At 43.2% G+C, this 263,170-nt stretch overlaps 2 protein-coding genes across 11 annotated transcripts; one reads left to right on the top strand and one right to left on the bottom strand.

Annotated features, from left to right (window-relative positions):
• The first annotated feature begins 21,320 nt into the window (after positions 1 to 21,320).
• On the top strand, positions 21,321 to 41,400 carry LOC143838261 (cytochrome P450 2D14-like). The gene is made up of 9 exons (XM_077339322.1): positions 21,321 to 21,982; positions 23,017 to 23,188; positions 30,256 to 30,408; positions 30,778 to 30,938; positions 36,592 to 36,765; positions 37,863 to 38,004; positions 38,863 to 39,050; positions 39,779 to 39,920; positions 40,958 to 41,400. The coding sequence occupies exons 1-9, from the start codon at positions 21,746 to 21,748 to the stop codon at positions 41,134 to 41,136; spliced, it is 1,548 nt and encodes a 515-aa protein (XP_077195437.1). The 5' UTR covers positions 21,321 to 21,745; the 3' UTR covers positions 41,137 to 41,400.
• Positions 41,401 to 56,173: 14,773 nt separating this feature from the next.
• Positions 56,174 to 262,823, bottom strand: TCF20 (transcription factor 20). Of its 10 annotated transcripts, none has more exons than XM_077339313.1 (8): positions 262,653 to 262,823; positions 217,138 to 217,204; positions 166,097 to 166,166; positions 90,120 to 95,816; positions 74,216 to 74,309; positions 72,910 to 72,959; positions 63,228 to 63,354; positions 56,174 to 57,437 (listed from the first exon to the last, which is right to left on the bottom strand). In XM_077339313.1, exons 4-7 carry the CDS (start codon positions 95,778 to 95,780, stop codon positions 63,271 to 63,273), a joined length of 5,889 nt encoding a protein of 1,962 aa, XP_077195428.1. In that variant the 5' UTR covers positions 95,781 to 95,816; positions 166,097 to 166,166; positions 217,138 to 217,204; positions 262,653 to 262,823; the 3' UTR covers positions 56,174 to 57,437; positions 63,228 to 63,270. The 10 variants fall into 10 exon arrangements, with proteins under 10 accessions (XP_077195428.1, XP_077195431.1, XP_077195429.1 ...); XM_077339316.1 differs by lacking the exon at positions 262,653 to 262,823 and adding an exon at positions 246,192 to 246,212; XM_077339314.1 differs by lacking the exon at positions 262,653 to 262,823 and adding an exon at positions 235,077 to 235,209.
• Between the last annotated feature and the right edge of the window lie 347 nt (positions 262,824 to 263,170).

Here is a 263,170-nt window from a genome sequence, read left to right as displayed (position 1 = left end):
AGATGGCTGGATGACTTCTTCTGCAGCACGGTTTAAACCACACCACAACAGAAGATGTCCTTAGCTATTTCTTGCCACCATTTGCAGACCTGAGGGAATGAAATGGGGCAGCAGGAGCTGAGCGTTCTGCATGACCTTGACTTGGGCTGGCTCTTATTGCAGCTCAATTTAAACCAAGCAACAAATGCAGCCAGGCCCAACAAAGACTACTCAGAACTCTTAGCTCCCACCATGCCCGCTGATCTTAACTCGGCTCTAGTTAGACCTCACTTGGAATACTTGTTCAGTTTTGGACACCACAACTGAAGAGGTAGAGAAACTGGAACTTGTTCAGAGGAAGGCTACAAAGATGGTGAGGGGTTTGGAGACCAAGTCATATGATGAAAGGTTAGAATCATAGAATCATAGAGTTGGAAGGGGCCATACAGGCCATCTAGTCCAACCCCCTGCTCAACGCAGGATCAGCCCTAAGCATCCTAAAGCATCCAAGAAAAGTGTGTATCCAACCTTTGCTTGAAGACTTCCAGTGAGGGGGAGCTCACCACCTCCTTAGGCAGCCTATTCCACTGCTGAACTACTCTGACTGAAAAACTTTTCCCTGATATCTAGCCTATATCGTTGTACTTGAAGTTTAAACCCATTACTGCATGTCCTCTCCTCTGCAGCCAGCAGAAACAGCATCCTGCCCTCCTCCAAGTGACAACCTTTCAAATACTTAAAGAGGGCTATCATGTCCCCTCTCAACCTCCTTTTCTCCAGGCTGAACATTCCCAAGTCCCTCAACCTATCTTCATAGGGCTTGGTCCCTTGGCCCCAGATCATCTTCGTTGCTCTCCTCTGTACCCTTTCAATTTTATCGACGTCCTTCTTGAAGTGAGGCCTCCAGAACTGCACACAGTACTCCAGGTGTGGTCTGACCAGTGCCGTATACAATGGGACTATGACATCTTGTGATTTTGATGTGATGCCTCTGTTGATACAGCCCAAAATGGCATTTGCCTTTTTTACCGCTGCATCACACTGCCTGCTCATGTTTAGTTTATAATCCACAAGTACCCCAAGGTCTCGTTCACACACAGTGCTACCTAGAAGCGTATCCCCCATCCAGTAGGCATGCTTTTCATTTTTCTGACCCAGATGCAGAACTTTACACTTATCTTTATTAAATTGCATCTTGTTCTCATTTGCCCATTTTTCCATTGTGTTCAGATCTCGTTGAACTCTGTCTCTATCTTTCGGAGTATTTGCCAGTCCTCCCAATTTGGTGTCATCTGCAAACTTGATGAGTAGTCCCTCCACCCCCTCATCTAGATCATTAATAAATATGTTAAAAAGTACCGGGCCGAGCACCGAGCCCTGAGGTACCCCGCTACTCACCTCTCTCCAGTCTGATGAAACACCAATGACAACAACTCTTTGAGTGCGGTTCTCTAACCAATTCCCTATCCACCTAACTATCTGAAAATCCAGATTGCAGTCCTTCAACTTATCCATCAGAACATCATGGGGAACCTTGTCAAAAGCTTTACTAAAATCCAAGTTGTTGTTGTTGTTATGTGCGAAGTCATGTCCGACCCATCGCGACCCCATGGACAATTATCCTCCAGGCCTTCCTGTCCTCTACCATTCCCCGGAGTCCATTTCGGACATCAACCGAATTTCCCCGATCCAGCAAACCTGTTACTTGGTCAAAAAAGGAAACTAGGTTGGTCTGGCAGGACCTGTTGGAGACAATAACGTTTGCTCTTTTCCAGTCCTCCGGGACATCTCCAGTCCTTAAAGAGGTTCCGAAGATGATGGACAAGGGCTGTGCAAGTTCTCTGGAAAGTTCTTTGAGTACTCTCAGGTGCATTTCATCCGGACCAGGGGATTTGAACTCATCCAGTGCAGCTAAATGCCTCTCGACAACCTCTCTATCCATGTTAACCTGCCACCCAGACACTATCTTTTGGCTACGGCCATCTCTAGATGTGCCTAAACACTTTGACCTGTGGGAAAAAACAGATGTAAAATAGGCACTAAGCCTTTCTGCTTTCTCTGCATCTTTCGTTAGAGTTTGTCCATCCGCACCCAACAGTGGGCCTATTGCCTCCTTTACTTTACGTTTGCTCCTCACATAACTGAAAAATCTTTTCTTGTTACAATGGGCTTCCCTGGCCAATCTTAGCTCACTCTCAGCTTTGGCCTTTCTGATGATTGATCTACATTGCCTAGTAACCTGTAAGTACTCTTCTTTAGAGCTCTGTCCTTCCCTCCATTTCCTGAACATTTTCCTTTTCTTTCTTAGTTCCTCTTGAAGTTCTCTGTTCATCCAAATAGGCTTCTTAGAGCTCCTGCAGTGTTTTCATCTTTCTGGGATAGTTATTGATTGAGCATGCAATAGCTCTTGTTTGAGTAGCGCCCACCCTTCACATGCTCCCTTCCCTTCCAGCATTCTCGTCCATGGTATGACACTCATCATGTCTCTGAGTTTATTAAAGTTTGCCCTACGAAAATCCAACATCCGCGTCTGGCTACAAGCTTCCTTGGCTCCCCATCTCAAAAGGAATTCTATGAGGACATGGTCACTTCCCCCTAGGGTCCCCACCTCCTTCACCTCATCCACCAATTCTTGCCTGTTGGTCAGTATTAAGTCCAGTATGGCTGAACCTCTTGTGGGTTCATCTACCATTTGATAAATGAAATTGTCAGCCAGGCAGGTCAGAAAGTTGCATGACTGAGTACGCTTCGCAGAGTTGTTTCCCAGCACACATCTGGGAAATTGAAGTCACCCATGATGACAAGGTCCTGCCGCTTGGATATTTTCTCAAGCTGCTCACAAAGTGCAGCATCCACATCCTCTCGTTGGTCAGGCAGTCGGTAGCAGACACCAACCACCACACTGTTTGTTTTCCCCTCGCTTATTTTCACCCAGATGCTTTCCACTGTAGATATGCTCTCCTTCACTAGAATTTCCTGACAGGTAAGCCCTTTCCTCACATACAGTGCCACTTCTCCACCTCTTCGATCTATTCTGTTTTTTCTGAACAGTTCATATCCATCCGCCATTACATTCCAGTCATGAGAATCATTCCACCAAGTTTCTGTGATGCCTACTAGATCATACCTTTCCATCAGCATGAGAAGTTCCAGCTCTTCCTTTGTATTGCCCATGCTTCGAGCGTTAGTATAAAGACATCTGAATCCTTTTCCTTTTGGTTCCCTATGAGCTGGCCTTGCCGGTTGGGCTGCCTCCGATCATTTTCCTTCCATACACTCCCTATGTTGATCGTCTCCTTCCCCTAGTGGCTTTAGTTTAAAGCTCTCCTGATGAATCTCCCCAGGTTCCTGCCAAACACATTCTTCCCCAGTTTCGATAAGTGCAGTCCACCAGGTGCTAGTAGGCCTTCCTCAAGAAAGCCTATCCCATGGTCCCAGAAACCAAATCTCTCCTGCCGGCACCAACTACGCAGCCAGTGATTCACCTCCATTATCTTCCTCTCCCGATGCATTCCTCTTCCCTTGACAGGCAAGATTGAAGAGAATACCACTTGTGCCCTCATTCGCTTGAGTTTCCTCCCCAGATCTTGATAGTCTTTTTTAATAGGAGCGATGGTATTCAGGGACATGTTGAGGGAACTTGGTCTGTTTAGCCACGAGAGAAGATGACTAAGAGGCGATATGATAGTTGTCTGACACAAATTTTAAGAACTTAATGCAGCAGGTCAGCCATAATAAAGTAGGGGAAAAAAGCCTCAAGCTGACATTGGCGAAGTGATTTGATGTTCAAAACAATTTCAAAACAGATTCCCAGGTATAGTCCATTTTTGATATCTTCATAAGTGATATTCTAAATATAAATGTATAATATAATATATAACATATAAATATATCCCCATGCTACATGTTAATTCAATGTAAGGATCTAAGTGTTGTGTTATAAATTGTTATAAATTGTTACTTGGTTTTTGTGATGTTGTATTGAACCTTGTATGTTATAGATTATTATAATGTTCCATGTAAAATTACATAAATGTTACATGTAAACTGCCCAGGGGTGTAAAGAAAGGACGGTATAAAAATCTAAATAAATAAATAAATAAATAAATAAATAAACAAATAAACAAATAAACAAATAAACAAATAAATAAATAAATAAATAAATAAATAAAATAAAAATTACACAAATAATGATGGACATACCTCAATATTGTAATAACTCAATCTTCTCTAACAGTGTTTTGCAGGAGCCCTCCTGCCTTCTGCTTTTTTGAAAGTCTATTTTTAAAACAGGCTTTGATACCAATATGAAAATATGTATGGATCAAATTCTCCAAAAAATTTCAATCAACTTACAGAACTAAAGACTAAGATTTTACATTTATATGAAACTCATATAAAGATGAAACAGGAACATCACTTAATTAAAAAATTAGGTGAAGTATATTTTGCTTCAGTGTAAAACACGAAGTACAGATTCACCATTAAAAAACCCCTACAATTAAAACAGAAGAATTAAAAGATCCAGAGAGTAGATATTTAATTTTAAATTAAGACTTCCAGAAGTCAAGGTGTTCATACTAGCAGAAATACATGTACCAAATAATTTAAAAGTTAACTGTTTTGAGAACTTCTTTCAAGTTTCAAGATGAAGATATTCAATATGAAGCCAAAGAAAGATAGACTGAGAATTCCAAATTTGGGAAATTACAGAAATCACAGATATTCAAGAATAGAAGTGGTGGATTTCAAAAAGCTTTACAATGCATTTTGATAAAGCAGAGATCAAACCCAAAATATTTGCAGATTATAATCCAATAGAGGTAATTTGGTAGTGGAGCAAAAGCCAAGAGAAAGATGAGGAAAGTATTTAAAAAATCTGGAAGCATTCTTTAAAATTAGCAGCGCAGAAGGAATGCTCCCAGTTACAATTTGGGAAGCAAGTAAAGCCTTTAACAGAGGAATTTTTAATAGTAACTGCAACTAAAAAGAGAGAAAGAAAAAAACAGAAGAAATTAGTAGAAAAAAAATCAGAAATTGGAACAAGAGCACAAGTAAATTGTAATGAAGATATATTTGCAGAAATTAGATAATTAAATCAACTAGATATGCTAGAGAGGGAAGAGATGCCGAACAGATTAAAAATGTTAAAACAAAGGCACTTTGTTGTTGTTGTTGTTGTTGTTGTTGTTGTTGTTGTTGTTGTTAAATTTATTTCCTGCCACTCCTGAGGCTGGCTCGTGGCAGGTTACAAAAATTCCAATAAAACCCACAATAAAGCCCCATTAAAAACATGACAACAAAAACTTACAACAACTGGAATATGACTGTAATTACTCAAACTCCCAACCCCTCAACCAGCTTCTAATAGGGGGGGAGGGGCCAAAGATAGCAATGATTTAACTGCTGCCTAACACCTGACACCAGGGGATCCCCAAACCAATCTTCCTCACAACCCAGACCTTAACCATAGACCTGGCGAAATAACTGCATTTTGCAGGCCCTGCGGAATACTGGAAGCACCTGCAGGGCATGCAGCTCTCCCAGGAGCTCATTCCACCAGGTAGGGGCCAGGTCTGAAAATGCCCTGGCCCTAGTTGAGGCCAGGTGTGCTTCCCTGGGAGTGGGAATGACTAGTAAGTTTGAACCCTCAGAGCGGGTTATATGAGTTTCATGTAAGCGCCCAATCTGGCCCTGAAGCACCTGACCACTGTGATCCATGCGACAGTCACCTCCACGTTAGACTTCTGTCACTCACTCTACAGGGGTCTACCCTTGTCCCTGACGCAGAAATTGTAACTGGTACACCTCTCAAAAAGGTGATTCTTCTGCCTTTAAGTTTCTATTCTTCTGCTGTTATCTGATTTTCACATTCAACACAGTTGTTTTCAGGTATTATATCAAGTAGTTCTAATAAATAATGTGTGGGAGGGTAATGTGTGGGAGGGTGTTGTTTCTGGCAGATTTTGGGCTCTCCAAATTGTGTCCCTTACTCCTCTTTATATCCTGAAATTGGTATACTGGGAAAACTCAAAGGAGCAGGCAAGGTTTGACTATAATCTTTCGTTTTACACTTCAATAAACTCTTATTATCTGTTTGTGCAGCATGTACTTTTGAATGGGTAATAATCTTTTCTGGAAAACCTTTCATTCTGCAAGCTGAACTTAATGATGTGGTAGGTGCCTCAAATTTTTGGTTACTTTCATTAATCTAGTTTGTAAAAAAAATGATTTTCATATTCAAAACAGTTGTTCTCAAGTATTATATAAAATAGTTTTAATAAGTAATGTGTGGGAGGGTGTTGTTCCCTTCTAGAATTAAGGCATTCCTTAATATCCTTTGTGGTGAGGCCAGGATGGTGGTTGAGGAGTGCGAAGCGCCTGCCGATTGGTCCCTCCGATTCCCAGCCTGAGCAATTGCGAGCCGCGCGCAGCGCAGCTGGCAGTTGCTTCCGGACTGACGCGGCGAGAGGCGCAAAGCGCCTCTCACAGTGTCAGACCGCCGCCCGAGGGAACCTCCAGCAGTCGCGCGAAGCGTGGCTGCTGGGGCTTCCCTCCCTGCCGGTCTGACGCGCCTTCTCCCCTTTCAAAACCCCTTTTTATAAAGGGGCTTTGAAACTAGTTTATCATATATGCTATCCAATGTCTGTGTGAATTTTTGTATAATGGCATTTCATCATGCCCATTAAAAATAAGAATTTTGGAATGTATTTCTCACATTAAAAAATGTAATTGAGCCCCCCCCCCCCTCATAGGATATAGTGAAACTACTGGGCATTCTGTTAACACGAGCAATGCTGATTGGTTGTCAGAAGTTATTGCCATGCTCGAACTGGGGGCAGCACTGCAAGTTTGTAGCGTACTCGTTGCGCCTCTGCCGTAAACTGGAAGCAGGTGAGGAACACTGGAAACGGAACGATAACACTACGTAAACAGAGAAAAACGTCAGGTGTGAAATGACTGTAAGATGCTACAAAAAGAAAAAGCGCTGGACCATACAGTGCTGATCGAGGTATTTTTCCCGTTGTGCGGAATGGCTCTGGGAATTGATTAGCCACCGGGCTCCTCTCTGCTGTAGAAAAAGTGTCTGTGCAATGGGGACACAGCACATTATTTATTTGTTTGTTTGTTTGTTTAGATTTTTATATCGCCCTTGGTTATCCAAAGATGAATATTCTAGTTTCCTCTGCAGCTACTACTTTGCAGCTACTGCTTACATACAGGCCTTTAGCAACTGAGTCTGTCTGTTTCAGAATGTAGCAGCTGTTTGGGAAAGGATTCCAGCTTCTGAGTCAGAACTCCTGAGGCAACCCCACTCCGCTCATGAATGTATAACTTGAAAGTCTTTGATGGATCAGGCAAAGCTGCAACTTTCATCAGGAGTGCTTTGACCTTCTCGAAAGCCTGCTCATCCACCTTTGTCCACCAGATGGTGCCTGGTTCCTTCTGAGTACACTTGGCATGATGGGGTTTGTTAGGTGTCCAAACCCACAGTCAGCAGGATCCTGTCACACCCAGAAATGTTCTCATCTTTTTTATTTCGGTAAGAAGTTTTTTTTTCAAACTTCTTTTTAAAATTCTTTTATATCTGTTTAAACTTGTATTCTGCCTTTCCCTGACAGCTCAGAGTGAATCACATCAGATAAATTAACACTTCACATAAATTAAACATTTAAATCAAAAGATATTTGACTTCAGAATTTAAAATCAATCAAAAGCCATCATCTCTTTCCAAAGATAAAAACTTACTGGGGGTGGGGATGGGGCTAATCAATTCATACAGGGTTTAGTTCATTTGGTGGATTTCAGGCAGGGAAGGCAACATATCTAGACAGTATTTCTGGACCCAAGCTGCTGCATTCTGGACCAGTTGAAGGTCTCAGAGCAATTTCAAGGGTGGCTCTGCATAAAGCTTCTTAAATTCTACCAGCTTTTTAAAAAATCGTCCACTCTTCAGTCTAAATCACAGCCCCCTCGCCTACCTTAAGCACTCTCTTTTTCTTTATTTTGCTTCCTAAGCTGGTATCAGAAATAACTATCGCCAATTGTATAGGAAGATAGATGTGCGGGCCCTTTAAAATATTGCCTCAGACACGTTAGCCTCAGCTTTTATTGCAATTGATTATTTATTTATAAATAATCTGGCTTCTATACCACCACTCCCCAAAAGTATTATAATACTATGATATTAGTAACAATAATTGATCCTTCTGGAAACCAAAATTAACTCAAAGAAAGTATACTAGAGCAGGGGTAGTCAACCTGTGGTCCTCCAGATGTTCATGGACTACAATTCCCATGAGCCCCTGCCAGCATTTCCTTAGAAGAAGAACGGATTTTTGTACCCTGTTGTTTACTAACCAAAGAAGTCTCAAAGCGGTTTACAAACCCCAATCTTGATAGTCTTGAGAAGTGGACTAAACTGATTAAAATGAAGTTCAATAGGGACAAATGTAAAGTTCTGCATTTAGGTAGGAAAAACCAAATACACCAATATAGGATGTGGGAGACTGGTCTTGGCAGTAGCATGTGCGAAAAGGATCTAGGAGTTTTAGTAGACCACTCATTGAACATGTGTCAACAGTGTCACTCGGTGGCTAAAAAGGCAAATGAGATTCTGGGCTGTATCAAATGGATTATAATGTCCAGATCACGGAAGGTGATGGTACCGCTTTACTGTACTCTGGTTTGGCCTCACTTGGAGTACGGTGTTCAGTTTTGGGCACCCCAATTGAAGAGGAATGTAGACAAATTGGAGCGTGTCCAGAGGAGGGCAACAAAGATGGTGAGGGGTTTGGAGACATATGAAGAAAGGTTGGGGGAGCTTGGTCTGTTTAGCCTGGAGATGACTGAGAGGGGATTTGATAACCATCTTCAAGTATTTAAAAGGCTGCCATGTAGAGCAGTGGTCCCCAACCTTTTTATCACCGGGGACCACTCAACGCCTTTTACTGAGGCCCGGAGGGGGGGGTAGTTTGCCTCTTTACTCTCAACCACTGCCCTAACGCTCTCTGATTGCTATGGTAATGTTTAAACATCCCTTCAAAATAAGATACAGACACGCCACAACAATGAAGTGTGTTGTAAAGGGCTGGGGGGGATGAAGTAAAGGACCGGGGGGGGGGGAGAAGGCATCCTTCGGGGCCCACCTCCAATTAGTTGGAGGACCACATGTGATCTGCGGCCCACAGGTTGGGGATCGCTAATGTAGCGGATGGAGCAGAACTGTTCTCTCTTGCCCCAAAGGGACAGACCAGAACCAATGGGATTAAATTAATTCAAAAGAAATTCCATCTCAACATCCAGAAGAAGTTCCTGACAGAGTAGTTTCTCAGTGGAACAGGCTTCCTCAGGAGGTGGTGGGTTCTCCATCTTTGGACATTTTTAAACAGAGGCTGGATGGCCATCTGACAGAAAGTCTGATTCTGTGAAGGCTTAAGGGGGTGGCAGGTTACAGTGGATGAGCGATAGGGTTGTGAATGTCCTGCATAGTGCAGGGGGTTGGACTAGATGACCCATGAGGCCCCTTCAAACTCTATGATTCTATGATTCTATTATTCCTAATTTTTTGCAGAATCTGCCAACCCCCTGACAACCATTTTGTGATGCCTCCCAATCCCTCTTGGGCCATTGTGTTTTGACACCTTTTGCATTTCTAAAAGTGCCCACAAATATAGCAAGGTTGAATACATCTGTTCTCACATTTGTTTTCTGTTGATGTTTCTGTTCCTCCTTCTCTATCTACCATTTGTCTTACTCACATAACAAAACAGGTACCAACCAATAAAAAAGACTTTATCCTTGATTCCCCCCCCCCCCCAGTCCTGCTGTGGTAGAGGTGGGAAGGTGAAGGGTTTCATGATTTTTCTCTAGGAAATCTCCATATGAGACCAGTTTGTGCATTCTCTCAGTGCCACATCAGATCTACAGTTTGATCCTATAAATCCTGAGCAAGCATCAAGATATTGAATGCTGCCTATTGATTAATGCTGCCAAAGAAACATACTCAAAATATAATTTTAAAGGATTAATGGTATGCCAGTAGTGACTAAGAGGCACACACATTTCAAGCATGCCAATAAATTAAGGTGACAGATTATCATTGGTAGAAACTATTACTCCCTGGGCAGATGATGAGACTACATGGATTAAAGGCATTACCTGCATGATGCAGAGGCGTAACTCAGAAGAAGGCAAGTGTTTCACCATCATGTGCTGATATGACTAAAAAAAGACACTTCAGCAAATCAATGCAACCTTTACTGGTATATCAGCTGAAGTTACATTCAATAATGCTACTAGTGCCCTACCTTGACCTGGGACACCTAGCCACTGCGGTCTATTTAATGGTCACCTCCGGATTAGACTTTTGTAACTCACTTTACGCAGGCCTGCCCTTATCTTTGACCTGGAGATTGCAGCTGATACAAAAGGTAGCTGTGAGGGACTTTGCTGGAACATCATGGAGGGTCCATATCTAGTCTGTGCTGTGGCAGCTGTATTGGTTGCCATTTGTGTTCTGGATTAAATTTAAGGTATTGATTTTGACCATCAAGGCCATTCACGGTCTGGGTCCAGCGAACTTGGGGGACCGCCTATCTCCTTATGCCCCTAGCAGGGCATTATGCTCTGTGAATCAAAACAGGCTAGTGGTCCCTGGCCCAAGAGAGGTCTGCCTGGCCTCAACCAGGGCCAGGGACTTTTCAGTCCTGGCCCCAATCTGGTGGAATGAGAGCCAGTTTGGTGTAGTGGTTAGGAGTGCGGACTTCTAATCTGGCATGCCAGGTTCAATTCTGCGCTCCCCCACATGCAACCAGCTGGGTGACCCTGGGCTCGCCACGGCACTGATAAAACTGTTCTGACTGGGCAGTGATATCAGCGCTCTCTCAGCCTCACCCACCCCACAGGGTGTCTGTTGTGGGGAGAGGAATGGGAAGGCGACTGTAAGCCGCTTTGAGCCTCCTTCGGGTAGGGAAAAGCGGCATATAAGAACCAACTCTTCTTCTTCTTCTTCCTCCCGGAAGAGCTGAAGGCCCTGTCAGAGATCTCACAGTTCCACAGGGCTTGCTAGATAGAGCTCTTCGACCAGGCATTTTGTTGAGGCTGGGTGGCGCAACATTGCTTGGGCTCCCCCCACAAACCACCCCACTTTTGGTGGGAGGTGGTGCTTGCAGCCATTGCATGGCAGGGTCTCTGTGTTAGTTGGGGTTGTTTTTTTTTCTTTCCTGGTTTGGTTTTAATTGTATTTTTATTGTTGTGAACCACCCCAAGTCGGCTGACTGGGAGCGGCTATATATGTCCAATAAATAAATAAATGGTCAGCAACCATTAATAAACACAATAGGCACATTCTTAAAAATTAGCAAGCTAAAGAATAAGATACTTACAATGGATAAAATATTCAAAAACTTATATGTAAAAATGGACAAACTACTGTTTAAGAAGTTTTAGATTTAATCTTAAAAATTTCTACCAGGAATTTTGAGACAGCAAATGTGACATTTAAGCATTGATTCCTTTCTCACATAATTTCTGGACTCTACAAGGTCTACCAAAAACGTACAACAGAGGTCATCAAAAAGAGCACACTCAAGGATTCTGTGATGGAGAGTATCAGGAATATTGAGAGCATAAGGGCAGAATTTTTCCTGAGAAGGAATATGTTGGAATCTTCCAGAGAGTACATTGGAGGGGAAGCATGTAGATGGCCCAGCATGAACGATCTTTGATGAAGAGGGATGTCAAGATTATAAAAATAGTGAGGCATCACCCTGTTGATTTTGTAAACCTGGTTTTGCAGAGGAACACACAAAAGGGCAAGAGGGAAATAATTTTTGATATTCTTGGGGAAAAGATATTTGCATTTGGTGTGCAGATGTTGGTTGTGGCCTGCTAACTGCATCATCTACAAGGTTATTAAAAAGACCAGGAACAGGAACCACTGTCGTTTGAGGCTGGAAATGTGGACTGGAAATTTCACAAATAATTCTAATCACTCTGACCAGTCCACAATATACAAGAAAGGAGAGAGATCTTAAAGTGAGGCTTTGGACTAATTCAGTGCCAGTACAGCAAGAGATTCCCTCCCGTATGCAGTTACAGAATCTGAATTTGACATTATTTGCAGCTGTGCCTTCACAAAATGTTTAACACTCAGTTCTCAGAAGAAAAATTATAAATACAGATGCTCAATCAGAAAGGGAGAGAAAAATGGAGGGAAAATCTTGCCTCCGAGAGAGGGAAATGCGTAAGGTTGTCATAAGTTGGTTACAAAATATGGATCGGATGAATGGGCGAGCATCCTGAGACATCTGGCAAGATGGAGAGGATCTGCCCCAAAAGCATACTAGGCAGATGTCTACCAAAAATGTCATCTTATTTGAACTAAGCAGTGACCTAGGTCAGCCATTGCATTAATTTAAATAATTAATTTAATAAATAGAACAAGTTGAACTCATATTCTGTTGCCTTTTGTCATCAGAATTTGGCATCCCAGGTGGGAGGGGTGGAGCACACGTCCTGACAACCACTTCCTGTTGAAGGCACTAGACCTGCAGGACCTTGCCAACTACTGCCCTTTCTCACATCTGGCTTTCCTGAGGAAGATAGTGAAGCAAGTGGCTGTGGACTAGTTACTAGCATACCTAGATGAAGCTTCAGGCCTTGATCCTTTCCAATCGAGCTTCTGACCTGGCTAGAGTGTGAAGACAGTACTGGTTTCCCTGACGGATGACCTCCGGTCCAGCTGGACTGAGGCGATTCATTGCTGCTCATATTCCTGGACCTCATGGCAGCATTCAACACTTGACCATGAGCTCCTTGCTCACCAACTTGCCAATGTGGGGATCTAGAAGATAGCCTTAAAATGGCTGTTCTCCTTTCTCCAAAGTCAAAGACAAAGAGTGGCAATAGGGGAGGACCAATCGCATCACTGTGAACTCAGATTTGGAGTCCTGCAGAGAGCAATCCTCTCCCCAACATTATTTAACATCTTCATGCACCCTCTTGCCCAGCTAATTCAAAGCTATTCCCCGGGCTCTTACCAATATACTGATGACATGCAACTGATATACTGATCACATGAAACCCAACCCCTTGAAGATGGAGGTCCTCTGGAGAGGTGGGAAAGGGCCAAATCAGGAAGTGTGCCTCCCCAATCTGAATAATGGGTAACTTTTTGCTGGCATGGGCTCATGGGAATTGAAGCCCACACATAACTGGAGAGCTACATTTTGGCCACCTATGGAGTGACAAATGGAGTGACAAATCAGTACCATGGTCATGGCCTAATTGAGTGATTGTATCTGGGTGGAGGCTAATCCAAACGAGACATTGTGTTGAAAAGACTGGAATCCTCTGACCAATAGAAGTCTCTTCCTATAAGGACTTACCAGGTGATGAGGACTGAACGAATTAAATGTTGCACATCTGAAACCATTGGGAGGGATTGAGAAATAGGGGCAACCTACGTTTGTCATATGTTCAGTAGCACAGGACAATTTCTTGGCAAGGATTTATATGTTGGCAGCATCTGTAAAAGACACTCCCGCTCCAGTCTCAAATCACATCTCACCCTTGCAGAGTGATCTGAACCTTGCCAAAGTTTGACACATTGTTCCCAGAACCAAATAATGTGTAGGCAGCTCTGCAAAGTGTATCATCATTGGTAATGAAGGGGTTAAAGGTGAATGCATCCTGAGGGTGTAACTTAGATCCTGGTGTATCATATTAAGAGTCGAGAGTCCCAAAGATTTGAAGAGGATTTGAGGAGAACTAATGTCACAGGGCCCCCCAGTCAGACCAACAATCCACTTAGGGGGACCCTGGTGCAAAAATCTCAAGCAGTTAGAGCCCAGGGATCTGTTTGCCAGCTGATGATGCTCAGGCTATGAAGGATATTTTTAAGCGATTGTGAGTTGGTCTTCTTCATTATGGAGCTCGTATGTTCCAAATGCAACTACAATTTGGAAGGGATCTCCCACATTCCAGACTACTGCAGAAACTAGGGCAAGTTGACAATGCAAAGGCACCTCTGTTGCCAGCAGATCTCCACCAGGGATTTCAGATGCTTACCCAGGCAATGGCTTACGATGCACAGGAATGTCTGAAGGGAGAACATTCCTCAGTGTAGGACAATGGAATGATTCCTTTTCTCCTGAAGTCTTGTGAATGCACTTGGTTTCAAAACTCAAAGAACATTTCAGAGCTGGATCCTAATGCTGCAATTTCAATAAACATTATTCACTTTCAGTTTCAAGTCAAGTCCAAGTCAAATAACCTTATTGGCATAATAACAAAACATGTACACCAGGGTAGTCAAACTGCGGCTCTCCAGATGTCCATGGACGAATGCTGGCAGGGGCTTCTGGGAATTGTAGTCCATGGACATCTGGAGGGCCGCAGTTTGACTACCCCTGATGTACACTTTCAGTTTCACAGGGTCTGTATAATAGCCAGCCATCCTACATACCAAATTTTCTGCTGGGGCTCTTTTGATTTGTCAAGCCCTGTAAGGCACTGGAATGGCTTGCCTGGGAGCAGGTGGCTGAGCGGGTACCTGGGTAAGACAAAGGGGAAAACCCATAGCTAACAGAGAGCAGGGACATACTTACCTGCCTCTGGTCACTGTGACTTTGAAAGAGAAGTATCCCTCAAAGGAGGCAATGCTTGCACATGAGGGAATCATCAGATTCACAACTTAGTTAATAAAGTCTCCTGTGTCCGTAATAAAGGAGGGAGCCAAACCATGTGGGGCTTGTAAAAACAAATCTGCATCTTTTGCTAATGTTTTGACAGCTAGTCTTTGTTAGATGACAGTTGTCATATAGATCAATCTGATTTTACATGATCTCCATATTGGTCATGTATTGGCTGTATACAATTATTCTACCCCCTGAGGAGGGGTGTGCTGCTTGCTGCTGCCCTCTGCCATCATGGCCCTCATTAAAGAAGCTGACATGCACTTTCTTTTTAAGCAATTCCTTCTTTATTCCGCCTTCTCACATGTGCACCTGTTACCTCAAAGCACCGACCCCACCTATTGCTCTATCTACCTTTTATCCTCTTACACCTCATCTCGCTTCCCTCTTAACCCATGGCTCCACCACCACCTACTTCCCAGCGCAGACACTACCCAGAGGACCTTCACATCACTGTTGGCTATCCAGTCAGCAAGTTTCTCTTCTCCCTGGACAGTGCTGCATGGCCTCTGCTGTGCTCATGCCTCTCTCTAGTGTCCTTCTCACTGGCCCCTTTGCAGGGGCATGGGAGGCAGGGCTGCCCTCTGCACATCAGTCTCTTTATCCCCCCCAAACTGGGCAGGCCAAGGCATATCTCTGAACCAGCCCTGCACACCATGGTTTCCTTTCCTGGGGCCAGGCTTGTTCCACCCCCTACTGAGAGGCTAAAAGGGATGATGTAGCTGGTAAGCAGGGTTCTTGTTTCTTCTCTGCCCTCAGACCATGGTTTCCTTCTGTCATGGCTCTCTTGAGTTGCCGCATGTCCAGGTGCACCGCCATACACTGTCATACACCTTCAAACCATCCGTGTCTCTCAGAGGGGTGACTCCTGGCATCCCCAGGAGGGCCTGCGGGTGTTCCTCAAGGCCAGAAATGGGGTCCTTCATATTTGATTAACTGAGAAATTACTATTACTATATGAAGTTAATGTGTCATGCTGAGAATTGATGGCTGGATTTTCTGTTGCCCTTTCTCTCCCTAAAATAAGGAGTGTTTCTCAAACTTTTTGAACATTGGTGGGTCTTTGAAACATACTTTACATTCTGGATTGCCCAATGAAACATCAAATTTCTGTTTTCCTTGTGGATTTTTTTAATTACTTTTAAGAACCAGGTCATAGGGATAAAGAGGTTTAAGGAACTCTGTGTTATGGAATGAATTGCACAAACACGGATATCTCTCTGCCAAGGATAATCTCTTGCACTCCTTGTTAGAGCCAATGGTCAGTGAGGGTGTGTAGATGGGATTTTCCTGATCGCTATCTAATCCAATTATTTGTCACTTCTGGGAGTGATTGTTATTTCCATTATCTCTCTGACAAGGATTGAGAATGTTCTCTTCATGGATGGTAGAGAATAGTTACAAATTATTTTGAAATCTGTGTGCATACAAAACTCCGTCTGGCACCTCACCTGTTCTCCAAGAAGTTTCAAAAATAATGGTCCTTTCCTGCCCAGCCATAGGACCTCCATCTTTGAAAGACTGAGCTTCAGACAACTTTGCTGGAGCCATTTCATCACTGCTTCCAGGCAGCTGGCTAATGTTTCCGGGGAAGAGTCAGGCAGTCACCCATCAGGAGGAAGAGCTGGGTGTCATCTGCGTAATGATGACATCCCAGCTCGAACTTCCATACCAGTTAGACAAAGGGGCACATGAAGATATTGAATAAAATCAGAGAGAGGACCATTCCTTATTGGAATCCAAAAGTGAGTTGATGGTGGCTTGATGATCTCTCTCCTATTGCTGTCTGCAACCCCAGAGGAAGGAGATCAGCCACTGAAGCACTCTCCCCCATATTCCGGTATCACCGAGGTGGCGAGGTAGACACTTATAGTTGACTGTGTCAGTTGCTGCTGAGAGATCTAGTAATACCAGCAGCACCAACCTGCCTCGGTCCTGCTGACAACTGAGGTCATCTGCCAGTGTGACTAGCTCTGTCTCTACCTTATGGCCAAGCCAGATACATGACTGAGATGGGTCTAGAACTGAAGTTCCTTCCAGGAATGCCGGTATTTGATCCACAACAGCACTTTCCACCGTTTTTTTCCAGAAAAACTAAGTGCAAGGTGTATCAATAGTTGTTGGCCCTTGCGAGTCTAAAGATATTTTTTTCAGTAATGCCTCTTTTAGTCTCTCCAGGAATTCTCCTATTGTGAGAGAAGCAGCCCTCATTCTTTTGTCAAAGGTTTTTAGAAGCCACTATGGGCAGTTGTCTAGTGGACATGTGGTTGGCCTCATTGCAGTTAACATCCTGTCCACTTCAGTCAGCAGGAGTCATCTGAAGTTACTCAGTGTTCTCTCCAGAGACAGCCAAGGGCCCTCTAGTTCACTTTCTGTGTCTAAGGTTGGAGGGAGGTCATAGTGATTTTGTCTGCAAAAGGACTCGCAAATGCCTCACAACTGATATCCAATTGACTATTGTTTTGGTGCCCTTCTGCCAAGGCAGTGAGAGATAGAACTATCCTAAAAAATTGTGCAGGGCGTGAGTTTGCAGATACAATGGTAGTCAAATAAAATTTGAATTTTACTGACTTCACCATCATCTCATAGGCCTTCATCTGAATTCTATAAGATGTTCTCAAGGCTTCGTTGTGCATCCTCCTCCACACTCACTGTAGTCATCTCAGTTCCCATTTCTTGTGGCAAATCTCCTCAGTGTACCAAGGGGCTTGCTTGAGATGGGAGGGGAGAGGATGTTGGGGAGCTATCTCATCAATGGCAGCCAGCATTCTACTGTGCAAGATCAGACCATTTAGAGAAATGCCAGGAGCCATTGAGTCCTGCAGAGCATTCAGGAATCCATTTGGATCCATAAATCTCTGTGGGCGAGCTAAAATTTGCTCAGCACCCAACTGAGGAGGGGGTGGTAGCCTTATCTGAGCCTTCAGGGTGTAGTGGTCTGACCATGGCACAGCATTTGCCATGACCAGATCCACATTCAAAACCATGCTGAAAATGAGATCCAGGGTGTGTCCTGCTTGATGGGTGGGGCCAATGACTAATTGCGAGAACCCTTCGCCATGGCTGAAATCAGGACCAGCCTTTTTTTAGAGGATCAACAGAAAAACTAGGAATCTTTCCAAGGCAGTATACTTGTGATAAAGTATATATTGAATTTCAATACAATTTCTTTTACAATTTCTTTTATATACCAGAAGGAACAACCATAATGGTTTCTAGGTAAATTCCATTTTCATTGACTTCATCAGTGGTTGAGTCCTCCAATCCTAAATTCAAAATGTACAGATTACTATCCATATTAGTCAAATTAAACAATGCAGCAAAGAATTACCACAAATACACATACCTCCAAGAACAGTTTGTTGTATTGAAAGTGGCAAAATCCTACCGCCTTTCTTATAAAATTAACAACACAAAGCATATAACTAATCTTCTATATATCAATATTTGCATCAATACTGTCAAACCACAATGAATATTAAAACCTTACCTTATATTACTGTTTTAGTATTTTTGTATCAATAGGACATAGGCTCTAAGGTACTTCGGGGAATGTTAGTCAAAGACTATTCTCAAAGGTTTAGGGCTGCTATCTGACTATAAATCAAAAAATCTTACCAGACCCCACTTACACACAGAAGCATTCTTAAAGATACATTACTATTATAAAGAGGTCCTCCAAAGTCAAAACTTACAGAAAGCAAGACATTTCTAAAGAGGTAATAAGTCCTCTAGGGCTAAGTGTATCCAGAGAGTATATGAAGAAACATTCACGCTGTCTCAGAAGTCTGTTCGTGTCCCTGATGATGGAGTTGTTCAAGTCCAAAAAATTGCAGGCTTTCTTGTGTGTGTCCCATTTCTACTTAATGGCTCAAGATTGATTCAAGAAACAATCCTCATTGTGATACAGTTGGTCGTCCCTTAGGGGTGCAATCTGGTTTATGGATTTTTGGCAATATATATGAGGTATTCTGGGATACTTGTTCTCCAAACATAGCTTCATTTTTACTGATATACCCCAATTCCAGACCTTCATGAATTATAAGACTTATACTTCTCATAACCATGTTATTTCCTACATGGTGAGGTGATTGTGTAGTTAATAAGGTTTGCAATTTTAGAAGGGAGGAATATTTTTGCCTTCTGTGTTCTCTCTCTCTCTCTCTCTCTCTCTTTCTCTCTCTCTGTGCTATACATTCCCCCGTACCCTTCCCAAGCAGCTCTTTCCTCCAGGGGAACTGATCTCTGCAGTCTGGAGAGGTGCTGTTACTCTGGGTGATCCGCAAGTGCCACCTGAAGGCTAGTATTTCTGATCCTCTCTGGGACACAGTGCCCCAGAGATCTACCCAACTAAGCAGCCCATTCCTCCAGGGGAACTGATCTCTGCAGTCTGGAGAGGAGCTTTCATTCTGGGGTTTCTCCAGGGCCTCTTCTGCATGATGGATAAGCTGATGAAAACTCACTAAATACATCATTGTTTTTCTGATCTCTGCACAGAAGTGTGAATTTACTCCGCAAAACTGATTTTGCTCTGCATGGTGAACTTCCTCTTCGGGGCTTTAAGCATCTTTTAAGTGTTGTTTCTGAAAGATGCTCTTCATCGATTCATTTCTCTCCTGCCTGCTTGAGACGCTCTATTAGTAATGCAGAGAAGCTCCAGCCCGGGATTCTTGTGATCATGGATTTTCTCTCGTATTGCTGCTTTCTCTAAAGTGAAATACATTCCCTTTCCATCTTGTGAAGAGAATATCTGAAACACATTTACCTAGTCAAGGAAAATGAAATTCAGGTAGAAGAAAATTGTGTTAGAAAAAAGAAACCCGAGCCAACGTGTAATGTTCCACACAGAAAATTAGGGGTTCCTTTTCCTCTAAGGTTTGACTGTGGAATTAAAACTTTCCATAGAATTCAGTGATATGGACACAGTTCTTATCTGGGTTCTATCCCTAGGAATGGGCCAGCTGTCTCTGAGGAGGAAAAACATTGTGGGTGAATAATAGCCCTCCGCAGGCCCAGTGGCAGGAGCACTGTATGCGGAAAGATTGGGTTTTTCCACCATGATGTTTTTTGCAATGCTTTGTAGTGTTTTAATGGAGATTTAATGGGATTTTATTGTTCTGGGGTTTTTATGTTGTAACCCGCCATGAGCCAGCTTGCCGAGAGTGGCAGGTAAGAAATGTAATTAATAAATAATAATATGTCCATGAGTTAGCTGATATTTAGGAATGCCTAGAGAGAAGATTGTCTTTCCCAGTATTGAAAGAATTCTCTTTTGTACACAGCCTTTCTAGAACTATTATTCAACTCATTTATTATTTCTTACTCATACAGGTAAATAATCTAGTGATGCTCCCTTAGTCCAGTAGTCTAGAGCAGTTCCCATAAGATCTGGCATTCCTGGCTTTTTCAAAAGATGTTCACATATCCAGCAATCTCCCAGGATGGTGATGATGGATACCATTTTGCAGAGCTGCCGTGCAGGAGTGTAACAACCCACAAGCAGCTGCAAACAGTAGCCTCATCGTCAGAAATGAGGTTATTAATTCTATTTTAGATGATGCCATGTTTGCTTTTGTGTGTGTGTGTGTATGGGGTTTCCCCAGCATTAAGTGCTAGGAAAACAAGAAGGGCAAATTAATGTATACAAGCAGGACCTTTGAATAGCACAGTTAGAAGGAAGAGGTTGTACTGCTGGAAGATATGTTCCAAACCATAAACCATGCAATTCTGGATAAATTTCACTGTGTGCACTTCTAAAATCCAATATAGGTGCTGCATAATCAGCAGGCATAGCATGCAATAGCACCACAGAATGAATAACAATGGATCCCTCCACTTGAGTGGGGAATTAGGAGAAGAGAAGAGCAACAAGACACAAGCAAGCAAACCAGTAGCAGGTGGCAGCAGCAGCAAGCAACCTTTGGCCCCTTGCACCCTCCAGCCTGGAGGTATTTTGCATGGAGCCAAATAAGACAGTTTAAAAAATAACCAGTTTAGACTGCTGTATTATACTACAATCATTCTGCATTAAATATAGTCTGTTGAAAAACTACACTGCAATGCTTTCTGCATGGAACAATTCATAGCCATGCCCCCTGTAGTTTTGCCAGTGACATGCTTTGTTCTCTAATGCGGTGGTCCTCAACCACCAGGCCATAGCCTGGCACTGGGCCGCAGCTCCCTGCCTCCGCAGGGCCACACATGCGCATTTGCACTATGCGTGCCCGCAACTGTGCATGTGCGGGAGTGCTGCGCATGTGTGGCATGCGTGGCCAGCTGATCACCCTCCCCGCAGCCGCCGGTCCACAGCCTGGAAAAGGTTGCGGACCACTGCTCTCATGCAGTCACTAATCTGCATAACCAAGGTTGCTTCTCTGCCTGACTAATAGAGCGCTTGAGACAGGCAGGAGAGGAATAGGTGAAAAGCGTCCTTCACAAACAACGCTTAAAAGACACTTAAAGCACCAAAGAGGCAGTTCACTATGCAGAGCAAAATCGGTTTTGCGGAGTAAATTAACTCTTCTGTGCAGAGATCAGAAAAACTACAATGTATTTAATGAGTTTCCATCACCTTTTCCATCACGCATAAGGGGCCCTGGGCAAGCAGCTCCCAGCTCCACTCCTGATCCCTTATGCCTTAGAACCACTTTGGAAGTAGGCTTTTATTTTATTTTTTTCCCCATTCGCATGCTTTAACAAAGTCTTTTATGAGAATTTCCTGTAATCTGGCAGTGTCCTCCAAAACCCCTTTATCAATTGTCTCAGTAGGCATTGAAGTGAGCTGGATCTAAGCCATGCCATCCTTATTCTCTTCCACATCCCCTTAACAAGTGCTTTTCTCTTTAGAAAAGAGGTCCTGATTGCAGATCGCTGCTACATGTGTACTTTGACGAAGAGCTTTTACCTTGAGGCAGCGTTGTGTAACTTTTAATTACCCTGCTGTAGCTGCATATATACCGGGTCTGATTTTGAGAAGAGGAAGAAAGAGAATTTGGATGAGCAGAACGCAGCATACCTGAGCTCTGCAGCAGCAAGAGTTAGTCTAGACAAGATCAAGGGGAGGGAAGATGGAGACTCCGATGGCTGTCTTCCCAGCTTCCATCTCTTGCCTCTGGGACCAGGTCTCATCTTGCTGGGACAACATCACACCCTGGCTCATCTCTCTCCTACTGCTGGCTCTGCTGCTTGATTATGTGATGTACAGGAAGAAAAGCAGTTCCTTTCCACCAGGACCTACTCCTCTGCCTTTCCTGGGGAACTTGCTGCAGATTGATACCGGGAACCTGTATATTTATACCCGGCATGTAAGTACCAGCCAGACCAACTCTGGATAGCTCATATTGAATAGCTCTGGGAACCTCCCGTATGACTGAAAGGTGCAACCATGGTGGTGGATGGGGGGAGGCTGAAGTTTAATTGTGCAGCCCATTAGTGGTATTAGACTTCATGATGAACATATTTGATCATTGAACATATCTTATTTGACAGCAAAGATCAAACCAGGGCCAAATATCGGACCAGTTTGCATGACAATGGACCATTCGGATTGACTCTTTAATATCTTTGCAGCTCCAGAGTAGCTCTAGTGGAAGTTTTGTTCCCTTTCAGGGATGGAGTTTAATGTGCATGTATGAAATGCTGCAGTGTAGTATGTTTTTGAATGCTTCAAAAGTAATCCAATGAGCCAGACTCCAACTATTCACAAGTAGCTAAGTGGTCCACAGAAAAGTGGCTCCTTGTTTGCTACCAGCAGGCTGAAGGGGAATCAAACCACTGGGTGTTTGAGCACATCCTGTGACGTACGTTCCATAGAATTTTCTTGGCCAGAAAGACAGGGTGGATTGCCATGTACTTCTCCGTGCCTCTGTAATTGGCCTGTGGGCTGTGACCTCTGCAGTTCACCCACTCACCACATTGAGGAATACTTTGGACACATCATGCAATCAAACTCGCTATAAAAATCATTAATGCTCGGCATGGTCAGCAGCAAAAGGAAACATGGTCGCCAGAGGATCCTCTGGCTCGACACGATCAAAGCTGATACAGGGATGGCCATGAACCAACTAAAATAAGCAGTCAGAGACGGGGTGCATGGCGATGACTTTCCTATAGAATCGCTAAGGGTCGGCTGAACAGATGACATCATCACAGCCTGTGAAACCCTTCAGCTTCCTGAAGCCAAGTCTGCTTCTGTTTGCAGCAAGTGTCTGACTGCTTGCTAAAGCATGTTTGTTTAAGGATATGCCTGGAGCTATGGCAAGGGGCTCTCTTTCACTCTCCTCTTCTCAGGACAGCAGCATAGCTCCCTGTTTTCTTATTCTTTATTTCTTTATCACAGCTGGCAAAGAAATTTGGAACAGTCTTCTCATTCCAGATTGGATGGAACTCCTTTGTCCTATTGAATGGGTTCAAGGCAGTTAAGGAGGCATTGATAGAGAAAAGGGATGAATTTGCTGACCGACCAAGTATTCCATTCTTGACCCTAGAAAGGCATTCAGAAAATTGTGAAGGCAAGTATTGCTCATGCAGTGATGGTATAAACTGTATATTCTAGGACAAGTGTTTGCGGAAGTGTCTGTAGCTGCCATGTGCCAGAAGAGGGCACATGTCCAGACATTTGCCAAGTGCTTCAGGAAAGCAGGAAGCCCATCCTGAAGGCAAGATCAGGGACTAGCTGTCTTCATACAAGTGGACTGAGTTTCACCTGGATCTTTCCCACCACTCGGTAGAAAAAGATTTGGGATCCCATAAACAGCACCTGTGGGTCAGTAAGTTAGGGGGGCAGGGAGCACCAGAGCGATAGATTAGCTAACTGGCAGGTGCAGTGGTACCTGGAGAAGCTTTACTCCCTACCTTGGCATCTCTCTCACTCCGCCCACAGCAACCCACGGGGGGCTCTTGTGGAGCTCTCTGGGTTCTGCAGAGCCTGCAAGATGGAGCTCTTCCACCAGGCTTTTGGTTGAGGCTGGGCTGCATCCTGGGCTATAAGATTGGGCCCTCCCCCAACCTTGTGGCATCTGGATGCCCCTGGGGTCATCCATCGCCCCAGTTTACAGCTGTTGACACTGCCAGGAATAGGTGAATGAGGAATATGGTCTATTAGCAATTGTTATGCCTCCCATCTTTGTCCTTTTAAAGGGTGTTATTGTATTGTATTGTACTGTATTGTATAGTGGTATCGGCAAGATGGTAATCTTGCCGTCCTATTTTTTTACGCTTTTACTGTCATGAACCGCCATAATCCGGCTGGTCTGGGAATTGGTGGTTTGAAAATTTAATAATAAACAAACTAACAAATAAATAAATAAATAAATGGCACTACTCCAATTTACTCCTTGACCGATCTCTCTCTTCCCTTTGGTCATCTTCTTCTGTGAAAGCATGTGCGTTCTCCGTGTGTCTATGTATATATTCCCATCCTCCTTGCTCATATGTATGTATGTTTGCTTTGCTCTGTCCCCTGCAGCAGCCATTGTGTAATGGTTTGCCATCTTACCCAAAAAGTTCAAAGTTGCCCATAGGTTTAAAAGGTTGAGGACCTCATTCTAGCAATATCATCATGCAGGGCTTCATCTGTGACACTACAGAGAAAGAAACAGACTTTTTAGAACCTAATATTTAAATATTATTTATACTTTCCTATGATCATATTCACTGCAGATAAAAGCAATTGTATGCTCCTCCTAAATAGCACTAAAAACGGCAACATAAGAAAGATTCCCTACTGCCCTAAGCTCAGAAATCCATTAACAATGTTTAACTAAACCCGTCATTAAAATGCTTACCTACATTTTAAAGCCCTGCAGAGTAGAGGCCTTCCTAACCTCAGCTGCCAAGTTGTTTCATTATGTGAGTTACTGTTGAAAAGCAACATACATGAACACACGTGAAGCTCTCTGAAACTGAATCAGACCCTTGATCCATTGTAGACCATTTAGTGTACTCACACTGGCAGCAGAGCTCCAAGTCTCAAAGTCTTTCCCATCCAAGACTACCGGATCATTTAGCTGGTGATGCAAGGGGTTGAACCTGAAAGCCTCTGCATGCAAAGAAGTACCACTTAGTGCCACTAAGCCACCAGTCCCTCCTCTGCATGGCTTTGTAATTCAGGTGTAATAACTACATATTGAATCAATTGAAGTTGAATGAATTAAAGTTGCCAGATTCTCTTCAAGGGTAATTCTATGCAGTGTTGCAAGAATCTAATCTCCAAGTAATTGTGGCCTGTATCAATCAATGTGACAATGTCAAAGCTGAATCAAGATAGTGAACAATAAATAACTAATATAAGAACTATTTATTAGTATACTTAATACTACACACAAAAAAGGTAAACAGAAGATTCCTATTCTAATCTAAATAGTTGGAAGGGTCTTGAAGGCTGAATGAGAAGAGAAAGAGAGAGAGAAGGAGGAAACAGGAGATAGAGAAAGACAGGAACTCTCTAGGGATAGGTCAGTGAGATTAAAAAGGTGAGTGGTCAGTGTTGCTATCTATCTCACTAGCTGTGCTAAATTGGTAGTTTAATTTTAACTTCTGCAGCTCCCTGGAAATATGTAAAAATTCTCTAAAGCAGGGGTAGTCAACCTGTGGTCCTCCAGATATCCATGGACTACAATTCCCATGAGCCCCTGCCAGCATCTGGAGGACCACAGGTTGACTACCCCTGCTCTAAAGAGCATTCTAGTCTTTAACTGTGGGCCTCTCTGTCTTTCTGCACAAACGACCAACTGTGGTGGAAATGTCTGGTCTGGAGTGTGGATATGTATCGGAGCTTACCTTGGGCTTGACGATACCTGACATTGTCTGTCAGGAGTGCGCTCACACTTCTTTGCTTCATGTTTGTGACATCCATGGGTGTGCGTGCATGGCAGGAATTTTGAAGATTTAAAAGAGTCACAGAGCCTTTTTCTGCTCTTGCTGTATGAGAAAACTCCCATCTTGTTCTCTCTGTACTTGGATTCCCAGGTAGTGGCTTATTGGTCCAAGAGTCCTTATATCTACTTCTTGGCTCTGATGATGCATAATCTGTTTGCTGTCAAGTGGATTTTCATAGGCCAAAAGTAAATCATCAATGTAAACCAAAATGCAAGTCTATTTGCCATTTTTGTACTTGGTGTACAGGCACAGGTCAGCTTCACTTCTTCTTAAAGGTAGCTTGTTGTAACATGTCACTGAGCTTCAAGTTAGAGGCCCTGGTGGATTCTTTCAGCTCTTCTGTAGATGCTCTTCTGCAACTTACAAGCAACTTGTCCTTTGTTTTTCTGTCAAAACGCTGGTGGTTCCTGCATATAGACCTCTTCTCTCAGGTCACTATGCAAGAAAGCAGTTTTGACATCCAGGTGGTCAACCTGCATATTCTTGCTGGCTGTGTCACTTAGTAATATCCTCACTGTATGTGTTTGACAACTGGGGCAAATGTCAAAGTCCACACCATATTTCTGCGTATCCCTGGGTGACAAGTCTGGCTTTGTAGTGCTGATTCTCATGTTCTGATTCATGTTTCAGCTTAAATACCCTCTTACAGCTGCCTGCTTTCCTTCCTGGAGGTAGCTCTGTCCATGTGTTATTCTCATGGAGTGAATGTATTTCTTGATGAGTTGCTTCCTTCCATTTATGTTTTCCTGCCAGTGGAAATAGTGATACTGCATGGAAATAGTGATCCATGATGTGGGTGTAGTCAGTTCTGCCGCTCTTACAAGGTAGGACAGTCTGTTTGGTGGAACATTCTCGTTGCAACATTGGGATCACCTCAGCTGGATTTCTGTGTTGTGCTGCATCTTAGTGGGCATCTCTGGTGGTTGGCCCATGGCGTCTTCTGCATCTAGTGTGACACTAGAATCTTCCTCTGCTGAATTCAAATCTCACTGTATCACAGATACAACTTCTGGAACATCTGAAGGCATCTTGACTGGATGTCTGGAGTCCTCTGTGTCTGGCTGCATCTGCTCTGGAATCACAGTCTCTTCTTGGAACATATCAAATCTCCTGCTTTGATAGCTGCTCCCTCTGAAGCATGTAGACATTGGCCTTCCTCAAAGAGAACTGATTCCAAGATGGATACCACTCTGGTGACAGGATCCAGGATTCTTTCTTTAGGCATTAGATTGGGCTGCATAGCCCACCACTATGCCCTTTTTTGTTCCAGCACCTAGCTTGTGCCTTTTCTCCTTTGGTATGTGAACATACACTGTGCATCCAAGGGTGCACAAACTTTCTACAGATCGCTTGCGCCCTTGCCACAGTTCATAGGGTGTATGCCCAGTGGCCTTTGTGTACAATATATTCTATGTGCAGGTGTGCCCCTCCTGGGCTATGGGCAGCCCTTAACAGCAACTGTTTGTATTCTGGGGTGCAGACAGACAGACCAGCATCGGTCCTGTGAGTCTGGAAAGTGCAGGACGTTCTAAATAAATATTTACAGCCTGAAACTGTAAATAGTGAACAAGTAAATGGCTGGAGAGACACAGGAACTGAAATAACTTTTTTCAACCTTGGGCTGGCAAATAAAAAAACAGTATAAAAAACCTTACTAAGGTCAAGACTGCTGTGCACAGAGAGATTTCCTCTTAGGGTTGCCAGCTTCCATGTGAGGCTCTCTACCCCACCTCCCACATGGGGAGTCTGATATGGGGAGAGGAAGGGAAGATGATTGGAAAATGCTTTGAGACACTTGAGGCCTGCTGGGTCACTGTGGCCCATTCCCAGTTCTCTCAGACCTCTCACAGCCCCACATCCCTCACAGGTTGTCTATTGTGGGGAAATGAAGGGAAAAGGTGTTTGTACACCGCTTTGAGATTCCTTTGGATAGTAAACAGCAGGGTACAAAAATCCAGTTCTTCTAAGGAGCAACCATTAAAGAAGCATGTGGCCACATAACATTTTATCAAGAGTGAAAAAATGGAGACAGAAGGAACAGGGTGGACACCTGTGTACTGTGACTACCCCATGTTTATTAGGGCAGGGGAACATTTCGGTGTCTGTGGCCTAATTCACGCAAGAAGGGAAATGACAGAGAATTGGGAGGAATTGGTTGCCATGTAATCTTCCCCTAAGAAGAGTCTCCGGTCTGATTTTCTCTTCACATATCTGAAGACAAGGCTCTGGAAAGCTCATCTGTAACCACTATGCCACAATTCCCAAAGGTCAGTCCTCTCCCACACTCAACAAACATTGCAAACCACAGGTTCTTGACACCCATATCTCCACATCCATGCCCTTATTTGCCACCACGCCACCAAAACCTCCCACACAACACACACATTCAACCCCATGCCCTTACAGACTGGAAAGCTCCTCCCTTCCTCTTCCCACTGCCAAGCTCTAGAGCCCGTTGTATTCTTGGATACAACGGGCTTTGCCCCTAGTCTTATCATAAAAATGGCATTTTATTACAGTGATTCTGGCTTCTGGTCTCTTCTGCTGCCTTGAGGTTCCCAACTCCTGTCCTGAAGCTGTTCTGTTCCTCATCTTGTGACTCCCTGAGCCATTAAGCCTGTTTTAGGAAGTAGCTTCTTCAGCATTAGCCGTCACATGACTTTGCCATTTGTTTCTGGTAGCCCACACAGCTCCATTCATATGCAAATAAGGATTACCCTGTTGGTATGCATTTTGTCTTGAAAACCTTTCTGTCTGCAAATGTACCTTATAAACAAAGGTTTGAGACAAATTGTTGGCTTTGCTACTTTCACGCAGAGCATTTCTCTGTGCAATTTCATCTGAAAACAATTTAACAGCTTCATCTAGAGTAACTGGGACTTTCATAAAAATCTGACATGATCGGATGACATATGCTCTGAAATATCATAGTAATTTTGTTTATGTCTGATAGTGCCACATCAGAGCTTTTTAATTCCTGAAAAAGTCCTTTCATTTCTAATATATGCTTATCAAAAGATTCTTCTACTCAATAATGCATGCTACACAATCTTCTAATTAGTACAGAGGAATAAGTCCATCCCTCTGTAACAAAATCTGACTCCAAAAGCTTCAGCATACCATGTACAGACTTTTGTCTTGGTAAATCATGGTATTCTTAGAATCATAGAATATGTAAACCACTCCGCGGAGTGGTACAAATAAAACAGTAAGGCCTAGGTGGGAGGAGATAGCGGTGGGGTGAGTCCAGGATAAAAACTTGAAGAGGCCAATCGGAAGCCGAGAAGCGCCTGCCAATTGGCCCCTCCGATTGTCAGTCCGGGGCCAAGGGGCCAATCAGGATCCATGCAGCGTGCAGCTCCTGATTGGCCCCTTGGCCCAGGCCTGACAGCCAAGCCGAGAATCAGAAGGCGGGGGCCGGGGGGAAAGCTTCGGCGCGGCCCAAGGAGCAGGCCACCGCATCAGGGACACGCTGGGCCTGCTTCTTGGGCCACGCTGAGGCCGGGGATTGGGGGGCCGGGGGCCGGAGGGAAGCTTTGGCACCCCAGAGACTCGCCGTGACCCATCAACAGAGGCCCACCCAGCCGGCGTCGCGCCCACAAGGGCCTTGCCTGGGAAAGGGGATGGTGCGGCAGGTCCTGCCTGAGCGGCACACTGATACCACCCAGCTCCTAGACACGCCACCAAACCGGCACCTTGCAAAGTTAGTGCGTGCTCCGGCCTGGGGAACCCATCTGTGTCCCCCACGCCCCCCCCTGCCAACACGTCCCCAGAGTCTGTGTGTTCATCCGGCCGTGAGAGAGAGAGAGATAGAAAGGGCGGGAGATAAAGGGACAGATGGATGGGTGGGTGGAAGGATGGATGGAAGGAAGGAAGGAAGAAAGAAAGACAGACAGACAGAGGCAGAGAAAGAGAGATGGAGAGATAGGGGCAGAGAGACAGAGAAAGGGACAGAAAGGACAGAGAGAGGAAGGAAGGAAGGAAGGAAGGAAGGAAGGAAGGAAGGAAGGAAGGAAGGAAGGGAGGGAGGGAGGGAGGGAGGGAGGGAGGGAGGGAGGGAGGGAGGGAGGGAGATTAAGGGATGGGAGAAAGACTGGAAGAAACACAGAAAGTGAGACAGAAGGCAACGGGATGCATGGGAGAGAGAGGGGAGATGGACCATACTTGCAGATGGTTATCAAATCTCCTCTTAGTCGTCTCCACTTCAGGCTAAACAGACCAAGCTCCCCCAACCTTTCTTCATATGTCTTGGTCTCCAAACCCCTCACCATCTTTGTTGCCCTCCTCTGGACACGCTCCAGTTGTCTACATCCCTCTTCAACTGGGGTGCTTTTACATTTACCCTTTCAGGCTCCAAACAACTAAGTAATATGCAGAATGGTGGTCGGTTAATAAACACTTTAATGGAATTGAGACAGTGAGATCTGCAACGTCAGACACATAGTGATGAGGCCAGGTATCACTTAATGATTGTGTGGTTGGCAGGAGCATGACTAGGAGAGTGAGCTTTTAGATTGGTCTAAAACTGCAGCTGCCATATGCTCAGAGGGATAAGCATGTAAGTTAAAGCAGCCATCCTGGCCTTCTGAAATATCACCAACAAGAACTAAACAATAAAAACAAACATAAGTGACTTTTGAGTATTTCCTTGCCATAGAAAACAAACTGAATTGACAATAATCCTTTTCATATCCTTTAGGAATTCTAATGGCAAGTAACAGCACTGGCTGGAAGGAACAGAGGAGATTCTTTTTTTCTACTATGAAAGACATTGGGATGAGGAAGAAAACACTTGAAAACAGGATATACGAAGAAGCAAGATATTTGTGTTCTGAGTTCAAATCAAAAGAAGGTGCATTTGAGATTCCTCTAGAGTACAGAAAAGCATTGCATATAACCCCGCAGTTCTTTTCAAACTCCAGGCTACTGGCCCATATTACTTAGCCATTTCTTGCAAGTGGAGGTTAAAGGAGAATGGCCTGTCAAACACAGCTCCAGGCAGGTGGGAGGGGCTTTCTCTGCAGCAAAGGACTGTAGTTAGCAGATGTAGGTGAATCCTGCAACTCAAAAAGGATATTTCAGTCCTCTGAAACAGGCCTGTACAATCAGCCCTATACACATCGCAACGTTATTCACAAAGAGCCCCAGTCCACATGGAGCCCCATCACTCCAGACATGTGGGAAGAGTCATGTCTAAACATTTCATTGTTGTGTCCTACAGGTGCTCCCTTTGACCCAGAACCTCTACTCAGCAAAGCCATAGGCAACATTATTTGCATCGTCATATTTGGTGAACGCTTTGACTACAATGATGCAACATTCCTGAAACTACTGCACTTGGTCAAGGATTTCATGAAAACTTGTGGCAGAATCATGCCCCAGGTACCTCCACAAGTTAATAAAGAAAAAGAAGGGGGGCTGATGTGAGAATGCCAAACTTGGAAGGTGGGAAGGAGAAGCAAAACAAAGAGCCAAGCTTTTCAATATTGCCAAGAACATCCCTTTGACCTCTATTCAAAGTCCTTATTGAGACTGCTAAGGCAAAAAGGTTTTATTGAAGATCGGTTTTCCATTCCTGTTGGGGGGCAGGGGAAGCAACAAGTGTTAGAGATGGGATAGCCTGTCTCTTCTCTTGGGGCCATATGCCAGCACTCACCAGAGGCAGGATGTTCCACCTTCTTCCTTTATGTAGCAGAGTCTGCAGTTTCTTCAAAGTGGATGATGTATGTATGTGTGTATATATATATATACACACACACATATACAGCACATGTATTTATATTAAGAAAGCTGAAGCTGAGTTTAATAATTATTTACATGTAGTTTTCTTCCAGTTCACTTTTACAAAAATAATAGACTCCTTCCATCTTGTAAGCATCATATGTTATACTCACTGAGATTTTAAATTATTTATTAATTCATTCATTTTAGCTAGACTATAATATACATGCATAGATTATTAATAGAATAAAACATTTTAAAAGTGTAATAACAACATTGATACTGTTCATTCATTTACATATTAATATCTTTTAAATTAAAAAAATGCTCCCCAATTTAAAGTGTTCAAAATAAAAAATTAAACATTAAAGCAAGCATGGAACGTGGAATATGAAAATCCATTTCAGATAATAATAATCAACTTCCATAGTTTGTATTAAAAACTGCATTTTCCGTGAGTCTAGAGGCTTTCAGAGTCTAGAGGCTTTCAAAAATAAAGGTAAGTGCTTCTGTTAACAGCAGTCTTCCAAATTGGGTTAGGAATGGTTAATTTTTTCTTCTCAAAAGTTAAATAAAGGTCTCATCACTTCCCTAAAACAGAGAGCCAGCTTGGTGTAGTGGTTAGGAATGTGGACTTCTAATGTGGCCAACCGGGTTTGATTCCATGCTCCCCCCACGTGCAAGCAGCTGGGTGACCTTGAGCTCGCCACAGCACTGATAAAGCTGTTCTGACCGAGCAGTAACATCAGGGCTCTCTCAGCCTCACCTATCTCACATGGTGTCTGTTGTGGGGAGAGGAAAGGGAAGGCGAATGTAAGCTGCTTTGATACTCCTTCAGGTAGACAAAAGTGGCATATAAGAACCAAATCTTCGGGCCATTTCGCACGGGGATCTTTGTTGCAAATTGGTCACTGAATGAAAAATCGCCATTTAAAATAGTGGAATTCGTCATTTTGCATACCTGGCTTTGTAGTGGAATCAGTTGCGTTTTTTAGCGTTTCCCACAGGCTTCCGGTCTCGGCAGAAATCGCTAGAAAGGAAGCGCTATTGCCAAGCTCGTCCCGCCCTTGGCCGTCAAGCAGCCAATGGGCAGCCGTTAGCATGCTCCCAAACAGCCCCTTTCCCTTTAAGAAAGGTTTTTTAAAAAAAAAACACACCCATTGTAACGAATCTGAGTAGATTCGTTGCAATGGAGAGACCCATCCAGCTGCCTGGGGTGTTTGAGCTGTAGTTTGATTGTTTGATCGTTAAGACGCTGGCTCCGTTTGATTGTTGGATCGTTAACACGCTGGCTCCGAGTGAAAAAAAAAAAATCCCCCCCCCTCTCACGGCCCGATTTTCGGCTGAATGGAATGTGTGAAACTGAAGGTCACTTAGTGACTGAAGGGGAGGGACTGAAGCCGGGGAAACCTCTATTTGAGCTGTCATTTGATCGTGGCCATGGAGTGGAAAAAAAAAATCCCCCTCCCCCCCCCCCACGGGCGCGATTTTCAGCCGAAACAGTGTGAAAAATAAAGGGAAAATACATCAGCAAACGGGCTTCTGCGGGCTTCTTGTGCTTAGTGACTAAACTGCTCTGAGGAGGGACTGCAGCCTGGGAAGCCTCACTGGCTAAACCGAGGCTCGCCGGTGCATTGATCTCCACTCGCTCGGGGAAAAAAAAATGGCGATCGCTTCGCCGGAAGTTTGGAGGAGAGAGCCAGGGGGAGGGACTTTGAAGAACCCACAACAATGGTAACGCACAGGTCTTTATCGCTATTGTTGCAGATTGGTTGCAGGAGTGTATCGCTATCCGGAGGGTGAATCCACTTTTCTGGATTCCCCTGAAAGCGCCACAACGAAGCGCTTTTTGCTGATTGGTTTCAGGATTGTTGCAGATTGTCTACGACGTCGTGGGTTATGGCAAATTAGTAGCGTTTCCAATTAGCAACCATTGTGCTATTTTGAAGCCGTGCGAAATGGCCCTTCTTCTTCTACAAGAGGCAGATTTTTAAAAAAATCATAAAATCAGAGTCCAGTAGCACCTTTAAGACCAACAAAGACTTATTCAAGGTGTGAACATTTGAGTCCAAGCACTCTTCCTCAACGTATGAACTGACCATCATGACAGTATGAATATATAAGCAAAAGTTAATCCTGTTACATTAATAAACTGTGTCACAGCATCCAAATACAGCCATATGATAATTCTTTGCTAAACCAGCCAATCAGACCCTTTGAATTCAGTTGTAGTTCACAAATACATATGAGAAATAAAACTGTCAATGCCAATGATCAACAGCTTCCACCTTACCATTTACTGCTGGCCCCATCTGTCTCCAAACTAGTGTGAAACATTCCTACAAGTAGAAGCTGAGTTGGCAGCTATGTTGTCCTGGGAACAGAGAGTTGAATTCAAAATTACATTATATATTACTAACAGTCACATAATTCCAATTAAAATAAATTGTGAGGAATGTGGATGCACAAGTTAACAAGGTTAGCATGCATAGTGAGATTAAAAACCTTTGTCCTTGTTGAGTCCAAGGTATGTCATAGTATTGAGTGATGTAATAACTTGCATTTCTGCCATCTCCCTTTCTAACCTGTTATTGAAGTTCCTTTGCAACAAAACAGCTAATTTCAGGTCCCTTATTGATTGTCCTGGAAGGCTGAAGTGTTCTATAGGTTTTTCAATTTTGTGGCTTTTGATGTCAGACTAGTGTCCATTAATTCTTTGGAAGAGGGTTGGACCTGTTTGGCCTATGGAGAGTACATTGTTGGGACTTGATGGCATATACTAAGTTGGAAGATGAGCAGGTGTATAAGCCTTTGATGGTATAGGTCAGTGGTCCCCAACCCCCGGTCCGGGGACCAGTGCCGGTCCACGACTCCTCATCCTCCTTCCTGGCTGCTGCCTCGGGGGCTGCCCTGCCACTCTGCCACCGACTCACCTTTGGTGCTCTCCGATGGCCATCATGGCTGGGGCTCCCCCTCGGCGTGGCACTGTCCAGCTGCTGCTGGCAGCGCCCCCCAGCAGACGGCGGGAAAGCAAGTGGATCAGGGACTCAGGCGGCGGCGACATCCCTCAGTAAAAGACTACCCCCGTCCGGGCCTCAGTAAAATTGTCAAGCGTTGACCGGTCCCCAGTGATAAAAAGGTTGGGGACCACTGGTATAGGTGATGTTGTTAGGTCCAGTAATTGTGGCATTGGAGTGTATATGACAGAAAACTTGGCATCTGGGTAAGCTCTAGTACCAGTGTACATGTTCACGTTCAATGCTGCATTGTTGTGGATGAGGAGTTGTTTGAGATTGGGGGGCTGTCTATGAGAAAGGAAAGGTTTACCCCCCCAGTGCCTGGGAAAGAGAAATGTCCTTATCCAGTAGGGGTTGTAAGTCACTGATAATGTGTTGTACTGTCTTGAGCTGAGAGCTATATGTAACCACTAGTATCTGGTAGATATTGAAAATTTCTTTTCTCCTCACATATACACAGAACACCACCATATATATATGTGTGTATAATAAAATGGTGAATCATCTATGTGGTACTGCATCATATGCAAATCTGTAATTTTTATGGGATGAAATATACATTGTATAGTTTCTATGATATATAGCACATGGAATATTTACTTTATTGTAGAATAAACATAAATGAAGGATAATTAGCAGCATCTGGAAATCTAATTGACATGCTGGGTGGTGCAGAGTATAATCTGAAAGATAAAGATTAAAAAATATAATGTCATTTAAGTTTCAGTCTAGATAAAAGTGGTTACTGAGCCTTTTGTGCTTCAGGCTATAAAAGAGGCTAATGTGATACTTCTATAATGTTCTCCACTAAATAGCAAAATGTTTAAAAATTCCCTTTGTTGGTGACACCCATGGACATTAGAGGGTGGGGTCCAAAAGGACTATTGATTAACTGTCTCAGTGGTCATGCTTTGACCACTGAGGGGAAGGACAAAGATTTGAGAACAAAGTCCACCAGAACAGAATTTTGCCACCATTCCTATAATGAACCTTTAGTTTGGGTTCATGCCTGGAAAACAGATTGTGCCAAATATATGCCACACTAGCACAATGTCTGGCTAAAGGGCGTGTAGAAGTTGCCAGGCATGGTTACAACCAAAAATGAAGTTCTTCTCCCTCAAAGGAAACATGAATCAAATCTGAACTGATGTAAGTCAGTGAGAAATTTTACTACTGTTTATTTATTGTATGGTAAGTGTGTTAAATAAAAATGCTATCTTAAATTAAGTAAAAATGCTGTTTTATTTTTCAGCTAAAGAAGCAAAAATTTGCAAACCCAGTATGTAATATTGGTACTGATAATAAAGACGTACTGAAAGTAGACATGGCAAAAAAATTTCATTGACCTTACAGTGTTTTTTTCCTTATACCAAATGTGTAATATAGCCAGGAGGCCCTAAGATTGTCTGGCTGCCAGGCAAGAGACATTCAGAGGTGGTTTGTCATCGCCTGCCCTCCATGTCATGGCCCCAAGTATGCCTTGGAGGTTGCCCTTCCAAGCGCCAGTCAGGGCCTACCCTCCTTAGGTTCCAAGATCTGATGGGGCCAGGCTTGTCTGGGCAATCCAGGCAATAAATACACATTAATTAATTAATTGATATTAGATAAATTTTACCACTGACTTCTGTGGGATGCGCAAGGCAACATGCATGCTCTCTGGCATAATTACTGCACATACACAAACATTAATAGAATTGTAAAGAGTGGGTGGGTGCCAATTTTAAGATGAGGAGCTATTAGCTATTTTGTCAGTTACGAGTATATTAACATACTTTCCAGGATGGGTTGATCTTGTCTGTAGTGTGTTTGGAATGAGGGTGACTGCTGTAATTAAAGCTTATTCTAAAGTGAAATCTTGTGAGGTCCAGTCCTCAGATGTGGGAGAGGTGGAGGAGAAATAGGGATTAATTAGGAAAATGGCCCTGCCAGCTGGTGTGTGGAACAGTACTTATCTGGAAACATTGTGCACAGCCAAGCCCGTTCACAGGATTTGTAAAGTGGGGGGGGGAGGGGTTGCAATACTTTCCAGAACTTTCTTAATTAGTTCTTTCTCACTTTTTCTTGAATTTTTTAACTCTTTCCCTATCTTATTTCTCATTCCATTGTGAAAAATTTTTCATTGATTCAATGAGTAACTCCCCCCCCCCATTTTATTTAATTTTTTTTTTGGGGGGGTGCTTAAAACCCACAAAACTCCTCTTGAGCATGGACTTGACAATAGTTTCATTTTCAGGGAATCAGATGAATGTGTGCTACCTTTCTCAAGCATCTTTCTTCTTTGTTTGCTGATATAACAGCTGCTGGCGGTAGGATCCTGGCTCTCATATATTCCTGGGCCTCACCAAAAAATTACAAAAATTTATAATGATAGTAATGCCATAATAAGTGAAATTGTGAAGGAACATAAAGAAACCAGGGATCCAAACTTTGCAAGAGATTTTATTGACGCATTTCTGGAGGAGATGGAAAAGGTAAGAAGAAATTTGTAGATAAATAAAGGTAAAGGTATCCCCTGTGCAAGCACTGAGTCATGTCTGACCCTTGGGGTGACGCCCTCTAGCGTTTTCACGGCAGACTCAATACGGGGTGGTTTGCCAGTGCCTTCCCCAGTCATTACCCTTTACCCCCCAGCAAGCTGGGTTCTCATTTTACCGACCTCGGAAGGATGGAAGGCTGAGTCAACCTTGAGCCGGCTGCTGGGATTGAACTCCCAGCCTCATGGGCAGAGCTTTCAGACTGCATGTCTGCCCCAGAAGAGGCTCCTCTTGATAAATACCTTGGCCTTATTCTGTATAGGTTGAATTTCAGCTACACTAATCCAAGATTCTAGAGGGCCCAGTTCCATACAGAGTTATGATTTCCTATATGTTAAGCTCTCACCAACTCTCATCCCAAAGATGGAGTTGGGGTCCAGAATTTAGGCCACATTCTCAGAGGCTATGGTAGATTCAAACAGGTCTAGACTTTGCAATGGCCAGGGAAATGTTCAAAAGTTACATCATGGTTTGATGCCATAACTTATATTGACCTACATCACTACAAAAGACATCAGCCAAGATTATCCACCCTTCATTAGTAGTGAGCAAAGAAGAAAGCTTCCCATCCTTCTCTGCAAAACTACTGATTATAGTAGTTTGAATCCAGTTAAACATTTGGAAGAAGTTCCTTAGAGCAGTTCCTCACTGGAACAGGCTTCCTCGGGAGGTGGTGGGTGCTCCCAACAACAATCATTTTCTGAGGCAGGTGGGACTGAGAGAGTTCCAGGAGAAGTGGCTGGAACAAAGTCATCCAACAGGTTTCATGTGGAGTGGTGGCAAAGCAAACCTGGTCCTCCAGATTAGAGTCTGCCACTCTTAACCACTACACCTCTTACCACTACACTTTGCAAGCTCCCTAGCATTTCACCTTCTATTCAGAGACAGTGAATACAATATACTTTGTTTCTGCGTTTTATATTGTACATAGCTTAATGATAAGTGCAATCATAGCTAATTCACAGGGTTGGATGGGGAAAAAAATGTAATATTGCATATTTACATATAAATTGTCAATGTTTCACTCCCCTCAGGTCAAAGGGAGTCCAAATACTAGTTTTAATGAACCTAACCTTGTTAAAACTGTTCTTGAACTGTTTGTGGCTGGCATTGAAACTATTTCTTCCACCCTACTCTGGGGGCTCTTGAAAATGGTCCTTCATCCTGAGGTTCAGAGTAAGTATTGAGCACTGGAGTTGGGGAGGGATTCCTCACAGGTTTTGTACTATCAAGGTCTTACACACATTCTAGAAATTAGTTTGATACATACATATGAATTTATTTCTATTCTATTCTACTTTCCACTCCAAAAGATCCTCAAGGCAGGTTTCATAAAGCTGTAACATAAAATTGGTGTGGTAGCCATGTTATCAAACATGCCCCCATTCCTTCTTATTCCATTTCACCCCCTTTCCAACCATTGGCACTTTTAGTGCTGAGACATCTGCCTAGATTTGTTTCCATATGTCCACCACCTAGAGGGGGATAATAGGGAGTTTTATTATTTTTTCATCGCAATATGTCTTGAATTGTGGTCAATGGGGTTTTAGACCTTAGTTTTACGGGTAATTTTATTGGGGGTTTTATGTATTGTACTGTACATTGTATTTTGTATTTGTGAACGCCATGAGCCTTCGGGGAGTGGCGGGATATAAATTGAAATAATAATAATAATAATAATAATAATAATAATAATAATAATAATAATAATAATAATAATAATAATAATAATAGGTGTTCCTTATGGATTAACCCAGGACTACATGTCTTTTTTTCATGCCAGTGAAGTGAAGGAGGAAGCAGTGAATGCGTATGAAATGGCAACGAGATAGTCAGAGTCCTAAGAAAATCCATTATCTAAAATGTCTAATTGGGCTCATACAAAATTAAGTAGCAGATTACAATGAAGAAGATCTATCCAGTGACTATACTAGATTGAGGCAATTTGCAAATGATGTTCATTATAGTTATAAAATGTTTGGCAGAAAAGTGGGATAAATCATCAATATTTTTATAGTAAATTCATATTTCCAGAACGAGTCCAGGAAGAAATCGAGGAAGTTCTTGGTAGTGACAAGCCACCCACGATGAAGGACCAGCCTAACCTGCCTTATACTAATGCTGTGATCCACGAAATCCAGCGATGTGCTGATGTTATACCTATTGCGTTTCCTTATAGAGCACAACGAGATGTTCAAATTGACAAGTTTGTCGTCCCTAAGGTACAACCCTTTCAACAATACTTTTTAGAAATCCATCAGAGTTTACACAACAGTGTCTTTTGGTCATATAAAGAATCCTTTGAGAGAGCGGAAGGATAACAATATTTTGTAGCTAGCACAAATAAAATAAACCATATATCATGATGACATAGTAAAAATAATACCGCTGGATGGCTACAAAAGGAGAAATTATTCCTAAGATTCTCAAGATGCTAGAAATGACAGGGGATCCCTATGAAGGAACTGGTAAAGCATAAACATGCTAAGCTGACTGTCCCACAGGGGTTCAACAAGGGGCTATCAGTTCACTTTGAAGAATTTTTAAAGAAGATTGGTAGAAACTGAATGGAAACTCCAGCTCGGATTAAGCCAAAGTAGCATCCATCATGCTCTATTCCTTCCCTCCAGAGGTAATAAAAAAGTTCAAGATCACGCTGGTAGATGCCACAGTGGGCAATTTCATCTTTCTCATTGCTTCCAAGAGACCCTTCTGACTAATGCATTTAAGTGCAGTATTTCATACGTTAAGGGCCGCCATCACAAAATTTATTTTCTCCAACAATATTTATATATGGTATGGCAGATGCAGATTTGCCAGTTGAGGTGACAGGTGAGATCTGCAATGTCCAATACATTTGGGTCAAATTCACATTCTGCATATTGAGAAAAAAGTACTATCTGAAACTAGCAGAGGACAATAATATTGTTTTCTTACCCTGCCTTGTTAGGGCACTATTGTTCTCAATTATTTGTCTTCCGTGCTGAACGACGAAACCATGTGGAAGAAGCCGCACCAGTTTTTCCCTGAGCACTTCCTAGATGCCAGTGGACAGTTTGTCAAGCAAGAGGCCTTCCTGCCTTTCTCTGCAGGTGCTTATGGACCCAGGAAGTATTTTGGAACCTATGCTTAACAAAAGTAGACTGAGCTGTCCTTTGCAACAACTGCTTTTCTGATTTCTTCACAAACCTATTAGGAGCTTGTAGCTGTAAAAAAGTAGACATTGTAATATCACCTTTCAGATGGTCATTGGTAGCTTCTGTAGGAGGGGAAGGAACGATTCACCTCTACTGTCTCCTTTTCCTCTTGCTGAAAAGAATCTGGTCCATAGTGTTCAAGGGTCAGTTCTGGGAAGTATTTCTGTGAGAAGTCATGTAGCTTGACTGAATTTAACTTTCAGAACACTGCCAAGAACCATCCTAAACGTGATTTCATATTGGTATGTCAAAATGAATCTAGACTGGCCGGCCTATGGTCACACACAAGGGGACTGGTTAGGTAAGAGTTGAAGAGGCTGGAAATTTATTTAGTATTTATTTATTGTATGACATGTATAGTCAGGAGACTCTAAGAGCGTCTGGCTGCCAGGCAAGAGGCATTTGGAGGTGGTTTGCCACTGTCTGGCCCCACAATATGATCCCGGTATTCCCTGGAGGTCAACCTTCCAAGTGCTAACCAGGCACAGCCGGCTTAGTTTCTGAGATCTGACGGGATCGAGCTTGCCTGGTCTATCCAATTAATTGAGATATGTACCTGTTATGATCAGTTTGGTGTAGTGGTTATGAGTGTGGACTTCTAATCTGGTGAGCTGGGTTTGATTCGGTACTCCCCCACATGCAACCATCTGGGTGACCTTAGGCGCACCATGGCACTGTAAAGCTGTTCTGACCAAGCAGTGATATCAGGACTCTCTCAGCCTCACCCACCCCACAAGGTTTCTGTTCTTTGGAGAGGAAAGGGAAGGCGACTGTAAGCTGCTTTGAGATTCCTTTCGGTAGAGAAAAGCGGCATATAAGAACCAACTCTTCTTCAAAATTCATCCCTGTGTGAATACTGAATGTCACATCTGTGCATGTTCCTTACTCTTGCTGTCCTTAACAAGAAACCCCCCTGCTTCCTTTTTTTGCAGGTCGCCATGCCTGCCCTGGAGAACAACTGGCTAAAATGGAGCTTTTCATTTTCTTCACCAGCCTCCTACAGCATTTCACTTTCTGCACACCTGAGAACCATCCCAGGCCCAAGGAAGACGGTATCCTTACCCTCACTTTTGCTCCACACCCCTTCCAGATCTGTGCCATCCCTAGATAATGTCTCCAACAGGCCTCCTCCCCAGTCTTCTATGGTGGCCTAAAAATTGTAATTTGCCAGGAAAAGGAAATTTGGAGAAAATATTTCCATATTTTCAAAACAATGTAATACATGTATGGAACTGATGGTCAGAACATCAGTAAGTTTTGACTGAGGATAGATATACTTTGTAGGGAAATAAGGGTGACAATTCCCCTCATGTGTGTTTCAGAGCATGTGGGATTATGTGTTGCTAGTACCTGCATTTCTATTTAGGATGTCAATAAAGGAACAATATATTCTTAAAATACATGTATGGTTGCAATTTAATACTGAATACATTGAAGGCAAGGCCTTTGAATAATTATAATTATATGGTTCTTGCCCTCACTGTGAAATCTTCCAGATCCCTAACATTTATGATGACACTATTAGGAAAAAGTCCCAGAAGTCCTGATCTGTTTTTATCCAGGAGCTGAGAAAAACCCTGCTGCCCTGGGGTTGGCCTGACTTCTTCCACAGTGTGGTTTAAACTGCATTGCAGCAGTCTCTCCCCACACACACGCAATCAGATCTGACTGGAGGGCTTCCCCTTCAAAATGGTTTAAACTATACTGCAGCAGAAACTGTCCTTGGGATCTGCTTGCAACTGGGAGGTCTCTCCCTGCCATACACAGACCTGGCTGGAGAGCTTCCTCTGTGGTGCAGTTTAAACCACATTGCAGCAGAAGCTGTCCCAGAGCTTTGTATGTGTGTGGGAAGTCTGTCCCTACTAAGCAGAGCTTAGTATGTGTGTGGGAAGTCTGTCCCTACTAAGCAGAGCTTAGTATGTGTGTGGGAAGTCTGTCCCTACTAAGCAGAGCTTAGTATGTGTGTGGGAAGTCTGTCCCTACTGCACGCAGAGATGGCTGGATGACTTCTTCTGCAGCACGGTTTAAACCACACCACAACAGAAGATGTCCTTAGCTATTTCTTGCCACCATTTGCAGATCTGAGGGAATGAAATGGGGCAGCAGGAGCTGAGCGTTCTGCGTGTCCTTGACTTGGGCTGGCTCTTATTGCAGCTCAATTTAAACCAAGCAACAAATGCAACCAGGCCCAACAAAGACTACTCAGAGCTCTTAGCTCCCACCATGCCCGCTGATCTTAACTCGGCTCTAGTTAGACCTCACTTGGAATACTTGTTCAGTTTTCGACACCACAACTGAAGAGGTAGAGAAACTGGAGCTTGTTCAGAAGAAAGCTACAAAGATGGTGAGGGGTTTGGAGACCAAGTCATATGATGAAAGGTTGAGTGAGCTTGGTCTGTTTAGCCACAAGAGAAGATGACTAAGAGGTGAAATGATAACCATCTTCAAATACTTGAAGGGTTGTCATATAGAACATGGAGCAGAGTTGTTTTCTGTTGCCCCAGAGGGGCAGACCAGAACCAATGGGTTAAAATTAATTCAAAATAAATTTCGTCTAAACATCCGGAAGAAGTTCCTGATAGTTAGAGCTGTTCCTCAGTGGAACAGGCTCCATCAGGATCTGGTGAGTTCTCCTTCTTTGGACGTTTTTAAGCAGAGGCTAGATAGTTGTCTAACAGAAAGATTATGAACTTAATGAAGTTTATAAAGTTACCCGCCTGTCAGCCATAATAAAGTAGAAGAAAAAAGTTGCAGCTGACAATGGCGAAGTGTTTTAATCTATTTGCCAGGAATTGAGAGGGCTGGATGCCATGATCTTCATTTTCTTGATGTTGAGTTTCAAGCCAACTTTTATACTCTCCTCCTTCACCCACATCAACAGGCTCTTTAGTTCCTCTTCGCTTTCTGCCATTAGAGTGGTATCATCTGCATATCTGAGGTTGTTGATATTTCTCCCTGCAGTCTTGATCCCAATTTGTGACTCATCTAACCCCGCCTTTCTCGTGATGTGCTCCACATACAAGTTAAATAGGCAAGGTGACAGTATACAGCCTTGCCAAACTCCTTTCTCAATCTGTGATTCCATGCCCGGTTCTCACTGTTGCTTCTTGACCTGCATATAGGTTTCTCAATTGACAAATAAAATGCTCTGGTATTCCCATATCTTTAAGAACTTGCCACAATTTGTTGTGCTCCACACAATCAAAGGCTTTAGCATAGTCAATGAAGCAGAAGTAGATGTTCTTCTGGAACTCCCTAGCTTTTTCCATGATCCAGCGTATGTTGGCAATTTGATCTCTAGTTCCTCTGCCTCTTCGAAATCCTGCCTGCCGAAGTTCTCGGTCCACATGTTGCTGGAGTCTAGCTTGTAGGATTTTGAGTATAACTTTGCTAGCATGAGAAATGAGTCCAATGGTGCGGTAGTTTGAACATTCTTTGGCATTGCCCTTCTTCGGGATTGGAATGTAAACTGAACTTTTCCAATCCTGTGGCCATTGCTGAGTTTTCCAAATTTGCTGGCATATTGAGTGTAGCACTTTTACTGCATCATCTTTTAAGATTACAGTCCCTACTCCATTGGGGAGAAAAGCAAGATATAAATAAATAAATGATTGACAGGCAGGGCAATTCTTTTTACTATGGAGTCAGGGTAACAGCAGGCCAAGTGAGTTATTTTGTTATATTTGGTTTTGATCAGGAACATGGGGGGTGGGGTGGGGTGGAATCTTTGTCCAGGGCCGACAGCAGCTCTGGCCAGCCCTGCATACAGTCCATTTACATGGAAGTTGTCACAAGTATTTTAACAATTCCCAGAGAAAACAGTGAGACTCAATTGTCTTAACAGAACATGCTTCACATAGGCCCATTATGCACGGAGGGGAAGGTCCACATTCGAGGTGGAATGGCGGTGGCTAAAATCACCGATTATTATTATTATTATTTTTTTAAAGAAGTTTACCAGCAAAGCTCACAACAAAGAAATAACATCCTGTGCCTACTGGCAATTAATCATCCCTTCAGGGTTAGAAAAACACTGTTGCGAATATTTTTTTTTTTTTATAGAAAGTTTTTATTTTATTTTCCAGAGTTGAAGACAGTGAGATACATGCAATCTACATTGTTAATACAGAAAAGGAGAGCTATGCTCTTCATTTGATACACTTGGTTCTCCATTTTAATCCCTTTTGTAAATAGTTCAGGTAAGGGCCCCATTGTTCTTGAAAGGCCTCTTCTATTCTTCCGTTAACTATTAGTGTCAGTTTGGCTATCTTGGCAAGATCAGCTAGTTTATTCACCCAGTCTTCTGTCGAGGGTAGTTCTTGCGTTTTCCATTTCTTGGCCAATTCTAGTTTTGCTGCCGTCGTCGCATAGAAGAAGAAGCTCTGTATGTGGGTTAGGAAGCACTGTGGAAAAACATTTTGGTTCCCCGTTTCAATCTTAAAAACCCTCTTCTCTCCATTTAAGATTATAAGACTGGCTACAATATTATGGACTTTTACCCAAAGCTTATAGACTTTTTATAGACTTTTTCACGTTTACACCACATTTAAAAAGAGAAGTCTACTTTGTTACCATCATTTCAACATTTGTTTGCATAGTTTCTGATATTTCTAACAATCATAAACAGTTTATACTTAACGTAGTCCTAGAGCCCTCCACATTTCCACTAGAGAAAGGGAAAAAGGGAAAAAAAAATAAGCCTGCTTAGTTGTACAGAAAGAAGAGAAACAAATATATATAAGTGTACATTGTTAATACCAGAAATAATAAAATGGAGTCTTCATTAATTAGTAGAGTAAATTTTTCGTTAGTTATATTTACACCTCCTCAATTAGAAACCTCCTTTTAGTTATGCTTTAAATTTAGGCTGAAAGTCACTACAGAGATATGTTAGATAATTCAAATTCAGCTATCATAGGAAATCTAAAACCCCACACTATAATGTAAGCCCATTCCATTAGGTGTCTCCTTTTAGTTATGCTTTGATTTTGGGCTGGTAGACACTGCGAAATTAGGTTTATTAGTACAAATTCAGCTTACTTAAAAGATCTTAGACCCCAGATTAACTTCTAGTTAATATAACTAGTTATATTGCCTATATGGCTACATATAGGAGGTAGAAGAGGAAAAGAATTTCAATCACTGTGTTACATTTCCATTCCCCAAGCTTCTTAAGGGGGTCTCATTTCGAGGCTTATTACGTCTTGTGGCTCCCGTTGACTAATGTTCTGTCCTATTGGTCTTTGGCTGGGAAAGTACAGTTGTAGTCTTTCCCTCGGAGTATACATCGATAAATCTTGAAGCAGTTGTACCTCCTGGACTCCAATATCAGTACAGATGTTTTTCCATAAAGCTCCTTTCAATCGATTGCTTTCACCGCAGATCCATATGTCTTTTAATTGATTCTTGTGTATTGTTGCTTTGGAGTGGCTATATATCTTCTCAGGTAGGGTGTCCTTATCTGAGCTGCAAGACTCTGACATCCCCTTTTCCATCTCCATAATTTCAGATTCCTCTTCTGCTGGTAATTTTCCACCTTGTTTAGAGCTATCATCAGCCACTACTATTGGTTCATCATTCCTGTTAGAGACTTCTTCCTTAATGCCTTTAAACTCCATGAGCATATTTTTAAGTGAGCCATTTATAGATTCTTTCAGGTCTTGTGTTTGTTTCTCTAGAAGATATGCAAATTTTTTAAACGAAAACATGTTCCAGGTTTGGAATTTTGTTAGACTTAATCAATTATGCATATGTTGTTTCCAAAATATATTTGCAATTTTGCAAATAACCAGTAGAGGTCCTACAGAGTCCTAACGAAAGCAACAGTCTGTTTTGAATTAAAGGAATGTCTCTAAGGCTTAGTTCTCGCGAGATTTCACGGCTCTAATCTCTCTTATCTTCGAAGACAAAAACAGATGCAATAAGAGCTATTACTTATTAGTTTGAGTTAATTTAAGTCCTTCTTCTGCTTAGAAAAGAAAATTAGCCTGCCTCATGATGAGGTGGCATCAAGCAGAGCCAGAAACAGGGGGAAAAGTAAAGACGGAGAAGCGGGAAAGCACTTGCATCTCTGCGTTGATTAATGACTCAATATCTTAGAATTTGGCAGTTTCACCCCCTCAATGGTAATAAATAGTCTTCCTGTCACTCTGGCTTGTTTGGATTAGCGAGAGCAACTCTCCATGCCGAGAGTTCATTCCAGGGAAGAGGGTGCCGAGGGAAACCCCACTCACTGTTTGTAGGCTCGATCTGATGTCTGCCAGATGTTTTCACTCCGGAGTTGTGGTGAGTCGAAGGTCTTGCTGGGAGGTATCCAATTAGCTTTGTAGATTAAAATAAGCTTTGTAGATTGCAGAGTTGAAAAAGGAGGAAAAGGAAAAAAGATTTTAAGATGGCGGACGGCGCTTGCTGGACCCTGTGCACACTGAGCTTACGTTCCAGTGGGAGATTAATTTCCCTGCGGAACAGAGAGGCCCCAGAGATTCACAAGGAATTCCTGAGAAGATTTATGGGTGGGTTAGCGTACCCAAAACCCGATTCTGTCAATCACAGCAGCGATTGACCCTCAGTGGAACAGGAGCTCGAAGTATTCGAGCTATCCAAGTGCCATGGCTCCGCCTCCTAAAATCACCGATTATGCACACCGCAGGCAGCAGCCGAGCACAGAGTCAACGTATGCTGCCGAAAAAGCTGCATTCGTGAGAATGTTGAGCTTCCAGGGCGCAACCAGAAGCAGATCCGGTTTGGCCATCTGCATAATTGGCTACTCTGGGTTTTGCCACCGTTGCGTCCGTTCCATGTGTATGCGGTTTGCTTCTCTTCTTCCGCCTCCTCGTTGTCCATGCCGCCATTTCAGCGGCCGTGCATAATAGGCCATATGCAGTGCTGGACTTGACAAATGAAGCAAGCCACTACACATTTTTCTTCTTCTGGGATTCTGGACAAGCCTTGATCCCTCCCCCCCTCCCCCGTAACCCATCAAGTTGTAGATAGCAACGTAGGGGCAATCAGCGAAATCTTTAGATTTATCAACTAAAGCTGCTTTCCCCATCAATTCAGTACCACCACATTGGTCCAACAGCTCTGAAGGCTATAAATGTTCCTGTAGTCCTTCCTTAGCTGCAGAGGGGGGAGAAGTGAGAGCAACAGCTACGTCTCCAGCCAATCTTTTTTTAAAGCACCACTAGCTTCATTTTGGTTTTGCTGCAACATTCTAAAACATAGCCACTCCACTCTAATGAATGAATACACATGCAATCGATACATTTTGAAGGGGCAATGCTCCCTGACAGACATTTGGGCCAGAACCCAATAGGGCATTCACATGCATTTAACTAGCAATCCATGTACTTACTCATTGGTTGACATATAAGCCTCCAATCAAGTGCCAGATTTGGTCATGTACGGAAACTGTTCTCATTGTGATTATTCACATTACTGGGAGGTGGGGATGGCAAGGATTTGCAGGGTGCATTTCCCTACTCCCACTATTTCTTCTTTCCCTTTCTTGAAAGCTCCCATAGTCTCTCTCTTTTCCCTGCTTCTTTCTTTCCTTCCCGCCAACTAGCCAACCTACCTTTGTCTGCCCCTTCCCCAGCATCCCCGTCCAGAGCCGTATGGAAGGGTGGTATAAAAATCAAAATGAATGAATGAATGAATGAATGAATATTCCTGTCTCTTACAATGGGCAACCAGTTTTCTGGATGGCTCACGATGAGGCATAGAGGCATGCTGCCTTCTGTCTCTGGGATTCTGAGGCTTAGTGCTTCTGAATATGGAGGCTCTCCTCAGTCACCATGGCTACTAGCCATTGGCCTTTTCTGCATATTCAGCTTACTTTCAATTATCACTGAATTTGAGTGAGTATGGCTTTAAATTTGAATCTGACTTTCTTTTGGGAATCTTGGGAGTATATATTCTCTGCATGTCATCAAGAAAAACCAGATAGTATTGCAGCACTGAAGGGAGGGGGGGCTCTCCTTATTGTTGGTCTCTCCTTATTGTTCAGTTTTGCACTGGGTATGGTTTTTTTGAAATAGGAATTAGGGATCCTTAATGCTGTATTTATTCTATGGTAGCCATTTTAGCAGAATGCTAGTGCCCCCCCCCCCCTTCATCCATGTACAAGCTCCACAATTGCTTAGTTGTTCCATCTTTTCTATTTCTGGATTTGTTTTTGGTTTTTGTTGTTTGCTTGTTTGTTTGTTTTTTAAAGAAGAATAGTGACTCTAGCAATACTACTCTTTTTCCGCTGAACTTGGCTTACTGGTCAAAAAATCAGTGTCAGGGAAGATTTAAAAGGTTTTGTGTCTGTGTGTGTGCAGTTTTAACTTAAAGAAGGCCACGTGCCTGATGGAAGAGATGCCACGCCCAGCTGGGAAGTGCCTCTTGCTTCGAGCAAGGAGACTTGGAAGTTAGAAACTCTCCTCAAGCGCTTGGGACAGAGCTAACGAGTGAGACACAGGGCTGTGACCAGTTGGGCAGGGCTGGACAGGATGATCCCCTCCTTCCCTGCAGCTGGTCCTGCACGAAGTCCTGGAGAGTGTGCTCCCTTCCCTGTTGGGGAATCGGGGGGCATTGGGCACTCCACCCTGCAGCTGGTGCTGGTGCTGGTGCTGCTGCGAATCAGCAGCCCAGTATATGTCTAGCTGACAGCAGCCTCTTCCCAGCATGTGAACTCAGGTTCCAGCAAGAACATGTTCTGATTGGTCGTTTCCCCTCATGTGGAATGCTCACAAGCACAGGTACCTCTCTGTAACATTCCAGTTCAGGTACCATAAAAGTGGAAAGTTGTTGACAGCTGTACCCGTCCAGAAGTAAAATCCAAAAACGCTATCCACATAATACATTTTATTAGGACCCATCAACTGACATGACAGCGTGTGAGCTTTTGAATTCTCCAGCAGTCATCAGGCTGGATGTTACAAAAAAAGTGAAAATATATAAAGTAAGTGGGGAGAAACCCTAGCCAGCACTAGCCCCCAGAAGCATGACCAGGGCAACCGCAACACAGGTATGTACATTTGGTATGACTGTTGCTAGTTCCTACGAGATAGTGGCGATGTTGATTCAGACTTAGACATTAACCAATACATTCAATACATGATCTCTGCATTTGCCCTCATGCAAGTGCTTACAAAAATAGTTTTCCCTAGGAGGGAAATTAATTAGACCAGAAGCTACTTGTGATATTGCCTAAATCTTTCTACTTCTTCTTAGATTATATGGCAATGGAGAAAGCCCAGTACAGTGTAATACCTAAAATGTCAGATTAAAACCTGGGAGATGCAGGTTCAAACCCTCAATCTGCCATGGAAGCTTGCTGGGAAACCTTGGGCCAGTGACACACACAGCAATTAACTTTTAATAAGTTTACAGGTAACAGAATAGCAACATTTAATCGAACAAATAAAACATGCCCTCTAGTGTCAGATATTGGTATCACATGCTTAGGCACTTGTACAGAAGTTTATTTTTTTATTATTTTCAGAAATCAGAATGATATAATTGCTTAGATTTTGTTGTTGTTTTTTTAGTTTGGGGAAATTATAACTTTCTGGCTTCTCTCTGAACTTAAGATTTTTCAAAAATACGGAATAACAAAAACAAATCTAAAACGGGGGTGGGGGAACCATGCAGCAGCCAGAGAAATATTAAACACATGGAGTAATAAAGATGAAGAACAGCAGACATGTAACAGCAGACAACAGGTCAGTCCCTCTGCAATATGAGGAATATGTAAATGCTTTGAAATCAAAACAGAAGAGGGAACAGCTGAGATTTGCACAAGGGAAAAAATCTTGAATATGGTAAGGGTCACCCATCCTTCCTTTTGTGCCTGGGTCTTGATGCACTTGACAGATGCATTTCTCAAACTTTATCTTACAAGCATGAGGCTACAACTGTAGCACTAAAAATAACTGAAGAGTATGTGAGTTCTCATGAAGTGAACATATATGGTACCTTGTGAAAAGTTGCTGCTTCTTTGGTATATAGTAGGTTTTCCTTACAGCAGTGGTCCCCAACCTTTTTTAGGCTGGGGACCGGCAGGGCATTGGGCCGCGGCCGCAGGGACCGCGCCCGCGCGGGCCACGCCCACGCTTCGGGCCGCGCCCGCGGATCGGGCCGCGCCCGGCCGCGCCCGCCGGCCGCACCCGCGAGCCGCGCCCGGCCGCGCCCGCTGATCGGGCCGCACCCGCGGGCCGCGCCCGTGGATCGGGCCGCGCCGGCGCGGCCTGCACGGGCGCGGCCCGGACCTGATTCCTTCTCCCCGCCCTCCCGCAGTAAGTAGCTTCCCGGGCCGCAGGCTTGCGGCCTGGGAAGTTTTTTACTGCGGGGGTGGGGGGGCGGGGAGAGGGAGCCGCGGCCCGGCGCCATGGCCTTTGCGGCCCGGCGCCGGGCCGCGGCCCGCAGGTTGGGGACCACTGCCTTACAGCATAGCGTTTACCATTGTTTGGTAATAACGATAAAGGCCATGCTGTAAGTAAGACGACAAGGTATGGCTACTATACGTATCTGCTACGTGAGGACTCACGTAAACTATGATCTGACTCAGAAGTATGTTTAAGTGAGTTCCTCCTTGATAGTCTATACAAGTGTGCAACCTTAGAATCTTGAGAGACACGGAGAAAGCTTCCAGTATTTCTGTAATTTATTTAACACAGCAGAAGGGAAACTCAAAACCTTCATAGAATCAAATTGCTGTCCAAGCACTTTGCCACATTCTCCAGCTGCTCAGCATATCCATGTTTGAAATCAAGTTGACAGCTGAGTACAAAACTAATATCTGCCCCAGAAGGGGACACCTGTTGTTTTCATCTCAGCAGATTCTTATTCATCCCCTTACCTTCACTGCTCTGGCATCCCCCATAAGGCATTCAGTGGGCCTCCCTGCAGCTGGTGTCATGGGTGAGTGGCAGCCTCTAACCTGGTGAACCGGGTTTGATTCCCCACTCTGCCTCCACATGCAGACTGGTGTTGTAATCCTGGTCAAGGAAGGGTTTCTTTGGAGGCTTATACATATAGGCCAATTCCCTGCACCTGAGGAATGCCTGCTGTAGATTATATTCTGTGCAGGTGCAGAATCACTGCAGTGGGGACTGCACAGATGACCACTAAGAAGAAGAGTTGGTTTTTCTACCCCACTTTATGCTACCTGAAGGGGTCTCAACGCGGCTTATACTTACCTACCCATTCTTTCCCCACCACAGACACCCTGTGAGGTAGGTGGGGCTGAGAGAACCCTGAGAACTGTGACTAGCCCAAGGTCACCCAGCTGGCTGCATGTGGGGGAGCAGGGGATCAAACCAGATTAGAAGTCCATGCTCCTAACCACTACACCAAACTGGATTACAGCAGAATCTAATGCAGAGCTACTTCAGTTTAAATCCATTCATTTTAATGGTAGAAAATAGCAGGAGGTCAGTAAAGACTCAAGAAATTTGTGGCAGGGTATGAGCTTTCATGAGTCACTGCTCACTTCTTCAGCTCATACCTTGCCACAAATTTTATGTATTGTTTAGGTGCTACTGGACACTTGCTCTTTTGTACGGCGACAGAGCAACTAACAGAGCTACCCACCTTGCTCTAGCGTCATTTTAATGGGTTTAATCTAGATTAATACTTCCTAGGATTGCACTGTTACTCGAAGGGCAGAGGTGTAATAGCCACCAGAAAAGTTGCCTTAAATAAATACCAAGGTCAAAAGTCCATAGAGTTAAAAGCCTCACACATGCTTTGAACCCATAACTAGGAGGAGGTTTCAGACTCAGATCAGGAGTTTGACTGCTGGGTACAATTATATCCCAATGCCTGTCCAGAAAAGCTTCAAAAATAGATGCAAAAGAAATGTGATGACTTTCCACCAAAGCAAGAATTAACACCAGGATGACTGATAGTTGAAGAGGCAGTCCTTTGGAGGACAGGTGGAGACCTCAAAATGTTCAGTATATCTGGTAAAGAACAGGAAAGGATGTAAAGATCATTAAAAAGGTAACACAATCAAGACAGCTTGGCTGCTAAAAATTTGGGAAGATGTTAACCAGACTGACTGCAGCTCAGAGTCAGGATCTGGTCTGAATGAACTTTCAGTATTCCGAAGTCAAGGGAACAGATGTTGCAGAAAGACAAAAATTCCTATCAAGACAAGATGAACAAAGCAACTCTGGGGCAAACAGAAAAGTTTTGTGATTGACATGGCAGTTATTAGGCTATGAAAATGCTGCTTGCTCTGTTGGTTGTTATTTTGTGAAGATTTTGAGGTGCCACAAAGAACTTAAGAAAAACATCCAGGAGGGATCTCATCCATTTTTCTGTGAGGGCATCCCTGCTCATCCTGAATGAACAATGCATCTGTTACAGGGCAGTGATGGTATCAGAAATTCTTATTGTAGGCTTGATAAGGTACTCCATTTGAGGATTTTGATAGGAATATTGGACACCCTGGACTACCAGTTGCAATGCATCCAAAACCATGAAAAGAACCACAGTTGTAGGGACCTCATTTGTAGAAAAGGATGCCATGAATTCCAGGTGCATGTTGATACACATGGTACAGAGAATCCAATGCAAATACTAAATGTAAAGGTATCCCCTGTGCAAGCACCGAGTCATGTCTGACCCTTGGGGTGATGCCCTCTAGCGTTTTCATGGCAGACTCATTACCGTATACTCCCCAGCAAGCTGGGTACTCATTTTACTGACCTCGGAAGGAAGGCTGAGTCAACCTTGAGCCGGCTGCTGGGATCGCACTCCCAGCCTCATGGGCAGAGCCTGATTGATCTGTACTGGGAGGACAGTGAAAACATGACACTATTGATTGCACTGGACTTCTCAGTGGCTTTTGGTATGATCAATTATATTTTTCTTGATCACACTTTTTGGTCAGAACTGGGATGTACCATTAAGCAGTGGTTTCCATCCTTCCTGGAATGTATGTTTCAGGTGAAATTGGGAGACTGCTAGAAAGCTCTTGAGCCTCTGACCTATGGAATTCCATCTTCTCTTCCATGGTCAACAACTTGATTTTGCTGTCATCAATATGCAAATTACACTTAGCTCACACACCCAGATGAACCAAGGGAGGCTGTAGAAATGCTGAACTAGTGGCTGGAGGTAATTAGGAATGGATGAATGTTAAACCGAACTTAAATCCTGACAAGACATAAGCACCATTAGCATGAAGGATAGACATGTGAACTGCAGTTATCTCCTATTCTGGATAGGTCAACAGCCTGGGGGGGTAATGCTGGACATAGTACAGGCTTTCTCAACCAGAGTTTCATCCAAGTTGGAATAGGGCCCTGATTGCCCCCGCAGCTCCTGCCCTCCATCCCTGGACTCTAGCCTCTTTGCTCTCAGACACGCCTCAGTGCTTGGAGCCAGCAGCAGTTATGGGGAGAGGGCCCTGGGCAAAGGGTTGTGGTGGAGGGCCTCTTGGCCTGCTAGGCAAGACCTGATAACGAGGGTCTCCCGGCCTGCTGCCTGCTAAGGAGCTCTGCCCCAGCCCTGCTAACAAGCTGGCCAACCCCTGCCTGCCCCACTACATCCGGCTGCGAGCTGCAGCCCAAAACCACCTTAAGCTGCCTGGCCCGGGGCCAGGGGAGGGGACCCTTTCAAGGTCTGTTCTTAGGAACGGGCTTTGAAGCTAGTATATATAGAATTTTGTTAAATATTTATCAGGTGATCATAGATGGTCATGTCACACACACCCCTCCGAATGGCCAATGATGGCCTGAAGAGGGTGGGAAAGGGAAGGGCCTTGGGTGGGCATATAGAAGAAGAAGAGTTGGTTCTTATATGCCGCTTTTCTCTACCCAAAGGAGGCTCAAAGCGGCTTACAGTCGCCTTCCCTTTCCTCTCCCCATAACAGACACCCTGTGAGGTGGGTGAGGCTGAGAAAGCCCTATCAGTGCTTGGTCAGAACAGTTTTATCAGTGCCGTGGCAAGCCCAAGGTCACCCAGCTGGCTGCATGTGGGGGAATGCAGAATCCAACTCGGCATGCCAGATTAGAAGTCCGCACTCCTAACCACTACACCAAACTGGCTCTCACAGCTATGTACACAGCTATGCTTCCCAACCATATTCTGCATGCTCGTGGCACTTCTTGGACACTTTCTAAAACCCTAGTTGAGAAAGTCTGCCCAATGCAGGCAGGGGAATGCACACCTTAAGAACTGCCGATTCCCAAACTTACCTGACCATTACAGTCATCTTCTGAGGCCCTTTTTCGGATGCCACTGCATCCTGAAGGCTTTCTCATTTGTAATGCCAAGATTGTAAAATTCCTTCTCTAGGGTCATTCATCTCTCCACTTTTATTGTTGTCTTCCACCATCAGGTTTGGTCTATGTTCCTTCAAGAATTCTTGCCCTATATTTTTATAGATATTTATTTTTAGTTTTTAGCTACCATGGTGGTCCTGAAAACTACAGTATAAAAAACACCAAATAATCATTTTCAGTTACTTATCAAGCAGCTCACAATGGAATGGTCCTATTTGGTCTAGCAATTTCTCAAAGAGGGACATCAAGAATGACCAAGAGAATAATGGTGATGACATGAGTTACAGGAAGATTCAACTCTCTCAACAAATTTCTATGGTCTTCAGAAATATAGAGAGACCACTTAAATTTTATAAATTTGAAGATTCCTTGTCATCAACTCTGTTGGACCAAACTTAATATGTACATCCTCTTAGAATTGCTATTTTCATGAGATTAGGTCCACGTGAAAAGGACTCCAAGCTTTTGACATCATTAAAGGCTAAAGTGCCATTAAGTCTCAGCCAACCTATGGACATCCTATAGGCAGAGATCACCAGATTGTGGCTCTCCAGATTTCCATGGACTACAATACCCTTGAGCCTTTGCCAATTGCCATGCTGGCACAGACTCATGGAAATTGTAGTCCACAGACATCTGAAGAGCCAGAGTTTGTTCACCCCGCAGGGCTTTCAAGGCAAGTGATTAAACAGGGGTGGCCTGTCATTGTCTTCCTCTCCTCAGCTTTCAAGAACTAACAAAATCAAGCTCTACTATAACATTCCATATACATGATGGCTAGAATATTAGCCTTTACTAAATTGCCTTTTAGGACTCCCAACAGTATGGCTCATTCAAAAGCTTCCTATATCTGTGTTTTCATTTCTCACATTTTGTTTTCTGTTAACCTATTCCAGAAAACACAATTGTGTTAGATCAGTTAATTCACTGTACCAAAATCTACCAGCCACACATTGCTTGTTTACACAGCTGGTGATGTTTGTCTTTTCATTCATATCTTTCTCCTATTGCCCTTAGATCAGCTTTGTCTAGTTGCACTTTTTTATAGTCATCTGGTTTGGTGTAATTAACAGAGGTTCATAAAATTATTCAGGTTGTGAAAGTGGATGGAGATTTTTTTTTCTTTTAACACTAGAACTCCTGGCCATCAACTGAAACAGACTGGCAGTGGACTCAGGAAAGATGAAAAAAATACCTCTTCACACAGTTTTCCACATGATACAGTAGGCCATACAGGCCTACCAGTAGTTATTAGTTATGATAGCCAAGTGAATACACCAGATTCAGAGGGAATATGTGATTGCCAGTTGCACAGATACAATGGGGGGGGGGGGGCACTGCCTTCGTGCCTAAATTATGATCTCCCAGGACACACATGGTAATTTCTATTGAAAAATGGGCTAATGGATGTTCTACCTTACTTACCAGGGCCCCTTATTATACATTTAAACTGGAACACTTATTTCACACACTTCAAACATAAATAATTTTCTACTTAAATTTGTTTTATGCCTACATGAAATGAAAATGGGGTCCCTGGCTCTATATAGCTTGGAAACACTTGAATATTTGGCTTTCTATTAGGGCACAGTAAGTCTGGCTGAATGAGATGCTAGAGGTGGATAAAGAGATAGACTAGAATCTGTTTAGTAAGCTACAACAAGGCTCCCATAACATGGAATAACTGCTCAGCTGGCAGTACTGTCCAAGTTTAGCGGCTCATAAGACCCATTACATCTGTCTTGTCCACTGTATAAGGTTATGTCTGAAAACAAGACAATTAAGAAGATGCACAACTGAAGATAACACACAAAAAATGACTTGATTAGAGGAAAAATGAACTACATTAAATTCCACAGAAGAAAACAAGGTTAAAATGAAGTTTATTAGGTTTTTTTGTGATTTTTTGTTTTAGTTTTTTTATATAAAACTGTTTGTGAAACAGCTATTTTATTCCCATGGCAGAGTGACCCCTGAAAGATGCACTAACCCCTTCTTAAGGCCTTAACAAGAGAAACAGTTTTTTTAAAAACTCAAATGTTTAAAAATTACACAATGTACAAACAAACAAACAAACAAAAAGTAACCATGTGGTGTATGCTGCTAAATTGACATTCTCCCTCCCTTCCTTTGGGAAACAAAAGACAGAGAAAAGAAGGGTTAATTAGATTTTCCTGGTCAGCTTAACACACACTGATTATGTCGACATTCAGACTTCCTGGTGAACGCCCCCTTCTGGTAGGCAAGCCAACATCCTCCTCTCGACTGCGCTGGGAAAAGGCAGCAGCTCCTTGGAATGATTTGGGAGTATTTGTCAGTGCCAAGAATGGCTCAAATCCCCCACCTTTTGGTACAGACAGAATCATGTCTATAAGGTCAAAGTATCTGTATATGAAGCTAACAGAAGTCACATGACATCGGAGTCTTCTGATGCTTCTAGGCTTCCTTTCTTAATAAAAATAAATAGTGTTTCTTAAAAGAAAAAAAAATAAATCCCCTCTTCATACATACACAAATACAAACATCCCATCCCCTGCAACCACTCACTCCCACCTCCCACCCCTGCAAACAATACTGCCCTCCCCCCAAAAATACTTTTTTTAAAAATCTGGCTTTTCCGTTGCTGAAGCTGGAGTGAAGAGACACATTTGATTAAGCAAGCTCATAACTCCATACCTCCTCTTGAAAGAAAATAAGACCCATTTCCAAAGACTTGATTTTGATTTTACTTGTATTTGTCTCGAGCAACTTGGAAGTATGTGGGTCTTAAAAATTGAATTAAATGCATAAAAAGGGATAGCGCACCTTTCATTTAAAACAAGTCTATCAAGACTAAAAATAGATCTTTATATATATAATCTATATATATATTTTATCCCACCCTCATTAATTCCCCACGTCTTCTTTTCCCTCCCCTTCCCATAGTCACTATGGAGATTGTGTCCATGAAAACAGCTGGTTCAGACTCCTTGATCATATTCAGTGATGTTGTTGGTCAAGTGTGATGAAAGAGTTGATGAAGGAAGTGCTGGCATTAGCAGGCACGTCAAGAGGGGGGGCATGACTGCACAGTGGGAAAGAATCCATTCAGTCTTGAATGTCTGCCGCTTTCTTATCTCAACAGCCTAACCTGTAGATAAAATAAAAGCAGTCGTATAAGGAAAAATATATGTATGTGCTAAACTTTCCCAATAATTGTTCAAGCAAGGCCCAAGGGAAATATCAGAGAACTTAAATCTGGTACAGCAGTTTATGCAAATTAATAATGCTTAAAAATATATTTATGTTATGAAAACAATGGCACACTTCAGTGTACACGATATGTACACGATACAGAAAACCATTTGCTAGCCCCATGTACCTAAATACCATCTCAGAATCCATGATGTTTGCTGCTAGCATGTAGGGCTGCTGAAGAAGTCAATGCAAGGTTTATTTCAACAGCCCACATTGGGGGGGGGGAGTAAATTCTCACATGGTCAGTACAGCCTCTCTCCATATAATGCATATATCCTTGGGAAACAATCTGACAGTAACAATTCAAACACAAACAGAAATCATAACAGCTTTATGCCTTACCTTTTATGACATTCAAGCTGGATATAAACTGCACCCAATTCTATAAACCCAGCAAGTGAAAAGCACAGTGATACAGCACCATATAAACCTACACTTCTTGGCTTAAATTGTCAGATGTAAGCAACAACCACAGCAAGAAAGATTCATCTAAGATTTGTCTGGTGCAGAGATGAAGACAATACCTCTTGACATCATCAGATTTTAAGGCTACCACCCATAGTGACAGGAAGCCAGTGGGCACAATGCACAGAGGCTTACATAATGTCTTCCAGCCTCCCACCTCCCACCCCCATATGCAGGATATGACAGTGAATATAACGTTCCTTCCAGTGAAGCTTGCAGAACAAATCAAAACAAACAACACTATTTTGTTGAACAAAGAAGGAGAGCTCCCTTAATACAAAATAGTGCAGTTGTTGGTTGCCACAGTTCTAGAACTTCTCTATACCTGGCTCTGAAACAGGCACTTTCCTCTGACTTTACACACACACGTAAACAGGAAAGGGAAAAGCAGTCTTGAGGCCCCCAGAAATATTTAGAAGGTCCTTGCAAATAAATGGCATTCAAAGACCCACTACACATCAGAAGTTGCTTGGCTTTATTTGGAACAATCTCTCACCAACTCAGTCACACAAGCGACATACAACCCTCCCACATGCTCTCCCCTTCTGTTCTTGAGGACAATCCAGAGGTTTAAGCTCACTCAGCTCATCTTCCTGCCACAAAATTATGAGAAGTGCTGGGAAGCTATCTCAGGAATAAAGGAACCCACAGCAGGACATTCCTTTGTGCTGAATGATGCACATCACCACAACATGGCCCTCCACAATCTTTAAAGTTGTGCCTTAGAGCAGTGGTCCCCAACCTTTTTATCACCGGGGACCACTCAACGCTTGACAATTTTACTGAGGCCCGGTGGGGAGGGGTAGTTTACTCCTCTACTCTCAACTACTGCCCTAACGTTCTCTGATAGCTATGGTAATGTTTAAACATCCCTTCAAAATAAGATACAGACACGCCACAACAATGAACATAAGGAACATTTCATTTTCATGGAAATTTTAACTCATGACAATGACAAATCAATGGGAACCCTGAGCTTGTTTCTCTGCAACGAGATAGTCCCATCTGGGAGTGATGGGAGACAATGACACCCAAAGTGTGTTGTAAAGGGCCGGGGGGATGAAGGGCCGGGGGGGGGGGGGGGGAGAAGGCGTCCTTTGCGGCCCACCTCCAATTAGTCGACGGACCACATGTGGTCTGTGGCACACGGGTTGGGGATCGCTACCTTAGAGCAGTGGTCCGCAACCTTCCTGAGGCTGCGGACCGGCGGTGGTGGGGAGGGCGATCGTGCTGCTGCGCATGCACATTTGCGGCCACGCATGGCGGAAACGCGCATGTGCAGACCTGCTGGGTATGTGCGTTGCGCATGCACGGACCTGCTTCCCCCCCCCCCACAAAACGAAGTTTGCTGGGCCACAAGCTAATCGGCCGCTTTTGTGGCTGATTTGCTTGTGGCCTGGGAAGTTTCTTACTGCGGGGGCAGGGGGGCGGGGAGAGGGACACACAGCCCGGTGCCGGGGCCTTTGGTTGGGGACCACCGCCTTAGAGTGCACATGTGCAACACAAACCAAACTTGATGGTCTAACTTCCACAATGTCCAGTTAACTGGTAAAACTGGTAAAATATTATTTTACACCATATCAATAAAACAATATTGAAAATTCATTTGGTTAGGGAAAAAAACATGACCAAGGTGTCAAGGCAAGTTTCAAGAAACCAAAATGCTTGGGAAAGGGGTGGCTAAACAGGAAAGGGCTGGACAGTGCAACAGTTCCCACTAGAACAGCTTGATTAAAATAAGTTAGAGCGGTTTCTCAGTGGAAGAGGCTTCCTCGGGAGGTGGTGGGTTCTCCATCTTTGGGAATGTTTAAGCAGAGGCTGGATAGTCATCTGACGGAGAGGCTCAAGTGAAGACTCAAGGGGGTGGCAGGTTACAATGGATGAGCAATAGGGTTGTGAGTGTCCTCATAGTGCAGGGGGTTGGACTAGATGACCCAAGTCCCTTCCAACTCTATTATTCTATGATTCTATGGTTCTAAGTGCTAAAATAAGGCAATTCATAGAATCATAAGAGTTGGAAAGGGTCATACAGGCCATCTAGTCCAACCCCCTGCTCAATGCATCTAGTACCCAGTGCAGAGAGCTTTATATTTTCACTGTAGGCATTCTTGAGACAATTGTCAGAAGACAAGATGGAAGATGTGCATCTCCACGTGTCCCAGGCATGCACGCAGAAAATCTTGCTAAACCAGGCTGATAGTATATGTGAATATACTTGGATATACCTTAAAATCTGATGTAGAATGAATCTCTATAACTCAAACATTGATATCTGAGAAACTGCAGCTCCCAAGTGCAAGTTAAATTTCCCCTTTAAACTTTTCTGTAGTGAATGCACAAAATACTCCACTGAAACCAATTAAAACACTACCTTTTCTGCAATGAGGGGGAAGTATATCTATAACACAATGCAGTAGTAGGGATGAGTACAAAACTAAGGCACAAAGCAAAATTCCCCACAAAATTGTCCCACTTCATTCTCCCCAAACCCAGGTCTGGGGGAAGCGTTGGCTTTTGTCTGGTTCAGGGTTCAGCTGGTAGCCATTTTAGGCTGACAGGGAGGTGGATGTGAATGCCCTTCTGTCAGCCTAAAATGGCTGCAAGTCATTTCAATGCACCAGTTTCCCTACTTTCAAAGGGAGGACAGGGAACTGGCATGCTACAATTGCTGCCATGGGGCAGTCTAGTACACCCCAAGCCAACCATGCAGGATGCTCACTCTCCCCATGATCAGCTGTTTGACAGGGTTGGCTGGGCTGCTCAGCCTACTACAGGCAGCCTAGGACACCCCAAGACCATCAGCTGTTTGGCAGGAAGCCATTTTAGCCCAGTGTTTGGATTTCCCCCCCCCCCCATTTTCAAGTGGGAAGAAGTAAAATGGACCAGCACAAATTGGACCATTTTTTCCAGAGGATTGGGTTGTTGGGGTCTGGGAACACTCCAAATACAACTGTAATTTTCTCGTCCATACCCCCCTCCCTCAAATACAGTAGTAGCAGATAAACCTTGTAAGTACAGTTTTTGTTTAAGGACTCTGAAAAATTTGAATCCTCAATAGCAAATATCAAGGGTTAGGTAGCAATTAGCTTCTGCAAGCTAATCATTAGATAGCACAAGTCAAGTATAGTCTGCATTTTTGTACAAATCAGGATACATCTTGATCATCTATGCAACCAAATATGTGAAAATCATGAGAATTTATAGTAATCCTTTGTCAATGAAGAGATATTTCTGCTTCATAGATCTAAATCCGGGAACACATGCAGCTGCTTTACGCCATCTTAGATCACTGGTTTATCAAGCTCAATACTGCCTACTCTGATTGGAAGAGGCTCTCTAGGTTTCAAGTAGAGCACCTTCAAAACACTAACTACCTGACCCTTTTAACTGGTGATGCTGTGGAATAATCCAGGGACCTTCTATATAAGCACCTATTCTATCTCTGAGCCAGAACCATTCTCTAGTTTGTTCCTTAAGGTGTACCCAAATATATACACTGAGAGTTAAATAAACTTTTGCCCCACTTCAAACACAAGAAGACGCCAACTCTTCCTGCCCAGAGATTATCTCCTTGGAGAAAAATATGATGTGCAAACTAAAGTGGCTCACAGAGAATCTGTGCTTAGTGTAGGCAGGCAGATAAGCACCCTCTGGTGTAAATTACTCTAAATAACAGTGTAGGCAGAAATGAGTTGCAAAGAGCTTGGATAGCTTGGTTGTATTTTCAGGTCACTAATTAGTCTTTGTATGTCTTTTGGGGAAGTTACTTTGACACTCAGCAATGCAATTACATAGTCTGCAAATGGGGATAATAAAGCTAACCTACTTTCCTTCTCCATTGTTAAGGAAACCCAACAAGCCTCAAATATACAGCTCCATACAGAAGATGAAGGTATTTATTTATTTATTTCAATTTATATACCGCCCTCCCCGGAGGCTCAGGACATACAAAGGTGGCTGCTGCCAGTATAAACTGGCAGGCACAGCCCTTGACTAATTTAACATTGGTATCAATATATATCACTTCAGCCAAATGTCTGAGGCTTTCAGTTATCAGCATGCCTAAAGAACTAACAAAAGGCAACAGCTTTTGTCAGTGTGGATGATCGCTGAAGTATCTTTTGACTACAACCTCTCTGAATGTAGCCAAGCCATGCAGCTTAGCAGTAAACCTGGTTGCCTATAGCAAGAAATAATTTTCTCCAAGCAACCAGATACATCTTTGCAGCCATGGCTTCAGAAGTATGTTGTGTTATGAGAAGTATTCCCATGTTCACAGACCCAGACCTTCCACCATCATTCTAGCCAAAGACCTACTACTACAATAGCACTAGGGAAGCTGAATATGCAGTTGTATCCCATAGTCTAGGGGTGGCCAAACTGTGGCCCTCCAGCTGTCCATGAACTACAATTCCCATGAGCCCCTGCCAGCATGCTGGAGAGCCACAGTTTGGCCACCCCTACCATAGTCTCTTGTTGACTTGAACAGGCACTAGAAACACAGTAAGAAGAAAGGAGGGACAACAAGAAGGTGCAGCAGTAAAATGACAAAGAACAAGAATCTCATGGGTAAAATTAGCAAGGACAAACATCACACACTCATACATACACAGAGTTTCATGTAGAACTGACCTAGGCTTCTCTCCAGAAGGATGGAAGGAGCTACCCTGGAAGATGTGAACTGCCCCCGTCAGCTTTCTTCACAATGTTTGTCAAAAATGGACAAAGCAAATATGTATAAACCCATTATTGTGTTTTGATTGTCTTGTCCAGGTCAGAATACAAGTTTTGAATAAGCTTTGTGCTTTCATGGATCCCTTCCATGGAACCGACAGCACGTTATGTCTTTACTTTGTCTTATTTTATTCCACTTACAACAGGAAATTATAAAAAATAATCTGATCTCATCTTACTAAGGTTACTCTTATTAACAAAGACTACAAATTGCTAATCCAATGATGAAAAATGTAGAAATCAATCTTGGTAAAACCCTTTGCTATATGTGTAAAAATAGAGGAAAATATTCCCAATATGCTCATACAGAAAATGTAGTTCGTTACTTGTAAACAGGTAATATTAGTACAGCAACACCAGGAGGAAATTATCAATCTCAAGTGAATAGGAATTAAAATCCCTGCATGGTAAGATCAACACTTACTTCTCTGTTAGATTGGGGGAAAGGTGGGAGGGCAAACTGAAAACCACTCCCTCAACTCACCTGTGCTTGTTTTTATTTCATTCCCACGAATACACTTCCCCCCTCACCCCCGCTCCGACTGCTCTGTGCTGAGACTGCCTTTCATCATCTTGTTCTGCAAGGAGGGAAGAGAGCAAGGGAGGAGGGGCTGAGGATGCAGTATGACAAGTAGAAGATGAAGGAAAAAGAGGAAGATAAAAGGGAAAGACAGGAGAAAGGGGAAATATATGGAGATGGAAAGAGAGAAAGCAGCATCAGTACTAGAACACCAAACAGAATTGTGTAGGCAGGATTTCCCCAGGACAGTGATTAGGATTTTTGTGAAGCAAGATGACTATTAAGTAGCATACAGAATTTCATCAGTAAATGGAACTATATAAAACATGCCAGGTGAGCACCACAACCACTGACATAATTGTACTGTGCTTTTAAATACTTTTTCTACAAGGACATTTTTATTATCCTGATGTTAGCTGATTTCACTCTATATATTAGAAATGTCAAACCTGGGTTGATAATCCTGGATTTCATTTTGGTAAACATTGTAAAAATACAGATGGAAGGCATCAGCACATGACAAAGAAAACCCCCTAAATATTTTAAAGTAAATTGTCTGATGGTATCCTTCCAACTTTTAACAATATCTTGATTGTAAAAAAGAAGCTTATTACACTGTCCCACACCATTTTCAGAGCAAGACAGCTACTTTTGGTTTCTTTTGGAAGAAAAACTAGCATATAAACAAGGGGATATATTACATAGCAGGTTGCAAATACAGAAAATGAGAAAACAATGTTGCACTTATCTACAACTATTACTCATCGAGTATTTTCTGTGCAGGTATACATGTGGGGGATTGTGCATGAACAGGCCTGGATAGGTCTTCACAGCTAAAAGCCTCCAGAGGGCACTTTGTGCCGGAGCCAGAAGCTTGTTCTGCTGAAACCAGAGAATATAGTAGGGCAGGAGGGAGAGTATGCATTCCTGCACAGAAGATACTTGATGAACAATAGTTACAAGTAAGTGAAACTTTGTTTTCATCAACAATCTTCTGTGCGGTCCCACATAGAGGTTCTAGCAAGCTACGCACCAGGCAGTAGAGCATGCTTTTCTCACTTGAACACCAAATGAAGAACTGCCTTGCCCACTTAAGCCTCAAGTCTTGCCTGCACTTCCAAAGCATAGTGTCATACAAAGGTGGCTGCTGACAACCAGATGGCAGCTCTGCAGATGTTTGTCAAAAGCATTACTTCTAGGAAAGCTGCGGAAGCCATTGCCCTAGTGGAATGGGCATGAATCTTCAATGGGCATGACAATCTGGCCCTATCAGAACACTCTTCAATTGCCTTGACAATGTATTAGCCAAGGTCTGAGATGATACTCTCTGAGGGCCACTAAAACAAATAGGACTCTATCCCTGTGAAACCCCAGGGTACTCTTGTGGTAAAATAATAATGCCCTCCTATCAGCTAAAGAATTCAGTAAGTGCTCATTTTCAAAGCTCAGTGCAGAAAAAAATTAAATCAAAATAATATTTTGGGAATAAATGTAATCTAGAAAGTACCTTAGGAAGAAACTTAAGACTAAGGTGAAAGAACTTCAAAAATGGGGAGCCATCAGAGGACCTGTCAGCTAGCTCACTCACTGTCCTCACTCTCAATTATGAACTGCAATGGGGTACCACCTGGCAACGTGTCCTTTCCACTGCACTAGAGGGAAAACTGCCTCCACTTATGCATATACGATTTCTAGCATTAGGCTTGCCTGACTACAGGAGGACATATCTTCCTTAGGAAATATAGACCCTGTCTGAAGACTCCAAGCAATGAGGATGAGACAATTCAGATTGTGAAGAAGCACCCAGTTGATGTTGATTAAATCTGAACCATTAATGGGAGAGTGTGCCAGAATCTGTTGGCTTCCATATTTAAACTCCTAGGGATGTAGATAGTTTGAATGGTAGCATTGAACTTCACTGCTGTGTCCCATGCAAGTGTAGATTCCTGATATAGACCGCTGAACTGTGAACCCCCTAAATAAAACACTGTAATGTTAATCTCAACAAGAATGGATTGGTTCCAAGGAATATCTAAGAATTTAGTCTATTCCCCCTTGCTCTTTACCCTTAATGGGATCCAACCAAGCATAATCCAAATATGGACATAACAAATTGCTCACAATTTTAAAATGTTAATGTGCAGCAGCTTCTAATCTTCTAGCAAAATAGTTAACAATCCCTCACAGCTCGTGCCCCAAACCAGGAGTGAAGCATTCATAGTAAGGACTAACTCATGTTCAGAAAAATCTTAAGGAAATCTCCTGAAATAAATTATCCACAGAACACCAACACAATATAGAACATATGGCAGGTCTGGAATATAAAATCTGTGCCATAAGGCATGAACCCCAACTCTATAACAAGACAGAAACCAGAGCTGCAGGGATCATGGATGTAACCTAACCATAAGCAGGACTGCAGTGAAAACTGAATATCTCAAAAGGTGTCGAATTTTCTGAACTGACTGGAACCAGTAAAATCTGAACAGTCTCACCAAGTCAAAGATAACAGGGCTTCAGCAGAAAAGTGCAATGGCTAAACAATCAGCCCTTGAAATCTGCCACCAGTAACCAATAATCTAAGTAAGGAAATATATGGCAACCCCACATATGGTGGTAGATACAACTGGGGCTAAACATTTATGAGTGCAGTGGCTAGACCAAAGGGCTGGACAGTGTGTTGAAAAACTCATTTCCCGCATGAAAAATGTAAGAACTTGTGATGTTAAGGCTGGATTGAAACATAAAAATAGGCATCCTTCAAATCAATAATGATAACCAAACAATTATATTTTAATAATCAAAGGAATGGATACCATACGGAGCTTAGAAACATGAAAAAAAACATTTAATTTTCTGAGGTCTAAACTTTTCTGGGTCTAACTCCTTCATTTTTCTTCTTTACTAGGAAAATACAAGAGAAGAAACCCTCCGGTGACAGAGACATAACTTCCTCTATGACTCCTTTGTCAATTAAGGAGACCAAAGCATGGATCCCCTTAAAGATAAAGTGCAAGGGAGAACAGACTAAAATTCTAATTTTTAACCAAATCTAATGATAGACAAAACCCATCCATTGGAGGCAATAGCATCCCAGGCTGTAGCAAACTGACCTAGCATGTCCCTGAACTTAACAAGGGTATGCAACAATCCAGAAGGGATGAAGTCACCTCTCTTAAACCTGGCAATTGCTGATTCAAGCTACGTTGACTGGAACTCTTATGCCTATAGTAACCCTATAGTAACCCTGTTGTGGGGTAAATGGCTGAGGAGTAGATACTGAGACCCTGCAGGATCAGAAAAGTGGTAGTCCCTTACTCACGAAGGCTGTCTGTTTCAATTCAGAAGTAAATGATTCTGAGGAATTTAGTAGTCTGCTTGTTCTTGTGTATAAGGGAAAGCATCCTGTCTGTCTTGGGGGAGAAGAGAATGGAACCTTCAGAAGGCAAGTTCTCAACTTTGAACCCTCCCCCATGCTTATCAATAAAGTAAATATATGCAACTTGAATAAAAGAAGACAACTTTTAATCAACTTTTGAATTTTTTATTGTTATTCAGTTGTGTTTGCAAAGTATGTCACATTGATCTTAACCATGCATGGAGCCTGAGTATTATGAGTTTGCCATGGCCCATGCTCCTAAATCCACAGAATGCTGTCTCACATTGATTTCCTGCTTGAAAAATTTAATGGCCTCCATATACAGTTCTTGAAAGGGCTCTTTCTTGATCTTATAAAAATGTCCTACGCTTCTGGAGGTAGGCTGGACAAATGCAGGTTTTTGACACAGTTCCTGTGTGAGGTCCTCGAGACTCTCCAACCCCAGGAAAGCAATAATCATGGGAGACTCTAAATAGAGGCAATTCAGAATCTTATCTTTGGGTCTGTGCTCCAAGGTAATAACTTCTATCTCAAGAGACTGAGCCACACAAATAATTTGTTCTCCAAATATTTGGAGATGCTTCACGGGAGACACCAGGAATGCCTCACCTACCCCTCTCATCTGGGCTCACATCCAATGCTGTGTTGGACCCACTGGATTTAGTCACTGTTTCTTCTCCTTTCAGTTCAAGAATAAGAGAATGTGGCCTATGCATTATGGTTGCTGAAGACTGATGCAACACCTGATGAGGGTAACAATAAAAACTCTCATTCCTAGGACTTACGAAGTTGTTACCCCATTCCTCCCTATATCCTGGAGATATGTAGAGATGTAAAGGTCACTGCACAGGCAGATGGGGATGAGACCATGGAACCATAGCATTTGCTCCAGACTGGACTCACGTGGAACCTGGTCATAAGAGATAGAAATAGGTGGCAATCTGGGACCCGGAGATGGAGTTCTGGGCTTCTCCTGCAGACCTATTTGATGGCAGGTATGCAGATGGGAGTGTTCTGCTGGATGGCTGGTTTATATGTTTCCTTTGTATCACCTTTAGCTTTCTTAGCTGGAGGCTCAGAAGAGGTGCGATGAGCCTGAGGGGAGTGCAACCAAGATCAAATTCACACAGATCCAGGAGGTAGAGCAAAATGCGTTGATTCCAAAGACACAGAATTTGGAGCTTTCTCCGAGTTCAACTTAGACAAGACATTAAAGGCCTTTTCCAACAACACTGCCTTAAATTTTGATACAATATTCCCCTTAGCTTTATGGGTGAAGCATTGGCAGGCCATTTGGAAGCACTATGCCTTTCACCCAAACTGAACAAACAAAGGTAGCATTTGTCAAACAAGGAAGGGAATCAGAAGCCAATTTAGTGTCAATGCATCTAGATGAAATCCTTTCGACTGTAGCTGGAGATTTGAAAAACACAACCTTCTCTTTCAGCAGCAAAAGAGAAACTGAAAGTAGGGAGCGCTGCTGCATAGAGCACATGGTCTTTCCTGGGAACAAGCTCCTGGCTCCAACACATGGTGCTCCCTGGAGGTTTTTTAGCTGTAAAGACCTAACCCCGCCCCCCCCCTTTCCGTATGTGCCTGCACAGAAGACTGAGGATGAACAAAATTATTAGTGGATGTTAAACAATATCTCAAGAATCTTTATACAAATTCTTTACAACCTCTGTGCCCCGTAATGATCTTTTGAGATTACAAAGGTTTGGCAAAAAACAGAACTATACAAAACAAGAAAATATACATACATTTTCCAAACATGCAAAATTAGTATACAAGGTACAGAACTCAGTTTTCATGGCACAGATTTTCTTTTGCACAGCCCATACACATTGTTCTCAATACAAAGTACAAAAGGTGAATATGAATTACCTTAACAGGCAATATCTTGTAAGTACATGGAAAATAATGCACTTCCCTCTGTAAGAACATTTGGAGCGGATCAGAGATATAGGAGATGCATACATTCATCAGGGAAAATTCCTATGTAGCAAAGGGAACCTTTGCATTTCCTTCTTGGTTAAGTAAAGATTTGCAACATAAAAATGAATATGAGAAAGAAGAGCTGCTGGAGCCACTTACCCATAAAAAGAGCAAAAAATAAACACCCTCCTAGCTTTCTTTAGCGTATGTCTAGTTTTTATGGTACCATAGGTATCTTCTAAATTTCCATTATGTTGTTTTTTTCTGTCAACACATTTTTCAGAGGGCCTGGAGTGGAATGGATTAGCTTCTAACCATATTACTCCAGTTCCCTTATCACCATTTGGACATTATCAGACCACATCCTGACACAATCGATAAATCCAACTGAGATATAGAGTGCAAAAAATTTAACATATCTAACCTCAACCTGTCATTTGCAAATAAAATCTAAGCTATTTGCAATCTTTAATGAGAAAGGTGTTGGATAGAATCACTCAGGTAGTTTCACACCAGTATATGGAAAGAGGAAGGAAGTCCATATGGCTAGTTGTATAGGGTGTTCTTTGAGGGGCCACTTGTACAGAGCCAACTGGGGCAAGGGAATTGCTACTACTGACCCCTCCACCTTTTTACTTATCTGCAATGTTTCAAAGCAAGTAACTCATTAATTATTTTGCCACCAGTCATAACAGTAAGATACCAGCAATAGGAACAAAGGGTGGGTTAACTGACTTCATATGATCATTTAAAAAACATCAGTTACAAATCAGTAATCTTTCTTTCTTTCTTTCTTTCTTTCTTTCTTTCTTTCTTTCTTTCTTTCTTTCTTTCTTTCTTTCTTTCTTTCTTTCTTTCTTTCTTTCTTTCTTTCTTTCTTTCTTTCTTTCTTTCTTTCTTTCCTTCTTTCCTTCTTTCTTCCTTTCCTGTGCAGTCCCACACATCGGCAACTGGTTAGCTGATATACTTGGTGGAGGGGGATGTCATCAGAAAAATAAGCTATGAATAACTGTGCTGCCGAAGGTTGTTCCTTCCCTTGCTCATATGAAGAAGTGACCATAGCTCTAGTTGAATGGTGTTTCAACAGCAGCTGACAATTCAGCATGGGTTCTGGCTGATCTTCCAGCAGGCAGCTTCCTGGGACTCAGGAGAACCCCAAGGAACTATAACAAAACTGGATCATGCCTGCTGTCAGATTCAGCATATGAATATTGTGGTGAAGGATCTTGCCTCAGTCCTGGGATACAGAGACTCTATTCTTTGGCAGATGTGAAAAACTGTGGACCCCACAGCTTGAAAGCACAATCCTGACAGCAAGAGTTCAGAGGCACTGTTGGGTTAGATTGTGCTCCAAGCCAGAGCAGAGCTGGAAGACCATTGGACATTCTAACAGGGGAGCAGTGACTTATCTGTTATTATGAGAATGCAAAATGATGTACTGGAAGCAGTATGCTTCTTTTTCTTCTTTGGCTCTTGGGAAGGAACAACAATAATTGATGGACAGAATATTAATGGTCTGCTTCTAAGAATGCTTCTGAATCTAGTTCTCAGGAATAGCTTAGAGTAAACGAGGGAAAGAGAGAGTGCACAGACTGTTCTCTTGAATTCTGATAATTTTGTTCATAAACACCTATAGTCTTGTTATAACTTTATCAATTCAGTTCATTTACTGGAAAATAAAAGTAGATCGATTCAACAGGATCAACAGAAACCATTGCAAAATGAATAATTCTGAAGGCACAATATGCAGTCTTTACCTTCAGTTATCTGAGGCTTGGAAGTCATAGTGACATGACATATGTGCTTGAAAGTATTCTGCATTGATAGCATTACACTTTAACAAACAGCCTTTTACCCTGGGAAAACAAGTTTCTGCTTTGATATAACCATTTATAGATTTCTTTCCTAGAGATATATGGCAGTCTTAAAATGGCTCCCTGTTTCTTACTCTCCATTGTCTATGATTAAAGAAACAAGAAAAGAATCCCCAGTATCCAGTTTTTTAAGCATGAAGCATTTTTAAGTAAATTCTTATTAAATAACTACTGTAGTTTGTCTTTTAAAACTTTCTCTTGCAAGTATGCAATAAGTCATCAAATGCCTTGTGGCTGGTACTAGAAAAAGCCGAATTTGATTCTCTCATAACCATCATTCCTGCTTAGAGTACTTTTGGCTCTGTACTACAATCAGCATTCTTCCTAGTTGATATTGGCTGGCCACAGAAGGGAATACAGAACTTGTTCTTGAGTTTGGAGCTTTAGCAGCTATAACACTTCAGTGTCCACAGATAAAAACGGCAGCCATATATCCAGAACTGAGTAGGTAAATGGCAATTATCTAGCCAACAATGTACAGTTGGGATGGGCTCAAATATAGAAATTCCAGTTCGGTTCAGGGTCTGGGGCAGTCCCTGAACTGAGCTGGAAATTCCCAAATCAAATAAGCCAGTTTGAACTGCCGTTCCCCCAGCCACACCCTGGGAATCGCCTGGGAAGTATGGAAATGAAAGAAATCAGTGAAATGGCTTGCAGCTGTTTAAACCTAATAGCTGAGTTGCAAAAATAATTTTTAACATTTTCAAATATTTATTGCAGAAAGTGCACTAATTCAACATATTAACATAGCCAACACCACATTTCTAACTACACATGGAATAGACTAACATAGAATGGACCAAAAGCGTTTCGACCCCGAGAGGCCTTCTTCAGTGGTCAAATTATTGTGAGGAATGCACTCATGGATAAAATCAAAAGGTTTGCTGGGTGGCAAAGAAAAATCTGTTAGGTGCTGCTCCAACTAGTCTTTCTAATGCAAAGGTATCTGACTTGGAGCCCACCTTCTACAATATGCACTTCCAGAGGCCATCACTCAGCTCTCAATGACCAGTACATTCCACGTGATTTTGATTTTATCCATGAGTACATTCCTCACAATAATTTGACTACTGAGGAAGACCACTCGGAGTCAAAATGCATTTGGTTGATGTTAGTTAGAAATGTGATATTTTAAAATTATGATGGCTATGTTTTTAATATGTTGAATGAGTGCACTTTATGTAAAAAATATTTGCACATTTTAAAAGTTATGTTCGCAGCTCAACCTTTGGGTTCCTAACTTTTTTGGTTAGGTTGGGTTTTGGTTTTCTTTTTTGGGTTTGCATGAAATCTAACAGCTGCCAGGCAGACCCACCTTGTTCAGATATTTAAATGGTCCAAACAGCCAAATTGGACAAAAGTCAGGCATATGTTTAAGGAAGGTGCCTTCCCTGGACACCTGTTTGGGGGCTCTGAATCAGTTCAAGGTCATGCCGAATTTTGGCTCATAAACCCGTTCATGCCCAACCCCTAGTATTCAGCACTACATCTAAGAATCTTCTTCTATGGTCCATTATGCATGGAGTGGAAGGTCCACATTCGGGATGGAATGGCGGTGGCTAAAATCACCAATTATGCACGCTGCAGGCGGCAACCGGGCGCACAGTCAACGTATGCCGCCGAAAAAGCTGCGTTAGCGAGATGCGGAAGAAAGTGGAGCTTCCTGGGACCAGGGCGCAACCAGAAGCGGCTCCGGAGTATCCGCGTGCATAATTGGATACTCTGGGTTTTGCCGCTGTTGCGTTCTGTCCCTTGCGTAAGCAGTTTGCTTTGCTTCTTCCTCCTCCGCGTTGTCCATGCCGCCGTTTCAGCCTATGAGACCTATAGGCCTATAAGACACTCCAGCCTCCTACAAATTCATTGATGGGAGGAGACTTTCAATCTCTTCCACCATCTAGTCTTTACAACTTACATCAAATATTTTAGCAGAATGCAACAGTTGAAGACAGAGCCTCTTGTGGCGCAGAGTGGTAAGGCAGCCGCCTGAAAGCTTTGCCCATGAGGTTGGGAGTTCAATCCCAGCAGCCGGCTCAAGGTTGACTCAGCCTTCCATCCTTCCGAGGTCGGTAAAATGAGTACCCAGCTTGCTGGGGGGTAAACGGTAATGACTGGGGAAGGCACTGGCAAACCACCCCGTATTGAGTCTGCCATGAAAACGCTAGAGGGCGTCACCCCAAGGGTCAGACATGACTCGGTGCTTGCACAGGGGATACCTTTACCTTTACAGTTGAAGACAAACACTCTATGAAAACTTCTAGAGAAATTGTAACACAGAAATTATGATATAAAACTAATTCCATAGAAAAAAGACCAAATACAGATTATCACATTGTCTGACTTTTCCAGAGTCTTGCATACCTTATCCCAACATACTAGAGTCTCTTTTTAAAAATACATATAGTTTAAATGAACTGCATTTAGCAAAAGGCAATAGCAACTTCATGATATCATTTATTACCTTGTGCTTGGGGCACCTCACTGAGAAATTCTCTTCATTTAGTAAACAATCTAGAGGAAGAAAAGAACAAAATGCAAAATTATTGTTATGAGAGCCAGCTTGGTGTAGAGGTTGATTAGCAGTCTCTAACGTGGAGAACTGAGGTTGATTCCCCACTCTTTCGCATGCAGCTAAGATGGGCAACCTTGGGCCAATCACAGTTCTCTCAAAACTCTCAGCCTCACCTAGCTTATAGGGTGTCTGTTGTGGGGAGGCAGGTTACGCAATTGTAAGTCACTTTGAAACTCCTTCAGGTAGTAAAAAACAGCTTTTCTTCCTCTGAGGCATTAAAAGGACTCTGCCACATGATTATGGTTTGAAATTGTTAGTGTTAAGTGTTTTGTCATATCTGTGTAGAGTGACATAGACTAGAGCTTCCTTGAGTTCTGTTTTGTGGGAAACAGGGCAGGAACAGCATTTAAAAATAATTTAGTTTCTATTGTTCCACACACATATACAAGACAACATCTGCACTGCAGGAAAACATGGCAGTTATATTTTCCCATTAGTACCATCTTAATTGCAAGCTTCTAGAAGTCAATAACAGTAATTATCAACCAGTGTAGCTAAGTAACCCCAGGGTTACTCCAGTGCTCCAGAGAGGTTATTCCAGTTGGGGTGGGGGAATATAATTTTTAAGAGTATCTACCGTATATACTTGTGTATAAGCCGAGTTTTTCAGCACTCCTTTTCACATTGAAAAAGCCCTCCTCGGCATATACGGTAATGGAAATAACAGCCTTCTCCGGCTGTGGAATGCAGCCAGCCAATCTTTTGCAAATGTGTTTGGAAGCTGAGCTTCTTGCTCTGGCAGTTTGTAGGGCATCAACAGTTTGACTGAGGGATTCTAATATTTCCCCCCTCTTTTCTTCTTCTCTTCCTAATAACTTCTTCCAAACTATTATTCTGGTTTCTGGGACTGGGGTGGGTTTTGGGGGTGCTTTGGGGTTTCCTGTTTCTTTCTCCTAGTCTTTCTTTCTTTCTTTCTTTCTTTCTTTCTTTCTTTCTTTCTTTCTTTCTTTCTTTCTTTCTTTCTTTCTTTCTTTCTTTCTTTCTTTCTTTCTTTCTTTCTTTCTTTCTTTCTTTCTGTAAATATAAGTTTTGATGCTTGGAGATTCTTTTTTCTTCTTGGAATTTATTGCCAAAAAGTGCCATATCCTGTTCTACAGGTTACTGTTCTGCTCTGGCAGAAAACATTTTTCAAAGCATCTCTTTTATAAAATGTTTAGGAATCAGAATGTTTTTGAGCTTTCTGTCGTATTCTTACCTGCATCAATGGCACACGGATAATGGTATCGGAAGGAGCAACCTTTGTTGAAGCAGCCTAAAGTGGCTCCTGTCTCCTGGCAATGAGAACATTTCTGTAACAATACAGACAAATAAAATATTAGTATATTCACAAAGCTTAGATTGTTCCTCTATTTCCCTCAAAATAATGGAAAACATTTCTGCCAATGTAATGGGACTTCCTCACGTCCTGGCCTCGGACCACTAGCAGTTCCATATTATGAAGCTTAATTTCCAGATATCATACTCCAAAGCTTGCTTTTTCCTTCCTTACACACAAAGCTTCAGTTGCTTATAATTCTAGTCAAATTACTGTCATTAAATTATCAGAAAACCATTTTACAACATCAGCTCCTGAATTTCAAAGTGCACGGTTTGTGACCCTAGATTACAAAGGCTATCAAAATCGAGTGTCACTCTCATGACTGGAGATTGGATTTGCCAACCCCTGAAAATTTTCAAAAATAAATTACAGGTACAAAAACATTTATAAACATCAATATTTTGAGAGCACTAACCATTAAGAAAAGAACTGAAAGAGCATTTCAAATTTCTGATCACTTTCATCAAATGATTAAGCTGGATGTTACAAAACATTTCCATGAACAGAAGGTCTCCTGCTTTCCTATTCCTAGGGAGCAGGTGGCTTCCAGAGACAAAACCAGGGAAGCCTGTAAGTATGCAAGGCGGGGGGGGATCAAAACATAAGTTCCACCTGTGAAAATCCTCCATGGGACCCAAGCCAGTAAGCACCCAGGAAAGCAGGTGTCTGTTGTTTTCCAGGGCAGGAGACAGCTCTGACCCCTGGGGTCTACAATACATCTACAATACATTTCCAAATTACCAACTCCCAGTTTCCTTTGTCAACATGTATCTTCCCCACACTGCTTCTCGATGAGCAAGAAAATCTCATTGGATGCAATCTGCTAAGTCTAAAAAGTTTAAAGGACAATGTTACACAAAGCAGGAGGGGAGGGGAGTTGAATGTGAACGGCTTCTTTTTTTACTTTAAAATGTCAAAACAATCCTCCCTTTGGACCATAAGGCCAATTTTGCCTGCCCTTATGCAACTACTACAGATTAAGTAAGGATAGTCAATTCTGAAATATAAACTTCCTATAATATACCATATTGTATTAGCTCATCTACCCATACTTCTTCATCTGCCACATTTACTGCTCAAATTCCCATGAAAAATACTACTACCTCTCTTAAATGCACACTGGCAGAGAGGGATAACAAAAATCATTAATATCAGATCAGACTGCAGGGGGCAGTTACTCCCCATGCATAGTGTGCCCCATCTGCAAGATAAGTAGGGTTACCCTCCACCACCCACACAAACAGGATTGCCTACTGAACAGCAATTCCACTAACTGTGCAAGGCAGAGCTCATCAGCTCCTGCTACCGGACCCCCTGCTGTTGAACAAGTCTCCAGTCTGGCAGATCCTGCTGTTTCCCACAGTCCACTGGCAACATAATAGCTTCAGCTTCTTCTCCCTGGGAATCTAAAGCCATCTGCTTCTTTCAAGAATGAACAGGGCATGGAGATCCATACAAAGGGCTCCACAATCCTGGCAGCAAGAAACAGAACATTTGTAAAAACAAAGTGACCTCCTCCACTGCACCCCAGAGATTGTCACTTAATTCTCAATCATCTCTAGTTCAGAAGTGCTGTTTGCTTTGATAAGCAGATGGGTGGCAAACTATGTTTGCCCTTGTTCCCCACCAGCGGTATGCCTCCTGCCATACTATGCCAGCTATGCTTCTATAGAAAACTAATGCAACACTGCTCTTTTCATTTTAGGGTTATGCGGGAAAGTGCATTCTGAAACCTGTCATGCCAAAGAGACAATTTGACACAGTAAGATGGTCTCAATGCCTTTTGCTCTTTGCTACCCCATATTTCCAGGAATGCAGGAGGATAGGCTGAATTCTACATGGAATGGTAGATCAAAAAAGTGAAACGGATGCTGCCTGTTTGACAAGTTCTATGACACGAAAGCTAACTGGCAGTGATCCATCACGACCAATGCATATTTCCTCTAATCAAGACAGCATTTTCTTGAAGCAATTTTTGAACGCTGCTGAGACAGCATCTTCTGCCCCACATGAGAGGGAAGTAGCTAGAGCTGATGATCCCCAACCCTTGTGTGAGGCTGCCTCTCCTCCTTTCAAAAATGCAAAGCTCTGATAGATCAGACCAGTGACTTAGCTAGTCCACCATCCTATTTTTCAACCATCACTAGCTAAGAGCTGCCAAACAGCTAACAAACAGAACAAAATGCCAGCGACCCTCTCCTCTTGCTGCCCACCCAGCAGCAACTGATATTCAAAGCAGTACTGCCTCAACGTAGGGGGTGCAGTAGGCTCCTATGGCTAATAGTTGTTTTTTGCAACAAGATGTACACCCCTTTAAAAACATCGAAAACAATGGCCACCACCATATCCTGTGGTATGCTTTTCATCCATCCTTTTTCCATACCATGCATAATTTTATATACCTTTAAATCATGGCTGTCTCTCCCCCATCACCTTTCCTAAAACAATATGCCCCCCCGTAGAGCTTTACGTTCTGCGGGAGAAAATCTATTGGTCGTCCCCGGCCCTAGGGAAGCACGCCTGGCCTCAACCAGGGCCAGGGCCTTCTCGGTCCTGGCCCCTGCCTGGTGGAATGAGCTCCCGGGAGAGCTGCGGGCCCTGCGGGACCTTCCATCGTTCCGCAGGGCCTGCAAGACGGAGCTCTTCCGCCAGGTTTACGGTTGAGACCAGGCTTAACATCTACGCCCCCCCAGGACCTGAGGATTGGGATTAGACACGAGTACCATCAGTATCCCCTCTCCACTTGCTAGGGGGGGAATGGGTAGTTGATTAGCCGCTCTTGCCAGGTAGTCATTAACTATTGACATGTTAATTGGTTTTAATGTATTTTATGGGGTTTTTATACTGTTGTAACCCGCCACGAGCCGCAAGGGAGTGGCGGGAAATAAATTCAATAATAATAATAATAATAATAATAATAATAATAATAATAATAATAATAATAATAATAATAATAATAATAATAATAAAGTCTTACAACTTTTCACCTTTTCTAATTCACATTTTCACTGAATTGAGACTGCTTTACTACGACAGCATTGCAGGCATGGAGCAAAAAGCAGAGATCTACACTTATACTGAAGGAATTCATGGGAATTGTAGTCCATGAACATCTGGAGGACCACAGGTTGACTACCCCTGCTCTAATGAACTACGTTGTTCATCGGCTGCATTATGTTGTTTGACTGCACTGTTTAATATCCTGTAATTCTCCTTGAGCCCCAGAAAGGCAGACTATAAATTAAGTAAATTAATAAATATTGCTCCCATTAATTCACACTCAATTTCCTTTTCTCTTGCCATGTTCTTTTTCCTTCTGTCCACTCCATGATATCCTTTCTTAAGATACAGCTACAACCATGACTTTTCATTCATACTTACCTTTCCCCCTGCTTTTTACTCCTATCCTCCCTCTCATTCTTTCATTTTTTCTACTACTTACTCCTTTTCCATTCCTTCCTTCCTTCCCTATGCATTCTTCATTTTACGCTGTCTTCCGGGTAATCTTCAAATTCCTCCCTCTTCTCTGTTAACCCCACTCCTTTACATAAACAGAACGTTACCTATCCCTTCATCCCTCACCTAGGGCACATCAGAATGCCATGCCCCAGCCTGCAATGCCCGAGCCCAAGAGTGTGCAGGCATCCAAAATAGACGTGGAGGAGGAACTGGAGTTGGCCACCCTGCCCCCTAGACCAATAGGGCCTGAAGTGAACTTGAAGCTCGAGGAGCCAGTAGGGGATCAGATCAGGACTATCCTGGACCAAAAGAACTGGGATTGTCAGGGCCCATTCATGCTCTCACTACAACCAATGCTCTGGTGGCACCAGATCCTGCCATCCCATCTACCTCCAGCCCCAAGGGCTCTCCAGAACGATGGTGGCACAGGCAAGCCAGTCTGACAGCATGCCTGTGGAGTGTGCAGCTGGCAGCTGGGTTAGGCTAGATGGGGCACAGCTGAGGATCCTCTTTATGATAATGACTGAGCTCAGGTAGAGATACTTGAACACAATGCGGGAAGGCAGCAAAGCTGCATATAAAGGGCGATGGGACCTTGGGTGCTTTGTAGATGCAACATTTGCATTCCCTGCTCATCCATCCAGACTCCAGTTTCCTGCAACGATACAGCAAAGCTCTGCTGGACTGAACTTCTGGAATTTAAACTCAGCTTGTAATTTGGACCCCCCCCCTCTCTCTGCACCCATAACTCCTGTGTCCTTGTTCTTGTGACCTGTGCTGACACCTCTCCTGACTCAATTCTCCTGCTCTGACAACCCGCTCCCTGCCCACCTTCCCAACTTCAGGACTGACTCCCGGTAACAACTGCTGGCTCGCTCCCTCTCTGGTTTGACCACGGACTGTCTTGTGACTCTGCTCTCGGACTGTGTTTTGGTTGAAGGTCACGGGACTGTGTTTTGGTCACAGGTACAGAGACTTGGTTAAGTGCTGCCCAGCAGGGTAGCACACAGCATAAGTTCTGGAATAAGATATCTAGACTGCTAGTATGTGAACATCCATCTAGATTCACTTATATAAGACTTCTTCCATTTGGCACCCTTAAGAAGAACCCTGTATGTATTCAAACTCTGATATATTGTGTGTTTACTACCTTCTTTTGGTGCACTTTTATCATGCTCATCCTTAAAGGAGCTCAGAGAAACATATACTGATGTGTGAATAAAGGTCTAGTGATTATCTGACCCCAGGAAGCAACTGCCTGGCTGATACTATGACACTAAAAAGTCTGTTATCTAATACCTGACAGAACAAATACTTCTGAGAGGGTTTGGATGAGCACTGTAGTTATATGGTTTGTTTCAGGTTCATATAGTAATAACTAAGGAAGGGCAAGCAGCTTCCAAAATATGTGAGAATTTATGCCTATTCACTTCTGTGTAGGAAGAAAATGGGAGCAAGAGGCAGCAGCTAAGGGCTTACAACTAAGCTGGTAGTGAATTTTACCAAGCCTGGCCTATGTCCTGCAAAGCAACCATACCATATTCCAGGCTTTCTCAAGCAGGGATCCATTAAACCCTGGGGCTTCTTAGGGGCCTTGGGTTGTCCAAATGGGAGTTGATTTTTTATATATTTTTAAAATTTGTTAAACATTTATCAGGTGGTATGACCATATACGATCATCTTGACCCACCCCTCCTCCCAAAATGGCCAATGATGAGCCTGGGAAGGGGAGGGACACGTACACAGCTCTGCTTCCCAAACATATTTTTCCAAAATTCTGCTTACTTAAATATTAATATAAATATTAATACTCCACCAACCTTTCCTTTTTGGCTCAAGCATTTCCTTTGTCTTCTCTGGATTCAGCATTAGCTTGTTCTGCCTTAGCCTCTTGACCACAGTCTCTAAGCATTGGTTCAGAGCCAAGCTGAACACATGTGGAGGTTTAGATAATGAAATACAGAACTGGATTCTGTGTATTGATAATATTCTATCCTAAAGAGGACCCAAAATGAAATGATCTCATTCAGCATCTACATATAAATGCACCCTGAGACACTCCACAAGATAAATCCCAGCTCATTGAATCTGTTCCTTCTGTTCCTTCACCGCCCCCGTCCCGAGCCTTCTGCCAGGCCCTGGAACAGCCGAGCCTGCTCCTAGGCCTGACAGTAGGCCGCGGAGCCCACCGCCCCCGTCCCGAGCCTTCTGCCAGGCCCTGGAGCAGCCGAGCCTGCTCCTGGGCCCGGCAGTAGGCCGCAAAGCCTGCCGCCCCCGTCCCGAGCCTTCTGCTGGGCCCTGGGGCAGCCAAGCCTGCCCCTGGGCCCAGCAGAAGGTCCCAAGGCCACCTACCTTACTCTGTTCCTCCCTTCCTCCCAGCATTCCCTTTCTCCTTCCCTTCCTCCCAGCATTCCCTTTGTTTTTCCCTTTCTCCCTTCCTCCTTCTCTTCCATCTGCCTCTTTCTGGCTACCTGTTTCTCTCCCTCTTCTTCTGTCTCTATCTTCCTCCCTTTCTTTCTGTCTTTCTGTCTCTCTCCTTTTCCTCCTTCCTTCGCCCCATCCCTCCACCCACCCATCATGTTAGGGCCCGCTGTATTTTGCCCACAGCGGGCTTAATATCTAGTAATATTTATAAAGTAGATAAACTAAAAGTGCACAATTGATGGAAGCCAAAGTTCTAAGACCCAAAATTCATGTCATAATCAATGAGACACCAAGTTTGGACTTCTCGGTGATCATATTAAACTGGCTAGGAACCACTGGTCTACTGTATCAAAGGCCACTGAAAGATCTAACAATATCAACAGAGATGATTCTCCTTGTCTATCTTTAAACAAAGATCACCTGCCAATGCTTGTAGAGCCTTCTCAGTTCCTAGCCCAGCCCTGAAGCCAGATTGAAATGGGCCAAGGGCTTCCATGAAGCTGCAAGTTATTAATGAGAAGAGGCATTATGCATATATGCATCTCAAAAATTCTGCTTATGCAATATAGGCATCATCACAAATAGTTTCTCAATCTTACTTCTCTGAGCTTTCAAAAACATAGGCTGCATTGTTCACTCTATGGTTCTGCTTCAAAAAACTGTAAAAACTCTCAAGGCTGATAATGTAATACACCATATTCTTCAGGACAATCTTTTCTGGGCTACACTGATATGTCCATCATTACCACAAATTTCAAACTCAGTCAAATGATGGAGAGAAAACTAAACTGAATAAAAGCTTTCCTCTTTGTTGGACATGGTTAAATAACTTCACTTCTTTTGCACGATCCTGTAAATTGGTGCTTCAGGATTTTCACATGAAAATGAAAACCAATATAGATGCCTCTTAAAACCAGATTATTAAAAGAGAAAACAGAGGAAAAAATAGTGCCCCAATAGCATCTGGAACGTTCTTAAGCCCTTTTTAGGGAGGATAGAATAAATTGCCAACATTAAAAAAACGTTAATACAATACATATTTATTATACCTGCCATCAACCCCACCATGTTCCATTTCACAAACTATCCTACATTCATTAACCAGCAGATGGCAGCAAGATCCGTGAAATGCAAAATATTCTGTTAAGGCAAAGAATTTCCATCTTGAGCTTGAGGAGCTCCTTTATGACACTAAATCTACATGAAGGAAAATAAATGTCACACTGCTATTAGCCTTGGCCTTTTCTACCCCAAAAACCTAGAAGCCACTTAGACATGCCTCAATCAAAAAGAGCAAAATAGGAGAATATTTGGTTAACACAGCACTTCCAAACAATATACATTCTAATAAAATCTGCAAGCTAGTCAGGGTGCTTCACATTTTTGAAATGTACATATACGTATTTTTTTACCCGTATAACTGACAACTGGTCTATGCACAGAGAAAAGGCAATTTTCTCATGGGAAAAAACACTATAAAGAAAATATTCTGTGCAACTGCACATTATGTATCTTGAAATTGAAATTATTATATATCTTGAGGCCCAAAAATAAAAGCAGATTATAAATATAGAAATATATTATACCAAAGCATTATCCAGAAAAAGCCTTTGAAAGGGACTTGTTGTTTTAATGTTTAAGAGGAATTACAGGATTTTGCATGGTAGATTCCGAGGGTGGATACATGCAGATAATTCCAGAAGGGACATAGAAACAGATGTTCCAAGTGACTATCCTTGCACTACAAGTGCAGAATTGGACATACTATACCCTGATGTAAAAACATGTCATTTGAGATAAATGGGGAGTATTAAAACCAATCAAGGGAACATGTCAAAGAGAAACATGTTTTGGCAATCCCTTCATGGCTTCTTCTATTAACAGAAAGCAGTTTCCAACTTCACCAGTATGATATAGCCACAAATGATATGTTGTTTAATACATAAGTGAAGAAGAATTCAGAGTTCAATATTATAAAGTTTCACTTGAGGTCCAAAAATCGTGATAAGTTCTAAGTCCATATGCTAAGTCAGCACAGGGTGTAGAAGTACACAGTGCTCTCAAGTACTGGATGTAGCACAATTTGGCTTGTTGAAAATGAAGGCATATATACATTTATAGACATTCCAATTCCATAAACGCAAAATATTAAGACAGCAATGGTAAACCACTTCTGATCATCTCTTATCTCAACCATGCTATGATGAGACAATCTAAAACAAAACCAAATATAGTGCTGGAGGATGAAAATCCCAGGTTAGATATGCCCTCTGGGATATCAGTGGATTTGGTTAGGCTGGGTAAGTTCCGCCGCCACATGGGCCGGCGTTGGATTTTTAGGCTTGATCTTTTATTGTATTAGGGGCTTTAATCTCACAAGCCTTGTGGGAGTGGCGGGCTATAAATCTAATAATAATAATAATAATAAATAATAATAATAATCTATCAGCTACTGGGGAAGAGTGGATAACTACGAAGGGTGTTATCCTTAATGACACAACTGTATAATAGTTAAAAGGACATTATATTGTTGATATGAATGGATGATAAAGGAAATACCAAGCCATTTGACACATATAATAGGGATACCTAATCAAGGTAAACACACAATCATAAAATTGTAACTCGGTGAGTAAGTGAACTAAAGTAGACTGGATTGGGACATTTTCAATGAGAAAATTACAAAACATTTAACTTAGGAAATGACAAACAAAAATGAAACAGAGATGTCCTTATTGTGATGTGAGATGTAGCACACACAGTCAGGACTATAATACAAAGTCTAACCAAATAGTATCAATCAGACTTCATGGAAAGCCTATCAATATAACCATCATTCCTGTTTATGCTTCAACTACAGATGCTGATGTAGATTAAGGTGAAACCTTTTACACACATGTCTAGAAAGAAGTTGGTCACATACCCAAACAAGATGTGCTGATAATCATAAGTGACTGGTATGCAAAAATAGGAAGCATAGCAGAATCAAATATTGTTGGTAGATTTGGGCTAGGAGCATGAAATGAAGCAAGGGACCGACTTATAGAATTCTGCAGAGATAACAATTTGTTCTTGGCAAACATATTTCACGCAACCAAATGGACAATGGTATATGTGGACATTATTGGGTGGCCAATATCTAGTAGATTACATAATCAGAAACAGAAGATGGAGAAGCTCTATTCAAGTGAATGTGAACTGCAAAAACTTTGGGTTGAAACCAGAGATATTATCAAGAATAAGGAGATATTATCAAGAATGAAGAAAGACTATTCATGTAGCCAAAAGTAATTAAAAACATCAGTGATGAATGACCAAACTCTTGGGCCAAAGAAGGAGGAAAAGATGACAGAAATAGAATCAGATGTCTAAATCCAGTATTTCATTGACTAGAACATAGAGACAAAGATAATTCTCATATAATCAGTGTAAAAAAATAGGAGAGAACAACAAAAAAGGAAGAATTTTTTTTTTTACAACAAGATTGAAATTTAAAATATGGCTAGGCATGCTGAAAGATTGCCATGGAAGAAACATTACCTGAACATAACAAAATAAAAGTGGGAATGATACACTGAAAAACTATACAAAAGAGATAGAGAAACAGATAGCAGATTCCCTCAAAGAAAAAACTTTTGAAGAACCTTTAGTCTGAAAAGCCACAAGAACTATATGAGATGTAAGAAAAACAATTATTATAGCATTAAAAATGACAAGCAACTGTGAAGCATGTAGGATTAAATTTCTTGGGAGCTTTAATTAGCAAGCACAATTTAGGAGCCAGAGCTTATTTAGTATTAAGCCCCCAGAGTTCAAAAGTAAGTCCACCTGTTACATTTTTTGAATGGATCCTAAAGTAAAAGAAAATTTGTGAAGGCCTGCCATTAGCAAAAGATGTATTATATAGACAGAAACAGATTCACAGTAGGCAAGATTGCCAACATATTTGTATATGAACTTATGAATATCCAATTTTGTGTACTAACAAACTATTTAATAACTTATTATCTTTAAACATATTATAACATATTAATTGTTGTCATAAGTATTAAAAACCTAGAAAATATTGTATATTTCCACAGTGTAAAAGGTTTCAGGTGGTCCACAGTAGAAGAGCAAGATTTAAGTCCAGTAACACTTAAACATCAACAAAATTTTCAAGGCATTTGCTTTCAGGAATAAGCATCTCCCTTCATCATATAAGACAGTACTCCCCAATATTTCCAGTACTGACCAATATTTCCAAATTTTCTTATTAGAAAAAGAGTCCCCAGACTTTTTCATGCTGCATGTTTGGAATGAGTGAAATTCTTTGGTATTCCTCAATATTTGGTTGGGAAATTTTTAAAGGCCTCGAAAAATGAAGAACAAGCAGTTTTCTGAATTCTGTTTTTTTCCCCTAGGCCTTCACATCTTTAGAGGAAGAACTTTACCAGTATCTACTATCTTAAATACTTTAACCAGACATGCCAGTGACTGAATGCAAGATTTTCTGCACACACAAAAATGTGCACTATTCAAGATATTAGCATCCCTGAACACCCAAGTTCAATTTCCCAATTTACCATGAAACTTGGTGAGTGACCTTGGTCTAACTAACCTCTCGGCCTAACCTACCTATCTACCAGATAGGGCTTTTGGGAGAATAAAATGGAGAACAGCTATATATATCCTTACCAAAAATCTCCTTATTATGTCCTAAATCTCTACCTGGCTGCTGAGGTTAAATGGCTAAGAATGAATGAATTGAAACTAAACCCTGAAAAGATATTAATGCTGTTTGGGAAAGTGGGTCTAAACACTGTCTACTTCCGATGGGGTTCAGCTGACCCTTGTTGACTTAGGAGCCTTTGAGTTTACTAGATCCAATATTACAATTACAGAAACAAATTAATGCAGTAAAAAATACCTTCCAACATTTTATATCCTCCCATTGTGAATGCTGCTGAGGATGGGAGAATGCATCAAAATGATGGCATAACAAAGACAGACTATTATTTCCCCCACTATTATTTCCCCAAATAACAAAAAAAGTATTAAATTAGTAATGAAACCATGTGATGAAGAGAATAAAACAGCCGCAGCAAGATCATTGATTTTTTTTTACGAGTTTAGGCATTTTTTTGGTATATTTTTGTACTTTGCGCTGATCTTCACAACCCTTTTTGTTGTAGTACTATTTCAACATACAATTATACTGTATTTTCAAAATTGTTCCCTTCTGCATAATTATGTGCATGATGCATATTAAAATGCTTACTCCCAAAGTATTTTTAATTCTTAAAATTATGTATTATTTATAACTGTAGAAGTTCTCCAATCCATAACAGATGAGGTCAAAATAATCCAACCCAAATTTTGCAAAGCTGCTAGAATATATGTATTCCTATGTGCTTCAAAGGACTAGGCTGGATCCTGTCTCAATTCCATGTATGGAAGAACCTGCCCCTTCCTGCTGCTGCCTGAAATGCCCTGTAATGCTGGGACAGAGTGGCAGTGGACCCCCAAGGTTACCATGAGTGGGCAATTAAAGGGATGCTGCAGCAGGGAAGGAAATCAATACCTTCCTCATGCATATATAGATCTTTTCCATGGGTTCTAATTCATTGTTCATATGTATAAATGCCCCAAATATGGTTAATGTTGACTACCCAAGACTAGTACTGTAAACAGCCAAAAATTAAATAGATACACAGTGAACACTGATCAACTGATCACATCAAAATCACAAGATGTCACAAGATGTCATACGGCACTGGTCAGACCACACCTGGAGTACTGTGTGCAGTTCTGGAGGCCTCACTTCAAGAAGGACGTAGATAAAATTGAAAGGGTACAGTGAAGAGCGATGAGGATGATCTGGGGCCAAGGGACCAAGCCCTATGAAGATAGGTTGAGGGACTTGGGAATGTTCAGCCTGGAGAAAAGGAGGTTGAGAGGGGACATGGTAGCCCTCTTTAAGTATTTGAAAGGTTGTCATTTGGAGGAGGGCAGGATGCTGTTCCCATTGGCTGCAGAGGAAAGGACATGCAGTAATGGGTTTAAACTACAAGTACAACGATATAGGCTAGATATCAGGAAAAACATTTTCACAGTCAGAGTAGTTCAGCAGTGGAATAGGCTGCCTAAGGAGGTGGTGAGCTCCCCCTCACTGGCAGTCTTCAAGAAAAGGTTGGATACACACTTTTCTTGGATGTTTTAGGATGCTTTGGGCTGCTCCTGCAGGGGGTTGGACTAGATGGCCTGTATGGCCCCTTCCAACTCTATGTTTCTATGATTCTAACTACCTAAATGTGATGTGATTTCATACACAGACCATTGAATGCTGACAAAGTAGGGAAAGTATTTGTTATTCATTAAATTATTCTGAGACTAGAATTAAAGCCCATTTTATCTCTAAATATAATGGGCGCTAAGCCCCCATCCCCAGGGAAGCCTTTGCAGGGCGAAGGTTTCCCGGGGGCTGGGACGCTGCGGCCAGTGGGGCGCAACCTGGGGCGCTCTGCCGGCCGCGGGCTGGTCCTGGGGCCGGGAGAAATCCGCCGGCCACCCACCCACCCTGAAGCCTCACGGAGCCTTCTCCCGGCCCCGGGAGCAGGCTCTCCGCGGCGAGGCTGCTCCCGGGGCCGGGAGAAGGCCGGCGGCCACCCACCTACCCACCCTGAAGCCTTGTGGAGCCTTCTCCCAGCAAATGCTGGCAGGGGCTCATGGGAATTGTAGTCCATGGACACCTGGAGGACCACAGGTTGACTACCCCTGATATAGAAGATGGAGCAGAGTTCTTTTTGTTGCCCTAGAGTGGCAGACCAGAGCCAATAGGTTGAAATTAATTCAAAAGCATTTTCAGCTAAACATCCGGAAGAAGTTAGACAATTAGAGTGGTTCCATAGTAGAACAGGCTTCCTCGGGAGGTGGTGAGTTCTCCTTCTCTGGAAGTTTTTAAGCAGAGGCTAGATAGTCATTTGACAGAAATACTGATTTTATGAAATTAGGCAGGAAGGGTTGTGCCAATGTTTGCCTCTTGTGGCCCTTTTTTGCATATTCAGGGAATTGCTAATCGCCACTGTGGAATGGTAGGTGAATTTCCTCCAGGCCAGACTGGATTATGAAGCTTCTTGGTGGAAGGATTACTTGGGCATGAAATTAGGGTCGCTGTGGGTGGACAGGTAGTTTTGAGTCCCTGCATTGTGCAAGGGGTTGGAATAGATGACCCTGGACATCCTTTCCAACTCTATGATTCTACCCAAGTAGAGAGAAAAGTGTTACATTTCCCCTCAAAAAAGTGTCATCATTATCAAGCATCCCACAAAACGCAACAAAAACCTTGGATCTTACAGCCATAATTTAATATTCAACTGCTGCTGGTTTTGAATACAACTACATACTTGTGGGAGCATGAAAACAAAATTTGGGAAAAACAGATAATTGATTAACTTATAGTATTCCCAGAATGATAGATAAAATGAACCAGTTTCTAAAATACATATTTACCCATCTAAAATTAATTTTTAAAACCCTATCCTAAATACTGCAAGGGATAGTAACATATAAGGAACAAACCTCAAAGAGACCTGCATTTTTTTCTGAAACTTTGAAGCACATTAAAAAGTCCATAATGCAGAAAAAACTTTAAATATACACATACATTCTTACCAAAACTAGCTTTTACTTTAACAGGATGAAATTTATATCATACTAAAACTTTATTTGGTAAAATTATAGAATTTAGAAGTATTAATTGCTTAGTTCTCTACAGTGCTCCAAAGACAAGCAAAAGTTCTAATTAAAAAAACTCACACAAAAAATGTTCATCCCCTCTTCTGGTCTCAGCATCCTCCAGTCACCAGCACCTTCCCCTTCCCCAAACAATGTATTCTGAGCCTACACAGTATTGTGACCCATCTTGTCTGACCCCCAAAACTGCATTCACTTGTGTGCCTTCTCTTCCTGCCAGCCGTCTCTCCCTCCTACATCCTTGTCCACCTGCATGACCCAACATAACCCCTCCCCAGCTACAGTAATTTCTATTTCCTTCCTTCTCCCACCCTCATGGTCCCTGCTGTCACTCACCTTCATCACTATCTCCCCCAGCAATGTTTATTTGGGTTACTAGACAATCCGTCAACAATGGCAACTGAGATCTAAGGTCACTACATTTCAATATTTCATTTCCCCCCTTTCAAGCTGCAACAACTATGTAACCGTAAATATTACTACAGCTAAAGAGGAGGATAAGTTCCTTTCATTTTTCTTTTCCATTTTTTGATTATTTAGCCAGGGATTTCTCCAGGATTGTAGAAAAATCTTCCTGTTCTGTACATGGGCCTTTATTGTGGACAAATTAGTCACATTTAAATAACGAACATATATTTGAAAATATGTGACATGTCTACAGGACCATCACTACCTAATGCTGCAGACTGCCTCACATAAGAATCTTCATACTACATATCTATCTATCATATGACATGTGTGTGGTATAGCCAGGAGATCCAGGGATTGTCTGGCAGCCAGGCAAGAGATGTTCGAAGGTGATTTGCCACTGCTTGCCTCCACGTCATGACCCTAGTGTTCCTTGGAGGCCTCCCATCCAAACACTAGCCAGGATCAACCCTGTTTAGCTTCCAAGATCTGACAACATAGGACTTGCCTGAGTTATCTGGGTCAGGGAAATATTTTAAGTCTGTAACATCCTTTCTCAACATGCATTTTATTAAATTCAAGAGAGAATATTTTTCATAGGCATTAACCCCCCTTCCCCCAAAGATCTCTAAAAGTCCTCCAGGGGAGGAAATGGTTTTGTTTTCCTGGGTTTTTGCAACTGCATAATAATGATCACTTGGATCTACTGAATCTGCTGGGCAAGCCTGCAGATGGAGACTAAAGCATTTATATTCTTGATAATGACAACACTAGGACTAAAGAGATGTATGATGCCAAGCTCTGGTTTAAGATCAGGTGATATTTTCAGGAAAAATGTTAACTACTTCAGACCCGCTTGAGAATCTTCCACTCATCTTTCAGAACAAAAAACTGGCTCCGGAGGTAAAAAACACAGAAAGGGGGTTCTTTATGCTTCTCTCCACCATTCAGGAAGGAAAGGTAATATATAATGTGTTTTATGAGCTAGTACATTTTTTAGGCTTACCTGCAAGACAGTTTGGTCTACATTTTAAAATAAAACTGCACTTTCATCAGTGATTACAATCAGTGATTACATTCTTTGGATTTAAAATATGAGCCAGTTTTTAAACCTACAGCATCCTGATAGACACAAAAACATTTGTTCTGAAACAGAGACAGAGAACAGAATAAATAACTTCATCCACATTTTTCATGAGAAAGTGACCTGCACCTTCTAGTTCCACTAAGTCTACACACGGCATAAAAAAGTCTCCTCACATGTACACCTTGTATTCCAATTCCAGTATCAGACATAAACCTGTCTGTGGAAAGCAGGGAGGAATTCTCATAAAATACAACTCTTCAGTTACACTGTGATAGCTAGAAGAAGCAGCCTAGGAATCCAGGTAGTAGTGCAGGCGCTAAAAGGCAGAAAGGGGAATGAATAGCTCTGCAGTGCTGCAAATTTGTCTTACTCACCAACAGCCCATCCCTTTTTTAAGTGACAGTACATTATTTAAATCCACTGAGAGGACCTCGTTTTTCAGAAGCTGCCAGTATACTTAATACAGACCACCAAGAGGGATGGTGCACAAAGCAAATTCATCAGAATTAAAAACAGGCAACATAAACTGACAATTTGTTCTCAATATCTATAGAACACAATTACAATGGTATTTGCAAATGGACAGCATGCTGAAGGTGCAACAAGCAGAAGATGGGAAACACAACAAAACTGGTTGTATGACAAACAGTATTAATTGATAGTACTCACCATCTCCTTAGCGATTTCCACAGCTTCCTGCAGCCCATAGAGCCTGCCGCAGACCAGATAAATCCCATTGGCCCAGAGAATACAGCCCTCGTGGACCCAAAATTCATTGCTGTCAAGAGGTAGTTCAGGAATTTGTAACTCCAATTCAGGCCCAGCTTCAGAAATGGACAGGGGGGGTTTAGAGTCTGAAGGAGTTTTTTCGCCAACACTGCCACCCTCAGTGGTTGCCTTTTTACAAGCAGCACCTCTCGAAAGGGACCGAGAGGCCCCAGCACAGTCCTCAGAGCGATGCCGTCTCTTAAAGCGGGGATGGGCAGGCAGGCTTCTTTGCTCCTTTTGTTGCTGCTGCTGCTCTTCCTCGTCTTCCTCGGTATCTGTCTTGGAACCGTTAGAAGCACTTTTATGCCGTACCTTGACCTTATTCTGCATTTCTGTGGCCCTCTTGGGAGGGGGATTTTTGGGCAGCGTGGCTGCATAATCTTGGGGATAGAACGGTCCAAAGAGATCACCCATGTTGCGATAGCTGGCCCACTTGCCACACAGGCAGCAGACCAGGTGGCCCATAATGGAAGATTCTGTGACAACAGGACCCTGTAGCATGAAAGAGGATGTAGGCAATACTTTGCTCTCAACATTGCTGGGGGGAGGTGTTGATGACCTCTGTCCTTTTCGACCCCTCACCAGTTTATTCTGCTCCTCTTCCTCTGCATTAATTATTGTACACACAGCACCTATCTCACATTTGTTTACCACATGAATATAGGGGAAAAAAGACTTATTCTTGGTATCAGTTTTATCAACAGACTGGGTGGCATATTTCAGCTTAATTTCTGGTTCCTGAGGTTCCACAATTGGAGCAGCTCGTCTTGGTTTCCTTTTCCGTGGCTGTGTTGTGGTTTTTCTTCTCTCTCTCCGCTGTCTCTTAGGCTTCGGTTCTCCATCTTCCACTGCCTCCAGTGGCTGAGGTGTTACTGGTATTGATACAAGTGGCTGCAGCAGCAGCTGCTGCTGCTGCTGCTGCTGCTGCTGCTGCTGTTGCTGCTGCTGCTTTTTCTGCTTATTCACACTACCAATAGGCCTCCCCTTCTTCTTACCAGAAGGAAAATAGCCTTTTGGAGGGAAGGGATCTGGTTTGGGTGTTATGATAACTGCATCTCCATCTTTCTCTTCAATCTTTGGAATTGGTTCAGGAGTCAAGACACTGGATGGGGATACTGTTTTTGATTCAGAAAAGCTCAAAGATCCTGCTCCAGTTAGGGATCCATCTGTTCTTCCTTGACCAACAGATTTTTGTGATGGTGTTGGGACCACAGTAGACATGCAGCCCTCTTTGCCAACAGTAGCAAGTTCCAAGGACTCTTTTTTCACTAACTCATCTCCCTCACCATGCCACTCTTCAGACAATATTGTCACTTCCCTGGCCAGTTCATGGCTCTCTTGGTCTAACACAATTTCTTCTTTTATGTTTTCTGCCTCCATCCCGTGACTTGCAACATTTCCACCTTCGGGAGGACCACTTTTCAGGGACAGAATGTCATCAAGAGTGACTGCATCTGCACCACTTTCGGCACAGTTTGAAGAAGCACTTCTCCGAACACTGGGAGATGTGATTTTTTGAACAATAGCTTCCAATTTTAATCCACGTCCTTTTCGTGGAGGCAGAATTTTTGTTTTAGCTGGGCTTGTGAGGGAAACAGCAGAGCAATTTCTATTATCAGGACCTGAAAGGTTCCTAGAAGAGTCTCCTTTTGGGAGTGACTTGCCAGCATCCTGGTTCTGGGATGAGTGGGCGTAGGAGTTGAATGCTCTGTCAGTTCCATCCTTTGATGATGGAAGCAGGCGTCCTTTGTCATCAGCACCACTATTCTTCATGTCCTGCAACTGCCTCTTGCTTGGAATAGGTGAGATGAACGAACGGACTCTCCTTCGCATTATTAAAGGATTCTGAGGAGACTGATCTTCTTGGCCAGGGAGCCTTACCATGGCATTGCCAGATTTAAGTACATCTCCAGCATCATCACGTCTATGTGTATCACCATCTGGAGGACCAAATCTCTTCTGACTTGCTGCCCCTAAAGATCCACTGTTTTTGCCTGGAGCCATCTGCCGAGAGAGATCCCAACCAGATTCATGTTGCTGAATCTTCTGGTTCAGATGTTTCATTTCAGCACACTTATTCTGAAGAGTGCCATCACTTCCCAACAAACGGCCAGCTTCTTGGCTTCCTGCATCATGGTAGGAACCAGAATGGAGATACATCATTCCATCTTTATCATTTTTTAAAGGATTCCTTACTTTGTCCAAGAACTGCTGTTGTCTTGGGCTCTTTCTTGCTGTCTCCTGCCTATGCTGAGCTGCTGCAATCACCCCCTGGGCAGAACTGCTACTCCATTCTTTGTATTCTTCTTGTTGTTGTTGATATAGCTGCCTTTTGTAGTGGTACTGAGAATTCAGAACCTGGTTAGGATCACCAAAAGCATGAGAGCGAGTGTTAGAGTGATACACTGAAGCCAAAGATGAGCTTTCAGAATTGGGGGGGAAAGAGGAGTGCAAAGAACTCCGATTGACCCTGTCAGAAAGTACCATATGAGGATTCAGATGGTGAAGATCTGTCCCTGGACCTCTGCTTCTACCTGGTGACATCTTCAGTTTGTCTGCCAGATCATGGTATTGAGACGGTGATTTACCCCTCATTCCCTCCCGGCTACTTCCCATTCTGCCATGTCCTCGCCTCAGTTGTGCCGATCGGCTATCCTGTTGCAACATGTAGTCAGATGCAGAATCAAGAGCAGCAGCTCCAGGGCTAGCATTCCCTCGGTAAGACTCATGCTTAAAACTGGCAAGATGACAGTGGTCTCCTGATTTTTTATTGTTCATGCTGGCAGAGGTCTTGGACTGTTCAAATTCCTCTTCTTTGATCTGTCCACTGTGAGTCTTCAGCTTAGTTTCCATGGACACTAGGCCACCAGGTAGTATAACTGACTGACTTAGACCAGGAGTTAGACGGTCATTCCTTCCACTCCTGCCATCAGCACCTATGTGCCCAACAGAATGAGGCCCTGAATCTCTAGCAATTTGCCTCAGAGGAGATATATCACAAATAACTGATCTTCTCTCAGAGAGACCTCCTCCTTCATGAGCTGAAGACTGGGATTCCATCTCAAACTTTCTAGGCACAGAATAATCAGCCAGATTTATCTGTTTCATTTCAGAAGCTGTCCCACTTGACTTTCTATCCCAGGGGCCCCAGTGTGGATTTTCCAAGAGGGATCCTATGCTTTTGTTTAAAAGACCTCTATTGCTTAATTCATTAGCTTGACTAATCAGAACATTTGGTCGCATAGTACCTTCAAGACTTCCAGTTATTCCATGATGATCTTGTGCATTTCTAGAATATCTTCTGTCAGGGTGATGATGATATCCCTGCAAGACTTCCTGCAACAGACTGGGAAATTTTTCACTCCGTCCCTTTCGTTCACTGTGCCCTGGAAAATCCCCTTTATCCTGCCCTAAAGGATACTGAGGGAAGTTGCCAGTATTTCTCTGCACACTAACCCCTATGCTGTCTTTGTAACTATACCTTAAACTACCAGGGGATTTAGAAGGCTCTGTTCTGCCAGAGAAACCAGAGCCAATGACAGCATGGCCAGGTTGGCTGTTCCCATCTCCATTGTGATTCGTGCTGCTGTCCCCACTCTTGCTCCCTTTATTCCCTCCTCCTTGTGGATCTTGCTGTGGCCCCATATGAACTGGCTCTTTCACCCCACTGGCAGAAGGAAGTGCTTGAGCACCAGTAGGAACATCATCTTGTTGAGATTTATCCTGACCACTTGACTTTTCTACTCTTCCTGTCATAGCTTCCCGAGAGACAATCACACCAACTGACTTTTCATTGACCTTTGGAGTGGTCTCCACAGCTACCAAAGCCTCTTTTTCATCAGGTGGGGAGGCCTCCTCTTCCTCATCTGCCGGGCTGGTGCTGAGCTTTGTGGGCTCATTCTGAGATGCTTGTGCCGGTGAGGAGTGGGATCTCTCCAAGTTACCCCCTTTGTAAGTAGTGTCAGAACTGGTGCTTTGACCACTCAACTGCCTCACTCGCTCACCTTGATCTTCTGAACTACTGGAGCATCCACCATCAATAGACTCTGCTAAAGGAGATTTGAGTTGCTCTTCGGCCTGGGAGGAGCCTTCTGAGTTTGTGCAGCTATCAGCTTTTTTAGATGATGAAGATCTTTTGGAGTTCTTCTTCTGAGGTGCCAAAGCATCAGAGAGTAACATATGCTGGACTGTATTAGGAAGATTAGCCACTTGACTACTTAGGGCACTTAGGCTGCTTAGTCCTGGATCTGTAAGCCTCTTCTCCTGCAATCCTTCAAGACCAAAACCCTTAAATCCTCCACCCTGAGCATTAGGGCTTGGCATCATAGATGGTGTTGGACTAAGCTGAGGCATCATCTGTAAAATGCGGTTTCTAGAGGCAACAGGCATGTTACTTTGTCCACACTGAAGATTCTCTCCACCTTGCATAAGAGGAGATGGCGTTGAGCTGCAGCTCGGAGACTGGACCACAGAGGCAGCTGGCGAAGGATTAGATATAGGACTGAAATTTTGATGGAACTGCATGGGTGATCTCACAGGGACGTCAGTTTGGTTGTACTGCCCCACTTGACTCTGAAGAGACATCTTACTGGCAGTATTTGAGTACTGCATAACATGCTGCGAGGGAGGCTGTTGCTGAGCCTGTGCCTGTCCTTGTGCCTGCTGACCTCCTTGGGGTAACTTTGACTGCTCAAAGTTCTTCATTGGCTGTGTCTGAAAGTTGTAATTTGATTGAGTCCCATAAGCTTGTGCACTTGAACCCACAGGATGTCCTTCATACTGTGAGCCAGCATTCACACTGTAACTGCTGTCATAATTCTGCCCAGTTTGGCCAAAACGCTGAGGAGAAGAAAATGAAGAAGAGGAAGAAGCAGGAGGCTGATAGTGTTGGCTGTACTGACCCACTCGTAACTGATAACCAGAAGAAGATGAAGGCAGAGCTGAAGGACGCTGCATTGGCTGCAAATGAGATGTGCTGGATGCAGATTGGCTGGATGCCTGTGGTAAAGGCTGATGTGATTGGTAGAGCTGTTGTCTCATCTGCTGCACCTGCTGCTGGTTGGAAGTCTGCTGTTGGTACTGAGCACTTCCAGGGGAGAAAGGACCAGTATAATCTTGTTGGTAGTGAGTCACCCCACTAAGGGAAGAGTGTTGTGTTTGAAACTGACTCACATGACCCTCACTTCCATACTGACTCCCAAAGTTGCTACCTTGGGGTGGTCCATAACTCTGCACTGGCCCAGAAGGCCTGCGCTGTGAAAGCTGCTGTCCTCCAGCTGACGCAGGATCCTTACTAGAGGCCATATAGTAGAATTCACCAGCTTCCTTTCTGAAACCTTGATAGTTCTGATGTCCAGAGCTCTCGCCAGCCATTGATGCAGAGCTGACTGCTGCTCCACGGCGCCCACTGCTGCTGCTACTGCTACCACCCCCTCCGAAGCTTTGGAACATCTGAGCTTGCTGACGGGTGCTGAATTCTTCTATCCGAGATGCACCATGCACTTCCTGTGGATAGTTCTGCTGGTTTCCGTGGTAACTGCTCTGCTCCCGAAAAGACTGCATGCTGTTCAGCTGCAGACTGACAGCTCAACAGCCCACCTGAAAAACAAAAAAAACTAAATCAGTAACACAGTTCATTTTTTCTAGTCACAACCTGTTATGAAAATTATTTCCAAATTAGTCTTCACAATTTTAGCTCCACTTTCACCTAAGGCTGAAATATATATCAAGAAGATCAATACTATCTCCTCTGACTAGGAACAGCACTTCAAGACCTCTGGCAGATATCCTTCACATCACCTACAACATGATCCTTTTAACTTGAGATGCCACATATTGAACCTAGGATCATCTGTAAGCACATTAGATGCCCTAACACTAATCCACAGCTCCTGACAAAAACTAGGGAAAAATAATGTATATCCATTTAGTTGTTTCCTTACAGATTCCTTAAGCTACCCTCTTTTGTTCAACTTAATTTTAGTATTGCAACTTAACATCAGATTATCCACTCTCATCTACAAAAAACAGGAACAAAAAATTCTCATTATGTATACAAATCCAACTTTAATGTATAGTGTCCTTCAAAACTCTCCAAAAGATTACTATATGGTCTATGTTTTCCAGAGAGAGAGGCAGCAGAAGTCTGATACTGATATTAGAACCTCTCCTCCATGAAGCAGCACTGCTCCAATGTTCACAACAGTGTCCCACAACTTAAGATAGATCAAGACGGGTAAGTTGTGTTAGTCTGCCTGCAATACTGAAAAGAGCAAGTGTCCAACAGACCTTTAAAGGCTAACAAAATTTGTGATAGTATCCGCTTTTGTGAGTCACTACTCACTTCTTCAGGTGCAACCAGACTTGTGTCTTTTCTACTGCTACAACTTAAGGTGCTTCAAATAGTACAACTATAAAATTCTAATTCCATAATAGAAGCCTCTTCTCCTATTAGTTTTGCATAGATGACCAAAAAAACGTAAAAACACAGAGAGCTACAAATAACATTTAAAAGCTGGTCAAGATACTAACACCCAACCTAACAGGAGTGACTTAACTAAAAGCCAGCTGGGGAAAAGGAAAAATAGCTCAAGTATATATATTATTCATATATGTGTATTCACCAAGCCAAAAAGCTGAAAGCCTTCTGCTCCCTATTCTCCTATTGAAAACAACCAAATGAAGTTAAAACAAGACATGCTAACACAGGAAGATTGCATGCAATGTAATTCAAGATGTCTCCTTAGGGCTCTGAAGGTTGAGGTTTCAGATACAGTTTGTATCCAGAAACTACAGATGCAGTTTGATTAGAAAAATTGTTCAACAGAAGGTAAATATTTGTTCAAAGCTGCCCAGAATGCAGAAGGTGCTGACAATTAAAAAAGCAAGGTCTTATAGCGATAAAACCCTTTAGGTTTTATCTAATAAAATAAACATGTACAATTGAAACAGGACCATTTATTTACCTTTAAGGTAAAGGTATCCCCTGTGCAAGCACCAAGTTATGTCTGACCCTTGGGGTGATGCCCTCTAGCATTTTCTTGGCAGACTCAATACAGGGTGGGTACTCATTTTACCGACCTCGGAAGGGTGGAAGGCTGAGTCAACCTTGAGCCAGCTGCTGGGAGTGAAGTCCCAGCCTCATGGTCATTGCTTCAGACAGCATGTTGGCTGCCTTACCACCCTGCGCCACAAGAGGCTCACCCTTTAGGGTGACACAAAGAATTACAATGACAGGGCAACAACACAAAACTGTGAAAAGACATCTGCAGGCTAGGAATGGCGAAGCTGAAACATCTGCAAAAAGCTAAGTGACCTTTAACTTTAGCCTCATAGTGTAAGTTCCTTTTTTGTGTGTTCACCCATAACCATGTAAGTGGATGGCTTCCTGGAATCAGCTCCTTGTGGGAAAATACCAATTCATGGAGAAACACCCAGGTATCATGAGGGCTCCTTAGCAGCTGCAGTTGTGCTGCACCATATGTCCATGGAAAAGTTTCCGGTGTTTCTTTGCGATTTATGTATGGTTCTAGAACTCACATCTGCCCTTGAATCAGGTAGCTACAGCCATCTGCACAGAGGGAAAATGCTTAAGGTGCTCAAAGAGCACTGCAAAATTCACCCCACCTATCTCCATATGAGCCCACTCACCTGTAGTGATCTAAAGATTCTCCTTGCAGTTCTAACCTGATGGCAAGAAAGAACTGAAACAGCCAAGAAAAAAAATGCATTTAATAGCAGAGCTCAGTGTTTTGGGATTACCCCCTGCAGAAGTGAAAGCAAGAGTTCCACTTTGTTTCCAGGTATTTTTTTCCTTCTTAAGTACACTTTTAACCAGGGCTATTCTGTATGGCAGATTATCTGATTTGACTGTCAGTAATCCTACTATTCTATTTTTATGGAATTAATATATTTTAGTTTCAGGGGAAAGCTGCTGGATCTGAGTCCAGAAGCACCTCAGAAGCCAACAAGGTTTTCCGGGTACGAGCTTTCAAGGGTAAAAGGTCTGTTCGTCAGCTATTCTCTTAATAACAATAAACATAAACCTTTAAAAGTCCCTAAAATAAAATAATAAGATCATGGTAAAACGGGACTGCTCATATTTAAGAGGCCAGTGGAGCAGAGATGGCAACTTTTACCATCCTCCAACTGAAGCCAGAAATAATGAAGATATGAGACAGGAATGTTCCAAATTACAATCTGAATTTGATTCAGAATAACTTTCCTTTTAAACACATCATATATTGGAAGACGGACATTACAAAACAATACTGAAGCCTAACACTATGAACATCATCATGTTTTGCTCTATGGGAGCAATATGCCAGGAAAATCTACTTTTCTGATGACGCTGCTACAAAAAGGAGCATGTATCTTCCCATTTACCAGGTATGACTCCAAAGCATCAAAATATAAATTTCTTCTGATAGGGTTGCCAACTCCCTAATTGCAAAATTCTTGAAAGCTTACAGATGAACCTGGGAAGGGGAGAGTTTGGGGGAGAGGAGAGATTCAGTAGTACAACCCCATAGAGTCTACCCTCCAAAGCAGCAGTTTCCTCCAGGGGAACTAATTTACGTAGTGCAGAGATCACTTGTAATTACAGGCGATCTCCAAGCCACCTAAAGTGGATGGCATTCCTCCCTTCAAATCTGGCTCAACTCACTTTCACAGAATTAGCCTTGCATTTTCCCCTCTGAATTTCATAAACAATCTCCTTCATTGGGATCCAATTAGAAAAGGGCACAATACCAATATCCACCAGGGAGAGCAAAATCCACAGTGTCTAGCTGACCTTTTCATCTTTCACCCCAATCTGGGTACCCCATCAACTGGCACATCTGTGGCTCCAAACCATGAGCCCACTCTGTGTCCTGACTGCAGAATACAACTGCCCTGCAAAGGCCCTGCTGATATCTGAGTTGCTGGTATATCTCACCTCTGCCCCATTTGCAACCCACCCCTGGAGGACAGTAACCACTTGCCTGGTAGCTACACAGAAGTGTAAATGGTGGTTTACAGCTCCTTTGCCCCCGGACAGCAGAGGAACAACTCAGGTCAGCAGTTGGTTTTGCAGACACCCCAACTGAAGTGGGTGGGACAAACACCAGAGACAGACTTAGTAGGTTAACAGTACTCAGTAGGGATCATTCTGTCCTGTTTCCCCCTTGTCTGGATATCAATCGAGAGGATCAAACTGCCATAAATGAGCTGCATAAATGTTTGCAGGCATGGCACCATTTTTGCCATTAGTGGCAGAAAGTAGATATGTCAAACATCTAGCAGGGGCAGCAGAAGAAGGTACCATCAGACATACAGATTGCATTTACATACTTGGGCAGAAGATTTCCCACAAGATTGTCCCATTAGAATTGTTAAGCACCCAACTGTTATAATGGATATTAATACCAGAAGGCATTAATCATCATAAGATACACATCACGTCTCCACTTTGGTAGTTCTAGAGTAGGGGTTCCCAGAGTGGGCATTATGCCCCCATAGGGATGGTGAGGAATTTGGGGGCAGTACTTGACTTTTCCTGCTGTAGTTGCATTTTCCTAGCGAGAGACATTCCAAGGTGCTTTGCCATTGCCTGCCTCTGTGTAATAATGACCCTTGACTTCCTTGATGGTCTCTCATTCCAGTGTTAACAAGGGGCAACCCCGCCTAGCTTCCTGAAGAAAACAACAGCTTCAGAAGATTGCCTGGATGGAATCATATACCTGCTAAGCTCCTTTCCCACCTCAAATTCAGTTTTTTCCCAGGCTCCACCCCAGGTCTCCAGGAATTTCTTAACTCAGGATTGACAGCCTTCCCCAAAAGTCTCCATCTTTGGAGGCTGGAAAAGCTTTCTTCTGCTTGCTCCTGTCCATGGGATTTTCTATTGCTTGCTTCTCTTTCTCAGTCTTTCTCCCCAATGATAACCCAAAGTGGCTTTTACAGGTGACATTTACAAAGGATTTTTTTTCCAGACTAAAATATGGCAGCTGTATAAGAACCATAAAAGAATAGGCAATATAGTGATTTGAATTTGCAGTAGACCTAACACCAGTTAAGATATGTGCGTTTGTATATGTGTGTGGGGGGGGGGGGGCTAGGGATGTGGCCTGGGAACCTAGGGAGTGGCAGCCTGAACAAGTTTGGGAAGCACTGTTCTAGTGATAGAGTCCAACAACATCTTAGAGACCAACAAGATTTTCAGGATATCAGCTTCTGAGAGTTGAAACTCCCTTTGTCAGATTGTAGTTCTACCACATCAGAATAAGCTTTTACCCCTTTCCTGATCCATACAGAATTTTCACAGCCTTTCTGAGCAAATGTTTACATGAGAAGCATTTCAGGACAGAATGAATGAATTCATATCCTCACTCATACATACTCCACATTTTGGGTGGAAGTTGACATGCAGGAATGTTCCTACAGATAAAAGCAATGGCAGTACAACCATCCAAGATCACTATACCACAGACTCACCTCCTAAATTAAGCACATAATTGCAAGCATGTCGAAAAAGATTGTTTGCAGTATGTTAAACAGAAGATTGACTCAACAGAACATTCTGAAGGCTATTTATATTTTCCATTCACAGTAAGAAAAGGAGGTAGCTCTTGACAATCAGTTCTCATGGTATTAAAGCAAACTGGTACTTTAGACTAATCTTAAATGACCAGAAACAAGAAAGCAAATTCAAAGTGTATTATGCAATTTTAAATGCAAATTTGCTTTATAATGCTGGAAGTCAGGATTACATGCCATTAATAAAGATACTGACAAACTCCACCATTTAACATATCACACAGAAGCAAACTACTATGCTACTCCATATAAAAAATAAAACTAAATCAGTCTTAAGCTGGTACTGAAAGAATGCTTTTTGGAAAATGGAGCACCATGCCTGTAACTTATTTGAAAGGTCAGTCCCAGGTGGCTTTGCTGCTGTGCCCCATGGCCAGAGGCCTTTGGGCTTCCACAGGGTTCAGTCTTATGAACCATGTTATCTACATGAAGCTGCTGGGAAAGGTCATAGGAAGGTTTGGGCTGAAGTATCACTAATATGTGAATGACACCCAGTTCTACCTCCTTTCCCCACCTAATTCTGAGAAAGCTGCTGATGTTCTAAATCAGTACTTGAAGTAATAGGCTCAGTGAAGGTGAACAAGCTGACATTTAACCATAATCAGACAGGCTGGTAGAAAGACAGATCAGGGACTTGAGATCTCCACTGTTTGGGATCGGGCTACATTCCCCTGGAAAAGTTTTGCAACTTGGGAGTGCTGCCCAATGCAGCAGTCATCTTAGAAACGTAGGTGGTTGTCAGCTGTGGTTCAGGATGCTTTCACCCATTTTTGCCTGGTGCTGCAACTCTGCCCATTCCTGGCTCTGTCAGGGCCGAGGCAAGTGGCAAGCGCTGTCGGCAGTTGGGATGAGGCTGCCACAGGGAGAAGAAGGACCAGGAGGGTGAGGCGTGGCCCCGGTGCCTCTGCAGAAGGCCTGCAGGAGATCTTAGTCTGAGGAAGAGTGCTTGCACTCGAAAGCTCACACCTTGAATAAATCTTTGTTGGTCTTATAGGTGCTACTGGACTGATTTTATTGTGCTACTCTGATTTTATTGCACTTCAGGCTATCCTTGAAGAGCTTTTGAAGACTGCAACTAGTACAGAATCCTGCAGCTAGACTGCCACTTGCAACCAATTACCGGGATTATTGTGGCCACAGTATTACAGTAATAATCACGGTTTTCATTTGAAGGATCTTCATCTTCTCCTATGCATATTTGCCTTGGAACTAATATCACAAGGAGAGACAGTCTGGACTGCCCCATCAACTAAAGAAGCTTGTCTGGTGCGTACATAAGATAAGGCCTTTTAAATGAGAGTGTCCTCAACTTTCAATCTTTAGGAGGCAGTTAAATACATTTTTATTCATGGCAGCTTTTGATTAGTTTCAGTTCTTCTGCCCACCAGCAGTTTAAAATCCGTCATTTTAAACTAGCAGATTTCATTTTATTATTTACTTTGTACACTGCCTAGCGTTCCTATAAGGCATAAATGCTTCAAACAGATAACTCTGTGGTGCTCTGAGGCTCAGAGAGAGCCACATCTGCAATTGCCCTCAACAACAAAAAAGTCACATCTATGCATGACAGGAGACTTGCACCATAGGGAGGCTCAGGATTTACCCTATCTTTTGGCAGTGGCTGTTTTATAATAGGAACCAAACCAACCACAAACTCTGCTAAGCAAAGGCCTTGCCCACTACCTTGAAAGATGGGGCAGGAGCCACTTGAAGAATACTGCCCAGAAGAGCAACAAGTGGCTCCCAAGCCTCTGAGTGAGCATTCCCTCTATTATAACTGCTCTTGCTCTGTGTATTCATACTGGTCATTAAACATCTTTGAAAAAGGACGCAAATGAAGACATCAATCCTATGTGCTGATGATCACTGAGCACATTAAGAATTTACCTAGTCAAATAGGTATTTGTCACTTTACAAAGAAGTAAGCAGCCATAGGTTCCCTCTGTGCTTTCAAAGCTGATTCAGATAGCATTAATCTTATGCCTTAGGTCAGGGGTAGTCAACCTGTGGTCCTCCAGATGTTTGTGGGAATTGTAGTCCATGAACATCTGGAGGACCACAGGTTGACTACCCCTGCCTTAGGTGGTCTCAATCATGTTCCATAGTGAGGAAGTTCCCTAACCAACTCTTGATGGAATACTTATATCCATCCTTGCCATTTATTTCTTATCATCAGCAGTTTGAGTACATCCTGATCATTACAATCCTGTCTTCCTTGATATGAAAAAGCACCTTAGAAAGTAACATTTATGATTAAGGGTAGATCTTTTTGGTGTTAGAAATAATGAATTAATTTTAAAGAACCTGGAATGTTTTTGTTTATTGTTTATGAATCTGGCATATAGAAACAGCACTTCAACCTTTTTTGAGAATTTATGGGAGAATATATGTAACTGCTCCTGCACAGCAGTAATAATAAAGTCCTAAAGTGTAGGTGGAAGGAGAAAGGGGCGGGGCCTGTCCGTGATAAAAACTCGGAGGGTTTTTTGCAGCTCCTAATTAGCCACTTGATTAGCCACTCCGAGTACCACTCGGGGGCCAAGTGGTCAATTGGCCCGCCCTGTCCCCATTGGCCATTCGCCACTTGGCCCGCCCTGGACTGGCCGCTCAGATGGTTCGCAACAGGGTAAGGAACAGGGCCTGCTCCTTTCCCGCTGGCGACCCAGGGACCTTGGCTGAGTAGGGGGTGCCAGGAAAGGAACAGGCAAGGGAGGGGCACCTTGCACCCCTGCCCAGCCAACAAGGATGCCTGCCGCCACTGCAACGGGCAAGGTAAGCCCCCCCGCCACGCCATCTCCCCCAACACCCATCCATCCACCCTCCGTGCTCTTCGCCCCCCCCAACCGCCGCCGGTCCGCACTGATTTCCCGCCTCCCAACAATGAATTTAAGAAGAATGTGCTATTAGTGTTAACAAGACAATTAATACTAGCAATGTATTAGGAACTATATGAGACAAAGACACTGAAACTGACAGAAGAGAAAAAAAGCAATCTTTTATTTTAATAAGAATTTTATTTGATGACTTCAGAGGCCTTTTCTATTATATTCCTTAACATCTTGAATAACAAATATCTATAAATATTTTAATAATTTATTTTCATGTGCTGCTGTGCTATACAGGATATTCCATACCAATAAGTTGCAGAAATCCATCACTCACTGTATGAAAAAAATATTTTGCTGTGTAATTCGACTCAGAACTGCTGCTTGGAAAAGAATCAACTTTATTTAAAATATACATTTTTGTATGATAGCCCAGTTATGATTCCTATGCCCCTAATTTGGATTAGTGCAAATCACTTTACTCTGGGCTGTTCCTAAGCAATGCAGAACTCTGGGATCAGCCTGCCTTCTAGCAAGTAGGCTACAGGGAACACAATAAATACACCTCTTACATAGCTGCACTAGCAGTTTGCTTTCACACTCAGTTAGTTACTGGTCCAGGCCCCAAAAACTTGGAAAAACACCTCTCCCACATCTCCTGAGGTTGACCAGGGAGACACGGATCTATGCCCCCCTCCATTTCAAAGACAAGAAGGGGGGGAGGATAGATGCTAAACTGGGCACCAACTCTTGAAATATACTGTCTTGGAAAGCCCACTTTCTCATATTGCTTTGCTCTTTACAGTATTTAATTAAACACTGGCCATTTGGGAAAGAGTTCCTTGCTAGCTGGCTTTGTTTTCATCTTATGCTGTGCTATTAGTTTTTGTAATTAATTTATATCTAGGTTGTTCAACTGAGGGAAGGAAGCAATGTACACCATCTTGAACATATTTTTCTGAATAATACTTATGAAACTAATATATGAGTCTAAGTACTTTGCACCTTCACATCCCAAAATTTCTTCTGAGTCCTCAAAGTATTTTAAATACTGCTGCCAATTCCTATTGTTTTCAGATGGCATTACAAAGAACTCTTTAACTTTTAAGTTGTAGTGCACAAAATACAACTTGAATATTTTAATTTTACATCTGATTTTTCTAACAGTTTCAATATTGTTTGTCCATTTTAGACTGCAGTTGTCAAACAATCGTTTTAACATACCATCCACCACCGGCCAGAGATACAAGATGGAAAAATTTCCATTACTGAAGAGTCATCCTTATCCATGGTTCCTCTATATATTTGTGAAACAGCCCGGGGTATGGGAAGCGTCCGGCTGTCTAAGTTGGAATAGGGCCAATCAGGGTACAGCCAGCTTTGCCCTGATTGGCCCTGCCCATGCAGCTCCCACCCTCCGTCCATGAACTCTAGCCTCTTTCCTCTCAGGTGCGCCTCAGTGCTTGGAGCCAGCAGCAGGTAAGGGGAGAGGGCCCCGGGCAAAGGGTCTGGTGGAGGGCTTTCTAACGAGGGCCTCCCAGGCTGGGCCTGCCAACGAGGGCCTCCTGGCCTACTGACTGCCTGCTAAGGAGTTCTGTCCCAGGCCTGCTAACGAGCTGGCCAGCCCCCGCCCGCCCCACTTGATCTGGCTGCGAGCTGCAGCCCAAAGCCTCCTTAAGCTGCCTGGCCAGGGGCCAGGGCAGGGGGCCCTTTCAAGGCCCGTTCTTAGGAACAGACTTTGAAGCTAGTTGTCTCATAAAATTAATAATGGGATGTATCCACCAAGTCATTTCTCACGCTAGGAACGTTTATTCACAGGATCACAAGACCCATGGAGCAGCCACATGAGGAGAGAGACTGCAATGGGCATGGGTGGCATTCACCTTTCTTTCTTGGGAGAGGTAGAAAAGAGTAGTTGCTCTCTCTTTTACCTCCCGACTGGAGCCTCATGACCTGTGCTGCTATTATGCCACAAGGGGCCCAATACTCCAGGAATACATTTTCCCATGATAAGATATGGCTTTGAGTGATGGAAGTCAGGAAGACTGGTGACTACAGTACCTTCTGCTGACAACATTCAACCCAGAGAATGGATGTTGTTGTCAATACAATGTATTAGACAGTTTCAAATTTGTAATTCTTTAGCAAATTATCTTTAGGAACCGTGTAAGAGAGCACATGCATGTTTTACTGATCAAGGAATAAAGGAGGGGTGGATGAAATCATAAATACATATAATAATTTCAGTTAAAAATCAAGTTATGAATTCACCTGACTGGCTATACAGATCAAATCAAATTTAAAATCTTGAATTTGTATCCTTTTAAGTGGTAATAGGAACCAATATCATACAGAACCAACAAATAACACAAGTGATGAGGTATCCAAGTTTATTCTGTGAATGGCAGTTAAATTCTCAACTATGTTGAGTGGCGAATTACATCTATGATCTTTCATGCACAGTTCTTGGGAGTATGCTTAATTTAGGATATCAACAGTTTTCAGTGCTTTATTTGTTCTATTAAAAGTATGTACAAAAAGCACCTGCTATATTGTATTCAACCTTTCACATGTCTTTATTCAAATAAAAATAGTTTTCCATGTAAACCTTTGAATTTTTTCAATGTAACTTTTAAAAAAACCTGTTGGTTTTTCACAATCAAATATTTTATTTCAGGTATTTGTTGCTATGGGGACACCAAATGAGTACTTCCAAAGTTTGTTTATTAAACATAAACCAAAATAAACATACTAAATCATATCATGTGCTATTATCCATCATTGACTATGACTAAATATTAAGCAACAGACCACTAATTTTGAACATCTCACATTTAAGATCTCAAGTGATCAGTGTTGTTCACTAGGCTAAAACAGTTCTGCAGGGCCTGCAAGAGGGAACTCTTCCACCAGGCATTTGGCCGAGGCCAGGCCAACCAACCAACATCTGCAGGGCCCCTGCCACCCCCTCCCCCCCAGAAACCCACTAACACTCCTGGACCTGTTCGAGTTACTACTATGTTAAGATATACTGTTATGTTATACTGTCACCTAGTTTATCAATTAATAATATTAATGTTATTATATGTATGGTTTCATGTATAGTTTCAGTTATATGTAAACTGCTCTGAGCCTTCAGGGAGGGTGGTATATAAATATGAATAAATAAATAATAAAGAAAGAATCCAATTTTGAAGGAACTTTCCAAAGCTACCTACTGCTGAGTTATTTACAACAGACCAACATTAGAGATCCATGTTGATTATAATGTTTACAGGGTCTGTAAAATAAACTTTTATTATGTTCATGTTCACAATGCAGTATCTGAGATACACAGAGGTACTCTTCTTCAGGCTAGGTACTACAAGAAAAAAATGTAAGGGACAGAAAAATCAATTATTTGAGCAAAGAGATAATGTACACTCGTGCAGTTTCACCCGTAAGATAACAGAAGAAGGTATAAAGTTTAAATCCTATGTTTACATACATGGAAGTAAGCCCCACTGTTGAAAATGTAACATTTCTGGACATTTTGAGGCCATAGGGGGGGAACCTATTTTTGTTTAGGGGGGATAAAAATGGGGACAGGGTGAAATAAAAGCAATACTTATTGTTCTATCAAACCTCTTACTGCTTTAGAATGACTTTTTCCTATAAGCAAAATTGGAAATTTAGGCTACATTTAAAAGTAAAATTGCAAGCCAATGCAACCTATGCTCTCTTTGCACAAGTACCTTAATTTTTGCTATCAAGTTAAGGAAGAGTGCAGTTCTCAATGGAACTTAAAAAATTTTGCTCTGATGCTTGGGGTGCAGCTTCTGCTCTACCTCCTTCAGATTTTTTTTTCTCCTTCCAGAAAGGTTAGGGTGATAAGCTACTCTATCCATGGGTATATGTGCCCCCGGTGTTAAACAGCAATTATTGTGATCTTGACCAGAGGTAGGGATGGAGGGGTGGGGGGGGAGTTGGAGGTATTCCACCCTGTATCTGTTACTGCATTTTTGTGGTCTGTTTTAATGGGATTTTTATCAGTCATTGTAACCCATCACGAGCCAGTTTCAGGACTGGCGGGAAATAAATTTAACAACAACAACAACAACAGTGGTTTGAGGGAGAGGTGAAAATGTCAACCACAAGTCAGTCCAGAAGATATGCAACAGCTGAAAATAATGAAAGCCCTGCATATTCCTCTCATCCTTCTAGGTGCAGAAATGCATGTTGGATTTAAGAGCTGTCAATGTAGTCTACAGCATGGTGATTGTGACTGTTGTGCAAAGCTCCTGCCCCTTTCTGAAAAATACCAATTCCCTCTAGTCCTGTTTAGTGTGAGAACAAAGCAGCTAGAGTCAACCAAGATCCCTGGAAGGGTTGGAGGACAGTGAGAAAGAAAAAGCTGTTACACATTCAGCTCAGGCAGACAGGTCTGACCCTAGAGAAAGAGAGACCGGAGGGATCCTGTCTCACCGTTTGCCTTGTGTGTAAGCAGGCCACACTAGTAAATGTGCAGAGATAGGGTTTGCATCACCTGAGTTTTAGTTGCAAGAGAATTTGTCTCAGGAGATTCTGGAAGTCTCAGAACCTATCCTTTGTGACACAGCAAGTTAGCTTGAGGAAGAAACTGTTGCTTCCTCTGCCCTGAAGCTCCAATCTCTGAGGGAAATCAATAGAACATTCTTGGTTTCTGAGAGGAGCTCACAATCACAGTATGAAAATAATAAAGTTGAGGGAAGGCCAATTCACCTCAAAAATAAAAGCTTGGCTGTTAACTGCTCTGTATTCTACTAAATGATCAACAGTGTTATACCTGTAAATAGTTTCTACTATTCTCTTTTCTGAACCACTTGGGTTAGGTATGTCAGGTGGAGATGGAGTAGAAACCGCAATGGTTGACCTTTACATCATGCTATATGTTTAAACTTTTTAAAGATCCTGACCTTCACATGTACCTTGTCTGAAAAAGCATTTAGCTCAATCTAAATGAAAAAAAAATCATATATTTTCAGTACTACCCCAAATTTCCAATTGGAAAAACTGAATCAACGGCCTTAGTTGAGAATAATTTTTTCTTGGTCCCTCCCCCCCACAAGCCTTCATATCTCTACCCACTACACCAAAGTTCCACTTTGTTGCATGGAGGGAGTACGGAAGCCCAGAGCGCCATCTGCACCAAAACGGAACACTAGTTATTCAACAAAAAGGAATCCTTCTACCTGGAACGATATCTTCTAGATGAAAACATGATTTTAGAATGTACAGTACTGTTTTTTTGGAGTTACAGTACACTCAAATGCATTTTTGAACAGTGTTGCGGGCATCTCATTGAAATAAACAAACTTAATTTACAACACTCACTCACTTGCCCTCCCCCCAAACCAGAATTTAAAACAAAAAGTGGAATCTCACTATCTCTAGTTTTATGGAAAACACACTGCCAACCAGGAAACAACATCTAACTGTATTTTGTTGCAAACTGCAAATAAATAACGCAAAGTGCCAAGGGCAGGGAGCTCAAATGAACTACCAGAGCATGGTTTGCATGCTCATCTGAGCCATAGAACAGAGCTCCTTTTCATAGACTCACATCTTCACAATTGTAAATGTTAAGAGCATGCCTTGCTACATATTTAAAAAAGAAAACATGCACACTATTTTGCCTTTCTGAAACGTGACCACTTAACGAAAGAAATGGGAATATGCTGGCAACACACTCCCCCAAAAATTCTACCTACATATCACGGACTAGCCACTAGCATCTCAGAAAAATATCGACAATCCTTCTCTGACGAGCAAGTATTTTGCTAGTGACTGAGCGATTATTTAAATACACAACCCAGTCATCCAGAAATAACATTTTCTAAGAAGAGTTATACAGCAGTACCTTTATAGACCAGAATCCAGGAGAACTGGATTCAAACTACTGTTCAGCTAAGCAACTCACTTGAAGACCCTGGGACAGTCACTCTGTTCCAGTACGACCTCATGGGGTTATCACGGGAAAAGATTAGGGGAGGGGGGCAGAAGGGACCATTTTGCTCTATCCCTGTCCTCACTGCAGCCTCCTGGATTAGAAGACTATTAGGCTTACAAGGTTCTTAATTGTTTTTTCTGGAAGGGACTTCATTTGTCAAATTGATACCCATTTATCTTTCTTCCAAGTAGCTCAGGGTGGTGCCCCACTCAAATTTATTCTTGGAAAACCTGTGTAAGAGTTAGTGAATGACTGGCCCAATTTAACCTAATGAATATTGTAGCTGAGTGTAGATTTGTACTTGGGTCTTCATGGTCTTAATCTGTCAACTACACAACATTGGTTTTCATGCCTCTAACTGCCATAAACTTTGTGAAACAGCTACACTATCACTTCCACCAACACCACCACTCTGCCATTAAAGAGATGCTATTATAGGTATGAAAGGACCAGCCACAGACATGTATCCTTCCACAGAGTGGAGTGTGAAGCTTTCCTCCCATGGAACAACCCAAGATGGAGGAGCTTCTTCTAATCTAAGGCAGAATATATTATCATTAAATTTAATCCAGTGGGTCACTCTAGACACACACATAAGTAATCTGTTGCTCTATGTTTATTCTACCCTTCTTCTAAGGAGATCAGGGCATTTTACATGGCTCTTCTTCCCATGGCTGACATGGACTGCAGGGTACAGTAGCAACACAGGATATGTTCACAGTGCTTGCATGAACAGACCGAGGGATCCTACTCAGAGAGATTATCAAGGCTGAGATACATCCAAGCTATACATATTTTCCGAATCACCATATTACAGATCTGATTCTCATTAATGGTTAACAGAACCCAATCCATACAATATTCTTAAACTTCTGATACCAATAAATATGCCTTCTTAGCAGACTTGAAACTATGACAATAATCCACCACACAGAAGGTTTTATTCAGCAACTGATTATTAGCCAATGGTGTGTATGTTTTTCCAGTATGACTGATCAAATGCCAATTATGTGATGACTTACAGTTTTAAACCAACTGATCAAATGCAGCACATACTGTCTGAACACCAGAGGCTTTCCCCCCTCATCAGTAGAAGCAAGATTATGTAGACACCACTTTAGCTATCAGATGAGAGGCTGAGAACTGCCACCATGTGTACAGAAGTCTCCCACTGCTGTAGCAGTTATAGGGTACCCTGCACCTCTTACTTTCACATCCATGTCATACATCAGAATCCATAATGACAATGGCAAGCCATAAGCTTCTATGAACATGCTAGCTCAGTGGTCCCCAACCTGCGGGCCGCAGCCCGGCGCCGGGCCGCAAAGGCCATGGCGCCGGGCCGCGGCTCCCTCTCCCCGCCCCCCCGCAGTAAAAAACTTCCCAGGCCGCAAGCTTGCGGCCCGGGAAGCTTCTTACTGCGGGGAGGGCGGGGAGAGGGAATCAGGGCCGGGCCGCACCCGTGCAGGCCGCGCCCGCGCGGCCCTATCCACGGGCGCGACACGATGCGCGGGCGTGGCTTGCGGGCACGGCCCGTGGGCGCGGCCCGATGCGTGGGCATGGCCCGCGCGGGCGCGGCCCGATGCCCTGCCGGTCCCCAGCCTAATAAAGGTTGGGGACCACTGTGCTAGCTGACAAGCTCTTGTGATGACCGAGGAGGTCCCTTCCAACTCCATGATTCTATGAAGTGTCTTCAGCACTGCCCTCTCTTTTATCTGGAGGATACCAGCCAATACTTAAGCCCTAGTCTCGGAAGTAATTTTATCTCTACCCATGTCCACAACCACATCTGAATCAAGGTGTAGTAGAACTGGTATCCACAATTTGACTTGTATACAGAGGTTATTTTCATGAGTTGGGAGATCCATAAATCTCTAGATCAACTCTGAGTTCAACAGCATCTTTAAGAGCAACAAAAATTTATTCAAGGGAGGACTTGTTTTGGGGAAAGAGATCCTTGTGGCAGATTTGTAATAGATGTTTTTTAAAAATATATATATTGAAAATATAGCATATATCCTTATCCATGGTTCCTCTATATATTTGTGAAACAGCCTGGGGGGTGGAACGTGTCCAGGTGTCCGAGTTGGAATAGGGCCAATCAGGATACAGCCGCACCCTGGTTGGCCCTGCCCCTACAGCTCCTGGTCTCCCTCCCTGGATGCTAGCCACGTTCCTCTCAGCCGCGCCAGAGACAGAGAGAGACACACAGAACCCTGCCAGACTGAACACGAGCCCTGATTCCCTCCTATCGCTCCTGCTGCGAGGGAGGAAGAGAGAGACACAGAGAGAGCTACCCCAAGTTGCTGACCAGCCCTGCTTCCCTCCTAAGCACGAGCCCTAATTACCTGCTATGACTCCTGCTGTGACGGAGAAAGAGACACAGAGAGAGTCACCCCTGCTGCAACGGAGGGAAAGAGAGACAGCTAGAGAGAGCTGCCCCAAACAGCACACCAGCCCTGCTTCCCTCCTACAAATCAGCCCTGATTACCTGCTATGTCTCCTGCTGTGAGGCACACCGAGACACACGCAGCAAGAGGGAGAGACAGAGAGAGATCTGCACCGCCCGGTGTCCCCTTGGTCCTAGCGCCCATTGCATTCCTGGTTGCAATACGCTTTCTTGCTAGTATGTGTGTGTGTGTAAAACTTGAATAAAAAGTGCAACATACACACCCATCAAAGCCTTTAGTTTTACATAGATCTCTGCCGATAGAATATAATGGTACTGAGACTGATAATTAATTCTGATCCACAAACCACACTAAAACACGGTAATTACTCTAAATATTGATAACTGAACTAGTAATATGCCATTGAAAATAAATGAGAAGAATATCTATTTCCTCACAACACAAACAAATTAAAAACATAAAATATTGCCCCAACTAAATGGAGGCCCATTATTTTACACTGTCAGTACATTGCATACTAAAAGCAATCCAGATAGAAAACTTCTGGTTTTGCATTTCTGCCTTGTCCTCTGACAAGAATCTCAGAATAAAATAGACTGGAGTTATCCCATTATACTCTGTGGTATACATTAGTCTGAAAGATGTTAACCATGAGCCACCCACCAAGTTAATTTTGTGGCTCAACAGGCTTTCAATCCAGATCTGTCAAGTTGATTCTGATATTCTCATTGCCTACCATCCAAAAACTTTCTTGCCAATTCTCAATCAATAAAATTATTCCTAGTCACAACATGAATACTACAAAACAGGAACTTACTTTACAGTTTAGTTAGAACACCCTCTTAAACATATTGAAAAGTAAACAAGATTCTTTCAACTCCAATTCTGCCCACCATAAATGATTACTACTTTATCTAGGTCTTCCAAAACAAGTTTGTGGCTACAGTGCCATCCTGTAGGTCAGTGGTTCTCAACCTTCCTAATGCCGCAACCCTTTAATACAGTTCCTCCTATTGTGGTGACCCCAAACCATAAAATTATGCAAGTGTTCTTTCACAGAAATTAAACCAAAACTGACCAAAGACATGAAGATCCATTGTTCATGATTGTATATAAATTGGTTATAAATTGTTTATAAATTGGTGGGTGCCTTCAGGAGAAGTGACTACAGTGGCGGCAGCCCCCCCCCAGTCGAGCAGCTCACCCTGCCGCAATCCCTGTGAAAGGGTCATTTGACCCCCTGGTTGAGAACCACTGCTGTAGGTCTTACAAGATACTGAGAAAGAGTGGGGATATTTTTCAAATGGTCCTGACCTGGATAGTTCAATCTTGCCACAATATGGAAGGTAAGCGTGGTCAACCCAGGCTAATATTTGGATAGGAGACCTCCAAGGAATTGACCTCCAGGGTTGTGACATAGAGACAGGCAATAGCAAGCCTGAATGTCCCTTGCCTTGAAAATCCTATAGGGCCAGCTGTGATTTAACAGACTTTCCATCACCATCACTTTCAAATCATCTTTCAATTTCTGCCAAGAAAAAAAAATGATAATGTACTCATCAGATAAACAGTGCATGGGGATATGAAGCCATGGGGAAATTATACTGGTCTCAGTCTGAGGTCCTTGTCATCATCCCTATTTCATACACCACCACCTCAATGATTTTTGCCACACAGTTACTTTAGAAACTTGAGATTAGTTTGCATCCTAAAGCAATGGAAGAAAACAATGATTTCCATCACACACAGGCATAAATGAAAGTTCTATCTACAATAGATTTCTATAAGCAAACTAGCAGGATGAAGCAAATGTGCCTACCCAGAGCATCACACTGGGCCTAACTCAGTGTTCCTTGTTCCACTGTATATCCACTTCACCTAAAGGTATAGGAAAGATCTGAAGAAAGAAGGTGATCTCAGGGGATTCCCGAACATGAATTCTAGGCAGATGCCTTTCCCCTCCTCCAAGGGAGTTTCAGTAAACATAATCCCACCCAAGAAAGAAAGAGGGTCGCATTCTTCAGGTGTTCAACAAGCCATTTCACCACCCTCTCTGGCTGCCCACCATTTATTCCCTTTATTCCAGTAAAAGAGATTAAAAGAGATCAAATATGATAGAGAGCCCAAAGAGTTCTAAAGCACGAGATTGTGCATTGACAAAAAATAGAATGATCTAAGCTTGAAGACGGACCTAACTCCGATCCAACCTCGGCATTTCCTCTCCGCCCGATCCAGCGGTGTGCATTTTTATTACGAGCATCACAGGCAGCCAGGCTGGAGGAGAGGCACGGCTGCTGCGGCCCACGGGCCGCCTGGCACCCCATCTCCTCCCCGCTCCATATTTGCGCCCCGCCCCTTCCATCGGGGCCCGCGATGGGGCTCCAGCCTAGAGAGATCATACCTAAGCCTCGTTCTCCTTCTCCCCGCCCCCCGGGGGGAGCGCGGAGCGGGTGGGGTCTTTCAGGGGCGCGGAGGATAGCCACGATCCGCTTCGGGACGGGGGCGGCTCCGCGGTGGTGGCTCGGAGGTTTCTCTCTCCATTCTCCCCTCACACACACAGGAAATAACACAGGGTCACCTGACGCCGCCCGGCCAATGAGGCGGCGGCGAGCAGCGCGCGCAAAAGGGAGGAGCGCGGGGAGGCAGCAGCAGCAGCGGATTCTGGCTGGGTAGGGTGGGAAAGGGGCGCGTGCGCACGGTGCTTGTGTGTGCGCGCCCCCCCCCCCAGGTTCCCTCTCTAGCGGCGCAGAGATGTACAGCAGGTCCCTCCCGCTGGCACGCGCTCGGTTAAAGAGGCAGCGACAGAGCAGAATATGCCCAAACCCCTACCTAGGAAAGCGGATCGTACAAATCAATAAAGCGTATAAGTCAGTGTTAGGAATGCAGGGAGACTCCAGCAAAGGAGGTTGCACAGAAAGACATACTGAGATAGAATGTACACTACAGGAGAGGAATCAAAAGCCCCACCTTCCTAAACTGAAGAGTGCAATCACCAAGCACCCCTACCAGGCAATGAAGCCAGTTGAACTAAGTGAAGCTTACCTCCAGGTAAATATGCACAGCACTGGCTTCGATCGCACCTATGTAACCAGAAGCAATTAATTTTTACCTCGAGTATAGCAACCCTAATCAGACTAAAGCCTCCAGACATTTGCTCCTTTAGACACACGCAGAGAGCCCACTCGACGCATAATGCCACAGTTCCCATTGGGCAGGCAAGAAAGTCAGATATTAATGGAAAACTCAGAACTCTCCATGAGTGCAACCAGACTCTTGCAGATTTGGATCGCTAAAAATCTTGCTATTCCCTACTATATACCTACCTGTCCTGCTCTGCTGGAATGTCCTAGAATCACCACTTGTCAAAAAAGGGGGAGAGACCCCTACAATTTTTCCCATTGTAAAGTCACCAGGCTGGACTTTTTATTACAACAGCACTGATATTTGAATAAAGAAGGAAGAAACATCCGTGGTTTGTCTTACGGTGCTATGTTAAGGTAAAGGAACCCCCAATATTAGTTTCTTATGAACTGGTCCAAAACAACTTTTCATTTGCCACTCATTTATTTTACTTGCATCTCCCCCCTCCTCCCCAAAAGCACTCACATTATGGTTAAGGAGGCTATTTTATGACAGCTGATGGATAGCTGAAACCAAATATCAAACTTCCCCTAACCCTGCACTTACAGGAAGTAATTTAGCAAATCATGGAAAACCAACATGACTTCTGCAAATATAAATCCTGTATCACTACCCTTTTAAAGTTCTTTGAATGTGCCAACATCTTTAACCTTTAAGGCCAGCCACAGTCTGGGCCCCATGTATCTGAGAGACTGCCTATCACCTTATGCCCACCGCAGGGCTCTCCACCCTATGAGTGCAAATCCACTGGTGGTCCCCGGCCCACGAGAAGTACACCTGGCCTCAACTAGGGCCAGGGCCTTTTTGATCCTGGCTCCAACCTCAGGAAATGAACTCCTGGAAAAGCTCCTGTTCGCCGTCTGGGAGGGTTGGGGTTTTTAAGGTGGGGAGCTGTTTTTATTGTGGGGTTTTACTGTTTGTAATCCGCTGTGAGCCTGTTTGCTGAGAACAGTGGGTAAGAAATTGTATTATAAATAATAAATAAATATGTAGACAGCACTGAACTGGTTGACATTGTTTATTTGGGTTTCCAAAAGATTTTTGGAAAAATCCCTTACCAGAGACTTCCACCTGAAAAAGGACACACAAGAGCAGGGATGTAAACATAGAGCTCCTGGGCTGGAACTACTCTGTCCAGGGCTTTTTTTCTGGCCTGTGAGCATTTGATGCAAGAGAGGAAAGGCACGGGGGTGGGGCAAGCCAGTCAAAACTGGCAAGAAATAGAAAGTAAGAAGGCTAGGGGGCCGGGTTAAGAGACTGAAGTAAAACAGTGTGGGGGAGAATTACAACAAAGGGAGAGAAAGGGGAGGCATAGTATTTTTTCACCCCCTGCTTCCTCTGACCACATTTCAGTGTGGGTTGAAAAAGCCACCAGGGGGAGGAGGATGAACTGAGTGGCCAGCATTGTCACTGTCACATCAACCTAACTTCAGTTTTTAAACAGCTACTGTGAGGGGGGTTGGCGATGGTAGGGATGCAGAGCGGTGGTTTGCCAATGAACAAGAGAAGAAGAAGAGGACCAGCATGTGGATTGGAAGGCAACTGACTTGTTTTGTGCATGCCGCTCTGAGGGAAAAGATGTCCTAGCCGCATAAGTGATTAGAGAAGGAAAAAAGTAGTGCTGAATAACTGTGGAGGCAGGAGGCAGAGTGGGTGAGGAACGGTGACCTCCTTTCTCTTCCCCACCTGTTCTCAGCCCATGAGAGAAAAGGATTTGTGGGACAATAAGTACTCCCTAGAGCAGGGATTCCCAGCCAGGGGTCCACAGGAGCTCCAGAGGGGTCTGCAGCCTTTCCCCTCCTCCCTTAATGGACTTGCCCAAAAGCTAGGAAACCAGTGGCTTCCATTGCTCCTCTCCCCCATCTGAATGTGAGTTCTCTAGTGATTTCTACACCTGGGTGGGGGTGATGCCTGTTTCTGCTTTAAACCTCTTTTTGTCTCTTCCCCAGTCCACCTCAAGCCTCCCTGCTAACCCAGATGGTGCTGTCACTTCTTGTGACATGCCACTTCCAAGGGGCATGTTAGGGAGGGGTGGCCATCTGACATCACATCTGGGGCTCCTTGAAGCCTGAAAAATTATTTCAGGGGCTCTTATACTGTCAAAAGGTCAAAAAAGGATGCCCTAGAGGTTTCAGAGACAGCTTCTTTGTCGGACCATCCCCTCAGCCCTGCCACTTCTGTTGGAAACACAAGAGAGATGAGAACTGGAACCGGGGGATCTTGGAGAGCCAGGGTCAGACACCCCTCTCCTCCTGAGCCAGGACTCTGTCATCTCAGTCACCTAGGAGCAGTAAATCAGTAGGATTAGTGCTGGTGAAGGCAGTGGAGGGGGGAGTCCAGTATGTCTCTTCAAGATTCTCAGAGGTAGGAAGTGAGGAAACAAAAATTACAAGATAGACCATGCCTGGCTGCTGAGGCTAGACATATTGGGGGGATGCTGTAAAACCACCTTATTTACCTGCAAGGATGATTATTTGTCTCCTAAAAATGCTATATGTATTAAAAAGTAACTAATTTGTATAGAAATGTAAGATTAACCTACCCAACCCTTTTATGGGATCCCTTTAGAGAAAAAGATTAAATATGATTAAAACAGAAGTTGTTATATCATAAAATCTGGCTTCAACAAAAGGCAAGAGGCAAGTTGAAGTTGAACTGAGGAGCTCTATTTCCTTCTAAACAGATATCAGGACAGTGCAAATTTTTTCACCCAAATTTATAGCTTGCTGGCAACAACTGTCCCCAGCACAGCAGAAGAGGCCAGCAAGTCAATAAATCTCCATTACCTGAATCATTAAAAGCATCCCTGGGTGGTAATATACAAAAGTGCAATTATTGAGAATATCCCATTTTTTTCAAATGGTCTCTTAAAAACTCTGTTGGTGCATTTTACAGGAAAATTTGTATACACAGCTCATTTTGAATTCTTTAGAACCTTTTTTTTCACACAGAGTAAACAATGATAGTGATTATTCTAAATAACAGATTCATTTTAGAATTATCCTATATGAGAAGGGCAATATGAACTGGATATGGATTTTTCATAGTTCTTACAGTCATACAGCAACATAAAAAACTTTGAATGGCTAGCTTCTATATCAGCATCCCTAACCTTATTTCTTCTGATGGATTAAAAAAACGAAAACAACCTCAAGTTCAAGCAAACTTATTTGCATTCCCTACTGAACCTGCCTCTGTGCCAGATTATAACAAGATGCAACCGCTTTTTGAAGTCTAGATATCACTAGTATCTTACACCAAGAAGTCATAACTCCCTTATCAACAATTTACCTTATCTTTAATATACTGTACCATCAAAAGTTACACCCTAGTTTTAGAACATGCTACATCAGGAATGTCTGTTCTTCAAATCAATTCAACACTTTTTTGTAAAAATGCTAGTGTCCTCTCTTAAGAACAATTATTCGTTTTGGATTCTTCAACACTAGAATAGTTAGCATTCTCCTTAAACCATAGTAGAGAAAAGAATATGTTAAGAGCAATATCAAAATTATTTATTTTTAGAAAACATTATCACCCACTACTGTGTTAGCTTTACTACTACAAGCAATGTTTCTTTCAGGGATCAACAGTATATAAAATAGAAACTATTAGGATCAGTTTACTAAAATACAGAACAAGAAAAATGGATCACATCTACTGTTTAAAAAACAAGACACATTCCCATTTAGACTTTATATTTACTCAAAGAGAGCCGATACATTTCCTGTTCTCATTTAATTTAAAAAAACCCTAGAAAAAGCCTGGTTCTCCTCCTCAAATGCTTTTACTTTCTTGATGAGGCCTCACACTCAGCTGGAGCTGACCTCCTTCCTTCATTGCAATCTCTGTAAGTGAATGAAAACAGCTGGGGACCTTATCTTGCTTCATAGCAAGACTTAACCTGTTCCTATAACCCAGTTTGTCTATCATATCACGTAAGGTCATAATACTGGGAAATGAAATCAACCTAATACTGAGCTACTAACTTGGAAAATCTCGACAAGTGTGTTTTTTTAAATAATAATAATAATAATTTACAGTGAAAAAATAAAGCACTGTAACTAGATGTAAATATGGTTATCAACTGACGCTTCCAACCCCGCCTCCCCCCCCCCCCCAAAAAAAAGAAAAACCAGGCTGGATATCTCTTGTGCTTTTAGCAGCAGCAGCAGCAGCTAAATGTACAGCAATCAGCAGCCAACAGACTTAGTGTGTGGCCAATAGATTTATTGTGGTATATACTTTCATGAACTAGAACCTAATTTATCTTATGTATCAAGCATGCTGTCAGCTAGCAAGTCAAGAAAATGCAAGCAGTATTGTTTGTGATATTTCTATGCATAGCTCCACCATATGCAAGAGATGTACACTGATCATCTTCAGTACTAATTTGTAACTAGTTTAATACCTGTGCTTGTGCCATGGAAGCTTGCAAAGTGACCTTGGGCCAGTCACACTAGCCTTTCTCACATGGTTATTGTGACGGGAGGAGAACAATGTAAGCTGCTTTGGATCCCAATGGGGGAAAAGGCACAATATAAATAAAGTGAATAACTGTAGTCTCCAATACAATTTTTGTTGAAGAATAATGACTTTCAGATCATCAGCAGAGTAGTTTTGTAGACTAAAAAGTTCATAAACTGACTTCTAAATGTTGAGCAGATTTACAACTCTTGTTTTTTATTCATTGTTTCCTTGTGTTTCTCACAGAGCCTGAATGGGTTGTCTTAGGTAGACAGAATAAGGGCATTGTTGACAGATTTCAGATTTAATGTTAGAGGATAAGCAAGTGATGATGTGACTGATATTATTAGGTCCTGTGTTAGTGTTGCCGAAATATCTATAGACAAGAACCAAAACGGGACACTGGGATGCCTATATAGAAGCACAAAATAGCTGAATCCAGCGTAGTAAGTTGACACACAAGGAGTCTTCAATCTTCAATACAACATCTGTTTAATAGTTCCCAACATGTTTTTCTCATAGCGCTATGTCAAGGGATTCTACAAACTTAAAAATGAAAATATACAAAGCAAAAATTAGCACTGAAGTATAAGTCAAAATTGAAAAAATGTCATGAATACATTTTAAAAAGCATTAAAACAAAATAATTCTAGGAGAATACTTTCATAACGGAAAAGCTTAGGCAAAATGAACAATAGCTTCAGTAAATAAATTTGTACAACAGTAATAATAAAAACAAAGGTCTATTAGAACTGATCACTTTAAGAATGTTAAAGAATCTCATCTTATAAATGTGGTTCTTGTTCTGTTTGTACCTGTTTTATTGAAGGTTCTAAGATTTTTCTTTCTAAATACAATTTGACTTTAAAACAATCGTTTCTCTAATTGTGCTAGCTCTAATGTTTTATATTTGACTAGTTTCAAAGCCCATTTCTAAAAATGGGCTTTGAAAGGGGAGAAGGGGCAAGGGGAAGGGACAGAGTAGGCGGCCCGGGCACGGCAGCTTACCTGATGGTCCGGCCGGGTCCGCAGCTGGCAGAGGCCTTCTGCGGTGGCAGGGGCAGGCTCTCCCTGGGCTTGGCAGAAGGCTGGGCTGGGCAGAAGGGCAGCCCTGGGCCGGGCAGAATGGCGGGCCGTCGGGCAGGCGCACAGGCCGCTCCGGACTTCTGTTGGGCCCAGCAGAAGCCTGAGGACAGTGGTGCAGGTTCCCGCAGCGTTCTGGCGGGGAGTGCGGCTGGCGGGGGCTCCCTTGGGCGGCGGCCTGACGCGGTGAGAGGTGCTTTGCGCCTCTCACCGCGCCAGGCCACCGGGAAGGGAGCCCCCGGCAGCCTCGCTCTGCGCTCTGCGCGGCTGGCGGGCGCTCCCTTATGTGCGGCCTGACGCGTCGGAGGCGCTTCGTGCGGCCTGACGCGTCGGAGGTGCTTTGTGCCTCCGACGCGTCAGGCTGGCGGCAAAGGAGCAACTGCGAGCTGCGCTGCACGCGGCTCGCAGTTGCTGGGGCTGGGAATCGGAGGGACCAATCGGCAGGCGCTGTGCGCCTGCTGATTGGTCCCTCCGATTGTCTGTTCGGAGGAAGGGTCCAATCCGGACCCTTCCTCATCACGGACACATCCCGCCCCAGAACCCCTTAGCCTTTTATTTAGTCCGTGGCGCCCGTGGCACCACGGGCGGTGTTAAGATTCTTTGCCCTTGTTCTCTGGTTTACATTGGCAAAAGACTCATGCAATTAGGATCTGTATCAGTGAACATAAATCTCGTCTCAAAAATGAAGTCCTTTCTGCTCCCATTGTGGAACATTTTATTAAAAGATCATACATGGGAACACCTTTTTTAAATGTGTTTAAGAAAGCTGTGAATTAAAGCCTCAAGAGATTGGACATTAACCGGGTTTGGAGCAGAAGGAAGCTCATGCTGTTTTTAAAATTGGCACAGTTTCACCATGTAGTCTGAATAACCAATAGAACCTTCAACTTTTCTTATAGTTTTCCCTATCTCTGTTGTATAAGTATGTTATGAGGGGTTGGTATATGACCTTCAATTTTTGCTGAGCATTCTTCCTTCTTTTTACACTTACCACTGATGTTATCAATCACTTAAGGCATTTAATGAGTTTTTGAGTTTTTCAACTTAGTTTAGTGCATCTGGAATGCCTACAAGTTTTGGGAAGCTGTTTGTGAAACTGATCTCTTTAGCTGTTGTCTCTATTAGAACTAGATTGTTCATGTCATTAAAGGTTTATTGATTGAGAACTAGATTGGATGTTATATTTTGTTGTCTTTTTGTTTGCAGTTATATATCCTTCTAATATATCTGTTTGCTTTTACAGATATTGGCTGTTGAAATAGTTAGACTATAGACTAATACATATCAGACTAATGTATATCAGGTAGACCTTTATATTTATTATTATTGTACAAATGTATGTACTTTAGCTATTGTTCATTTTGCCTAAGCTTTTCTGTTATGAAAGAATTTAATTTGTTTGTTTTAATGCTTTTAAAAATATATTCATGACATTTTTTCAATTTTGACTTATACCTCAGTACTAATTTTGTTTTCTATATTTTCATTTTTAAGTTTGAATCTCTTAACAAAGTGCTGTGTAGCAAAACGCATTGGGAACTATTAAACAGATATTGTGTTGAAGGTTGGACACCTTGTGTGTCAACTTACTATGCTGGATTCAGCTATTTTGTGCTTCCATAAAGGCATCCCAGTGTCCCTTGTTTTGCTTATTGTTCTGTTTGTTTTACTGGGTCCCACCCTTCTATTTTTGTATTGCCTTGGGGACAGAGCAGGTTTGTAACAGGGCTTCAGTCATGAATTAGTAACTCTGTTAGGTGGCCCTTTGCTGCGCTTTTAGATCAGGAAGCTGTCTGAAAGTCAGGAAAGGCCTACCAAAGGGCTGTGAAAGAGGTATCATTGTTCAGAAATCAGCAGGTGAATCTTTTCATGGCAAGGGGATATACGTCATCACCTGCCAATGTCTGCAGAATAAGTGCTATAAAAGGCATCCAAGCCAAAGCCACACATTTCTTTCTATTGTTTAAGATTAACATACCCAGCATTTGATGTGAAAGCTTTCTTTTATTCCTCTTGCTTCACAGTTTCCGTCATCCAGTATTGTTAGTTTCTATCCTGCAGCTTGCTATTTGGAAAACTGAACCACCATGCTCAGAGGGTACTAATGGCTCCGTTAGATTTAGATTTCTTAGGATGCAGTGTTGCTCACCTGCAACTTTGCTGGATCTTAGGCTTTCAAAATTTAAGGAGGACACAAAACTGGAGAAAGTGGTAAATAATTTGGAAGGTTTGAATCATAGAATCATAGCATTGTAAGGGGTCATACAAGCCATCTAGTCCAACCCCCTGCTCTACGCAGGATCAGCCCTAAGCATCCTAAAGCATCCAAGAAAAGTGTGTATCCAACCTTTGCTTGAAGACTGCCAGTGAGGGGGAGCTCACCACCTCCTTAGGCAGCCTATTCCACTGCTGAACTACTCTGACTGTGAAATTTTTCCCCCTGATATCTAGCCTATATCGTTGTACTTGTAGTTTAAACCCATTACTGCGGGTCCTCTCCTCTGCAGCCAATGGGAACAGCATCCTGCCCTCCTCCAAATGACAACCTTTCAAATACTTAAAGAGGGCTATCGTGTCCCCTCTCAACCTCCTTTTCTCCAGACTGAACATTCCCATGTCCCTCAACCTATCTTCATAGGGCTTGGTCCCCTGGCCAAGGATCATCCTTGTCGCTCTTCTCTGTACCCTTTCAATTTTATCTATGTCCTTCTTGAAGTGAGGCCTCCAGAACTGCACACAGTACTCCAGGTGTGGTCTGACCAGTGCCGTATACAATGGGACTATGACATCTTGTGATTTTGATGTGATGCCCCTGTTGATACAGCCCAAAATGGCATTCGCCTTTTTTACCGCTGCATCACACTGCCTGCTCATATTTAGTTTACAATTCACAAGTACCCCAAGGTCTCGTTCACACACAGTGTTACCTAGAAGCGTATCCCCCATCCAGTAGGCATGCTTTTCATTTTTCTGACCCAGATGCAGAACTTTACACTTTATTAAATTGCATCTTGTTCTCATTTGCCCATTTTTCCATTGTGTTCAAATCTCATTGAACTCTGTCTCTATCTTCTGGAGTATTTGCCAGAATTATAAAACTGTCCATTTGGATAATATGAAATGAAATCCAGCAGGAGTAAAGAAGGGAGACTGGCAAGTCCAGTCTTACACATGCCATTTGTATGATGTAACAATTCCATCCATATTAATTGTCTGCAAAGTTCACCAGTCAACTTGCCCTGCAGACATACATTAAGACAGGCAGCAGGAGGTTTCTTTTTGATATCTATCTGAAGGAAGTAATGGGCTGGATGAAGATGAATAACTGGAACCTTGTGTATATGAAGTGCCATCAAGTCACTCCTGACTTGTGGAAACCCTATGAATTGATGATCTCAAAAACTTCCTATTTTTAACAGCCATTATCAGATCTTGTAAACTGAGGGCTGCGGCTTCCTTTATTGAGTCAATCCATCTCATGTTGTGTCTTTTCCCTCTGCTGCTACTGCCTTCAACTTTCCTAGCATTATTGTCTTTTTCATTGATTCATCTTCTCATAGACAGTTTATGCACTGGAGGTTTCATGCTGGGCTGCAGGCTGGAGTTTTAGTCGTGGCAGGTTGCCCCACCTCTTCCTGCACCCACACGGGGGAGCATTTGGCCCGGTGCACCTCATCCACCCCCAATTTGTTCTCCTGCACGGGAGCTGGGGCAGTGAAGTTCCCAGTGCGTAAATGGTCATAATGTGGCCAAAGAACGACAGCCTCAATTCAGTCATTTTAGCTCCTGTAAATCTCTCCTTCATTTAAAAGAAACATACTCTCTTCCTGTCAGCTTTCTTCACTGTATAATGTTCACATCCCTACATAGTAATGGGAAATACTATTGGTAGCCAGCAACACATCTTTGCACTTTATACTTTTCCTGCTTCGTCATGACTACCCTTGCAAATCTCAATGAACTGGAACCTTAATTCAGACAAAATAGGGTTGATTCTGGCAGGCAGGCCTATTACGGGTGAAGTGGTGGAAATGTATATCTTTAATGGGGCCAATTCCTCACCACCACCAAATAATACATTGATAGTCTTGGATATAGGCAATTATAGGATGGTAGTGACCAAAAGCATGAAATCTAAGATGATTTGCTAATTATACAACTTTCTAGATTAGCAGGGTTTGGCTACTACATACTTTACAACCAGATTACTGTAATGTAGTCTACATAGGGCTGCCCTAGGAAGTTTTTGGAAGCAGCAAATGGCAACAAATAAGTCCCCAGCATCAGTTGCAAGATCCCATTGGCAGCCAGGTTTTTTGGAAGGGGGATGTTAAATTCAAATTATTACATCTTGTGCCTGGTCACTACCATCCAAGTTATTATCTTGTGTATCAAGACAGAATGTACCTCCTTGACAAACTCACCCTCAAGGAGAGCCAGTTTGGTGTAGTGGTTAGGAGTGCGGACTTCTAATCTGGCATGCCAAGTTCGATTCTGCACTCCCCCACATGCAACCAGCTGGATAACCTTGGGCTTGCCACGGCACTGATAAAACTGTTCTGACCGGGCAGTGATATCAGCGCTCTCTCAGCCTCACCCACCCCATAGGGTGTCTGTTGTGGGGAGAGGATTGGGAAGGTGACTGTAAGCTGCTTTGAGCCTCCTTCGGGTAGGGAAAAGCGGCATATAAGAACCAACACTTCTTCTTCAATTAGGTTGGCGATTACTGCATAAAGTTTTTCTATAATAGTTCCCAAGTTGTAGAATCAACCACTTTGAATTTTTGCAGACTTGCCCCCTTGGCCATTTTATACAAGCTTTTATTATTTACATTTCTGTACTAAATATGCTCTTAATTGGTTTAATTGGCAGCAGGATACATTTGTTCATTTATTTTTATGGAATTCTATGCTGGTGTAAATGTTGTTCCTTGCCTTCAGAATCTGCACTAAAAAGTAGACTACAGATAAATAGATCCCGTGATATATAAAAATCCAGTGCCATGTAAACATTAACAGTGCTAAAATCACTTTTCATTTTCCTATTTATTTTAAATAAAATATATTTGAGCCAATGGAGTGCTGACATTCACAATAAAAATGTGCGAAATTAACAAAATACCTGGGAAATGATACTAGCACCTCATATTCTACTCTAATCAGACTTCATTTGTATGTAGGATTACCAACTCTGGGTTGGGAAATACCTGGAAAATTTGGGGTGGAGCCAGGAGTAGGTGGAATTTGCAGCAGGAAGGGACCTCAGTGGACTATGCTATGGAGTCCACCCCTCAAAGCAGCCATTTTCTCCAGAACAGATCTCTGTCACCTGGGGATGAGGTGTAAAGCCAGGAGATTCCCCAGGTCCCACCTGGGGACTGACATCTCTATTTGTATGGCTGCATTCAGGTTCGGGTGTCACAATTCAAGAAAAATATTTGAGATGGAAAAGATTCTGACGGGAACGGTATTAGAAGCCCAAGAGAAAGTCTACAGGAGTCATAAGAATGTAAGAGTCAAACAAGATTTGCATAAAGAAAAAAAACTGGATATATTGAGTCAGGAAGGCTGGCCAACAACTGTTTACTATACCCACTGAAGACAGTTTATAGCTCCAAGAGAAACTTTGGTACAATAATAGTTCATCTATAGAATCATAGTTGGAAGGGGCCACACAGGTCATCTAGTCCAAGCCCCTGCTCAATGCAGGGTCAGAATAAAGAATTAATGGTCCCAACCTGGTAGAATGAGCTCCCAAGCTCCCAAGAGAGCTGAGGGCCCTGACAGAGCTGTCACAGTTCCTCAAGGCCTGCAAAATGGAGCTCTTCTGCCAGGTCTATGGTTGAGGTCAGTGCAAATAAGATATAAGGCCCCTCTTTGGGTTGCCAGTACACTGGACCTCCCTTTTTCATTGGCCCCTGCAGCACAAGAATACAGTCCAAGAACGGGGTTGAGGGGGTAGCTTTGTATGCCGCCAAAGATGGTTGTTGCTATAATTTTATGCTTTTATGGGGGGTTATGTGGGGCTTGTTATATTGTTACCCACCACAAGTCACTTGTGGGGGTGGCGAGATATAAATAAAATAATTATTATACCTGCAAATAAATAAATTAAATACAATTAGACTTCAGCCCAGCCTAGAGTGGAAGAAGACAAATTAGAATCAATGTGAACATGCATTAACTGTTCCTGTAGACCAATTCTGTCCTAAGTTACAGCTGCAGTAGGAAAGGATTACACTAGAGTGATGCTTTGTACTGGCAGAACTCTTATGCCATCAAAAAAGAAAAATCCAGCAATGTTAATGCAGGAAAGTCGGTGGAAATAAGGATCAGTGGAATACTGCAGTACTTGAACAATACCTGAGTGAAAAAGCACCACTCCCATAGACATGCATGTCTGTGCGCTTTCTCTTAAGATAGATAATGGCAGCCTTCAAAAAAAAATTTAGCATAGCTTTAGGACATTCTAAGCTTTGCACAGGCAAGGAGATCAAATATCATGCCTGCATACACACCACAAAGAACAATGCACCTATAAAAGAGATGTCTTAAAACATTCCCATTGTAGTGAATCATTCCAGACTACTGCCCACACATTTTCACGCCCACAACCAAGAACAGAATTGCAACTAAATCTTCATCCAGTCACAGTATGCCACCCAGGAGCACATCAGACCAACCAGACTCCAAGCTCATAATATTATGCCGTGCACTAGGAGGCTAGATCACTTTGTGCTTCTGTTCATAGCACTAAAAAGACCAAAGAATAGTTGGTGATACGGGCCCTTGTGAAAAGGTACTTTGCAGGAATAATGTATGATCTATGGCTCTTAAAAAAGATATACTGCAAACATATCTTCTTACAACCTTTTTACAGATACTCTGCCTCAGATCTCCAGAAACCCAATGCCGTTGCTGTTTCTAAGGCTGCACTGACAAGGCATCCCATTTGCGAAGTCGTGTCCGGCCCATCGCAACCCCATGGACAATGATCCTCCAGGCCTTCCTGTCCTCTACCATTCCCCGGAGTCCATTTAAGTTTGCACCGACTGCTTCAGTGACTCCATCCAGCCCCCTCATTCTCTGTCATCCCCTTCTCCTTTTGCCCTCGATCGCTCCCAGCATTAGGCTCTTCTCCAGGGAGTCCTTCCTTCTCATGAGGTGGCCAAAGTATTGAAGTTTCATCTTCAGGATCTGGCCTTCTAAGGAGCAGTCAGGGCTGATCTTCTCTAGGACTGACCGGTTTGTTCGCCTTGCAGTCCAAGGGACTCGCAAGAGTCTTCTCCAGCACCAGAGTTCAAAAGCCTCAATTCTTTGACACTCGGCCTTCCTTATGGTCCAACTTTCGCAGCCATACATTGCAACTGGGAATACCATAGCCTTGACTAAACGCACTTTTGTTGGCAGGGTGATGTCTCTGCTTTTTAGGATGCTGTCTAGATTTGCCATAGCTTTCCTCCCCAGGAGCAAATGTCTTTTAATTTCTTTGCTGCAGTCCCCATCTGCAGTGATCTTGGAGCCCAGGAAAATAAAATCTGTCACTATCTCCATTTCTTCCCCATCTATTTGCCAGGAATTGAGAGGGCCAGATGCCAGTATGCATCCCATACAAGCATAGAATAGAAAAGATACCCATAGCTTAAAGTGGGACCTACTAAACATACTCCATCAGCTACTCAGATCAAACTCCCACAGCCAGAGCATTTCTCCTCTCTCTTTTGTAATATCAGGAAAGCATGCAAACTAAAGTAACCATCTTATATTCTACAGGAGGCAGGAGTATCTCTCACACAGGAGACAAGAAGAAAGCATGCATGTCATACATAGGGAGAACTCTATTGGCTACAACTGCCAAATGCTGATGGACCATCATCACCACGTTCTGTAAAGGCAGTGATGTGCACAACCACAGTTGTTCATAAACACTGCTTTCCACATATCACTGTTGAGCAGACATGACACATTCTTCCTTGCTAGCACGTGGTAACAGAGCAGAAATCAAAGCATACATGAGGATGGTATTTTAGAGTTTGCTACATAAACATCTCCTAAAAGTGAACAGTCACATGCAGACAGCACAGGGACTACCATGACAGACTGGACAGAGTGGGGCATTCAGGTACCACGCAGCAGTACTTTCTCATATGGTAACCATATATATCCAAGCCACAGGTTTCATCACAGTTCTCGTGTCTGTCTTGTACAGGCAACTAGCCCTCCAACATTCAAAGGCAATAAGGTTCTCAAGCCCTGTGCTGTGCAGATCACAAGTGAGACCAATGACAGCAGCATCCATGGTGAATATGGAGCAATTTCTTTCCCTTTGGACTCCCAGAATTCCTCTCCTTTTCCAACATGCCTGACAGACAGCAACTGAATAGCTGTAGCTGTAGCTAGGCTGGGGATGCAATAAAGCAAAGCTGCATCTGGCACACCATGTAGCCTGTCATAGGCTCCACAAGAACAGAAATGTTGCCAACAATACTTCTAGGATTGCTTGCAGAATTCACTTTACTGCTGATCTTGTTCAGTAAATACTACCCTATCGGTTCATATGTTTTTATCCTATTTGTTTCCCATGGAGCTCACAAGTGAAGTTCATGTTTGAGTAAAGATTCAGACTTGGATCCCCCAGGCCTTAGCTCAATATTCTGAAAAATATACCAGATTAGCCCTTGTCTCCAACAGGTCCTGCCAGACCAACCTGGTTTCCTTTTTTGACCAAGTAACAGGTTTACTGGATCGTGGAAATTCGGTTGATGTCATTTACTTGGATTTTAGTAAAGCTTTTGATAAGGTTCCCCATGATGTTCTGATGGATAAATTGAAGGACTGCAATCTGGATTTTCACATAGTTAGGTGGATAGGGAATTGGTTAGAGAACCGCACTCAAAGAGTTGTTGTCAATGGTGTTTCATGAGTCTGGAGGTGAGTAGCGGGGTACCTCAGGGCTCGGTGCTCGGCCCGGTACTTTTTAACATATTTATTAATGATCTAGATGAGGGGGTGGAGGGACTACTCATCAAGTTTGCAGATGACACCAAATTGGGAGGACTGGCAAATACTCCGGAAGATAGAGACAGAGTTCAACGAGATCTGAACACAATGGAAAAATGGGCAAATGAGAACAAGATGCAAATTAATAAAGATAAGTGTAAAGTTCTGCATCTGGGTCAGAAAAATGAAAAGCATGTTTATTGGATGGGGGATACGCTTCTATGTAACACTGTGTGTGAACAAGACCTTGGGGTACTTGTGGATTGTAAACTAAACATGAGCAGGCAGTGTGATGCAGCGGTAAGAAAAGGTGAATACCATTTTGGGCTGTATCAACAGGGGCATCACATCAAAATCACAAGATGTCATAGTCCCATTGTATACGGCACTGGTCAGACCACACCTGGAGTACTGTGTGCAGTTCTGGAGGCCTCACTTCAAGAAGGACGTAGATAAAATTGAAAGGGTACAGAGCAGAGCGACGAGGATGATCTGGGGCCAAGGGACCAAGCCCTATGAAGATAGGTTGAGGGACTTGGGAATGTTCAGCCTGGAGAAAAGGAGGTTGAGAGGGGACATGATAGCCCTCTTTAAGTATTTGAAAGGTTGTCATTTGGAGGAGGGCAGGATGCTGTTCCCATTGGCTGCAGAGGAAAGGACACGCAGTAATGGGTTTAAACTACAACGGTATAGGCTAGATATCAGGGAAAAAATTTTCACAGTCATAGTTCAGCAGTGGAATAGGCTGCCTAAGGAGGTGGTAAGCTCCCCCTCACTGGCAGTTTTCAAGCAAAGGTTAGATACACACTTTTCTTGGATGCTTTGGGCTGATCCTGCGTTGAGCAGGGGGTTGGACTAGATGGCCCCTTCTAACTCTATGATTCTATGATTAACCATTTAAACCGTGCTTCGCTTTTTGTGATGGTTAGCAGATAGGGAACCCTGTTTTGTTACCCATCTCAACAGACTTACTGATGATGTATGAATGAAGGACGACGGAGTAGGTTCCTTGCCATAATATCCCATCAGAACTCCTGGTGTCTGAAAGTAGCCCAGGCTGTGGTGTTTTGCTATTTACATAAGAATTCCATGTGTGCTTTTCCTTAGATTTTTAATGTGGGGGTTTATATGCCTGCTGCTGTAGTTTTAAAAAGGCAGGCCTTCAGCAATAAATGTCCCGTAGTGTTCCAATTATCCCATTTCTCAGCCATTTTTTCAGTGGTGGGATGATCTGGAATGAGAAGGTGGGAGGCCCATAACATTTTATTTATTTAAAACCACTGCAGTGTTATGCTTCTAAATAAATTCTATATATGTTTAAGAGAAAGCAGCTATTTTGTTCGGCAAAAAAGATCCCCTTTTACCTCAGAGCCATCCCAATGCATTGATTATTCTATTACTCTACCCAATATAACTAAGCCATCCTGCTCTTTGGGTCCAGCTAAGAATTCTAAAGTGACAACCTTTGGTGGCAGCAAAAATAGACAGGAAACACCAAGGAAAGCAAGGAGACAGCATAAGCCAAGATCTCAGAACACTACAAAGAAGTACCTTTATAAGCGTTAGTTATAAATAATGGGTTTCAGAAAAGATCAAAAACATTACAAGAGCCTTCTAGGGCCCCAACTTCTTAATCCATTTCTGCCCTTGAAGAACTTGAATAAATAGAAAGAAATGTCCAAGCTGGACCTTCGATACTAATAGACCCAAATTATATGTCTTAAAATATAAAATATAAGGTATATAAAATATAAGGTATGTATATTTAACATATGTTCTTTAATAATTCCTTTTTTGCTGTTAAGGTTTTTTTGATATAATATGTATATATTTGCTTCCAAATTAGATAGTGTCTTGAAGACTTTGTTTGTATCCCTGAAAAAAAAAACAATTTAGAAATAAGGTAGAAAAATATTTTAGTTACATAAAATTTATATTTTCTTGTTATATATGGTCTGCATGAAGACATGATATACTTTAATTTTGTTAGTTTACTGAGGAAGTAATATAGGAAAACGAGGTTTTATACCTAGGAACTCGTTCTGAATAAAGCTTTTTGCCATCGCCAGCTTGGAAATTTCTTTCTGTTTATTCATCTTCGGCTGACGGGTCGTCTCTGCTTGAAGAACTTGAGGCAATGCCATGACTCAGTAATACAGCATCTGCTTTACATGCAGAAGGTCCTAGGTTCAATCCCCAGTACTACAGCCAAACAGATCAAGTAGCTGATAATAAGAAACTCCTTCACCTCAAACTTTGAATTGCCACTGCCACTAAGACTATGGCCTTCTGTGCACAGGTGTTTTCCCATGCTTTCTCCATGCGTGTCCTTTAGGTTTTCTTTTGCATTCTGCACTTCCACCATTCTTTCACTGTGCATGGCTGTCAGGTTTTGTTTTTTGTTCTATGTGGATATTCCTCCCTTCAGCGCTCGGTTTGCTTTCCAGTTGCTATTCTCTCATGAATTCTGAGAGTGGTTTTTTTTGTGGTTATTCAAAAGCATAATGATTCCTTTGGATTTCCCTCACTGTTCTTTTCTCACCCCTTAGAGGCCACTCTTCCACCTCCCACATAAAAGTCGGTCCTCCCGACCTGCACCTTCCACCATCTTCCTCCCTTCATCAGTGCTTTTTTTGAGAGAGATTAAGCATGAGTGAGTACTACCTCTTAAAGCTTTCCCAGTAACTTTTTTTTACCAGTGATCAAAGTTTTTAAAAAACAACCTATTTCACTGGACTTGTCACACTTGTAAAATAAAAATCACATGATGGGAAAAGTAAGCAAGAATGGAGTATGTGTTCAGGGGGGAGAACCACTAACATTCTGCTAAGATGGCAACCTGAGTGTAAATGCAGCTTTAAGAATCTATCCTGCTTTTTAAAAACACACCCAGTGCAAAAGTGACCAATAAGGTCGTTTTTTTCTCATGGGTACGCAGAATATATACTCTGCAATTCCTAAGAAAAATCAGAAGGAGAAAAAAAGGTGTGAAGTGTGCATATGGCATTTGAAATAAAGCCCTACTGCCTCAAATTCAGTGAAAATCAAAAGTAAGATGTGCGTGCATAAAAGGCCTATGCTGACCTTGCTAGACAAATGGCTTGACTCATTACAAAGCAGTTCCATATATTCATGTGCGTGCAGTGAAGCAAGGAGATTAATAACATGGTCCGTTGTGAGAAAAAGCATCAGGTACTGACAGTCCACAAATGGAACATGGGGGAGGTGTGGATGGATGGGATAAAAGGAGGGGGAGAGTAAAAAGAAAGGCATCTTGGGTCAAAGAACTAGGAATTAGACACATTCTTTTACCACTTCTGATTGGTTATTATACAACTGCTTTCAGTTTGTGTTTTTTCTATCTCTCTTCTAAATTGTTTTCTCTCAGACATCATAACATGGCTAGAAGCTGGGTTGTCATGTGTTTCAAGCCCGTGCTGTTCCACTGGGTTACAGGTTAACAGTGTGTTCCTTGGTTGCCATGCATAGGACAGGGAGCAAAGGAAGGGGGGTAGTAAGGTTGGGTCCTGGGGAACTACCACAGCCTCATCATAAGTCTGTCTTCGGTCAGCTCCTGCTGATCTACTGAGGGAGAGGTTTGGAGGTTCTATTTATTTAGAGAATTATATCTTCACCCCTTAATCTACAAAGGGGTCCCAGGGTGGCTCTCAGCATAAACAAGAAACAACCAACTCCTGCTGCTCTTTGCCTTTTTGCATCTAACATTATTGCTGCTTGCAGAATACCCCAAATGCATTATTTTCCTACCTGGTATCCATATATCCTTGTGGTTGTCAGCTTTAAGCAGCATCTTCTGTTTCCCTTTCCTCTTTTCCATTGAACTGCCAGATCCTAGTCCCTGAAAATATTCTTCTTGCAGCTAGAGTTTTACATTGCAGAATGATTGTTTTCCTCTCACAACCACCAGCACTGAAACTGTTAAAGCAGTGTTCCTACAGCAGGACTTGACCCTTCCTCCTAGGAGCTGCCTGCGGGTTCCTCCTGTGTTCCTCGTGCTTCTTTCCTACCCACTGGGCTATGAGCCTGGCTAGGTGCTGAAACTGGAATGTCATTGCTTAATTCCTTATCTGACCCTGGCTGTTTGCTGTCAAAATAACAGTTGTGTGAATGCAGTCTTATGTTTGTACTATTGCCTGCAGGGAGGGAACCCCCTAGGGTCAGAGACAGCCTTCCTCCTCCTTGTGCTATGGCAATCTGCAGTAGGGAAGGCGCTATAGTCTTTCTTTCTGGCTGCCTGCTTCTGTTCTACGCAGGGAGGGGTGTACCAGGTTGGGTGACATCATGGGCTGTCAGCCAATTTGTCTCCTTCCTGCATGGCCAATGTGGCAGCACCACTGGTGAACAACTTTGTGATTGGTGGACCATGGTAGTTGTGTTACCAGAGGTGCTGTGAGAGTCTCTGTCTGCATGCACTTATTCTTTCTGCTATTACCGCATTTCTGGTATTGCTGCAGGGCATGCATTGGACCACAATTCCACCACAGTGGTGTTAGCCTTTGCACAGGAACCACTGGCATACAGGGATGACAGCATTTCCAAGTAAGTCAGAAAATATGTAGACTGTGCATGTTTAAGAATAGGAAACCTTTGCAATCCATCTTTCAAGGCAGATTAAGAACAGTGAAACTGAAATATGAAGACAAAGAAAACAGAGGTCATATTTACACACAGTATCTTAATTATTGCAATATGGTTTGGTGCAAGGTCATTCACCCTTATCAATTAATGGGCTGAAGAGCTTGAGCTCTCTCTCCTGCCTACCAACCTCTGAAAGGTCGGGGTTACTTTGATCCAAGGGCACTAGGACAAGTCAAAAGAAAACTGTTCTTCCTCAGAGAAGCTCAAAGAAATGTTTTAGCCTGACAGCAACCCTATAAAGACAGGTTGGCCTTAGTGGAAATGATCAGCTGGAGGCTAGCTGGGGAGCTTCCCCCCTGGTCAAGGGTTTCAACCCGAATGTCCATCGCCCAAGCCCCGAAACGCTATCACATTGAACAGCTTCTCCTCCAAAGCTTCTGCCCAATGCATTTGCTAGTCTCTAAAGTGTCACAGAGGACTCTCTGCTGCCTTCATTACACCCCAGCACTTGTGCCCTTCCCCAGTGAGGAACCACAGAAAACACCCCCGAGACTGCAGAGTCAGGCTGTCTTCCAGGCTCGTCTTCCAGGCTCGTTGGAGAGGCAGCCTGTGTGGGTTTGCTCAGAATCAGCCACTGGGGATCTTTCTACACAGGCAGGAGGATTATGCAATTAATGGCATACATCTGCCCTCGCAAATCAAGCCAATAATGGCAGAAATGGGTTTGTGGGTCAGAGTCCGTCCAAGTCTTCTGTCAGGGGTGAGGCAAGTGGCCGAGGAAGAGGAGCGGGTGGCGGCGGGGACCTCTGGGCTGAGAACTGGGTGACCCGGCGGCTCTCCCATTTGTCAGGTTCCGATTCATGCCGCTCTCCCTCGCCCAGCCCTCGCCGGCACGGGAGCCAAAGGGCACAGCGCCGCCTGCTCCTGCGCTCGGCGGGCCAAGCTGCGCCAGAAGAAGCGCTGCGCCGCCAGGCTCCAGCCCAACCCGCCCCCATCTTTGTCAGCGAGCCTGTCGGCGGCTGCGCCGGAGAGCGCAGGGTCGCTGCCCGAAAGAGCCCCTCTTCCTCCGAGGAGCGCCCTGGAAGCTCCCCTGGCGTGTGCCTTGAACAACTACAGAGAGGCGGCGCCGTGCCCCTCGCCCCGTCTCGCCCCCCGCTCCGCCACACGGGCGAACACAAAATGACGGCTCCTCGGCAGCCCGAAAGCGCAAAGCCCCGCGCCGCGCTCCCGGCCTTAATTGGCCGCCTTTGATGCTCTCCCTGGAGCCGATTCCGGGCCACCCCCCCCCCCCCACCGCCCCGCACACACACTCACTCCCCAAGAGAGACACAAAGGGAGGGGCGGCTAGGCTTTGGCAGCGACACCCCCGCCCCGCGCGCCCCGGATTTTGGGGGAGACGGCGCGGCGCGCTGCCTGCGTGGCTGCTCCATCCGCATTGCTATTGTGATGTCGTCAGTTCGAAAGATGGAGAGATTCACGCCGTGGAAATCATCGCCCACACAGGGAAAGAGGGAGACACGCGAGCCGCTGGGAATGTGACCCTGAGGCCCTACCTTTCTCCCTTTCCCAGAGCTTGCGCCGCATTTAAATACCAGGCTGCTTCAACCCCCGCCCCCCGCTAACCTGCAAAGCAGGAGGGAGAGAGACAGAGAGAGAGAGAGAGAGAGAGAAACGACGACGACAACAACCTCGGAGGCGCAGAAACCCAATAACCCATTTGTGTCATCTATGCAAAACTGCAAGACAGACTGCAGAGAGCAGCCAGCAGCTGGGGCCTTTTGAAATGGACAAGAAAGAGGCTCGCCGCGGCCAGCCCAATAGGACTCCAGCTGCGTGTGCCTCTGAGAAATGGTCTGAAGCTGCTCGCCTGCCCCTCGCCTGCCATCGCTCACTGCCTCCCTCCCCGCATGCACACACACACACACACACACTACTGCCGAATGCACCGTACAGCCAGAGCGTCACTGGGTGGCAACACACACACATACACACCACCACACACAAGTGTGTGTGGTCTGCAAGATCTGGCCTCTCCAGGGCACTTGGAACTTCCGAGAAGAACACAGACATAAAGCCAAGGCTACTGTACCTGCTTTCAGGCATCATTCTCAGCTCTCTTTTTTTTTCCTGCTGCTTCTCCCCACCCCCTTCCGATTTATCTCAGCTACTGGTTTTATAACGAAGAGGGTGGGGGATGGGATGAGGTGGGGGCTTCAATTTTTTTTTCTTCCCCTCTTCTCCCAGCCCCGTCTGCACCTTCTGTTTGAGCCTGCGAGTGAAGTCACAAGGCTGACTCTGTGACATCACATGGAGTCTACAAACACTGGATTGTGACTTCACTGCAGGATGGAGCAGGGAGGATGAAAAGGGAGAGGGGAGGGGGAAAGGCTCTTATTCAAACACATATCTGGGAGAGTAACAAAGGGATCACAGAGAGGAAGGCTGCCAAAGGGAATACCTTTTTATTTCCCTTGAACACTAAAAAATTAAGTTTGCTCATATAAAAATGATCTCTCAAGATGGGGAGGAGGGGAATGGGAAAGAAATGCACATACACAAATGAGACAAAATATTCCCTCTCTGTCCTCATGCACCTGCCCCTAGCACCTCCCGTTCAAGAGGATATCAACAGCACAGTCCCAAAATCTGATTGGTGCTTGAAATCCATATAGAATTGCTGCAGGAATAGAGAGGAAGCAGCAAAATGTGCTCGAGATCTAGGTTAAAGTGGCTTGTGGGAGGGTCGGAGTTGCAAAACGCTCTATCGGCTTGTTTCACGAACTGCCATTCCTATTGTCCCTGTGGTCCTATATTGCAAGGCTGAGTTCCAGCCCACAGGTGGCCCTAGGATTAGAAAGGCCACCCGAGGCATCCAAAGTTCCCCCTTTCCCCTGCTTAAGTGGAAAAGCAGAGGGATTCAGCCAAGGATGGAAAAGAGCAAGCAGCTTGAGCACCCCAAGTGACATTCTTCTGTGCCAAGTGGCACTGCTGCTTGCAGGAAAAGAGATGCAGGAACATTTTCAAGGAGTATTTACGGACTCTATACAGCAAATGGTCATCCAACCTAAAATATTACTGATCACCCCTCCCCCATAACTTGATTAAATCCTTCAACTGACAGATTTTAAATGTCTTCCGCACCACAGAAGCAGCATTTATTCGAACCTCATTCAAGGCCAAGGACCTAAGCATCTGCTCCAGGCCAGATTAACAGGAGGCTAAACTAGGCCATTCTCGTTTTCAGTCATTTTCAAGGGAACCCACGGAAGGAACAGCACTTTGCCACTCCTTTAACTTTACTGCAGACTTACCTCTGTGTTTATAGTTAAAAAGTAATCACACAATGCACTTCAATTAACTTTAGTGCTGTTCAGTGAACTGATGCAATTTGATTAAACCGGTTATCAGTGTCTTTGGGAAAGGTGTAAATGACTGCTAAATCAGTCTTCAACGTTATTCAAGCTTTATAAAGAAGCTACTGGAGCAGCCAAAGCAAAGGACAGTGCTATAGTTTTAGGGACCTCATCCAAACACTACTGAGATGCAGCTACTGAGTTGTACAGCTCTTGGAAATAGGAATTGACACCTGTATTCAAAAGACCCCAGGGCCTTCCTGCCTCAATTTCATACCCATGTTTCTCCATGAGGGTGTGCTAACTGAGCCCGGTTTTCAGTTTTGCATTGCTTCGTTTATTGTATACCGATCCATCCATGTCAAGACCTCTCTCAGCTGTCCCAAGAGCACTTGGTTGGGTTAGATATGCCCTCCTGTCCAGCAGAGTCCCTTGCCGCATCCCAAGAGCACCAGCCACCTCAGAGTCTATAGTGGCTAAGGTAAATGCCTCACTGATTTCTTTAACGTTTCCCTTCTTTCTGGAGCAATGTCAGGACCCCCAAGAACTATGGCTGGTGTCAAGGGGAGAATCAGTGCATATTCTTGAACTCCAGCAGAGAAGTGAGCAAAAGAGTGTTGCAGGAAATCCAATTCAAATGAGGAACCAAGCAGAGGAGAACTTGATTCTGTCCAGTTGAGTCTAGAGGTACTAGAAGAAATGCCTGGACCTAGCTAACCTCTTTCCCAGGTGAATAACCAGGAGAGGGAATGAAAGCAATAAATGTATTTTTGAAACTGCCATTCTGGAAATAACAGGGTAGCAAAAGCAAGGTGAATTCACAGTGAAAGTTACTTCATTCCAGTGTAAAGAAGACAGACAGCTACAGAGATTTCACTGGCTGTGTGGAGTCTGATAAGTGGATGGGGTAATCCACTGTGTATCACTGGCTTCCTGCACCATCTGCCATTCATCTCAGATGATATCATTTCCCTAAGGAAGTCTCTGAGCCCTGCACGGGGGAGGGTTATTTTCCTTCCTAGATCTCACCTTTCACAAGCATAGTGAGAAGAAAAGAATTATTGTTATGGTTCTGGTGCTGTTGGGGAGAGGATACAATAATATGAATCTGTAAGGGGGTTTATTGGTTAACTGCCATGAGCCAGTCAACAGGAGTGGCAGGATAGAAATAATACATAAATAAATATAAATAAAATACAGTGTTTGTTTTTTTCAGGGCAGTTCAGCAGGAATAGGAAGTTGCTGGCAGTGTTTGCAGTCTAAAATGGAGGGCAGAGCACCTGGCTGATGGTTATACATATGCCCTCCTAAACGTTGAATATCAATAATTTGTACAATATCCTGTAAGAACTGACCTGGGGAAGAGGTTGCTTTACGGTGACCGGTAAGAGAGGCTAAGGGAAGCCAAGAGTAGGGCCCATCTAATTCCCCTGCCCCGTAATTCAAGCACTGGTAGAATTTCAATAGCCATTGTGTATCTCTCATCCTGATAAGGACCAAACTAGCGAGCATGTTTGGTAGCCTAGGAAATCATACCTTCAAATGGTAGTTTGTAAAATTTCTCCCAAATTTATTTTGTAGCTTAAGCTCTATCCTAGTTATACTAAATCTATTTCTTTCAATGGGACTGAGTTCCAAGTATTCTTAAGTTTCCATACCATTCTTAAAGCTAAGATTATCTCTTTAGGTTCATCTGTTTGTTAAAATATTAAGTTTTAATTCATGACTCACAAGGCAACAAATATTACATATTAGCAAAATAAAAAACATCAGCAAAGGCAAGATCTCAAAATCCAGCCAATCCAATAAAACCAACAGCGGATAATAACAGAAAATGGCACAAGCCAATGAAACGAGGAGTAGAAAACAGCAGTAGGGGGAAAAAGGAAAATTCAAAACATCATCAATAAATAACAAATGTTCCCAGAAACAGTAACATTTTCCCTGTTATCAAAATACCTGCAGGAATGGTATGACTTGTATATCTTAGAGAGGAAGTTCAATAATCAAGAAGATGGCAGAAACATATTTAAAATAATTAATAATACAGATATCAGCCACAAGAAGACACTGGTTGCAGCATCATCACCCAACATGTCTCAGTCAATGATGAAAAACAAAGCACTCCTATTGTGAAGCTTGGCTCCAATGGGAGAAGATATACTGGACTCAAACCATTACAGCTTTAACATTTTAAACCAGCATCCTGAATTCTGCTCTGAAACCTACTAAGAGTCAACACAAGATGCACATTCTGTGCAGTATTCAGCTGGCCATATTTTAGAACAATTGCAGCTTGTGGGTATTCTTTAGAAGTACTCCCACAGACGGCAGACTACAGTAGTCTAATCTTGATGTTATGAATTGTTGTGGCAAGACCATTCTTCTCCAGGAAGGATATACTCAGTGAATGAGTTGAACCTGGTAAAATACACTCTTAGCTACTGCCATGGCCTGAGCACAAGATCCAAGAGTCATAAAAGGGAGTCAGATTAGTCATATTCAAAACTAATAATACTTCATCCTAGCTTGGAATAGACTTCAGGTCATTCTCCCTCATCTAGTCAATTACTGAACTCAGTCACTGGTGTGGAATTATGAATGCCTCTCTAGAATGTGAAGAGAAATACAGTAAAGTATCTTCATCATATTGGTGACAGTAGAGTCCCCCAGTATTTTGTAGAGCAAATACAAGAAAGCCTTGCAACATCTTGTGCGTCAGATGACATGGAGCAGAGCAGCAGTCACCATGACTAGCGATATCATTCAGATTTGCATTTTTACAGGGTTGACTTTCTTGTCTGTTTCTGCACTAAAATTTGCTTCTTCAGGCACAGTCCCAAATTGCCCCCTCACTTGCCCTGCAGCAAAGGAATCCCCAGAAAACCAGATTTCATCTTTTCAAGCAGGGTTTAACAGGGTCTAATTTGGGGCTCCCCAATGCGGAAATGTGTGCAATCAAGTTTCTCCCCGTGCCCACCATTTTGAGTTGTTTGGGCATGTCCCTTTCCTTATCGCCATCTCGCTCCCCCTCCCTCCCTCCATTCTGAAAAAATCTGACTTTTTTTTAAAGTGTGGTCACTTTGCAACGCTGTTTTAGAAAAGGTGGGCTTGCAGTCTTGCACAGTAGTGTTATAATGTTATAACCAAGGTTTTTTTAAAATTACATTCAGGACACTTTGGGAAGAAGAGTGTAGGTGATCAAGGACACAGAGTGGTGAGATTAAGACCCATTATGCACGGGGGTTTTAGCGCACATTCGGGGTGGAATGGCGGCGACTAAAATCACCGATAATGCATGGTGCTGGCTGCAACCGGCCGCACCTTTGGTGCATGCCGCTAAAAAAGCCGTGTTCGTGAAACGCGGAAGAAAGCGCAGCTTCCGGGTGACCGGGGCGCAACCAGAAGCGGCGCCCGTATCGCCGCGTGCATAATCGGTTACTCTGGGTTTTGCCGCCGTCGCGCCCCGCCCCGTGCATAACCGGTGTGCGTCGCGTCTTCCCCTTCCGCGTTTTCCATGTGACCCGAAATCGCCGTTTCCGCTGCCGTGCATAATGGGCCTATGGGGCACAATGCAAATAAAGGTGCAAGCAGGTACAAAAAAAAAACATTTTTTGAAAAGGGGAAGGGAGCAAAGCATGCTGGGACACTGCCTCCATCAGACTCAGTGCAGAAAGCATGTTGTGAATATCAGCCTGGGGAATAAGGAGAAGAAAGCCCAAATGTGGAAACACTAGAGTCGACTTGCAGCATCCAAAGGAAATCCAAAGCGAGGATAAAAGAAGGTATATATTCTAATGCGGCAATGGTCCCAGTATCACTTTCTGAAATTTGCCCTCTGGGAAGGACTGGAACCACTACAAAACAGCACCATCTCAGATGAAGCTGCCTTGCGCTGATATAGACCACAAGTCTATCAAAGTCAGGATAGCTTGTTAAGCATTATACCTGCAGCAACAAGACTCATCATCACCGCTGGCTGAAAGCAACAGCAGGCTCCCATGTGGACTCATGAGGCACGAAACGTAGACGACTAGCAGTAATGGCTAAACGAACGAATTTTGTTAACAGACTGCCGGAAGACTTTAAAAATACTGGGACAAATATCTGAAATATTTGTAAAACTCTTTATTTCTGTAACTCTTTGTAACTTTTCTGAACTATTGTTGAAAAAATTATTATAATTATTATAAGTAAAGTCAGGATAGCTTACTCTGTCTGGCAGTGGCTCTCCAAGGACTTGAGCAGAGGTCATTCACATCATCTACTATCAGATCCTTTAGAATTTTAAATTGAATCTGGGATTTGAATCTTAGAATTGTTGAATCTTAGAATTTTAAGTTGAATCTGGGAGCTTCTGCACACAAAGTGTTCTGCTGCTGAACCACTGTCCCACCTCAACAAGACATTCCAGAAGGATATTGTAACTAATAGTACAGAAAGATCCATAGGAGAGGTAGGCAACCTCTCATAACAGATGGCAAACAGCAACATACTTGATCATTTTGCTTTAGGCCAGTTCTCTGCCCAAGCAATTCAGGAGACTCTGAATAACTTTTGTTGTTATCACCTCCTAGATCCATGCAGCTGCCAGCTAGGTTCAAGGTGGGAGCTGCTGCAGCTCTGCTTACTCCCAATATACCTTGCCAAGTAATCTCGAGTATGTCCCCTGTCTTTTTGTCTGCCAGGACACCAACATTTTCACAGGTACATAGAGCTTTTTCAGCACTTGGGCCAAAAAGATTGCATATCCTCGAGAATCAACATAATCTCCAACACCTTGCATAAACTGGGGACTGGCCACCAAATTATAGCTATGTTTCTGTTTGAGTGAGGGCTTCTTTAAGAACGGCATAACTTTTTAACCATTAAATTGCAGCCAATTTATGGCAATGCCATAGTATTTTCAAGGCAAGAGATGTTCAGAGGTGGTTTCCCATTACCTGTCTCTGCATAGCTGACCCTGCTTAGCTTCCAATGCCTTCAGCACCTTTACAGTACAGCAGGGAAATCTCTGGAAGGACAGCAGGAAGGGCAAAGATGAAGAGCGCTAGAGGCAGGTCACACTTCTCCAAGGATTCTGTCCATATCTTTAGGTTACACATACTGAAAAGTATCCATCAAAACTATCCAGGCAGACACATACATACCCTACCAATAGTTCATGGCTGCACATTATTTTATCTACAAAAGTACTTAGCAAACTGATTGCAGGGGGTCTTTCAGGTTTATCTAACTCCTATGGCAAGAAAAAATGTAGTATGTTACTGTCCATTTGAAAACTCCTATGGACAGCACTGTATAGAAGCAATGGTGGCAGAGAAATATGCTTTCTTTTCAATGTCATTCTGCTGTGTAATAATCTCTAAAGCAAGCATTTTGGCCAAATACTGAATACAGGAGGTAAGATGGAAAGATCTGGTTGTATTTGACCAGACACTGTGGCAGAAAGCCAAGTCCCAACAGTGTTGCCAGTACCTCAACGGCTCATCTTGGACACAACCTGTCATGCCCGCACCCTCCAGAGGCAGCGGATCTCCCAAAAGCACGGGGAGACCCAACTGCCATAGACCAGGTGCAGCCTGAGCCACCAGAGGAGGAGCAGCCTGGGCACACCCAGGCTGAAACTCAGTCCTTCTATGCCAAGCCTTTGGACAAAGCAGCGATCAGCTCAGAAGCCTTGCTGGAGGAGCAGCACCAGAGGCCACAAGCCAAGGTCCCAGCAAGCCCTGAACAGCAGTATCGGAGGAGGCAATCTACCTTGACAGCTGTCAGAAGATCAGCATGCTTGGAAGCTCGCTATCAAGGTAGATGGGGCCTAACAGCAGCTACAGGTGCAGACCCTTTGGCTGAGCGCTGCTCCACCCAGCTCTGGCTATTTCAGAAGGAATTTGAGGTAAGGTTCTCCATGGGGACAGCGCATGCAGTACCCTGCCTGTCTTCTGGGACTCCTGTTCTGATTCACCACGGCAAAGCTCTGTTCCTGAGACTCCCTGCTCTTCGTCCTCGGGATTGTATGACGTTCCTGCTCTGACTCTTTGACTCCTTTGCCTTGGCTTCAACTCCATTCCTGATTCTGGTTCGTGTTTTGCCTTTGTCCCGCTCTCTCTGGTTTTTACTATGGTTTGGCTTGACTTCACTCCCCACCCCGCATTTCTGTGAACTCTGTCTCCCAGACTGAACTCTGGACTTAGAGCAAGCTCCCAGCCATGCAGGTGCAGCACAGCAGGGTGGCACACAACTGTTGGCTGCAGGGACCCAAGTAGTTCTTATAGGCATAATTCAGGCCGCCTTCTTCTTGCCACCGTTTTTACAGGTGCTGCCAGAGCTTCAAGTAATTGCCTCTGTTGCTGGCCCAAAGAATCAGCTTTGCATGCTAAGCAAAATGATCTGTAAATCTAGACCGATTCTGCATGGAGGTGTAAAACGTGCTCCACCTCCTGCTTGCAAACGCATTATTGGAAGCTGCATGTTTGCAAGTTTCCTGATGGTAAACCCTCTCCCACACATTTTCCCGCTGCCTCATCATGGCTTTTTGCCTCCTGACAAGGTGGCAGAGAAGCCAGAACAACCCAGATTTCTCTCCCCACTCAGCAGCTTGTCATTCAAGGCAAGCCACCAATCCCTTCACAATTGTTGTTTTGGGGACTCAAACTTCCTCCCCCCCCAAAGCCCCCAAATTATTTTTAATGCATTTCCACATTGCTATGGGGAAACACAACAACACCGAATCATTTTTTTTTAAACTTACACTTCCGCATTGCTGTGGGGTCACGCCACAATAATTAAACGTTCCTTTACATCTCTTTTCAGGATTCTTATAATTCTCTCTCTTTATTTTCAGGTACACTTGTGATAGGCTGGCCATGGTAACTGGACCCCAATGATTGTGTGTTCAAAGTAAAGATTTAAATCACAGAACATGGACGCCAAGCTAATAGGGAGAGGGCTGCTTCATCAAATGCCCTTCCCCATTACTACCCCACTTCTAGAAAACACACACAGGAATTAGTTTTAGGTGCCCGATCCCAAAATTACCGAGCACAATTAGTAGAACATTTTATTTCTATTGAGGGCATGTAGCTTTGTGGTCCCGCAGCAACACTAAGTGTGCCATTTTTTTAAAAAAATTTGATCCGGAAATGGAGAAGGGAAGGTGTGAGAGATGGCAAAATGCTACCAAGACAGTAGTGCATTTCTCCCTCCACACAGGCTTGCCCCTGTTTTCGCCCCGGATTGCAGCACAGCAAGATGAGGGAAATTGGGATTTGGCAATTTCCCTCATCGCAGAGCAAATCTTATGAAAACTCACACCAGCCACTTGAGAGCTCCGGGTTGTTGCTGGCATCATCTGGAAACAGCACTAAACCCCGCAAGCAACGAGAGGATGTCCAGGAGGGAAATTCCTCGTGCAGAATTGGTTCTACTGTTTGGCACTCGTGCTGGAGATTGCCTGATACTGATCTCAATGTTTAGTCAGATTCATCACTAGCCCACTAACACTTGAGCAACCACTCCTGCTATATCTCAGCTTCTCAGTAAACCAAGGAGTCTGTTGACAGGAGAAGGCATCTAGGAGCAATCCTATCAATTTCCCAGGATATGTTTGTATTCCAGAAGGTGGCTATCAACTATGGTATCAGGAAAATTCTCCCAAAACCTTCCGATAGCTTTTACAGTGCTCCAAACAGCTCAGTTTTGGAGTCCCTATAAATGTAAATGCTCTCAGATAATGATATGTCCATGATGGAAAAGGCATCATTAGGTTTTTTTCCTTACATCTTTTTCTTGTTGACCCAAACAGAACAGCACATGCTTTCCCAAATGTGTAGGGTTAGGTATAATTTGAAACTGACCTATGATTTCCATAAAATGCCGATCCACACCAGTTACCTCTTTATCAAGTTCCAAGCCCCCCAGGACCATCAACCCTGGGTTCCCTAACATCACATCCACCAGCTCAGGCAGACAGACAGACTGTAAAAATCCATGTGGACGGTACACAGAATACCTGTTGTTGTTGTTGTTAGGTGTGAAGTCATGTCCGACCCATCGTTACCCCATGGATAATGATCCTCCAGGCCTTCCTGTCCTCTACCATTCCCCGGAGTCCATTTAAGCTCGCACTGACTGGTTCATTGACTTCATCCAGCCCTTTCATTCTCTGTCGTCCCCTTCTTCTCTTGGCCTCAATCGCTCCCAGCATTAGGCTCTTCTCCAGGGAGTCCTTCCTTCTCATGAGGTGGCCAAAGTATTTGAGTTTCATCTTCAGGATCTGGCCTTCTACAGAGCTGTCAGGGCTGATCTCCTCTATGACTGACTGGTTTCTTCGCCTTGCAGTCCAAGGGACTCGCAAGAGTCTTCTCCAGCACCAGAGTTCAAAAGCCTCAATTCTTTGACACTTGGCCTTCCTTATGGTCCAACTTTCACAACCATACATTGCAACTGGGAAGACCATAGCCTTGACTAGACGCACTTTTGTTGGCAGGGTGATGTCTCTGCTTTTTAGGATGCTGTCTAGATTTGCCATAGCTTTCCTCCCCAGGAGTAAGCGTCTTTTAATATTTTTGCTGCAGTCCCCATCTGCAGTGATCTTGGAGCCCAGGAAAATAAAATCTGTCACTACAGAATACTTATCTAATCTCAAGAGTACACCACCTGGGATGCACATTTGAAATTAGGAGACTGCTTGACATCTGGTGAACAGAACCCCACTAGAGACAACGAAACACACACAAATCTTTCCCATCTACAGATTCAAGGCCACTACTGAATTAAGAACTTGAGCAGACACAGCTGGGACAGATTAACTCCACCTTCTTGAACACCCGCCCCCCTCCCCAGGTCTCAGCAATGCATTCCAGGTTGGCTTGTTCATCTAGGAGTAAATCCTGGATGGTATCTGTCTTCCCATACACTGACCAGGCATTAATCAGTATTAGCTTAAGTAAGTCTGCTGGCACAACACCCAGCAACCCCTCAGCAAATAAAGGCCCAGCAAGGGAACTAGCACAGCTCTTTCTTCTGTTCTGTCTCATCTGTCTATTGTCATATCTTACCTTAACTCAAATCTACCCTACAGCCACCACCTGTTGTACATAGGTATGGATCACTTAATAGCACAATGAGGGTAAAATACATTTTCCATTCAACAGCCATTGCTAAAATGTGTGAAGAACAAAATAGGGACACTCCCCCCACATACCAATTATCTCAATTTACAGCTATATAAAGTGCTTCTAGAAGCAAGGAATAACTAATGCAGCAATTATATTCTTTTATTGCCACCCCAAAACATAACATCCATGACATAACTTTTAAAAGGCACTGCAAAGAGCTCTGTTAAGCAAAACAAAAACCTCCTACTTAAGTATTACATCTGGTACACAGCAGCCCTCTTATATTCTTACCTACATACCAAGAAATTCCCTGAGCCACAGATGCTTGCCAAGCCCCTACTAAGGTCTCCAGATGTTACACACTTTAAAGGCTTGCCCCTCCTTCCAGAATGCTCTGGCTACATACGTAAAAATCACAACTCAGATTTGAAATTTTGATCTGGCAACACCAACATCACACCCCAACAAACTGGAAAGATATATAGGTAGCAAAAGTACTATTTACTTTGAATATTTCTGCCGAGTCAAATAAGGCATACTGTACAGCACCATCCAGCATCTTACTAAGTTCCTGACAAATTGCATAGCTTTGTCTCATACTAAGAGATATTAGGACAGCCAGACACCTCCAAAACCTCAGGTGAATTCTATCTTTTCCTCTCAACTAAGTATGCTATTACACTAAGAACTAAATGTGAAGGAGACTCAATCTAAATATAGCTAATACAAGGTGTGGAGAAATGTCCTCCAATCTAAAAGGCACCTTGGCAGTTTTTTAATTGGGGCTACACTCTGCACATGTACCTGAAGCTACAATTCTAGGAAAACTACAGGATCCTGGGGCCTGTGTTGTTCAACATATTTATAAATTATTTGGATGAGAGATTAGAGGGGGTACCTATTAAATTTGCAGATGATACTAAACTGGGAGGGGTAGCAAACATGACCGAATCAGAATACAGGATGATCTTGATAGGCTTGAGAACTGGGCTAAAGTAAATAAAATGAAAAACCATCTTTACCAATATAGGATGGGGGACACTTGTCTTGGCAGTAGTATGTGCAAAAAGGATCTAGGAGTCTTAGTTGACCATACATTAAACATGGGTCAGCAGTGTGAATCGGTGGCTAAAAAGGCAAATGGGATTTTGGGCTGTATCAGAACATGGAAAGTGTGTCCAGAACATGGAAAGTGATGGTACCACTTTACTCTGTTCTGGTTCGGCCTCACTTTGAGTACTGTGTTCAGTTTTGGCCACCACAGTTTGAAAAGGGATGTAGAGAAACAGGAACATGTCCAGAGGAGAGCGACAAAGATGGTGAGGGGTGAGATCAAGACGTATGAAGAAAGATGGTGAGATCAAGATGTATGAAGAAAGGTTGGGGGAGCTTGGTCTATTTAGCCTGGAGAGAAGACGACTGAGAGAGGATCTGATAACCATCCTCAAGTATTTAAAAGGCTGCCATGTAGAGGATTTAGCAGAGTTGTTCTCTCTTGCCCCAGAGGGGTGGACCAGAACCAATGGAATTAAATTAATTCAGAAGAAATTCCATCTAAACATCTGGAAGAAGTTCCTGACATTTAGAGCGGTTTCTCAGTGGAACAGGCTTCCTCGGGAGGTGGTGGGTTCTCCATCTTTGGAAATTTTTAAACAGAGGCTAGATAGCCATCTGACAGAGAAGCTGATTCTGTGAAGATTTAAGGAGCTGGCAGGTAACAATGGATGAGCGATAGGGTTGTGAGTGTCCCGCATAGTGCAGGGGGTTGGACTAGATGACCTATGAGGTCCCTTCCAACTCTATTATTCTATGATTCTATGAATTCAATGGGTGATGATTGGTTGACATAGCCCTCTGCCACTTGGTGGCAAGAGTACCCTATGGGGAAGGATTGGGTTTTTCTGCCATGCTGTTTTTTGTAACACTTTGTACTGTTTTAATGGGATTTTATTGTTCTGGGGTTTTTATGTTGTAACCTGCCACGAGGCGACTTTTTGGCCCTGGCCCCAACCTGGTGGAATGAGCTCCCGGAAGAGCTAAGGGCCCTGATGGAACTATCTAGGTTCCACAGGGCCTGCAAGACGGAGCTCTTCCGACAGGCATTTGGCTGAGGCCAGTCGGATGACCAGGGTTGCAGGCTGCAGGTCCCCCCTGGCTATGCGTTGAGATCAACCCCCAGGCTTATACCCTCTAGGTCAGTGGTCCCCAACATTTTTATCACTGGGGACCAGTCAATGCTTGACAATTTTACTGAGGCCCGGGGGGGAGGGGGTAGTCTTTTGCCGAGGGAAGTCGCTGACACCACCTGAGCCCCTTCTCCACTTACTTTCTACTGGCACCCCTGATTTCCCGCTGCCCGCTGGAGGTCACTGCCAGCAGCAGCTGTGCAGTGCCACAAGGGGGAGCTGCAGCCATGGCGGCCGCTGGAGAGCACCAATGGTGAGCCGGCGGCAGAGTGGAGGGCACCCGAGGCAGCAACCAGGGAGGAGGACGAGGAGGAGCCGCGGCCTGGTACCGACTGATCCCCGGACCGGGGGTTGGGGACCACTGCTCTAGGTTATTGCCTAGATCCTCATGGCTGGAATAGTAGAGCTAATAGTGATGGATTCTCTTTTAGTAGTTAATGCTGCCTTTTATTGCTGTTTGTTCTGCAATTTTATTGGGGGCTTATGGGGTTTTATTGTGATTTTTATTACTTTTATATTGTAAACTGTCACAAGACAGTAGTCGCCATGAGTGACCATATATAAATTAAAATATAAATAAATAGATTAAAAATTAATTCAATTTCAAATTTAGTTCTCAGTTGTTTAAAATATCCTAAGATAACCATTGAATTAATCTTCCAAGACAACAAATATATTAACATCTGAATATGCATAATGTTGTTCTTAAATTCAAGTAGCCAAACACCTGCAACAAGTCCTGCACAATGTTAGAAGTACAAAGTCAAGAAGAAATACAGATATAGGCTTTTCATTATATTCCTTGGAGTTGGAGTCGAGATGTCTACTAAAATAAAGGGCCAATGATCCCACTTAACTAAAAATGGATGGGAGTTAATATGGGCAGCACAGAAAAAACATTGCATGTGGTATTAGTGAAGGAAAAAAAGAATTCCCAGCCTCTAAACTTGCAAAAATATGCTTTAACATGTATCGAAAATGTCATAAGAAAAATGAGAACATGCCACATCTAAAGTCCTGTTCATACACACACATGCATATTCACAACCACCCCTGTAACATCAAGTAATATCTTGTTTGTGTGAAAGTGCCCAGATTTCACACAGGGAATACGGATGTTATAACATCTCAATAGTTTTGCATGTAAAAAATTCACACATTCAGCTACATCAACTACTGAGAAATCGAGGGATGAGAGACCAAGAGCATAGCTGAATGGGCAAAGACATTTTCTTCAGGACCAATTTATTCTGGTGGTGATAAGCTACAGTTATTCAAGGCAACTGTATCATGCCCTTTCCTTTCCTTTCCCTTTCCTTTCCTCCTAGTCAAATCACAGGTGCCTTATGGCAGCCCCTGGTGGGGTTTTCAAGGCAAGAAATAGTCAGAGGTGGTTTTCCATTTCCTGCTTCCACATCATGATTCCTTGGTGGACTTCCATCCAAATACTGACCAGGGCCACTACTGACCTGCTTAGCTTCTGTGATCTGAGGCGATCAGGCAACCATGAGCCATCCTGGTCAGGGGCCTTTGTAAGTACAAGACTGATGTTTTTCCTACGGTATTCTATTTCACAGAATCAAACAGAACCAAGTGCTAACAGTAAACTGAGATGATACAGCCCCCTTGTGAAAGCTATACCATGTCAAAAATAAATTTAGGAATCAGGCTTAAGTCAATTTCAGAGGGTAGCCATGTTGATCTGCAGCAGAACATTTAGATTCAAGTCCAGTAGGACTTTAGAGATCAAAAAGATTTTCAGGGTATAAGCTTTTGAGAATCCAAGTGTATCTGGCAAAAAAAGCTTTGATTCTTGAAACCTTATCCCCTGAAAATCTCGTTGGCCTAAGTGCCACGGGATCCAAACCCAGTAATCCTCAGTAACTTTACCTTGAGGGAGATGGGCACTGTGCTGCTTCTTTCCTACACAAATGGCAGCCTAAGAAACAGACTTCTGCCAAAACATGCAGATCCCAAAGAGGAAATAAAAGGTTTCTTTCCCGTTGTATACTCCAACTAGTATCTGCTATCAACACCTTTGGGGGGGTTTTATCTGGAAAGACAGTGCTAGCATTTATTATCTCCCCATCACCCCTTACCTTCTGATTTTCTTAAGCTGACTAAGAGGTGTCCATGAAAAGCTTGTGTACAACATTTGCTGTGTTGAGTTGAAGAAGCAGTATGAGGAAGATTAGCACACCCACTATACATTTCTGTAGAAGCAACTGTGGGCCTACCGCTATCCGATTAGAATTAATTTCCCCTGCTTTCTAGAACAGGAATTGGAATCTGATTCCCCCCCTTCCTGTTCTGGTTCTTCCAAGGGAAGAAAAGCCTTCTCTATCTCACAAGGCAGAAATATTGCAGAAGGATTTCTTTCACAACTAATCGCTTTACCAGAAGACACTACCTAACCTTCCAGTGAGCATTCCTGCTAAGATGCTAAGAATACATTCACATCACTGCTGGCCTAGATTTTTAGCCACAGAGATCTTGCCAACTGTTTGGAGGACTCACAGCCTGTAGCTATTGCTGCACTGCAGAAAGCTGAAAATTACCACAAAATGGCAAAATAAGATATTTTTCCCTTTTGTCATCTTCATGCTATTCAATTCTTTTAAAAATTTTCACCTGAGATGGGGAAGATATAAACAATTTGCAAGTTCAAGTAATTGGGCTTGGTGTGGAAGGCCACTCTGCAAAGAGTCACGAAGACCCATTATGCACGGGGATTTTAGCGCACATTCAGGGTGAAATGGCGGCGACTAAAATCACCGATAACACACGGTGCCGGCTGCAACCGGCCACAGCTTCGGTGCATGCCGCCGAAAAAGCCGCGTTCGCGAAACGCGGAAGAAAGCGCAGCTCCAGGGTGACCAGGGCGCAACCAGAAGCGGCGCCTGGATCGCCGTGTGCATAATCGGTTACTCTGGGTTTTGCCGCCGTCGTGCCCCGCCCCGTGCATAACCGGTGTGCGTCGCGTCTTCCCCCTCCGCGTTTTCCATGTGACCCGAAATCTCCATTTCGGCGGCCGTGCATAATGGGCCATACAGAAAACAAAGACAGAAGTAATCTGTCATAGAGCATCCATACAGATGCAACTGCGCATGAAGATGTGCAACAACAGGATGTAATAGTATATCATGAAATACACAAGAGGTACAATGACGGGTGGCAATACTGGGATATGAATGATACCTGAAAAAGACACAGGTTGCTAGTCACTTCCAATTATAGTAATAATTGGGCAGTCAAGCAGGGAAATGATCTTGTGAAATCTTTTTTGCATTTCATTGTAACTTCAAGAATACATTTTTTTCCCTAGGAACAAAACCTCATGTGCCATCAAACAAAAAACCTTGTAAATTATCATACTTTGGGGCTATGGGGAAAAGGAAAATTATAAACCTTTCAACTTGCTTATATGTTACTTGACCACAAAACTATGGACCTAACTTGAGGTTCTGCATGAAACGAGAAAGGTAAGAGCAAGTTACCATGACATATTGACATTTAGTACTCTGGGAACCAAAGCAAACCTATGGGCAAGTAAACATATTTCTTTTACAATTAAGATCAGCTTTGAATTGGGATATGCATCCTTTCATTCACTAATTATAAATCAGAATGAAAATATCCCTTCCATTAACATAAGGTAAAGGTAAAGGTATCCCCTGTGCAAGTACCGGGTCATGTCTGACCCTTGGGGTGACGCCCTCTAGCGTTTTCATGGCAGACTCAATACGGGGTGGTTTGCCAGTGCCTTCCCCAGTCATTACCATTTACCCCCCAGCAAGCTGGGTACTCATTTTACCGACCTTGGAAGGATGGAAGGCTGAGTCAACCTTGAGCTGGCTGCTGGGATTGAACTCCCAGCCTCATGGGCAAAGCTTTCAGACTGCATGTCTGCTGCCTTACCACTCTGCGCCACAAGAGGCTCCATTAACATAATCACAGTGAAAATGAACATTATTTGTTAATATGTATTATTCTGGTACCTGTCAGTCTTGTTAGCGAGCTCAAGCAACAGAGAATCAGAAAATAATGACAATTAACATCAACTTTTCCAATTAGCAGATTTTGTGATAGAAGAGATTTTTCCTTAGGGGTCTTTCTATCATGTTTCTACCAGTCATCAGTAGCAAGAAGAGCTCTTCTATATAGGGGGCAGCCCCATCATTGGTCCTGAACTCGTATCTCTTTGAGCTAGTTCTGTGCTTTTTAAGACTGAACATTTTCCCATTCTTTCTGGCATTGTGCAAAATGCTAAGCTACTGTATGATGAGGAAGTTTATTTGTTATTTTCCCCATGTGTAAGAAAGAGTTGCTATGTTTATCTAGTTTGCGAGGTTTCCCCCTTCTCCACCCCCTTTAATATTTGTACTAACATATTTGTCAGTTCTGTATTTTGTTTTTGTCCACTGTCATTTTTGTGTATTTAATGTAATTTGCAGGACAGACTAATACTAAAAGTACTATATTCTTGCATGTTCCTGAGTGTACATGCTTTATCAATAAAAGTCTGTCTCTATACATTGCACTTAAAGTGACCTTGCAAAGCATTTTATTCCTTTGTTTCTTTTCTGCCAAATAGAAACCCCAAAGTATCAGAAACCCCAAAGTACCATGACATCCACTGATGCAGGGGTAATCAACCTGTGGTCCTCCAGATGTCCATGGACTACAATTCCCACGAGCCCCTGCCAGTGCTGGCAGGGGCTCGTGGGAATTGTAGTCCATGAACATCTGGAGGACCACAGGTTGACTACCCCTGCACTGTTGTATTTCCTGGTACTTACTGGCTTCTAAAGTCTTGGCAATTAATTCCAAAGGGACTAGATAGGGCCAGTAAAACAGCGCCCTTCTGCCACGTTAGGGCGGTTTAACACCATACGGGCCTCCTTCCTTTGCTGGCACATACTTCGAATAGTGCAGGCCAGATGGAGGATGGCAGTGGGAGAGCCAGAGCTTTGTTAGTTGCTGATAATTAATTAATTTTAGTATTTTGCGCTATTTTAATTTTTATTGATTTTATCCTATTGATGTGAATCACCTAAGCCCATTCACAAACTGAATAAATCATTGATTGGAACAAAAAATGTTTTAAAAGGCTCCTTACCAGCTGATTAACTAGCAAAGAGCTGAGCTCATCCCAGGCAGGCATATCATAGCCATGCACCCTCAACTTTCTCTTATCCCTTGGCTTGTATGCCTCTGCATGTGACCGCACAGGACGTGAATCCGGGCCTTTCCCCCAAGATCCAGTTCCAGCTTTCCTCAGCATCCTCAGTGCAGAAGATGCTTCAAAAGAAATCTTCCATCACCTTTGCTTCTACAGGATGCATGGCTTGAAACTCCCAATATATTGTGATTAGGTGCACATCCACAACAGCCATTTTAGGACTGACAGCATCCTATGCCAAATATTTTTGGTGGCCCTCTCTACTTGTTCTAAAAATTCCATTAGTACTTGCAGGCTCAATAATGTTGGGGACCCTTGGTAAACCTGCTCTACCAGTGCTACCTGTCTTTCTTGGGATGTCAAATGTAAGCCTCTGTGCTTATTACTTCTTCCCCTTTTTGAGGTGCAAGACACCTCCCTTTGCAGCTCTGCCCGGTTCCTTGGATCCACCAATGCAATAATCTGTGCACACTATGCGGATCTGATTTCTTGAATGCCAAGCCCTGTTCTGAGCCTGCTTTGTAATGCTGCCTGCTTTGGGGGATTGTTCAATGTCTGCCTCTGCCCACTATACAAGATTAATTGCGAAAAAATTGAGATGTTTTTTTGTATATTCTTAAAATTTGGCAAAAAAGTTCCTTAATTGAGGAGTACAATCTTCGAACATTTAATCTAAATCAGAAAATATTACAAGCATAAATGTGTTTCCCACTAAAAACATGTGCTAACATAAATGAGTAACAAATGAATACAGTAAAATAGAAAAGTGTATACTCTTAGTGTGAACAATACTTTTTGATCCTCTCTAACATATTCAGAAATTTATCTTGAGTTTGCTCAAAGAATGACAAGCCTATCGACATCCTTTGACACTGTTTGCCTTTCCTGCTGGCAGCTAGAGGATTTATTGTCTTCTACCATACTGTCCCATGCTGAGATGTTAGTGTGTATTTTGGTAAAGATCTGATCACACCATAAAAATGGACCTTGTATTTCATTACTGAAATCCATATAAACCATTAAAGAACTTGGGGGGGGGGGGGGCGAATCACTTCTTCTAAAGAAAAAATTTCTGGGCCTTATAGAAAATATCCTCCAAAGACTCTGAAGGCTGTTTAGAAGGATTTCCAAACAGCTGCCTAGATGAGTGACTTTTTTCCAGTTCATAACACGCCTTGACTCCCCAAGGGTTCCACTACCAGCTTTCCACTCACACTACCTGCCAATACTTCATAAACTCCATCATGGCTTCCCTTTCACTGTCACACTAAGCACCCCCCTTTGTAATTAGTGTAGTGCCTGCCCTAGCATGAGTGCTATCTGTGATAGAGTGCAACAACTTCTGCTGAATATAATTTTGGCTAATCACATTTGATTGACTTATTAATCAAAATTTACATGATTTGCATGAATTATATAGTGTATTGTGCTTGCATCAAAATTGGTTTCCTGGACTTCTCGTGTCTCAAAACCAGAATGAGTTAAGCTCCTATCGATTCCACAGTGACTCAAAAGGCAGCTTTTAGAAGATCTCTCATAATTTGTGAGCAAAGATCCTTCTGTTTCTCTTACTTGCTCCTTTTATACATACCCGCAAAAGGACTTGAAGGGGGGCGGGGGGAGAAAATTGCGTCACAAAAGGCAAGGGATAAAATTTTATAAGAAACTGAAAGGAATCGCACAGCCAGAAAGAGAAGACTTATGCTGGCTCTTTCCCAGCACAAATCTGGATACTTACCAGTGATATTAGAGCTAGGGCAGTGGCTTAGAATAGCGATCCCCAACCTGTGGGCCACGGACTAATTGGAGGTGGGCCGTGAACGACGCCTTCTCCCCCCCCCGGCCCTTTACTTCATCCCCCCCCCCGGCCCTTTACAACACACTTTGGGTGTCATTGTCTCCCATCACTCCCAGATGGGACTATCTCGTTGCAGAGAAACAAGCTCAGGGTTCCCATTGATTTGTCATTGTCATGAGTTAAAATTTCCATGAAAATAAAATGTTCCTTATGTTCATTGTTGTGGCGTGTCTGTATCTTATTTTGAAGGGATGTTTAAACATTACCATAGCGATCAGAGAGTGTTAGGGCAGTGGTTGAGAGTAGAGAAGTAAACTACCCCCCCCCCACACCGGGCCTCAGTAAAATTGTCAAGCGTTGAGTGGTCCTCGGTGATAAAAAGGTTGGGGACCACTGGCTTAGAAGACTTCATGCCAGATACATTACAGACAACAATGTGTGCTTAGTCATTGTGTTCTTCACTTCTCAGGACCATCTGTTTGTTTTCAGCAGTAGTCTCCAGTGATTGCAGGAACTGAATTTACATCTTCTACAAAACCTCCAGCTCACAATGACTTGCCAGCTTTGGGGAGACACCTGGACCTCCACAGGATTGAGGCCCAGGCATCCAGCCATTCTTGAATATGAAATCAGAAAAAACTACCCTTGAGTGCTGCCACCTCTTGTCCATTCTCTTGATGAGAGCTTTGTTACCCACCTGGCCCATATCCAGACATTTCAGGACATTTCACAGAAAAATATTCTATCATTTTGGAATACATTAGAAGCTGACTCACACAGAGACAGGCTGGCTCTTGTCATCCTTGATGTCCTTATAACCCAACATATGTTATTACTTGGCTGAGATCAGATGCTTCTTCACATCCCTGGTGAAGCCATGGATATTTATTCTGCCAGAAATGCACTGAAACTGGCTTTCATGCCAGAACTCGGCCTATTTCAGCAAACACCACAAATTTGTCTTAGACTAAACACTGGTCCTTGGTAGGAGGACCCAGAGTATTATTACCTTCACTTACTGGTTCAGCACTTGCTTCCATCCCCCTCTCCCCTGGGCACAAGAACATCAACATGACCAGTGATAGAGTGATATGAAAGGGGAGTGGGAAGGAGTACCATATCATAGAACCACACTGTATGAGGGACAGGCAAAGATAGGCAATAGTTACACAAGACAACCTATTTGCAAGCCCCCTTTTTGATATGCTGGTAGACTGAAGTTATCTGATTATGGTCATCCTGGAAGAACTTTCTACGTCCAAATAAATGTATGGCTATCACCTGGGAGCTGTGTAGGATCAACAGGGGAAAGCTTCCTTCTATAATTGTTTCAGATGGTGATGAACATATATGATACATTTACTTGCCATAAGAATAACCCCATTGTCTCACTCCCCCACCCCATAACTTACAGAAAGTTCTCAAGGGTTGTCTGTTGTACAATAAACTGCTGTGCAAGTGTCCGCTAAAGTGTTCTACCATGGTTATCTGCAGCTCAGCACAAGAAATTTGAGCTGCATATAGCGTCTGCAATACCCAAGGTATGGAACAGTCTTTTTGAACATTGAGCCCAGGGGTATCTCTGTATAAACCTCTGGGAGTACAGCCAAATCTAAAGCAGATTGTGGATCAAAGCTGAAGCCTAGGATCAACAGACAGTCTGCTCCAGTTTGAGGGTAGATGTTATCTTTCAAGCAGGTTGTTAATAAAAGGAAGGATCACTGCACATATTTTCCTCCAGCTTCTTCAGGTTGTGTTTTGAAATCGGTCAGTCAGGTCAAACCAGTGGACTCTAATTTGAGAAATTCAACTTTGGCTATATCATGACCTATTTCTTATAGCGTTTCACCCCTAAAAAGTAAAATTTGCAACACAGCTCCTATTTAATTAAATAAATAAATACTAACATACTGTAAAAGGGCCAAGTTACATTTTTAAAAATCAAAGCTCTGTAAAACTGCTTTTATAACTTTTAAGATACTGAGATGCATGCCATACACTGTTAGTTAAATTAATTACCCATAATGAAAACTAAAAGGAAATTCAACCACATAGTTTAAGCCAGGATCGTTTTGTGCATGAGCATTCTTGTACTGCCTCATGGGAGTTGTAGTTCTTTTTGGGAAGACTGATTCTTTTTCTGTTATACCTCATGGGAGCTGCAGTTGTTTTGGGGGGGAAATTAATCCTTCTTTTGTTAGCTTCTTATATCATAACTAGAAAGAAGGCCCATTTTATTTTTGAATAAAATGGGCACTAAAGGCCAGCCCCAGTGGGCAGGAAACAATAGCAGGGCAGATGGCAGGGCTTCTGGGTGAAGCCCCCCCTTGGAATTGGAGAGAGGGGACCAGCGCTGGCGGGGCCATGTTTGTGAATCGCACAGGCCACCGGCGGGGAAGAAGCCGGGCGGTGCTGCGTTCAGGAGCGAAGGCGGGCAGTGGGTTAAGTCCTCGGGCGCGGGGCTTAGTCTGGGCGGGAAGGTGCAGGGCTTAGTCGGGGCTTTGTGGGGGCAGGGAGGCGTGGGGCTTAGTCAGGGCTTTGTGGAGGCGGGGAGGTGCGGGGCTTAGTCGGGGCGGGGAGGTGCGGGGCTTTGGCGGGGAGGTGCAGGCCTTTGGTGGGGCGGGGAGGCGCGGGGCTTAGTCGATGCTTTGGCAGGGCGGGGAGGCGCGGGGCTTAGTCGGGGCTTTGGCGGGGCAGGGAGGCGTGGGGCAGGGAGATGCAGGGCTTCGGCAGGGCGGGGAGGCGCGGGGCTTTGTTGGGGAAGGGAAAGAAGCAGGTGTGGGGCGGTGTGGAGGTTGGGTCCCTGCTGGTTTTCGAGCGGGGAGGACTTACGACAGTGTGAGCGCAGCGGCGAGGACGGCTGACTGGGCAGATGGCCAACTTGCCAGAGTGCTCATAGGAGGACAGGCCAAGTAGCCAATGGGGAGCCGCACGCAGCCACTTGGCCCTTGAGTGCCATTCGGAGGGGCGAATCAGGAGCTGCGTTTTTATCCCGGACAGGGCCCGCCCTATCTCCTCCCCATTACCTTTTATTTATTACCACTCTGCAGGAATGGTTTAAAGATGAAGAACTGCTGTAATTGGTTGCCTTCATATGCTATTTTTAACTTCAAAACTATTGTGTTAAATATTTTAAAAATCATTTGAGTTGAAAGCACAGAAGCATTACACAGTATCCACAAACGTCTATGTTTCCTAGTTATGGGTAAAGGTTCTCCAAACAAATTACAAAGATGATATGACTCCAATGGTAACAAGAGAAAGAATTTTTACTTACAAAACAGAAACATCTGTTATGTGACATGTTTATGCAGGCCAATCTTTCTCAACCTTTTGACCATGGAGGAACCCCTGAAATGTTCTTCAGGCTTCAAGTAACCCCAGAAATGCGCCCTGTCATGCGCCCAGAAGTCACATGTTTACAGTGTTAATGGTATCACTAATCAAATAAAATGCCTGATAAATACAAAGTTAAGTTTCATTTTTGCTTCTGCAGTACCTTGCCTGAGCAAAACAAGGAAGCATTCAACTCAGCTGTCATAAAGCCTACCATGCAACGCAACAAATCTCCTCAGGGGAAATCATCTGTGTGATTGAAGATTACCTATCACTTTGGGATATTTCCAGGCACTACCTGGTAATCCTAGCAAGACCTGAGAATATATTTTCCTAGGGCTGGAAACTGCCATCAGGTCAAGATGAAATTTGGAAAGAAAGGAATCCTTTTGCAGCCCGTGCAGAGTCCTTGCACTGGATCCAGGTGTAGTACCTCTCGGCTGAGGATCTCCTGGAATTACAGCTCATCTCCAGACTATAGAGATCAGTTTCCCTGGAGAAAATGGCTGCTTTGGAGGGCAGACTCTGTGGCATTACACGCAGTCTTCTCCTGCTTGTATATCTGAGTCTCTTTGCTTGCAAGAGCCTTCCTCCAGTCATTTTCCACCAGCTGGGCTTTGACAAGAAATTCTGAAAGGGGGGAAATGTGAGATGCCAAAGGGAGGATGTGCAGCAGATTCAGCTCATCCCTCCCATTCCTTTTCCATTGTGTGTAAATTCAATAAAGCCACCACAGATCAAACAGATAGGCAGAAAGCCACCCTGTCCTCCCGACTCCTTCCCAGGTTAATTTTAAAATACATATGTATATTTAAATTAAACCCTTCCCAACTGAAGTAACCCTGGGGTTACTAGTAATCCTGGTTGAGAATGACTGATGTAGGTACATTTAATTTACTATGAGCAGATTAACTTCAAAAAAAGTTAACCTGCTAAATCTCCAAGCCTAGATAAGAGAGAGAAGAAGAGAGGCCCTATATAAGTTGAAAAACAGAAGGCAACAGCCAAATTGGCTCAACAAAAGGATGAGAGTGGGACCAACTACCATGTGTTTCAGAGCGAGAGAATTCTCACAACCCTTTCCCTCTCAGATCCTCTTGCTTGCAGTTACAACATCTGACAACACTGAGCTTGAGGTCCAGGCAGGATCCCAATCCTGCGATCGTGCTTGGATAACACATGGCTGGGTCCTGACTACCAGATCCAGTAAGTTTGAATTGAAATTGGCCAATAGCACACACTGGCAGGAGTTACTTTTGTTCTACTTTGTATATATGTTGGTGTTTTCAGGGGGGTTTCCTCAGTTCAGTTTTGATTCTCTAAAATATGCCTGAGTATCCTATATGATAGTGACTTCCTTGCCAGTGGTCAGAAGCTGCAATCTATTTCTGCAGTCCTTTGTGACTTCCCTTCACTGTAGCAGAACCTGCATAAGAGTAATTCCAGGTAGAAGAAGAAGAGTTGGTTCTTATATGCCGCTTTTCTCTACCCGGAGACTTAAAGTGGCTTAGAGTTACCTTCCCTTTCCATTTCCCACAACAGACACCCCGTGAGGTGGGTGAGGCTGAGAGAGCCCTGATATTCCTGCTCGGTCAGATCATTTTTCTCAGTGCTGTGGCTAGCCCAAGGTCACCCAGCTGGCTGCATGTGCAGGAGTGCAGAATCGAACCCGGCTTGCCAGATTAGAAGTCCACACTCCTAACCACTACACCAAACTGGTTTTCTCTTGTACACAATTCTGCAATGCCACAACAAATATTCTAATTCTTCACTGGGAATCAGTGGCTCCACTGCACATATTCCTTGTCCCATGCTTTTGGAGGGATAGTGAGCTCCTCCACTACAATTCAGGACCTCATATAAAACCCCCTGAATCCTGGTCGATGAGGATGGATTCATGTGGAGTTGGGAGGGATTGGCTCAAAAGTCAGTTTGCTTATAATACTCATTTCATCGTCTCCCATGGCAAGACCCAACCCCCTGTTCTGCTTTCCATAGCATCACTGTTTCCTACTTGACTACCAAGCAAATCAAGGTGCTTGCTATCTGCTGTGAGCTTGCTGTTGTAACTTCTAATCTTCCCTGACCATTTGGCTTGCTCTCAAGCAGGAATGCTTGTTGCGTTCACGCAGACACTAATTCATATCTGCTGTGAAGAATGTTCTGACAACTGCCTGTGTAGAATAATTGTCATGGTAGGTGGGTGAGTAAGAGGTGGCATTGTTGCCATGGATGCTATTGGAATGCACTGCTTCATTAGCTCATTTCTTCTGCAGTTCTTGTGTTCTTTACTTTGCTATTGGGATTACACTACCATAAGGCTAGCCCAGTGGCAATGAGCATAACGGGACCACAGGATTGGGCTTTCCAAGACGTAGTGAAAAGGACAAGTGGAGGAAGAATCAATGATGGAGAGAGAGGAAAGTAGTAAGTTATATGCAACGACATATAATGCATACAACTTTCATTGTCATAGAAGGTGGTGACCCTGAGCAGGTCACAAGGTAGACTGGGTTATTGGGTTAAATGTGTTTGGCTTAGAAGCACAGAAACTTTACTCAGTGTCCCTGATTCTCCCCATTTTCGAAGTAAGGCAAAAATGCTGTTCGAACAAATAATAAAGATGATCTAACTCCAATGGTAACAAGAGAAAGGAATTTTATTTACAAAAAATAGAAGCACATCTTTCACAACATACTCATGTAGGTATGTTTAATTTATTATGAACAGTTAAACTTCAGAACTGTTAACCTCCTACACCTTTGAGTCCAGGTAAGAGAGAGTAGAAGAGAGGTTCCATCTAAGATGAAAAAGAAGATAATCAAAGGTCAAATAGACTCAACATCCGAAAGATGAGAGGGTAGGGCTAACTGCCAAGTATATTGAAGTGAGTGAATTTTCTTATCCCTTTTCCTCCCAGATTCTCTTGAAAGTAGAGTTACAATATGCAACACATTACAATTTCATACCTGGGACCAGCATATCTACGGGATCGCCTTTCTCATTACATCCTCTAAATAGTATTACGGTTGGCAGACCAAACCTTTCTCTGGGTCCCTAGCCCCTAAGAGGAGAAACTGGTCTGGTGGGATATTCTACCAACCATGATCAGGGCGCTATGGAACCTTAATCAGTTTTTCAGGGCCTGTCATCTCTTCCGCTAGGTCTATGAGGCTGGAAGTATAACAGCCATAATCTCAGACTGGCTGGCCTCCCTGGCAGAACTCCTGCTCAAACATCGAGAGGAAACATAGGAAGAAAAAATACCATCCAAAGAATGGAAACCTCCAATGTGATCAAGTCATTTGGCATACATACAGATAACTCTAAAATGTTTTAACTCTTTTAGAAATTTTAATGCTATTTTTGATTGTCTTTCCACTGGTGTTACCTGCCCTGAGTTTCATAGGAAAGGCAGGTTAGGAAAATTAAAATGATGATGTCATACTTGAATGTATTAATTTTCTTCAAGTTTAGGAATGTCAGATATGCCATATATGAGAGCTGTCTCTGCCCCTAGCTCTCTGGGCAACACAGTAATAAGAGAACACCTATAGCCAGCTATTGCCAGTGGAGTCATTCAGCAAACATTCTATGTTGTTTATGGAGGGAAGAAAATCACTCCAAGAGAAACTAGAGCAAGGATGCTTTAGAAATTGACCTGAAACACAACTACAAAATTGGAATCTGGCCAAAGTAACTGGATAACCCTTGTTATTCTTCAGCAAAATATTACAGGATAGGTCTTATACAAATAAAACAAGGCTGCACAAAGACGAATAAATGTATTTATTTTCACAGGTAGTAGCTGTTTTGGTTAGTGTTGAAAGGTATTTTTTTTTAAGATTCTGGATGTGCTCCAGCATTCCTGCAGCACAGAGGCTGCTGCTTAGAGGCAGATTAATCACACTGAATTCTCAACCTAGATATTGCACAGAAGCTCATCGTTAATAGCTCTAATATTCTACTCAGTGTGTGCATGCTGCTGATGTTACATTCTAGGAATATTAATTACACTCCCTAGATTCTCTTCCTTATACACGTATTTTCAGAAGGCTTGCTTCTGGGCATTGAGAGATTATTAACAGGAAGAGAAGAAAGGAGGGGCAGGCATATAGTCCTTGAGGAAAACTTGAAAGCTGTAAAACTAAAAATCATAGTGGTTAACTACTATTTTTCCCAGTCAGACCACTGGATCAAACAAAGTCTCCCAAATACTGAAGAAAACATATTAATCTGTAAAAAGAAAAAGGTTGTCATTTAAAATCTATTCAGTTTACCACCCGACCAGCACTACCCAACCAGTCTTGCCAAAGATTTAACTATTTAAGCTAAAATTCTTTCCAAATCCCAATCATAAAAAGATTCAGGGATCAGTTTCTTTTCATAAAGACTGAAAAGGGGGGAGCAGAAAATTAGAGGGGTAAACTGGAATTATGATTAACACAGTGAGTAGAAACCAAATTTTCAAGTGTCTACACAGTTTGTGTCCTTCAGTGCTTGGTGCTGATCTTGACATATGTGAACAACAAAAATTACATATGCCCAGCATTCTTGTTCACACAGCATAAAAACTAAACATAGCTGGCTCTCTATCTTTAAATATACTTAAAGGGTTGGGCCCACAGATGCTTGTCCAAATGCAGAACACGCCTTCCACTCAGCACGTATTAAGAGGATTAGGCAAAAAAAAAAGTGATATTAAATCCAAAGATTATGTGCAGGAGCTTTTCCAGAACAATGCCAGTGTCTATCTTCCTTTCATTCTTGGTCTTTGGATCCAACCCAAAGTGTACAGCATAAATTAACTGGGTAGAAAAGAATAAAAATGGATGATTCATTTTTTCAGAATTGTGTGTCGCAGAACCACATAGTCATTCATTCAATTTCTATCCACTACTAAGGCTTGTGCTGGTTTTCCAATAAATTAAAACAAGGTCATCCCTTTTGCAATCATTTTTGCAAGGAGGGAAGGGCTGCCTTTCCACAGCAGCCCTTCTTCCTCTGACTGGGGCCAAGGAGTCTTTTCCTAACACCTCTTCAGCCACTGATGCTGCAGGGAAGGAAAAGGAGCTCTTGTTTCTTCAGCCTAGTCTTACGAGGGGAGGAAGTGGGCTACTTTCCTCTAATTGGGGAGTGAGGCCAAAGTGTTTTATTCTCGTGCTTTTGCAGCCACTGAACAGCTGACCCTACCCAGAGTTAAGTAAAACCCACATTCTGAGGCCAGAATTGTATACATTGGAGACAGAAAATTCAGGCTTGCCAAGAACTTGGAATAATTTGACAAGAGTCAGTGGCTTGTGTGAGTCAAACTAGGGAAAGAGCATTTTAACAATATTCACACTCAGCCTCAAGTCACAAGCCCATCCAATGCAATGGGAAACATGACAATTGGTTCTTACTTTTTCTGTGGCAATGATTCACTTGAAATACAAGCAGGGACTCTCATTAATCCCTAAAGGTTCCTTTTGACCCAGAGCACCCCTGTCAGTCAAGGAGCAACAAACATTCATATGTTTTGAGAGAAAATTGACAGTAAAACATAAGAAAAATTGTGAGCTTTCATTTACAATGTAACTGTGTTTTCTGTGTAATACATAAATTAAAAATATATAGTAAGGGCCCTAGTCCCACTCCTTTACTTTTAAAATACAAGCAATATAACAGGAGTCCTAAGCTATAGCAAAACTGTTTTACCCATCCCAAATCATTTTATTCATCAAAAGGTATCAGTGGTTTCAATTAAATTTTCCTCCAGGTAAACGTAAGATCACCATTTAGTGCAGCACTAGCAAAACACTGAGTGTCTGTAGGATATTATGACATTGTGAAAAGCAGAAAAATATTCTGCAATGTTCAAACATTACATGTTAGAGAAAGCACCTAATCCAAGAACATGCAACACCCCTCAGTCAGCAGCCTTCCTTTGCCCATGACTTTTCACCAGACTTTATACCTTCTCCAGGTCCCAAAGCTTAGCTTAGTACCTGCAGTGGAATACACAACAGAAGCTGCTGTTGCTGTCACTTCTTTGAAGCTGGAAATCACCTGCCACTCTCCCTATTTCCACTCCCCCTTCCCACCATTCCCATCCTTCTCCACCATCAGGTAAACCTCTCCTGAGTCAGATCAGTTTACTTCTCCCCTAGCCTAACAAAACAACAAAAGCAAGTGCAGTTCCTACCCTCTACGCTCTCAAAGGAGCGTAATTACAAGGCAGTGATAAAATACACATGGGGAAAGGGGGGGGGGAATGAGAGAGGCTATCTGGCAGTGAGATGAGTTTAGACTAATGTAGATTTCCCAGTGAGACTAAGAGCCTTTTACAACTGTACTCACAGTGTGTCTGCTACAGCCCCTTTGCTGACTCTTCACATCGCATTTTTGGCTCACTCTGAATAAGCCTGATGCTATTGCAAGCTAAAAGTTTCAGCACTCCATCCATATGGCAGTGGAATAATCCAGCATTCTAACTTATAATGCTCATCCAAGAAAGGCAGACATTTATTTCACAAATGTTCAAAAATTACTGGGGAATTGGGGGAAACTTTCCTGTTAGCTTTAATCTGCTAGGGTTTTCTAAAAAGATGTGTGTATATATATATTTCTGTATTACTGTCCAATTAATAAATAGTTTGGACAAAACAGATGAAGCTCAGATATAACTAGATTCAGTCATCTGCCAGAATTGGCCTCTACCTGAAGCTGGAAGGAGTCAACAGAGGCTGACTACAGAGCCCATGTGACTAGAAAGTGACTAGGATCCATTTCTGCAGCCAATGAATGGGACAGTGGTGGGAGTAAAGGAGAGGAGGAACACCTGCAAAGTGATTTACCTGGCAGTCATGGAGTCCTTCTTGGTGAGGCACAAAGAAAGGAAATCCTGGAGTTTGCGACAGGAACTCCCTGAAGATATGAAAGAAATCTGTTAGGGTCTGACAGCAATTCCCTAAAAATATTAGGATCCCTCTAGAATCCTTAAATTGCAATGAATAAAAGTTCTGCAGAAAGAGCATCCATTGGTCTTCACGTTGCATATCATGACTCTGGAGGCAGGATGTGTGTGTGTCTCCTCATCTTTGCCTCTGTAACCACCAACTCAGCTGCCCTCCTTAAAATTTCCTGCCAGCTTCTAAGCAGTCAGTATGAGTGAAGAATTCTCCTTGCCACCATTGCCCCCCACCCCAGCTCCAGCACTGATTCTCCCAGCAGGATCACTGGTCAGAAGCCAACAAGAAAGTTTAAAGAGAGCAGCTGGAGCAGCGGCTCTGAAGGCAGTAGATGAGAAGGAGCCTCCTCACTCACCTGCACATCTCCATAGCCACCACCCCTACTGCCCTCTTTAAACTTTCCTGCTGGCTTCTAAGTGGCTAGACTCCAGGAGAAACACGCTAGAGACAGGCAAGTGAGAGCAAGGAATTTTCCTCACCTTCCCCCCCCCCCACTGTCCCCATCACAAATACATACAATCTGGTCAGTTAGAAGCTGAAGACAGCTAAACCAGCAGCTATGAATGTGAGCAGGTGAGTGAGGCGGCTCCTTCTCATCCCCACCTCTGCAGCCATTGGTTCAGCTGCACTATTTAAACTTCCCTGCTGTCCTAGGGAGAAGCAACACAAAGCTTTTGCTTCTTCTCACCTAGCCATGTGTCTGCAGTAGCTGCAGTTCCCTGTCCTCTTTCCCTCCCCTCCGCCCCCCACATCAGCAGTGCCACACTTGAGGGGGTTACTCTCTGTACCTTTTTATTATAGATTTAAGATTTAATATAAGGTTTTTCTGCAAACTTGGAGAGGTCCCCTAAATTTGGAGAGAAACCTCTCTTCTCTCCACGTGGACCCAATCTGTAGATACAAGTATCTGTAGATGAGCTTACATGTAGCCCTGATCTAGATAGCCAATGCACATCAGATCTCATTAGATTTCAGAAGGCAAGCAGGGTCGGCTTTGATTAGCATTTGGGTAGGAGATCTCCAAGGAAAACTAGGGTTATGACATGGAGTCAGGCAATGGCAAACCCCTTCCAAATGTTTCTTGCATGTCAGACAATCCTACAATAGTAGAATCTCCTGGCTACTTTACACACATGCCATACAATAGATAAATAAATAAAATAAATAACATTCCACATGTGACTATTAGAATATATACTGTTTTAAGTTCAATAGAAAAATGAGGATCTCACAAAACCACTAAGATCAAATTCATGTAGCGGCCCAATGCCTGAGATACATTTATTTCTAGAAGGCAAAGTTTCATTTTTCAGTGGAGGACCTTAACTGAATGGAAAGACTACATATATATCTAAAATAAAACAGCTTAAATAAAACACCTACAATTATTAATGGCCTAATTCAAAACATACAGAAAAACTATAATTTTCTGCGCAAATAATGCCTTCAGTTTTCATGGTTTATATTCATAACATATAGAATGACTTTGGAATTACTACCAGCTAGCTACTTGAAATATCCCCAGTATATCTGGATACATTCATAGAGCCAAAGCCATATTATTAACTATTATATTTGCATCCCAACCTTCTTCCAAGAAACTTGAGGGAACATACATAATTTTAGCTTCCCATAAAACCTCTCCAGTGCTCAGATGATCCTGGCTTGCCCAAAGCTACTCAGTGAATGTATTTATTTATTATAGACCACCACTCTCGGACCAGCCAGCTTGTGGCGGTTTACAGAAAAATATAAAATCAACATAAAACCCAATACAATTGATGACGACAACAATCAGCAACCTAGTCTCCCCTGCGGATCTTCACCTTTTACCCCAATAGATGACCCCAGGCAATGTTAGCCAGAGGGAGAGTACAGATTGCAAAAAGAAATTGTCCCTGACTAAGCTAGCTTGACCATGGAAGCTGAGAAAGGTAAGCCCTGGTTATTACTTGCATGGCAGACTACCAGGGAAGTCCAGGTATGCTATACAGAGGTAGGCAATGGCAAACTACTTCTTCTCTTGCCTTGAAAACTCTATGGGATCACCATAAGTCACCTGTGACTTTACAGCACTTTCCACCACAGCCCAGTGAGTTTCATCCTTGAACAGGGAACAAAGACCTGTGCCTTAACACAGAGGTGTCAAACTCATTTCTTACAAGGGATGAATCTGACATAAACGTCACTTTGTTGGGCTAACCCATGTATGTTGTAAAATGTAATGTAAATGTATAAATTATAAAGGATACAGGCAAATCCAAATAACAATATTGTTTTACTCAAAATACAAACATGTTTAAAACATTAACACTCTTATAATATTTCCTTAAAGCATTTTCACAAAACCCATCCTCCCACTTCCATTACTCATTAGCACTGAGAAATTGTACATCAGCCTTTCTCAACTTTTTTACTATTGAGAAATCCCTGAAACATTCTTCAAGCTTCAAGAAACCCCAGAAGTGGTATAATCATGGAGAATATGCTTGGAAAGCATAGCTGTGTACATAACCACCTGGGGCCCATCATTGGCCATTTAGGGGGGGGCAGATCTACATGATCCTATATGGTGATATCACCCAAACAAATTTTTAAACAAATTTTAAAAATATATAAAAAATTAATTAACTCCCACCCATTTAGGAAATCCTTCCAGTGCTGTCAAGAAACCCTAGTTGAGAAAGCCTGGTATACAGGGACAAAATGCACAGCCTCTGTCATCTGGCAAGAAAGGTCTATCAGTTGCTTACAGGCCGGATAAGAGCTCTGAACAGGCCAGTTCTGGTCCACAGGCTGTATGTTTGTCACCCCATTGAACATACAGATTTTATCCTTTTTCCTGATCTACAGACAGACATGTTCCAAAGCCAAAAGTGTTTTACTTATTACAGCTTTAAAGACACATACAAAATGTTTTGTGTGCTTCTATTTAAAAAGTGTATGTATTCATAAAGCAAAAATATGTTGCTACTAGCAAGAAAGCCCATTGCAACCATGAATACAATGGGTGCTAGGACCCAGGGGACACCAGCAGGCGCAGATCTCTCTCTCTCTCTCTCTCTCTCTCTCTCAGCAGGAGTCATAAGGAGGTAATGAGGGCTCGTTAGTAGCAGGGAATCGAGGCTGGTTTGCAGTTTGGGGCTCTTTTGCAATTTGTCTTTCTCTCGCTAGCGTCCAGGGAAGGAGGGCGGGAGCTGTAGGGGCAGGTCCAATCAGAGTGCAGCCAGCAAAGCTGCTTGCCCCTAATCCAACTCAGACACCCTGGACCATTCCACCCCCCAGGCTGTTTCACAAATATTAAGAGGAACAACAATGGATAAGGATGACCACTTCTACATGGAGATGTCTTCAACTTGGTTTCCAAACTGCAATGCTTTATTTTTCATTTTGTTGAGCTTCCATACATCATGCCGTTATCATTCTGACCAGCTTTACTCTGATGTTTTTGGTAAGCATGTAGACCAAACACATTACCATGCTGTCTGGAAAGAATGATACACATTTTTCTTCCCAGCAAGAGATCCACCTCCATCAGTGCCATTTTCCTGCCATCTGCCCCTCACAGACACCATTTTCCTACCATGTTTTCCTGTTATATCAATGGCGGCCCTTCTGAGGGCTTTTTTGAAAGAAAAAAATTACTGGTAATTGGTATATTGCTACAATGATCTATAGGCACTTTTCTATTTCAGTTGTTAATAGAACCATTATAGTACAGCAGAACATGTGTGTACAAAAAGGGAGGGAGAGTCATTATAGCAGTCATGACAACCGAATGCTCAAGAGCCAGTACAGAGTAGCTGATGAGGATATGCATAAGGGGAACAATGTAGAAAACTGTTCAGAAAACTCCCACGTGTGGAAGTTTGGTCACTACACACATGCCCCTACATTCACAGAAGAAATGAAAGCAATTCTCATCATGTCAAATTGTGTATGTTACACATACCTAACCATTATTATTTATTTATTTATTTATATTCCAACTTTCTCCTCAGGAACCCAAAGCAACTCTCCTCCATTTTATCTTCACAACAATTCTACAAGGTAGGTTAGAGCAGTGGTCCCCAACCTTTTTATCACTGGGGACCGGTCAACGCTTGACAATTTTACTGAGGCCCGGGGGGGGGGTAATCTTTTGCCGAGGGACATTGCTGCTGCCTGAGCCCCTGCTCTGCTTGCTTTCCCACCGGCACCCCTAACTTCCCGCCACCCACTGGGGGGGGCACTGCCAGCAGCAGCCGTGCAGTGCCACACTGAGGGGGAGCCTCAGCCATGGCGGCCACGGGAAAGTACCAAAGGTGAGCTGGTGACAGAGGGGCAGGGCAACCCCCGAGGCAGCAGCCAGGGAGGAAGATGAGGCGGAGCCGTGGCCCGGTACTGACTGATCTACGAACCGGTACCGGTTCTTGGACCGGTGGTTGGAGACCACTGGGTTAGAGTAAGAGTATATGACTGGGCCAAGGTGACGCAGCAAGCTTTCATGGCTAAGTGGGGATTCAACTCTAGATCTCCCAGATCTTAGTCCAACATTCTAACCCACACTTTCTCAACTTTTTTACTCTTGAAAAACACTTGAAACATTCTTCAGCCTTCAAGAAACTCCAGAAGTGGTGCAATTGTGTAAAATATGGTTGGGTAGCATAGCTGTATACACATCCCTCCCCAGCCCCTCCATGCTCATCACTGGCCATTGGGTAGAGGAGTCAACAATCAGTAAAGCACACTCTCTCTCACCACACTGCTAGGATTACTGATTTGTTCACGACACACATGTACGACTAGTGGTAAATGCAGTTTTGCCATAATTCAGGCAAAAGATTGTAATGAACCAAAACAATGCTATAATTTCTATTGTGTTTCTTAAATCATCAGGAAATAAACTTCTACAAAATTCTAATGTAAAAATACCCATCAGTTTTCTTCAGATGTTTTACTTTAATACATTATATATAATGTACAAGTAAGGTTGCCATTCCAAATATAATAGAATCTTAAGACGGAGCTTTAAATTACATTAATGCTTTGAATATGCTGAGCAAATACAATTAGCTAGCTTGCATGAGAGATTAGATATTCAAGTCAAGGCAAATGATGCTATTTTGAAGGAAGTTTTGACAACGTAAGGGATAAGAGTTGTAGTTTATGGCACTGTTTATTATGTTTTTATTGCATTGTTTTCTAATCTATGCAATCCATTTTCTGCCTTTCTTATGTCACATCTTATAACATTCCTATTGCGCTGTTTTCTAAATGTATAATCCAATCTTATTACTATGGTTATTACATGTTTCAAAGGATTCCTACTGCATTGCTAAAATTTTAACTGCTCCAAATATCAGTAAGAAATATAGATTACAGATAAATAAATAAACAAACGTAAATGGGAATAAATAATTACGGGGGCCGAAACACAGAACTTGTTGTCCATTCATCTGAATGAACGACTTTGGTGGAAGGAAAAGACATGTGCAGACTCACACATAGACACAACTAATTAATTTTATAAAACAATTTTTGTTAGATGTAAAAGAGATTGAGAGAGACAAAAATATGTTCCAAAGCAAGCAGAGGACATCATTTGCAGTGTTATCGTAAACCCAGTTACATCTTTCTAAATCCATTGAAGTTAATGGGCTTAGAAGGGTGCAAGAATTGTACTGTAAAAGTAGTCACTGCCATGTCAAAAATATTTGCAGTGGGGTAATGTTGTTAGCTATGAAAAATTAAGCAAAAATTGCCTGGGGAAAAAAGAACTTGGCAGAATCCACTGGCAACTGCTAACACCCATATTCTGGGAAATTAACAATGGCTTTCTCTAGCCTTGATTAAAGCAATATAGCTTCTTCCCAGCACTTCAGCAACCAAGACAGGCCTCTTGCTTGTCGGCTCAAGAGATTAGAGTGTAACTGGTAGCTATACATACCACACTCTTATCACAAGAAGTCAAATGCTCACATTACACTGTTGTTCAAGAGAATCCCCAGCAAAGCAAAACATTCTTGGAAAGACAGCACATCTTGCACCGAGTTGCTATCTGTCCTGTATTTAGTACACTGCTGTCCAAAGAGGAGTTAAACAGCTCACAGCTTTCTATCTCTCTGCATCCTAAAAATCAAAACTTTGCCTAATGCCACTATTCTGGCAAATTTTTCTCCTCACAAGATAAAACAGCAAATAACAAAAGAGAAATAGGAGACAGCAAATAAACCCTTACTATATGTCTGGCTGAACAATCATGTAAGAAGAGCCAGCTCGATCAGATCAGTGGTCCATCTTGTCCAGCAACCTGTTTCATACCAGTTACCCTAGGAGGCCAATCAACAGGGCATAGAGACCAAAGCCCTGTCCTGATGTGGCCTCCTAGCAATGGTACTCAGAGGTGTGCTGCCTCTGAATATGGGAGTTCCTTTTACTCAACAAGGCTAATACTCATTGACTAACCTATCCTCCATGAATCTGTTTGACCTCTTTAAAACTATCCATGTTCATGGCAGTGAATTCGATAATTTAGTTAATCATTGAGTGAAGATGTATTTCTTTTTGTCTGTAGCTGAATCTATTGAACAACATGCTTGGATGCCCCCAAGATCTAGCATTATAGGATAAGAGAAAAAGTTCTCTCTAGGCATTTCTCTACCCCGTGCATAATTTTATAAACGATTATCATTTCCCTCTACAGTTGTTGGGGCTTTCTTTTCTAAACTGCAAAGACCCAGATTCTCTCAATCCCCCTAATCATCAACTGCCTTCTGTATTTTTCAGCTCTACAATATCCTTTTTGAGATATGGTAACAAGGACTGCATGCAGTACTCCAGATGAGACCCCACCACAGTTCTACAGTATGCAGGGGCTTCATAATATTAGCCATTTACTTTTCAGCTCCTTTTCTAGCAATCCCAATTAAGAAGTTGGCATTTTTGACCACTGCCATCCACTAAATTGCCATTTTTACTGAGCTATCTACTTACAACCTCAATATTTCTTTCCCTCACACTGAGTGTATTTGAGCAGGGCTACCTTTATCATGAGGCAGCATAAAGGCAGTTGCTTCAGGCAGCAAATCCCATGGCAGGAGGGCATTTTCCTGTGGTTCCAACCTTAATCCATTTGTGTTGAGCTCTGGTCTACCAGAGGTATCACCTTTTGCTTCACATGTATACCCCCCCCCTTTAGGGTTCTCAGCATTGTGAAATACAACTGGAAATGTAGTCACTTCCAACCCTTCAAAAGAAAATGCTCAATAAATAAAGGGAGAAACTTTAAGGGGGGAATACAGGAAGACACAAAAACAATCTTTCATGCTCAATGAGTTTTCATCTTATTTTTTTACCTATCACAGACTAAGCTGCCATACTGAACTGGGGAGGGGAGAAATTTAACTCATTTTTATTTTCCGTGAAAAGAACAGACTCAAATGGCCGCTGGCTGCCTGGCAGGCCTAGAGTGCAGAGACTTTCTTTACCTGTGCTGTCCTGCTCATCTCCTCCCACTCTAAACAGACCCAGGGCCCCTTCAGGCGATGCACAGGAGTCCCTGCTGAACCTCAGAAGAGCAGCTCATCCAAAACATAACTGCACCAAAAATGAAAAGGTCAGCAGTTTTGAGAAAGGAAGAATCAAAATCTTATGACTCACTGACAAATATATACTTCAGTAAATACGCCCATAAATCAAAGTGTAACACCATGAGATTATCAACTTACCAGGCACCAAAGGATACCTTGAAAACACATAATGAGCCAAAAGCCACAGATAATTTGCATATTTTATTTTATGTATACATGATGAACATAATTTATCATATACCAGAACACACTACTTGTGGGCACATTACCCTTTGCTGTTTCCATTGTGAGTCAAACTCTTATGATGAAATTCATCATATTAGGAACAGTTCCTAACATGTTGATAAATCAGTGCTACAAGTATTCCAGGCAATTGGGATGACCAAGTATTTTGCCAGTCAGAATGCTAAACTTCCAAATAAGAAAACTGCTTAAGTAACCAAGTAAAGTGGCCATTTTGGGTAAACCTTTTTATGATGAAGAGTATGAACAAAAATACTACATTATAAGTTGTCATGTCTTCACAAATGCTGGTTTTCAAACAGATCAAGATAGGTAGCCTTATTAGTCTGTCCATAGCAGCAGAAAAGGGCGAGAGTTCAGTAGTACAAAGATGAACAAAATTTGTGGCAGGTCTACGCCACTGCTCACTTCTTCAGATACAGTTAGGATGTAAGTCTGTCTATTGTATCTTGGAGAGTGGAGTGGCTTCATATGCCAAATGACAACAGTAGATGAATGACAACAGCAGGCATGATTAGATTAGGTGTGATATCCAAAGGGGAACCTCTCCATAAGGATGGACTAAACACCATTAGAAACATCATCCTTGACAACATTACAGCAGATCTTGTTCCTAAACTCTGGATGTTTGTTCTCACCCACAACTACTGCAGTTTTGATAAGAGCTTATGCCTTCAAATCAACGGCACTACCACCGGCATCCACAAGGCTCCACAGTATGCCAATCGAGACCTAGGTTTCCTGTCTCATTGCCATTTCTGATTTCTCCATGCCTACTACAGCTAATCCAATCATGCATGTTATTGTAATTTACCTGCTGTTGTCATATGGCACCTGAAATCATTCCACTCTCCAAAACTATAAGGATAGATGGACTCACATTCTAGCAAGCAGTGAATCAAGAAAGTTCAAACTTGCCTCAAATTCCATTAGTCTTTAAGGTGTTACTGGATTCCTACTCTTTTCTACTGATTTTCAAATTTATTTCAGGCTGTGGTAACTTCTTGACACATAGAGGTACTTTCACAAGACTGCTTTACCACATAAAAGTTGAAAGAGAAAGCATTGTTTCCTGATTGCTTTGCCATCTAAAAATGATGAGAAGTGGTCCAGAATTAGGAGTTGAAGGTCCAGAATTAGGCGTTGATTCAATTTCATGATACATATGAAGGTGAATCAGACCTACCAAAATCAGTGTTGTCTACTCAGACTGGTCAGTGGCTCTCCAGGGCTCAAGTAAAAGTGTTGCACATCACCTACAACCAGGTGCCAAGGAGTGAACCTGCAACCTTCTGCATACAAAGCAGATGTTTTACAACTGAGCCACTGCACCTTCCCAAAGAGGGGACCTTAGAAATAAAAAGACTTTGAAACAGACTAAATCTGTCTTTGAGCTTTCAACCATTGCTTATATTAATCATCTATACAATACTTGTTACAAATACTACTTCACATGGCATCAGTGCTTACAATACCTCTGTGGCATTAGTCATTATTACCATTTTACAACTTATTATATTCTGTTTCTTATTTGCAGGTCAATCTGAAAGGCTCAAGGTTCTCAAAAAGGCTTACAAGAAAACAATCAAAACTTTATTTTAAAAATGTTAAAACAGCAGCAATCAGATCAAGAAAAGGTTACAAGGTAGTTGCCCAAGGATACCCAGTAAAAACGTTAGCTAAGCTTGGATTTGAATCCTCCATAGACAGCTTCAACAGTTTATCCTCCATCCTGAGAAGGTAGGATAGAAGTGATGGTAGGATAGAACCTTCTCCTTGAGGACAGAGATTTTTGAGATTTTGTCCTCCCTTTCCCTGTAAAGGGTGCTAATGTCAAAAGCAAAAAAAATGTGAAACAAACAAGAAGAGAGATTTTAAATGGAATGAATATAAATATCTGTTCCACTTAATATTTCTGGTAAGGCCTTGGAGGAGGAGCATGTCTCATGGCTTAACTGCCACTCATTGCTAAATACCCACACAGGACGGCCCACCCTTGAGTGCTGCCTCCTCCAACTGGCTTGCCTGTCTGTCTGTCTAGCGGCCAGCCAATCACCTTCCGCCCTGACCACTCCCTCCTCCTTCCACACATTGTAGCAGTATCTTTAGGTATTGGTGTTTGGAGTCCTGCACCAGAACCCCTGTAAGTTTCTGAGACATCTAACCTATAATTATCTCCCTGGCTGTTAGGTGTTTGTACCAAGTAATCCAACACTAAAGTCCCCATTTATATATTTGCACATTTAAAGACCATGGGGCAGTGTTCTATATACCGGGTGTCATAGCACACAAGATCTGGTATCATTATGCTGGCATAAACAGATTCGAACAGAGTAGCATTGTGTGCCAGTAACATTCCTAACCTGCACACTAGATATTATTCATGGATAGAATTGCTCCATTATGTCCTTAAGAATTATATGTAGAAAAAGTCAAGGACTTCAGGGGAAGAGGAAATACCACTTTTTCCCCTTGCTGTCTCTTCTCCCCACACTGGCTTTTCTCCCCCACCCCATGCCATTGTCTGCTTTCCTCCAACCTTGCCTCCACTCCTTTCCTGATGGCTCTAGCTACTGCCCCTTCCCCTTTCTTTAGGTCACTTGCTCTGTCTCTACTTCTTTCTCCTGCCCCACTTTCTTTCACACAAGCCCATACTGTCCTACATTTTACTCAATACCTGGGAACAGGCCCTTTGTTGACTGAGATCTCATGAGAAATTCTGTACAGAACCGTGGCTTTTTAGCAGTGACTTATTTTCCATCTCCCTCCCCTTTCAACTTTCAGATTTTTCTGCAAACCTGTGTGTGTGTGCGCGCATCCGCGCGTGCGCACCCCCAACTATAAAAAGCCTTTACAGTACCTTGGTTGGTCCCATTATGTTTATCATTTGATCTCCATCTGGGAGCCAGCTATGGCTAGCATGAGAAAATTCATCCAAATATTAATATTTGCATTCTTAGGTGTGCTGGTCCTTCCTGAGTAATATGCCAGGGCAGAGCACACTAGTGTGACTTTAGAAAACTACTTTTGTACCATCAGAAACAAATTAATTAATGGGGCCTTGGAAACCTTGCATTTGCTTCCTTCTAACAGGCATCCTTTGAGGGTATATAATGCTATTCTGTCCTGTCAAGGACTGCCAGTGCAATCCTAAACTGAATTACACCTTTCTGAGTGCACTGAAATCTACGTATTTAAAAGGGTGCAACTTTCTGTCATATCTCAGCATTGTGAGGTGTGAAGCAAAAGTAAAGCTTTTGGGATTCAAGACTGAAGCATGCCTTCAATTTTAATTTGTAAAAAAAAATTATGTGTTCTGCTATCTGAGGAATGCTTATGCCATGCCCTTTCCATCTTCCATTCAATTGTGAACCTCTCCATTCCATTGTGTTAGCTTTGCACATTTAAATCTGCATATTTGTTTTCACCTTTTGCTCCCCACTCTGTTTGGGTCTTCATCTTCTATTGATAAAAATGACAGTGTTCTATATAGCTTTTTTTTCCTCTGAACAATCCACACCACAAACATTAGCTCAGTAATCCATAAAACAACCATGAAACAGAAGCCATCATTATCCCCAGATTGCAGACAGGCTGACAAGATGAATATATAAAAAACAGCTTTGCATCATCTACTCAGACAGGCTTTTTCTAGCCATGCTCCCTGAGACTCCTTTGTGAAGATGCTACACATGTACTTCACCACTGAACTGCCCTGCACACTCTCTCTGGGGTGCCAGGACAACCTGCCTTCTAGCATATATCAAAAACAGCCTTGATCCAGGGAGCTTGTGCCCACAAAAGTTAATTCCTCACTGAACTGCACCCTAGGTATAGGGCACATAGGTCAAGAGACTATGGTTTGCTTCTAACAAGAGTTCATAACTAAACTGAGTTTTGAATCTGGATGTCACAAATCCTCTCAACCTCTGTGCTGCAATCGGTCCTATGCCCATCCGAGATTATTTCTTCTTCAGGCTGTTTTTCTTACATTTCTTCTGAGATACTAAATATCCTGCTCACATCCTTTTGAGTAAGAAAAAAATGGGCAGCTTACTATGGCCTAAGTTTCCCTTCCTCCCAATTACAAAAAGGGAGGGGGAATTTGGTCAGCCTGTCAAAAGAGGGCATGAGGGCAAGGTAAAGGAAATTTGTGAAAGGGGAAGAGGCAGCAGTGGTTGGGGATTCTTCTCTCTTAAGTAGCTCTTCTCTGCCATATATGATTAATTACCTCTACGACTTGCCTTCTGCTTCCCCTCTGGCTTTAAAAACAACCACAAAAGCAACAGTTGAGAGGAGGGAAACCTCCTAGGGTTCCTAGCCAGGCACTACTGCATATTTCCCAATGGAGGCCTCCGATACTAGAATATGTCTTTTTCATGCCCAGAGACAGAGAGATATGCCAGCCTCTTTTACAGTCTCTCAGCTGATTCTATTCCCCCACCCCAAACACACACACCATTTCCTGATCCTTGTTTATACTCAACCTACACTTATCCATCTGTGTCTAACTGCTTTTCTGTCATTCCCTGGAAAACTTACTAGGAAAATGTCCAGAAGGCTACAACAATTGAAATGTGTTTGACTCATGAATAGGAAGAAAGTATCTCTGACTGCACTGATTTGCAGCCTGGGTCGATCCTTTTATTGTTATCTTTTATTTCATCTTTCCCTCTCACTTTTTCCTTTTAGGAGCCCAGCTGCAAAACCTTTGCCAGCAATGAGGCAGTTGGCAATTGTAATGGAAGCTGGAACTTCATTAGCACCCCCAGGAATAAGTCACTGATAGGAGTGGAACATGAAAGGCAATGGCAAAAGCAGGAATAGTCCAGTGATCATGGGCTGTGTCACAAACATGAGCCAAAAGCTGCAAACATGGTTTGTGAAACCACATTTCACAAAGCAGAAACCCATGATTGCAATGGCCTTACTAGCAGGGGTGGGAGGGAGGGTGTGTGGCAAAATAAGGATATTTGAGTGCCAGGAAAATGAAACAAGAGATTAGCCACTTCAAGGCTCCTCTTCAATATTATAACTCTATTGCATGAAAAAAACACTAATCTGAAAAGATACATGGAGTCACTTGTTCATGCTGCTTGGTCTAAGCTGCACAGTGAGGAACTAAATTCCAAAGAGATAAGTATGATAAAGACATAGCTGTGCTGCAGAAAAACCAAAAGGGATTTTTTTTGGAACCTTAAACACTACTAGGGTTTATTGCTAGCAGGAGAGAGTGAGGAGTGGGGAACATCTTGGCCATTTCTACATATTTAGCCTGGGCATAGCCTGGGGCACAAGAAGGGCAAGCACCAAAGGGCTCATGGCCCTTAGCTCACAGCCTACAACCTTGAAGGCAGTCAAGCCCAAGGATCCAAGATTAGGGCTGCCAACTTCAGTTTAGGAAATTCCAGGAGATTTGGGGGTGGAACCTGGGGAGGGTGGAGATTGGGGCAGGGAGAGATCTTGGCCGGATATAATGCCATAGAGTCCCACTTCCAAAGCACACATTTGCCCTAAAGAAACAGATTCTGGAGATTGGTTGTAATTCCATGAGATCTCTAGCCCCAACACCTGGAAGTTGACAACTAGGGTTGGGCACTTCAAGTGGTTGCTTGTGCCCGAAGCATCCAGCACTGCGTCACGGGGGGGGGGGAGGTGCGGGTGTCCTGCGCCTCCCCTCCTGACCCCATGGAACTGGCTGCTTTGCATGAGTGGCCGCTTCAGACCCCGAAGCACCCAACCCTATTGATAACCCTATCATCTGCCCTACATTCTTGTTTGTTTCTTTATGTTCATAGAAAAGAATCATAAGACGTGGAAGGGGCCATACAGGCCATCTAGTCTAACCCCCTTCTCAACGCACGATCAGCCCAAAGCATCCTAAAGCATCCAAGAAAAGTGTGTATCCAACCTTTGCTTGAAGACTGCCAGTGAGGGGGAGCTCACCACCTCCTTAGGCAGCCTATTCCACTGCTGAACTACTCTGACTGTGAAAAATGTTTTCCTGATATCTAGCCTATATCGTTGTACTTGTAGTTTAAACCCATTCCTGCACATCCTTTCCTCTGTAGCCAACAGAAACAGCATCCTGCCCTCCTCAAAGTGACAACCTTTCAAATACTTAAAGAGGGCTATCATGTCCCCTCTCCACCTCCTTTTCTCCAGGCTGAACATTCCCAAGTCCCTCAACCTATCTTCATAGGGCTTGGTCCCTTGGCCCCAGATCATTAGACATGTGTGTTCTCAATGTAGCGGTTGCAACAAAGTCCCTCCCCCTGGCTCTCTCCTCTGAACTTCCGGTGATGCGATCGTCATTTTTTCCCCCTCAGAGCGGGGAAAGCAACGAACCAGCGAGGCTTCATTCACCCAGCGAGGCTTTTCCAGCTACAGTCCCTCCACAGAAGTGCTTTAAAACTCCCCTAAGTCCCCAAGCACAACACAGCCCCCTGTTCACCAGTTCCCTTTAATTTTGGCCAAAAATTGCGCCCGTGAGCGGTGGGGTTTCCACTCGGGGGAGCGTGGTAACTTTGAATCGCCAGCTCACAGGTCAGCTAGATGGGTCTCTACGTTGCGAAGAATCAAGGCATATTATTTGAAACGTGTGTTGTTGTTTTTTTAACTGTGCTTAAAGGGAAAGGGGCTTTTTGGGAGCATGATAACAACTGCCCATTGGCTGTTCCGTTTGATTGACGACCGGGAGCGGGAACAAGCACAGAAAAAATTGTTTCCTTTCTAGCGATTCCTGCGAGACTGGAAACCTGTGGGGAACGAATGAAACGCTACTGGATTCTACTACAAATGAAGGTATGCAGAACGCCGAAATTCCACTATTTAAAATAGCGTTTCCGCTTTGTGAAAGCAATTGGCAACATTGGTCCTTGTGCGGAATGGCCCTTATTATTAAATGTATTACCCATCACTCCCAGACAGGCTGGCTTGTGGTGGGTTAGAATCCCCACAATAAAAGCATTTTTAAAACCACCCCTCATAAGTGGCAGCAAATCAATCTCCCCGCCTCCTCCTCCTACTCATAACTTGCAAACCCACCCCATCTTGTGCTTCAAGGGGATATATGGGAGTCAGCCTGCCTTACCAGCTGTAGCAAGGAGAGGTTCATAGATCTTAATTGCTATGGCCTCAACCAAGTACGGAAGAGCTCTGCCTTGCAGGCCCCGTGGAACTGGGAAGATTTCGGCCGGGCCCTCAGCTCTTTCAAGAGCTCATTCTACCCAGTTGGGCCCAGGACACAGTACAGATGCACCTTCCTTGGGCTGGAAACCACCAACAGATTTGTGACTACAGAACAAAGGGCCCTTCAGGGGGCAAAAGGCGATAGGCAGTCCCTCCAATATGTGGGGCCCAGACCACGGATGGTCTTAAAGGTCAAAACCAAAACCTGATACTGGACACAACCGGCAACCAGTGCAGCTGCCTCAGCACAGGTTGGATGTAGGCCGCCCAAGACGTTCCTGTGAGGATCCTAGCAGCTGCATTCTGTACCAGCTGTAATTTCTAGGTCAAGGACAAGGGAAGGCCCATTTAGAGCAAGTTACAGAAATCAAACCTAGAGGTGATATGGTCCAGGACAAGATGCATTATCTTTGTAATACACAATACTCTTATTTATTATACTTTACTGAGCCTATTTTAATGGCAGAAAGCGAAGAGAAACTAAAGAGCCTCTTGATGCGGGTGAAGGAGGAGAGTGCAAAAGCTGGCTTAAAACTCAACATCAAGAAAACTAAGATCATGGCATCTGGCCCTCTCAATTCCTGGCAAATAGATGGGGAAGAAATGGAGGTAGTGACAGATTTTATTTTCCTGGGCTCCAAGATCACTGCAGATGGGGACTGCAGCAAAGAAATTAAGACACTTGCTCCTGGGGAGGAAAGCTATGGCAAATCTAGACAGTATCCTAAAAAGCAGATACATCATCCTGCCAACAAAACTGCATCTAGTCAAGGCTATGGTCTTCCCAGTTGCAATGTATGGCTGTGAAACTTGGACCATAAGGAAGGCCGAGTGTCAAAGTATTGAGGCTTTTGAACTCTGGTGCTGGAGAAGACTCTTGTAAGTCCCTTGGACTGCAAGGCGAACAAACCGGTCAGTCGTAGAGGAGATCAGCCCTGACTGCTCTTTAGAAGGCCAGATCCTGAAGATGAAATTCAAATACTTTGGCCACCGCATGAGAAGGAAGGACTCCCTGGAGAAGAGCTGGGAGCGATTAAGGGCAAAAGAATAAGGGGACAATAGAGAATGAGGTGGCTGGATGGAGTCACTGAAGCAGTTGGTGCGAGCTTAAATGGACTCCGAGGAATGGTAGAGGACAGGAAGGCCTGGAGGATCATTATCCATGGGGTCGCAATGGGTTGGACATGACTTCGCAACTAACAACAACAACAAGTGAACCTATTTAAATAGATCTACCTATTTCTGTAAAACTATTTAAAGTCAATGACTAATTAACATTTTGATTAGAAGATGCCTCTGTTAAAAAATCAACACCCTCTCTCTTTCAATTAAAGTCTAAAATGCTTGCATTAATAAATTCATTTGTACCTCCTACTGATCTTTTAGCAATCAAGTTAAGCCTTAAAGCTTTGTGCTGGCACTTACTCTGCAGTATCATAGGACTTACACTCAAAAAACAAGTCTGAAATACCATGACAAAGAGATCTAACTTTACATATTTTCATGCTTACAGCTAAAACTTTGCAAGACTATCATCTTTATTTACAAAGTAAAAGACTATTAACAGCACTCTTAAAAACAAATACTTGGTTCCCTATTTCCTTTAACTTGGTACTACAGCTGTTGGATAAAATTAAAGTACACAGTACCATCACTGCAGTTTTTAATCCAGTACTTAATTTTCTCTTTCTCTATACAGTTCAAAGTCACAGAAAGGATATGCAGATCCTTGTACATTCCTTTTCTTACTGGCAAGAGACTCCACATATTTTTCAGGCATATGAATATTATTATTGACTAATTAGAAAAAGCAAGACACCCCATGTTGTTTGAATATTTACATACATTAATTGTGATGTTAATGTATTAGCGTATGCTAATCATATGCATGATATGTGTACCTACTGTGCTTACTTGTTTGTTGGGGGGGGGGGAGGCTGGATCCAACTCTACCTGTACTGATGTCACATGGAGCTATTTCCAGCCCAGTTACCATGGAAACCACAAGGCCTTCGCACCAGTTAGCAGTTCAATATATAATTTACTCAATTTTTTCCACCCAAGCGATTTGGGCTCATATACTGCAACAACACACACACACACATACGATCCCGATAAATTTTACTTTACAGTTGTGTGACAACAGAAACAATTTAACAACCAACCTAGTTCTTTAAAGGAATTTTAGGAGGGAAGAGAAGCTCAAAGACAAGAAGGAAATGCTAAAATTCATTGCTATCAGTCACCACTTTAAGAGAACTGACAGGCAAAAACTAAGGAGGAAATCAGTATGGGTCATGTAATCCAGAATCCCATCACCCACTAGGGTCAAACCCTTAGAAGAAACTAAGTTGTTGACATTCTCTAACTGGCCATAGAGATTTTCACATCTGAATCAAGAAGTCAAAATAACAAACCTCTCTCATACACAAACTAGAAGAAGTAATTTTTAAAAACGACAAATGTCAAGCTGGGAGCGAGAAAAATGGAGCTGCTCTGTAATCCACTGCCCGAAGCAAGTGCTTCACATGGCTTACAGTGTTAAGGATGTCCGGGCACCTACCATAAAGCACAATTTACAACGCCAATGGTGAAGAGAGGTTTGTGCATTTGGAGAAAGTTATTTTGCAGCTGGAACTTGATTGGGCCGCCTGTAGTTTTCCTACCTGGACACACTTGACAAATGAAGCTTTTCCTACTATTGCATTCCCAGCTGAGAAAACCTGTACTTGTCAAATACTGTGCTCTTCAGTTTTTGGGGAGATGAGAGGTTCCAATGTGGACAGAGTCCCTTTAACTTTAGGAATTACAAAGAGGGGAGAATTTGTTAGGATGTAGTGTTTTCCCCCACAGTGCTGCAGTGTCAAATTCAGCAGTTTTACACAAGCCATCAAGAGGACAGCAGTGTCTCTGACTTGACCTGACAACTGAAGTTGTAAGGCACAAGATATTATTAGCCTTAGATAATATATTTATGAATGTCTTATTTATCAGAACGTGCAGCAAAACCAAAGGTAACCACTAGGTATTTCAACAAGACCTTTTGTCATGAAGGACTGAATAAAATCCCTGTGTGCTGCATAAAGACTTGATGAACCAATTCTATACTTATTATATCTTGTTGCTAACAACTCCAATTTTTCAAAGAACTGCAGTACTGCTATGTTTTCTTCAACTTCATCTCTGGGAAGCATGTTATGAAACATGAAAATCTCACTGGTATATAGCCTTTATAAATATAAAGAGAAAGGTACACTATGAATATATAGACTGCAATACCATATACGGTACACACAGATTAATGCTAATTTATTCACATGTGAGCAAAACACATTTTAAGTGCAGGATTGCTATTGTGATATTGAAAAAGCAGCTAAACATGAAAATATTCTCAAACTAATTTTCAAGCACAGGAAGGCTGCAAATGGTAATTGATTGTGGCTGAAATCACTTCTTCACATTCCAGTTCCTTAAATCCTTTCTTAGATGAGGGGTGAGAGAACACAACCCCATCCTTATTATTGTTTAGCTGGAAGCCTGCACACAAACCAAGTGAAGTGTGGCAAATATCTGTATAATACATAGAAATGGTGGTGACAGGCATTTTAATTAACTTTTTTTTCAGATGTCTTATCTGTGTTCAGATAACAGCAGCTTGAGCTTACTGTTAAAATTCAATTATTGCTATAGGCTGCAACCAAATATGCACACATATATAACAGTTGAGAAGGAACCTATCATAACCCCATAAGATGAGCTTCAGCTATGTGTCTGAATTTTTACCAAATAATTTCAAACAAAGCAAACATTCAAGGGGGAAAAAGGAGGCAGTCTTGATTTACTCCTTGATGCTATTTTAACACTTTCTGGTATATTTCAAAGCTTCTTGCTAAAACATGAGTTCAGTATAGGAGTTGGCAAAGGCTGGAGGAGAGAGAACTAGGTTGTATGCAAAACCCAAGAGATGCCAGTCCCGTGCCCCCCAGCCTCTGAAAATTCACAAGTGGCTAATGCAGATTTCTGCCTAGAAATCCCCAACTTCTGTCTTGACTTTAAAATTCTTATTTTCTGGCTTTAGCCTATGCTATAAATCATCCTGATCCTATGCATATTTATGCCCAAATTTAATTAAACTTACTCCCAGATGTGTATGCACAGGATTGTACCCTAAGGCCACAATCCTCCATACATTTGCTTGGAACGGAGCCCCACTGAATTCACCATGGATAAGCATGCACCAATAAGACAGCTAATCAGATATTTGAAATTTCTATTAATGTTTAATGATTTTCCCAATGTGGAATTACCTGAAAGATAACTGTGTGAACCATCTCAAAGCCTTTAACATACAACTGAAAGTCATAATAAGGAAATTAAAATGAATTTATTGGCAGATACTTCTCTGTTTTCTCCCTTTTGAAATAACTTTTTATTTCCCAGTATAAATGCATTTCACACTGAGCTTTGAAGAACAATGGGGGGGGGTGAGTTTACCTTGAACTGAAAAAGGTCTAGGAAGAATAATTAATAGCAAATTCATTTTATTTTTTAAAACTCTTTGCATAACCTACCGAGTTGAGAGGTTACTGGGGAGGGTCAGAGAAATTTTTAAAAACTGCAGAGCTTCTTCCCCTCCCTCAGCTTCAATGTTTCAAGGCTAAATATTACACTTCAGGATATTTATTTCACTCTGTATGAGCTGGAATTATTAACAATAACTACAACAAAAAATTAAAATAAAACGACTATCAAACAATCAGACCAATAGACCATCTAATCTAACATCCTGTGGCCACACAGTGGCCAACCAGTTCCTCAAGACAGCCAACAGGGCACAGAGACAAGATGCCTTCTGATGTTGCCTCCTCTGAGATTCAGGGGATTAATGCCTCTGAATGTGGAAGTTTCCCTCAGAAACCGTGGCTAGTAGTCATTCATAGATTTATAGCCTCCATAAATCTACCTAACCCCTTTAAATTCTTGTGGCCATTGTTACATCCTCTGGCAGCAGATTCCACATTTTAATCACTTTCTGTGTAAAGTAGTAATTCTTACTGTTCATCCTTCACTACTGCCTATCAGTTTCATTGGACGCTCTTGTATTTTTGGAGAGGGAGAAAAATTCCTCTTTGTCAACCCTCTCCATCCCATAATAAATACATAATTTTATAAAACTCTATTGTCCCTCTTTAGTCATCCTGTTTCTATACTAAAATGTCCAAGACTCTTCAGCCTTTCCTTCTAGGGTGCTCCAACCCCCTAATCATCTTGGTCACGCTCTTCTGTACTTTTTCCAGCTCTGCAATGTCCTTTTTGACATTCAGTAACCAGAACTGCACAGAAGGATGACACTGCATCATAGATCAATAGAAGGGCATTACAATATTGGACATTTTATACTATATCCCTTTCCTAATAATTCCTAATATAGAGTTTGCTGCTGTACCACACTGAATTGACATTTTCATTGAACTATCCACTGCAACAACAAGATCTTTTCCCCTCAGTCCCAGCAAGTTCAGATCCCATTAGCCTATACTTGAATTGGGGGGGGGGGTTGTCCCAATGTGCATCACTTTAGTACATCTTGCAACTTATCAAGATATCTTGCACATATATACAGAATGAATCTTATTTTGCACTGTGAGTAAAACTAGATTGGGGGGGTGTATTTCAGCAATGGTGCTTGTAAGTGGCAATTTCAGTACAATTACAGATTTGGGGGAGAGTTTCACCAACTCATTAATTTTAAATATTGAGGAATATCCTTTAGAACAGTGGTCCCCAACCTTTTTATCACCGGGGACCGGTCATCGCTTGACAATTTTACTGAGGCCCGGGGGGGGGGGGGTAGTCTTTTTACCATCACCGCCACCTGAGCCCCTGCTCCACTTGCTTTCCCGCCGGTGCCCCTGACTTCCCGCCGCCCACTGGGGGGTGCTGCCAGCAGCACCTGTGCAGTGCCATGCCAAAGGGGAGACCCAGCCATGGCGGCCACTGGAGAGCACCAAAAGTGAGCCGGTGGCAGAGTGGCAGGGCAGCCCCTGAGGCATCAGCCAGGGAGGAGGACGAGAAGGAGCTGCGGCCTGGTACTGTCTGATCCACGGGCCGGTACCGGTCCCCGGACCGGGGGTTGGGGACCACTGCTTTAGAACATGTAGAAAGGAACCAGAATACTTGAGGGCACATGTCCAAGTGTTCTGCTCCCTTCACATAACCAGTCTTCTCCCAGATATCTTGGACCGGGGAGACTTTAAATGATAGCTTTCCCCCCTAAAATAAGCTGCCCATCCGTCCCGACTCCCGCGGGACACTAACCATTCCTTGGTCTTCGTCCTGGGTTCTGTCTGGGTCCTTAAAAGTCCCGCCAGTTGAAACCTCCACCCTACCTCCCTCCTTCCCTGCCCCCCGGCCAGCAGGATGGCTGGCAGCGGCGCTCTGCCCTGGCTGGCCCTGTTGCTGGCCTGCGCAGGCGCGCCAGGCAGAGGCCCATCCTCGGCCCCCACCTGACCTGTGCTGACGCCATGCAGACACACAAGACGGGCTTGCGGGAGAGGCGTGTGGGAGGCGAGATGAGCCCAGTCGGAGGGAAGGAGACTGCCACCCCTCAGCACATCCTGCCTTACGGTCCCTAAATTCTGGTCACCTTACCCTAAAACCAGTTATTGGAAGCTACATCTCAGGCAAAGGGATAGGGGGGAAGGGAGTAAAGGCATTCCATGTTTCTTGCAACAGGAGCAATTTTCAACCACTTTAAGTTATTTCACATTAACTTGATAACACTGCACTAAATTTTCTTTTTTTTCCCCTTTATCTCATGCATCTAGTCCATCATACAGTCTCCACCCAATTTTACTTTTCCTATCTGAGTGATTATGAAATTGGAGTTATATACATAGTATAACCATTAGTATGATAAAGTACCTGCTAAATGTTACACATATGAGGAATGTTAATTTAGTATACCTAATCTGCATATGAAAAAGACACATAACCTTTGAAGCCCTAAACAAACTTTTATTGGTGCTGTCTTGTTTGTTCTATCATTCAATGTTCAGTCTAAACATAACACAGAGAAAATGACTGTTTTTTTATTATTTGCAGATTTATATACTGCTCTGAGACAGTTTACTGGGAGGGGCAGTTTACACACAATGATTTCATAAGCAAACAGTACAGTCAATTTACATAAAAATTTAAAATAATTACAGAATTACTTTTAAACATTATAGGCAGCTTTCAAATATCACAATATACCACAATTTGTGAAAGCAACAATTGTATGAATAAATACCTGAGCAAAGTTTTGTCCTGAAGGGAAATAAAATAAAAACCTTCAAAGAAGCATATATTTCTCACCAGATCACTCACTCGTAACATAATAAGGAGGCAGAGAGGTTCCCATTAGGCTATCTGCTTGAGGCAGAGAGAATTTGAGACATAGTGGACATCCCATATTAGCAAAACTGGACTTCTGAAGAAACTATATATCCAGTTTTTGCTATTACAGCCAACCAGTCCACCACTTACAGCCAACCAGTCCACCACATCCTATAGGTAATTTCTGCTATACTGTGAGGCTGGGCTCCAGATTGCAGCCATAGGCAGGTTTATGTTTTCTATCCTATTAACTGCAGTTCTCAACCATCTGCTACCACACCCACTATTTCCCTCTGAAGAACTTGTGAGTCTCAGTTCCTTACCTGTCCTTAGATGTGTGAATCAAGAATAAACATGTACAGTGTATTGCCTTGTTGCCCCAATTCCCTTTTCTGGATAAACAATTACCAGGTATATACATTCAAGATTTGGCCAGCCATACATCTAATGCCATGAGCAATTTCCAGATAAAAATTATAGCAACAGAAACTGTTGTTTTCACTCCCAAACCCACCCTTTCCCTTACTGTTATAGAAATACAGAGCTGGAACGCACCCCAAGGGTAATCTTGTTTAATCCAATGGACAATGTAGAAAACCTTCTGCTACCTCTTCACCTACTCCCCCCATGACCCCAGCTCTATGCCCAGAGGAAGGCAAAAAACCTTCCAGGATACCTGGGCCGATCTGGCCTGGACGAAAATTCCTTCCTGACTCCAAAGTAGCAGTTGACATTACCCAGCAGTACCCTATCTAAACTACATAAGGAACTAGAACAATATACTAAAATTAACCATGGATTTTTTCTGACCAAACCTACCTTCCCCCACCCAAGGAATCCACAATACAAAAGTATTTTCCTTCACTGTGTGGGTTATAAATGTCCCTGCCAAGTATCCCGAACCATGCCATAGGAATTCATAAAGAAGTATATGTGTTGTGTTCATGCTACCGCTCATTCAATTCTATACTTTCAAAATCCAGCAAGAAAATGTGGAACTGAAGTACTTTTTCTCTTATATATTTTCTTCTTACATGTATGACAGCCTGAAACATGCCTTATCAATCTGCTGTATGCAGCCTCTAGAAAAGTGGTCCCCAACCTTTTTATCACCGGGGACTGGTCAACGCTTGACAATTTTACTGAGGCCTGGGGGGGGGTAGTCTTTTGCCAAGGGACGTCGCTGCCGCCGCCTGAGCCCCTGCTCCATTTTCTTTCCCGCCAGCGCCTCTGACTTCCCGCCGCCCGCTGGGGGGTGCTGCCAGCAGCAGCTGTGCAGTGCTATGCCGAGGGGGAGCCTCAGCCATGGTGGCTGCTGAAGAGCAACAAAGGTGAGCCGGTGGCAGCCCCCAAGGCAGCAGCCGGGGAGGAGGATGAGGAGGAGCCACAACCCGGTACCAACTGATCTACGGACCGGTACCAATCCCTGGACCAGGGGTTGGGGACCACTGATCTAGAACATTCCTTAAATTGCAATCTCAAGCGCCACCCTGTTGGAATATGCAAAGTCTGCAATATGCATAACTGAGCAAAATATAATGCATGTCCTGCAGGGGGCATCAGAGGAGAAGTACATTTAGCATAGATACACATATGAGGAACTTCCTGATAATTTTCAGATTATCTCCTCCAGCATCCTGACTGGCTCAACAGGAGACATTCTGTTTTTTGAGCATACTGCTTCCCAGCATGCCTCCAGAAGAGCAGTTGAACAGGAGAATGACTGCAGACAGTTAGTTAGGTCTCTCTTTTTCTTTCTATATATAATTGTTTCTCTTCTACATAAAAAGCTATCTTATTTGTTAAGCAGCCTGGTGCCTCACTCTCTCTGCACACTGAAACTGTTTTGCACAGGAAAATCCAGCTGGAATGGACTGCCAACACACCCAACCTCCTACCTACTTGTTTATTCAATAACTAGCAAGAAAGCCCATTACAACCAGGAATGCAATGGGTGCTAGGACCCAGTGGACACCAGCAGGCGCAGATCTCTCTCTCTCTCTCTCTCTCTCTCTCTCTCTCTCTCTCTCTCAGCAGGAACCATAGGAGGTAAGCAGGGGTTGTTTGCAATTTGGCAGGGCTCTCTGTGTTGGCCCTATTCCATCTCAGACAGCCAGGACACTCTCCAACCCCAAGGCTGTTTCATAAATATTAAGAGCAACAATGGATGGATGACAGTCACAGTCTGGATTAAAGAAAGATTTCAGGTGGGTAGCTGTGTTGGTCTGAAGCAGCAAAACAAAGTTTGAGTCCAGTGGCACCTTTAGGATCCACAAAGTTATATTCAAGACAAGATATAAACTTTCATGTTTAAGTATGCTTGCACAAAAAACTTTATATCTTGAATCAAACTTAAAGGTGCCACAGGACTCAAACTTTGTTCTGAATTTAAGAAAATTTACTTCCCCCAAAATCAGCAACACCTGTGAGAAGTACACAGATCCTATCAGGAACAAAAATATTGCAAGAAGAGATTATTAAGGGTATGGTGCAAGAAAGCTATGGGCAGTTCCTAAGACTGATAAGTTGGTGCTGCCAAGAAGGAATGCACTAGCACAATGGTCTCCAACCTTTTTATCACCAGGGACTGGTCAACGCTTGATCATTTTACTGAGGCCCAGGGGGGGTAGTCTTTTGCCAAGGGATGTCGCTGCCGCTGCCCCTGCCTGAGCCCTTGCTTCGCTTGCTTTCTCACTGGCGCCCCTGACTTCCCGCCACCCAGTGGGGGGCGGTGCCAGCAGCAGCTGCACAGTGTGATGCCGAGGGGGAGCCCCAGCCATGGCGGCCACTGGAGAGCACCAAAGGTGAGCTGGCGGCAGAGTGACAGGGCAGCCCCCGAGGCAGCAGCTAGGGAGGAGGACGTGGAGGAGCCACGGCCCAGTGCTGACTGATCTACGAACCGGGACCGGTCGCCGGACCGGGGGTTGGGGACCACTGCACTAGCAGACCCTAGAAGGCCAGAGTGACAGTGTGGATGCATTAAAAGATACAGTTGGTAGAGCAGTCCTCCTAATGACCAACAAATGTTTTTTGGGCTGTGCAATTCTGCTTCCAGTAGTGTGTGTTGGGGCCTCAGCCCTCTGCTCAAGAAACACCACAGCCAACTGCTCACAGAAATACACGGGTTTTCTTTCCACTCCATTATAAATGATGATTACGTTGAATTTATTTTTCCAGTGACTCACTCTCTCTCAGCATTCAGCTGATGCTCTGTGAGGATGTCCTTGTCTCCATCTGTTTAGAGGGTCAGGTGTCCAAAGCCTCATGCCTAGACAGGTGATGCACCCTCCTCCTTCATGAAGTTCCTCACCACAGATCAATGAATACCTCCAGATACTGCTATGTTGACATTGGCTTCCAGTCTTGAGTGTCATGCAGTCACTATAGCGGAGTCTGTGAACAAAGCGCTGCGATTCTGTTGTACGATCATGTCTCTGTGCAATCAAGCATTTACAAGGTTCCCCAAAGTTAAAGGAAGAAGTGGCTGCAGGTACCCGCAAGCCCTCAGAAATCAGTAGGTGATGTTCCATTTCTAGATATTCAGCAAGACACAAGAAAATGTACCTCAGAATGTTCTATCCCAAGATAATACACTATTTGCACAGTTCACACCTACAAAAGCTTGAGCAGAGCAAGTACAGGGAAGTGCAAGTACATGCATAAGGTAAATACATAATGACTAACTGCTGCATAGTTCACACCATATATGGGAAGGCTATCAGGTCACAATGGAAATTTTGAGAAATCTATTTTACTTCCCTTCCACCTCCACCCTCTGCCCTCAATCATATTTTTGATGATGCCAGCAACACCACCTGTAGCTTTTGAGGACAGAAAAGAGAGGTCATACAGCTTCCAAGCTGTTTATAAGAACAGAGCAGGGGCTGCAACAATTTTTAGCAAACTTAATAAATACAGATTATGAAGTCAACTCTTGTGTCCTCCTATCCTCCCCCCCCCAAAAAAAAGGCTTCACAACAGTAATGTTTTATGAGTCATCGTGTAGCTGAGAAAGAGACTTATGAGGGTAGAAGGCAGACAGAAGGCAGGAATAGAGAGCAATTTTGAGAACATGTCAGTACCGCCCAGCCATGGGAAAATGCTGCTTAGGAAAAAAAATATTTTTATTTTATTTCAGGAAAATAAATAACATAAAACTAATGTCAATACAGCACAAGAACATAAGAAATACTGGAAAGAATACAAGTAGTCTGAAACGTTATTCATTCCAAATCTATAAAGGCATAATTTGTTACCATTCAGATCCATCGTTCATTGTCTCATGTCTCCCACTACATTATCATCTTACTTATATTACATTCTGAAAAATTCTTTAAATAATTTACCAAGCTGATTCAAACTTTATTGAAAGCCTCATTCCCCCCCCCAAATACCTTAATATTATTGGCTAATTTTTTCAAAATCATAAATTGACTTATTTTATTTCACCATTCGTTTTATGAGATATTTTCTGCATTCTTCCAATTTGTGGCAATAATCATTCTAGATACGATAATGAGGAAGTTTTATGTTTTATGCGTACATTGAGTATTTCCATTCAAGAAAGGAAACAATATTTTAATTGCTTGAACATCACAACAAATCACAGTTTATACAAACTGTGTTAGCAAAACAACTACCCATCCTAGTTTGTAAACTCACAAACTACAGTTTGTTAGACCTTAATAATTTGGATGTCCTGAGAAACCTGAGAAATCATGACATCTGAATGCAGGCATCATCACCTTTTAAAATGTGAGGATTTGATTGTTTTACTTTGTGACTGAATAATTCAAAAGGATTAAGAGGCATGTTGACTAAAATGTAAAATATTTTTCAATACTTATTTTCTTAAAGATTGCAGCATTTTTGTTTATTAATGCAGTAATTCCCCTAGAAAGAAGGGATACATCGTATCCTCCTGCACTCTTCTTTACACGCAAGACGTAATACTTTAGTGAATGTGTTATTACTAATGTGCAGAGTGTCACATTATCATTTTCTCTCCAGAATGTATGCAGATTTATTTTCTGGAACAGACAGAAGGGGGGGGGGATGCTATATCACATTTCAGAAGATAACAATTTGGTTACTTATCATGGCTTCAAGCCATGACAAAAGTCCTGAAACAGATAGGAAATAATTTCACCTCAGCATCACTGAACATCAGACACTTTGAACAAAATAATTAAGGGTTAGTTTAAGGCCCCTTTCACTGGATGTTATCTGTTGCTGGCCCAATTCCGAGTAAAGTGATACAGGGATGGAGGTTTCATACAGCAAATTTCAGTCTGTTAATGAGCAGTCTCTGAAGCACTCTTGCTATTTCAAACAGCGCTGCTTTTTTCCCTTGCCCTTTTTTGCCATGTGGTCTTTTCGGCAGGGGTTTTTCTTGGTTTTGTTTTTTGTGTGTGTTCTAAGTTGAGCGCTAATGCACTAGTCCAAAATAGCTCCAAGGCATCTCTATGGTCCTGATGCAGCACGGAAAGTGTTATCTGGGTCTAGCAGTCCAGTGCTCAATTAGGAACGATTTTTAAAACAGTCAAGAAGGACTGGCAAAAAAGGTTGTGTTGGGGAAGCAGCACCATTGGAAGTACTATTTTAAATAGGACACTACAGTGATTCAGAGGTGCAAAGAACAGGAGAAAACAGAAGAAAGCAGTCCACCACAAAAACAGTTCAACCCTGCTTTTCTATCTGGATATAAGTAGCTTTCTATGAATATGAAAAGATACTTAAAATCTGTAGCCAGCCAGTTGCTAAAATGGTTGCTTTCTGACAGTGGATATTAAAACAGATTGCAAAGGCTGTTTGAAAGGGGCCTACATCTGGTTCCTAAATGCATTGCTTGATGATTTGCAGTACCATGAAAGCAGCAGATAAATTCGGGATTGGCCTCAAATTCTAACTGGATTCAAATCTCCACTCAGTCATGAAGCTCACCGGGTGATCTTGGGCCATTTACGCTCTTTCTGCCTTGAAAGTCCTGTATGGACTGAGACCAACATATTTTAAGGACCACATCCTCCCGTATAAATCTGACACTACAATCTTCTTGGTCACAGCATTCATACTTTGGAATTCCCCTCCCAGGGAAATTCATCTATCTTCCACTGCTAACTTTCACCAGCAGATGAAAAAAAATTGTTTCATTCAGTGTAACCCCAATAATGGTTACTGGCTTCCTTTCTATCTAGTGTTTTGTTTGTTTTGTTTATATATTTTAATTAAATGGTTTTATAATTTTAACTATGTTTACACAAGAAAGAAAGAAAGAAAGAAAGAAAGAAAGAAAGAAAGAAAGAAAGAAAGAAAGAAAGAAAGAAAGAAAGAAAGAAAGAAAGAAAGAAAGAAAGAAAGAAAGAAAGAAAGCCTTCCTTGTCCCCCCTCCCCTGGCCGCCCGAGGACTGAAAATGGCACCGTGGCCAGAGCCAGCTCCAGGCTGCTGCGCCATTTTAAATTGACAGGGAAGTCAATTTACCTTCCTTGTCAATTTAATGATTGGCCCAAAGTCCTGAGTGGGCGTGGCCTGTCCAAGGCAGGGCCTGCCCAGTCTCTACCCACCCACCCCTTAGTGAAGCACTGTTAAAGATTGCGGAAATGTTTTGATTTTTTTAATGCTTGCGGGCTTGTGAACCTTGACCAAATGAAAAGGTATTATAAAAATAATTAATTTTTTTTAAAAAGTGTAACAATAAACTGGCAAAACTTTGTACAAAGTGCCTAAGCAGACTGTTAGTCAAATGTTTTACTACAAAAACCTCTCTTCATCTTCCAGGGAAGACAATCAAGCCATAGAAGAACAAACTGCTGGGGGAAGGGGGGCAATGGAGACTACATCACAACCCTACTCACAGCACCCCACAGGCTGGCCCAGTATCCTCCAGGCTCAGTGACTGATGTACCTTTTAAAGATCCACACAGCAGCCAGAGGATCAATGACAGCTGACCCCCACTGACAAGTGGCCCTTTGACAGCCAACTATTTGACAATCAGCTATTAGGAACCTCCACCTTGGGGGTGGGGAAGGGAAGGATGGAAACAGAAATTGCTCAGGAGGCACTATGGATCCCTCCCAGCCTAAGTCACATCCTCATAAGGCTTCTGGGAAGAGGGAGACCAGGCTAGAGTAGGGCCTTCAAAAGGCTTGAGAGAGGTGGCCAAGGAAGTTAGACCTGGGCTGGCTCCCAGCTCAGAAGGAAGTAGTCCTAGGACAGAGGAACTGGATTAGGGTGGTCCCCAGACCCTACCCCTCTCTGAGGCCAAGGGTGTTGTAATATGCAAGATCTGTAGCATGCATGACTGAACAGAATATGAAAAATATCCTACAGGTGGCATTGGAGGAAATGTGTATTTAGCATAGTTAAAATAGGAGTTTCCTGATAGTTTTCAAATAATCTTCTCCAGCATCCTGATTGGCTCAGTTGGAAACTTCCTGCTCCTTTGAGCATACTTCCTCCCTGATTGCCTCTACAACATGCAGAACAACAGAACAGTTAAAGTTAGGAATTTCTCTCTCCTCTCTTGCTTAAAAAGTTATTTCTCCCCTCACAGTAAAACTATTTCATTTTTTTAAACCGCCCTGAGCCTCCGGGGAGGGCGGTATATAAGTATGATAAATAAATAAATAAAGTAGCCTGGTACTGTACTCCTCTTTGCATATTCAAACTCTGCCAACAAAGGGGGGTATTTTAGTCAAATTAGGCTCTGGTTTTTAACAGCTAGGGCCGAATTCCTACAACAATTTTGGTAGGACCTAGTCCATATGCTCCTCAACTTGTTTGTGGGCCTTAAAAGGTCATGGAGGCTATAAAGTTCATGTTCCTTCTAAATCAGTTATTGAAAAGCAGAGCACTTGGATCATTGTCCAGTCTCTATGCCCACATGTTGGGGGCCATCCCTTCCCAATAGAATAGTGGCAACTGCTGTCAGACGGTCATGATATAAGTGCTTTGTGTGATGGCATACAGGGCGTTCGGTCTTCCTCTCCCTTTGGGGGCTGCTGTGTCCATTCTGTTTGGCTGGGGCCTGTTCCTTGGCTTGGTATTACATCTGCCTTGCCCCCCCCATGTCTCTGAGGCTGGTCCCTCATGGCTGTTTTCCTGTGGTTAGTTCATTTCTCTTGTCCATCGTGCCCATGCCATTGTGACCATATGGGCACAATGGTGCAGTTGCTACAGATGCCACCACCTTCTCAGCCCATGCAAGCCTGTTTCAAGGGCTCCTGCCTGATCCATGGCCTGCGCAGTATCCTATAGGGCAGTCGCAACTTTTCTAAGGCTGCGGAGCAGTGGGGGGGAGGGCGATCCAGCGGCCGCACATGCGCAAACACGCATGCACTGCCGCAAACACACATGCATGGCACTTCCGCGTTTGCGGCTGCACATTGTGCAAATGCGCATGCACAGACCTGCCGCGCATGCGCGTTTGCCCCGGCGGCCCTGCCTCCCACAAAAAGAAGCTTGCTGGGCCACACGCTAATCGGCGCTTTGGCAGCCAATTTGTTTGCGGCCTGGGAAGTTTCTCACTGGGGGGGGCGGGGGGGAGCCGTGGCCCGGTGCCAGGGCCTTCCCGGCCTGGCACCGGGCCACGGCCTGGCACCGGGCCGCAGCCCGGTGGTTGGGCACCACTGCTATAGGGAATACTTCTGCCTGTGTATGGCCACTTACCACAGCAGCTGTGAACTAACCCATAAGATTTTTGTTTTCATTTTTTTAAGAAGTGTGCCTTTCTCAAGGCTCCCCAGTACGTTCCTGAAAGTGTACTGGCTGGCTACAACGAAGATGTCTACGTAAGAGGTTTTGGGGACAGAAGGCTAAGTCTAAAAATAAGTATTTCTAAGAACTTGCAGAGCTTGCAAAAAAACATACACTTCTGAATTTTTAAGAATGCAATTGGAGGAATAGAAAACATAACAGAAACCTTCAGAGAAAGACTCTCTTGGGGAATGCAGTAAATCCTCACAACATTTGTTTCCATTTTTCTGAAAGTGCTAACTATCCAAGTTCTTAATCCGTTGTTCGTGCTTTATATTTATGTCCCCAATCCATTGGAGGACTATGCTCAAACTACAGAAATATTGCACAGTAATTATAGTGCAGTTATTAATTTTTAAAATGTGTTTCATAGTTTGGGAAAATGTGTAGTAAGACAGCATTTACACTGCAGCACTGCCTTTCAGAAGGCAAATTGCCAAAGCCTGTTCTACCACAGGCGTATATCACCCAAACATCATTGCTCCCAGATGGCTGGAATGCATCCTTTCCCCAAGGGCATCATTTGATGCTATGGCCTCCAGAGGATGTCCTTTTATGGCACAGTAATGACTTTCACTACCTTATCAAACAGTGGTTTTTTTATTAGCATAAATGCTTCCTGCTGTTGTGGAGCAACAGAATTAGTGATACTTTGATATACAGGAATATCTTAGCCAGTCTCAGAATCAGCAAAAGCATTTTACGTAAGAAAAAAATCTTCACCCTTCACAGAGTATTAAGAAACAGCATCTGGCCATGATTGCCCTCTACTTCAGAATAAGAAAATAAAGCTTCAAAACAGTAACATTAGTAGAGTCTAGCCATATTAATTTACAAAAAGTGGAAAGGGTAAGCTATTTGAGTCGTCATTTTGATTTTCCAAAATACTATGCTTGATGTTTCCCTAAATATACATCGTATTAGAACGGAGTGCTCATGCTGAGAGGTCAGGCTTGCATTGCTGATGCTGAATGAAGGAAAGGAGAAGAAAGGAAACAGTGACTGGCTATATCAATGCATGTATTTACCAGTTACTAGCCAACTACCGCAGGCTATCTGGTTGGCTTTTTCTCATAGAAATACTTCAGCTGAAGGCCTGTTTTATTTATTAAATAAATAGACTAAAGGTTCTGGTAATTACCTTCAAGGCCATATGCAGTCAGGGCCCAGTGTACCTGAGGGATCGCCTCCCCGCCTATGCCCCCAAAAGAGCTCTACACTCTACCGCCACCAACCAGCTAAGGATCCCTGGCCCTAAAGAAGTCCGTCTGGTCTCGACCAGGGCCAGAGCATTCTCTGTTCTGGCCCCCACATGGTGGAACGAGCTCCCGGAGGAGATCAGGGCCCTGACGGAGCTTAAACAGTTCCGCAGGACCTGCAAAAAGGAGCTCTTCCACCAGGCATTTGGCTGAGACCAGACGTAATCAACAGCGACCAAAGGGCCCCTGCTTCCCCCCTCCGCCCCCCTCAGAATTCCATCAATAAGCCCTGGACCTGTTGTACTGCTGTATTGTTATACTGTTATATTGTGCTGTTGCACTGTTATCTGGTTACAATTATTAGTTATTATTATAAGGTTATTCACATGTTTTTATAGACCGTTTTATGTATTGTTCCTTGTTATGATGTAAACCTCCCTGAGCCTCCGGGGAGGGCGGTATATAAGTATGATAGATAGATAGATAGATAGATAGATAGATAGATAGATAGATAGATAGATAGATAGATAGATAGATAGATAGATAGATAGATAGATAGATAGATAGATAGATAGATAGATAGATAGATAGATAGATAGATAGATAGATAGATAGATAGATAGATAGATAGATAGATAGATAGATAGATAGATAATTTATACCCTGATTTTCCTATCATTGAGCAATAGGATCTCATGTTTTCCAGCATGCAAAACTGCAGTAGTTTGTTGTTGGGAAAATATCTCATCGCCTCTGTTATATACATACGAACACACTTCTTATTTTCTTGCAGTTGGTTTCACTGGTCATTGACTCTCTTCTCTCTCGCCACCATTACCACCACACCTGAAATCTTACAATTCTAAGAAACCTCTTCAAGATTCTTTTTCTTAAGTTTCTCTGGAAACTGAAAGCTTCAAAATATTCCACTTTAAGTTTGAGAGAATTCATAACTTTTGAAAGAACTAGTGAACATTTGATGCTGCACTATAGTGAATTGGGTGATTGGCCCATCAAGGTCTACTCCGTCTGACGGCAGCTCTCTGGGTTCTCAGGTCAAGGTCTGTCACATCATCAGGGGTAGTCAAACTGCGCCCCTCCAGATGTCCATGGGCTACAATTCCCATGAGCCCCTGCCAGCATTCACTGGCAAGGGCTCATGGGAATTGTAGGTCATGGACATCTGGAGGGCCGCAGTTTGACTACCCCTGAATAAATCCTGATCAGGAGTGGACTGTGGAGTGTAAATGGCCCTGGAGCAAACTAAGCTAAATGGTCCCTATAATGCTATAAACCAGTACCTCAGGGAGATTGAGCTCAGTCGGGCAACAATGGGCACTAGATCACCCCATTCATTCTCCCCCTAAATAGGCAGCAGCACAGGAAAAGACAAGATCAGCTGACTCCCAATGTCTTTGCTGATAAAGGGTCTCAGACAAGTGGCTGGGGCTCAGCTCTGCTTGCTCCTGGCCACTAGCTGCCCTCTAGGACAGTAGAAAATGTCTCTGTAAGTTAAATGCCCAGTCTGCCCCTGTTACTTTTAACGGGAGATGACAGGGATTGCATCTGGGACCTTCTGCATGCCAAGCACATGCTCTACCACTGAGCCATGGATTCTTCTCTAACAGAAGTAAAACTACCTGCTCCCACCATTTCATTAACTTTTACTTAAAAAAATAGTTCTCTGAAGGATGCCTACTTGCTCACTGCAGTGTACAGACCCCTTTCCCAAGAACTTGGTGTTTGTTTGCTTTTTATCAAGCAAACTGTTTTCCTGCACAAAAGCAGCCTCTCTTCCATTATGCAAAGCCTTCACACCATGCTTCTTCTATGAATGCAATGAGAAGGGGGATGGAACACAGAAAGACCTCTGACTTGCATCTGACCCTGGCTTCTGACCCTACAAAGGCAGCAGAAGGTGACAGTATTCTGCAGGGAAGCCCCATCTGCAATTGTCAGGAGAGTCGCTATGATGTTTGGAACTGTAAGCAGATCACTCAGGGCTGGCAGACAGACATGTTCTGCACATTTCAGAGATGGAGTCTGTCTCATGCTGCCAAACTGACAGCTTTCTTGCCTACAATTCTATGTAAGAGAAAAAGAATGAGACTATGTCTCCTGTTTATCTCCCTTTCTTTGCTCCTGGGCATTGGATACCAGAACAACAAAAAAAGGGAAAGCAGAAGATGGGAGGCTAGGATAATTTAGCATTTACTGCCGTGTTATGGTGGGAGAAGAGAGAAGGAAATGTAAGGGAAAGCAAGAAGATGCAGAGGCTTAAAAACAATATGCAAATAAGGCACAGCAAAATCACTTGTTATTGACAGCAGCCCAAAAGGCTGAGCAGAGGGGAGGGAATCATTACCTCCCACTCTGGATTAAAGGAATACCATGGAGTGGGGCTAAAGAATGCTGGAGGAGGGGAAATTATCATGCCACCCACTCTTACAGCCCACATTTCCAGTTTTTACCTCTTTAATCCTTCTTTTAGACTAACAATACAGATGCTGATAAAGTAATATGATTGTCAATGTCAATCTAATCGACTATAATCAAATATCTTTAATGGTACACAGGCCAATTTTGACACTCAAACCTTCTGAAACAATGAGATATACTTTGGGTAACAACCAAAATGGCTACTACAGCTAAAATAAATCCACAACATCATAATTGATGGGAGGTATTTGATGAAATGACACAGTTTCTGAAATGACTCAGTTTCTCAAATCATTTGTTTCACTGATCAGGCTTTCTTCCAGTTGGAAAGACTTTCCCAGTCTTTATCATGGATTTGTTTTTCTCTCAATAACTTGTGTAAACACATATTGGTCTTCTTTGTAAGTCCATATCTGAAATAATTTAAAGTTTCTATTGTGATCCTGGGAGGGAAGGTAGCATAGTATAGCCTGGTCTTGTTAACTTGGGAAAGCTAAGCAGGGTCAGTAGTTGTACTTAGCAGGGGTATGCATTTGGATCTATCCAAGATGAAAATACTGGTATTTTCCAGGTATATTTTGGCTTCCTAAATGTATCTGGGTTTCCTCAAGAAAACAAAACAAAAGAGCCTCTGCTGCAGTACTCAGAAGAAAAAGCTTCCACTCCCCTTCTTCCTTATTCTGACGCAAAAAGCTTCTCCATGCTCAGGAGAAACCATCCTAGCCAGCATCTGTGTCTGATGGGGAGAGACCTCCCAGTGACACACGGGTTCTGGAGCCAGGATCTGCATGCCATGGGGAGATCTTTCCCTGTCACATGCAGATCTGGCTAGGATGCCTTCTTAACGGCACTGCAAGAGATGCTGGCCCCAGGATCTGCTGTGCCACAGCTAGCAGATTACTCTTTTGCAGCCCAGTTTGAAAAGGAGCCGGGTCTTCATGAGCCAGACTAGCCATATCAGATGAGAGCAGCTCTTAAAGGGCCTAAGAATTTCTACACTCTGAGAAATAGTCAACCTGGGTGAGCTGACTCTCTTCCTAAATGACCCTGGCCTCAAAGATTAGGGTAATCAGAGCTCCTTTCTGCTCCACCAAGGGTTCAAGCATGGAACAGGTGGAGTTCCAATGAGTTCACATATCACTGATCAGGCAGGAGGCATCCTGGAGTGATAGGCATCCTGGAGAAGCATCCAGATAGCAGCATCTTTGACCACAGAGAAGAAGTAGCTGCCTACAGCAACTACCTCTACAATCAGGCAAATGACCATCTTACTTTCCTACTGCCTTGTCCCTCCCCAGGTACCCCAGACTACTATGACATTGTTAAAATTAATCTAGACTATTATACCACTGTTATGAAAACAAACATAGCCTTGCATCTTTTAATATCCCCCCAGCAATGATCTAGTTGGGGAGGAACTAAAGCCCTATGCTGAAATGTAATTACAAGTGTTTAAAAGTTAAACAATTCCTAAAACAGACCCTTATTACTAAAAGCCTATTTAGCAGCACCTAAGTGTTTTAAAGGAGCCTCTTGTGGCGCAGAGTGGTAAGGTAGCCGACATGCTGTCTGAAGCTCTGACCATGAGGCTGGGAGTTCAATCCCAGCAGTCGGCTCAAGGTTGACTCAGCCTTCCATTCTTCCGAGGTCGGTAAAATGAGTACCCAGCTTGCTGGGGGGTAAACGGTCATGACTGGGGAAGGCACTGGCAAACCACCCTGTATTGAGTCTGCCATGAAAACGCTAGAGGGCGTCACCCCAAGGGTCAGACATGACTCAGTGCTTGCACAGGGGATACCTTTACCTTAAGTGTTTTAAATAGCTCTTAAAACCAAAAGTACAAACTCAGAACACAGGACAGTGAACTCAATATCCCCTCCTCCAAAAAAACCCCACAACCTTCTAGAAATCTAAGAGGAAAAATATATGGAGGGAAGTACTGTTGGGAAGGAAGGGAAGATTGAAGATATAAAAAGAAGCAAAAAAAAACCTTAAACTAAAACTAAATACTCCTCCACACAAACATGCCAGACCAAAAACAAAAAGGGGGGACGCAGAGCAAACAAGCAACAAAGCCTTTACCCTCACCCTCAACTCTCAAAAAAAAGGAGAAAAAGAAAAGCACAATGAAGGAAAGAAAGAAAAAACATTCTAGTAAAAGAATAGATTTTTTAAAAAATCAAGCAGACCTTTCCCTTACATCCAGAAGAGAACCAAAAATGAATAACCAAGAATAAGGTGACAAGATTTTAACATTGCTAAAGTGGGACGCCATTGACCGGGGGGTTCTTGATTAAAAATTTGGTCTATAAAGGTAAGGGTAAAGGTATCCTCTGTGCAAGCACCAGGTCATGTCTGACCCTTGGGGTGACGCCCTCCAGCGTTTTCATGGCAGACTCAATACGGGGTGGTTTGCCAGTGCCTTCCCCAGTCATTACCATTTACCCTCCAGGAAGCTAGGTACTCATTTTACCGACCTCGGAAGGATGGAAGGCTGAGTCAACCTTGGTCTATATGGAGCAAGAAAAATTTTCATAGAACGCAAAAATAATATTATAATATATATATTTTTAATTTCAACATAAGTACTATTTGCCAGGTGCCCCCAGATGCCCCTCCAAAAGTGGGACAATCTGGTCACCTTAACCAAGAACCAAAGCAGAATGAAAAAACCTTGGCCTCATCAACCTACCTCATCAACACATTCAACCTACCACCAGACCCAAACAACAACACTCCCTCAAAATAGCTGCAAGCCACAAAAACAGAATAAAAGAGAACTAGAAAAAGACCTGAGGCCCCTGGCCTCACCCCCATATACACATGCCCCTGCTCCCGCCCCTGCTCCCGCCCCCCTCTTCCAGTGAACAAGCGTGCATGCGATGGCAGTAAGAATTTCTGTCCTTTGAAGAAGCCTCCCCGTCAGATCACATGGGAGAGCAGGGCACTCTGTCCTCCCTCCCTCTCTCAAGTGGCAGGGCGAGGAGCTACAAGCAACCACAGCAAGAGGCAGCCAGCCAGCAAGAAAAGCCCCCAGGCAAGCTGCAATTTAGGTGCCATTTGCTTTAAAAAAACAAAAACAAAACCAGCCTCTGCAGGCTTTTAAAAAACAATACTTTTGGGTTCCTGACAGCCAGATTTTTATTTTAAATACTGATTTTTTATGCAGCACATTTTTAGTTGGACCACCAAGGACGACTCTACAGAGGAAGGCAATGGCAAACTACCTCTGCTCCTCAGTTGCCTTGAAAGCCCTTGCTGGGATCGTCTTAAGTCAGCTGCAACTTGACCACATGTACATGTTGTGGTCTTACCTCGCACGCCACTTAGTTTTCTCTTCTCTGCAGGCTGATCCTTGTTTCCAGTGTCATGACAGCAGAAGGAGGCCAAGGGAAGGAAGGATACCTTTATTGCCCAAGTGCTTAAAAATATAGTCTCTACCACAAATATGTGGCTGTTCATGGCAAACAAGGTAGAAGATTAGGGATGTACTTGGCCAGACATAGTGCATATTCTGGGTACAAATCCATTTCAGGGACACAAGAGTAAAGGACTAAAATGTTTAGAGATGTACACACCTGACATTGTGATGGAGACAGACAAAAATAATATTTTCATAATGCCTGGTCCTAAAGATCCTTAGTGAACAAGGCAACAAGGGAGAGTTTACACAAACTTTCATCCTCAGAACTACCACAGTATAAATTCTATTAAAATAAGTGTGTTTCTACAGAGGGGATCCCTCCTCAGGAGCTTACTGACTCCCACATTGCCCTTCTGCTTCCCCGCTGTGATCTGAGCTCATCCTTGCTTGTTTACACTCCTGCTTTTGGAGTGGAGCAAGGGAGCTGAGATGCCAAGCAAAACAGTCTGGCATGCTGCCATTTGGTATGAACAGTGGAAGTTGCCTAGCCCCAAGCAGGCAACAGATGCCTGCTTCTCAGGGACAAAGCAGCTTACAAATGATTACTTAATCCAAGAAAATGTATTGTCTCACTTGTTCTATGAGCAGTTTCAGAAAAATGCTTTAAGAGAGCCCCTGGAATAGTTAGTAAAATTACGTAGCAATTCAAATCTCCACTTAGCCATAAATTCCTCTCTTTCTTAACCCCAGCCCTCTAGGGATAATAATAATGGTCCAGCTTACAGGGTTGTTGTAATGATTAATGGTACACATGAAGCACTTTGAACATCTAAGATATATTTGACATATGAACAATAAGCAGCATTATTATGGCAATACTGCACAAAACATTTAATTGCACTAATCAAAGGCCATGGCAATTACAGACATAAAATGTGAAAAACCATCCATATAAGCTGGCAATCTTCAACCAAAATTATTATTCAAAATGCTTTTTTTTTTACCCTTCTGAGGTAGAATTGCTGAAGTAGAAACAATTTATCAATATACAGGGCAGGAGAGACTGAGGTTTAAAGGTACTTTAGAAATTTAGGTTTTTATTACTAGCCGTAAATAAGTGAAATAAAGGCTCCTGTAAAATGAACCACCCCATCACTAACTGCAGAACAAAATGACTCATACATAGTTTCACACATGTCTGCATACACATATCTGATACCATTTCAAGACAGGGAATATATCTAGTATTCATAAGCATAAACCTCTGATCGAGGAAGAGCAAAAGAAAAACACTGGGTCTTGTTTAACCCTTGCATGCTCATTTTGACTCCAATTATCCACAGAGACACAGGAATGAAAAAAGAACAGGAACAGGAGGGCTGTCAGATCAGCTGTCTGGAAGGCAATTGTTCAGGCCTCAAGGGGGGGGGGGAGGAAGCAGGCATTCAAAGCTAGAACTACAATTTTCCTGGCTAGCTAGATGCTCATTTGAGCCAAGGAAGCAACAGCACCTGTTTTGAGTGCCTGGTTTCAGACAGTACCAAGCAATTGTGAAATAGGGAATACGCTGGATTCTGCCCAGATCCCTGCCTTGTGTTAGCAACACAGACTCTAATCCATTTCTAGATTTCACCTATCTGAGAACCTCTTAGTCCCTGGACAGGCAGACAAACCAAGGTTCCAGTGTATCAAGCCTTTGTTTACATCTTTAACAGTTCTGTGTCCCATTGCCAAAAAAGCAGCATCACATTTAACACAGTCACTAATCCCCTTGACTGCAAGCCTGCACGGGCCAAGGAAGGGGAAAAGAGCAAGGGAAAACAAGCTTCCCTCTCCGTGATCCCCTGAGAGAAGAGTTCAGGCAGGCAGTGAGTGTCGTACCTGTATTTCTGAATAAAGAATTCCAAGATCCAGAGCTGTCATATCTGCATCCTTCCACTGCATGTAGAAACAGGGGAGGAGGAAAGGGGAGGGGAGGAGCAACTAGCTTTAACTGGATTTTACCGGTAGCAGCTCCATCACAATTCAATCTGTCAAGGACTGTACCAAGAAATATGTTTCTTCAAGATTTAGACAAAAGGGAGGGGGGAGAGAAAGGGGGAAGAAATCTACACACCCAGAAATGTAATCATTTCCATACTGAACAGCTTAGGCTAAAACACAAACTTGCAGACATGTGCAAACAGGCTCCTGCATGCACAAAAACATGGGCCTGAGGTGGTGTGGGGGGGAAATGTAGTATGGAAGGGGGTGAAGTATGCAAAACGCATGGGAAGACTGGAGACAGATCGCCTGGACTAAAATACCCAGGGAAAAAAGAAAAGAAAAAGGTCTGAGGGGAATTATTCCTTTATGGTTCCCTTGAAAACCTATATAATGAAGGTGCTGTGAGTGTAATTACTCCGGCTTGTTTGGCATGGCAGGGCATCATGCTGCCACGGGGCCAATTTCCTCTCTTCTTCTCCCAATTAGCATGCCAAGTAGTCCAAACAGCTCACTGGGTACTGATTGGAGCAGAGGACTAGCAGCCAAATACCCCTTTATCCAATCAGAAGGCAGCAAGTGTTCTGCTACAAGGCTCTGGCTTCCTTCATTTTATGTCCTTCCATCGCTATCATTCTCTCCTCTCCTCAGGAGACTCTAAAGGGAGTGATAAAAACTGCTCCCCCTCCCTTCCCCTCCCCTGCTTGGTCTCATTCACAGCTCATGGCAGCCCTGGCTTCCCCTGGGGACCCACTAATGAAGACGGCCACGTTAATCTCTCTCCCCCCCTCCTCTCTCCCTGATGGGTCGATTTATACTTCCAGAGAGAGCCCTGGCTTGCAGCCAGAGGGCTCAACACATTCTTCTTATTCTGAGGAAGAGGCTCTCTCTCTCCTCGCTCTCTCTCTCTCACACACACAGACTCCAAATATACACTGAAACTACAGATATAGAAAAACAACAGCTGAAGGTAACATTTGAAAGCCAGGGAGGTGTTGAATAGCACCTTTGCATTTCGATAGCACTTCCTTTATGCCAAATAGCTTTGGAGTCAGAAAGCAGAGCATTCAGGGATCCCTGGGTTACAGTGAGACAGCAGTTCTGTGCCACCCACATGACAGATGGGGGGTGGGAGAAGATCTGAGATTATCTAGGCAGTAAACATCAAGGAGAATTTTAGACAGGAAGAAAAAGGAGTGATCCCAACAGGAGCCTAGCCAGGACAAAGGACTATACCAATACATCTTACTCTGCAAATGCAAACCCCAGATCATTGTTCATTCTGATTTGTTGCTCCTTGCTACATTTTAACCATCCTTTTGTACATAAAATCAGGGTGGCAGAAGATGGGTTTTTGCCAGTTTCCATAGGATTACTGATGACTGGCAATTGCTAGTAAAGAACCATGGGGATGTAGTTGTTCCAGATTGATTACTCTGGAGTAAAAGGGAGCAAGTTTTCATCTTGATAGGTTGGTAGTAATGCGGAGAAGGGAAGCTGCAAAGTATTCTGATGAAAAACATACAAGCAATGTTTGAATTAACTAGCTTTTTAAATTTTATTAAGAAATTAAATCCAGTTAAAAGCTACATACAGGATGAACACTGTACTATACTGTTCTAAGGCATAACAGACAGAAATATGTATCTGCAAATGTATTCATTTAATTACCAAACACATTCTTGAATCCTACATAGTAAGTTAACTTTATTAAAACAACATTCCAAACTTTCTGATATCAAGTCATGATTGAAGGCAAGTTTAACTTTTGCCAGGTTGCCATAATACAAAATTACATGGCATGTATATCCTATAGAACAGTGGTCCTCAACCCCTAGTCCGGGGACTGGGACTGTTCCGTGGATCAGTCGGTATCGGGCCGCAGCTCCTCCTTGTCCTCCACCTCAGCTGCTGCCTTGGAGGCTGCCCTGCCACTCTGCCGCCAGCTCACCTTTGGTGCTCTCCAGCAGCCGCCATGGCTGGGGCTTCCCCTCGACGTGGCACTTTGCAGCTCCTGCTGGCAGCGCCTCCCAGCGAGTGGTGGGAAGTCAAGGAGTGCTGGCAGGAAAGCAAGTGGAGCAGGGGCTCAGGCAGCGGCGGCGACATCCCTCGGCAAAAGACTACCTCCCCCCTGGGCCTCAGTAAAATTGTCAAGCGTTGACCAATCCCTGGTGATAAAAAAAGTTGGGGACCACTGCTATAGAAAACTTAGCGTTACAGTCCTAAAATGTAATCCCCACATGCCACTTAAAAATGTTTCAGTCTCACATCAGCCATTGGTATGCATGCATAAAAAATCATTTCGAAATGCATTTGTATCAAGTTTCACAAAAAGGTTGATTTACAAGCACTATTCGGTTTTCCTGCACTTTACAATGCATCTGTGAGTTTGGGAGAACGGGAAGTAAATTATTGGGACTTAAGACTGCTTCATACATTACATGTTTAGGTACACCTCAGATTTTTAAGTTCATACTTAAACTGTTATATGTAAATGAGACAATCATATCTTAAAACATCTGCATCACAAAGATATGCAAGAGAACCAGTTAGGTAGCCGCTACCTCTAAAGTGCAAATTTGGTGGAAAACATAGATTTGCTATCACGTGATATGTGGAATGTCCGTATTTCCACCTGTCAATCAATTCAGGCAACCAGTCCCCCTTCCTCCATATTCTGACACAATTTAAAGGTCCCACGATGCCCTTAAAAAAATCACACTTCTCCATTGTGATGCCTGTGCATATAATCATAGTTGCACAGTGCTTTTGAACACCATCCCTTATGGGATCACGAGTAGCGTTAGGGTTAGCCTGATTCAGCCACCTTGGCTTCGGCGCCCATGAAAGTCAATAGTGCCATAGACTATAATGGGAATTTCGGCGTTCTTGCCTTTCCTGGGGCCTGGGGAGGGATTGAGGTACAGCCTTCAAACTTTCAGGATAGCTCTGCGAGTCTCTTCCCTGGCTCCCCCCCCCCTTATTTCAAAATGATTGGTCCAAGGGGTCAACTTCTAGGTGCTCCCAAAGAAGGTGCCCCCATCCCTCCGGGGCAGATGAACTGCAACCAAGGGTACTAAAAGAACTTGCAGATGTACTAAGAGTCAACATGTTCTCAAGAATAAGTCAGACTAACCTTATTTCTTTTTTTGAGAAAGTTACTACCTTGCTAGATCATGAGAATGCTGTAGACATTGTTTACCTTGATTTCAGTAAGACTTTTGATAAGGTTCCACATGATATTCTTATTGGCAAATTGGTAAAATGTGGTATGGATCCTATTACTGTTAGGTGGGTCGAGAACTGGTTGACAGATCACACCCAAAGGTGCTTGTAAATGATTCATCTTCTTGGAGAGGAGTGACGTGTGGGGTGCCTCAGGGATCTGTCCTAGGCCCTGAGTTGTTCGACATATTCATAAATTATTTGGATGAAGGAACAGAGGACGTGCTTATTAAATTTGCAGATGACACTAAATTGGGAGGGATAGCAAACACAACAGATGATAGAATCAGGATACAGGATGATGTTGACAGACTAGAAAACTGGGCTAAAATGAATTTTAATAGTGAAAATGTAAAGTTCTGCATTTAAGCAGGAAAAATAAAATGCATCACTATAGGATGGATGAGACTTATCTTGGCAATAGTACATGTGAAAAGGATCTGGGAGTCCTAGTAGAACATACACTGAACAGTGTGACTCGGTAGCTAAAAAGGCAAATGAGATTTGGGGCTTTATTAAAAGAAGTAGTGTCCAGATCATGCGAGGTGATGTTACTGCTTTACTCCACTCTGGTAAGACCTCACATGGAGTACTGTGTTCAGTTTGGGGCATCATAACTGAAAAAAGATATTGAGAAACTGGATCATGTCCAAAGGAGGGCTACAAAGATGGTAACAGGCTGGGAGACTAAGTTGTATGAGGAAAGGTTGAGGGAGGTGGTCTGCTTAGTTTGGAGAGAAGATGACTAAGAGGTGATATAACTATCTTCAAATACTTGGGCTATCATATTATAGAAGATGGAGCAGAGTTGTTTACTGTTGCCCCAGAGGGTTGGACCAGAACCAATGGGTTGAAATTAATTCAAAAGAATTTTTGGCTAGAAGAAGGTTCTGACAGTGGTTCCTTAGTGGAACAGGCTTCCTTGGGAGGTCATGAGTTCTCCTAAGTTTTATGAACAGACAGATTGTGAGTGGATGGGCAGAAAGGGATGTAACAGTGTTTGTCTCTTGTGGCCCTTCCTTGCATACCCAGGAAATGGCTACTTGCCAATGTGGGATGGTAGATGAATTCCCTCCAGGCCAGGCTAGATTCTGGAGAATTTTGGTGAAGGCATCACAAATTGGGATCACCGTGGATGGGCTGTTAGTTGTGAGTTCCTGCACTGTGCGGGGGGTTGTCCTAGAGCAGGGGTCTTCAACCCCCGGTCCGCGGCCTGGTACCGGGACACTAAGGCCATGGTACCGGGCCGCCAGCGGCCGCGCCTGCCTTCCCCACCCCCCGCACTTGGAGGCATGTTTTTCAGGGGGAGAAAGTAGTCTTATACGCCAGCAAATACTGTAAATAGAATTATCTATGCATGGTCTCTGCCTAAAAGATGGTGTGGATTTTATCCTAAACTTTTGTTCCTTTTTAATGTTTTTATTGTACATGGGTGCAAATGTGCACAGTTTCAGACTATTATGACCAGATTTTTAGAATTGTATGTCATTATATTTGCTTTTTAAATGCATTTTGCTACTTTTCAAGGGTAGGGAAGCCAGCCTGGAGATCGCATGGAATTACATCTCATCTCCAAACTACAGGGATCTGTTCCCCTGGAGAAAATCCATCCCCTGCTGGTGGCCAGGGAGAGTCTAGCACAGTGGTCCCCAACCTTTATGAGGGCAGGGCATCGGGCCGCGCCCGCGGGGACCGCACCCGCGCGGGCCACACCCACGCATCGGGCCGCGCCTGCGGGCCGTGCCCGAGCCGCACCCGAGCCGCACCCGCGGGCCGCGCCCGGGCCGCACCCACAAGCTGCGCCCGCGGATCAGGCCGCGCGGGCGCGGCCCGGCCCTGATTCCCTCTCCCCGCCCTCCTGTAGTAAGAAGCTTCCCGGGCCGCAGGCTTGCGGCCTGGGAAGTTTTTTACTGCGGGGGGGGCGAGGAGAGGGAGCCGCGGCCCGGCGCCTCAAAACCAAGGCAAGCAAACCTCCATGTACATTCTCCTGGGTATCACTGACCTGACCACAATTGTTCTAAGCTGCAAACCCTTTTTACCTCTAGTCTCTGCCAGCCGACACAGCAGCTTTTCCCCTGATCCTAAAGCCCCTTGTGGTGCACAGTATTTTTTAAAAGAATTGCCTCCAAAGAAATAGAATCCACAAAGTTGCCTAGTTCACATCAGAGGCATGCGAGACAAGACTTTTTAAAGAATGAGAAATAGCAGAACTCCCCCTTTATTTTTATCTCCTTCTCCTTCCCCACTCACTCTTGAGCACCAACCATGTTTTCCACAGGTGATTTCTGCAAATGTGACCAGCATAATGCAATTGATACTTGTAGACTGAGATACTGGTACAAAAGTCGCATTAAAAGGGAAAGAGCAGGGTATGTCTCATCCCTTTCTAAAACCATGCACTAGGAAACATTATGTAAAACAGCACCTTTTCTTCCAAAATCAAATTGGAAGAACAAGCAAGCACTCATTGCCAGCCATCCCCACCTCCTCAATCCCATCTGCATCAATGAGAATCCTTAATGAGTTCCAGGTCTTGGCAGATGAGCGGAGAAAGACTACATCTGGCTCAGAAACGTATTAATTTCCCCTTTCCCAAAATGTTCTACATTCTCTTCACAATGGAATCCATCCAATAGTGTGAGAATCACTACGATAAACCAAACAAGCTTTTTTCAAGGTACTAGCATCAACAGAATAAGACAGGGTTTTGCAGCAAATCCAAATGCAAACACAAATTCTTGCCCATGATCAAAGTATTTATGTATTTATTTATGTATGTATTTATGTATTTATTTAATACCAACACCCCAACCATTACAGCACACTAGCTCTCTTCCCAAAATCATAACCTCCATCCCAGAAATATCCTTCTCAGTTATAGTAAATTCATTCCAGCATCCCTTCTGCCAGGATCTAGCTATGTAGGCCTCTGATCATAAGCATGACTTTTCAAATGCAGCTTGTCTTGCTCAACTGGGCTGACTGGGAACAGTAGATATAAGACTAGTATAAATCTAGTTGGAGGTAAAAAACATGTATTTCTGGGAGAACATGGAAATATATCTTCAGTACAGCAAGTGAGGCAGCACAAAAGCCACCCTGAATATGTTCACTGAATACTATACCATAAGCCTCCTGCCATAACATTGCATTTTATACCTCTAGCAAAATCAAGCTTTTGGTTAAGTTACATTGCTATTTCATCATTATTTTCCAATATGTCTGATTTTTATGTTCTCTCTTTATTTGGCTCTTATTCTTTAGGAGGGTGAACAGTGAAGTTGTTATGCTTTTTATTAAAATATAAGAAAAGCATGCATAACTCTCATGTCAGTTTGACTCCTGTTTGTCGCAACTTGTGCTAGGATGAGCAAGTACAGAGATAAGAGTCCTGCGGTAAACACTTTACCATATCAATAATGATTGTGAGAAACTGGCTATAATCAGGACCAAAGAAAGGAAAACAGACTGAAATGCATGAAGATCAAAAGCTGGAGAATGACTAGGAAACTTACAAGAAGCACAGTATGGAATAAAAACATATAACCATAGCAACAGGGAAGACAGTTTTTAGCAAAAACAAATTTCTACGTGTAAAATTCATTTGAAAGGTACAGCCACCCCTCAAGAAGTAGACTCTCAAACATCAGCTTTAACAATAATTTCTCAAGTATTTTCATAAAGGTTTCTGGATTTCTGCGGCACTTCAAACGCTCTTATAAGCTACGTTCTCCTACAATTTTGTACTACCACTGTTCCCCTTCCCCCACAATGTGTTATGCCCAAGATAAAAAAGTAGCTATGTCAAATCTTGAACAGGACCAATTTCAGCACCCAAGCACTGTAGACCTGTTCTTCACTGCCTGACCTTAGCCACACTCTCCATAAAATTACATTCAGTGGTCAGGGACACTTTGGAGCTATTTCCAGTGTTGTTCAATGTTGTTTTCCTGAACCAAAAGCTCTTGGCCACATTCAGCCATGAAACAAGTTATATCAAAAGTGCTATCCTAAGCTCAACTGTACCCTTCTAAGTTCATTGACTTTAATGGGCTTAGAAAGGTGTAACTCTGCTTTGGATGGCACTAAAAATGTGGTGTTGAGGGGTGATTGCGGTGACTCACTATGCTTCTAATCTTCCCAAGCACAGAGCTTTTCTGCAAAGTTTCCAACCATGTGGAAGAGACTATTAGTACTCTTCAAATATTATACTTAATAATGCTGGGCTCTAGAGCATGGCAAGATCTGCTGCCTCAATCCTGTTCATTCTCCCCAAACATTCAGGAAACCCTATTTGGCACCTCAACTGGACTCTTCTTGACATCGGCAAGGAATTATGGTTGGATCTTGTCATGGCTCTTTGCACTATCCTCTCTCACACTACTATGGGGTTGTCCACAAGGGCACAGGCTTGTGCAGTTTCCTTGTTGCTTCTGCAGCTGACAGATGTAGTGGATTCCACATGGCAGGTTTTCTCTGCCCCAGCTTCCGACCTCCATAACATCTTTCTTTTATAGCAACAGCCTACATCAGGTTCCATGAAACCCTTGCTTTGGTTGCCTGCCTGCTTGCATGCTTTTTATGTGTCTCAACTCTTTCGTTGCAGGGATATAAGGGGAAAGGCTATCTCTGCGACAAAAAAGGCAAATGGCTTACTGTTTATTAATGAAAACTGACAATCTAGAGAATCTGATACCAATACTATTATCCTGGTGTTGTGTCTATGGACATTTAGAGACTGGGAACTCAGGGACGGAGATCCTGAATCCATGTCTGGGACCAGCTGGTTCCTAGTTAGCAGCCAATCAGTGAACTGGTTTAAGGTCCAATCATAGGCCTCCATTAATGGCTAATTGCGTGTCTTGGTGGTAGTGAAAGTGTGTATAAGTTTCCCAGTTCTAGTTATCTGCATTCAGTGTTTTCTGGTTCCAGTAATCTTGTTGGTTGTTGAAACTATGTGTCTTACTGAACCCATGGATTTAGCACTGGCAATGAAGATGGGATTGCTATGCTAGTTAGGCAACCCTGGCTAGCAATTGAAATCACTGCTGTTCCCTGCCTTCCAAGGAAAGACTGTCCAATGCCACTGACTGAAAGTGTGTATAAGTTTCCCAGTTCTAGTTATCTGCATTCAGTGTTTTCTGGTTCCAGTAATCTTGTTGGTTGTTGAAACTATGTGTCTTACTGAACCCATGGATTTAGCACTGGCAATGAAGATGGGATTGCTATGCTAGTTAGGCAACCCTGGCTAGCAATTGAAATCACTGCTGTTCCCTGCCTTCCAAGGAAAGACTGTCCAATGCCACTGACGTGACCTGCATGCTTGAAGGGAACTCAGTACAAGCTGAACTCATGGCCACTAGGGGCCACATTGAGGAGTTCCATCCTGAAGTTCCCACCAAATGGAAAGTGTATGCCGCCCTCCACAGTTGTTTCCTGGTGGCAAACAGAATCATGGAAGCTGGCATGATATATTTATATACTTGCAGGGGGCCTCAGGGTAGAAATAATACCTTCAAACAGCAACCATCACAAGCCAAATAGTCCATGTGGAAACAGCCTATGTGTTTCCAAAGCGGACTCTAAACACTACCCACTCCTTAATATTCAAGATCATGATCATACTGGTTTTTTATTTCTATATTAATGTTTTCTATTACTGTGATCTTTGTGATCGTTGATTTTTGTTTTAAGAATCGGAATTTCGAACATGTCGATTTCCCCCCCGTAATATTATCTATTTTACTACCCTCCCCCCCCCATTATAATGATTCTAAAACTGTTTAGTGTCACTCTGTGAAGATGCTTCCACCTTCTATGGCTGGCAGTCATTTCTGTAAATAAGATCACGTGGATATACATTGGCAATCCAGAACCACATTCCCTAAATGGATTGGCATTAGGAAATATGACATGACAATTCTGCACTTCAGGAAATGAAACCATGTGGCTCAGAGCAGACAGTGATACACCATACAACACAGAGAATAGCACGTTGTCATGGCATCCATAGCATTTTCACTAAAACAGCAAAAGGTTACTGACAGTCCACGCAGATCAAATAACTGATCAAATACCCTCTTATTTCAGAAGAGGCTCTAAATGCACAGTAAAAAAACAAGGCAGTTTTAAGGAAAAGCCTTGATAAATTTTTTTTAAGCAAGAGACACTGACTATGCTTATAATCCTGAAAGTACAAATTGCTTAGAGGTTCGCAACTTCTTCTTCTATTACAATAAAAAGACCATAGTTCTGATCTTAAGCTATGCAAGGACATACTATATAACATTCTACATGTTTCTTTTTATTTGGCTCTGTTGTTTTCGGATTGAAAAGCCACCTCTTAGATTCCATTAACTTTGAGACAGCAGGTGCCTCAAGTAGCTGATTTAGCAGCAGCCACTGTGAATTGTTGGATGCAACTTACTGACTGTAGTTGCCTGCATCCCTCAATGCTTCTTAAAGGACAGCAAAACAGAGTGAAGGAAAATCATACAAGAAAGGAGAAGGGAATACAGAGAAAAGCCTGGATGGAGGACTGTTAGATTAACAAACCTGATTGCCACCTCAATTAAGCATCTCCAGGTCATCAAGAGATGCATGGTAGGTGACCCTTCCCATTTACCTATGATTCCCTGTCATTCCACAGGAGTTACCTCAACAAGGTCAGCAGACTCTAGCAATGGCTCTCTTAAGCTTTTTGCTAAAAGATTCCACATGAATCTTTATATTGTTTCTCAGGAATCATTCCAGGGCTTTTTCATTAAATTCAGCCAGAATCAGCAGCTCAGATTTGACAGGCAGCCCAAAGGATGGAAGCCAGAACACAAAGTGCTATGCTTAGGAGATATTATATGAGTGGCAGAGTTTGATATATTTGAGGTTTTCCCCAGCCCCCAAAGGAGTTGCTACAGAAGCTGCAGAGTATGAGATTTTGAGCTACAAGATTGGGAATGGGAACGGTTGCTGTACTTGTGCCTTAGCACATACTGTAAAAAGTAGCTCTTAGAGGCAGCACGTCTGCTTCAAAATATTTTGTTTCCTGCTTCCTTCCATTGCAAATTCAGGTTTCATCTTAGTGAAAAGCATATAACTGAACAGCAAGTAAAATGGTGACTTCAGAAAAGACTGAATGATAAACAAAGAGAAGAATTTTAATTTCCACTGGTTTTAAATCTCCTGCCTTCATATTTGCTCTGCTATTTAATATGCATGACTAATAAATATTTAAAATAGTCTTAAGATTTCTGAATCCTCAGCTCTCAATTAAGACTAACAGTCACTTCACACACTATACAGTGGCAAGCATACATTGATCACCATGTATAAATGCAGCAGGGAACTGCAGCCAATCTCAGCACACTTTCACACGTGCCTGTAATATGCATGAGTTAGAGAAATGGCTTCTGATGTTCACATTTTTATATACTAAAATGTAAAACATATGAAGTGGCCATTAAATCCCACACGTAAACAATAATTCTTCCTAATGTTAGCCTAGAAAGGTTCAGAAAAGGCATCTCACTTCATATGACAGCATTCCCACCCCCACACCACAAGAAAGATTATTTCATACCTTTTTCTTCTGTGAGGAAGTGGAAAGCGTTTTGGGGATCATTGTCAAAATAGAAGCAGAAAAAACACTAGAGAGAAAAAGACAGTGAGAGATGGAGATAATTAATTGGTTCATATATATATATATATAAAACTAAGCACAAGTACAAGCAAAAACACAAATTCATTTCTTATATTTATATCTAACATTTCAATTATGAAGCTTACTTGGTGACCTCGGCCCAGTCTCCATCTTTGTACATAACCTCCCTCACAGGGCTGTTATGAAGATTAAAAGGGGGCAAAATGCTGACCTGTTGCATAGAACTCCCTAAAGCAGGGGTAGTCAAACTGCGGCCCTCCAGATGTCCATGGACTACAATTCCCAGGAGCCCCCTGCCAGCATTTGCTGGCAGGGGGCTCCTGGGAATTGTAGTCCATGGACATCTGGAGGGCCGCAGTTTGACGACCCCTGCCCTAAAGGAACCTGTAAGGCAGATGGCTAAACAGACAGATCCAGGTTCAAATCCCAGCTGACTAAATGACTCAGGATAAGTCACTATCATTCTGCTTTGCCTGCCTCATAAGGCTAAGTTGGGGATAAATGTGATTAAAAACCATGAAGACCACGTGACTTAGAAATAGAGAATAAGAATCCATCATGAAATCAGACCAGATAAACTACTGCTTTTACAAAATACAACAAGGTTCAGTGTTACATAGAGACACAGGCTGCTACACTCCCGTCCAACACACTAACAACAGCAGTTAAATCATCCAGGAAGTTTAAGATGGAGACTGCTATTTCCTACTGATGGCACAAATCTGCTGTTGTTGTAAACTATACTGCCCTTGAGTATGGGAATTGCATATTATGATCATAGCTAATAAGAAGAATCAGTTTACCAACTAAACCTGGCAGGAAAAAATTATGGAAAATAATACTCTACAGCTATTGGGAAAGGGATGTTAGTATATTCCTCCTCGCCTGCTCCTAGCACTCACATCCTACCAGCCTTCCCCAAGGACAGAGGATCTGTATTTTGAGATTTTCAAGAACCCCTTAAAAACCAGCTCCCATCTCTAACTTATGACGTGGCTTAGAGGGCTTGGGAAGAGGTTTTGTTTTGTTTTGAAAATATGATCAATATCACTTCCCTTCCAAATCATATCGCCTTCCAGCCAACCTGTCAGAAAGTCAACAAGGGCTGACCTCTTTTGGCAGCTCTGTTTAATCAGACCGTGTGTGTAAGAGAGAGAGAGACACAGACAGATGGAACTTGCTGCTGTTTGCATTTCCTCTCTGTCTGCATTCTCTGATGTGGGCTATGCAGCATTAAATTCTACAGAAGCCAATATGGTCTTCACTATGCAAATGTCCCTGCGTTACTCTGTCAGTGCCATTCAGCTCTGACTTGCAAATATCACCCACACAACTCTGTAACGCTGTTAGTGTATCTTAGCCTGGCACAGATCTCTCTCTGGATTACATGTGCAATTCTCTGAATACATTCTCATAGCCGACAAGCAAGATTCCACTGCCCTGGTCCTGAATGTATCCTGTGTTCGGTCAGCTTCCTTTCTGTGGGCTAATCAGAGGTCTGTATAACAAAACCTGTTTCAAAAAGTGCCCACCTGGGAACAATTCAAGCCAGAAAGCTAATTCCATTTGCCACCTGAACAGCATTTTGAGCTCAGGAGGCAAGAACCTGCTATACATTCTAATGCAGTGTTTTACCCAAATAACTGCAACTCACTCCCTAGCTCATATTAAACGTGTTAACTCTGTCTTCTTTCTGGCTTGCAATTATAATACAAGGCACTCATTTTTCCTAGGATACACTGCAATTAGTCTAGAAAAGGATCTCTCCTCTACTAGCAGAAACATCACAGTCTGCATCTGATGTTTCCCATTACCACAGCCTATGGAACATTCCAGAAAAGAGATTTTGGAGCCCGAATAGGGATTTCTGTAATATTACCCCACTGGCTTCCAACAGGTGTAATATGACTCAATCTCCTTCCAACCCCACCCTCAGTTTTGCGAAATCACACACCAATCATTCAGATGTTTGGCTGATAAAGCTAAATGTACAGAGAAAGACAGGGTTCTGATAGGGACATAAATATACAAACCATTAAACTGGATATGTACATACAGCCTGCATGCCTGTTAAAAGATTTTCTCTGCCACGGGGGGTGGGGAGAGACTTTACTGAAGTCTCTGGACCTCATACCTCAAGCATTGCCTCATACCACACTCCACACAGAGAGCAACCTGCTGTCATTAAACTCAGAAAAATATTAAACAAGAATTAAGCCCAGAGAAGCATGCAGCTTAAAGTGCACAAAGAAAGGCAGGGGGCATGGAAAAATAAGTCTGTCACACCTCTGAAATGCTCACAGGAGAACCACAGCCTTAAAATGCCTCCTTGGTGGGGTTCTTCCTTTAGGAATCATTTTCGTGTTGGCATGATGATGCTAAGATGTTGATAATACTCTTAAGGACATGCTTTTAAAGGGATGCACTGACCTGTGTGGTCCTGGGCTTTCCATTTTTCCTTTAATCCTCCTTTCTAGCACGGCTCTGCACAGTAATCATCAATATCTACAAGCTTTAATTTAGTCATACTAGCTTTGATGGATTCTTGATAACCTCTCTCTTACTGGATGACTCTATCTAGGTACATTTTAACCTATAATTTCCTAGAAGGGAGCCATTCATTCCTTGTGACAACTCAAGGAGTAAGGCAGACATGTGAAGATCCAGGAGGAAAACTTGAAAATGTCAAAGGGGGGGGGGGATGTTTTTTTTTTCTTTTCCCAAGGGTTTTTTCCCAATTTGGGGGGAAATTGAAAAGATTCCTAGTTTTTCTCTTAGTTTTCCCCCTTACTGGCAGTCTTCAAGCAGCGGGTGGACAGATACTTATCTTGAATGTTTTAGGCTGATCCTGCATTGAGAAGGGGGTTGGACTAGATGGTCTGTATTAGGCTTGTGCATTTTGTCCACCGAAGCGGCCGTTCATGCCCGAAACGGCCAACGCCACGCCACGGGGGGAGGAGCGGTGCCAGCGCCAGTGTGCCAGTTGGCACACGCATGCAGGTGCAGAGCTCTGCGCCTGTGTGTGGGCACCAGGTCTGGTGCCGCCTCTCCCCCCGCTCTGCGGTGCTGGCCGCTTCGGATATGAATGGTCACTTAGGTGGACAAAGCGCACAAGCCTATCTGTATGGCCCCTTCCAACTCTATGATTTTATGATTATTTTGCAATGAGCAAAATGAAAGATAAGTTTGTATTCAAACTATGTAGTATGAAAACGTTTGTGCAAGAAAATCTACAGCATTTGACAGTGATAATTCCTATGTCTAGACAAATACAGCATTTTCAATTTTTTTTGTTTAAATATGATAGTTTTGTCAACAATTGATACCTTGTGTGTTTGTAATAATTATTAAATAATTCAGTTTTTTCAACATTTTACAAATTAACAATATCCAACTACTCTAGTAGTCCTGACTATTAGGACTGTATGAAACTGTTTCTATGCACTTTCTTCTATTTACTACAGAATGTGTTTTCTACTTTCAACTTTCATTTTTTCTGCCACTTAGACTATAAAAATTATGATAGATTCAGTTGAGTAGCCATGTTGGTCTGACACAGCAGAACAAAATTTGAGTCCAGTGGCACCTCTAAGGTGAATAAAGTTTTATTCTGGATTTTCTGAATGCACACGAAAGTTTATATCCAGAATAAAACATCATTGCTCTTAAAGATGCCACTGGACTCAATTTTTCCCTGTAAAAATTAAGATACGCATGCTATGGTGACAGAATAATGGTTTTTAACCATGTAAGTATGGTGACCTCAAATGAGCCTCTTGTGGCGCAGAGTGGTAAGGCAGCCGTCTGACAGCTTTGCCCATAAGGCTGGGAGTTCAATCCCAGCAGCCGGCTCAAGGTTGACTCAGCCTTCCATCCTTCTGAGGTCGGTAAAATGAGTACCCAGCTTGCTGGGGGGTAAACGGTAATGACTGGGGAAGGCACTGGCAAACCACCCCGTATTGAGTCTGCCAAGAAAACGCTAGAGGGCGTCACCCCAAGGGTCAGACATGACTCGGTGCTTGCACAGGGGATACCTTTACCTTTACCTTTATGGTGACCTCCCGCCCCAAGTCCAAAGTTATTTGGCATGGTGATCCATTGAAGGCCAGCCCAAGTTTTTTTGCCTCCTGAAGTGAACATCTTGGCACCCATCTGGCCCAGCATTCCATTTTCTACCATAGCCAGCTAGATGTTCTTAAAAAAACAAGGAACACTGCACAAAGGATGTGGCTGCCCGCAGACAATTGGCATTCTAAAGTCACAGCCCTTGAGCAAGAGATTTGGCTGCTGAAGGAACAGTACCAAGGCCAAGCCCAGGCATGCACACCCCTCTTTTTCTCAGAGGAACAATAGCATTGAATACAGCAATCTGCAACTCTTTTTCAAGGATTGGGTATACTGCAATTTTTCTTCTAGAAAATGAAGACATTGGTACTTTTAAATTCCATAAATATGCCAAATAGTAAAATGGTATATGATCAATTATTATTGATCAATGATGCATATTGCACATATTTTCATGTTTTCTCAAAATTTTCCATGTTTCCGGGGGTGGGTACCCAGGGAAAAAAACTCTTTTCTCCCCTATGACCTCAACATTTCCAGAAATTCTTCATCTCTACATCCACATTGTTTTGGAGCTGAAGTGGAACTTGGCAGACTACAACTCAGTGCTTTTCCACCTTAAGCTTGTCATCTGCCTGCCTCTGCCCCAGTCTACCCCCATCCTTGAGAAAGTAACAAGAAGAATCAAAAATAGGTGGATAGCAATGCTCTAGCGATCTGCTCATTTCTCTAGGGCTTTACCACCAATATTAGCGGAAAATCCTAGCGCGTCGCATCCTCTCCAAACACTGCCCTGTAAATCCCAGGCCTTTCCTGAGGCAGTACTGGCAACCCTCCATTGCTTTAACAACTCAAACAAATTAATCACAAGCCTGTCTGATGTCTTCTGAATGGGCAAGTACAGTGCTTGGCTTAAGGAAACAGAGGCAAGATGGGCTCGAGAGTAGTTGACAGCAATTTAGTGTAGCTGGGGTAAGCACAAAAGGAGAGCAATCATGTGGATTTAGGAAGCAAAGGAGACATCTGCAATCCTGGGAGGCAAAACAAGTATCTTTTCAGAGTATTTCCAGCTGACCAAAAAATTACAACCCCCCCACCCCAAGATTGCTAGCTTTTATACAGTTCTTAAATGACATCCCCCTTCAAAGGGTCCTTGAGTGGTTTTCAGGAAATACAGCATAAAGGAAAAACCAATTTCTTTGCACCCAATAACAGCAGCAGAGGATAACAGAGGCACAGAAAATAATTCTTTAATAACAATTCACCAAATTATTACTCTTCCAAAAATAGGTTTCAAATAGGTTTTCTTACACTGATATTTCATTTAGGGAGAAAGGCAGTTCTGTTAGACACTGAACAGATATTGGAACCAATTTAAATATCAGGTCACCAAGAATTGTGAAGAGCTAACCACACAAACTTAAGGGGGGGGGATGAGAGTGCTCAGGGAACCAACTGACCTTTGTATCGGCATATGTCTAAGATAGGCTAACAAAACTGCCACTTCTGATGGAACAGGCCCCAAGCACCTCTCCATCACTCCTGAGCACTGGCAGAGACTTGTGGGGGTCACCTGTTGATGCCATGGGTCAGCCCTCAGCACACGAGGACTCCTAAAGAGATGAGGAATCTGGCTCTATCAGTCTGGATCCAAATGTAACCAGCAAGCAGCCTGAAGCACAGTCTCTGGAGAGAGGTTCCACAAAAGGTTCATCACCTGATAACAAACCTCCCACACCTGAGCCATCAGCAGTGTCAGAAAAACAGGTACCCAACTAACCTGAAGCATGCACACTTAGAGAAAAAGAGACTGCAATGAAAGCAAGAATTTAAATAAAGAAGAGCTGGTTTACAGGCTCACTATCATGGGGAACTGGAAGAAGGAGGAAGATCTTCACAGGATGAGGGTTGAATGCAGGGACCCAATTGCTAGAAGTAATTTCAGAATAAGGATTTGGGGATTGCCATGTCCTGTATGAGTGGTTTGAAACAGCAGGTCAGCATGGGCGCAAGGTGCGTGAATCCTGAGGCTGTCCTCAAGATTTGGCCAGATTTGCCTCGGGATGAGGGAAATCATCAAAACTGGATTTGCCATTTTTTATCTCACATCCCATCAGTGAGCAACCAGGGGCAAGCCTGTGTGGAGGGGGAAAGGCACGATAGTTTTGGTAGCTGTCCCACCCTCGCACCCGCCCTTCCCTCTCCATTTCATACTCCAAGAATTTTTTTTAAAAAAATGGCATGGTCTGCGTTGCTGCAGGACTGCAAAGCTACGTTGTCAGAGGAAAAATAAATCCTCTGTAAAGTGTCCACGGTCTTCTTGGGATCAGGCAGGCAAAACACAGTCCCAGTTGTGTTTTCAGGCAGTGGGGAATGAACAGGGAAAGGGGGGATGTTTTTAATTTATTTATTTATTTATTTATTTTATTTTTCACATTTATATACCACCCTCCCCGAAGGCTCAGAGCAGTTTACATGGAACTGATAACTATACAAAGAGCCAAACATATAAATAACTATAACATTAATATTACTAACTGATGATAACAGGGTAACAGAACAATATTAAACAGTAATAATACAAACAGATCCAGGAGCAGAATGCCTTGATGGATTTCTGGGGAGGGGGAGAAGGGCAGGGGCCCTGCAGATGTTGTCGGTTGTGCTTGGCCTCAACCAAATGCCTGGCAGAAAAGCTCCTTTTTGCAGGCCCTGCAGAACTGTTTTAGCTCTGTCAGGGCCTTGATCTTCTCTAGGAGCTCATTCCACCAGGTGGGGGCCAGGACAGAGAATACTCTGGCCCTGGTTGAGGCAAGGAGGGCTTCTTTAGGGCCAGGGATCATTGGCCGGTTGGTGGAGCGTAGGGATCTTTGAGGGGCAGAAGCAGCCCTCTCCTGATCAGCCCAATGCTTTAAAAAAATCACTCTTCAGAGTCCAGTTACCATTTCCAGCATCTCACAAATTTACCCAGACATAAATAGAGTCCAAAACACCACTAGTCCCAAAGGGTGGGGGGATGCTCTATCGTTCTGCCGTTTCTCCATAGCAATGCAGAAGTGTTAATTTTTTTATTTTAAATGCTTCTGTGTTGTGGCATTACCACATAGCAATGTGGAAGTACCTTTAAAAAAATGGGGGGGGGGGCTCAGGGGCGGAAGAAAATTTGAGTCCCCGAGAGAACCACTGTGTTGATTGGTGGCTTGCTGTGATTCACAAGCCAAAGAGCAGGGGGAGAATTTTGGCTTGTTTTCCCTTGTAGCCTCGTCAGGAGGTAAAAAGCCACTACGAGGCAAAGGGAAAATGCAGGACGAGTCTCCTGTGAAGAGGTGTGCAAATGCGCAGCTTACAGCCGCCTGTTTGCAAGCAGGAGGCAAGTGTGAGGTTTGCGCCTCCATGCAGAAACGGTCAACCTTGTACGACTTCTTTCTTCACAACAGCCAGATCTCTACCACTTGATGGAGCTGGCAATAGCTCAGTACTAAAGCATTTTTTATATGGAGAACATATAATTCCTTACTTTTAAAAAAGGATTTCAAGTAATAGAATTGAGACAGACCCTTGTCTGGCACCATGGACAGCTGCTGCCAGCCAGTGCTGGACTACTAGAATGAATGATCCCGCTCCATGACAGGCAGCTTCATATATTCAGAAATCAAATCCAAATTAACATAATGCATTCTGGCTTGCAGATCTCAGACCTGATCTTACAAACACAAAACAACTGCAGAAAACAATCAGAAGGAACCTGAAATGCAGCTCACTGTATCAACCCCAGCAGCCTAAAGAAATAATCTCACTGCCATTCAAAAACCTGAGTTTATTAACCTTGCCACGGAGTGTACAATATGGATTTCAGTTTGCTATGGCAAGTCCCTGGAGCGGTGAACAAGGAGATGACCTAGACCCAAATGTTTGAATATACCTGGGGTTTGAGATTATACCAAAACACATTCTGTTCCATAACCAGTATGAGATAATTTCGTTCTTATATGCATTATATACATACACATTTCATAAATCCATCTGAATGCGTTCACCAAGGTATGCATAACACATTTATCAATCTTAACTAGAAAAAGCTGCACAGAAAAAGTAATTAGCTGCTGCAGATGTTTCCATTTGCCTCTCAAGTGAAACCTAAATTTTTTTTTCTGACTTCAAAATTTCCAGAAATTTTACCTTTTCCCCCCTTGTAATTTTTCCCCTTTCAACTTTGCTATAGCCTTCAGGAGTCTATATTTACATATGAACAGGTTTCCAATCACACTTTTCATTTTTGGGTCTTCCAAGCAATCAGAGAGATGAGTAACAGCTTCCAATCTCTTCTCAGAACACCCTATTAACTGTAAGGCACCATGCCAAATCCTGAGACAGGGCATTTTCAAATGTCATCCAGGGATTCACGCATAAGGAAGAAATGTGTTTGATGGAAAACTAACGCAGTACTACTGCCAAATCGGGTCAACATCCAGGCAGTTCCAGAATATGAATGCCATCAGACGAAAACCACGGGGTATGTAACTAGTTGCCTTGTTCAAGGGCTAGAGATGACATCTGAAAGCACTCAGAATTTTGGCTTCATCTTTGGCTAATACTGCACAAGGTAGCAGTGAATTAAAGGGAATTAAAACTTAGTCATAGCCCAATTCCAGAGACATGTTGAGTCTGGCTAACAATATTAATTTTAACAATGTGGTGAGCAGTTGTGTTGAAACAGGTTGTGTACAATGCAATGTTACTTTGACTGCAGACTGTGCATGCAATCTGAGCCCTCTCAGAGCAAACCCCTTCCACAAACCAGTGTCTCCCTGGTGTTATGGTTCCCACACACAGGAACATGCATCCAGAGCAGACCACAAGGGCCTTCAGCAGACAGAGGCAATCAGCCGGCACCAGAAAGAGGCAGTTGAGCAGCTGCTACTATAAGAGAGGATCCTGAACTGATACAGGCAAAGGGGAGGAACACCATCCCTGAGGACAAATGTCTGACACCCATGATTAAAGCAAATCTCTAGGAAATGTTTCCTGACAGTAAAGTCTATTAGACTTGTGCATGGGCTCCCAAGGAAAGCAGTGGAACATCCCACGCCCCCTCCCCCCATCTCTCTGCTCATTTAAAAAAGAGTGGAGTCAGCAGTAAAGATCACAGGGCAGGATATGATTCAGAGAAGAGCTAAATGGTCCACTAGTTTTGTCTTTCTGCTCAGATTTCTATTAGCAGATTGCTGTCTCCCTCCATACAAATTAATGTTATAGTCTTAAAAATTACAATGAGTTCACCATGAGCGGAGGAAATACATTATATGTTCCATATGCTGATAAGTGATCAAATGCACATGACCAGAGTTATCTCCAACTTGCCTATTTGCATCTATTCAGGAATTTTTGTGAATGGTGAGACTAAACATTAGCCCACATTCTTTCATCGGCCATCAATGCAAAAGTTTTGGAATTCCTGTTGCATTCCTTAAACACTTACGTTATAGAATGAGATTCAGCTGTTGATCATAGCAGAAGCAAATTGTACTAGAGACTGGTACACGGTTAAAAGGGGATGGACAAGTTGACAGGCTTACTAACATTGTTGTTGTTAGGTGCGAAGTCGTGTCTGACCCATCGCGACCCCATGGACATTGATCCTCCAGGCCGTCCTGTCCTCTACCATTCATAATTCCAGGATATACCCACTTCTCCTTGCATCAGCTCAGCATTGTGCAAGGGAAAACAGTAGCCTAAAAAAGCATCTCAAATGCACTAAAAGCTATTTTCTAGAGTGTTCAGCTCTAGAAGCAGAAGCACAGTCTGAGGATGATTAAAGACCACTTTCAGTGCAATATGCTCCAGTTCCCCTGTCTAAAAAAATCTTCTCTAAAATGTAAGCCCTCAAATACAGAATTTTCTAGAACAAATGTGCATTGAGAGAAGGAATGGAAAGGGTTGGGGCTGAAGAAGGGGGTCTCCCAAGAGGAAGCCAACCGTGATTCTAGCCCTAGAAGCCGGCAGTCACACTGTCATGCTAAACTCAGGAACAGGGTCAGATGACAAGGAAGAGCTGTGAGGCCTCAGGAAACACCTGACATATTGGATCCCCTCTGGACTCATAGCCTCTTCCAGACCCTCAAGTCCCCAGATCCTGAGGCTATTGTAAAAGTTCCTACCCCTGAAGGCTTAAACTCCAGGTGATACTGGCACCCTGTCAGACAGCCAGTTCCCTCCCCTGTAGGGCCAAATCCCAGACTACTAGTTCCCATAGTTCTCCTGGTACCCAGTACCTCATTGCTCTTTAGAAAACTGGAATTGGCCTCAAGCTACCAGGTAAACCTTTTGCTTATGAAGAATCCTTTAAATGTTTTAAGTCTTTACTATCAGAGCTAGAACAAAGAGCATTTCAGATAAAACAATAGGAAATACTATCATCATAGGTACTACCAGTACAATGCATCCCCTTATAAGTGTATTCACATGTACTGATCCAAAGCTGGAACCACATGGACAATAAAGGAAAACTAGCATGATGTTGGAGGTCTATGTGGTACAGAGAACCACTACCAGCAACCAAAATTATACTTATTAAAAAGAAAATGTTTACTAGCATATTTTAGCACACCACCAGACTGAGCAAGGAAACAAAAGAACTGGTAAAAGCAGAAATCCTTCTGTCCCTCTCAATAAACCTGCTCCACCAGATGTTATAGTACAGTCTTCTTTAGCTTAGTTCTTTAACTTAGTTCTCTTAGAGCTTATTTCATCTCTCCAGGCAACCACATGGCCAATGACTACCTGCTCCAGATTTCAGGTGAGAGCTCTGTCTCCCTGGCAGACAAAAAGAGAGCTCCTTGTTGCCAGGAGGTCTTATCATCTCTGTTTCTCCACCTACTGCCCAGGTTAAGCTGGGTCAAAGAGCCACTTCCTGGAGAATCTCCAGGAATTCCTTCCTAGAGATTATACCTGGAAGCGGTCTAAAGTCCTACAAATCTCAGTCTCCTGCTTGGAGGAAGGGGAGGAGAGCTTGACTCATTAATTGCCTCTAGCTAGACCAATTAGCATTTAACTGCAGGTACGCCTGCTGAACAATTGGACTGACTCCCCCTTCCAGATGGAAAAATTATTATTAAAATGCTCATTACAAACCACAGGGAACATGCATTTCTTCACAGTTTTAAATGCAGGAAACATGCTCCCCACCCCAGCATGAGGTTTTAAGCAACTCCGTCCATGCACAACGTGATTTACTCCTAAGGAACAACACTAGCTGTCTGACCTCATTGGCCCACTAGGAGGTAAGGTTCAGTATAATCAAGCCATTTCTCCCCAGCCCTCCCACCTCTCAATATTTAAATTGCCGTGGAAGGGGGGGAGTGCTATGCCTGCATAGCAAGTTATTCTTATTGCATTGCACCTTGTTCTCATTTGCCCACTTTTCCAGCATGTTCAGATTTTGTTGAACACTATCTCTGTCTTCTGTGCTGACTTCCCTGAATCAACAAATTGTCCTTCAGATGTTTGCAGATTGCCCTCTTTAAAATCTACTCCCGGGCATGGACTCTGCACCACAGGGAGGCTAACAGCTGCCTCAAGTTGGGAACAGTCTCCAGTGTACCTTTTCCAATCAAGAAGTGAGTCCAATAAGAACTTAGGTCAGGGCTTATTGAACTGTGGTGCTATCAGTCACCCTTCCAAGCCCTCGTCCATATACAGAAAGTAGACTTGCTTTTAAAGCATAGCAAATACGGCTCTCAATGTGTTGGTCTGAGGACAGAAAACCTCATGGGGCATATAGGGTCTGATGCTTGAAAAGGAACTGTCAGCCATATAATGTGTACCAACAAAAGGTTGGTACTGTGAATGTGGCTCTGTGGATTTTTCTTAGTCCCAATGGGTGTTTTTTAAGTTGCTAAAGTTTTAGAACTACTGACATAGGTTATTCTTGTAATAGCAGTAATATGTTTTGTTGCAGAAGTGTAAACCACTAGCAACACAAAATCAATAAGTGGAATTTTAAAAAGTTGCACTGCTTTAGACTAAGCATTTAGGATTTAGGCAAATGCTTCACAAGTTTATAGAAGCAGAGCTCAACAAGAAAATCCTGTTTGAGGAAACACTATTTGTTTCTTCCCTCCTGGTTCTGGGCAGTCATTGTGAGTCTCTTTAGTCATGTTGTCTCACTAAAGAAATTAACTGTGCAACATGTTGCTTTTTCTCCCTAGGAAAGTAATGCTGCCTGTCCATATGACTGTTCCGCATTATTTACATACTTGCATCAAGCTGTTCTGAGTAAATCATGTTTCAGCAGGGCCAAACACCTATTTAACTCGGAACTGTTTCTCTCTCTGCTGTTTTAATCCTAATGTGGATGCAGCCTGTTTGAAATGTCCCACCCACAGTGCAGTGTTTTGGGAATCTCTGCAGGGAACTCTGGGATAGGTGCCCAGAAAGTCTCAGAAGAGAGTCTAAAATGACTTTAGTCAGACAATGCTAATGTGAATACAGAACAAACCCGTAACAGTTTACACTGAGCCATCTGTGCTCAGCCAGCTGAGTTTTCTAAATTAACTAAGGCTGTGTTACGGCTTTGTCCATAAAAAGGTGGTGGTAGCATACCACAGACCATTCGTACCTACAATACACATGACTAGTGGCACTGTGACATGTTGTGCCATTAAAGGCAGATAAGCAGGAAGGGAAGAGTATACTAAGAGGGAAATGCCAGTGGATCTGACTGTTGTGAATTATTGTACCCAGGAGTTCAGGCTTTAAATAATGTCACCATCCATTGCTGCTTGCTGTACCCCAGCCCACGTGGACACAAATGAGAACTAGGGCTGAGATCCATGACGATGAAAAATCCTTAAGGTGATCAAGCAAGATTGGGGGTTAGGCTCTTATGTTGAGTGAACTGGCTGCAGCTGACAGCAGGGGTGCACCTCACTATTTCCCCCTCCACCCAGCACAACTCAGCCCTGTTACCTTAGACAATCGCAGCCACCCTGCTCATATTCCTATTTGATCAGCCCAATGTAAGAACATTTCACAACTTTGGTACTGTCTTTTTTATGTTGTTGTTAGATGCGAAGTCGTGTCCGACCCATCGTGACCCCATGGACAATGATCCTCCAGGCCTTCCTGTCCTCTACCATTCCCCGGAGTCCATTTAAGTTCGCACCGACTGCTTCAGTGACTCCATCCAGCCACCTCATTCTCTGTCGTCCCCTTCTTTTGCCCTCAATCGCTCCCAGCATTAGGCTCTTCTCCAGGGAGTCCTTCCTTCTCATGAGGTGGCCAAAGTATTTGAGTTTCATCTTCAGGATCTGGCCTTCTAAGGAGCAGTCAGGGCTGATGTCCTCTAGGACTGACCGGTTTGTTTGCCTTGCAGTCCAAGGGACTCGCAAGAGTCTTCTCCAGCACCAGAGTTCAAAAACCTCAATTCTTTGACGTTCAGCCTTCTTTATAATAAGCATCAAAATAAGGATGCAGCATGGTTTCATGCTCCCTGCAGGGCTCTTCACTCTGCGGGCACTAATCTGTTGGTGGTTCCTGGCCCCAGAGAGATACACCTGGCCTCAACCTGGGCCAGGGCTTTTTTGAACCTGGTCCCAACCTGGTGGAATGAGCTCCCGGAAGAGCTGAGGGCACCGACAGAGCAGTCATAGTTCCGCAGGGCTTGTAAAACAGAGCTCTTCTGCCAGGATTTTGGTTGAGGACGGTTCTTAATATCAATGCCCCCCACCCAAGGCTGCCCCTAGTGGATGACTGTGTGGTGGTAGGCAAGTTCTCATAGCCATCTGATATTTATGATAATTGAGAGACTTCTAACTTTGTTTTAAGGATTGGGGGTTTTATGAGGGTTAGATTGTTATTGTATTCCATCTTGAGTCCCTGAAGGAAGGCGAACTAATAGTTCAATAAATAATAATAAAAGAATGCCCATCTAATGTCCTTTGGGAGAGACAGGTTCAAATCCCCAGTGCCACAGAAGGTTGCAAGGTAACCTTGGACCAATCACTCTCTCTCAGCCTAACCTACTTCACAGAGTTGTCGTAAGGGGAGGAGAAGGATGTTGGTGTGGATCACTGAGCAAAGTTGGGAGCCTTCCTCCAATCTAAGTGGCTTTTCTTCCAACATAAGTCACTTAAGTTGGATGATGGTTCACTGGAGAATGGTAGGATCCATCCCACTGAAAACTGCTCCTGGAGAGAAAAACAGGGTATAAATAGCTATCTAAATGGAAGACAGAAATAAGAGAATACAGCAGTATACTGCACCGATATCTGCAATTAGCCATAAATACTGTAATTGTTACTGGGAAGAGAATTAAAGGAACCCAGTTACTTCCCAGAATCCTGAAGTAGCTGCACACAAAACAGTGCAAAGGAATGAGAAGCTGTGAAATGTTTAATGTGCCTTTAGCAAAGATTCCACATTGCAAAATTATGGAAGATAAAGCCTTCAAAGAAGACTCAAAAATAGATACAAAGCAGTGAAAGCATTTTCCCCAAGCAATCCTTTTTCTATTAGGCCAGTGCATGCTACAGACGATCTGGACCAACTGCCAACATAAAGGAACACACAAAAATAATTCTAGCAAAAAATGTAAAATTTACTCTTGTGATGCAATGAATTGTCTCTGCCACCAAAGTGTCAATATTAATTCAAGCAAAATAGCTTTTGTGCAATAGAAGTGGCAATGAAGGTAATTTTAGAACTAGAATGAATGGTGAATCACTGGTGACCCAGCAAAAACTCTTTCAAGCCCTTGTCCAGAAAGCAGGACTCCCTGTACCTAAAGGAAACTGGAGAAATGTTTGTCCAGCTTTCACTTCAAAGCTAAAAGCTCAGTGAACTCCAAAGGCAGTTTATTTCATTGATTAACTGCTCAAATAATTTTAAAGTTTTTCCTAATGCTTATCATAGATTTGTAATTCTTTTAAAAAATAACTGACCCTGATCCAATTCTAGTACAGATAGCCTGTCATGCATAACAACTGATTTTTTTTCTCTTCTGGATACACAGTGGGCATCAAAGTGCAGCAGTGTCTAGATGAGCACCACAACATGGATGGGGTGGGAAATGCAGATAGGTATTATGTATCTGTCAGTACCCTTTTGAAGTCAGTGGGTTTGTGCAGTCAGGATGGTAGTGCATATCATCTACATTCATGGAAGGTGGTTTCTGCCAGGAATCTCCCTTGCTGTATCAGGGCAAATGCTCCTGGTAATCTCAACAGACAAGGTCAACAGAGCCAACTTGTTGTACTGGTTAGGAGTGGCAACATCTAATCTGACAAGCCGGGTTTGATTCCCCGCTCTCCCACATGCAGCCAGCTGGGTGGCCTTGGGCTCGCCACAGCGCTGATAAAGTTGCTCTGAACGAGGAGGGATATCAGGGCTCTCTCAGCCTCACCTACCTCATAGGGTGTCTGCTGTGGGGAGAGGAAAGGGAAGGTGAATGTAAGCCACTTTGAGCCTCCTTTGGGTAGAGAAAAGCAGCATATAAGAACCAACTCTGCTGCTGCTTCTGCTTCTTTTTCTTCTTCAATTTTGCCCCTCTGTTTGTTCATTCCTTGCCCTTCCCCAGAGGCTCATATGAACCTTTTAAATAGTTGCAGAATGTCAAAATCTGCTCTCCGTCTTTTTTTTCTAGATCTACCATCTCTCCTGTTTATGGCATAGCCTCTGAAATGCTGATTTCCCCTCTCAGTCCCCAGAAAACACTTTTCCACTGTCATCAATCAAATACCTTTCAGCAGGGCTGCACACTGCAGCATGGTTCTAATGTAAGATGAATTAATAATGCACATGAACAAACTAGAAAATGTTTCAGGTTCACACACACACATGCTCTTCTCCCTAACAAGATCCGTCATGGTCTCTGGTATGCCACAGTTTGCCACTGTATCTCAACTGGAAAACTATGGTTTGTGCTCGCTCTTGCAAATTGTGATTTATAATCCTGATATGGATTTACTGACTTAGATGTAAAGTTGTGAAGGAATACAATGTCTTACATGCTATGCAATTCTCTCTAGAGCCTCTACTCTGCAGTAAACACAAGTGGCAATTAACCCTTTCCTGCAGCTTCCCAGCATAGTTTGCTATCATCCGGCAGATACGGAAGCTCACTCCACCAAACAAAAACAACGAAGGAATATTGCATGCTATTTGCCTCCTGCAAGATCCCCATCACTCCAACTTGGTCTTCAAGTATCATATATTCAAGCAACCAAAACTGGGAGTGGGAGGTGAGGGGAGAACGGATAGTTGATAATGTCTCTCAAAATCTGTGAAATAATCTTTTAACTTTGTTTTTAAGCCAAAGGAAGAAAGTTTCTGACTAGATGGCATTATCCCTAGTAATATATGTGCTACTTGTAGTCAATTACAGATTGGTATGTCTTGGGTGTCCCTGTAGGACTCAGGTAAGCAGATGAGGCTTAACCAGGCAGAAAATGGGGCATGTTGTGCAAAATGTTCCACCACAAAGCTAAGAACAATTAAAATGCATTTCCTAGGGGTAGGTAGGTTTGGACCCTGCATGGTTCAGAAAGGTTCAGTTTGGCTAAATCCAGCTGTCCATGATATACTCACCAAGAGTGTTTTGCAGAGTAGACATCATTCTGCTTGATGAGCCCCAGTAAATATGGTCTCTTTGGTTTCCACAAAATGGAGTTCTTAAAAGAAAAAAGGCGCTTTCCTTCATTATATGGTACTCTCTGGGTTGCCTGAAACTGGGTTATAAGCTTGCTGCACATGAGCATAGAAGTGCAATGTTCCTTTCAAGCTCATTCATTTGGCACCAAGCCATGGTTTGGTAGTATTCCAGAACCACACCACAAAATGCTCTGTTCAAATAAACATGTGGGGACAGAAGGTCAGACACAGCCAGGCAGAGGAAATTTGAGCTTGATCAGGAAACAGTCCAAAAGGATTTATATCTTTCTCTTGTTTTTCTTTCTGCATGTTAATCAGACAGCTGTTTTCCCAGGCAAAGCAACCTTGTCATGTTTCAGCCTAGTGGGGTCAAAAAATTAAGGCTCTGGATCAAAGCCCTACCCATTTCACTGTATCAGAAACTCTTAGAAACATAGAAATAATGTGATGATTTCCTCTGTCAGACCTGCAAGTAACTTACAGAGCAATCCTAAACATAATTACACCCTTCTAAATCCGGTGAAGTCAATGGGCTTAGAAGCGAGTAACTAAACTGTTTATTATATGGATAAAGATGCATATGCAAGCTTTTGATTACACAAAAGTCTTTCTCGGGCAAAGTTATTATTAATAGAACAGTTGAAAAGGTAGAATAATCTCCTGTATGTACAGTTTTTATTATTTTATTTTTTAATCAGCTCATTTTAATTGGGAAAAGCTTTCTTATTTCTCTGTTTCTAGTACTATAGTTTATGAAGTCCCTTCACTCTTTAAAAAAATTACATTATTTTAATAAAATGGTTATTTTCCATTCAAAATTCAACTATTATGTTTTAGTCCCCCCATATACTGCCATTTAGCCCTCCCTCAACCCTAAAAATAGCAATTGTTCAGCATACTAAAAATAGTAATTGTTCAGTCTTGAAAGAGTAGTCTGTATCTCAAATAACCCTTATTTATTCCTAGGAGAGTGCTAGGCTAAAGTAAACCGCTCCAGTACAGACTGCCCAGGATAAGAGCATGGTTCTCTCTGGGATTCAAGTACCAGATATTATAGCCTGATATCAGGATTTCCTTGGCCCCTATATTGTTCTGCAAGTGGGGAACATCTCTACATCACCACTAATTAACTTGGAAGGAACAACCTTTGCTCAGTAATCAGGACGCTTCAGGGAGGAATAGGAGCAGGTCAGCGTCATTATCTTGCCTCATGTTTCATGCAATCGCTTGGGTAGCAGTCCCCAACCTTTTCGAGTTTATGGGCACCTTTGGAATTTTGACACCACGTTGAGGCTGCAGCCACAAATTGGTTGCCGTGGGAGACATAGCCGGCCATGGAATGGCTGCAGCATCTTGCCCTTTGTCACACGGAGAAGATTCTTGTGCTTGTGATAGCAGCTGTTCCTGAAACACTGTTTTTAAAAACCTGTATAGACAATCAAAACTCCAATAGCCAATCAGAAGCCTCGCTAAACTAAAGCCCCACCTGGCTCCACCAGCTTTTAAAAAGGTGTCAGCAGGCACCAGGGTTCCCATGGATAGCATATCAGGGAACCCCTGCTAGGACAATCCAGTTTTATCTGCATACTGGTCAGTGGCATATCTAGGGTGAAGCAACCAGGGGAAGTACCCTGGGTGCAACTTCATGAGGGCACCACTGCTCATGAGCCTCCCCCCCCCCACCTGCCATGGCTCTTCATCCAAAGGGTATGACTAGAGAGAGAGAGAGAGAGAGAGAGAGAGAGAGAGAGAGAGAGAGAGAGAGAGAGAGAGAGAGAGAGAGAGAGAGAGAGAGAGAGAGGAGAGGCTCAGGGAGGTTCTTCAGTACTATTTACAAGCCCATTACCCTGTTAAGTTGAAGGTTCTGGCTGCACCAGGCTTCAATTGTTGGTTGCTCCCCAGAGTATAATAGCTCAGTGGACATAACCCAGGTGTCGTACATGACGACAGACATCACCATATCATGAAAGAGGTATTTTGTTCATTTACCATGCTTTCCTCTTAAATGGGGACCCATTCTGTTGTTCTCCTCTGCTCCACTTTATCCTAAAACAACTATGTGATAGATTCAGGTGGGTAGCAATGTTGGCCTGAAGCAGTAGAACAAAGTTTAAGTTCAGTGAGCTTGTATGGACATTTCATCAGATACCAGATGACTAATGAAGTGTGCATGCATACAAAAGCTTCTATCTAGAATTAAACTCTTAAACGTGTCACTGGACTCAAAGTTTGTTCAACTACTCTGTGAGTTATGTTAGGCTGAGAGTATGTATCAGGCCCAAAATCACCCAGCAAGCTTCTGCAGCAGGACGGGGATTCAAACCTGGATCTCCGATTTCCCAGTTGGACTCTCTAGCCACTACATAATCTGTATAATTTATTATCTGTATAATTTATTATCATGCTGTTGATGGTATGGGAGAATGTAGATACCATGGGCCATTTCACACGGCTTCAAAGTAGCACAATGGTTGCTATTTGGAAACGCTACTAATTTGCCATAACCCACGACGTCGTAGACAATCTGCAACAATCCTGAAACCAATCAGCAAAAAGCGCTTCGTTGTGGCGCTTTCAGGGGAATCCAGAAAAGTGGATTCACCCTCCGGATAGCGATACACTCCTGCAACCAATCTGCAACAGTAGCGCTAAAGACCTGTGCGTTACCATTGTTGCTGGTTCTTCAAAGTCCCTCCCCCTGGCTCTCTCCTCCAAACTTCCGGCGAAGCGATCGCCATTTTTTTTTCTCCGAGCGAGCGGGGATAAACGCACCGGCGAGCCTCTTTCTGTTTAGAGGCTTCCCTGGCTTCAGTCCTTCACCTTTAGTCACTAAGCACAAACCACTGAAAAGCCCGTTTGCTGAAATAAAGTCCCTTTATTTTTTACAAATAAATTCAGCCGAAAATCGGGCCCGTGAGAGGGGGGGGGATTTTTTTTTAATCACTCGAGGCAGCGTGCAAACGATCATACAATCAAACGACAGCTCACATTAGGCAGCGGGATGGGTCTCTCCGTAGCAACGAATCTACCTAGATTCGTTGCTATGGGTCGTTTTTTTTTTTTAAAAACCTTTCTTAAAGGGAAAGGGGCTGTTTGGGAGCATGCTAACGGCTGCCCATTGGCTGCTTGACGGCCAGGGGCGGGACGAGCTTGGCAATAGCGCTTCCTTTCTAGCGATTTCTGCCGAGACCGGAAGCCTGTGGGAAACGCTAAAAAACGCAACTGATTCCACTACAAAGGCAGGTATGCATAACGACGAATTCCACTATTTTAAATGGCGATTTTTCATTCTGCAAACAATTTGCAACAAAGATCCCTGTGCGAAAAGGCCCCATATCTAGCAGTATCCATGAGGTAACAGCAACATGTAGACCAAAACATAGTAACTATGTCAATCCCATACAACTTGAAAGAGATAAGGCTTCCAAGAAGTTTCCAGAAGCCTTAGTTAATATTGCCTTTAACATATAATTGTTCAATAAATCTAAATTCAGGCCCATCATCTGTGTTTTTAGAAATTAAATACTAGTAACCTCATGGACCTTTGCTTTAGACCACATGTAGGATTGAGATAAGAGTTCCCCAAGTTTATCTTTAATTGCAATTTATTCCTAACAATACAGATGAACAAACAAGAGTGTTAAAATACTAGTATACTGTACAACTGATATTTTTGAAGCCATAGCTCAATGCTCCCAGGTTCATTTCTAGCAAAAAGAATCTCAGATAGCAAGAATGGAAGACCTTTGCTGTGAACATGCCAGTCAGAATATATGGCACTGGGTTAAACAGACCAATGATCCGCATCAGATTCAGAAGCTTCATATACATTTATTGAGCTTCTTTCTCAAGTAAGGGTTTTTTTTAATTGAAAAGGGTTTTGTCACTCAGAAAGATAAAGGTATGTTTCTGTGGGTATTTTTACAATGGTTATTGTTCTTTCTTTGAGTCTAATGGATAGCGCAGAATAGAAATTTAATAGCTAAATAAAACCAGACAGGTGACAGCTCTACCTGTACGTCTTTCTTCACTGCCATAGCAGTAGCATATAGAAATGAAGACCTGTTCTGGTATACATCTTAATTAGCCATCTAAAGCACAAGATGAACAAAGAAATCGAAAATATGCCAGTAATACAAAGCTGTTTGTTGCAGTGGATTTCAAAGCAGCCTATGTAATAATTTTGGAAATATCTCATATAATTGCATTACTGAAGAACATGGTGAGCCTATGAAATTTAATGTTGATAAGTGAGAAACTGTCACACAGGAGTGAAAATAATCTGAGCTAGTTTGTGGTTGGCTCTTGAATAAAGAAATTCAGTGGGGAAATTCTGAAGTCATTGCATATACACACAACTGAAAACACTGGCTTAGCAAGCAGTGATCGCTAAACATTGCATGTTAAGAACTCTTAGGAAATAAAATAGCTATTATAATGTGCCGATTATGTGCCCATAATATCCTGATCATTTAAGATCAAATTGTGGACCACAGAATGAGAAAAAAACACAGAGAAGAGGTACAGGGTTGTTTTGTTTTGTTATTGTTTCTTAAATTCCAGGTAGGAACTGTTATATTATAAATTCAGATGGGTAGCAATGTTGGATTGAAGCAGCAGGACAAAGTCTGTGTTTAGCGGCACCTTTAAAGCCAACAAAGTTTTCTTCTGGGTATAAGCTTTCATGTATCTGAAGAAGTGTGCCTGCACACAAAAGCTTATATGCAGAATTACCTTTGTCGGTCTTATAGATACCAATGGACTCAAACTTGGTTCTGTCATATTATACATTATGGATGGATTGTGTGGAGAAAATTGCTATGGTTCCTGGGTTAAACTAGCAAGAATTACTCTAGTCCAATCCTATCCAGATTTATTCATAAATTAATTCCCACTTTGACAGGGTTTACTTGCAAGCAAATGTGCAAACATAAGAGCTTGATCGTATCATCCTGAAAAGATAAACACCTTTCTATACCCACTCTGAGCCTCTTGTGGCGCAGGGTGGTAAGGCAGCAGAAATGCTGTCTGAAGCTGTCTGCCCATGAGGCTGGGAGTTCAATCCCAGCAGCCGGCTCAAGGTTGACTCAGCCTTCCATCCTTCCGAGGTCGGTAAAATGAGTACCCAGCTTGCTGGGGGGTAAACGGTAATGACTGGGGAAGGCACTGGCAAACCACCCCATATTGAGTCTGCCATGAAAACGCTAGAGGGCGTCACCCCAAGGGTCAGGCATGACCCGGTGCTTGCACAGGGGATACCTTTACCTTTACCTTATATCCACTCTGCTTAGTCTGGTGTAACCCTGCTTAAGATGGCACTGTCAGTCACACAGTATATATCACAGACACAGAACAACAAGAAAACAAAACAAGTAGCGGACCCACAAGAACTTCCAGGGGACATCTCATTTCCCTCTCTATCTCGCTTCCCTACCATCTTCTCTTTCTCTTCACTGGCAGCCCCCATAGCCTCCCCCCCCCAATTCCTGCTTCTTACTTTCCTTCCCATCCAGCAGGCAAACTATCTTTATCTACTCCCCTATCTTCAGCTTTCTCTCCTTCCTTCCCCCTAATAGCTTCTCTTAAGGAAATGTCTGGCCAAATTGCAGTGACTGCATGATGGCCCAGGGTGATCCAGACTCAGTGGTGTGGGTAATTGTCCTCCTCCATCAGGTGGCATGACAGGGGAGGAGAACAGGATCCTTTGGCCTCTAAGTCCATCCCTGCTCCCCTCTCCATAGCTTTGCTTTGCTTTACAGAATCCAAGGGATGGAAGGGCCAGGTTTGTAGGAAATCCCCCTCCCACCAAAAAAATAAATCTGTCTCTAGCTCCATTTTGCACATTTATTGATACACATTCTAGGTCCTATTCAGAATTAAATATATAATTTTTAATGGTGCAAAAATAATGGATGACAGACAGTAATGGCAAATATAAGAATACAATCTTATGATCACAGTATCTTTCAGGTCAAGTGTAAAGAAAAATCTAGGTGATCACTATCCACTGGCATTTAAAAAAATAGGCTTCAGAACTGGCATGCTGAAGAGGGCAGAAAGCAGATTTATACATATTTTATATGTGTCTCTCCTCCAACATACATAGAATCATAGAATTATGGAGTTGAAAGTGATCTCCATGGTCATCTAGTCCAACCCATTGCATAATGGAGGAAACTCACCACTACCTACCCATCCTCAGTGACCCCTAGTTCATTCCCAGATGATGGGAGCCCCCATGAAAACCAGAATCCCTGGCCAGTCTGGCCGGGAGGAAATTTGCTTCCTGACCCCAAAGTGGTGATCAGCACCTATTGATAGCAACCAGACCCCTCCTCATATTGTCTCTTTAACCCTGCATCAAATATTAATTTGTAGTGCACTGCCTGGTTAAAATGGACACTGGAGAAGGAGGAAGAGGAGTTGGTTCTTATATGCTGCTTTTCTCTACCACAAGGAGTCTCAAAGTGGCTTTGAGACAGACACCCTGTGAGGTGGGTGAGGCTGAGAGAGCCCTCATATTACTGTTTGGTCAGAACAGTTTTATCAGTGCTGCGGTGAGCCCAAGGTCAACCAGCTGGCAGCATGTGGGGGAGCAGGGAATCAAACCTTGCTCACCGGATTAGAAGGCAGTGATCCTAACCACTACACCAAGATGCTAGTTGCGTCAAACTCCCAAAATATATTATCTATACATGGTCTGCTCCCTAGCAATAATGGAAATATGGACACCAGCCAGATGTCAATCTTCAGGAACATAAGGTAAAGGTAAAGGTAAAGGTATCCCCTGTGCAAACACCGAGTCAGAGCTTTCAGACAGTTGCCTTGCCACTCTGCGCCACAAGAAGCTCTTACAGGAACATACCTGGACACTTAAATTAGATTTTGTGGAAACAAAGGGGCTGTTTCGCTAATGGATTTCTCTCCCCACCCAAAAGAAATGCATTACATTTGGGACAATAAACTCTTGAATGTTAACTAATCTTGCTAATTCCTTAATCTTACATTCCTCCACACCCAAAAACCTCAATTAGCAATTCCTAACAGTTTTCTATCTGGTACTCAGGTGGTCATCAAGAAACATTAACACCTTTAGTTCTACTCAGGTAAAGCAATCACTGTTACTGGTCACCTCCTGGGAACCCATTGAGGTTGCTCCCAGACCATTGTTCATGTCCAAACAAACCCATCACATGTCACCTATGGTCACTGTTACACACAGGAAAATCTCATCACCCTATTGTTTTAGGGGGCTAGTACATCAGCATAGCCCAAGGTATCATTTTACCCTACAAAATATAATGCCCAGCACAAATCTGTGCGCATGAGTTGTGTGTGTGTTCTTGGATCCTATACATACAATGCCGACTTGCATGTAGGCTGTCTTCTTCCTTCCCATAAATTGCTGGTCACTTTGCTGAATCCATGGGAATTCACGTTCTGACAGTAAATAATGCCTCTTTCCCAAAACATTATCCCTTTTCACCCCTTGCTTTGCTTAGAATCCTTGTGTATTTTTCTTGTGCCCTTGTACCACTTTATTTAGTTTCCATATCCATCCACCTATTGCTAAGTCTCCAATTAAGTTGCTAATTTCACCCAAATAAATCAGGATATCTCAAATTTGGATAACACTATCATTTTATCTTAACATTGACTGTCTGATTTAGATAACCTGAAGAGCATTATGGCTGGCTTGTGATTTAAAGCTTGGTCTGCTGTAGCTTAGTTGTACAAACTGTACCACATTGGATTCTCCTCCTCCCATATGCACTGCTGTTTGTAGGACCAGGCTGCTGTTTCACTCCCTTAGACTCCACCTTTTTCCTTGCCCTGGTCAGTTAGCTTCCTCAGCCACAGCCCACTTGCAAAGCATTCTGGCCTACAGAACTCTGAAGCTGAAATGAGACTCAGCTAGTCTTTGAAGCAAGGCTAGGCAATCACCTTTTTATTTCTTAAGAAGATTCTATGATCTACTAGAAACAGGAAGAACTATCAGGAGTGGCTGTTAAAGTATCTGTGGACTCAGGTATTGTGGAATCTGGGAGTCGGTCTTCCCAGGGCTGGCTCTGAATTTGAGGAAAGGGTAAAGAAAAAGGCCTCCCACACAGCCACCACCCTATACACAATCCATGCATGCAATCCATGCATACATTGAGATCAATGTGCAATTCTTCATATATTTTTAAGTTCCATCTATACCCAGCTCCTGCTTAGGTACTCCTCTGAGCTAGAAATGGGAGAACACCCAGAAGCTCCTGCAATATTATAAGGAACTCTTGGGCAATTTCAAATTTCTATCTGGGAACAGTGCCCGGGCAGAGAGCCAAACATGCTTCTCTAATTCTTCCTCAAGCTGTGTTGGTGCATCTTAGCACTTTTCCCAGCTTAAAACAGGAAACTGTCCTGTCGATCTGCACGACATCCATCGGAAAAAGGCACCTAGAAAGAAGGAGCAAATTGTGACTTCCCTCACCCTCTGATCAAGTCAGGGCTTGGGTTCTTCTCAGGTCTTAACAACAATTCAACCATGTCAACTGATATTGTCTGGGTGACAGTCCCAAATGGTGACCAATGGGCAAGGTATTACCTTGACAGGGTTTATATAATATATATTGTGGTTTTACCAAAGTATAATTCTATATCTTCTTCAATAGAAAGAAAAAATGTGATTTAAAAGGCTCTGTGCATATGAAGAGCACTTTCCCAATGCGTAATCATCACCACTATCATCAAATTGGAAGAATTCCCCAACAGAGTCTATAATTTCCAAGAGGACTCTCATTTAAACACTGCCTGGAAAAAGGGAGAAAGGGAAGAGGCAAAGACACTGGCCCTCTAATGAATCCACAGACTGTCTGATTCTGACTCCCAGAAAAATCTTACTGTAGGGGGAGGGGAATATACTCCTCATTCGGGCATTTTCACACCACCAAACCAGAGGTATTCCCAGGCCAATTTCATAGGAGGCTATATATACATATGTTGGGCACCAACAACTGGAAAATATGCATTTGTCTACCATCTTGTCATGTCTTTGCTGAGTATGTTGTGAATCCATGTACACAGAATTAGTCTCACACTAGATCAACACAAGATTATTTTACACCTGTGAATCAAAGGAAAGGCTTAGTGACTTTCAGAATCTTGAATATTGATAAACTCTTTTAAACAATAATCTGTGGTAAGCATCATACTAGAATTTAAACTAGGGTTAGTAGCTGGTCTGGTAAGAACCATTTGTATAGAGTTGCCGGCTGACAGCAGTTATGAGGGAAGCATTTGGAAGGCAAAGAGGAGGGAATGGTGTTGCAGACGCTCTAGGAATTTCCACTGCTCCACTGAGTGAGGATGGGAAGCCTGATAAGACTAAGATTGATTATGCACGGCAGTGGCCACACTGGGCCGCCTCTAGTTTCTTGCTGCCCTGCCGCTTCCCATATACTAACAGGAAAAGAAATCCCACAGCGCACATGATCCACCCCGGACTTGTGAGTGTGCACGCACAACTCTGGGGCAGAGAAAGTCCGCTGTGCCTCCCCGCAGTAGCGGGAGAGGGGCAAGGATGCTCCGCAGCATGAAGGTGGGATAGCATCACAATGTTATCCCACCATTGTAGTGGTAAAAAAATGTCCCATTTGGCTCCACAGCACCGTAGAATCAAATGGGGCATTTTGTGTCACTACTGAGATATCATAGGTGGGGGGCGGAGCTGGGACTAAGAAGGCCCAGCTCTTCCCTGTATGTACAGGCCTGGCATAGCTACCGATAGCACCTGCATTTAAAAAGGGAACACAGAAAAAATAGTGTTCCCATAACACAGGGCATTAGACACCATAAAGCGGGCCAGGGCCAAGAGAAGGCTGGACCAGCAGCAATGTCATGCATAAGCAAGGATTTGCCCTGTTGTCATGCAGGCGCCAGCCCAGCCTCCCCCCCCCCCCGCCCCGTGCAGAATCAGTCAAAGTGTAGTGACATTTGAATTCACAGACCACTTTGCTGTATAACACTGCCCTTTGGGTTCTACCACCAGGCCACAGAGATTACATTCCGGAGAAGATGGTCTCCCTTATTAGGAGAGTGAGAGAAGGCAAGAAGCAGACAAACACAGATTTATGCACAGACAATAAATAACAAATAGAGTTTGTTACACAAACAGTGGCTTAAACTAGTGATACATAGCAGCTTGAAAACTACATGAGGCTCTTCTGAGTATCATTCTCCAATTTAAGACCTGCCACATGTTTCAGGAAACTGGCAAGGCTCTTGCCCAGAGGTGCTTGTGGTTGGTAAGTGGTTCTCACCCTGAAGCAGTCACTGCCAGAGAAGCAAGTATGTAAGCCTCCCTGAGGTACACCTGGGACCAGAGAGGTGGAAGTAAACATGGCTCCTTCAGTTTGCAAATGTGGTTCTTAGCAAGTTGTGGAATGAGTACCACTGATTTAAACAGACCACAGTATAATTGTGAAATCTAATGCAGCTTTAATTTGAGTGATGGACAGAACGACTATTCCACAACTGACTGATGAATTTCCCCCCCACTTTTCTTTGGAAACGTGCTCATGTTAACAGATAAAATATTGGGCCAGATTAATAGATAGGGGCCACTGAAAGCCTTACATCTCAAAATCTGCACCAACACACACACAGAGGCACACTCTTTCCTTAAAACGACTGACAGCAACACACAAGGATTATATATAGCAAACACAAGGATTCTGTTCTGCATGTTCTGCATGTTAGACCTGCTTTTGTTAATTTTAGAGTTTCAGAATTTTAGAGTTTGTTAATTTTAGAGTTTCAGAGTTTCAGAAAAATGGACTCTATTTGCCTTTGAGGTAACAGAGACCATTTTCTGAAAAAGTCTAGATTGGGAAGCAAGAGCATAACACTTGTCTGACTGGGGATGTCAAATATTTGTAGTCAAGAGGGTAAGGGTAGTGTGGCTGGGGATCTACATGAATGCTGAACTAGATGGGTAGTAGACAAAAACCAATGCAGCAGTTCATTATTTGCAAAATATGATACCCAATTTCTCATTTTGGTCTGGGTATGTAACTGTTTCCAGTTGTAATGCCCAAATTGTTAGGTTCTCTGTTACTAGTAAAACCATGTTTCACATATTCAAAATGGCTGACAAGAAGAAAAAATAGCACAATGAAGGTACAATGTCAGAAGCAGCACATTTTTATTACAAGAAACTTCACAGTGCACATGCACTAGGCACACCAGTCAATCAAAGAATGTGTGATATATTTTGGCAATCAGCCTTGATCTGTGGCTCCTCAACAGCATGCCTCTTATCTTAAAATCACTTTTCCATCTCTCCCATTTAGCTTAATGCATGAAAAGCTGCACTAATTCAGATTTATTCTGCCTCTCTGTTTAATTCCTTTCAAGCAACATAAAGCACGTTTGGAAATATTAAAAAATTGATGCATGACTAGCACACCGCCAGAATATTGGCACAATAAATGACAATCCAGCAGAGTCTACCTATTAGGTTTAGCCTTTATTTCCACACACCCACCCCAATTAACTCCCCAAGCTTTTTAGACAGCAAGGGTTTGAACGCTACAATCAAGCGTTCTGGAGGCCTTCTATTTCCCTCCTCACATCTACATGCACACACTGATCTGCTTGGGGACTTCGTCCACTGGGATCAGCCAAGCAATAAATAAACTCGATTGCAGATTCATCTGGATTTCCTCTTAAGCAACCTTGCCTTTACTTGCTGGGATTCCTTGCAGCTAAGATAAGAATATAGAAGATGTTGTTTGCTTAGTATTAAGCTCAAGTTCTTTGCAATGGCCACCACACTATAAGTCCTGCTTCACTTCACTTCTTACAGGGGTATCCTCCAAACCGCCATGCTACTAGCAGATGTATAATAATGCTTAGCACATTTAGGGGGTTCAAAACGTGTCACAGGCATTATCCTCTTGTAATCCTTACAACTGACTAATACAGTAGTTCAATATATAATTATCCTCATATTGCCAGATGCAGAAGCTCAAAGGACACTCGCTCATGGTCAAGGCAATATTTGAACTGGGACTTCCTGATTCATCAGCCACGTTGCTAGACACTATATTGCTCTCGTGCATGATACGTAAAGTCTAATAACAGCAACTTGGCATTCTTAAATGAGCATAAAAAACACAATTAGTAGGCACAGGAAATGCTAAGAAGAAAAAGAATGAAAATTGCTCATTTAACCACCAGTCCATAGGACGGAGAATTATCCTCTTTTACATTACCAGCATAGCTATACATTCCTGCAACATAGCTGCTCCGGAGCTGGCAAACTGGAGTCACAGCCATGGAATCTGTGCAGAAGAAAACCAAACAGTTCCTATGAAAACATGACTACATAGAGACAGAAATGTGAATTTCTGCTAAATGCAGCTGTCTTAGAAATATGAAACAGGATCACTATGCCTTTTGTCATTAGACCTTGAAAGAATTCTGTTAAATATTAAAAGTGTCAAAACGCCTGATACAGGTAGGAACCATCTCCATTATTAGTACACAGGGGGCAACATTGCAAATACCTCCCCAACACATTACTGTTTGATAAGGAACAGGGCAGGATCACCTCCAAAACAATCCAAGTAATTGCTAGGAGTGTCCAATTGTCAGGAAAATGCCACAGGGTAGGTGGAAACATGATGCCTATCACCTCCTAGTCCAATTGACTCCAATGGGCTACAAAGATATTCTACAGCCTCTTGGAGCTATAGCACTGCGAGAGGGGAGAAAGGGTGTGCTAAAGCTCTAGACCAGTGGTCCCCAACCTTTTTGAGACTGGGGACTGGCAGGGCAACTGCCCACCCGCGCATGCCTGCACTTTACAGAATCATTTCCAATAGTCTCCACATGACAATCACATCACAATGGCCATTTAAGAAGCTAAGCCAGCCCTTTTCAATCTTTGGAACAAGCAGGAACCCCTGAAATAATTTTTCAGGCTTTGAGGAACCCCAGAAGTGATGTCAGCTGGTCACACCTTCCTGCCAGGCCCCCCAGAAGTGACATCACCACTCGTGTCAACTGGCAGGCTCAAGGAGGACTGGTGGGGGGACAGCAGACAGTTTAAGGTGGGGGTAAGCATGCAGGCTCTACCCTCTCCCAGGAGCAGAAACCATGAGAGAACTCACTCATGCTTGGGAGAGGGAAACAATGGAAGTGGCCAGTTCCCTAGCTTGTGGCTGAGCCCATTAAGGCAGGAGGGAAAGGTCACAGATCCCCGCTGGAGCTCATGCGGACCCCTGGGGGTCCATGGACCCCTGGTTGGGTATCCCTGAGCTAAGCTGTGGTCTAAAATGTCATGAGGATATATTCAAATTATTACAAGTTCTAAGGTGTCAGAATAAGGGAAGATAAGTTCAGTGGCAAACCTGTGTGGAGGAGAAATGCGTGACAGTCTCGGTAGCATTCTGCTCACCCTCACCTGCCTTCTCCTTTTCCAGATCGAGAGTTTTTTTTGTTTTTAATGGCATGGTTCACGTTGCTGTGGAACCTCAAAGCTACCTGCCCTAGGTATTTTCTCATTGTGCACTGTAATTTTGGGATTGGGCAGCCAAAACACATTCCTGTGTTTTCTGGAGGTGGTGAATGAATTGGGAAAGAGGAGTGTGTGTGATGAAGCAGCCCTCTCCCTATCAGCCTGGCATCCGTGCTCTTTGTTTTAAAACTTTACTGTGAACAATCACTCATCGGGCCAGCCTATCACAGCCTATGGCCAGCCTATCACAAATCTAAAGAGAGACCATTACACCAAACATAAAGAGAGACCACTCCCCCTAGAATCCCAAAAAGAGATCTAAGGTGGGAATGTTTTATTGTTGTGGCATGATCCCACGGCAATGTGGAAGTGTAAGGTTTTTTTTTTTAAGTGTTCTGTTGTTGTGGCATTTCCCCACAGCAATGCAGAAGTGTACTTAAAAAAATAATTTCAGGGTTCAGGGGGGACGGAGGTTTGAACCCCCAAAACAATGCTGTGCAAGGATTGGTGGCTTGCAGTGATTGATAAGCCAAGGAGTAGAGGGGAGAAGTTCTGGTTGTTCTCACTTGCTGCCTCGTTGGGAGGCAAAAAGCTATGATGAGGTGGCGGGAAAACACCGAAGGGGTCTCCCATCAGAAATATTGCAAACGCACAGCTTCCAACCACATGTTTACAAACAGGAGGCGGCACAATTTTACACCTCGGTGCGGAATCGGTCCATACTTTCATTATAAAAAAGGTATCCCCTGTGCAAGCACCGGGTCATGTCTGACCCTTGGGGTGACGCCCTCTAGAGTTTTCATGGCAGACTCAATACGGGGTGGTTTACCAGTGCCTTCCCCAGTCATTACCGTTAACCCCGCAGCAAGCTGGGTACTTATTTTACCGACCTCGGAAGGATGGAAGGCTGAGTCAGCCTTGAGCCGGCTGCTGGAATTGAACTCCCAGCCTCATGGGCAGAGCTTTCGGACTGCATGTCTGCTGCCTTACCACTCTGTGCCACAAGAGGTTCCTTTCATTATCCTTTCATTATAGTACACTATAAATTCCCCCTACATTATCTTTCCCCTTCTGCAGACACTTCCATGAACATCTAAATTATTCCTGAACATAATGCTATTACATAAACAGCATAAGCCAACAGCAACTCATTTTTCCATATATTTCCTCAACATATAGCAGCAGTAATACAAAGAAAGTCAGCTGCAAGGAGGTAGGAAATGGTTTGCTGCATTGTGTTCAGTCCCCCAATCATATTAAATTGATTGGCCTTTGCCTATCTTTGCACCAGGATGCACCACTTGTAACATCCCCCAGAAATAAAGAGAAACATGAATAGCAGAACATGCAGCACCAAGAAGAAGGAACAGCAAAGTGCTATGGAAAGAAACCGAACGCTGTTGATAACTGTGCTGGAAGGTGGTGATAAACTTTGAGACTAACAAGGTCAGTAGATGGAGGGGACTACTCTTGCAATTGTCAATGCTATCCTAAGCAGAGTTGTACACTTCCAATCAATTAATTTTAACAGAAGGATATAATTCTGCTCAAGGAGGCACTGTGAATGACACTACTAGGAGATGCTAGGTTCCTGAGACACATCACCAGAAAGAAAGAGGATGCTAGTGAAGCATGGGATATACTGATTTACATTTTCCTCACTTGCCCACTCATTTGTGCATGGGAGGATGTCTGTCAGCCTGCCTTAGCTTTTCACAACATTATCTTTAGCTTCAGATTATACAAAATGGACCAGACAGCTATAATGACCACATTAGCCACTGAACTATGTAGTACACTTAACTCCATTTCCATGTTAATTTCTGCATCTCTAATGTGTCTCATTTCAACATGTTGTATATAGATTAACTCTTCTTTCATCTGCCTCACTGAGAAAGAGATTTCAATAAAACAAAGCACAGGATCAGCCGGGATCCCAAAGAAATGAACAATGTGTCTGATAAGTGGGGTGAAAACCCCCCGGATTTTACGCATCCCAATATATTCAGAATTCCAATGATGATATGCATTACTGTTCCATACTCAAAGTCAGTTACACGATAAAGCACAGTGTTCAGAATTTTCACTAACAATGTTCATCCTTCAACATATATCACATTTTTGTTCCTTCCTGGAGGCAGTCCAGAAAAAATACACTCCAGCTTCTGCCATCCCCCCCAGTTCCCAATAGATCAGGCAATCCTTATATGATGGAGGACTCAGAATAAAGGTGCCACTGGAGGCAAAGAGTAAGCAACTGGATAAAGTGTGAAGGCATGTGCTGCAGAAAACAGGAGGTATGAACAATATATGGAAGAAAGAAGTGTCATAGCCTGAGCCACAAACCGTTACCAGAAAGAGAGAGGGAGGAGAAGAGACAATAGCAACAACAACTTTCCCCGTTAAATCTCTGAACTCAGCTCCTGGCACCCAAAAACCCTGTATGAAATTTTAGTTGGGGGCATTACTTGAATGAATAATGTTTTATGATGTTATATGATGTCTCGGGGTGTTGTTACCCGCCCTGAGTGACATGGAAGAGCAAGTTTATCATTACTGTTATTGTTATTGTTATTTCCCTTTTCCCCTCCACTCACCCTCTACAAGAGGAAGACTTAATCTGTGCCATACAGAAGCCTTTTTCTCTTGCAGGGGTGGATACTTTATACCTGAAGAATGTGTACATCTTGTGGTTCTTGAACTTTTAAAGATTGCTGTATGTAGCTTGGAGGGCCTGAAAGTTCAGCTACCTGTGATATATATCCTACACCACATTACTAAACCCAAAAGATCTCTGTTACTAGATAACATATCTCAGGCTCATTTCACACACCACAGCAAAACGGGCTCCCCTACGTCCATCACAAATGCTGACCATATCTTTTCTGTAACATTTTTAAAGCTTTTATGTATCTACAAATGTACAGTAGACATATATCAGGCAGCAGAGTTTGCCAAAGCTCTCAAGTGGAAGATTTGTTTCTCATTTTTCAGACATGCAAATATTGCTCTAAACCTGTAGACATTTATTAAAATATTTATATTTTGCCTTACCTTTGTGGCTCAAGGCAACCTACAAGTTCAAAAATTAAAACATAACCCCTGAAAAAACAGTGGGAATTTCAAGTTCAAATCCCCACTCAGGTATGACATTTTCTTGGTGGACTTCAGCAAGTCACTCAGACACTTCACAAGATTTGTGTGAGCATTAAAAAAATGGAACTCCTTATAGGAAGGATAGGACAGAAATGTAAAATGTAAATATGATACATAACTATAATGCAAAAATGCTTACACCACAAAAGAACAAGATTCTGAGAACTGGGATATTACCACAGTTTTAATGTATGAGGTCAAACACCACAAAGCCTAAACACAGATTTCCCGCCCACTGAAAGGAAGCCGGCCCTGGAGTCAGGTAAAAGGTTTGTTCTTGGTTCGTGATCAGTCACTAAACAACAGCTGTAGTAATCTCTCCTTCTGGCTCTTTGGTCTTTTAGTTCCACAAAGCAATTTTATCAGCCATCTCAGTCCATGAACCCTTTAAGAACTGGTAAAGGAGAATCTTTTGAAGAAGAACCTGCAGTTTTAAAAAGTATATAGGGAACAAGAAATGCCAGATGTTCAAGTTGAATTCAGAAAAGGAAGTGGCACTAGGAATTCCTTAGTAAATTTATGTTGGTTACTGATGCATACAAGAGAATTTCAGAAGAAAATCAATATGTGTTTCATAGATTACAGCAAAGCTTTTGATTGTGTGGTTCATCATGGATGTGCCACAACATCTGATTTTTTTTTTATGTGCACACTATACTCCAGACAAGAGGCTACTATTAGGACAGAATATGGAAAACTGGAATAGTTTCCAATTTTGTTTCCCATCTCTTCAATCTATATGCAGAATAAGGAAAACTGGATGAAATTTAGATGAAAAGTGAGAACTTGGTGAAAGGAACATTAACAATCTGAGATATTAAGATTACTTTTTTCCATTGTTGCTGTTAAATCACATGTTATGTAGAGCAACCCCATAGGGCTTTTAAGGCAAGAAATATTCAGATGTAATTTGCTATTTCCTGGCTTTGCATAGCATCTCAGGTATTCCCTAGGGGTCTCCCACCTAAAGACTAACCACATCCAACCATGCTTAGCTTCCAAGATCTGATAAGATTGCATTTACCTAGGCTACCCAAGTCACCTTACTAATAGGTCTTCAGTTAATATTTATAGTATATGCTGAAGCATGATTTGGAAGTTAAAATTTCCTATTTATTACCAGGAAAACATAGAGCCCCAGTACTTCAAGAAGTAAAGCTCTCCAGGTTCTACAGCATAATAAATATACTGAAGAGGAACTAGATCCAAATTTATGCCATGCGTGTTTGTACAGTATGACCCATTTGAATAAACACACCAAATTATGTGTTGTTTGGTCCCCCTTACCTTGCTCAATATGCAGATATTCTCTGAAAACCCTGCATAACTATAATCATCTGTGCAATTCAGTGACTATACTAAGGAGCGTCACTCCCATGATTACTAGGCTATTCTTGTGTACCAATCTGTTGTTGTTGTTGATAGGTGCGAAGTCGTGTCTGACCCATCGTGACCCCATGGACAATGATCCTCCAGGCCTTCCTGTCCTCTACCATTCCCCAGAGTCCATTTAAGTTTGCACCGACTGCTTCAGTGACTCCATCCAGCTCCCTCATTCTCTGTCGTCCTCTTCTTCTCTTGCCCTCAATCGCTTCCAGCATTAGGCTCTTCTCCAGGGAGTCCTTCCTTCTCATGAGGTGGCCAAAGTATTTGAGTTTTATCTTCAGGATCTGGCCTTCTAAGGAGCAGTCAGGGCTGATCTCCTCTAGGACTGACTGGTTTGTTTGCCTTGCAGTCCAAGGGACTCGCAAGAGTCTTCTCCAGCACCAGAAAGCCTCAAAAGCCTCAATTCTTTGTCCAGGACGAGGAGCAGTGCTGCCAGGGTGAGGTGGACACTACCAACTCTTGGCCCCACAAAGTTTCAGATGCCAAGCTGAGGGGGACTTCTGACTCCTAACAGCTGCGGTAAGACCCACTTTACAGGACGGCCAGGTGCTGCCCTCTGCCACACTCTCCACACACTCCCACGACAACTGCTAAGACTAGTGGGGGCATTTGCCATCACATTCCCTTCCCGACTTTTCCTCTCCTTCCACATTCCTGCAGGAAGGGGGGCAAGCCAGGGGCCCATTTCTAGCTCACTTTTAAAGAGTTTTGCTTCCTAGTATAACATGAACAGAGCAAGATCTTATGCTGGGGTAGTCAAACTGCGGCCCTCCAGATGTCCATGGACTACAATTCCCATGAGGCCCTGCCAGCAAACGTAGTCCATGGACATCTGGAGGGCCGCAGTTTGACTACCCCTGCCTTATGCTCTTTGACTTGACATTTCCATGGCAACTGTGACCAATACATTCTGCTCAGATTAAGAGTTTCCCTTTGCAGTTCTACATTCACTCAGTGTTTTTTTTAATCACTCTGGAGATTAATTTCTTAAGACTGCACGATGCTCAGAAGTAATGAAGAATGGACAAACTGCAAAATCACACTGACTAGAAGCATGATAGCTCATAAAACTGTGCTGTGCCAGGACTACTGAGAATTTCCTGAGCAATAACTGGTTGGTTCTTAACTACTGCAGGAAATACTTCAGTTACTAGCAGATAACAAACAAAAAGTCACATCTAACAGCTTTAAATAAAGGGTATTTCAATCACAGCTTTTTGGACTGTGGCCTCTTGGCACCCACAAATCCAGATTGGATTAAATTTAAAGATTAAGAATTCAAATTAGCAAGGTTTTCCAGTGAGTTGTACACAGTATGATATTCCTTTTTAATACAAAAGATATTTAAGTCATCTAAAATTGATAACATGTTTTTTAATTAAATTGAAATAAGTAAATCAGTGCCTGTTGCCATGGTAAATGGATGTGATGTCACAAGCTTCAGCATCCAGTTTTCAGGGAAGGATCAAGAACGAAAGCACAGGGAATTGTAAACACCTATTTTAAGGCAAACAGGTTTGAAAATTAGCAAGAGAAATGGCACTGGGAAAAAATAATTACGCCATATGGAGGGGAGTGATTTTTAAAAGGTGGATACAAAGCTACTTCAAACATTAAACATGAATATTCTTATTAAAATTGTGATATAAACTATCTGCAATTAAATATTTTGTTTTTAAAAGTATGTCTACTGGGGTTATTGAACTGCCCTAGAAAGCTGATTTGTTTTCATTTTTAAGCTGGACTTTGTGATGTTTATATTATACATTTCTTGATTTCTATGACAGGTTTTCAAATGTTTTGCAATTTCACAAAGAAGCCTCTTTGGGTGACACATTTCCTTGGGATATTAAACACTGGTGTCAGAGGGCCCTGTCCATGTAAGTAGTGCCAAATGCTTGTATATTTCCTCCTTATTAATTAACTCTCAGCCAGACACTATTGTACCGACTAGAAGTTGCTAGATAGTTACTGAAGGAAATGACTACAAATCTATATATTAAATCTTGCAGAGTTACTCTAATCTAGATCCCTGAAATCAACATGTACTGTAAATTATCTCTTATAACTTGCTCACCTATTCCTGGAATTTGTACATCACCCTTCCTACACTGAGCTCAAGGTGATACATAGTTCAGAGAGTTCTCAGAGCAAACTAGTAAGGTGGGTTAGGATTGCTGCTTGATCTTAACTACAATTATCCTTTGAGTTTCATGATTGTGCAGGAATTTGATCCCAGACTTTTTTCCCTCCCAAGACTGTACTAAAGTGACTGGGAGGGGGTGGGGGTGGCCTAGCACCCGTAGTATTCAGAGATACATTGGGCTTTTCTGCTAGTATATTATAAAATATGTAACCAAGCAGGTATAACAGTTATTCCTTTAATCCTAGTATCTAAGTTTTCAAGCCATTCAGTTGCAGTTGGGGAGAGTACAAAAAACTCTGTCACATCTCCCTGGAAAGCAGAACACTCACATTCCTGTGAAAGATGGAAAATAATTTGGCAGGCTGTATAATCACATTCAAAACCTGATATTTTGACACATTTAAACAACTGAGCTACACAACCTTTTTTATATTTTATGAGCCACCTTCCATACTTTACACGGCAAGTCAAATCCTATGGGATTCTCATTGGTGTTTATCAGGTTATGGATATCATGTAGAACTGATTTCATCTATGTTTGCAGGCATTCATTCCCTAGATCAAAATTTTGTGCTAACAGGATTTGTGCAGATCTTATTGCCAGGTGTCAGGACTTTAGTCTGGATAGGTCCACATGAGCCATGTGCTTTGTAGGTAGCTCTCTGTTTTCAGTGATCTTTCTATATTCACAAAAAAGAGCATCTTGTTTTCGGAAATCTGGGGAAACAATGTGACACATTGTAAGTAGCCAATAGGTTGAATCGGGTTTAATACATCTGCAGCTGATTCTCATTGTTGAGGTGGAACATCTACTGGCGTATTCCCTCCAATGGAAGTCTATGGACATGATGTCTGTAGTCCCGCCCACAGGGACCACGCCAGAAGATGGGCCGCAGTGGCAGCGGCGGAGCACTGAGGTGTGCTCATTGCTCTGGCGGCGTCGCAGCTGCTGACAGTCTTCCAAGGCCACTCCCGCCCTCCAGAGAGCAGGGGCAACCTCAGGCGACTGGTGGAGGCGGGGCCAGACCAGTGCAACACAGCGCTATGTCCCTGGGCTGGCCCTGCCCCCACCAGTCTCCCAAAGTTGCCCCTGCTCTCCGGAGGGCGGGAGTGGCCTTGGAAGCATAGCGGAGGCGGCTCCAGCCCAGTGACGCACAGCACTGTGTCGCATCGTGTTGGCCCTGCCGTCACCACCAGGAGACATGTCAGCAGGTAAGGAGAGAGGGGGGGGGGGAGGAGGGAGAGTGTTCCATATAAAGGGCGAGAATCCTTGTTGTTTGATTTTTGTATTAAGTTGAACATGAAGTTAGTGGAAATGGGGGCTGCTGAGCCACACTGAAGCATGTATTCTACAGTACAAAACATTAAGCACTAGGTATACAAACTTCAAAAATAGGCTATAAGAACTTTACAGAATTTTATTTACTTAATATTTCCATTTATATACCACCCCTTCCTTACAAAGTGGGGTTCAGAGAGGTTCACAATAATATAAAACAGACATAATAAATATAGTTCCAAACATGATAAAATTACAAAGTATAAAAAACAATTTATAACTGAAAGTGGTAGATCCAGGATTAAGCTTCACAGATAAATTTAACTGGGAAAGGCCTGGTAGAAAAGCTCAGCTTTACAGGCCCTGCAGAGCTTAGAGAGGTCCCACAGGGAATGTTCTAATTTTTTCCCCCTACTGAGTGGAGCACTTCACATCCTGAGCAGAATAGAACTACCATAATCTTAAAATGGGCAATGGACAGTGCAAGACCCTACATGGCTCAGATTGTTGCTGACCGGGACTTCATGCATACAGGTTAGAGGAACATCTGTCTGAGGGGTCCAGCTCTCATCTGAGGATGCATTCCACCAAGATGGGGCTATGATCTAAAAAGCCCTTATCCTGATAGACACCAAATGTTTGACCTGAGGGCCCAGCATTACCAGTACGCTGTGAGATGATGACTACAGCCAAGGAGAGGGATCACCAAGGGAGAGGTGGTCACTCAGGTATGGTCCCAGACTGTGTGGGGCTTTAAAGGTCAAACACAGCACCTTGAATTTGACAGAGAAATCATTAGGCAGCCAATACAGCTGCCTAATCTGCCCAAGTTTGTAAATTTGTAGGAAAACTTCTCCTCAGAATGAAGAGGGCTCTGGCCACTAACATAGTGGTTTTAGGGTCAAATCCCTGATTGCCTCAGAGGAGTTTTAGGCTCTCTCAGCCCAATCTACCTTGTAAAATTGTTGTGCAAATAAAATGGAAGAACAGAGAACCATATATGCTGCCCTGTGCTCCCTGGAAGGGGAAAAATAAAACAAATAACTAATATCTGAGTAATAATGAACAACCTTCGTTGATCATAATTATTGTATCATTTTAAAATATTTCCTGTTATCTGTCCAGGCAGCCACACATATGACACCAAGATTGTTATTTTATAATGACTAACTTAAAACAAAACAAAACATTGGGACATGGTTTGGCTGACTTCTGGGTCAAATCTAGAACCAAAGCACAGGCCCTTTACAACAATTCACCATCTATACACTTTTATGTCAAGCATTAATTTTTAAAATATAAATATTTCACTTAAGGTTGCTAAGTGCCTGTAAAAAATAACATAACTTGTCATTTTAATAGAGGTTTAATGGGATGTGAAACGCTTTACCCAGTGATTTTCACACCATTTTGATACCCTATGAAAAGGGATAGGACCTTTTGTCCCCAGATAGCTGGCAACCTTAACCATCATTGGCGGACCAGAGGCAGCTGAGATCTCCAAGAAATGGGAAAGTTACTCATTATTTATTTAATGCTTTGATTTATATCCCGCCACTCCATGGATTTATGGCGGGTTACACAAAAACAGCTTAAAACCCCAATAGAACCAATCACAATCACTTTATCCCATAAAAACACACAAAAAGGCCGCATAGTCCCCATTCCTTCCCCCCATTTACAGTCCATCATCACAAGGTATAGGTGCACAGAATGGCGTAGCGGTGGCTGGAAGAGGGGCCCCAGTTGTTCCTGAAACCCGGCCTCAACCAAAGACCTGGCGAAAGAGCTCCGTTTTGTAGGCCCTGCAGAACTGAGTCAGCTCCATCAGGGCCCTCAGTTCTTCCAGGAGCTCATTCCACCAGGTCAGATCCAGGACCAAAAAAGCTCTGGCCCAGGTTGAGGCCAGGCGTGCTTCTCTGGGGCCAGGGCCCACAATCCCACAGAATCTGCTAAGACACTTCCATCACCTAGCCAAAGCATCTCCTACCTGTTCCACGCAGATCCATTCATAGAAACTCAGCTTTCAATCCCTGATAGCTAAATAGAATATCCATATTCAGAGGCGATCAGTCTCTCAGCAGGGAACAAACAGCCTCTTCCACAGGACTAATCAGCTTTGTTATGAAGAGGGGGATTTCTTTTTCCAAAATTCTATATTTTAGATGAAGCTAGTTTCTTCTTTGTAAGGAAATCATGCACTCTCTTGTAATTTCAGGCCCTGCTTCATGTAACATCACAGGGTGGAGCACTGACAGGAAGACATGGAAGGTTTGGGAAGATGCTGCTTGCCCCTGGTGTGGACAGAATGGAGCAAGTACAATGAGGATGTTCAGTCATCTGGAGACCAAGCCCTGTGAGAAAAGGCTGAGGAACTTGGGCATATTCAGTCTGGAGAAGTCAAGGCTGAGCGGGGACATGATTGGTCTCTTAAGTGTTTGAAAGGCTGCTGCTTAGGAGAGGGCTGGGAAGTGTTTCTGTTGGCAGCGGAGGACTTGCAATAATGGGTTTAAATTACAAGCAGATAGGTACTGGGTGGATATTAAGGGAGACATTTTTACAGTAAGAGCTATTTAGTAGAATCAGCTGCCTAGAGAGGTGATGAGTTCTCCCTTCCTGGTAGTCTTCAAGCACACTTATCAGGGATGCTTTAATTTAGGCTGAACCTGCATTGTGCAAGGGGTTGGAGCCTCTATGACATCTTCCAGCTCTATGATTCTGTCTACAGAGTGAAGTTCTGAAACTTTGCAATCCTTCACTTCCTGACTTTCTTCACATTCCTCTTTGATCAAAACTGAACGGATTCGATACTAACTCCTAATACCAGGGGGTGGGGGTTGAAAAGATTGTTTCATGAGAAATTGGGTAAAGAGGAATTAAGAGAATTTTCTTATCAACATTATGTGAGACTCAGCAACAATCGTCTTTAGGAACTAGCAGGAAGGAAGATGGTGGGCTGTTCTACTACCTTTATGATGGCACTTCAAAGTAATTTCAGACAGTTGTTTCAGTTGTGCATATGCATGTTTAGCATGAAGTGACATTTTGTCTTATACATAATATTAGCAGGTTCAGGTGGCTGTGGTCAATGCTACACTCCCAGGTAACCTTAGTCTGATGATAGTAAATAGAAGCATTCACAACCGAATTCCCCTTATCATATCGGTATGGGGTTTTGACTGATTGTACCATTGGAGTGTTTTTCACTGAAAAACAAAAGCAATATATCATCATCATCATTCATGTCATCATTCCTGTGATGGGTACTCCTGACAACATTCAAGCCCACTGATTGGTCCTCACTGGGGCCCATGTACACACAGGGGCAGGGCATACAGGGCTGCCTGGCATAGCATATGCATGCACGTGCTTTGCACCGGGGCCAAGAAACCCAGAACGCTACCAGGCAGGGTAAATGGCAGTGGCTAGGGGGGGAAAGGTGGGGGGGAGAGGTGGGGAGGGGCCAGGCCCCCTCCACATGCTATGGCGGGGGCAGGGGCGTGCAGTGTCCCTACAGAGACACCATAGGTCCGAGCCGGGTGGGCCAAAAGGCCCATACTGTCAATTATGCACAGCACCAGCCTGCCCCGGCCCTTGTAGGCATCTGCAGTATCCCGGAAGCTGCGGAAGTTCCCGTATTCGCATAACGCGGCCTTCCGTGGCCCTGAACCGGGCCATGCCCGTGCTGGCGGAGGGGGCATGCATAATCGGGGATTTCCCACGCTGCCCTGCCGCTGCCAGTAAGAGGCTCTTCACCATCTCTGCGCTCAGAAGGGACCACGGCCAGCTTCTGACTTGGGCGCCTGCCATTCTGACTTGGGGCCTGCCTCTGTGCAGGCCTGACAGTGCCACCACTCTCCACCCCGACTACCCACCTCCCTGCGGGTCAGGGGCCTGCCCTTCTTCACCCGACCCTTCCGCTCCCACCTCCCTCCTGGCCTCCAAGGAAGGTGGCAGGAAGCCCAGCATGCGCTCTGCCGCACCCCAGCCATGCCCCTCCTGGCCTCTGAAGAAGGCTGTGGAAAACCGGGTGCATGCTCCACCCCCAGCCCCACAGCATCTGCAGCCCTCCTGGCCTCTCGGGGAGGGAATGAGGGACCAGGTTGCTGAGATTCATGGATGCCAGGGGAGCTTGGGGGGGGGCTGGATGTTTTTAAAACAGGCTTCCCTACTAATAACTCTCATAAAAGACAATCTTCTTCACAGACCCTTCATAGAAGAAAGCTATGTGTTTCCACATATACACATTGTGCTGCCCTGCCAGGTAGCACACCGGGTACTGGTTAATTACATCTTTGGCCTGGAAGCCAAGACCAAATTAAAAGGTGCATTCAGAGTCACAGTCCAGTCCACAGGGTCTAAACTGAGGGAGTCAGTTCACCAAGGAGGGTGAGGCCGGAGTCGTTTGCCAGAGGAAGCACTGAAGCCGTACCATGGTAAAGTAGCCAGGAGCAGAGTCAAAAGACAGACCAAAGTCAAGAGCCAGGAATGGAGTCAAGGAACACGCCAAGGTCAGGAACCAGGGATGAAATCAACACAAGCTGAAGTCAAAGCCGAAGCTAGGAGTCAAAGCCAAAGTCAGAAGTCAGGAGACAGTTGAACAGAGCTTCCCCGTAGTCAACCAGAACACGAGCAGGGAGTTTTCCTGAAATACACCAAGCCTGGGTAGGGTGGCCTTCTGGCTGAGGACTTGCAACTGGGCCTAGACTTCATCTGAGGAAGGAGAAGCACCCGGAACCCATCTAGATTGTGCTGCCGGGCATACTAACCTTCTGACAGCTGTCAGATTTGCATGTCATCACCTTCATTGCCAGTCCAGCACATCCTTGGAGCTAAATGGGGTCTTGTCCTGTGGCTTCACATATGCTGGAGCATTGGGCTGAGTGGCAGCCTGGCTAGGACCAGCCTGTTCATCAACTAGAGGATCAGGTTGTCCCTGATCCTCAACACAATCTTTGCTGACAGGGTCTCCAGGAGATTGCTCAGCCCGGGTGGCACCCTGGGTCAGCTACAGCCTCCAGAGCGCCCCCTTGGGGCTCAGCCAGAAGCTCAACCGGTGTGAGTATGACACATATTGGTTCTGCTACTAACCTGCAGCAAATTAGCACAGTGACCTAATAAACTCATGATTGAACTTTATCCCAGTTTGGAAAGCTATTTACATTACACCTTCAATCACAACTATTAGCATATTCACTTTCAAGTCAATAGCTACTGGGAAAAATTTGAGGTAGGACAATGTCAAAAGCCTAATAATTGAAACTGGAAAAGAATACAAAACAAATTATTTGCTTTTTAAATCTTTCCTTGCTTTATCTCTTTGGAACATTTTAGGATGATAGCCCTGAACAGGATGAAACCAGACTCTTATGCACCTGAATCAATCATAAGCAACTATGTCATAGTCATTTTCTCTCTTTTTGGCTTTCTGCAAATTTCATAGTAACATTATCAGACAGAATTTGGATACATAAATGTTGGTGCAAATTCGCAGTGAATGCTTTGAAGCTGTAGTTTTCTGAAGCCAAAACTATCATTTTACATCCCACAGGTGTAACATTCTTAATGTGATGGACAATCCTATTGTCACCTGTAAAACCTACATTCCTTTTCCCAGCTAAGGCTGTGCAACTATTATATTATGACATACATAACATCAGACGAGCCTGATCATGTTAGATCCCAGAAGCTAAGCAGGGTCTGCCTTTGATAGTAGCTGAATGGAGCACTACCAGAGCAGTCCATCGATAGATAAAAGGAAACAAAAACAAACCACCCAAAATGTCTCTTGTCTTGAAAACTCTACTGGCTTGTGGTAAGTAGGATGTGACTTGATGGTACTTTACACCCACACATCATCGCAGAAAATGAACTGTCCCATTACAGACTATTTGGCTTCACCTGCTGCCCCTGAAAACCAACCAATTTCAGAATTTGATAATTCAAAATTATGTTCAATACACACCTAGCTGAGCAAGCTCAGCTGAAGATTTTACCCCTCAAAGTCCCAGGTCACGCAGAAGGGACTTCTTTCACAAACCTTTGACATATCACTGGAATGTTCTGGTGGCGCACCTAATACTACACACCTTTCTTATCAACAGTTTTAAAATGCAGCATTGGAGTTCCACCGGTTATGGCCAGAAGGGACGCAAGTCTGACAGGTTAAAAAAAAAAGCACTTCAGAATCTAGGAAGTCACCATGCAATGCCTCCGAGTTGGGGAGGGATGCTTGTTATAAAGCCGATGTGCCTGGGGAAGGCATAGCAAGGTGTTCGAAGGACAAGTGGCTAATGCTGGCTGGACTCAAGCTGCCGAATGGGGGACCCTACAGAGCCTCACAAGAGACAAGGAGTCAGGCAAGGAGAAATGATAGCAGACAGAAATCATCACCAAAGAGAAGGGAAAAACCCCACCAATTCTTTGCGCGGCTTTCCACAGCCAGGCCACCCGCCCCTTCAGTGGCTACGCAGATAACAGCCCTCGTTCTCCAGTGCGCAGCCCGACTCCCAGGCCGGCCCGCCGCAGGAGGTCTGAAAAGTGTTCGCGGCAAAGCCCCCGTGCCAAGGGTGAGACGCGCGGCTCGCCGCTGCCTTCCGTGCGCGTGTCCTTCACACCGAGGAGGAGGAGGAAGGCTGCGGGAAGCCTGGGAAAGGCGAGCTCGACCGGCCCTTCCCCACTCCCTCCGTCCCGCCCTTCAAAGAGCCATCTCCTCAACAGCGGCTCTGCAGACCGCTTCCCGAGGGGGAGGACTCGGGTGGCCCTCCGAGGATTCTGCTTCCCGCCTCGGCACCAGCAACACCATTTGGGAAAGAAGCTGCCGACACCCGGGCGGGGGGAGCCCATTCGACATCTGCGCGTTTCAAAACTCTGTTGCAGCCACCCTCTCCGCGCACACGCGCCGCGCCTGGGGTCGCCGACTGCTTTCCTCCGGGTTGCCCGCTGACTTGCTGCGCACTCGGTTCAGCGCGGCGTGGACATCCTCCGCATTTCGGAAGGGGACGTTGTCGTACGCGGAGCGAGGGCGTTATGAATACCGCCTAAATCTCTTCGGCCAACATTCCCCCCTCCCGCACCCCCGCGCAAAAACAACGTGGGAAAAGCACCTCCAGCGGCGGGAACGGCAGCCGCCTCCCCCCCCCCCCCACTGAGCGGGGGTGTCTTAGCCGCGAGGGGGGGCGGTAGTCAGCCCCGCTCCCGCGCCTCGGGGTCTGTCCGTCTGCAACGACTCCCTTGCCGGGTCTTACCTTGCGACGCTTCCTTATTGTCCCATCCTAGTTCCTGTGTGTGTGTGTGTGTGTGTGTGTGTGTGTGTGTGTGTGTGTGTGGTGGGAAGGGACGGGGGGGGGACCGTGTTTTGTACAGATATGATTTTGTTACACACACAAAAAGAAAAATGGTTAGAAATCCCGTCAAGTCATGTGATTGATTGAATTATTTCCACCCCTCCTTTGCTCTCGCCCCCCCCCCTTCTGCTTTCAGGACAATGCTCGAGCTGCCCGGGCTCAATGTGTCAGGCAAGACTGGCTGATGACAGAGAGGAGGAGCGCCGCGGCCCTTGCCGGGGCTTGGCTGGCTCCCTTCGCGGCGGCTGGGAGTGAGAGGATACAGCCTGGAGGCGCGACTGGTGTTGATTAGGGTCTGGCATCTCACAGTGATGCCTTGAAGAGTAGGAGGGGAGATTATCTGATTCTCTCCCCCTCTCCCGTTCCTTCACCTCTTCCTCTCCCCGCTTTCCTGAGAGAAGACCCAAGGCTGCTGTTGC

The sequence above is a fragment of the Paroedura picta genome, chromosome 5, assembly GCF_049243985.1.
Source record: "Paroedura picta isolate Pp20150507F chromosome 5, Ppicta_v3.0, whole genome shotgun sequence".
Lineage (NCBI taxonomy): Eukaryota > Metazoa > Chordata > Lepidosauria > Squamata > Gekkonidae > Paroedura > Paroedura picta.
This window is presented reverse-complemented; position numbering and strand designations above follow the sequence as displayed.

Excerpts from the sequence above, each read along its gene's own strand:
- LOC143838261 (XM_077339322.1), top strand. The coding sequence starts at position 21,746 with ATGGAGACTCCGATGGCTGTCTTCCCAGCTTCCATCTCTTGCCTCTGG. Across the intron at positions 21,983-23,016 it reads TGTATATTTATACCCGGCAT|CTGGCAAAGAAATTTGGAAC; the intron begins GTAAGTACCAGC and ends TCTTTATCACAG. Across the intron at positions 39,051-39,778 it reads ACAAGTTTGTCGTCCCTAAG|GGCACTATTGTTCTCAATTA; the intron begins GTACAACCCTTT and ends CTGCCTTGTTAG.
- TCF20 (XM_077339313.1), bottom strand. The coding sequence starts at position 95,780 with ATGCAGTCTTTTCGGGAGCAGAGCAGTTACCACGGAAACCAGCAGAAC. Across the intron at positions 74,310-90,119 it reads TGGAAATCGCTAAGGAGATG|AAATGTTCTCATTGCCAGGA; the intron begins GTGAGTACTATC and ends GTATTGTTACAG. Across the intron at positions 72,960-74,215 it reads TCCGTGTGCCATTGATGCAG|ATTGTTTACTAAATGAAGAG; the intron begins GTAAGAATACGA and ends TTCTTCCTCTAG.